Genomic DNA, 288,358 nt, shown 5'->3' with positions numbered 1-288,358 from the left:
ATGCCTTTATTTACTAATACCCTGATCCCTTTACACTTGAAATGAACCAGAGATCTGTTTCTTTGAACCTCCAGGAAGCACTTTAGAAAAGAAGGCAGGCACACAAAAACCCTCACCTTCATATTTCACTACTATAATTCACTATGCTCAGTGTACTTCACTGCTTGATTAAGTGGTATCTATGCACCATGGCCAAACAGTTATAAAGGTAGGCAAGACACATTGAGGACACTTGGCTTTTTTCTGTATTGGATTTCCCTTTTACTGACACTTTCCCCAAACACTCTTTTCTTCTTCTTTATCTCCTTATCGAATAGGATTCTAAAACTAATTCACCCTTGATGACTTTAATCCATGAGATCCTATACTCTGAAAAGTGAAGTATTACAAAAAATTTGGTGAATTCTATGTTCCGCTCATTGTTAATTTATGGAAAATTTTAAGCTTAATTAATTTTTGGGAAATATGATTTTTATTCTTCTTTGAATATGCAATTAAAAAAATAAAATGTTGTCTCATTGTATATGGCAAGCTTTGCGACTATGCAAGCGGTTCTTACGCTGGTATTCAACTACAAGGCCTTCTATGGCTCTGAATTTGGCCAAAATCTTAGTGATCCTGAATCTCCACCTCAAACTTATTATAGCAGCAATTCATGAGATTGAAGATCACCCTAGCTCCACTGTTACATATTACTATGATTATCCTAGAGATCCTGGAAGATGACCCGTGGGAAGTACATCGCTGGGGTCGATCTTGGAAAGGACACAGTTGTGACTAGCTAGATTTGCTTGTTATTAGGCAGATATGGTGTGATGACTATCAGCAATGGATTTTCATAATGGCTGTTTTTTATATCCTGTTTAAAAGGATGCCAAGGGAAATTCAGGCCCAAAGCATCGCTCCCAGCATTTTGTAGCAGGAGCTGGTGTGGCATAACACCCAAGGTGAAAACCCAAGTAAAGAGACCCTCAGGACATACAAAGCAGGACTACACCACCAGCTTCTCTCTTGTAGACCTTTTGAATTACATCAATGTTGTTTCATTCAATCCTGGATTATAATACGAAAGTCATGCTCATTCAGTAATTTAAATAGTTATGGAAGAGTGTTGGCTCCAGAGACACATGATGAAACTATTTAATATTGAAGCCATCAATTGGAATGGACAATGGTGCTCATACGGGGCAATTCATGATGATGCTGGTGGCGGAGTCGCTTTTGTGTTCAGAGTTTCCAATTTATTGTTCAGGAACAATTAAAGAAAGCGCCTCATTTGGATGTGCCTGAAGACTTGGAGCTTGACTACCATCAGTTGCATCTGCAACTGGCTTATGAAACTTGTTTGGAGGTTCTAGAAGGGAGCTCAGCAATTATAATACCCTGGAGACAGACTGGAGCAAATACTTCTTTTACAGAAGAGCCACCCAAAACTATCAAGAACGCAGCTTGATTAAGGGTGCACATGGAGCAATTACGGGGAAAGAAAGCTTAAATGTGTTAAGCTTTATATCCAAAGCAATGATGGAACCCAACAGGGTGAAATATGTTGCAGAGATATCTCTTGCATGGCTACTCAAACTTCCATTGCTAACAAACATCAAGCCATTTCTATCTAATCTATGAGCTGATGTCATGTTGCAACTTGATTATCGCATAGTTTTGTGCATCGGACTCTCAGTTTTAGATCTAATAACATTCAAGGAGATAAAAACAGTGGAGGCAGGGCGAGCTCCAACACCATAGTCACAATAACGTCCCACCAAGTACTGCAAAGTCTTAGTTGAACTGAGTACATATACCAACTAGGTTTCAGTGGTTTCTACATAGTATGCCACCTCAAAGGAATGAATGCCACATTTCGTTAATAAGTTATAGATTCTGTGATAAATGCAATTAATGAAAACACTGTAGTAAACCAAGAGCATTTCTCAATTTAAAATAAGCCACAGATGACCTCAATAGTTGACTATAGGACACTAATGTGAGAAAAGACCTAATTCAGCATCAAAATTGAAAAGCATAGTATTCTCATCAATATTCTGATTTACTTATCATGCAGTGATAAAAGATGAAATAACCTTCTACTTGAGATTAAAAAAATGTAAATCGAATGCACTTATGATGTAATTCTGCAAGCATGCTAGAGATATATAAAAGTTATTAATACTTTGACGGGCATCTAAATATGAAATTGATTTAGGAAGCAATAAAATGTGTGAGTAATGTTGGCTATTTCAACATACATGCAAGCCACATTCAAAGTATAAATGAAACCTAATTATGACTTTCAAATGAAGAATCAGTGCCTAGGGTGCTATCAATAGATCTGTATATTAATACTTCTCCTATCAATCAGGTGGTTAAAAAGCCTTCTTTCATTTCCCAATCTTGAAAACTGTTTCTTGAACGCATTCTTCATATACAATATGCCTTTATTTACTAATACCCTGATCCCTTTACACTTGAAATGAACCAGAGATCTGTTTCTTTGAACCTCCAGGAAGCACTTTAGAAAAGAAGGCAGGCACACAAAAACCCTCACCTTCATATTTCACTACTATAATTCACTATGCTCAGTGTACTTCACTGCTTGATTAAGTGGTATCTATGCACCATGGCCAAACAGTTATAAAGGTAGGCAAGACACATTGAGGACACTTGGCTTTTTTCTGTATTGGATTTCCCTTTTACTGACACTTTCCCCAAACACTCTTTTCTTCTTCTTTATCTCCTTATCGAATAGGATTCTAAAACTAATTCACCCTTGATGACTTTAATCCATGAGATCCTATACTCTGAAAAGTGAAGTATTACAAAAAATTTGGTGAATTCTATGTTCCGCTCATTGTTAATTTATGGAAAATTTTAAGCTTAATTAATTTTTGGGAAATATGATTTTTATTCTTCTTTGAATATGCAATTAAAAAAATTAAATGTTGTCTCATTGTATATGGCAAGCTTTGCGACTATGCAAGCGGTTCTTACGCTGGTATTCAACTACAAGGCCTTCTATGGCTCTGAATTTGGCCAAAACCTTAGTGATTCTGCATCTCCACCTCAAACTTATTATAGCAGCAATTCATGAGATTGAAGATCACCCTAGCTCCACTGTTACATATTACTATGATTATTCTAGAGATCCTGGAAGATGACCCGTGGGAAGTACATCGCTGGGGTCGATCTTGGAAAGGACACAGTTGTGACTAGCTAGATTTGCTTGTTATTAGGCAGATATGGTGTGATGACTATCAGCAATGGAATTTCATAATGGCTGTTTTTTATATCCTGTTTAAAAGTATGCCAAGGGACATTCAGGCCCAAAGCATCGCTCCCAGCATTTTGTAGCAGGAGCTGGTGTGGCATAACACCCAAGGTGAAAACCCAAGTAAAGAGACCCTCAGGACATACAAAGCAGGACTACACCACCAGCTTCTCTCTTGTAGACCTTTTGAATTACATCAATGTTGTTTCATTCAATCCTGGATTATAATACGAAAGTCATGCTCATTCAGTAATTTAAAAAGTTATGGAAGAGTGTTGGCTCCAGAGACACATGATGAAACTATTTAATATTGAAGCCATCAATTGGAATGGACAATGCTGCTCATACGGAGCAATTCATGATGATGCTGGTGGCGGAGTCGCTTTTGTGTTCAGAGTTTCCAATTCATTGTTCAGGAATAATTAAAGAAAGCGCCTCATTTGGATGTGCCTGAAGACTTGGAGCTTGACTACCATCAGTTGCATCTGCAACTGGCTTATGAGACTTGTTTGGAGGTTCTAGAAGGGAGCGCAGCAATTATAATACCCTGGAGACAGACTGGAGCAAATACTTCTTTTACAGAAGAGCCACCCAAAACTATCAAGAACGCAGCTTGATTAAGGGTGCACATGGAGCAATTACGGGGAAAGAAAGCTTAAAGTGTTAAGCTTTATATCCAAAGCAATGATGGAACCCAACAGGGTGAAATATGTTGCAGAGATATCGCTTGCATGGCTACTCATACTTCCATTGCTGACAAACATCAAGCCATTTCTATCTAATCTATGAGCTGCTGTCATGTTGAAACTTGATTATCGCATAGTTTTGTGCATCAGACTCTCAGTTTTAGATCTAATAACATTCAAGGAGATAAAAACAGTGGAGGCAGGGCGAGCTCCAACCCCATAGTCACAATAACGTACCACCAAGTACTGCAAAGTCTTAGTTGAACTGAGTACATATACCAACTAGGTTTCAGTGGTTTATACATAGTATGCCACCTCAAAGGAATGAATGCCACATTTTGTTAATAAGTTATAGATTCTGTGATAAATGCAATTAATGAAAACACTGTAGTAAACGAATAGCATTTCTCAATTTAAAATAAGCCACAGATGACCTCAATAGTTGACTATAGGACACTAATGTGAGAAAAGACCTAATTCAGCATCAAAATTGAAAAGAATAGTATTCTCATCAATATTCTGATTTACTTATCATGCAGTGATAAAAGGTGAAATAACCTTCTACTTGAGATAAAAAAAAATGTAAATCGAATGCACTTATGATGTAATTCTGCAAGCATGCTAGAGATATATAAAAGTTATTAATACTTTGACGGGCATCTAAATATGAAATTGATTTAGGAAGCAATAAAAGGTGTGAGTAATGTTGGCTATTTCAACATACATGCAAGCCACATTCAAAGTATAAATGAAACTTAATTATGACTTTCAAATGAAGAATCAGTGCCTAGGGTGCTATCAATAGATCTGTATATTAATATTTCTCCTATCAATCAGGTGGTTAAAAAGCCTTCTTTCATTTCCCAATCTTGAAAACTGTTTCTTGAACGCATTCTTCATATACAATATGCCTTTATTTACTAATACCCTGATCCCTTTACACTTGAAATGAACCAGAGATCTGTTTCTTTGAACCTCCAGGAAGCACTTTAGAAAAGAAGGCAGGCACACAAAAACCCTCACCTTCATATTTCACTACTATAATTCACTATGCTCAGTGTACTTCACTGCTTGATTAAGTGGTATCTATGCACCATGGCCAAATAGTTATAAAGGTAGGCAAGACACATTGAGGACACTTGGCTTTTTTCTGTATTGGATTTCCCTTTTACTGACACTTTCCCCAAACACTCTTTTCTTCTTCTTTATCTCCTTATCGAATAGGATTCTAAAACTAATTCACCCTTGATGACTTTAATCCATGAGATCCTATACTCTGAAAAGTGAAGTATTAGAAAAAATTTGGTGAATTCTATGTTCCGCTCATTGTTAATTTATGGAAAATTTTAAGCTTAATTAATTTTTGGGAAATATGATTTTTATTCTTCTTTGAATATGCAATTAAAAAAATAAAATGTTGTCTCATTGTATATGGCAAGCTTTGCCACTATGCAAGCGGTTCTTACGCTGGTATTCAACTACAAGGCCTTCTATGGCTCTGAATTTGGCCAAAACCTTAGTGATTCTGCATCTCCACCTCAAACTTATTATAGCAGCAATTCATGAGATTGAAGATCACCCTAGCTCCACTGTTACATATTACTATGATTATTCTAGAGATCCTGGAAGATGACCCGTGGGAAGTACATCGCTGGGGTCGATCTTGGAAAGGACACAGTTGTGACTAGCTAGATTTGCTTGTTATTAGGCAGATATGGTGTGATGACTATCAGCAATGGAATTTCATAATGGCTGTTTTTTATATCCTGTTTAAAAGGATGCCAAGGGAAATTCAGGCCCAAAGCATCGCTCCCAGCATTTTGTAGCAGGAGCTGGTGTGGCATAACACCCAAGGTGAAAACCCAAGTAAAGAGACCCTCAGGACATACAAAGCAGGACTACACCACCAGCTTCTCTCTTGTAGACCTTTTGAATTACATCAATGTTGTTTCATTCAATCCTGGATTATAATACGAAAGTCATGCTCATTCAGTAATTTAAAAAGTTATGGAAGAGTGTTGGCTCCAGAGACACATGATGAAACTATTTAATATTGAAGCCATCAATTGGAATGGACAATGCTGCTCATACGGAGCAATTCATGATGATGCTGGTGGCGGAGTCGCTTTTGTGTTCAGAGTTTCCAATTCATTGTTCAGGAATAATTAAAGAAAGCGCCTCATTTGGATGTGCCTGAAGACTTGGAGCTTGACTACCATCAGTTGCATCTGCAACTGGCTTATGAGACTTGTTTGGAGGTTCTAGAAGGGAGCGCAGCAATTATAATACCCTGGAGACAGACTGGAGCAAATACTTCTTTTACAGAAGAGCCACCCAAAACTATCAAGAACGCAGCTTGATTAAGGGTGCACATGGAGCAATTACGGGGAAAGAAAGCTTAAATGTGTTAAGCTTTATATCCAAAGCAATGATGGAACCCAACAGGGTGAAATATGTTGCAGAGATATCGCTTGCATGGCTACTCATACTTCCATTGCTGACAAACATCAAGCCATTTCTATCTAATCTATGAGCTGCTGTCATGTTGAAACTTGATTATCGCATAGTTTTGTGCATCAGACTCTCAGTTTTAGATCTAATAACATTCAAGGAGATAAAAACAGTGGAGGCAGGGCAAGCTCCAACCCCATAGTCACAATAACGTACCACCAAGTACTGCAAAGTCTTAGTTGAACTGAGTACATATACCAACTAGGTTTCAGTGGTTTATACATAGTATGCCACCTCAAAGGAATGAATGCCACATTTTGTTAATAAGTTATAGATTCTGTGATAAATGCAATTAATGAAAACACTGTAGTAAACGAAGAGCATTTCTCAATTTAAAATAAGCCACAGATGACCTCAATAGTTGACTATAGGACACTAATGTGAGAAAAGACCTAATTCAGCATCAAAATTGAAAAGAATAGTATTCTCATCAATATTCTGATTTACTTATCATGCAGTGATAAAAGATGAAATAACCTTCTACTTGAGATAAAAAAAATGTAAATCGAATGCACTTATGATGTAATTCTGCAAGCATGCTAGAGATATATAAAAGTTATTAATACTTTGACGGGCATCTAAATATGAAATTGATTTAGGAAGCAATAAAAGGTGTGAGTAATGTTGGCTATTTCAACATACATGCAAGCCACATTCAAAGTATAAATGAAACTTAATTATGACTTTCAAATGAAGAATCAGTGCCTAGGGTGCTATCAATAGATCTGTATATTAATATTTCTCCTATCAATCAGTTGGTCAAAAAGCCTTCTTTCATTTCCGAATCTTGAAAACTGTTTCTTGAACGCATTCTTCATATACAATATGCCTTTATTTACTAATACCCTGATCCCTTTACACTTGAAATGAACCAGAGATCTGTTTCTTTGAACCTCCAGGAAGCACTTTAGAAAAGAAGGCAGGCACACAAAAACCCTCACCTTCATATTTCACTACTATAATTCACTATGCTTAGTGTACTTCACTGCTTGATTAAGTGGTATCTATGCACCATGGCCAAACAGTTATAAAGGTAGGCAAGACACATTGAGGACACTTGGCTTTTTTCTGTATTGGATTTCCCTTTTACTGACACTTTCCCCAAACACTCTTTTCTTCTTCTTTATCTCCTTATCGAATAGGATTCTAAAACTAATTCACCCTTGATGACTTTAATCCATGAGATCCTATACTCTGAAAAGTGAAGTATTACAAAAAATTTGGTGAATTCTATGTTCCGCTCATTGTTAATTTATGGAAAATTTCAAGCTTAATTAATATTTGGGAAATATGATTTTTATTCTTCTTTGAATATGCAATTAAAAAAATAAAATGTTGTCTCATTGTATATGGCAAGCTTTGCCACTATGCAAGCGGTTCTTACGCTGGTATTCAACTACAAGGCCTTCTATGGCTCTGAATCTGGCCAAAACCTTAGTGATTCTGCATCTCCACCTTAAACTTATTATAGCAGCAATTCATGAGATTGAAGATCACCCTAGCTCCACTGTTACATATTACTATGATTATCCTGGAGATCCTGGAAGATGACCCGTGGGAACTACATCGCTGGGGTCGATCTTGGAGAGGACACTGTTGTGACTAGCTAGATTTGCTTGTTATTAGGCAGATATGGTGTGATGACTATCAGCAATGGAATTTCATAATGGCTATTTTTTATGTCCTGTTTAAAAGGATGCCAAGGGAAATTCAGGCCCAAAGCATCGCTCCCAGCATTTTGTAGCAGGAGCTGGTGTGGCATAACACCCAAGGTGAAAACCTAAGTAAAGAGACCCTCAGGACATACAAAGCAGCACTACACCACCAGCTTCTCTCTTGTAGACCTTTTGAATTACATCAATGTTGTTTCATTCAATCCTGGATTATAATACGAAAGTCATGCTCATTCAGTAATTTAAATAGTTATGGAAGAGTGTTGGCTCCAGAGACACATGATGAAACTATTTAATATTGAAGCCATCAATTGGAATGGACAATGCTGCTCATACGGGGCAATTCATGATGATGCTGGTGGCGGAGTCGCTTTTGTGTTCAGAGTTTCCAATTCATTGTTCAGGAATAATTAAAGAAAGCGCCTCATTTGGATGTGCCTGAAGACTTGGAGCTTGACTACCATCAGTTGCATCTGCAACTGGCTTATGAGACTTGTTTGGAGGTTCTAGAAGGGAGCGCAGCAATTATAATACCCTGGAGACAGACTGGAGCAAATACTTCTTTTACAGAAGAGCCACCCAAAACTATCAAGAACGCAGCTTGATTAAGGGTGCACATGGAGCAATTACGGGGAAAGAAAGCTTAAATGTGTTAAGCTTTATATCCAAAGCAATGATGGAACCCAACAGGGTGAAATATGTTGCAGAGATATCGCTTGCATGGCTACTCATACTTCCATTGCTGACAAACATCAAGCCATTTCTATCTAATCTATGAGCTGCTGTCATGTTGAAACTTGATTATCGCATAGTTTTGTGCATCAGACTCTCAGTTTTAGATCTAATAACATTCAAGGAGATAAAAACAGTGGAGGCAGGGCGAGCTCCAACCCCATAGTCACAATAACGTACCACCAAGTACTGCAAAGTCTTAGTTGAACTGAGTACATATACCAACTAGGTTTCAGTGGTTTATACATAGTATGCCACCTCAAAGGAATGAATGCCACATTTTGTTAATAAGTTATAGATTCTGTGATAAATGCAATTAATGAAAACACTGTAGTAAACGAAGAGCATTTCTCAATTTAAAATAAGCCACAGATGACCTCAATAGTTGACTATAGGACACTAATGTGAGAAAAGACCTAATTCAGCATCAAAATTGAAAAGAATAGTATTCTCATCAATATTCTGATTTACTTATCATGCAGTGATAAAAGATGAAATAACCTTCTACTTGAGATAAAAAAAATGTAAATCGAATGCACTTATGATGTAATTCTGCAAGCATGCTAGAAATATATAAAAGTTATTAATACTTTGACGGGCATCTAAATATGAAATTGATTTAGGAAGCAATAAAAGGTGTGAGTAATGTTGGCTATTTCAACATACATGCAAGCCACATTCAAAGTATAAATGAAACTTAATTATGACTTTCAAATGAAGAATCAGTGCCTAGGGTGCTATCAATAGATCTGTATATTAATATTTCTCCTATCAATCAGGTGGTTAAAAAGCCTTCTTTCATTTCCCAATCTTGAAAACTGTTTCTTGAACGCATTCTTCATATACAATATGCCTTTATTTACTAATACCCTGATCCCTTTACACTTGAAATGAACCAGAGATCTGTTTCTTTGAACCTCCAGGAAGCACTTTAGAAAAGAAGGCAGGCACACAAAAACCCTCACCTTCATATTTCACTACTATAATTCACTATGCTCAGTGTACTTCACTGCTTGATTAAGTGGTATCTATGCACCATGGCCAAACAGTTATAAAGGTAGGCAAGACACATTGAGGACACTTGGCTTTTTTCTGTATTGGATTTCCCTTTTACTGACACTTTCCCCAAACACTCTTTTCTTCTTCTTTATCTCCTTATCGAATAGGATTCTAAAACTAATTCACCCTTGATGACTTTAATCCATGAGATCCTATACTCTGAAAAGTGAAGTATTACAAAAAATTTGGTGAATTCTATGTTCCGCTCATTGTTAATTTATGGAAAATTTTAAGCTTAATTAATTTTTGGGAAATATGATTTTTATTCTTCTTTGAATATGCAATTAAAAAAATAAAATGTTGTCTCATTGTATATGGCAAGCTTTGCGACTATGCAAGCGGTTCTTACGCTGGTATTCAACTACAAGGCCTTCTATGGCTCTGAATTTGGCCAAAACCTTAGTGATTCTGCATCTCCACCTCAAACTTATTATAGCAGCAATTCATGAGATTGAAGATCACCCTAGCTCCACTGTTACATATTACTATGATTATTCTAGAGATCCTGGAAGATGACCCGTGGGAAGTACATCGCTGGGGTCGATCTTGGAAAGGACATAGTTGTGACTAGCTAGATTTGCTTGTTATTAGGCAGATATGGTGTGATGACTATCAGCAATGGAATTTCATAATGGCTGTTTTTTATATCCTGTTTAAAAGGATGCCAAGGGAAATTCAGGCCCAAAGCATCGCTCCCAGCATTTTGTAGCAGGAGCTGGTGTGGCATAACACCCAAGGTGAAAACCCAAGTAAAGAGACCCTCAGGACATACAAAGCAGGACTACACCACCAGCTTCTCTCTTGTAGACCTTTTGAATTACATCAATGTTGTTTCATTCAATCCTGGATTATAATACGAAAGTCATGCTCATTCAGTAATTTAAATAGTTATGGAAGAGTGTTGGCTCCAGAGACACATGATGAAACTATTTAATATTGAAGCCATCAATTGGAATGGACAATGCTGCTCATACGGGGCAATTCATGATGATGCTGGTGGCGGAGTCGCTTTTGTGTTCAGAGTTTCCAATTCATTGTTCAGGAATAATTAAAGAAAGCGCCTCATTTGGATGTGCCTGAAGACTTGGAGCTTGACTACCATCAGTTGCATCTGCAACTGGCTTATGAGACTTGTTTGGAGGTTCTAGAAGGGAGCGCAGCAATTATAATACCCTGGAGACAGACTGGAGCAAATACTTCTTTTACAGAAGAGCCACCCAAAACTATCAAGAACGCAGCTTGATTAAGGGTGCACATGGAGCAATTACGGGGAAAGAAAGCTTAAATGTGTTAAGCTTTATATCCAAAGCAATGATGGAACCCAACAGGGTGAAATATGTTGCAGAGATATCGCTTGCATGGCTACTCAAACTTCCATTGCTGACAAACATCAAGCCATTTCTATCTAATCTATGAGCTGCTGTCATGTTGAAACTTGATTATCGCATAGTTTTGTGCATCAGACTCTCAGTTTTAGAACTAATAACATTCAATTAGATAAAAACAGTGGAGGCAGGGCGAGCTCCAACCCCATAGTCACAATAACGTACCACCAAGTACTGCAAAGTCTTAGTTGAACTGAGTACATATACCAACTAGGTTTCAGTGGTTTATACATAGTATGCCACCTCAAAGGAATGAATGCCACATTTTGTTAATAAGTTATAGATTCTGTGATAAATGCAATTAATGAAAACACTGTAGTAAACCAAGAGCATTTCTCAATTTAAAATAAGCCACAGATGACCTCAATAGTTGACTATAGGACACTAATGTGAAAAAAGACCTAATTCAGCATCAAAATTGAAAAGAATAGTATTCTCATCAATATTCTGATTTACTTATCATGCAGTGATAAAAGATGAAATAACCTTCTACTTGAGATAAAAAAAATGTAAATCGAATGCACTTATGATGTAATTCTGCAAGCATGCTAGAGATATATAAAAGTTATTAATACTTTGACGGGCATCTAAATATGAAATTGATTTAGGAAGCAATAAAAGGCGTGAGTAATGTTGGCTATTTCAACATACATGCAAGCAACATTCAAAGTATAAATGAAACTTAATTATGACTTTCAAATGAAGAATCAGTGCCTAGGGTGCTATCAATAGATCTGTATATTAATATTTCTCCTATCAATCAGGTGGTTAAAAAGCCTTCTTTCATTTTCCAATTTTGAAAACTGTTTCTTGAACGCATTCTTCATATACAATATGCCTTTATTTACTAATACCCTGATCCCTTTACACTTGAAATGAACCAGAGATCTGTTTCTTTGAACCTCCAGGAAGCACTTTAGAAAAGAAGGCAGGCACACAAAAACCCTCACCTTCATATTTCACTACTATAATTCACTATGCTCAGTGTACTTCACTGCTTGATTAAGTGGTATCTATGCACCATGGCCAAACTGTTATAAAGGTAGGCAAGACACATTGAGGACACTTGGCTTTTTTCTGTATTGGATTTCCCTTTTACTGACACTTTCCCCAAACACTCTTTTCTTCTTCTTTATCTCCTTATCGAATAGGATTCTAAAACTAAGTCACCCTTGATGACTTTAATCCATGAGATCCTATACTCTGAAAAGTGAAGTATTACAAAAAATTTGGTGAATTCTATGTTGCGCTCATTGTTAATTTATGGAAAATTTTAAGCTTAATTAATTTTTGGGAAATATGATTTTTATTCTTCTTTGAATATGCAATTAAAAAAATAAAATGTTGTCTCATTGTATATGGCAAGCTTTGCCACTATGCAAGCGGTTCTTACGCTGGTATTCAACTACAAGGCCTTCTATGGCTCTGAATTTGGCCAAAACCTTAGTGATTCTGCATCTCCACCTCAAACTTATTATAGCAGCAATTCATGAGATTGAAGATCACCCTAGCTCCACTGTTACATATTACTATGATTATCCTAGAGATCCTGGAAGATGACCCGTGGGAAGTACATCGCTGGGGTCGATCTTGGAAAGGACACTGTTGTGACTAGCTAGATTTGCTTGTTATTAGGCAGATATGGTGTGATGACTATCAGCAATGGAATTTCATAATGGCTATTTTTTATATCATGTTTAAAAGGATGCCAAGGGAAATTCAGGCCCAAAGCATCGCTCCCAGCATTTTGTAGCAGGAGCTGGTGTGGCATAACACCCAAGGTGAAAACCCAAGTAAAGAGACCCTCAGGACATACAAAGCAGGACTACACCACCAGCTTCTCTCTTGTAGACCTTTTGAATTACATCAATGTTGTTTCATTCAATCCTGGATTATAATACGAAAGTCATGCTCATTCAGTAATTTAAATAGTTATGGAAGAGTGTTGGCGCCAGAGACACATGATGAAACTATTTAATATTGAAGCCATCAATTGGAATGGACAATGCTGCTCATACGGGGCAATTCATGATGATGCTGGTGGCGGAGTCGCTTTTGTGTTCAGAGTTTCCAATTTATTGTTCAGGAACAATTAAAGAAAGCGCCTCATTTGGATGTGCCTGAAGACTTGGAGCTTGACTACCATCAGTTGCATTTGCAACTGGCTTATGAGACTTGTTTGGAGGTTCTAGAAGGGAGCGCAGATATTATAATACCCTGGAGACAGACTGGAGCAAATACTTCTTTTACAGAAGAGCCACCCAAAACTATCAAGAACGCAGCTTGATTAAGGGTGCACATGGAGCAATTACGGGGAAAGAAAGCTTAAATAAGTTAAGCTTTATATCCAAAGCAATGATGGAACCCAACAGGGTGAAATATGTTGCAGAGATATCGCTTGCATGGCTACTCAAACTTCCATTGCTGACAAACATCAAGTCATTTCTATCTAATCTATGAGCTGCTGTCATGTTGAAACTTGATTATCGCATAGTTCTGTGCATCAGACTCTCAGTTTTAGATCTAATAACATTCAAGGAGAGAAAAACAGTGGAGGCAGGGCGAGCTCCAACCCCATAGTCACAATAACGTCCCACCAAGTACTGCAAAGTCTTAGTTGAACTGAGTACATATACCAACTAGGTTTCAGTGGTTTATACATAGTATGCCACCTCAAAGGAATGAATGCCACATTTTGCTAATAAGTTATAGATTCTGTGATAAATGCAATTAATGAAATCACTGTAGTATACCAAGAGCATTTCTCAATTTAAAATAAGCCACAGATGACCTCAATAGTTGACTATAGGACACTAATGTGAAAAAAGACCTAATTCAGCATCAAAATTGGAAAGAATAGTATTCTCATCAATATTCTGATTTACTTATCATGCAGTGATAAAAGATGAAATAACCTTCTACTTGAGATAAAAAAAAATGTAAATCGAATGCACTTATGATGTAATTCTGCAAGCATGCTAGAGATATATAAAAGTTATTAATACTTTGACGGGCATCTAAATATGAAATAGATTTAGGAAGCAATAAAAGGTGTGAGTAATATTGGCTATTTCAACATACATGCAAGCAACATTCAAAGTATAAATGAAACCTATTTATGACTTTCAAATGAAGAATCAGTGCCTAGGGTGCTATCAATAGATTTGTATATTAATATTTCTCCTATCAATCAGGTGGTTAAAAAGCCTTCTTTCATTTCTCAATCTTGAAAACTGTTTCTTGAACGCATTCTTCATATACAATATGCCTTTATTTACTAATACCCTGATCCCTTTACACATGAAATGAACCAGAGATCTGTTTCTTTGAACCTCCAGGAAGCACTTTAGAAAAGAAGGCAGGCACACAAACACCCTCACCTTCATATTTCACTACTATAATTCACTATGCTCAGTGTACTTCACTGCTTGATTAAGTGGTATCTATGCACCATGGCCAAACAGTTATAAAGGTAGGCAAGACACATTGAGGACACTTGGCTTTTTTCTGTATTGGATTTCCCTTTTACTGACACTTTCCCCAAACACTATTTTCTTCTTCTTTATCTCCTTATCGAATAGGATTCTAAAACTAATTCACCCTTGATGACTTTAATTCATGAGATCCTATACTCTGAAAAGTGAAGTATTACAAAAAATTTGGTGAATTTTATGTTCCGCTCATTGTTAATTTATGGAAAATTTTAAGCTTAATTAATTTTTGGGAAATATGATTTTTATTCTTTATTGAATATGCAATTAAAAAAATAAAATGTTGTCTCATTGTATATGACAAGCTTTGCCACTATGCAAGCGGTTCTTACGCTGGTATTCAACTACAAGGCCTTCTATGGCTCTGAATTTGGCCAAAACCTTTGTGATTCTGCATCTCCACCTCAAACTTATTATAGCAGCAATTCATGAGATTGAAGATCACCCTAGCTCCACTGTTACATATTACTATGATTATCCTAGAGATCCTGGAAGATGACCCGTGGGAAGTACATCGCTGGGGTCGATCTTGGAGAGGACACTGTTGTGACTAGCTAGATTTGATTGTTCTTAGGCAGATATGGTGTGATGACTATCAGCAATGGAATTTCATAATGGCTATTTTTCATATCCTGTTTAAAAGGATGCCAAGGGAAATTCAGGCCCAAATCATCGCTCCCAGCATTTTGTAGCAGGAGCTGGTGTGGCATAACACCCAAGGTGAAAACCCAAGTAAAGAGACCCTCAGGACATACAAAGCAGGACTACACCACCAGCTTCTCTCTTGTAGACCTTTTGAATTACATAAATGTTGTTTCATTCAATCCTGGATTATAATACGAAAGTCATGCTCATTCAGTAATTTAAATAGTTATGGAAGAGTGTTGGTGCCAGAGACACATGATGAAACTATTTAATATTGAAGCCATCAATTGGAATGGACAATGCTGCTCATACGGGGCAATTCATGATGATGCTGGTGGCGGAGTCGCTTTTGTGTTCAGAGTTTCCAATTTATTGTTCAGGAACAATTAAAGAAAGCGCCTCATTTGGATGTGCCTGAAGACTTGGAGCTTGACTACCATCAGTTGCATCTGCAACTGGCTTATGAAACTTGTTTGGAGGTTCTAGAAGGGAGCGCAGCAATTATAATACCCTGGAGACAGACTGGAGCAAATACTTCTTTTACAGAAGAGCCACCCAAAACAATCAAGAACGCAGCTTGATTAAGGGTGCACATGCAGCAATTATGGGGAAAGAAAGCTTAAATGTGTTAAGCTTTATATCCAAAGCAATGATGGAACCCAACAGGGTGAAATATGTTGCAGAGATATCTCTTGCATGGCTACTCAAACTTCCATTGCTAACAAACATCAAGCCATTTCTATCTAATCTATGAGCTGATGTCATGTTGCAACTTGATTATCGCATAGTTTTGTGCATCAGACTCTCAGTTTTAGATCTAATAACATTCAAGGAGATAAAAACAGTGGAGGCAGGGCGAGCTCCAACCCCATAGTCACAATAACGTCCCACCAAGTACTGCAAAGTCTTAGTTGAACTGAGTACATATACCAACTAGGTTTCAGTGGTTTCTACATAGTATGCCACCTCAAAGGAATGAATGCCACATTTCGTTAATAAGTTATAGATTCTGTGATAAATGCAATTAATGAAAACACTGTAGTAAACCAAGAGCATTTCTCAATTTAAAATAAGCCACAGATGACCTCAATAGTTGACTATAGGACACTAATGTGAGAAAAGACCTAATTTAGCATCAAAATTGAAAAGAATAGTATTCTCATCAATATTCTGATTTACTTATCATGCAGTGATGAAAGATGAAATAACCTTCTACTTGAGATAAAAAAATGTAAATTGAATGCACTTATGATGTAATTCTGCAAGCATGCTAGAGATATATAAAAGTTATTAATACTTTGACGGGCATCTAAATATGAAATCGATTTAGGAAGCAATAAAAGGTGTGAGTAATGTTGGCTATTTCAACATACATGCAAGCAACATTCAAAGTATAAATGAAACTTAATTATGACTTTCAAATGAAGAATCAGTGCCTAGGGTGCTATCAATAGATCTGTATATTAATATATCTCCTATCAATCAGGTGGTTAAAAAGCCTTCTTTCATTTCCCAATCTTGAAAACTGTTTCTTGAACGCATTCTTCAAATACAATATGCCTTTATTTACTAATACCCTGATCCCTTTACACTTGAAATGAACAAGAGATCTGTTTCTTTGAACCTCCAGGAAGCACTTTAGAAAAGAAGGCAGGCCCACAAAAACCCTCACCTTCATATTTCACTACTATAATTCACTAAACTCAGTGTACTTCACTGCTTGTTTTAGTGGTATCTATGTACCATGGTCAAACGGTTATAAAGGTAGGCAAGACACATTGAGGACACTTGGCTTTTTTCTGTATTGGATTTCCCTTTTACTGACACTTTCCCCAAACACTCTTTTCTTCTTCTTTATCTCCTTATCGAATAGGATTCTAAAACTAATTCACCCTTGATGACTTTAATCCATGAGATCCTATACTCTGAAAAGTGAAGTATTACAAAAAATTGGTGAATTCTATGTTCCGCTCATTGTTAATTTATGGAAAATGTAAGCTTAATTAATTTTTGGGAAATATGATTTTTATTCTTTTTTGAATATGCAATTAAAAAAATAAAATGTTGTCTCATTGTATATGGCAAGCTTTGCCACTATGCAAGCGGTTCTTACGCTGGTATTCAACTACAAGGCCTTCTATGGCTCTGAATTTGGCCAAAACCTTAGTTATTCTGCATATCCACCTCAAACTTATTATAGCAGCAATTCATGAGATTGAAGATCACCCTAGCTCCACTGTTACATATTACTATGATTATCCTAGAGATCCTGGAAGATGACCCATGGGAAGTACATCGCTGGGGTCGATCTTGGAGAGGACACTGTTGTGACTAGCTAGATTTGCTTGTTATTAGGCAGATATGGTGTGATGACTATCAGCAATGGAATTTCATAATGGCTATTTTTTATATCCTGTTTAAAAGGATGCCAAGGGAAATTCAGGCCCAAAGCATCGCTCCCAGCATTTTGTAGCAGGAGCTGGTGTGGCCAAACACCCAAGGTGAAAACCCAAGTAAAGAGACCCTCAGGACATACAAAGCAGGACTACACCACCAGCTTCTCTCTTGTAGGCCTTTTGAATTACATCAATGTTGTTTCATTTAATCCTGGATTATAATACGAAAGTCATGCTCATTCAGTAATTTAAATAGTTATGGAAGAGTGTTGGCGCCAGAGACACATGATGAAACTATTTAATATTGAAGCCATCAATTGGAATGGAGAATGCTGCTCATACGGGGCAATTCATGATGATGCTGGTGGCGGAGTCGCTTTTGTGTTCAGAGTTTCCAATTCATTGTTCAGGAATAATTAAAGAAAGCGCCTCATTTGGATGTGCCTGAAGACTTGGAGCTTGACTACCATCAGTTGCATCTGCAACTGGCTTATGAGACTTGTTTGGAGGTTCTAGAAGGGAGCGCAGCAATTATAATACCCTGGAGACAGACTGGAGCAAATACTTCTTTTACAGAAGAGCCACCCAAAACTATCAAGAACGCAGCTTGATTAAGGGTGCACATGGAGCAATTACGGGGAAAGAAAGCTTAAATGTGTTAAGCTTTATATCCAAAGCAATGATGGAACCCAACAGGGTGAAATATGTTTCAGAGATATCGCTTGCATGGCTACTCAAACTTCCATTGCTGACAAACATCAAGCCATTTCTATCTAATCTATGAGCTGCTGTCATGTTGAAACTTGATTATCGCATAGTTTTGTGCATCAGACTCTCAGTTTTAGAACTAATAACATTCAAGTAGATAAAAACAGTGGAGGCAGGGCGAGCTCCAACCCCATAGTCACAATAACGTACCACCAAGTACTGCAAAGTCTTAGTTGAACTGAGTACATATACCAACTAGGTTTCAGTGGTTTATACATAGTATGCCACCTCAAAGGAATGAATGCCACATTTTGTTAATAAGTTATAGATTCTGTGATAAATGCAATTAATGAAAACACTGTAGTAAACGAAGAGCATTTCTCAATTTAAAATAAGCCACAGATGACCTCAATAGTTGACTATAAGACACTAATGTGAGAAAAGACCTAATTCAGCATCAAAACTGAAAAGAATAGTATTCTCATCAATATTCTGATTTACTTATCATGCAGTGATAAAAGATGAAATAACCTTCTACTTGAGATAAAAAAATGTAAATCGAATGCACTTATGATGTAATTCTGCAAGCATGCTAGAGATATATAAAAGTTATTAATACTTTGACGGGCATCTAAATATGAAATTGATTTAGGAAGCAATAAAAGGTGTGAGTAATGTTGGCTATTTCAACATACATGCAAGCCACATTCAAAGTATAAATGAAACTTAATTATGACTTTCAAATGAAGAATCAGTGCCTAGGGTGCTATCAATAGATCTGTATATTAATATTTCTCCTATCAATCAGGTGGTTAAAAAGCCTTCTTTCATTTCCCAATCTTGAAAACTGTTTCTTGAACGCATTCTTCATATACAATATGCCTTTATTTACTAATACCCTGATCCCTTTACACTTGAAATGAACCAGAGATCTGTTTCTTTGAACCTCCAGGAAGCACTTTAGAAAAGAAGGCAGGCACACAAAAACCCTCACCTTCATATTTCACTACTATAATTCACTATGCTCAGTGTACTTCACTGCTTGATTAAGTGGTATCTATGCACCATGGCCAAACAGTTATAAAGGTAGGCAAGACACATTGAGGACACTTGGCTTTTTTCTGTATTGGATTTCCCTTTTACTGACACTTTCCCCAAACACTCTTTTCTTCTTCTTTATCTCCTTATCGAATAGGATTCTAAAACTAATTCACCCTTGATGACTTTAATCCATGAGATCCTATACTCTGAAAAGTGAAGTATTACAAAAAATTTGGTGAATTCTATGTTCCGCTCATTGTTAATTTATGGAAAATTTTAAGCTTAATTAATTTTTGGGAAATATGATTTTTATTCTTCTTTGAATATGCAATTAAAAAAATAAAATGTTGTCTCATTGTATATGGCAAGCTTTGCGACTATGCAAGCGGTTCTTACGCTGGTATTCAACTACAAGGCCTTCTATGGCTCTGAATTTGGCCAAAACCTTAGTGATTCTGCATCTCCACCTCAAACTTATTATAGCAGCAATTCATGAGATTGTAGATCACCCTAGCTCCACTGTTACATATTACTATGATTATCCTAGAGATCCTGGAAGATGACCCGTGGGAAGTACATCGCTAGGGTCGATCTTGGAAAGGACACAGTTGTGACTAGCTAGATTTGCTTGTTATTAGGCAGATATGGTGTGATGACTATCAGCAATGGATTTTCATAATGGCTGTTTTTTATATCCTGTTTAAAAGGATGCCAAGGGAAATTCAGGCCCAAAGCATCGCTCCCAGCATTTTGTAGCAGGAGCTGGTGTGGCATAACACCCAAGGTGAAAACCCAAGTAAAGAGACCCTCAGGACATACAAAGCAGGACTACACCACCAGCTTCTCTCTTGTAGACCTTTTGAATTACATCAATGTTGTTTCATTCAATCCTGGATTATAATACGAAAGTCATGCTCATTCAGTAATTTAAATAGTTATGGAAGAGTGTTGGCTCCAGAGACACATGACGAAACTATTTAATATTGAAGCCATCAATTGGAATGGACAATGCTGCTCATACGGGGCAATTCATGATGATGCTGGTGGTGGAGTCGCTTTTGTGTTCAGAGTTTCCAATTCATTGTTCAGGAATAATTAAAGAAAGCGCCTCATTTGGATGTGCCTGAAGACTTGGAGCTTGACTACCATCAGTTGCATCTGCAACTGGCTTATGAGACTTGTTTGGAGGTTCTAGAAGGGAGCGCAGCAATTATAATACCCTGGAGACAGACTGGAGCAAATACTTCTTTTACAGAAGAGCCACCCAAAACTATCAAGAACGCAGCTTGATTAAGGGTGCACATGGAGCAATTACGGGGAAAGAAAGCTTAAATGTGTTAAGCTTTATATCCAAAGCAATGATGGAACCCAACAGGGTGAAATATGTTGCAGAAATATCGCTTGCATGGCTACTCAAACTTCCATTGCTGACAAACATCAAGCCATTTCTATCTAATCTATGAGCTGCTGTCATGTTGAAACTTGATTATCGCATAGTTTTGTGCATCAGACTCTCAGTTTTAGAACTAATAACATTCAAGTAGATAAAAACAGTGGAGGCAGGGCGAGCTCCAACCCCATAGTCACAATAACGTACCACCAAGTACTGCAAAGTCTTAGTTGAACTGAGTACATATACCAACTAGGTTTCAGTGGTTTATACATAGTATGCCACCTCAAAGGAATGAATGCCACATTTTGTTAATAAGTTATAGATTCTGTGATAAATGCAATTAATGAAAACACTGTAGTAAACGAAGAGCATTTCTCAATTTAAAATAAGCCACAGATGACCTCAATAGTTGACTATAGGACACTAATGTGAGAAAAGACCTAATTCAGCATCAAAATTGAAAAGAATAGTATTCTCATCAATATTCTGATTTACTTATCATGCAGTGATAAAAGATGAAATAACCTTCTACTTGAGATTAAAAAAATGTAAATCGAATGCACTTATGATGTAATTCTGCAAGCATGCTAGAGATATATAAAAGTTATTAATACTTTGACGGGCATCTAAATATGAAATTGATTTAGGAAGCAATAAAAGGTGTGAGTAATGTTGGCTATTTCAACATACATGCAAGCCACATTCAAAGTATAAATGAAACTTAATTATGACTTTCAAATGAAGAATCAGTGCCTAGGGTGCTATCAATAGATCTGTATATTAATATTTCTCCTATCAATCAGGTGGTTAAAAAGCCTTCCTTCATTTCCCAATCTTGAAAACTGTTTCTTGAACGCATTCGTCATATACAATATGCCTTTATTTACTAATACCCTGATCCCTTTACACTTGAAATGAACCAGAGATCTGTTTCTTTGAACCTCCAGGAAGCACTTTAGAAAAGAAGGCAGGCACACAAAAACCCTCATCTTCATATTTCACTACTATAATTCACTATGCTCAGTGTACTTCACTGCTTGATTAAGTGGTATCTATGCACCATGGCCAAACAGTTATAAAGGTAGGCAAGACACATTGAGGACACTTGGCTTTTTTATGTATTGGATTTCCCTTTTACTGACACTTTCCCCAAACACTCTTTTCTTCTTCTTTATCTCCTTATCGAATAGGATTCTAAAACTAATTCACCCTTGATGACTTTAATCCATGAGATCCTATACTATGAAAAGTGAAGTATTACAAAAAATTTGGTGAATTCTATGTTCCGCTCATTGTTAATTTATGGAAAATTTTAAGCTTAATTAATTTTTGGGAAATATGATTTTTATTCTTCTTTGAATATGCAATTAAAAAAATAAAATGTTGTCTCATTGTATATGGCAAGCTTTGCGACTATGCAAGCGGTTCTTACGCTGGTATTCAACTACAAGGCCTTCTATGGCTCTGAATTTGGCCAAAATCTTAGTGATCCTGCATCTCCACCTCAAACTTATTATAGCAGCAATTCATGAGATTGAAGATCACCCTAGCTCCACTGTTACATATTACTATGATTATCCTAGAGATCCTGGAAGATGACCCGTGGGAAGTACATCGCTGGGGTCGATCTTGGAAAGGACACAGTTGTGACTAGCTAGATTTGCTTGTTATTAGGCAGATATGGTGTGATGACTATCAGCAATGGATTTTCATAATGGCTGTTTTTTATATCCTGTTTAAAAGGATGCCAAGGGAAATTCAGGCCCAAAGCATCGCTCCCAGCATTTTGTAGCAGGAGCTGGTGTGGCATAACACCCAAGGTGAAAACCCAAGTAAAGAGACCCTCAGGACATACAAAGCAGGACTACACCACCAGCTTCTCTCTTGTAGACCTTTTGAATTACATCAATGTTGTTTCATTCAATCCTGGATTATAATACGAAAGTCATGCTCATTCAGTAATTTAAATAGTTATGGAAGAGTGTTGGCTCCAGAGACACATGATGAAACTATTTAATATTGAAGCCATCAATTGGAATGGACAATGGTGCTCATACGGGGCAATTCATGATGATGCTGGTGGCGGAGTCGCTTTTGTGTTCGGAGTTTCCAATTTATTGTTCAGGAACAATTAAAGAAAGCGCCTCATTTGGATGTGCCTGAAGACTTGGAGCTTGACTACCATCAGTTGCATCTGCAACTGGCTTATGAAACTTGTTTGGAGGTTCTAGAAGGGAGCTCAGCAATTATAATACCCTGGAGACAGACTGGAGCAAATACTTCTTTTACAGAAGAGCCACCCAAAACTATCAAGAACGCAGCTTGATTAAGGGTGCACATGGAGCAATTACGGGGAAAGAAAGCTTAAATGTGTTAAGCTTTATATCCAAAGCAATGATGGAACCCAACAGGGTGAAATATGTTGCAGAGATATCTCTTGCATGGCTACTCAAACTTCCATTGCTAACAAACATCAAGCCATTTCTATCTAATCTATGAGCTGATGTCATGTTGCAACTTGATTATCGCATAGTTTTGTGCATCGGACTCTCAGTTTTAGATCTAATAACATTCAAGGAGATAAAAACAGTGGAGGCAGGGCGAGCTCCAACACCATAGTCACAATAACGTCCCACCAAGTACTGCAAAGTCTTAGTTGAACTGAGTACATATACCAACTAGGTTTCAGTGGTTTCTACATAGTATGCCACCTCAAAGGAATGAATGCCACATTTCGTTAATAAGTTATAGATTCTGTGATAAATGCAATTAATGAAAACACTGTAGTAAACCAAGAGCATTTCTCAATTTAAAATAAGCCACAGATGACCTCAATAGTTGACTATAGGACACTAATGTGAGAAAAGACCTAATTCAGCATCAAAATTGAAAAGAATAGTATTCTCATCAATATTCTGATTTACTTATCATGCAGTGATAAAAGATGAAATAACCTTCTACTTGAGATTAAAAAAATGTAAATCGAATGCACTTATGATGTAATTCTGCAAGCATGCTAGAGATATATAAAAGTTATTAATACTTTGACGGGCATCTAAATATGAAATTGATTTAGGAAGCAATAAAATGTGTGAGTAATGTTGGCTATTTCAACATACATGCAAGCCACATTCAAAGTATAAATGAAACTTAATTATGACTTTCAAATGAAGAATCAGTGCCTAGGGTGCTATCAATAGATCTGTATATTAATACTTCTCCTATCAATCAGGTGGTTAAAAAGCCTTCTTTCATTTCCCAATCTTGAAAACTGTTTCTTGAACGCATTCTTCATATACAATATGCCTTTATTTACTAATACCCTGATCCCTTTACACTTGAAATGAACCAGAGATCTGTTTCTTTGAACCTCCAGGAAGCACTTTAGAAAAGAAGGCAGGCACACAAAAACCCTCACCTTCATATTTCACTACTATAATTCACTATGCTCAGTGTACTTCACTGCTTGATTAAGTGGTATCTATGCACCATGGCCAAACAGTTATAAAGGTAGGCAAGACACATTGAGGACACTTGGCTTTTTTATGTATTGGATTTCCCTTTTACTGACACTTTCCCCAAACACTCTTTTCTTCTTCTTTATCTCCTTATCGAATAGGATTCTAAAACTATTTCACCCTTGATGACTTTAATCCATGAGATCCTATACTCTGAAAAGTGAAGTATTACAAAAAATTTGGTGAATTCTATGTTCCGCTCATTGTTAATTTATGGAAAATTTTAAGCTTAATTAATTTTTGGGAAATATGATTTTTATTCTTCTTTGAATATGCAATTAAAAAAATAAAATGTTGTCTCATTGTATATGGCAAGCTTTGCGACTATGCAAGCGGTTCTTACGCTGGTATTCAACTACAAGGCCTTCTATGGCTCTGAATTTGGCCAAAACCTTAGTGATTCTGCATCTCCACCTCAAACTTATTATAGCAGCAATTCATGAGATTGTAGATCACCCTAGCTCCACTGTTACATATTACTATGATTATCCTAGAGATCCTGGAAGATGACCCGTGGGAAGTACATCGCTGGGGTCGATCTTGGAAAGGACACAGTTGTGACTAGCTAGATTTGCTTGTTATTAGGCAGATATGGTGTGATGACTATCAGCAATGGATTTTCATAATGGCTGTTTTTTATATCCTGTTTAAAAGGATGCCAAGGGAAATTCAGGCCCAAAGCATCGCTCCCAGCATTTTGTAGCAGGAGCTGGTGTGGCATAACACCCAAGGTGAAAACCCAAGTAAAGAGACCCTCAGGACATACAAAGCAGGACTACACCACCAGCTTCTCTCTTGTAGACCTTTTGAATTACATCAATGTTGTTTCATTCAATCCTGGATTATAATACGAAAGTCATGCTCATTCAGTAATTTAAATAGTTATGGAAGAGTGTTGGCTCCAGAGACACATGATGAAACTATTTAATATTGAAGCCATCAATTGGAATGGACAATGGTGCTCATACGGGGCAATTCATGATGATGCTGGTGGCGGAGTCGCTTTTGTGTTCGGAGTTTCCAATTTATTGTTCAGGAACAATTAAAGAAAGCGCCTCATTTGGATGTGCCTGAAGACTTGGAGCTTGACTACCATCAGTTGCATCTGCAACTGGCTTATGAAACTTGTTTGGAGGTTCTAGAAGGGAGCTCAGCAATTATAATACCCTGGAGACAGACTGGAGCAAATACTTCTTTTACAGAAGAGCCACCCAAAACTATCAAGAACGCAGCTTGATTAAGGGTGCACATGGAGCAATTACGGGGAAAGAAAGCTTAAATGTGTTAAGCTTTATATCCAAAGCAATGATGGAACCCAACAGGGTGAAATATGTTGCAGAGATATCTCTTGCATGGCTACTCAAACTTCCATTGCTAACAAACATCAAGCCATTTCTATCTAATCTATGAGCTGATGTCATGTTGCAACTTGATTATCGCATAGTTTTGTGCATCGGACTCTCAGTTTTAGATCTAATAACATTCAAGGAGATAAAAACAGTGGAGGCAGGGCGAGCTCCAACACCATAGTCACAATAACGTCCCACCAAGTACTGCAAAGTCTTAGTTGAACTGAGTACATATACCAACTAGGTTTCAGTGGTTTCTACATAGTATGCCACCTCAAAGGAATGAATGCCACATTTCGTTAATAAGTTATAGATTCTGTGATAAATGCAATTAATGAAAACACTGTAGTAAACCAAGAGCATTTCTCAATTTAAAATAAGCCACAGATGACCTCAATAGTTGACTATAGGACACTAATGTGAGAAAAGACCTAATTCAGCATCAAAATTGAAAAGAATAGTATTCTCATCAATATTCTGATTTACTTATCATGCAGTGATAAAAGATGAAATAACCTTCTACTTGAGATTAAAAAAATGTAAATCGAATGCACTTATGATGTAATTCTGCAAGCATGCTAGAGATATATAAAAGTTATTAATACTTTGACGGGCATCTAAATATGAAATTGATTTAGGAAGCAATAAAATGTGTGAGTAATGTTGGCTATTTCAACATACATGCAAGCCACATTCAAAGTATAAATGAAACTTAATTATGACTTTCAAATGAAGAATCAGTGCCTAGGGTGCTATCAATAGATCTGTATATTAATACTTCTCCTATCAATCAGGTGGTTAAAAAGCCTTCTTTCATTTCCCAATCTTGAAAACTGTTTCTTGAACGCATTCTTCATATACAATATGCCTTTATTTACTAATACCCTGATCCCTTTACACTTGAAATGAACCAGAGATCTGTTTCTTTGAACCTCCAGGAAGCACTTTAGAAAAGAAGGCAGGCACACAAAAACCCTCACCTTCATATTTCACTACTATAATTCACTATGCTCAGTGTACTTCACTGCTTGATTAAGTGGTATCTATGCACCATGGCCAAACAGTTATAAAGGTAGGCAAGACACATTGAGGACACTTGGCTTTTTTATGTATTGGATTTCCCTTTTACTGACACTTTCCCCAAACACTCTTTTCTTCTTCTTTATCTCCTTATCGAATAGGATTCTAAAACTATTTCACCCTTGATGACTTTAATCCATGAGATCCTATACTCTGAAAAGTGAAGTATTACAAAAAATTTGGTGAATTCTATGTTCCGCTCATTGTTAATTTATGGAAAATTTTAAGCTTAATTAATTTTTGGGAAATATGATTTTTATTCTTCTTTGAATATGCAATTAAAAAAATAAAATGTTGTCTCATTGTATATGGCAAGCTTTGCGACTATGCAAGCGGTTCTTACGCTGGTATTCAACTACAAGGCCTTCTATGGCTCTGAATTTGGCCAAAACCTTAGTGATTCTGCATCTCCACCTCAAACTTATTATAGCAGCAATTCATGAGATTGTAGATCACCCTAGCTCCACTGTTACATATTACTATGATTATCCTAGAGATCCTGGAAGATGACCCGTGGGAAGTACATCGCTGGGGTCGATCTTGGAAAGGACACAGTTGTGACTAGCTAGATTTGCTTGTTATTAGGCAGATATGGTGTGATGACTATCAGCAATGGATTTTCATAATGGCTGTTTTTTATATCCTGTTTAAAAGGATGCCAAGGGAAATTCAGGCCCAAAGCATCGCTCCCAGCATTTTGTAGCAGGAGCTGGTGTGGCATAACACCCAAGGTGAAAACCCAAGTAAAGAGACCCTCAGGACATACAAAGCAGGACTACACCACCAGCTTCTCTCTTGTAGACCTTTTGAATTACATCAATGTTGTTTCATTCAATCCTGGATTATAATACGAAAGTCATGCTCATTCAGTAATTTAAATAGTTATGGAAGAGTGTTGGCTCCAGAGACACATGATGAAACTATTTAATATTGAAGCCATCAATTGGAATGGACAATGCTGCTCATACGGGGCAATTCATGATGATGCTGGTGGTGGAGTCGCTTTTGTGTTCAGAGTTTCCAATTCATTGTTCAGGAATAATTAAAGAAAGCGCCTCATTTGGATGTGCCTGAAGACTTGGAGCTTGACTACCATCAGTTGCATCTGCAACTGGCTTATGAGACTTGTTTGGAGGTTCTAGAAGGGAGCGCAGCAATTATAATACCCTGGAGACAGACTGGAGCAAATCCTTCTTTTACAGAAGAGCCACCCAAAACTATCAAGAACGCAGCTTGATTAAGGGTGCACATGGAGCAATTACGGGGAAAGAAAGCTTAAATGTGTTAAGCTTTATATCTAAAGCAATGATGGAACCCAACAGGGTGAAATATGTTGCAGAAATATCGCTTGCATGGCTACTCAAACTTCCATTGCTGACAAACATCAAGCCATTTCTATCTAATCTATGAGCTGCTGTCATGTTGAAACTTGATTATCGCATAGTTTTGTGCATCAGACTCTCAGTTTTAGAACTAATAACATTCAAGTAGATAAAAACAGTGGAGGCAGGGCGAGCTCCAACCCCATAGTCACAATAACGTACCACCAAGTACTGCAAAGTCTTAGTTGAACTGAGTACATATACCAACTAGGTTTCAGTGGTTTATACATAGTATGCCACCTCAAAGGAATGAATGCCACATTTTGTTAATAAGTTATAGATTCTGTGATAAATGCAATTAATGAAAACACTGTAGTAAACGAAGAGCATTTCTCAATTTAAAATAAGCCACAGATGACCTCAATAGTTGACTATAGGACACTAATGTGAGAAAAGACCTAATTCAGCATCAAAATTGAAAAGAATAGTATTCTCATCAATATTCTGATTTACTTATCATGCAGTGATAAAAGATGAAATAACCTTCTACTTGAGATAAAAAAAATGTAAATCGAATGCACTTATGATGTAATTCTGCAAGCATGCTAGAGATATATAAAAGTTATTAATACTTTGACGGGCATCTAAATATGAAATTGATTTAGGAAGCAATAAAAGGTGTGAGTAATGTTGGCTATTTCAACATACATGCAAGCCACATTCAAAGTATAAATGAAACTTAATTATGACTTTCAAATGAAGAATCAGTGCCTAGGGTGCTATCAATAGATCTGTATATTAATATTTCTCCTATCAATCAGGTGGTTAAAAAGCCTTCTTTCATTTCCCAATCTTGAAAACTGTTTCTTGAACGCATTCTTCATATACAATATGCCTTTATTTACTAATACCCTGATCCCTTTACACTTGAAATGAACCAGAGATCTGTTTCTTTGAACCTCCAGGAAGCACTTTAGAAAAGAAGGCAGGCACACAAAAACCCTCACCTTCATATTTCACTACTATAATTCACTATGCTCAGTGTACTTCACTGCTTGATTAAGTGGTATCTATGCACCATGGCCAAACAGTTATAAAGGTAGGCAAGACACATTGAGGACACTTGGCTTTTTTATGTATTGGATTTCCCTTTTACTGACACTTTCCCCAAACACTCTTTTCTTCTTCTTTATCTCCTTATCGAATAGGATTCTAAAACTAATTCACCCTTGATGACTTTAATCCATGAGATCCTATACTCTGAAAAGTGAAGTATTACAAAAAATTTGGTGAATTCTATGTTCCGCTCATTGTTAATTTATGGAAAATTTTAAGCTTAATTAATTTTTGGGAAATATGATTTTTATTCTTCTTTGAATATGCAATTAAAAAAGATAAAATGTTGTCTCATTGTATATGGCAAGCTTTGCGACTATGCAAGCGGTTCTTACGCTGGTATTCAACTACAAGGCCTTCTATGGCTCTGAATTTGGCCAAAATCTTAGTGATCCTGCATCTCCACCTCAAACTTATTATAGCAGCAATTCATGAGATTGAAGATCACCCTAGCTCCACTGTTACATATTACTATGATTATCCTAGAGATCCTGGAAGATGACCCGTGGGAAGTACATCGCTGGGGTCGATCTTGGAAAGGACACAGTTGTGACTAGCTAGATTTGCTTGTTATTAGGCAGATATGGTGTGATGACTATCAGCAATGGATTTTCATAATGGCTGTTTTTTATATCCTGTTTAAAAGGATGCCAAGGGAAATTCAGGCCCAAAGCATCGCTCCCAGCATTTTGTAGCAGGAGCTGGTGTGGCATAACACCCAAGGTGAAAACCCAAGTAAAGAGACCCTCAGGACATACAAAGCAGGACTACACCACCAGCTTCTCTCTTGTAGACCTTTTGAATTACATCAATGTTGTTTCATTCAATCCTGGATTATAATACGAAAGTCATGCTCATTCAGAAATGTAAATAGTTATGGAAGAGTGTTGGCTCCAGAGACACATGATGAAACTATTTAATATTGAAGCCATCAATTGGAATGGACAATGGTGCTCATACGGGGCAATTCATGATGATGCTGGTGGCGGAGTCGCTTTTGTGTTCAGAGTTTCCAATTTATTGTTCAGGAACAATTAAAGAAAGCGCCTCATTTGGATGTGCCTGAAGACTTGGAGCTTGACTACCATCAGTTGCATCTGCAACTGGCTTATGAAACTTGTTTGGAGGTTCTAGAAGGGAGCTCAGCAATTATAATACCCTGGAGACAGACTGGAGCAAATACTTCTTTTACAGAAGAGCCACCCAAAACTATCAAGAACGCAGCTTGATTAAGGGTGCACATGGAGCAATTACGGGGAAAGAAAGCTTAAATGTGTTAAGCTTTATATCCAAAGCAATGATGGAACCCAACAGGGTGAAATATGTTGCAGAGATATCTCTTGCATGGCTACTCAAACTTCCATTGCTAACAAACATCAAGCCATTTCTATCTAATCTATGAGCTGATGTCATGTTGCAACTTGATTATCGCATAGTTTTGTGCATCGGACTCTCAGTTTTAGATCTAATAACATTCAAGGAGATAAAAACAGTGGAGGCAGGGCGAGCTCCAACACCATAGTCACAATAACGTCCCACCAAGTACTGCAAAGTCTTAGTTGAACTGAGTACATATACCAACTAGGTTTCAGTGGTTTCTACATAGTATGCCACCTCAAAGGAATGAATGCCACATTTCGTTAATAAGTTATAGATTCTGTGATAAATGCAATTAATGAAAACACTGTAGTAAACCAAGAGCATTTCTCAATTTAAAATAAGCCACAGATGACCTCAATAGTTGACTATAGGACACTAATGTGAGAAAAGACCTAATTCAGCATCAAAATTGAAAAGAATAGTATTCTCATCAATATTCTGATTTACTTATCATGCAGTGATAAAAGATGAAATAACCTTCTACTTGAGATTAAAAAAATGTAAATCGAATGCACTTATGATGTAATTCTGCAAGCATGCTAGAGATATATAAAAGTTATTAATACTTTGACGGGCATCTAAATATGAAATTGATTTAGGAAGCAATAAAATGTGTGAGTAATGTTGGCTATTTCAACATACATGCAAGCCACATTCAAAGTATAAATGAAACCTAATTATGACTTTCAAATGAAGAATCAGTGCCTAGGGTGCTATCAATAGATCTGTATATTAATACTTCTCCTATCAATCAGGTGGTTAAAAAGCCTTCTTTCATTTCCCAATCTTGAAAACTGTTTCTTGAACGCATTCTTCATATACAATATGCCTTTATTTACTAATACCCTGATCCCTTTACACTTGAAATGAACCAGAGATCTGTTTCTTTGAACCTCCAGGAAGCACTTTAGAAAAGAAGGCAGGCACACAAAAACCCTCACCTTCATATTTCACTACTATAATTCACTATGCTCAGTGTACTTCACTGCTTGATTAAGTGGTATCTATGCACCATGGCCAAACAGTTATAAAGGTAGGCAAGACACATTGAGGACACTTGGCTTTTTTCTGTATTGGATTTCCCTTTTACTGACACTTTCCCCAAACACTCTTTTCTTCTTCTTTATCTCCTTATCGAATAGGATTCTAAAACTAATTCACCCTTGATGACTTTAATCCATGAGATCCTATACTCTGAAAAGTGAAGTATTACAAAAAATTTGGTGAATTCTATGTTCCGCTCATTGTTAATTTATGGAAAATTTTAAGCTTAATTAATTTTTGGGAAATATGATTTTTATTCTTCTTTGAATATGCAATTAAAAAAATAAAATGTTGTCTCATTGTATATGGCAAGCTTTGCGACTATGCAAGCGGTTCTTACGCTGGTATTCAACTACAAGGCCTTCTATGGCTCTGAATTTGGCCAAAACCTTAGTGATTCTGCATCTCCACCTCAAACTTATTATAGCAGCAATTCATGAGATTGAAGATCACCCTAGCTCCACTGTTACATATTACTATGATTATTCTAGAGATCCTGGAAGATGACCCGTGGGAAGTACATCGCTGGGGTCGATCTTGGAAAGGACACAGTTGTGACTAGCTAGATTTGCTTGTTATTAGGCAGATATGGTGTGATGACTATCAGCAATGGAATTTCATAATGGCTGTTTTTTATATCCTGTTTAAAAGGATGCCAAGGGACATTCAGGCCCAAAGCATCGCTCCCAGCATTTTGTAGCAGGAGCTGGTGTGGCATAACACCCAAGGTGAAAACCCAAGTAAAGAGACCCTCAGGACATACAAAGCAGGACTACACCACCAGCTTCTCTCTTGTAGACCTTTTGAATTACATCAATGTTGTTTCATTCAATCCTGGATTATAATACGAAAGTCATGCTCATTCAGTAATTTAAAAAGTTATGGAAGAGTGTTGGCTCCAGAGACACATGATGAAACTATTTAATATTGAAGCCATCAATTGGAATGAACAATGCTGCTCATACGGAGCAATTCATGATGATGCTGGTGGCGGAGTCGCTTTTGTGTTCAGAGTTTCCAATTCATTGTTCAGGAATAATTAAAGAAAGCGCCTCATTTGGATGTGCCTGAAGACTTGGAGCTTGACTACCATCAGTTGCATCTGCAACTGGCTTATGAGACTTGTTTGGAGGTTCTAGAAGGGAGCGCAGCAATTATAATACCCTGGAGACAGACTGGAGCAAATACTTCTTTTACAGAAGAGCCACCCAAAACTATCAAGAACGCAGCTTGATTAAGGGTGCACATGGAGCAATTACGGGGAAAGAAAGCTTAAATGTGTTAAGCTTTATATCCAAAGCAATGATGGAACCCAACAGGGTGAAATATGTTGCAGAGATATCGCTTGCATGGCTACTCATACTTCCATTGCTGACAAACATCAAGCCATTTCTATCTAATCTATGAGCTGCTGTCATGTTGAAACTTGATTATCGCATAGTTTTGTGCATCAGACTCTCAGTTTTAGATCTAATAACATTCAAGGAGATAAAAACAGTGGAGGCAGGGCGAGCTCCAACCCCATAGTCACAATAACGTACCACCAAGTACTGCAAAGTCTTAGTTGAACTGAGTACATATACCAACTAGGTTTCAGTGGTTTATACATAGTATGCCACCTCAAAGGAATGAATGCCACATTTTGTTAATAAGTTATAGATTCTGTGATAAATGCAATTAATGAAAACACTGTAGTAAACGAAGAGCATTTCTCAATTTAAAATAAGCCACAGATGACCTCAATAGTTGACTATAGGACACTAATGTGAGAAAAGACCTAATTCAGCATCAAAATTGAAAAGAATAGTATTCTCATCAATATTCTGATTTACTTATCATGCAGTGATAAAAGATGAAATAACCTTCTACTTGAGATAAAAAAAATGTAAATCGAATGCACTTATGATGTAATTCTGCAAGCATGCTAGAGATATATAAAAGTTATTAATACTTTGACGGGCATCTAAATATGAAATTGATTTAGGAAGCAATAAAAGGTGTGAGTAATGTTGGCTATTTCAACATACATGCAAGCCACATTCAAAGTATAAATGAAACTTAATTATGACTTTCAAATGAAGAATCAGTGCCTAGGGTGCTATCAATAGATCTGTATATTAATATTTCTCCTATCAATCAGTTGGTCAAAAAGCCTTCTTTCATTTCCCAATCTTGAAAACTGTTTCTTGAACGCATTCTTCATATACAATATGCCTTTATTTACTAATACCCTGATCCCTTTACACTTGAAATGAACCAGAGATCTGTTTCTTTGAACCTCCAGGAAGCACTTTAGAAAAGAAGGCAGGCACACAAAAACCCTCACCTTCATATTTCACTACTATAATTCACTATGCTTAGTGTACTTCACTGCTTGATTAAGTGGTATCTATGCACCATGGCCAAACAGTTATAAAGGTAGGCAAGACACATTGAGGACACTTGGCTTTTTTCTGTATTGGATTTCCCTTTTACTGACACTTTCCCCAAACACTCTTTTCTTCTTCTTTATCTCCTTATCGAATAGGATTCTAAAACTAATTCACCCTTGATGACTTTAATCCATGAGATCCTATACTCTGAAAAGTGAAGTATTACAAAAAATTTGGTGAATTCTATGTTCCGCTCATTGTTAATTTATGGAAAATTTCAAGCTTAATTAATATTTGGGAAATATGATTTTTATTCTTCTTTGAATATGCAATTAAAAAAAAAAAATGTTGTCTCATTGTATATGGCAAGCTTTGCCACTATGCAAGCGGTTCTTACGCTGGTATTCAACTACAAGGCCTTCTATGGCTCTGAATCTGGCCAAAACCTTAGTGATTCTGCATCTCCACCTTAAACTTATTATAGCAGCAATTCATGAGATTGAAGATCACCCTAGCTCCACTGTTACATATTACTATGATTATCCTGGAGATCCTGGAAGATGACCCGTGGGAACTACATCGCTGGGGTCGATCTTGGAGAGGACACTGTTGTGACTAGCTAGATTTGCTTGTTATTAGGCAGATATGGTGTGATGACTATCAGCAATGGAATTTCATAATGGCTATTTTTTATGTCCTGTTTAAAAGGATGCCAAGGGAAATTCAGGCCCAAAGCATCGCTCCCAGCATTTTGTAGCAGGAGCTGGTGTGGCATAACACCCAAGGTGAAAACCCAAGTAAAGAGACCCTCAGGACATACAAAGCAGCACTACACCACCAGCTTCTCTCTTGTAGACCTTTTGAATTACATCAATGTTGTTTCATTCAATCCTGGATTATAATACGAAAGTCATGCTCATTCAGTAATTTAAATAGTTATGGAAGAGTGTTGGCTCCAGAGACACATGATGAAACTATTTAATATTGAAGCCATCAATTGGAATGGACAATGCTGCTCATACGGGGCAATTCATGATGATGCTGGTGGCGGAGTCGCTTTTGTGTTCAGAGTTTCCAATTCATTGTTCAGGAATAATTAAAGAAAGCGCCTCATTTGGATGTGCCTGAAGACTTGGAGCTTGACTACCATCAGTTGCATCTGCAACTGGCTTATGAGACTTGTTTGGAGGTTCTAGAAGGGAGCGCAGCAATTATAATACCCTGGAGACAGACTGGAGCAAATACTTCTTTTACAGAAGAGCCACCCAAAACTATCAAGAACGCAGCTTGATTAAGGGTGCACATGGAGCAATTACGGGGAAAGAAAGCTTAAATGTGTTAAGCTTTATATCCAAAGCAATGATGGAACCCAACAGGGTGAAATATGTTGCAGAGATATCGCTTGCATGGCTACTCAAACTTCCATTGCTGACAAACATCAAGCCATTTCTATCTAATCTATGAGCTGCTGTCATGTTGAAACTTGATTATCGCATAGTTTTGTGCATCAGACTCTCAGTTTTAGAACTAATAACATTCAATTAGATAAAAACAGTGGAGGCAGGGCGAGCTCCAACCCCATAGTCACAATAACGTACCACCAAGTACTGCAAAGTCTTAGTTGAACTGAGTACATATACCAACTAGGTTTCAGTGGTTTATACATAGTATGCCACCTCAAAGGAATGAATGCCACATTTTGTTAATAAGTTATAGATTCTGTGATAAATGCAATTAATGAAAACACTGTAGTAAACGAAGAGCATTTCTCAATTTAAAATAAGCCACAGATGACCTCAATAGTTGACTATAGGACACTAATGTGAGAAAAGACCTAATTCAGCATCAAAATTGAAAAGAATAGTATTCTCATCAATATTCTGATTTACTTATCATGCAGTGATAAAAGATGAAATAACCTTCTACTTGAGATAAAAAAAAATGTAAATCGAATGCACTTATGATGTAATTCTGCAAGCATGCTAGAGATATATAAAAGTTATTAATACTTTGACGGGCATCTAAATATGAAATTGATTTAGGAAGCAATAAAAGGTGTGAGTAATGTTGGCTATTTCAACATACATGCAAGCCACATTCAAAGTATAAATGAAACTTAATTATGACTTTCAAATGAAGAATCAGTGCCTAGGGTGCTATCAATAGATCTGTATATTAATATTTCTCCTATCAATCAGGTGGTTAAAAAGCCTTCTTTCATTTCCCAATCTTGAAAACTGTTTCTTGAACGCATTCTTCATATACAATATGCCTTTATTTACTAATACCCTGATCCCTTTACACTTGAAATGAACCAGAGATCTGTTTCTTTGAACCTCCAGGAAGCACTTTAGAAAAGAAGGCAGGCACACAAAAACCCTCACCTTCATATTTCACTACTATAATTCACTATGCTCAGTGTACTTCACTGCTTGATTAAGTGGTATCTATGCACCATGGCCAAATAGTTATAAAGGTAGGCAAGACACATTGAGGACACTTGGCTTTTTTCTGTATTGGATTTCCCTTTTACTGACACTTTCCCCAAACACTCTTTTCTTCTTCTTTATCTCCTTATCGAATAGGATTCTAAAACTAATTCACCCTTGATGACTTTAATCCATGAGATCCTATACTCTGAAAAGTGAAGTATTACAAAAAATTTGGTGAATTCTATGTTCCGCTCATTGTTAATTTATGGAAAATTTTAAGCTTAATTAATTTTTGGGAAATATGATTTTTATTCTTCTTTGAATATGCAATTAAAAAAATAAAATGTTGTCTCATTGTATATGGCAAGCTTTGCGACTATGCAAGCGGTTCTTACGCTGGTATTCAACTACAAGGCCTTCTATGGCTCTGAATTTGGCCAAAACCTTAGTGATTCTGCATCTCCACCTCAAACTTATTATAGCAGCAATTCATGAGATTGAAGATCACCCTAGCTCCACTGTTACATATTACTATGATTATTCTAGAGATCCTGGAAGATGACCCGTGGGAAGTACATCGCTGGGGTCGATCTTGGAAAGGACACAGTTGTGACTAGCTAGATTTGCTTGTTATTAGGCAGATATGGTGTGATGACTATCAGCAATGGAATTTCATAATGGCTGTTTTTTATATCCTGTTTAAAAGGATGCCAAGGGAAATTCAGGCCCAAAGCATCGCTCCCAGCATTTTGTAGCAGGAGCTGGTGTGGCATAACACCCAAGGTGAAAACCCAAGTAAAGAGACCCTCAGGACATACAAAGCAGGACTACACCACCAGCTTCTCTCTTGTAGACCTTTTGAATTACATCAATGTTGTTTCATTCAATCCTGGATTATAATACGAAAGTCATGCTCATTCAGTAATTTAAAAAGTTATGGAAGAGTGTTGGCTCCAGAGACACATGATGAAACTATTTAATATTGAAGCCATCAATTGGAATGGACAATGCTGCTCATACGGAGCAATTCATGATGATGCTGGTGGCGGAGTCGCTTTTGTGTTCAGAGTTTCCAATTCATTGTTCAGGAATAATTAAAGAAAGCGCCTCATTTGGATGTGCCTGAAGACTTGGAGCTTGACTACCATCAGTTGCATCTGCAACTGGCTTATGAGACTTGTTTGGAGGTTCTAGAAGGGAGCGCAGCAATTATAATACCCTGGAGACAGACTGGAGCAAATACTTCTTTTACAGAAGAGCCACCCAAAACTATCAAGAACGCAGCTTGATTAAGGGTGCACATGGAGCAATTACGGGGAAAGAAAGCTTAAATGTGTTAAGCTTTATATCCAAAGCAATGATGGAACCCAACAGGGTGAAATATGTTGCAGAGATATCGCTTGCATGGCTACTCATACTTCCATTGCTGACAAACATCAAGCCATTTCTATCTAATCTATGAGCTGCTGTCATGTTGAAACTTGATTATCGCATAGTTTTGTGCATCAGACTCTCAGTTTTAGATCTAATAACATTCAAGGAGATAAAAACAGTGGAGGCAGGGCGAGCTCCAACCCCATAGTCACAATAACGTACCACCAAGTACTGCAAAGTCTTAGTTGAACTGAGTACATATACCAACTAGGTTTCAGTGGTTTATACATAGTATGCCACCTCAAAGGAATGAATGCCACATTTTGTTAATAAGTTATAGATTCTGTGATAAATGCAATTAATGAAAACACTGTAGTAAACGAAGAGCATTTCTCAATTTAAAATAAGCCACAGATGACCTCAATAGTTGACTATAGGACACTAATGTGAGAAAAGACCTAATTCAGCATCAAAATTGAAAAGAATAGTATTCTCATCAATATTCTGATTTACTTATCATGCAGTGATAAAAGATGAAATAACCTTCTACTTGAGATAAAAAAAATGTAAATCGAATGCACTTATGATGTAATTCTGCAAGCATGCTAGAGATATATAAAAGTTATTAATACTTTGACGGGCATCTAAATATGAAATTGATTTAGGAAGCAATAAAAGGTGTGAGTAATGTTGGCTATTTCAACATACATGCAAGCCACATTCAAAGTATAAATGAAACTTAATTATGACTTTCAAATGAAGAATCAGTGCCTAGGGTGCTATCAATAGATCTGTATATTAATATTTCTCCTATCAATCAGTTGGTCAAAAAGCCTTCTTTCATTTCCCAATCTTGAAAACTGTTTCTTGAACGCATTCTTCATATACAATATGCCTTTATTTACTAATACCCTGATCCCTTTACACTTGAAATGAACCAGAGATCTGTTTCTTTGAACCTCCAGGAAGCACTTTAGAAAAGAAGGCAGGCACACAAAAACCCTCACCTTCATATTTCACTACTATAATTCACTATGCTTAGTGTACTTCACTGCTTGATTAAGTGGTATCTATGCACCATGGCCAAACAGTTATAAAGGTAGGCAAGACACATTGAGGACACTTGGCTTTTTTCTGTATTGGATTTCCCTTTTACTGACACTTTCCCCAAACACTCTTTTCTTCTTCTTTATCTCCTTATCGAATAGGATTCTAAAACTAATTCACCCTTGATGACTTTAATCCATGAGATCCTATACTCTGAAAAGTGAAGTATTACAAAAAATTTGGTGAATTCTATGTTCCGCTCATTGTTAATTTATGGAAAATTTCAAGCTTAATTAATATTTGGGAAATATGATTTTTATTCTTCTTTGAATATGCAATTAAAAAAAATAAAATGTTGTCTCATTGTATATGGCAAGCTTTGCCACTATGCAAGCGGTTCTTACGCTGGTATTCAACTACAAGGCCTTCTATGGCTCTGAATCTGGCCAAAACCTTAGTGATTCTGCATCTCCACCTTAAACTTATTATAGCAGCAATTCATGAGATTGAAGATCACCCTAGCTCCACTGTTACATATTACTATGATTATCCTGGAGATCCTGGAAGATGACCCGTGGGAACTACATCGCTGGGGTCGATCTTGGAGAGGACACTGTTGTGACTAGCTAGATTTGCTTGTTATTAGGCAGATATGGTGTGATGACTATCAGCAATGGAATTTCATAATGGCTATTTTTTATGTCCTGTTTAAAAGGATGCCAAGGGAAATTCAGGCCCAAAGCATCGCTCCCAGCATTTTGTAGCAGGAGCTGGTGTGGCATAACACCCAAGGTGAAAACCCAAGTAAAGAGACCCTCAGGACATACAAAGCAGCACTACACCACCAGCTTCTCTCTTGTAGACCTTTTGAATTACATCAATGTTGTTTCATTCAATCCTGGATTATAATACGAAAGTCATGCTCATTCAGTAATTTAAATAGTTATGGAAGAGTGTTGGCTCCAGAGACACATGATGAAACTATTTAATATTGAAGCCATCAATTGGAATGGACAATGCTGCTCATACGGGGCAATTCATGATGATGCTGGTGGCGGAGTCGCTTTTGTGTTCAGAGTTTCCAATTCATTGTTCAGGAATAATTAAAGAAAGCGCCTCATTTGGATGTGCCTGAAGACTTGGAGCTTGACTACCATCAGTTGCATCTGCAACTGGCTTATGAGACTTGTTTGGAGGTTCTAGAAGGGAGCGCAGCAATTATAATACCCTGGAGACAGACTGGAGCAAATACTTCTTTTACAGAAGAGCCACCCAAAACTATCAAGAACGCAGCTTGATTAAGGGTGCACATGGAGCAATTACGGGGAAAGAAAGCTTAAATGTGTTAAGCTTTATATCCAAAGCAATGATGGAACCCAACAGGGTGAAATATGTTGCAGAGATATCGCTTGCATGGCTACTCAAACTTCCATTGCTGACAAACATCAAGCCATTTCTATCTAATCTATGAGCTGCTGTCATGTTGAAACTTGATTATCGCATAGTTTTGTGCATCAGACTCTCAGTTTTAGAACTAATAACATTCAATTAGATAAAAACAGTGGAGGCAGGGCGAGCTCCAACCCCATAGTCACAATAACGTACCACCAAGTACTGCAAAGTCTTAGTTGAACTGAGTACATATACCAACTAGGTTTCAGTGGTTTATACATAGTATGCCACCTCAAAGGAATGAATGCCACATTTTGTTAATAAGTTATAGATTCTGTGATAAATGCAATTAATGAAAACACTGTAGTAAACGAAGAGCATTTCTCAATTTAAAATAAGCCACAGATGACCTCAATAGTTGACTATAGGACACTAATGTGAGAAAAGACCTAATTCCGCATCAAAATTGAAAAGAATAGTATTCTCATCAATATTCTGATTTACTTATCATGCAGTGATAAAAGATGAAATAACCTTCTACTTGAGATAAAAAAAAATGTAAATCGAATGCACTTATGATGTAATTCTGCAAGCATGCTAGAGATATATAAAAGTTATTAATACTTTGACGGGCATCTAAATATGAAATTGATTTAGGAAGCAATAAAAGGTGTGAGTAATGTTGGCTATTTCAACATACATGCAAGCCACATTCAAAGTATAAATGAAACTTAATTATGACTTTCAAATGAAGAATCAGTGCCTAGGGTGCTATCAATAGATCTGTATATTAATATTTCTCCTATCAATCAGGTGGTCAAAAAGCCTTCTTTCATTTCCCAATCTTGAAAACTGTTTCTTGAACGCATTCTTCATATACAATATGCCTTTATTTACTAATACCCTGATCCCTTTACACTTGAAATGAACCAGAGATCTGTTTCTTTGAACCTCCAGGAAGCACTTTAGAAAAGAAGGCAGGCACACAAAAACCCTCACCTTCATATTTCACTACTATAATTCACTATGCTCAGTGTACTTCACTGCTTGATTAAGTGGTATCTATGCACCATGGCCAAACAGTTAGAAAGGTAGGCAAGACACATTGAGGACACTTGGCTTTTTTCTGTATTGGATTTCCCTTTTACTGACACTTTCCCCAAACACTCTTTTCTTCTTCTTTATCTCCTTATCGAATAGGATTCTAAAACTAATTCACCCTTGATGACTTTAATCCATGAGATCCTATACTCTGAAAAGTGAAGTATTACAAAAAATTTGGTGAATTCTATGTTCCGCTCATTGTTAATTTATGGAAAATTTTAAGCTTAATTAATTTTTGGGAAATATGATTTTTATTCTTCTTTGAATATGCAATTAAAAAAATAAAATGTTGTCTCATTGTATATGGCAAGCTTTGCGACTATGCAAGCGGTTCTTACGCTGGTATTCAACTACAAGGCCTTCTATGGCTCTGAATTTGGCCAAAACCTTAGTGATTCTGCATCTCCACCTCAAACTTATTATAGCAGCAATTCATGAGATTGAAGATCACCCTAGCTCCACTGTTACATATTACTATGATTATTCTAGAGATCCTGGAAGATGACCCGTGGGAAGTACATCGCTGGGGTCGATCTTGGAAAGGACACAGTTGTGACTAGCTAGATTTGCTTGTTATTAGGCAGATATGGTGTGATGACTATCAGCAATGGAATTTCATAATGGCTGTTTTTTATATCCTGTTTAAAAGGATGCCAAGGGAAATTCAGGCCCAAAGCATCGCTCCCAGCATTTTGTAGCAGGAGCTGGTGTGGCATAACACCCAAGGTGAAAACCCAAGTAAAGAGACCCTCAGGACATACAAAGCAGGACTACACCACCAGCTTCTCTCTTGTAGACCTTTTGAATTATATCAATGTTGTTTCATTCAATCCTGGATTATAATACGAAAGTCATGCTCATTGAGTAATTTAAATAGTTATGGAAGAGTGTTGGCTCCAGAGACACATGATGAAACTATTTAATATTGAAGCCATCAATTGGAATGGACAATGCTGCTCATACGGGGCAATTCATGATGATGCTGGTGGCGGAGTCGCTTTTGTGTTCAGAGTTTCCAATTCATTGTTCAGGAATAATTAAAGAAAGCGCCTCATTTGGATGTGCCTGAAGACTTGGAGCTTGACTACCATCAGTTGCATCTGCAACTGGCTTATGAGACTTGTTTGGAGGTTCTAGAAGGGAGCGCAGCAATTATAATACCCTGGAGACAGACTGGAGCAAATACTTCTTTTACAGAAGAGCCACCCAAAACTATCAAGAACGCAGCTTGATTAAGGGTGCACATGGAGCAATTACGGGGAAAGAAAGCTTAAATGTGTTAAGCTTTATATCCAAAGCAATGATGGAACCCAACAGGGTGAAATATGTTGCAGAGATATCGCTTGCATGGCTACTCAAACTTCCATTGCTGACAAACATCAAGCCATTTCTATCTAATCTATGAGCTGCTGTCATGTTGAAACTTGATTATCGCATAGTTTTGTGCATCAGACTCTCAGTTTTAGAACTAATAAAATTCAATTAGATAAAAACAGTGGAGGCAGGGCGAGCTCCAACCCCATAGTCACAATAACGTACCACCAAGTACTGCAAAGTCTTAGTTGAACTGAGTACATATACCAACTAGGTTTCAGTGGTTTATACATAGTATGCCACCTCAAAGGAATGAATGTCACATTTTGTTAATAAGTTATAGATTCTGTGATAAATGCAATTAATGAAAACACTGTAGTAAACGAATGGCATTTCTCAATTTAAAATAAGCCACAGATGACCTCAATAGTTGACTATAGGACACTAATGTGAGAAAAGACCTAATTCAGCATCAAAATTGAAAAGAATAGTATTCTCATCAATATTCTGATTTACTTATCATGCAGTGATAAAAGATGAAATAACCTTCTACTTGAGATAAAAAAAAATGTAAATCGAATGCACTTATGATGTAATTCTGCAAGCATGCTAGAGATATATAAAAGTTATTAATACTTTGACGGGCATCTAAATATGAAATTGATTTAGGAAGCAATAAAAGGTGTGAGTAATGTTGGCTATTTCAACATACATGCAAGCCACATTCAAAGTATAAATGAAACTTAATTATGACTTTCAAATGAAGAATCAGTGCCTAGGGTGCTATCAATAGATCTGTATATTAATATTTCTCCTATCAATCAGGTGGTTAAAAAGCCTTCTTTCATTTCCCAATCTTGAAAACTGTTTCTTGAACGCATTCTTCATATACAATATGCCTTTATTTACTAATACCCTGATCCCTTTACACTTGAAATGAACCAGAGATCTGTTTCTTTGAACCTCCAGGAAGCACTTTAGAAAAGAAGGCAGGCACACAAAAACCCTCACCTTCATATTTCACTACTATAATTCACTATGCTCAGTGTACTTCACTGCTTGATTAAGTGGTATCTATGCACCATGGCCAAATAGTTATAAAGGTAGGCAAGACACATTGAGGACACTTGGCTTTTTTCTGTATTGGATTTCCCTTTTACTGACACTTTCCCCAAACACTCTTTTCTTCTTCTTTATCTCCTTATCGAATAGGATTCTAAAACTAATTCACCCTTGATGACTTTAATCCATGAGATCCTATACTCTGAAAAGTGAAGTATTACAAAAAATTTGGTGAATTCTATGTTCCGCTCATTGTTAATTTATGGAAAATTTTAAGCTTAATTAATTTTTGGGAAATATGATTTTTATTCTTCTTTGAATATGCAATTAAAAAAATAAAATGTTGTCTCATTGTATATGGCAAGCTTTGCGACTATGCAAGCGGTTCTTACGCTGGTATTCAACTACAAGGCCTTCTATGGCTCTGAATTTGGCCAAAACCTTAGTGATTCTGCATCTCCACCTCAAACTTATTATAGCAGCAATTCATGAGATTGAAGATCACCCTAGCTCCACTGTTACATATTACTATGATTATTCTAGAGATCCTGGAAGATGACCCGTGGGAAGTACATCGCTGGGGTCGATCTTGGAAAGGACACAGTTGTGACTAGCTAGATTTGCTTGTTATTAGGCAGATATGGTGTGATGACTATCAGCAATGGAATTTCATAATGGCTGTTTTTTATATCCTGTTTAAAAGGATGCCAAGGGAAATTCAGGCCCAAAGCATCGCTCCCAGCATTTTGTAGCAGGAGCTGGTGTGGCATAACACCCAAGGTGAAAACCCAAGTAAAGAGACCCTCAGGACATACAAAGCAGGACTACACCACCAGCTTCTCTCTTGTAGACCTTTTGAATTACATCAATGTTGTTTCATTCAATCCTGGATTATAATACGAAAGTCATGCTCATTCAGTAATTTAAAAAGTTATGGAAGAGTGTTGGCTCCAGAGACACATGATGAAACTATTTAATATTGAAGCCATCAATTGGAATGGACAATGCTGCTCATACGGAGCAATTCATGATGATGCTGGTGGCGGAGTCGCTTTTGTGTTCAGAGTTTCCAATTCATTGTTCAGGAATAATTAAAGAAAGCGCCTCATTTGGATGTGCCTGAAGACTTGGAGCTTGACTACCATCAGTTGCATCTGCAACTGGCTTATGAGACTTGTTTGGAGGTTCTAGAAGGGAGCGCAGCAATTATAATACCCTGGAGACAGACTGGAGCAAATACTTCTTTTACAGAAGAGCCACCCAAAACTATCAAGAACGCAGCTTGATTAAGGGTGCACATGGAGCAATTACGGGGAAAGAAAGCTTAAATGTGTTAAGCTTTATATCCAAAGCAATGATGGAACCCAACAGGGTGAAATATGTTGCAGAGATATCGCTTGCATGGCTACTCATACTTCCATTGCTGACAAACATCAAGCCATTTCTATCTAATCTATGAGCTGCTGTCATGTTGAAACTTGATTATCGCATAGTTTTGTGCATCAGACTCTCAGTTTTAGATCTAATAACATTCAAGGAGATAAAAACAGTGGAGGCAGGGCGAGCTCCAACCCCATAGTCACAATAACGTACCACCAAGTACTGCAAAGTCTTAGTTGAACTGAGTACATATACCAACTAGGTTTCAGTGGTTTATACATAGTATGCCACCTCAAAGGAATGAATGCCACATTTTGTTAATAAGTTATAGATTCTGTGATAAATGCAATTAATGAAAACACTGTAGTAAACGAAGAGCATTTCTCAATTTAAAATAAGCCACAGATGACCTCAATAGTTGACTATAGGACACTAATGTGAGAAAAGACCTAATTCAGCATCAAAATTGAAAAGAATAGTATTCTCATCAATATTCTGATTTACTTATCATGCAGTGATGAAAGATGAAATAACCTTCTACTTGAGATAAAAAAAATGTAAATCGAATGCACTTATGATGTAATTCTGCAAGCATGCTAGAGATATATAAAAGTTATTAATACTTTGACGGGCATCTAAATATGAAATTGATTTAGGAAGCAATAAAAGGTGTGAGTAATGTTGGCTATTTCAACATACATGCAAGCCACATTCAAAGTATAAATGAAACTTAATTATGACTTTCAAATGAAGAATCAGTGCCTAGGGTGCTATCAATAGATCTGTATATTAATATTTCTCCTATCAATCAGTTGGTCAAAAAGCCTTCTTTCATTTCCCAATCTTGAAAACTGTTTCTTGAACGCATTCTTCATATACAATATGCCTTTATTTACTAATACCCTGATCCCTTTACACTTGAAATGAACCAGAGATCTGTTTCTTTGAACCTCCAGGAAGCACTTTAGAAAAGAAGGCAGGCACACAAAAACCCTCACCTTCATATTTCACTACTATAATTCACTATGCTTAGTGTACTTCACTGCTTGATTAAGTGGTATCTATGCACCATGGCCAAACAGTTATAAAGGTAGGCAAGACACATTGAGGACACTTGGCTTTTTTCTGTATTGGATTTCCCTTTTACTGACACTTTCCCCAAACACTCTTTTCTTCTTCTTTATCTCCTTATCGAATAGGATTCTAAAACTAATTCACCCTTGATGACTTTAATCCATGAGATCCTATACTCTGAAGAGTGAAGTATTACAAAAAATTTGGTGAATTCTATGTTCCGCTCATTGTTAATTTATGGAAAATTTCAAGCTTAATTAATATTTGGGAAATATGATTTTTATTCTTCTTTGAATATGCAATTAAAAAAATAAAATGTTGTCTCATTGTATATGGCAAGCTTTGCCACTATGCAAGCGGTTCTTACGCTGGTATTCAACTACAAGGCCTTCTATGGCTCTGAATCTGGCCAAAACCTTAGTGATTCTGCATCTCCACCTTAAACTTATTATAGCAGCAATTCATGAGATTGAAGATCACCCTAGCTCCACTGTTACATATTACTATGATTATCCTGGAGATCCTGGAAGATGACCCGTGGGAACTACATCGCTGGGGTCGATCTTGGAGAGGACACTGTTGTGACTAGCAAGTTTTCCTTTTTATTAGGCAGATATGGTGTGATGACTATCAGCAATGGAATTTCATAATGGCTATTTTTTATATCCTGTTTAAAATGATGCCAAGGGAAATTCAGGCCCAAAGCATCGCTCCCAGCATTTTGTAGCAGGAGCTGGTGTGGCATAACACCCAAGGTGAAAACCCAAGTAAAGAGACCCTCAGGACATACAAAGCAGCACTACACCACCAGCTTCTCTCTTGTAGACCTTTTGAATTACATCAATGTTGTTTCATTCAATCCTGGATTATAATACGAAAGTCATGCTCATTCAGTAATTTAAATAGTTATGGAAGAGTGTTGGCTCCAGAGACACATGATGAAACTATTTAATATTGAAGCCATCAATTGGAATGGACAATGCTGCTCATACGGGGCAATTCATGATGATGCTGGTGGCGGAGTCGCTTTTGTGTTCAGAGTTTCCAATTCATTGTTCAGGAATAATTAAAGAAAGCGCCTCATTTGGATGTGCCTGAAGACTTGGAGCTTGACTACCATCAGTTGCATCTGCAACTGGCTTATGAGACTTGTTTGGAGGTTCTAGAAGGGAGCGCAGCAATTATAATACCCTGGAGACAGACTGGAGCAAATACTTCTTTTACAGAAGAGCCACCCAAAACTATCAAGAACGCAGCTTGATTAAGGGTGCACATGGAGCAATTACGGGGAAAGAAAGCTTAAATGTGTTAAGCTTTATATCCAAAGCAATGATGGAACCCAACAGGGTGAAATATGTTGCAGAGATATCGCTTGCATGGCTACTCAAACTTCCATTGCTGACAAACATCAAGCCATTTCTATCTAATCTATGAGCTGCTGTCATGTTGAAACTTGATTATCGCATAGTTTTGTGCATCAGACTCTCAGTTTTAGAACTAATAACATTCAATTAGATAAAAACAGTGGAGGCAGGGCGAGCTCCAACCCCATAGTCACAATAACATACCACCAAGTACTGCAAAGTCTTAGTTGAACTGAGTACATATACCAACTAGGTTTCAGTGGTTTATACATAGTATGCCACCTCAAAGGAATGAATGCCACATTTTGTTAATAAGTTATAGATTCTGTGATAAATGCAATTAATGAAAACACTGTAGTAAACGAAGAGCATTTCTCAATTTAAAATAAGCCACAGATGACCTCAATAGTTGACTATAGGACACTAATGTGAGAAAAGACCTAATTCAGCATCAAAATTGAAAAGAATAGTATTCTCATCAATATTCTGATTTACTTATCATGCAGTGATAAAAGATGAAATAACCTTCTACTTGAGATAAAAAAAATGTAAATCGAATGCACTTATGATGTCATTCTGCAAGCATGCTAGAAATATATAAAAGTTATTAATACTTTGACGGGCATCTAAATATGAAATTGATTTAGGAAGCAATAAAAGGTGTGAGTAATGTTGGCTATTTCAACATACATGCAAGCCACATTCAAAGTATAAATGAAACTTAATTATGACTTTCAAATGAAGAATCAGTGCCTAGGGTGCTATCAATAGATCTGTATATTAATATTTCTCCTATCAATCAGGTGGTTAAAAAGCCTTCTTTCATTTCCCAATCTTGAAAACTGTTTCTTGAACGCATTCTTCATATACAATATGCCTTTATTTACTAATACCCTGATCCCTTTACACTTGAAATGAACCAGAGATCTGTTTCTTTGAACCTCCAGGAAGCACTTTAGAAAAGAAGGCAGGCACACAAAAACCCTCACCTTCATATTTCACTACTATAATTCACTATGCTCAGTGTACTTCACTGCTTGATTAAGTGGTATCTATGCACCATGGCCAAACAGTTATAAAGGTAGGCAAGACACATTGAGGACACTTGGCTTTTTTCTGTATTGGATTTCCCTTTTACTGACACTTTCCCCAAACACTCTTTTCTTCTTCTTTATCTCCTTATCGAATAGGATTCTAAAACTAATTCACCCTTGATGACTTTAATCCATGAGATCCTATACTCTGAAAAGTGAAGTATTACAAAAAATTTGGTGAATTCTATGTTCCGCTCATTGTTAATTTATGGAAAATTTTAAGCTTAATTAATTTTTGGGAAATATGATTTTTATTCTTCTTTGAATATGCAATTAAAAAAATAAAATGTTGTCTCATTGTATATGGCAAGCTTTGCGACTATGCAAGCGGTTCTTACGCTGGTATTCAACTACAAGGCCTTCTATGGCTCTGAATTTGGCCAAAACCTTAGTGATTCTGCATCTCCACCTCAAACTTATTATAGCAGCAATTCATGAGATTGAAGATCACCCTAGCTCCACTGTTACATATTACTATGATTATTCTAGAGATCCTGGAAGATGACCCGTGGGAAGTACATCGCTGGGGTCGATCTTGGAAAGGACATAGTTGTGACTAGCTAGATTTGCTTGTTATTAGGCAGATATGGTGTGATGACTATCAGCAATGGAATTTCATAATGGCTGTTTTTTATATCCTGTTTAAAAGGATGCCAAGGGAAATTCAGGCCCAAAGCATCGCTCCCAGCATTTTGTAGCAGGAGCTGGTGTGGCATAACACCCAAGGTGAAAACCCAAGTAAAGAGACCCTCAGGACATACAAAGCAGGACTACACCACCAGCTTCTCTCTTGTAGACCTTTTGAATTACATCAATGTTGTTTCATTCAATCCTGGATTATAATACGAAAGTCATGCTCATTCAGTAATTTAAATAGTTATGGAAGAGTGTTGGCTCCAGAGACACATGATGAAACTATTTAATATTGAAGCCATCAATTGGAATGGACAATGCTGCTCATACGGGGCAATTCATGATGATGCTGGTGGCGGAGTCGCTTTTGTGTTCAGAGTTTCCAATTCATTGTTCAGGAATAATTAAAGAAAGCGCCTCATTTGGATGTGCCTGAAGACTTGGAGCTTGACTACCATCAGTTGCATCTGCAACTGGCTTATGAGACTTGTTTGGAGGTTCTAGAAGGGAGCGCAGCAATTATAATACCCTGGAGACAGACTGGAGCAAATACTTCTTTTACAGAAGAGCCACCCAAAACTATCAAGAACGCAGCTTGATTAAGGGTGCACATGGAGCAATTACGGGGAAAGAAAGCTTAAATGTGTTAAGCTTTATATCCAAAGCAATGATGGAACCCAACAGGGTGAAATATGTTGCAGAGATATCGCTTGCATGGCTACTCATACTTCCATTGCTGACAAACATCAAGCCATTTCTATCTAATCTATGAGCTGCTGTCATGTTGAAACTTGATTATCGCATAGTTTTGTGCATCAGACTCTCAGTTTTAGATCTAATAACATTCAAGGAGATAAAAACAGTGGAGGCAGGGCGAGCTCCAACCCCATAGTCACAATAACGTACCACCAAGTACTGCAAAGTCTTAGTTGAACTGAGTACATATACCAACTAGGTTTCAGTGGTTTATACATAGTATGCCACCTCAAAGGAATGAATGCCACATTTTGTTAATAAGTTATAGATTCTGTGATAAATGCAATTAATGAAAACACTGTAGTAAACGAAGAGCATTTCTCAATTTAAAATAAGCCACAGATGACCTCAATAGTTGACTATAGGACACTAATGTGAGAAAAGACCTAATTCAGCATCAAAATTGAAAAGAATAGTATTCTCATCAATATTCTGATTTACTTATCATGCAGTGATAAAAGATGAAATAACCTTCTACTTGAGATAAAAAAAATGTAAATCGAATGCACTTATGATGTAATTCTGCAAGCATGCTAGAGATATATAAAAGTTATTAATACTTTGACGGGCATCTAAATATGAAATTGATTTAGGAAGCAATAAAAGGTGTGAGTAATGTTGGCTATTTCAACATACATGCAAGCCACATTCAAAGTATAAATGAAACTTAATTATGACTTTCAAATGAAGAATCAGTGCCTAGGGTGCTATCAATAGATCTGTATATTAATATTTCTCCTATCAATCAGTTGGTCAAAAAGCCTTCTTTCATTTCCCAATCTTGAAAACTGTTTCTTGAACGCATTCTTCATATACAATATGCCTTTATTTACTAATACCCTGATCCCTTTACACTTGAAATGAACCAGAGATCTGTTTCTTTGAACCTCCAGGAAGCACTTTAGAAAAGAAGGCAGGCACACAAAAACCCTCACCTTCATATTTCACTACTATAATTCACTATGCTTAGTGTACTTCACTGCTTGATTAAGTGGTATCTATGCACCATGGCCAAACAGTTATAAAGGTAGGCAAGACACATTGAGGACACTTGGCTTTTTTCTGTATTGGATTTCCCTTTTACTGACACTTTCCCCAAACACTCTTTTCTTCTTCTTTATCTCCTTATCGAATAGGATTCTAAAACTAATTCACCCTTGATGACTTTAATCCATGAGATCCTATACTCTGAAGAGTGAAGTATTACAAAAAATTTGGTGAATTCTATGTTCCGCTCATTGTTAATTTATGGAAAATTTCAAGCTTAATTAATATTTGGGAAATATGATTTTTATTCTTCTTTGAATATGCAATTAAAAAAATAAAATGTTGTCTCATTGTATATGGCAAGCTTTGCCACTATGCAAGCGGTTCTTACGCTGGTATTCAACTACAAGGCCTTCTATGGCTCTGAATCTGGCCAAAACCTTAGTGATTCTGCATCTCCACCTTAAACTTATTATAGCAGCAATTCATGAGATTGAAGATCACCCTAGCTCCACTGTTACATATTACTATGATTATCCTGGAGATCCTGGAAGATGACCCGTGGGAACTACATCGCTGGGGTCGATCTTGGAGAGGACACTGTTGTGACTAGCAAGTTTTCCTTTTTATTAGGCAGATATGGTGTGATGACTATCAGCAATGGAATTTCATAATGGCTATTTTTTATAACCTGTTTAAAATGATGCCAAGGGAAATTCAGGCCCAAAGCATCGCTCCCAGCATTTTGTAGCAGGAGCTGGTGTGGCATAACACCCAAGGTGAAAACCCAAGTAAAGAGACCCTCAGGACATACAAAGCAGCACTACACCACCAGCATCTCTCTTGTAGACCTTTTGAATTACATCAATGTTGTTTCATTCAATCCTGGATTATAATACGAAAGTCATGCTCATTCAGTAATTTAAATAGTTATGGAAGAGTGTTGGCTCCAGAGACACATGATGAAACTATTTAATATTGAAGCCATCAATTGGAATGGACAATGCTGCTCATACGGGGCAATTCATGATGATGCTGGTGGCGGAGTCGCTTTTGTGTTCAGAGTTTCCAATTCATTGTTCAGGAATAATTAAAGAAAGCGCCTCATTTGGATGTGCCTGAAGACTTGGAGCTTGACTACCATCAGTTGCATCTGCAACTGGCTTATGAGACTTGTTTGGAGGTTCTAGAAGGGAGCGCAGCAATTATAATACCCTGGAGACAGACTGGAGCAAATACTTCTTTTACAGAAGAGCCACCCAAAACTATCAAGAACGCAGCTTGATTAAGGGTGCACATGGAGCAATTACGGGGAAAGAAAGCTTAAATGTGTTAAGCTTTATATCCAAAGCAATGATGGAACCCAACAGGGTGAAATATGTTGCAGAGATATCTCTTGCACGGCTACTCAAACTTCCATTGCTAACAAACATCAAGCCATTTCTATCTAATCTATGAGCTGATGTCATGTTGCAACTTGATTATCGCATAGTTTTGTGCATCAGACTCTCAGTTTTAGAACTAATAACATTCAATTAGATAAAAACAGTGGAGGCAGGGCGAGCTCCAACCCCATAGTCACAATAACATACCACCAAGTACTGCAAAGTCTTAGTTGAACTGAGTACATATACCAACTAGGTTTCAGTGGTTTATACATAGTATGCCACCTCAAAGGAATGAATGCCACATTTTGTTAATAAGTTATAGATTCTGTGATAAATGCAATTAATGAAAACACTGTAGTAAACGAAGAGCATTTCTCAATTTAAAATAAGCCACAGATGACCTCAATAGTTGACTATAGGACACTAATGTGAGAAAAGACCTAATTCAGCATCAAAATTGAAAAGAATAGTATTCTCATCAATATTCTGATTTACTTATCATGCAGTGATAAAAGATGAAATAACCTTCTACTTGAGATAAAAAAAATGTAAATCGAATGCACTTATGATGTCATTCTGCAAGCATGCTAGAAATATATAAAAGTTATTAATACTTTGACGGGCATCTAAATATGAAATTGATTTAGGAAGCAATAAAAGGTGTGAGTAATGTTGGCTATTTCAACATACATGCAAGCCACATTCAAAGTATAAATGAAACTTAATTATGACTTTCAAATGAAGAATCAGTGCCTAGGGTGCTATCAATAGATCTGTATATTAATATTTCTCCTATCAATCAGGTGGTTAAAAAGCCTTCTTTCATTTCCCAATCTTGAAAACTGTTTCTTGAACGCATTCTTCATATACAATATGCCTTTATTTACTAATACCCTGATCCCTTTACACTTGAAATGAACCAGAGATCTGTTTCTTTGAACCTCCAGGAAGCACTTTAGAAAAGAAGGCAGGCACACAAAAACCCTCACCTTCATATTTCACTACTATAATTCACTATGCTCAGTGTACTTCACTGCTTGATTAAGTGGTATCTATGCACCATGGCCAAACAGTTATAAAGGTAGGCAAGACACATTGAGGACACTTGGCTTTTTTCTGTATTGGATTTCCCTTTTACTGACACTTTCCCCAAACACTCTTTTCTTCTTCTTTATCTCCTTATCGAATAGGATTCTAAAACTAATTCACCCTTGATGACTTTAATCCATGAGATCCTATACTCTGAAAAGTGAAGTATTACAAAAAATTTGGTGAATTCTATGTTCCGCTCATTGTTAATTTATGGAAAATTTTAAGCTTAATTAATTTTTGGGAAATATGATTTTTATTCTTCTTTGAATATGCAATTAAAAAAATAAAATGTTGTCTCATTGTATATGGCAAGCTTTGCGACTATGCAAGCGGTTCTTACGCTGGTATTCAACTACAAGGCCTTCTATGGCTCTGAATTTGGCCAAAACCTTAGTGATTCTGCATCTCCACCTCAAACGTATTATAGCAGCAATTCATGAGATTGAAGATCACCCTAGCTCCACTGTTACATATTACTATGATTATTCTAGAGATCCTGGAAGATGACCCGTGGGAAGTACATCGCTGGGGTCGATCTTGGAAAGGACATAGTTGTGACTAGCTAGATTTGCTTGTTATTAGGCAGATATGGTGTGATGACTATCAGCAATGGAATTTCATAATGGCTGTTTTTTATATCCTGTTTAAAAGGATGCCAAGGGAAATTCAGGCCCAAAGCATCGCTCCCAGCATTTTGTAGCAGGAGCTGGTGTGGCATAACACCCAAGGTGAAAACCCAAGTAAAGAGACCCTCAGGACATACAAAGCAGGACTACACCACCAGCTTCTCTCTTGTAGACCTTTTGAATTACATCAATGTTGTTTCATTCAATCCTGGATTATAATACGAAAGTCATGCTCATTCAGTAATTTAAATAGTTATGGAAGAGTGTTGGCTCCAGAGACACATGATGAAACTATTTAATATTGAAGCCATCAATTGGAATGGACAATGCTGCTCATACGGGGCAATTCATGATGATGCTGGTGGCGGAGTCGCTTTTGTGTTCAGAGTTTCCAATTCATTGTTCAGGAATAATTAAAGAAAGCGCCTCATTTGGATGTGCCTGAAGACTTGGAGCTTGACTACCATCAGTTGCATCTGCAACTGGCTTATGAGACTTGTTTGGAGGTTCTAGAAGGGAGCGCAGCAATTATAATACCCTGGAGACAGACTGGAGCAAATACTTCTTTTACAGAAGAGCCACCCAAAACTATCAAGAACGCAGCTTGATTAAGGGTGCACATGGAGCAATTACGGGGAAAGAAAGCTTAAATGTGTTAAGCTTTATATCCAAAGCAATGATGGAACCCAACAGGGTGAAATATGTTGCAGAGATATCGCTTGCATGGCTACTCAAACTTCCATTGCTGACAAACATCAAGCCATTTCTATCTAATCTATGAGCTGCTGTCATGTTGAAACTTGATTATCGCATAGTTTTGTGCATCAGACTCTCAGTTTTAGAACTAATAACATTCAATTAGATAAAAACAGTGGAGGCAGGGCGAGCTCCAACCCCATAGTCACAATAACATACCACCAAGTACTGCAAAGTCTTAGTTGAACTGAGTACATATACCAACTAGGTTTCAGTGGTTTATACATAGTATGCCACCTCAAAGGAATGAATGCCACATTTTGTTAATAAGTTATAGATTCTGTGATAAATGCAATTAATGAAAACACTGTAGTAAACAAAGAGCATTTCTCAATTTAAAATAAGCCACAGATGACCTCAATAGTTGACTATAGGACACTAATGTGAGAAAAGACCTAATTCAGCATCAAAATTGAAAAGAATAGTATTCTCATCAATATTCTGATTTACTTATCATGCAGTGATAAAAGATGAAATAACCTTCTACTTGCGTTAAAAAAAATGTAAATCGAATGCACTTATGATGTAATTCTGCAAGCATGCTAGAAATATATAAAAGTTATTAATACTTTGACGGGCATCTAAATATGAAATTGATTTAGGAAGCAATAAAAGGTGTGAGTAATGTTGGCTATTTCAACATACATGCAAGCCACATTCAAAGTATAAATGAAACTTAATTATGACTTTCAAATGAAGAATCAGTGCCTAGGGTGCTATCAATAGATCTGTATATTAATATTTCTCCTATCAATCAGGTGGTTAAAAAGCCTTCTTTTATTTCCCAATCTTGAAAACTGTTTCTTGAACGCATTCTTCATATAAAATATGCCTTTATTTACTAATACCCTGATCCCTTTACACTTGAAATGAACCAGAGATCTGTTTCTTTGAACCTCCAGGAAGCACTTTAGAAAAGAAGGCAGGCACACAAAAACCCTCACCTTCATATTTCACTACTATAATTCACTATGCTCAGTGTACTTCACTGCTTGATTAAGTGGTATCTATGCACCATGGCCAAACAGTTATAAAGGTAGGCAAGACACATTGAGGACACTTGGCTTTTTTCTGTATTGGATTTCCCTTTTACAGACACTTTCCCCAAACACTCTTTTCTTCTTCTTTATCTCCTTATCGAATAGGATTCTAAAACTAATTCACCCTTGATGACTTTAATCCATGAGATCCTATACTCTGAAAAGTGAAGTATTACAAAAAATTTGGTGAATTCTATGTTCCGCTCATTGTTAATTTATGGAAAATTTTAAGCTTAATTAATTTTTGGGAAATATGATTTTTATTCTTCTTTGAATATGCAATTAAAAAAATAAAATGTTGTCTCATTGTATATGGCAAGCTTTGCGACTATGCAAGCGGTTCTTACGCTGGTATTCAACTACAAGGCCTTCTATGGCTCTGAATTTGGCCAAAATCTTAGTGATCCTGCATCTCCACCTCAAACTTATTATAGCAGCAATTCATGAGATTGAAGATCACCCTAGCTCCACTGTTACATATTACTATGATTATCCTAGAGATCCTGGAAGATGACCCGTGGGAAGTACATCGCTGGGGTCGATCTTGGAAAGGACACAGTTGTGACTAGCTAGATTTGCTTGTTATTAGGCAGATATGGTGTGATGACTATCAGCAATGGATTTTCATAATGGCTGTTTTTTATATCCTGTTTAAAAGGATGCCAAGGGAAATTCAGGCCCAAAGCATCGCTCCCAGCATTTTGTAGCAGGAGCTGGTGTGGCATAACACCCAAGGTGAAAACCCAAGTAAAGAGACCCTCAGGACATACAAAGCAGGACTACACCACCAGCTTCTCTCTTGTAGACCTTTTGAATTACATCAATGTTGTTTCATTCAATCCTGGATTATAATACGAAAGTCATGCTCATTCAGTAATTTAAATAGTTATGGAAGAGTGTTGGCTCCAGAGACACATGATGAAACTATTTAATATTGAAGCCATCAATTGGAATGGACAATGGTGCTCATACGGGGCAATTCATGATGATGCTGGTGGCGGAGTCGCTTTTGTGTTCAGAGTTTCCAATTTATTGTTCAGGAACAATTAAAGAAAGCGCCTCATTTGGATGTGCCTGAAGACTTGGAGCTTGACTACCATCAGTTGCATCTGCAACTGGCTTATGAAACTTGTTTGGAGGTTCTAGAAGGGAGCTCAGCAATTATAATACCCTGGAGACAGACTGGAGCAAATACTTCTTTTACAGAAGAGCCACCCAAAACTATCAAGAACGCAGCTTGATTAAGGGTGCACATGGAGCAATTACGGGGAAAGAAAGCTTAAATGTGTTAAGCTTTATATCCAAAGCAATGATGGAACCCAACAGGGTGAAATATGTTGCAGAGATATCTCTTGCATGGCTACTCAAACTTCCATTGCTAACAAACATCAAGCCATTTCTATCTAATCTATGAGCTGATGTCATGTTGCAACTTGATTATCGCATAGTTTTGTGCATCGGACTCTCAGTTTTAGATCTAATAACATTCAAGGAGATAAAAACAGTGGAGGCAGGGCGAGCTCCAACACCATAGTCACAATAACGTCCCACCAAGTACTGCAAAGTCTTAGTTGAACTGAGTACATATACCAACTAGGTTTCAGTGGTTTCTACATAGTATGCCACCTCAAAGGAATGAATGCCACATTTCGTTAATAAGTTATAGATTCTGTGATAAATGCAATTAATGAAAACACTGTAGTAAACCAAGAGCATTTCTCAATTTAAAATAAGCCACAGATGACCTCAATAGTTGACTATAGGACACTAATGTGAGAAAAGACCTAATTCAGCATCAAAATTGAAAAGAATAGTATTCTCATCAATATTCTGATTTACTTATCATGCAGTGATAAAAGATGAAATAACCTTCTACTTGAGATTAAAAAAATGTAAATCGAATGCACTTATGATGTAATTCTGCAAGCATGCTAGAGATATATAAAAGTTATTAATACTTTGACGGGCATCTAAATATGAAATTGATTTAGGAAGCAATAAAAGGTGTGAGTAATGTTGGCTATTTCAACATACATGCAAGCCACATTCAAAGTATAAATGAAACTTAATTATGACTTTCAAATGAAGAATCAGTGCCTAGAGTGCTATCAATAGATCTGTATATTAATACTTCTCCTATCAATCAGGTGGTTAAAAAGCCTTCTTTCATTTCCCAATCTTGAAAACTGTTTCTTGAACGCATTCTTCATATACAATATGCCTTTATTTACTAATACCCTGATCCCTTTACACTTGAAATGAACCAGAGATCTGTTTCTTTGAACCTCCAGGAAGCACTTTAGAAAAGAAGGCAGGCACACAAAAACCCTCACCTTCATATTTCACTACTATAATTCACTATGCTCAGTGTACTTCACTGCTTGATTAAGTGGTATCTATGCACCATGGCCAAACAGTTATAAAGGTAGGCAAGACACATTGAGGACACTTGGCTTTTTTCTGTATTGGATTTCCCTTTTACTGACACTTTCCCCAAACACTCTTTTCTTCTTCTTTATCTCCTTATCGAATAGGATTCTAAAACTAATTCACCCTTGATGACTTTAATCCATGAGATCCTATACTCTGAAAAGTGAAGTATTACAAAAAATTTGGTGAATTCTATGTTCCGCTCATTGTTAATTTATGGAAAATTTTAAGCTTAATTAATTTTTGGGAAATATGATTTTTATTCTTCTTTGAATATGCAATTAAAAAAATAAAATGTTGTCTCATTGTATATGGCAAGCTTTGCGACTATGCAAGCGGTTCTTACGCTGGTATTCAACTACAAGGCCTTCTATGGCTCTGAATTTGGCCAAAACCTTAGTGATTCTGCATCTCCACCTCAAACTTATTATAGCAGCAATTCATGAGATTGAAGATCACCCTAGCTCCACTGTTACATATTACTATCATTATTCTAGAGATCCTGGAAGATGACCCGTGGGAAGTACATCGCTGGGGTCGATCTTGGAAAGGACACAGTTGTGACTAGCTAGATTTGCTTGTTATTAGGCAGATATGGTGTGATGACTATCAGCAATGGAATTTCATAATGGCTGTTTTTTATATCCTGTTTAAAGGGATGCCAAGGGAAATTCAGGCCCAAAGCATCGCTCCCAGCATTTTGTAGCAGGAGCTGGTGTGGCATAACACCCAAGGTGAAAACCCAAGTAAAGAGACCCTCAGGACATACAAAGCAGGACTACACCACCAGCTTCTCTCTTGTAGACCTTTTGAATTACATCAATGTTGTTTCATTCAATCCTGGATTATAATACGAAAGTCATGCTCATTCAGTAATTTAAAAAGTTATGGAAGAGTGTTGGCTCCAGAGACACATGATGAAACTATTTAATATTGAAGCCATCAATTGGAATGGACAATGCTGCTCATACGGAGCAATTCATGATGATGCTGGTGGCGGAGTCGCTTTTGTGTTCAGAGTTTCCAATTCATTGTTCAGGAATAATTAAAGAAAGCGCCTCATTTGGATGTGCCTGAAGACTTGGAGCTTGACTACCATCAGTTGCATCTGCAACTGGCTTATGAGACTTGTTTGGAGGTTCTAGAAGGGAGCGCAGCAATTATAATACCCTGGAGACAGACTGGAGCAAATACTTCTTTTACAGAAGAGCCACCCAAAACTATCAAGAACGCAGCTTGATTAAGGGTGCACATGGAGCAATTACGGGGAAAGAAAGCTTAAATGTGTTAAGCTTTATATCCAAAGCAATGATGGAACCCAACAGGGTGAAATATGTTGCAGAGATATCGCTTGCATGGCTACTCATACTTCCATTGCTGACAAACATCAAGCCATTTCTATCTAATCTATGAGCTGCTGTCATGTTGAAACTTGATTATCGCATAGTTTTGTGCATCAGACTCTCAGTTTTAGATCTAATAACATTCAAGGAGATAAAAACAGTGGAGGCAGGGCGAGCTCCAACCCCATAGTCACAATAACGTACCACCAAGTACTGCAAAGTCTTAGTTGAACTGAGTACATATACCAACTAGGTTTCAGTGGTTTATACATAGTATGCCACCTCAAAGGAATGAATGCCACATTTTGTTAATAAGTTATAGATTCTGTGATAAATGCAATTAATGAAAACACTGTAGTAAACGAAGAGCATTTCTCAATTTAAAATAAGCCACAGATGACCTCAATAGTTGACTATAGGACACTAATGTGAGAAAAGACCTAATTCAGCATCAAAATTGAAAAGAATAGTATTCTCATCAATATTCTGATTTACTTATCATGCAGTGATAAAAGAAGAAATAACCTTCTACTTGAGATAAAAAAAATGTAAATCGAATGCACTTATGATGTAATTCTGCAAGCATGCTAGAGATATATAAAAGTTATTAATACTTTGACGGGCATCTAAATATGAAATTGATTTAGGAAGCAATAAAAGGTGTGAGTAATGTTGGCTATTTCAACATACATGCAAGCCACATTCAAAGTATAAATGAAACTTAATTATGACTTTCAAATGAAGAATCAGTGCCTAGGGTGCTATCAATAGATCTGTATATTAATATTTCTCCTATCAATCAGTTGGTCAAAAAGCCTTCTTTCATTTCCCAATCTTGAAAACTGTTTCTTGAACGCATTCTTCATATACAATATGCCTTTATTTACTAATACCCTGATCCCTTTACACTTGAAATGAACCAGAGATCTGTTTCTTTGAACCTCCAGGAAGCACTTTAGAAAAGAAGGCAGGCACACAAAAACCCTCACCTTCATATTTCACTACTATAATTCACTATGCTTAGTGTACTTCACTGCTTGATTAAGTGGTATCTATGCACCATGGCCAAACAGTTATAAAGGTAGGCAAGACACATTGAGGACACTTGGCTTTTTTCTGTATTGGATTTCCCTTTTACTGACACTTTCCCCAAACACTCTTTTCTTCTTCTTTATCTCCTTATCGAATAGGATTCTAAAACTAATTCACCCTTGATGACTTTAATCCATGAGATCCTATACTCTGAAAAGTGAAGTATTACAAAAACTTTGGTGAATTCTATGTTCCGCTCATTGTTAATTTATGGAAAATTTCAAGCTTAATTAATATTTGGGAAATATGATTTTTATTCTTCTTTGAATATGCAATCAAAAAAATAAAATGTTGTCTCGTTGTATATGGCAAGCTTTGCCACTATGCAAGCGGTTCTTACGCTGGTATTCAACTACAAGGCCTTCTATGGCTCTGAATCTGGCCAAAACCTTAGTGATTCTGCATCTCCACCTTAAACTTATTATAGCAGCAATTCATGAGATTGAAGATCACCCTAGCTCCACTGTTACATATTACTATGATTATCCTGGAGATCCTGGAAGATGACCCGTGGGAACTACATCGCTGGGGTCGATCTTGGAGAGGACACTGTTGTGACTAGCAAGTTTTCCTTTTTATTAGGCAGATATGGTGTGATGACTATCAGCAATGGAATTTCATAATGGCTATTTTTTATATCCTGTTTAAAATGATGCCAAGGGAAATTCAGGCCCAAAGCATCGCTCCCAGCATTTTGTAGCAGGAGCTGGTGTGGCATAACACCCAAGGTGAAAACCCAAGTAAAGAGACCCTCAGGACATACAAAGCAGCACTACACCACCAGCTTCTCTCTTGTAGACCTTTTGAATTACATCAATGTTGTTTCATTCAATCCTGGATTATAATACGAAAGTCATGCTCATTCAGTAATTTAAATAGTTATGGAAGAGTGTTGGCTCCAGAGACACATGATGAAACTATTTAATATTGAAGCCATCAATTGGAATGGACAATGCTGCTCATACGGGGCAATTCATGATGATGCTGGTGGCGGAGTCGCTTTTGTGTTCAGAGTTTCCAATTCATTGTTCAGGAATAATTAAAGAAAGCGCCTCATTTGGATGTGCCTGAAGACTTGGAGCTTGACTACCATCAGTTGCATCTGCAACTGGCTTATGAGACTTGTTTGGAGGTTCTAGAAGGGAGCGCAGCAATTATAATACCCTGGAGACAGACTGGAGCAAATACTTCTTTTACAGAAGAGCCACCCAAAACTATCAAGAACGCAGCTTGATTAAGGGTGCACATGGAGCAATTACGGGGAAAGAAAGCTTAAATGTGTTAAGCTTTATATCCAAAGCAATGATGGAACCCAACAGGGTGAAATATGTTGCAGAGATATCGCTTGCATGGCTACTCAAACTTCCATTGCTGACAAACATCAAGCCATTTCTATCTAATCTATGAGCTGCTGTCATGTTGAAACTTGATTATCGCATAGTTTTGTGCATCAGACTCTCAGTTTTAGAACTAATAACATTCAATTAGATAAAAACAGTGGAGGCAGGGCGAGCTCCAACCCCATAGTCACAATAACATACCACCAAGTACTGCAAAGTCTTAGTTGAACTGAGTACATATACCAACTAGGTTTCAGTGGTTTATACATAGTATGCCACCTCAAAGGAATGAATGCCACATTTTGTTAATAAGTTATAGATTCTGTGATAAATGCAATTAATGAAAACACTGTAGTAAACGAAGAGCATTTCTCAATTTAAAATAAGCCACAGATGACCTCAATAGTTGACTATAGGACACTAATGTGAGAAAAGACCTAATTCAGCATCAAAATTGAAAAGAATAGTATTCTCATCAATATTCTGATTTACTTATCATGCAGTGATAAAAGATGAAATAACCTTCTACTTGAGATAAAAAAAATGTAAATCGAATGCACTTATGATGTAATTCTGCAAGCATGCTAGAAATATATAAAAGTTATTAATACTTTGACGGGCATCTAAATATGAAATTGATTTAGGAAGCAATAAAAGGTGTGAGTAATGTTGGCTATTTCAACATACATGCAAGCCACATTCAAAGTATAAATGAAACTTAATTATGACTTTCAAATGAAGAATCAGTGCCTAGGGTGCTATCAATAGATCTGTATATTAATATTTCTCCTATCAATCAGGTGGTTAAAAAGCCTTCTTTCATTTCCCAATCTTGAAAACTGTTTCTTGAACGCATTCTTCATATACAATATGCCTTTATTTACTAATACCCTGATCCCTTTACACTTGAAATGAACCAGAGATCTGTTTCTTTGAACCTCCAGGAAGCACTTTAGAAAAGAAGGCAGGCACACAAAAACCCTCACCTTCATATTTCACTACTATAATTCACTATGCTCAGTGTACTTCACTGCTTGATTAAGTGGTATCTATGCACCATGGCCAAACAGTTATAAAGGTAGGCAAGACACATTGAGGACACTTGGCTTTTTTCTGTATTGGATTTCCCTTTTACTGACACTTTCCCCAAACACTCTTTTCTTCTTCTTTATCTCCTTATCGAATAGGATTCTAAAACTAATTCACCCTTGATGACTTTAATCCATGAGATCCTATACTCTGAAAAGTGAAGTATTACAAAAAATTTGGTGAATTCTATGTTCCGCTCATTGTTAATTTATGGAAAATTTTAAGCTTAATTAATTTTTGGGAAATATGATTTTTATTCTTCTTTGAATATGCAATTAAAAAAATAAAATGTTGTCTCATTGTATATGGCAAGCTTTGCGACTATGCAAGCGGTTCTTACGCTGGTATTCAACTACAAGGCCTTCTATGGCTCTGAATTTGGCCAAAACCTTAGTGATTCTGCATCTCCACCTCAAACTTATTATAGCAGCAATTCATGAGATTGAAGATCACCCTAGCTCCACTGTTACATATTACTATGATTATTCTAGAGATCCTGGAAGATGACCCGTGGGAAGTACATCGCTGGGGTCGATCTTGGAAAGGACACAGTTGTGACTAGCTAGATTTGCTTGTTATTAGGCAGATATGGTGTGATGACTATCAGCAATGGAATTTCATAATGGCTGTTTTTTATATCCTGTTTAAAGGGATGCCAAGGGAAATTCAGGCCCAAAGCATCGCTCCCAGCATTTTGTAGCAGGAGCTGGTGTGGCATAACACCCAAGGTGAAAACCCAAGTAAAGAGACCCTCAGGACATACAAAGCAGGACTACACCACCAGCTTCTCTCTTGTAGACCTTTTGAATTACATCAATGTTGTTTCATTCAATCCTGGATTATAATACGAAAGTCATGCTCATTCAGTAATTTAAAAAGTTATGGAAGAGTGTTGGCTCCAGAGACACATGATGAAACTATTTAATATTGAAGCCATCAATTGGAATGGACAATGCTGCTCATACGGAGCAATTCATGATGATGCTGGTGGCGGAGTCGCTTTTGTGTTCAGAGTTTCCAATTCATTGTTCAGGAATAATTAAAGAAAGCGCCTCATTTGGATGTGCCTGAAGACTTGGAGCTTGACTACCATCAGTTGCATCTGCAACTGGCTTATGAGACTTGTTTGGAGGTTCTAGAAGGGAGCGCAGCAATTATAATACCCTGGAGACAGACTGGAGCAAATACTTCTTTTACAGAAGAGCCACCCAAAACTATCAAGAACGCAGCTTGATTAAGGGTGCACATGGAGCAATTACGGGGAAAGAAAGCTTAAATGTGTTAAGCTTTATATCCAAAGCAATGATGGAACCCAACAGGGTGAAATATGTTGCAGAGATATCGCTTGCATGGCTACTCATACTTCCATTGCTGACAAACATCAAGCCATTTCTATCTAATCTATGAGCTGCTGTCATGTTGAAACTTGATTATCGCATAGTTTTGTGCATCAGACTCTCAGTTTTAGATCTAATAACATTCAAGGAGATAAAAACAGTGGAGGCAGGGCGAGCTCCAACCCCATAGTCACAATAACGTACCACCAAGTACTGCAAAGTCTTAGTTGAACTGAGTACATATACCAACTAGGTTTCAGTGGTTTATACATAGTATGCCACCTCAAAGGAATGAATGCCACATTTTGTTAATAAGTTATAGATTCTGTGATAAATGCAATTAATGAAAACACTGTAGTAAACGAAGAGCATTTCTCAATTTAAAATAAGCCACAGATGACCTCAATAGTTGACTATAGGACACTAATGTGAGAAAAGACCTAATTCAGCATCAAAATTGAAAAGAATAGTATTCTCATCAATATTCTGATTTACTTATCATGCAGTGATAAAAGAAGAAATAACCTTCTACTTGAGATAAAAAAAATGTAAATCGAATGCACTTATGATGTAATTCTGCAAGCATGCTAGAGATATATAAAAGTTATTAATACTTTGACGGGCATCTAAATATGAAATTGATTTAGGAAGCAATAAAAGGTGTGAGTAATGTTGGCTATTTCAACATACATGCAAGCCACATTCAAAGTATAAATGAAACTTAATTATGACTTTCAAATGAAGAATCAGTGCCTAGGGTGCTATCAATAGATCTGTATATTAATATTTCTCCTATCAATCAGTTGGTCAAAAAGCCTTCTTTCATTTCCCAATCTTGAAAACTGTTTCTTGAACGCATTCTTCATATACAATATGCCTTTATTTACTAATACCCTGATCCCTTTACACTTGAAATGAACCAGAGATCTGTTTCTTTGAACCTCCAGGAAGCACTTTAGAAAAGAAGGCAGGCACACAAAAACCCTCACCTTCATATTTCACTACTATAATTCACTATGCTTAGTGTACTTCACTGCTTGATTAAGTGGTATCTATGCACCATGGCCAAACAGTTATAAAGGTAGGCAAGACACATTGAGGACACTTGGCTTTTTTCTGTATTGGATTTCCCTTTTACTGACACTTTCCCCAAACACTCTTTTCTTCTTCTTTATCTCCTTATCGAATAGGATTCTAAAACTAATTCACCCTTGATGACTTTAATCCATGAGATCCTATACTCTGAAAAGTGAAGTATTACAAAAACTTTGGTGAATTCTATGTTCCGCTCATTGTTAATTTATGGAAAATTTCAAGCTTAATTAATATTTGGGAAATATGATTTTTATTCTTCTTTGAATATGCAATCAAAAAAATAAAATGTTGTCTCGTTGTATATGGCAAGCTTTGCCACTATGCAAGCGGTTCTTACGCTGGTATTCAACTACAAGGCCTTCTATGGCTCTGAATCTGGCCAAAACCTTAGTGATTCTGCATCTCCACCTTAAACTTATTATAGCAGCAATTCATGAGATTGAAGATCACCCTAGCTCCACTGTTACATATTACTATGATTATCCTGGAGATCCTGGAAGATGACCCGTGGGAACTACATCGCTGGGGTCGATCTTGGAGAGGACACTGTTGTGACTAGCAAGTTTTCCTTTTTATTAGGCAGATATGGTGTGATGACTATCAGCAATGGAATTTCATAATGGCTATTTTTTATATCCTGTTTAAAATGATGCCAAGGGAAATTCAGGCCCAAAGCATCGCTCCCAGCATTTTGTAGCAGGAGCTGGTGTGGCATAACACCCAAGGTGAAAACCCAAGTAAAGAGACCCTCAGGACATACAAAGCAGCACTACACCACCAGCTTCTCTCTTGTAGACCTTTTGAATTACATCAATGTTGTTTCATTCAATCCTGGATTATAATACGAAAGTCATGCTCATTCAGTAATTTAAATAGTTATGGAAGAGTGTTGGCTCCAGAGACACATGATGAAACTATTTAATATTGAAGCCATCAATTGGAATGGACAATGCTGCTCATACGGGGCAATTCATGATGATGCTGGTGGCGGAGTCGCTTTTGTGTTCAGAGTTTCCAATTCATTGTTCAGGAATAATTAAAGAAAGCGCCTCATTTGGATGTGCCTGAAGACTTGGAGCTTGACTACCATCAGTTGCATCTGCAACTGGCTTATGAGACTTGTTTGGAGGTTCTAGAAGGGAGCGCAGCAATTATAATACCCTGGAGACAGACTGGAGCAAATACTTCTTTTACAGAAGAGCCACCCAAAACTATCAAGAACGCAGCTTGATTAAGGGTGCACATGGAGCAATTACGGGGAAAGAAAGCTTAAATGTGTTAAGCTTTATATCCAAAGCAATGATGGAACCCAACAGGGTGAAATATGTTGCAGAGATATCGCTTGCATGGCTACTCAAACTTCCATTGCTGACAAACATCAAGCCATTTCTATCTAATCTATGAGCTGCTGTCATGTTGAAACTTGATTATCGCATAGTTTTGTGCATCAGACTCTCAGTTTTAGAACTAATAACATTCAATTAGATAAAAACAGTGGAGGCAGGGCGAGCTCCAACCCCATAGTCACAATAACATACCACCAAGTACTGCAAAGTCTTAGTTGAACTGAGTACATATACCAACTAGGTTTCAGTGGTTTATACATAGTATGCCACCTCAAAGGAATGAATGCCACATTTTGTTAATAAGTTATAGATTCTGTGATAAATGCAATTAATGAAAACACTGTAGTAAACGAAGAGCATTTCTCAATTTAAAATAAGCCACAGATGACCTCAATAGTTGACTATAGGACACTAATGTGAGAAAAGACCTAATTCAGCATCAAAATTGAAAAGAATAGTATTCTCATCAATATTCTGATTTACTTATCATGCAGTGATAAAAGATGAAATAACCTTCTACTTGAGATAAAAAAAATGTAAATCGAATGCACTTATGATGTAATTCTGCAAGCATGCTAGAAATATATAAAAGTTATTAATACTTTGACGGGCATCTAAATATGAAATTGATTTAGGAAGCAATAAAAGGTGTGAGTAATGTTGGCTATTTCAACATACATGCAAGCCACATTCAAAGTATAAATGAAACTTAATTATGACTTTCAAATGAAGAATCAGTGCCTAGGGTGCTATCAATAGATCTGTATATTAATATTTCTCCTATCAATCAGGTGGTTAAAAAGCCTTCTTTCATTTCCCAATCTTGAAAACTGTTTCTTGAACGCATTCTTCATATACAATATGCCTTTATTTACTAATACCCTGATCCCTTTACACTTGAAATGAACCAGAGATCTGTTTCTTTGAACCTCCAGGAAGCACTTTAGAAAAGAAGGCAGGCACACAAAAACCCTCACCTTCATATTTCACTACTATAATTCACTATGCTCAGTGTACTTCACTGCTTGATTAAGTGGTATCTATGCACCATGGCCAAACAGTTATAAAGGTAGGCAAGACACATTGAGGACACTTGGCTTTTTTCTGTATTGGATTTCCCTTTTACTGACACTTTCCCCAAACACTCTTTTCTTCTTCTTTATCTCCTTATCGAATAGGATTCTAAAACTAATTCACCCTTGATGACTTTAATCCATGAGATCCTATACTCTGAAAAGTGAAGTATTACAAAAAATTTGGTGAATTCTATGTTCCGCTCATTGTTAATTTATGGAAAATTTTAAGCTTAATTAATTTTTGGGAAATATGATTTTTATTCTTCTTTGAATATGCAATTAAAAAAATAAAATGTTGTCTCATTGTATATGGCAAGCTTTGCGACTATGCAAGCGGTTCTTACGCTGGTATTCAACTACAAGGCCTTCTATGGCTCTGAATTTGGCCAAAACCTTAGTGATTCTGCATCTCCACCTCAAACTTATTATAGCAGCAATTCATGAGATTGAAGATCACCCTAGCTCCACTGTTACATATTACTATGATTATTCTAGAGATCCTGGAAGATGACCCGTGGGAAGTACATCGCTGGGGTCGATCTTGGAAAGGACACAGTTGTGACTAGCTAGATTTGCTTGTTATTAGGCAGATATGGTGTGATGACTATCAGCAATGGAATTTCATAATGGCTGTTTTTTATATCCTGTTTAAAAGGATGCCAAGGGAAATTCAGGCCCAAAGCATCGCTCCCAGCATTTTGTAGCAGGAGCTGGTGTGGCATAACACCCAAGGTGAAAACCCAAGTAAAGAGACCCTCAGGACATACAAAGCAGGACTACACCACCAGCTTCTCTCTTGTAGACCTTTTGAATTATATCAATGTTGTTTCATTCAATCCTGGATTATAATACGAAAGTCATGCTCATTGAGTAATTTAAATAGTTATGGAAGAGTGTTGGCTCCAGAGACACATGATGAAACTATTTAATATTGAAGCCATCAATTGGAATGGACAATGCTGCTCATACGGGGCAATTCATGATGATGCTGGTGGCGGAGTCGCTTTTGTGTTCAGAGTTTCCAATTCATTGTTCAGGAATAATTAAAGAAAGCGCCTCATTTGGATGTGCCTGAAGACTTGGAGCTTGACTACCATCAGTTGCATCTGCAACTGGCTTATGAGACTTGTTTGGAGGTTCTAGAAGGGAGCGCAGCAATTATAATACCCTGGAGACAGACTGGAGCAAATACTTCTTTTACAGAAGAGCCACCCAAAACTATCAAGAACGCAGCTTGATTAAGGGTGCACATGGAGCAATTACGGGGAAAGAAAGCTTAAATGTGTTAAGCTTTATATCCAAAGCAATGATGGAACCCAACAGGGTGAAATATGTTGCAGAGATATCGCTTGCATGGCTACTCAAACTTCCATTGCTGACAAACATCAAGCCATTTCTATCTAATCTATGAGCTGCTGTCATGTTGAAACTTGATTATCGCATAGTTTTGTGCATCAGACTCTCAGTTTTAGAACTAATAAAATTCAATTAGATAAAAACAGTGGAGGCAGGGCGAGCTCCAACCCCATAGTCACAATAACGTACCACCAAGTACTGCAAAGTCTTAGTTGAACTGAGTACATATACCAACTAGGTTTCAGTGGTTTATACATAGTATGCCACCTCAAAGGAATGAATGCCACATTTTGTTAATAAGTTATAGATTCTGTGATAAATGCAATTAATGAAAACACTGTAGTAAACGAATAGCATTTCTCAATTTAAAATAAGCCACAGATGACCTCAATAGTTGACTATAGGACACTAATGTGAGAAAATACCTAATTCAGCATCAAAATTGAAAAGAATAGTATTCTCATCAATATTCTGATTTACTTATCATGCAGTGATAAAAGATGAAATAACCTTCTACTTGAGATAAAAAAAAATGTAAATCGAATGCACTTATGATGTAATTCTGCAAGCATGCTAGAGATATATAAAAGTTATTAATACTTTGACGGGCATCTAAATATGAAATTGATTTAGGAAGCAATAAAAGGTGTGAGTAATGTTGGCTATTTCAACATACATGCAAGCCACATTCAAAGTATAAATGAAACTTAATTATGACTTTCAAATGAAGAATCAGTGCCTAGGGTGCTATCAATAGATCTGTATATTAATATTTCTCCTATCAATCAGGTGGTTAAAAAGCCTTCTTTCATTTCCCAATCTTGAAAACTGTTTCTTGAACGCATTCTTCATATACAATATGCCTTTATTTACTAATACCCTGATCCCTTTACACTTGAAATGAACCAGAGATCTGTTTCTTTGAACCTCCAGGAAGCACTTTAGAAAAGAAGGCAGGCACACAAAAACCCTCACCTTCATATTTCACTACTATAATTCACTATGCTCAGTGTACTTCACTGCTTGATTAAGTGGTATCTATGCACCATGGCCAAACAGTTATAAAGGTAGGCAAGACACATTGAGGACACTTGGCTTTTTTCTGTATTGGATTTCCCTTTTACTGACACTTTCCCCAAACACTCTTTTCTTCTTCTTTATCTCCTTATCGAATAGGATTCTAAAACTAATTCACCCTTGATGACTTTAATCCATGAGATCCTATACTCTGAAAAGTGAAGTATTACAAAAAATTTGGTGAATTCTATGTTCCGCTCATTGTTAATTTATGGAAAATTTTAAGCTTAATTAATTTTTGGGAAATATGATTTTTATTCTTCTTTGAATATGCAATTAAAAAAATAAAATGTTGTCTCATTGTATATGGCAAGCTTTGCGACTATGCAAGCGGTTCTTACGCTGGTATTCAACTACAAGGCCTTCTATGGCTCTGAATTTGGCCAAAACCTTAGTGATTCTGCATCTCCACCTCAAACGTATTATAGCAGCAATTCATGAGATTGAAGATCACCCTAGCTCCACTGTTACATATTACTATGATTATTCTAGAGATCCTGGAAGATGACCCGTGGGAAGTACATCGCTGGGGTCGATCTTGGAAAGGACATAGTTGTGACTAGCTAGATTTGCTTGTTATTAGGCAGATATGGTGTGATGACTATCAGCAATGGAATTTCATAATGGCTGTTTTTTATATCCTGTTTAAAAGGATGCCAAGGGAAATTCAGGCCCAAAGCATCGCTCCCAGCATTTTGTAGCAGGAGCTGGTGTGGCATAACACCCAAGGTGAAAACCCAAGTAAAGAGACCCTCAGGACATACAAAGCAGGACTACACCACCAGCTTCTCTCTTGTAGACCTTTTGAATTACATCAATGTTGTTTCATTCAATCCTGGATTATAATACGAAAGTCATGCTCATTCAGTAATTTAAATAGTTATGGAAGAGTGTTGGCTCCAGAGACACATGATGAAACTATTTAATATTGAAGCCATCAATTGGAATGGACAATGCTGCTCATACGGGGCAATTCATGATGATGCTGGTGGCGGAGTCGCTTTTGTGTTCAGAGTTTCCAATTCATTGTTCAGGAATAATTAAAGAAAGCGCCTCATTTGGATGTGCCTGAAGACTTGGAGCTTGACTACCATCAGTTGCATCTGCAACTGGCTTATGAGACTTGTTTGGAGGTTCTAGAAGGGAGCGCAGCAATTATAATACCCTGGAGACAGACTGGAGCAAATACTTCTTTTACAGAAGAGCCACCCAAAACTATCAAGAACGCAGCTTGATTAAGGGTGCACATGGAGCAATTACGGGGAAAGAAAGCTTAAATGTGTTAAGCTTTATATCCAAAGCAATGATGGAACCCAACAGGGTGAAATATGTTGCAGAGATATCGCTTGCATGGCTACTCAAACTTCCATTGCTGACAAACATCAAGCCATTTCTATCTAATCTATGAGCTGCTGTCATGTTGAAACTTGATTATCGCATAGTTTTGTGCATCAGACTCTCAGTTTTAGAACTAATAACATTCAATTAGATAAAAACAGTGGAGGCAGGGCGAGCTCCAACCCCATAGTCACAATAACATACCACCAAGTACTGCAAAGTCTTAGTTGAACTGAGTACATATACCAACTAGGTTTCAGTGGTTTATACATAGTATGCCACCTCAAAGGAATGAATGCCACATTTTGTTAATAAGTTATAGATTCTGTGATAAATGCAATTAATGAAAACACTGTAGTAAACGAAGAGCATTTCTCAATTTAAAATAAGCCACAGATGACCTCAATAGTTGACTATAGGACACTAATGTGAGAAAAGACCTAATTCAGCATCAAAATTGAAAAGAATAGTATTCTCATCAATATTCTGATTTACTTATCATGCAGTGATAAAAGATGAAATAACCTTCTACTTGCGTTAAAAAAAATGTAAATCGAATGCACTTATGATGTAATTCTGCAAGCATGCTAGAAATATATAAAAGTTATTAATACTTTGACGGGCATCTAAATATGAAATTGATTTAGGAAGCAATAAAAGGTGTGAGTAATGTTGGCTATTTCAACATACATGCAAGCCACATTCAAAGTATAAATGAAACTTAATTATGACTTTCAAATGAAGAATCAGTGCCTAGGGTGCTATCAATAGATCTGTATATTAATATTTCTCCTATCAATCAGGTGGTTAAAAAGCCTTCTTTCATTTCCCAATCTTGAAAACTGTTTCTTGAACGCATTCTTCATATAAAATATGCCTTTATTTACTAATACCCTGATCCCTTTACACTTGAAATGAACCAGAGATCTGTTTCTTTGAACCTCCAGGAAGCACTTTAGAAAAGAAGGCAGGCACACAAAAACCCTCACCTTCATATTTCACTACTATAATTCACTATGCTCAGTGTACTTCACTGCTTGATTAAGTGGTATCTATGCACCATGGCCAAACAGTTATAAAGGTAGGCAAGACACATTGAGGACACTTGGCTTTTTTCTGTATTGGATTTCCCTTTTACAGACACTTTCCCCAAACACTCTTTTCTTCTTCTTTATCTCCTTATCGAATAGGATTCTAAAACTAATTCACCCTTGATGACTTTAATCCATGAGATCCTATACTCTGAAAAGTGAAGTATTACAAAAAATTTGGTGAATTCTATGTTCCGCTCATTGTTAATTTATGGAAAATTTTAAGCTTAATTAATTTTTGGGAAATATGATTTTTATTCTTCTTTGAATATGCAATTAAAAAAATAAAATGTTGTCTCATTGTATATGGCAAGCTTTGCGACTATGCAAGCGGTTCTTACGCTGGTATTCAACTACAAGGCCTTCTATGGCTCTGAATTTGGCCAAAATCTTAGTGATCCTGCATCTCCACCTCAAACTTATTATAGCAGCAATTCATGAGATTGAAGATCACCCTAGCTCCACTGTTACATATTACTATGATTATCCTAGAGATCCTGGAAGATGACCCGTGGGAAGTACATCGCTGGGGTCGATCTTGGAAAGGACACAGTTGTGACTAGCTAGATTTGCTTGTTATTAGGCAGATATGGTGTGATGACTATCAGCAATGGATTTTCATAATGGCTGTTTTTTATATCCTGTTTAAAAGGATGCCAAGGGAAATTCAGGCCCAAAGCATCGCTCCCAGCATTTTGTAGCAGGAGCTGGTGTGGCATAACACCCAAGGTGAAAACCCAAGTAAAGAGACCCTCAGGACATACAAAGCAGGACTACACCACCAGCTTCTCTCTTGTAGACCTTTTGAATTACATCAATGTTGTTTCATTCAATCCTGGATTATAATACGAAAGTCATGCTCATTCAGTAATTTAAATAGTTATGGAAGAGTGTTGGCTCCAGAGACACATGATGAAACTATTTAATATTGAAGCCATCAATTGGAATGGACAATGGTGCTCATACGGGGCAATTCATGATGATGCTGGTGGCGGAGTCGCTTTTGTGTTCAGAGTTTCCAATTTATTGTTCAGGAACAATTAAAGAAAGCGCCTCATTTGGATGTGCCTGAAGACTTGGAGCTTGACTACCATCAGTTGCATCTGCAACTGGCTTATGAAACTTGTTTGGAGGTTCTAGAAGGGAGCTCAGCAATTATAATACCCTGGAGACAGACTGGAGCAAATACTTCTTTTACAGAAGAGCCACCCAAAACTATCAAGAACGCAGCTTGATTAAGGGTGCACATGGAGCAATTACGGGGAAAGAAAGCTTAAATGTGTTAAGCTTTATATCCAAAGCAATGATGGAACCCAACAGGGTGAAATATGTTGCAGAGATATCTCTTGCATGGCTACTCAAACTTCCATTGCTAACAAACATCAAGCCATTTCTATCTAATCTATGAGCTGATGTCATGTTGCAACTTGATTATCGCATAGTTTTGTGCATCGGACTCTCAGTTTTAGATCTAATAACATTCAAGGAGATAAAAACAGTGGAGGCAGGGCGAGCTCCAACACCATAGTCACAATAACGTCCCACCAAGTACTGCAAAGTCTTAGTTGAACTGAGTACATATACCAACTAGGTTTCAGTGGTTTCTACATAGTATGCCACCTCAAAGGAATGAATGCCACATTTCGTTAATAAGTTATAGATTCTGTGATAAATGCAATTAATGAAAACACTGTAGTAAACCAAGAGCATTTCTCAATTTAAAATAAGCCACAGATGACCTCAATAGTTGACTATAGGACACTAATGTGAGAAAAGACCTAATTCAGCATCAAAATTGAAAAGAATAGTATTCTCATCAATATTCTGATTTACTTATCATGCAGTGATAAAAGATGAAATAACCTTCTACTTGAGATTAAAAAAATGTAAATCGAATGCACTTATGATGTAATTCTGCAAGCATGCTAGAGATATATAAAAGTTATTAATACTTTGACGGGCATCTAAATATGAAATTGATTTAGGAAGCAATAAAAGGTGTGAGTAATGTTGGCTATTTCAACATACATGCAAGCCACATTCAAAGTATAAATGAAACTTAATTATGACTTTCAAATGAAGAATCAGTGCCTAGAGTGCTATCAATAGATCTGTATATTAATACTTCTCCTATCAATCAGGTGGTTAAAAAGCCTTCTTTCATTTCCCAATCTTGAAAACTGTTTCTTGAACGCATTCTTCATATACAATATGCCTTTATTTACTAATACCCTGATCCCTTTACACTTGAAATGAACCAGAGATCTGTTTCTTTGAACCTCCAGGAAGCACTTTAGAAAAGAAGGCAGGCACACAAAAACCCTCACCTTCATATTTCACTACTATAATTCACTATGCTCAGTGTACTTCACTGCTTGATTAAGTGGTATCTATGCACCATGGCCAAACAGTTATAAAGGTAGGCAAGACACATTGAGGACACTTGGCTTTTTTCTGTATTGGATTTCCCTTTTACTGACACTTTCCCCAAACACTCTTTTCTTCTTCTTTATCTCCTTATCGAATAGGATTCTAAAACTAATTCACCCTTGATGACTTTAATCCATGAGATCCTATACTCTGAAAAGTGAAGTATTACAAAAAATTTGGTGAATTCTATGTTCCGCTCATTGTTAATTTATGGAAAATTTTAAGCTTAATTAATTTTTGGGAAATATGATTTTTATTCTTCTTTGAATATGCAATTAAAAAAATAAAATGTTGTCTCATTGTATATGGCAAGCTTTGCGACTATGCAAGCGGTTCTTACGCTGGTATTCAACTACAAGGCCTTCTATGGCTCTGAATTTGGCCAAAACCTTAGTGATTCTGCATCTCCACCTCAAACTTATTATAGCAGCAATTCATGAGATTGAAGATCACCCTAGCTCCACTGTTACATATTACTATCATTATTCTAGAGATCCTGGAAGATGACCCGTGGGAAGTACATCGCTGGGGTCGATCTTGGAAAGGACACAGTTGTGACTAGCTAGATTTGCTTGTTATTAGGCAGATATGGTGTGATGACTATCAGCAATGGAATTTCATAATGGCTGTTTTTTATATCCTGTTTAAAGGGATGCCAAGGGAAATTCAGGCCCAAAGCATCGCTCCCAGCATTTTGTAGCAGGAGCTGGTGTGGCATAACACCCAAGGTGAAAACCCAAGTAAAGAGACCCTCAGGACATACAAAGCAGGACTACACCACCAGCTTCTCTCTTGTAGACCTTTTGAATTACATCAATGTTGTTTCATTCAATCCTGGATTATAATACGAAAGTCATGCTCATTCAGTAATTTAAAAAGTTATGGAAGAGTGTTGGCTCCAGAGACACATGATGAAACTATTTAATATTGAAGCCATCAATTGGAATGGACAATGCTGCTCATACGGAGCAATTCATGATGATGCTGGTGGCGGAGTCGCTTTTGTGTTCAGAGTTTCCAATTCATTGTTCAGGAATAATTAAAGAAAGCGCCTCATTTGGATGTGCCTGAAGACTTGGAGCTTGACTACCATCAGTTGCATCTGCAACTGGCTTATGAGACTTGTTTGGAGGTTCTAGAAGGGAGCGCAGCAATTATAATACCCTGGAGACAGACTGGAGCAAATACTTCTTTTACAGAAGAGCCACCCAAAACTATCAAGAACGCAGCTTGATTAAGGGTGCACATGGAGCAATTACGGGGAAAGAAAGCTTAAATGTGTTAAGCTTTATATCCAAAGCAATGATGGAACCCAACAGGGTGAAATATGTTGCAGAGATATCGCTTGCATGGCTACTCATACTTCCATTGCTGACAAACATCAAGCCATTTCTATCTAATCTATGAGCTGCTGTCATGTTGAAACTTGATTATCGCATAGTTTTGTGCATCAGACTCTCAGTTTTAGATCTAATAACATTCAAGGAGATAAAAACAGTGGAGGCAGGGCGAGCTCCAACCCCATAGTCACAATAACGTACCACCAAGTACTGCAAAGTCTTAGTTGAACTGAGTACATATACCAACTAGGTTTCAGTGGTTTATACATAGTATGCCACCTCAAAGGAATGAATGCCACATTTTGTTAATAAGTTATAGATTCTGTGATAAATGCAATTAATGAAAACACTGTAGTAAACGAAGAGCATTTCTCAATTTAAAATAAGCCACAGATGACCTCAATAGTTGACTATAGGACACTAATGTGAGAAAAGACCTAATTCAGCATCAAAATTGAAAAGAATAGTATTCTCATCAATATTCTGATTTACTTATCATGCAGTGATAAAAGATGAAATAACCTTCTACTTGAGATAAAAAAAATGTAAATCGAATGCACTTATGATGTAATTCTGCAAGCATGCTAGAGATATATAAAAGTTATTAATACTTTGACGGGCATCTAAATATGAAATTGATTTAGGAAGCAATAAAAGGTGTGAGTAATGTTGGCTATTTCAACATACATGCAAGCCACATTCAAAGTATAAATGAAACTTAATTATGACTTTCAAATGAAGAATCAGTGCCTAGGGTGCTATCAATAGATCTGTATATTAATATTTCTCCTATCAATCAGTTGGTCAAAAAGCCTTCTTTCATTTCCCAATCTTGAAAACTGTTTCTTGAACGCATTCTTCATATACAATATGCCTTTATTTACTAATACCCTGATCCCTTTACACTTGAAATGAACCAGAGATCTGTTTCTTTGAACCTCCAGGAAGCACTTTAGAAAAGAAGGCAGGCACACAAAAACCCTCACCTTCATATTTCACTACTATAATTCACTATGCTTAGTGTACTTCACTGCTTGATTAAGTGGTATCTATGCACCATGGCCAAACAGTTATAAAGGTAGGCAAGACACATTGAGGACACTTGGCTTTTTTCTGTATTGGATTTCCCTTTTACTGACACTTTCCCCAAACACTCTTTTCTTCTTCTTTATCTCCTTATCGAATAGGATTCTAAAACTAATTCACCCTTGATGACTTTAATCCATGAGATCCTATACTCTGAAAAGTGAAGTATTACAAAAAATTTGGTGAATTCTATGTTCCGCTCATTGTTAATTTATGGAAAATTTCAAGCTTAATTAATATTTGGGAAATATGATTTTTATTCTTCTTTGAATATGCAATCAAAAAAATAAAATGTTGTCTCGTTGTATATGGCAAGCTTTGCCACTATGCAAGCGGTTCTTACGCTGGTATTCAACTACAAGGCCTTCTATGGCTCTGAATCTGGCCAAAACCTTAGTGATTCTGCATCTCCACCTTAAACTTATTATAGCAGCAATTCATGAGATTGAAGATCACCCTAGCTCCACTGTTACATATTACTATGATTATCCTGGAGATCCTGGAAGATGACCCGTGGGAACTACATCGCTGGGGTCGATCTTGGAGAGGACACTGTTGTGACTAGCAAGTTTTCCTTTTTATTAGGCAGATATGGTGTGATGACTATCAGCAATGGAATTTCATAATGGCTATTTTTTATATCCTGTTTAAAATGATGCCAAGGGAAATTCAGGCCCAAAGCATCGCTCCCAGCATTTTGTAGCAGGAGCTGGTGTGGCATAACACCCAAGGTGAAAACCCAAGTAAAGAGACCCTCAGGACATACAAAGCAGCACTACACCACCAGCTTCTCTCTTGTAGACCTTTTGAATTACATCAATGTTGTTTCATTCAATCCTGGATTATAATACGAAAGTCATGCTCATTCAGTAATTTAAATAGTTATGGAAGAGTGTTGGCTCCAGAGACACATGATGAAACTATTTAATATTGAAGCCATCAATTGGAATGGACAATGCTGCTCATACGGGGCAATTCATGATGATGCTGGTGGCGGAGTCGCTTTTGTGTTCAGAGTTTCCAATTCATTGTTCAGGAATAATTAAAGAAAGCGCCTCATTTGGATGTGCCTGAAGACTTGGAGCTTGACTACCATCAGTTGCATCTGCAACTGGCTTATGAGACTTGTTTGGAGGTTCTAGAAGGGAGCGCAGCAATTATAATACCCTGGAGACAGACTGGAGCAAATACTTCTTTTACAGAAGAGCCACCCAAAACTATCAAGAACGCAGCTTGATTAAGGGTGCACATGGAGCAATTACGGGGAAAGAAAGCTTAAATGTGTTAAGCTTTATATCCAAAGCAATGATGGAACCCAACAGGGTGAAATATGTTGCAGAGATATCGCTTGCATGGCTACTCAAACTTCCATTGCTGACAAACATCAAGCCATTTCTATCTAATCTATGAGCTGCTGTCATGTTGAAACTTGATTATCGCATAGTTTTGTGCATCAGACTCTCAGTTTTAGAACTAATAACATTCAATTAGATAAAAACAGTGGAGGCAGGGCGAGCTCCAACCCCATAGTCACAATAACATACCACCAAGTACTGCAAAGTCTTAGTTGAACTGAGTACATATACCAACTAGGTTTCAGTGGTTTATACATAGTATGCCACCTCAAAGGAATGAATGCCACATTTTGTTAATAAGTTATAGATTCTGTGATAAATGCAATTAATGAAAACACTGTAGTAAACGAAGAGCATTTCTCAATTTAAAATAAGCCACAGATGACCTCAATAGTTGACTATAGGACACTAATGTGAGAAAAGACCTAATTCAGCATCAAAATTGAAAAGAATAGTATTCTCATCAATATTCTGATTTACTTATCATGCAGTGATAAAAGATGAAATAACCTTCTACTTGAGATAAAAAAAATGTAAATCGAATGCACTTATGATGTAATTCTGCAAGCATGCTAGAAATATATAAAAGTTATTAATACTTTGACGGGCATCTAAATATGAAATTGATTTAGGAAGCAATAAAAGGTGTGAGTAATGTTGGCTATTTCAACATACATGCAAGCCACATTCAAAGTATAAATGAAACTTAATTATGACTTTCAAATGAAGAATCAGTGCCTAGGGTGCTATCAATAGATCTGTATATTAATATTTCTCCTATCAATCAGGTGGTTAAAAAGCCTTCTTTCATTTCCCAATCTTGAAAACTGTTTCTTGAACGCATTCTTCATATACAATATGCCTTTATTTACTAATACCCTGATCCCTTTACACTTGAAATGAACCAGAGATCTGTTTCTTTGAACCTCCAGGAAGCACTTTAGAAAAGAAGGCAGGCACACAAAAACCCTCACCTTCATATTTCACTACTATAATTCACTATGCTCAGTGTACTTCACTGCTTGATTAAGTGGTATCTATGCACCATGGCCAAACAGTTATAAAGGTAGGCAAGACACATTGAGGACACTTGGCTTTTTTCTGTATTGGATTTCCCTTTTACTGACACTTTCCCCAAACACTCTTTTCTTCTTCTTTATCTCCTTATCGAATAGGATTCTAAAACTAATTCACCCTTGATGACTTTAATCCATGAGATCCTATACTCTGAAAAGTGAAGTATTACAAAAAATTTGGTGAATTCTATGTTCCGCTCATTGTTAATTTATGGAAAATTTTAAGCTTAAATAATTTTTGGGAAATATGATTTTTATTCTTCTTTGAATATGCAATTAAAAAAATAAAATGTTGTCTCATTGTATATGGCAAGCTTTGCGACTATGCAAGCGGTTCTTACGCTGGTATTCAACTACAAGGCCTTCTATGGCTCTGAATTTGGCCAAAACCTTAGTGATTCTGCATCTCCACCTCAAACTTATTATAGCAGCAATTCATGAGATTGAAGATCACCCTAGCTCCACTGTTACATATTACTATGATTATTCTAGAGATCCTGGAAGATGACCCGTGGGAAGTACATCGCTGGGGTCGATCTTGGAAAGGACACAGTTGTGACTAGCTAGATTTGCTTGTTATTAGGCAGATATGGTGTGATGACTATCAGCAATGGAATTTCATAATGGCTGTTTTTTATATCCTGTTTAAAAGGATGCCAAGGGAAATTCAGGCCCAAAGCATCGCTCCCAGCATTTTGTAGCAGGAGCTGGTGTGGCATAACACCCAAGGTGAAAACCCAAGTAAAGAGACCCTCAGGACATACAAAGCAGGACTACACCACCAGCTTCTCTCTTGTAGACCTTTTGAATTATATCAATGTTGTTTCATTCAATCCTGGATTATAATACGAAAGTCATGCTCATTGAGTAATTTAAATAGTTATGGAAGAGTGTTGGCTCCAGAGACACATGATGAAACTATTTAATATTGAAGCCATCAATTGGAATGGACAATGCTGCTCATACGGGGCAATTCATGATGATGCTGGTGGCGGAGTCGCTTTTGTGTTCAGAGTTTCCAATTCATTGTTCAGGAATAATTAAAGAAAGCGCCTCATTTGGATGTGCCTGAAGACTTGGAGCTTGACTACCATCAGTTGCATCTGCAACTGGCTTATGAGACTTGTTTGGAGGTTCTAGAAGGGAGCGCAGCAATTATAATACCCTGGAGACAGACTGGAGCAAATACTTCTTTTACAGAAGAGCCACCCAAAACTATCAAGAACGCAGCTTGATTAAGGGTGCACATGGAGCAATTACGGGGAAAGAAAGCTTAAATGTGTTAAGCTTTATATCCAAAGCAATGATGGAACCCAACAGGGTGAAATATGTTGCAGAGATATCGCTTGCATGGCTACTCAAACTTCCATTGCTGACAAACATCAAGCCATTTCTATCTAATCTATGAGCTGCTGTCATGTTGAAACTTGATTATCGCATAGTTTTGTGCATCAGACTCTCAGTTTTAGAACTAATAAAATTCAATTAGATAAAAACAGTGGAGGCAGGGCGAGCTCCAACCCCATAGTCACAATAACGTACCACCAAGTACTGCAAAGTCTTAGTTGAACTGAGTACATATACCAACTAGGTTTCAGTGGTTTATACATAGTATGCCACCTCAAAGGAATGAATGCCACATTTTGTTAATAAGTTATAGATTCTGTGATAAATGCAATTAATGAAAACACTGTAGTAAACGAATAGCATTTCTCAATTTAAAATAAGCCACAGATGACCTCAATAGTTGACTATAGGACACTAATGTGAGAAAATACCTAATTCAGCATCAAAATTGAAAAGAATAGTATTCTCATCAATATTCTGATTTACTTATCATGCAGTGATAAAAGATGAAATAACCTTCTACTTGAGATAAAAAAAAATGTAAATCGAATGCACTTATGATGTAATTCTGCAAGCATGCTAGAGATATATAAAAGTTATTAATACTTTGACGGGCATCTAAATATGAAATTGATTTAGGAAGCAATAAAAGGTGTGAGTAATGTTGGCTATTTCAACATACATGCAAGCCACATTCAAAGTATAAATGAAACTTAATTATGACTTTCAAATGAAGAATCAGTGCCTAGGGTGCTATCAATAGATCTGTATATTAATATTTCTCCTATCAATCAGGTGGTTAAAAAGCCTTCTTTCATTTCCCAATCTTGAAAACTGTTTCTTGAACGCATTCTTCATATACAATATGCCTTTATTTACTAATACCCTGATCCCTTTACACTTGAAATGAACCAGAGATCTGTTTCTTTGAACCTCCAGGAAGCACTTTAGAAAAGAAGGCAGGCACACAAAAACCCTCACCTTCATATTTCACTACTATAATTCACTATGCTCAGTGTACTTCACTGCTTGATTAAGTGGTATCTATGCACCATGGCCAAATAGTTATAAAGGTAGGCAAGACACATTGAGGACACTTGGCTTTTTTCTGTATTGGATTTCCCTTTTACTGACACTTTCCCCAAACACTCTTTTCTTCTTCTTTATCTCCTTATCGAATAGGATTCTAAAACTAATTCACCCTTGATGACTTTAATCCATGAGATCCTATACTCTGAAAAGTGAAGTATTACAAAAAATTTGGTGAATTCTATGTTCCGCTCATTGTTAATTTATGGAAAATTTTAAGCTTAATTAATTTTGGGGAAATATGATTTTTATTCTTCTTTGAATATGCAAATTAAAAAAATAAAATGTTGTCTCATTGTATATGGCAAGCTTTGCGACTATGCAAGCGGTTCTTACGCTGGTATTCAACTACAAGGCCTTCTATGGCTCTGAATTTGGCCAAAACCTTAGTGATTCTGCATCTCCACCTCAAACTTATTATAGCAGCAATTCATGAGATTGAAGATCACCCTAGCTCCACTGTTACATATTACTATGATTATTCTAGAGATCCTGGAAGATGACCCGTGGGAAGTACATCGCTGGGGTCGATCTTGGAAAGGACACAGTTGTGACTAGCTAGATTTGCTTGTTATTAGGCAGATATGGTGTGATGACTATCAGCAATGGAATTTCATAATGGCTGTTTTTTATATCCTGTTTAAAAGGATGCCAAGGGAAATTCAGGCCCAAAGCATCGCTCCCAGCATTTTGTAGCAGGAGCTGGTGTGGCATAACACCCAAGGTGAAAACCCAAGTAAAGAGACCCTCAGGACATACAAAGCAGGACTACACCACCAGCTTCTCTCTTGTAGACCTTTTGAATTACATCAATGTTGTTTCATTCAATCCTGGATTATAATATGAAAGTCATGCTCATTCAGTAATTTAAAAAGTTATGGAAGAGTGTTGGCTCCAGAGACACATGATGAAACTATTTAATATTGAAGCCATCAATTGGAATGGACAATGCTGCTCATACGGAGCAATTCATGATGATGCTGGTGGCGGAGTCGCTTTTGTGTTCAGAGTTTCCAATTCATTGTTCAGGAATAATTAAAGAAAGCGCCTCATTTGGATGTGCCTGAAGACTTGGAGCTTGACTACCATCAGTTGCATCTGCAACTGGCTTATGAGACTTGTTTGGAGGTTCTAGAAGGGAGCGCAGCAATTATAATACCCTGGAGACAGACTGGAGCAAATACTTCTTTTACAGAAGAGCCACCCAAAACTATCAAGAACGCAGCTTGATTAAGGGTGCACATGGAGCAATTACGGGGAAAGAAAGCTTAAATGTGTTAAGCTTTATATCCAAAGCAATGATGGAACCCAACAGGGTGAAATATGTTGCAGAGATATCGCTTGCATGGCTACTCATACTTCCATTGCTGACAAACATCAAGCCATTTCTATCTAATCTATGAGCTGCTGTCATGTTGAAACTTGATTATCGCATAGTTTTGTGCATCAGACTCTCAGTTTTAGATCTAATAACATTCAAGGAGATAAAAACAGTGGAGGCAGGGCGAGCTCCAACCCCATAGTCACAATAACGTACCACCAAGTACTGCAAAGTCTTAGTTGAACTGAGTACATATACCAACTAGGTTTCAGTGGTTTATACATAGTATGCCACCTCAAAGGAATGAATGCCACATTTTGTTAATAAGTTATAGATTCTGTGATAAATGCAATTAATGAAAACACTGTAGTAAACGAAGAGCATTTCTCAATTTAAAATAAGCCACAGATGACCTCAATAGTTGACTATAGGACACTAATGTGAGAAAAGACCTAATTCAGCATCAAAATTGAAAAGAATAGTATTCTCATCAATATTCTGATTTACTTATCATGCAGTGATAAAAGATGAAATAACCTTCTACTTGAGATAAAAAAAATGTAAATCGAATGCACTTATGATGTAATTCTGCAAGCATGCTAGAGATATATAAAAGTTATTAATACTTTGACGGGCATCTAAATATGAAATTGATTTAGGAAGCAATAAAAGGTGTGAGTAATGTTGGCTATTTCAACATACATGCAAGCCACATTCAAAGTATAAATGAAACTTAATTATGACTTTCAAATGAAGAATCAGTGCCTAGGGTGCTATCAATAGATCTGTATATTAATATTTCTCCTATCAATCAGTTGGTCAAAAAGCCTTCTTTCATTTCCCAATCTTGAAAACTGTTTCTTGAACGCATTCTTCATATACAATATGCCTTTATTTACTAATACCCTGATCCCTTTACACTTGAAATGAACCAGAGATCTGTTTCTTTGAACCTCCAGGAAGCACTTTAGAAAAGAAGGCAGGCACACAAAAACCCTCACCTTCATATTTCACTACTATAATTCACTATGCTTAGTGTACTTCACTGCTTGATTAAGTGGTATCTATGCACCATGGCCAAACAGTTATAAAGGTAGGCAAGACACATTGAGGACACTTGGCTTTTTTCTGTATTGGATTTCCCTTTTACTGACACTTTCCCCAAACACTCTTTTCTTCTTCTTTATCTCCTTATCGAATAGGATTCTAAAACTAATTCACCCTTGATGACTTTAATCCATGAGATCCTATACTCTGAAAAGTGAAGTATTACAAAAAATTTGGTGAATTCTATGTTCCGCTCATTGTTAATTTATGGAAAATTTCAAGCTTAATTAATATTTGGGAAATATGATTTTTATTCTTCTTTGAATATGCAATTAAAAAAAATAAAATGTTGTCTCATTGTATATGGCAAGCTTTGCCACTATGCAAGCGGTTCTTACGCTGGTATTCAACTACAAGGCCTTCTATGGCTCTGAATCTGGCCAAAACCTTAGTGATTCTGCATCTCCACCTTAAACTTATTATAGCAGCAATTCATGAGATTGAAGATCACCCTAGCTCCACTGTTACATATTACTATGATTATCCTGGAGATCCTGGAAGATGACCCGTGGGAACTACATCGCTGGGGTCGATCTTGGAGAGGACACTGTTGTGACTAGCTAGATTTGCTTGTTATTAGGCAGATATGGTGTGATGACTATCAGCAATGGAATTTCATAATGGCTATTTTTTATGTCCTGTTTAAAAGGATGCCAAGGGAAATTCAGGCCCAAAGCATCGCTCCCAGCATTTTGTAGCAGGAGCTGGTGTGGCATAACACCCAAGGTGAAAACCCAAGTAAAGAGACCCTCAGGACATACAAAGCAGCACTACACCACCAGCTTCTCTCTTGTAGACCTTTTGAATTACATCAATGTTGTTTCATTCAATCCTGGATTATAATACGAAAGTCATGCTCATTCAGTAATTTAAATAGTTATGGAAGAGTGTTGGCTCCAGAGACACATGATGAAACTATTTAATATTGAAGCCATCAATTGGAATGGACAATGCTGCTCATACGGGGCAATTCATGATGATGCTGGTGGCGGAGTCGCTTTTGTGTTCAGAGTTTCCAATTCATTGTTCAGGAATAATTAAAGAAAGCGCCTCATTTGGATGTGCCTGAAGACTTGGAGCTTGACTACCATCAGTTGCATCTGCAACTGGCTTATGAGACTTGTTTGGAGGTTCTAGAAGGGAGCGCAGCAATTATAATACCCTGGAGACAGACTGGAGCAAATACTTCTTTTACAGAAGAGCCACCCAAAACTATCAAGAACGCAGCTTGATTAAGGGTGCACATGGAGCAATTACGGGGAAAGAAAGCTTAAATGTGTTAAGCTTTATATCCAAAGCAATGATGGAACCCAACAGGGTGAAATATGTTGCAGAGATATCGCTTGCATGGCTACTCAAACTTCCATTGCTGACAAACATCAAGCCATTTCTATCTAATCTATGAGCTGCTGTCATGTTGAAACTTGATTATCGCATAGTTTTGTGCATCAGACTCTCAGTTTTAGAACTAATAACATTCAATTAGATAAAAACAGTGGAGGCAGGGCGAGCTCCAACCCCATAGTCACAATAACGTACCACCAAGTACTGCAAAGTCTTAGTTGAACTGAGTACATATACCAACTAGGTTTCAGTGGTTTATACATAGTATGCCACCTCAAAGGAATGAATGCCACATTTTGTTAATAAGTTATAGATTCTGTGATAAATGCAATTAATGAAAACACTGTAGTAAACGAAGAGCATTTCTCAATTTAAAATAAGCCACAGATGACCTCAATAGTTGACTATAGGACACTAATGTGAGAAAAGACCTAATTCAGCATCAAAATTGAAAAGAATAGTATTCTCATCAATATTCTGATTTACTTATCATGCAGTGATAAAAGATGAAATAACCTTCTACTTGAGATAAAAAAAATGTAAATCGAATGCACTTATGATGTAATTCTGCAAGCATGCTAGAGATATATAAAAGTTATTAATACTTTGACGGGCATCTAAATATGAAATTGATTTAGGAAGCAATAAAAGGTGTGAGTAATGTTGGCTATTTCAACATACATGCAAGCCACATTCAAAGTATAAATGAAACTTAATTATGACTTTCAAATGAAGAATCAGTGCCTAGGGTGCTATCAATAGATCTGTATATTAATATTTCTCCTATCAATCAGGTGGTCAAAAAGCCTTCTTTCATTTCCCAATCTTGAAAACTGTTTCTTGAACGCATTCTTCATATACAATATGCCTTTATTTACTAATACCCTGATCCCTTTACACTTGAAATGAACCAGAGATCTGTTTCTTTGAACCTCCAGGAAGCACTTTAGAAAAGAAGGCAGGCACACAAAAACCCTCACCTTCATATTTCACTACTATAATTCACTATGCTCAGTGTACTTCACTGCTTGATTAAGTGGTATCTATGCACCATGGCCAAACAGTTATAAAGGTAGGCAAGACACATTGAGGACACTTGGCTTTTTTCTGTATTGGATTTCCCTTTTACTGACACTTTCCCCAAACACTCTTTTCTTCTTCTTTATCTCCTTATCGAATAGGATTCTAAAACTAATTCACCCTTGATGACTTTAATCCATGAGATCCTATACTCTGAAAAGTGAAGTATTACAAAAAATTTGGTGAATTCTATGTTCCGCTCATTGTTAATTTATGGAAAATTTCAAGCTTAAATAATATTTGGGAAATATGATTTTTATTCTTCTTTGAATATGCAATTAAAAAAATAAAATGTTGTCTCATTGTATATGGCAAGCTTTGCCACTATGCAAGCGGTTCTTACGCTGGTATTCAACTACAAGGCCTTCTATGGCTCTGAATCTGGCCAAAACCTTAGTGATTCTGCATCTCCACCTTAAACTTATTATAGCAGCAATTCATGAGATTGAAGATCACCCTAGCTCCACTGTTACATATTACTATGATTATTCTAGAGATCCTGGAAGATGACCCGTGGGAAGTACATCGCTGGGGTCGATCTTGGAAAGGACATAGTTGTGACTAGCTAGATTTGCTTGTTATTAGGCAGATATGGTGTGATGACTATCAGCAATGGAATTTCATAATGGCTGTTTTTTATATCCTGTTTAAAAGGATGCCAAGGGAAATTCAGGCCCAAAGCATCGCTCCCAGCATTTTGTAGCAGGAGCTGGTGTGGCATAACACCCAAGGTGAAAACCCAAGTAAAGAGACCCTCAGGACATACAAAGCAGGACTACACCACCAGCTTCTCTCTTGTAGACCTTTTGAATTACATCAATGTTGTTTCATTCAATCCTGGATTATAATACGAAAGTCATGCTCATTCAGTAATTTAAATAGTTATGGAAGAGTGTTGGCTCCAGAGACACATGATGAAACTATTTAATATTGAAGCCATCAATTGGAATGGACAATGCTGCTCATACGGGGCAATTCATGATGATGCTGGTGGCGGAGTCGCTTTTGTGTTCAGAGTTTCCAATTCATTGTTCAGGAATAATTAAAGAAAGCGCCTCATTTGGATGTGCCTGAAGACTTGGAGCTTGACTACCATCAGTTGCATCTGCAACTGGCTTATGAGACTTGTTTGGAGGTTCTAGAAGGGAGCGCAGCAATTATAATACCCTGGAGACAGACTGGAGCAAATACTTCTTTTACAGAAGAGCCACCCAAAACTATCAAGAACGCAGCTTGATTAAGGGTGCACATGGAGCAATTACGGGGAAAGAAAGCTTAAATGTGTTAAGCTTTATATCCAAAGCAATGATGGAACCCAACAGGGTGAAATATGTTGCAGAGATATCGCTTGCATGGCTACTCATACTTCCATTGCTGACAAACATCAAGCCATTTCTATCTAATCTATGAGCTGCTGTCATGTTGAAACTTGATTATCGCATAGTTTTGTGCATCAGACTCTCAGTTTTAGATCTAATAACATTCAAGGAGATAAAAACAGTGGAGGCAGGGCGAGCTCCAACCCCATAGTCACAATAACGTACCACCAAGTACTGCAAAGTCTTAGTTGAACTGAGTACATATACCAACTAGGTTTCAGTGGTTTATACATAGTATGCCACCTCAAAGGAATGAATGCCACATTTTGTTAATAAGTTATAGATTCTGTGATAAATGCAATTAATGAAAACACTGTAGTAAACGAAGAGCATTTCTCAATTTAAAATAAGCCACAGATGACCTCAATAGTTGACTATAGGACACTAATGTGAGAAAAGACCTAATTCAGCATCAAAATTGAAAAGAATAGTATTCTCATCAATATTCTGATTTACTTATCATGCAGTGATAAAAGATGAAATAACCTTCTACTTGAGATAAAAAAAATGTAAATCGAATGCACTTATGATGTAATTCTGCAAGCATGCTAGAGATATATAAAAGTTATTAATACTTTGACGGGCATCTAAATATGAAATTGATTTAGGAAGCAATAAAAGGTGTGAGTAATGTTGGCTATTTCAACATACATGCAAGCCACATTCAAAGTATAAATGAAACTTAATTATGACTTTCAAATGAAGAATCAGTGCCTAGGGTGCTATCAATAGATCTGTATATTAATATTTCTCCTATCAATCAGTTGGTCAAAAAGCCTTCTTTCATTTCCCAATCTTGAAAACTGTTTCTTGAACGCATTCTTCATATACAATATGCCTTTATTTACTAATACCCTGATCCCTTTACACTTGAAATGAACCAGAGATCTGTTTCTTTGAACCTCCAGGAAGCACTTTAGAAAAGAAGGCAGGCACACAAAAACCCTCACCTTCATATTTCACTACTATAATTCACTATGCTTAGTGTACTTCACTGCTTGATTAAGTGGTATCTATGCACCATGGCCAAACAGTTATAAAGGTAGGCAAGACACATTGAGGACACTTGGCTTTTTTCTGTATTGGATTTCCCTTTTACTGACACTTTCCCCAAACACTCTTTTCTTCTTCTTTATCTCCTTATCGAATAGGATTCTAAAACTAATTCACCCTTGATGACTTTAATCCATGAGATCCTATACTCTGAAGAGTGAAGTATTACAAAAAATTTGGTGAATTCTATGTTCCGCTCATTGTTAATTTATGGAAAATTTCAAGCTTAATTAATATTTGGGAAATATGATTTTTATTCTTCTTTGAATATGCAATTAAAAAAATAAAATGTTGTCTCATTGTATATGGCAAGCTTTGCCACTATGTAAGCGGTTCTTACGCTGGTATTCAACTACAAGGCCTTCTATGGCTCTGAATCTGGCCAAAACCTTAGTGATTCTGCATCTCCACCTTAAACTTATTATAGCAGCAATTCATGAGATTGAAGATCACCCTAGCTCCACTGTTACATATTACTATGATTATCCTGGAGATCCTGGAAGATGACCCGTGGGAACTACATCGCTGGGGTCGATCTTGGAGAGGACACTGTTGTGACTAGCAAGTTTTCCTTTTTATTAGGCAGATATGGTGTGATGACTATCAGCAATGGAATTTCATAATGGCTATTTTTTATATCCTGTTTAAAATGATGCCAAGGGAAATTCAGGCCCAAAGCATCGCTCCCAGCATTTTGTAGCAGGAGCTGGTGTGGCATAACACCCAAGGTGAAAACCCAAGTAAAGAGACCCTCAGGACATACAAAGCAGCACTACACCACCAGCTTCTCTCTTGTAGACCTTTTGAATTACATCAATGTTGTTTCATTCAATCCTGGATTATAATACGAAAGTCATGCTCATTCAGTAATTTAAATAGTTATGGAAGAGTGTTGGCTCCAGAGACACATGATGAAACTATTTAATATTGAAGCCATCAATTGGAATGGACAATGCTGCTCATACGGGGCAATTCATGATGATGCTGGTGGCGGAGTCGCTTTTGTGTTCAGAGTTTCCAATTCATTGTTCAGGAATAATTAAAGAAAGCGCCTCATTTGGATGTGCCTGAAGACTTGGAGCTTGACTACCATCAGTTGCATCTGCAACTGGCTTATGAGACTTGTTTGGAGGTTCTAGAAGGGAGCGCAGCAATTATAATACCCTGGAGACAGACTGGAGCAAATACTTCTTTTACAGAAGAGCCACCCAAAACTATCAAGAACGCAGCTTGATTAAGGGTGCACATGGAGCAATTACGGGGAAAGAAAGCTTAAATGTGTTAAGCTTTATATCCAAAGCAATGATGGAACCCAACAGGGTGAAATATGTTGCAGAGATATCGCTTGCATGGCTACTCAAACTTCCATTGCTGACAAACATCAAGCCATTTCTATCTAATCTATGAGCTGCTGTCATGTTGAAACTTGATTATCGCATAGTTTTGTGCATCAGACTCTCAGTTTTAGAACTAATAACATTCAATTAGATAAAAACAGTGGAGGCAGGGCGAGCTCCAACCCCATAGTCACAATAACATACCACCAAGTACTGCAAAGTCTTAGTTGAACTGAGTACATATACCAACTAGGTTTCAGTGGTTTATACATAGTATGCCACCTCAAAGGAATGAATGCCACATTTTGTTAATAAGTTATAGATTCTGTGATAAATGCAATTAATGAAAACACTGTAGTAAACGAAGAGCATTTCTCAATTTAAAATAAGCCACAGATGACCTCAATAGTTGACTATAGGACACTAATGTGAGAAAAGACCTAATTCAGCATCAAAATTGAAAAGAATAGTATTCTCATCAATATTCTGATTTACTTATCATGCAGTGATAAAAGATGAAATAACCTTCTACTTGAGATAAAAAAAATGTAAATCGAATGCACTTATGATGTCATTCTGCAAGCATGCTAGAAATATATAAAAGTTATTAATACTTTGACGGGCATCTAAATATGAAATTGATTTAGGAAGCAATAAAAGGTGTGAGTAATGTTGGCTATTTCAACATACATGCAAGCCACATTCAAAGTATAAATGAAACTTAATTATGACTTTCAAATGAAGAATCAGTGCCTAGGGTGCTATCAATAGATCTGTATATTAATATTTCTCCTATCAATCAGGTGGTTAAAAAGCCTTCTTTCATTTCCCAATCTTGAAAACTGTTTCTTGAACGCATTCTTCATATACAATATGCCTTTATTTACTAATACCCTGATCCCTTTACACTTGAAATGAACCAGAGATCTGTTTCTTTGAACCTCCAGGAAGCACTTTAGAAAAGAAGGCAGGCACACAAAAACCCTCACCTTCATATTTCACTACTATAATTCACTATGCTTAGTGTACTTCACTGCTTGATTAAGTGGTATCTATGCACCATGGCCAAACAGTTATAAAGGTAGGCAAGACACATTGAGGACACTTGGCTTTTTTCTGTATTGGATTTCCCTTTTACTGACACTTTCCCCAAACACTCTTTTCTTCTTCTTTATCTCCTTATCGAATAGGATTCTAAAACTAATTCACCCTTGATGACTTTAATCCATGAGATCCTATACTCTGAAAAGTGAAGTATTACAAAAAATTTGGTGAATTCTATGTTCCGCTCATTGTTAATTTATGGAAAATTTCAAGCTTAATTAATATTTGGGAAATATGATTTTTATTCTTCTTTGAATATGCAATTAAAAAAAATAAAATGTTGTCTCATTGTATATGGCAAGCTTTGCCACTATGCAAGCGGTTCTTACGCTGGTATTCAACTACAAGGCCTTCTATGGCTCTGAATCTGGCCAAAACCTTAGTGATTCTGCATCTCCACCTCAAACTTATTATAGCAGCAATTCATGAGATTGAAGATCACCCTAGCTCCACTGTTACATATTACTATGATTATCCTAGAGATCCTGGAAGATGACCCGTGGGAAGTACATCGCTGGGGTCGATCTTGGAGAGGACACTGTTGTGACTAGCTAGATTTGCTTGTTATTAGGCAGATATGGTGTGATGACTATCAGCAATGGAATTTCATAATGGCTATTTTTTATGTCCTGTTTAAAAGGATGCCAAGGGAAATTCAGGCCCAAAGCATCGCTCCCAGCATTTTGTAGCAGGAGCTGGTGTGGCATAACACCCAAGGTGAAAACCCAAGTAAAGAGACCCTCAGGACATACAAAGCAGCACTACACCACCAGCTTCTCTCTTGTAGACCTTTTGAATTACATCAATGTTGTTTCATTCAATCCTGGATTATAATACGAAAGTCATGCTCATTCAGTAATTTAAATAGTTATGGAAGAGTGTTGGCTCCAGAGACACATGATGAAACTATTTAATATTGAAGCCATCAATTGGAATGGACAATGCTGCTCATACGGGGCAATTCATGATGATGCTGGTGGCGGAGTCGCTTTTGTGTTCAGAGTTTCCAATTCATTGTTCAGGAATAATTAAAGAAAGCGCCTCATTTGGATGTGCCTGAAGACTTGGAGCTTGACTACCATCAGTTGCATCTGCAACTGGCTTATGAGACTTGTTTGGAGGTTCTAGAAGGGAGCGCAGCAATTATAATACCCTGGAGACAGACTGGAGCAAATACTTCTTTTACAGAAGAGCCACCCAAAACTATCAAGAACGCAGCTTGATTAAGGGTGCACATGGAGCAATTACGGGGAAAGAAAGCTTAAATGTGTTAAGCTTTATATCCAAAGCAATGATGGAACCCAACAGGGTGAAATATGTTGCAGAGATATCGCTTGCATGGCTACTCAAACTTCCATTGCTGACAAACATCAAGCCATTTCTATCTAATCTATGAGCTGCTGTCATGTTGAAACTTGATTATCGCATAGTTTTGTGCATCAGACTCTCAGTTTTAGAACTAATAACATTCAATTAGATAAAAACAGTGGAGGCAGGGCGAGCTCCAACCCCATAGTCACAATAACGTACCACCAAGTACTGCAAAGTCTTAGTTGAACTGAGTACATATACCAACTAGGTTTCAGTGGTTTATACATAGTATGCCACCTCAAAGGAATGAATGCCACATTTTGTTAACAAGTTATAGATTCTGTGATAAATGCAATTAATGAAAACACTGTAGTAAACGAAGAGCATTTCTCAATTTAAAATAAGCCACAGATGACCTCAATAGTTGACTATAGGACACTAATGTGAGAAAAGACCTAATTCAGCATCAAAATTGAAAAGAATAGTATTCTCATCAATATTCTGATTTACTTATCATGCAGTGATAAAAGATGAAATAACCTTCTACTTGAGATAAAAAAAATGTAAATCGAATGCACTTATGATGTAATTCTGCAAGCATGCTAGAGATATATAAAAGTTATTAATACTTTGACGGGCATCTAAATATGAAATTGATTTAGGAAGCAATAAAAGGTGTGAGTAATGTTGGCTATTTCAACATACATGCAAGCCACATTCAAAGTATAAATGAAACTTAATTATGACTTTCAAATGAAGAATCAGTGCCTAGGGTGCTATCAATAGATCTGTATATTAATATTTCTCCTATCAATCAGGTGGTCAAAAAGCCTTCTTTCATTTCCCAATCTTGAAAACTGTTTCTTGAACGCATTCTTCATATACAATATGCCTTTATTTACTAATACCCTGATCCCTTTACACTTGAAATGAACCAGAGATCTGTTTCTTTGAACCTCCAGGAAGCACTTTAGAAAAGAAGGCAGGCACACAAAAACCCTCACCTTCATATTTCACTACTATAATTCACTATGCTCAGTGTACTTCACTGCTTGATTAAGTGGTATCTATGCACCATGGCCAAACAGTTATAAAGGTAGGCAAGACACATTGAGGACACTTGGCTTTTTTCTGTATTGGATTTCCCTTTTACTGACACTTTCCCCAAACACTCTTTTCTTCTTCTTTATCTCCTTATCGAATAGGATTCTAAAACTAATTCACCCTTGATGACTTTAATCCATGAGATCCTATACTCTGAAAAGTGAAGTATTACAAAAAATTTGGTGAATTCTATGTTCCGCTCATTGTTAATTTATGGAAAATTTCAAGCTTAAATAATATTTGGGAAATATGATTTTTATTCTTCTTTGAATATGCAATTAAAAAAATAAAATGTTGTCTCATTGTATATGGCAAGCTTTGCCACTATGCAAGCGGTTCTTACGCTGGTATTCAACTACAAGGCCTTCTATGGCTCTGAATCTGGCCAAAACCTTAGTGATTCTGCATCTCCACCTTAAACTTATTATAGCAGCAATTCATGAGATTGAAGATCACCCTAGCTCCACTGTTACATATTACTATGATTATTCTAGAGATCCTGGAAGATGACCCGTGGGAAGTACATCGCTGGGGTCGATCTTGGAAAGGACATAGTTGTGACTAGCTAGATTTGCTTGTTATTAGGCAGATATGGTGTGATGACTATCAGCAATGGAATTTCATAATGGCTGTTTTTTATATCCTGTTTAAAAGGATGCCAAGGGAAATTCAGGCCCAAAGCATCGCTCCCAGCATTTTGTAGCAGGAGCTGGTGTGGCATAACACCCAAGGTGAAAACCCAAGTAAAGAGACCCTCAGGACATACAAAGCAGGACTACACCACCAGCTTCTCTCTTGTAGACCTTTTGAATTACATCAATGTTGTTTCATTCAATCCTGGATTATAATACGAAAGTCATGCTCATTCAGTAATTTAAATAGTTATGGAAGAGTGTTGGCTCCAGAGACACATGATGAAACTATTTAATATTGAAGCCATCAATTGGAATGGACAATGCTGCTCATACGGGGCAATTCATGATGATGCTGGTGGCGGAGTCGCTTTTGTGTTCAGAGTTTCCAATTCATTGTTCAGGAATAATTAAAGAAAGCGCCTCATTTGGATGTGCCTGAAGACTTGGAGCTTGACTACCATCAGTTGCATCTGCAACTGGCTTATGAGACTTGTTTGGAGGTTCTAGAAGGGAGCGCAGCAATTATAATACCCTGGAGACAGACTGGAGCAAATACTTCTTTTACAGAAGAGCCACCCAAAACTATCAAGAACGCAGCTTGATTAAGGGTGCACATGGAGCAATTACGGGGAAAGAAAGCTTAAATGTGTTAAGCTTTATATCCAAAGCAATGATGGAACCCAACAGGGTGAAATATGTTGCAGAGATATCGCTTGCATGGCTACTCATACTTCCATTGCTGACAAACATCAAGCCATTTCTATCTAATCTATGAGCTGCTGTCATGTTGAAACTTGATTATCGCATAGTTTTGTGCATCGGACTCTCAGTTTTAGATCTAATAACATTCAAGGAGATAAAAACAGTGGAGGCAGGGCGAGCTCCAACCCCATAGTCACAATAACGTACCACCAAGTACTGCAAAGTCTTAGTTGAACTGAGTACATATACCAACTAGGTTTCAGTGGTTTATACATAGTATGCCACCTCAAAGGAATGAATGCCACATTTTGTTAATAAGTTATAGATTCTGTGATAAATGCAATTAATGAAAACACTGTAGTAAACGAAGAGCATTTCTCAATTTAAAATAAGCCACAGATGACCTCAATAGTTGACTATAGGACACTAATGTGAGAAAAGACCTAATTCAGCATCAAAATTGAAAAGAATAGTATTCTCATCAATATTCTGATTTACTTATCATGCAGTGATAAAAGATGAAATAACCTTCTACTTGAGATAAAAAAAATGTAAATCGAATGCACTTATGATGTAATTCTGCAAGCATGCTAGAGATATATAAAAGTTATTAATACTTTGACGGGCATCTAAATATGAAATTGATTTAGGAAGCAATAAAAGGTGTGAGTAATGTTGGCTATTTCAACATACATGCAAGCCACATTCAAAGTATAAATGAAACTTAATTATGACTTTCAAATGAAGAATCAGTGCCTAGGGTGCTATCAATAGATCTGTATATTAATATTTCTCCTATCAATCAGTTGGTCAAAAAGCCTTCTTTCATTTCCCAATCTTGAAAACTGTTTCTTGAACGCATTCTTCATATACAATATGCCTTTATTTACTAATACCCTGATCCCTTTACACTTGAAATGAACCAGAGATCTGTTTCTTTGAACCTCCAGGAAGCACTTTAGAAAAGAAGGCAGGCACACAAAAACCCTCACCTTCATATTTCACTACTATAATTCACTATGCTTAGTGTACTTCACTGCTTGATTAAGTGGTATCTATGCACCATGGCCAAACAGTTATAAAGGTAGGCAAGACACATTGAGGACACTTGGCTTTTTTCTGTATTGGATTTCCCTTTTACTGACACTTTCCCCAAACACTCTTTTCTTCTTCTTTATCTCCTTATCGAATAGGATTCTAAAACTAATTCACCCTTGATGACTTTAATCCATGAGATCCTATACTCTGAAGAGTGAAGTATTACAAAAAATTTGGTGAATTCTATGTTCCGCTCATTGTTAATTTATGGAAAATTTCAAGCTTAATTAATATTTGGGAAATATGATTTTTATTCTTCTTTGAATATGCAATTAAAAAAATAAAATGTTGTCTCATTGTATATGGCAAGCTTTGCCACTATGCAAGCGGTTCTTACGCTGGTATTCAACTACAAGGCCTTCTATGGCTCTGAATCTGGCCAAAACCTTAGTGATTCTGCATCTCCACCTTAAACTTATTATAGCAGCAATTCATGAGATTGAAGATCACCCTAGCTCCACTGTTACATATTACTATGATTATCCTGGAGATCCTGGAAGATGACCCGTGGGAACTACATCGCTGGGGTCGATCTTGGAGAGGACACTGTTGTGACTAGCAAGTTTTCCTTTTTATTAGGCAGATATGGTGTGATGACTATCAGCAATGGAATTTCATAATGGCTATTTTTTATATCCTGTTTAAAATGATGCCAAGGGAAATTCAGGCCCAAAGCATCGCTCCCAGCATTTTGTAGCAGGAGCTGGTGTGGCATAACACCCAAGGTGAAAACCCAAGTAAAGAGACCCTCAGGACATACAAAGCAGCACTACACCACCAGCTTCTCTCTTGTAGACCTTTTGAATTACATCAATGTTGTTTCATTCAATCCTGGATTATAATACGAAAGTCATGCTCATTCAGTAATTTAAATAGTTATGGAAGAGTGTTGGCTCCAGAGACACATGATGAAACTATTTAATATTGAAGCCATCAATTGGAATGGACAATGCTGCTCATACGGGGCAATTCATGATGATGCTGGTGGCGGAGTCGCTTTTGTGTTCAGAGTTTCCAATTCATTGTTCAGGAATAATTAAAGAAAGCGCCTCATTTGGATGTGCCTGAAGACTTGGAGCTTGACTACCATCAGTTGCATCTGCAACTGGCTTATGAGACTTGTTTGGAGGTTCTAGAAGGGAGTGCAGCAATTATAATACCCTGGAGACAGACTGGAGCAAATACTTCTTTTACAGAAGAGCCACCCAAAACTATCAAGAACGCAGCTTGATTAAGGGTGCACATGGAGCAATTACGGGGAAAGAAAGCTTAAATGTGTTAAGCTTTATATCCAAAGCAATGATGGAACCCAACAGGGTGAAATATGTTGCAGAGATATCGCTTGCATGGCTACTCAAACTTCCATTGCAGACAAACATCAAGCCATTTCTATCTAATCTATGAGCTGCTGTCATGTTGAAACTTGATTATCGCATAGTTTTGTGCATCAGACTCTCAGTTTTAGAACTAATAACATTCAATTAGATAAAAACAGTGGAGGCAGGGCGAGCTCCAACCCCATAGTCACAATAACATACCACCAAGTACTGCAAAGTCTTAGTTGAACTGAGTACATATACCAACTAGGTTTCAGTGGTTTATACATAGTATGCCACCTCAAAGGAATGAATGCCACATTTTGTTAATAAGTTATAGATTCTGTGATAAATGCAATTAATGAAAACACTGTAGTAAACTAAGAGCATTTCTCAATTTAAAATAAGCCACAGATGACCTCAATAGTTGACTATAGGACACTAATGTGAGAAAAGACCTAATTCAGCATCAAAATTGAAAAGAATAGTATTCTCATCAATATTCTGATTTACTTATCATGCAGTGATAAAAGATGAAATAACCTTCTACTTGAGATAAAAAAAATGTAAATCGAATGCACTTATGATGTCATTCTGCAAGCATGCTAGAAATATATAAAAGTTATTAATACTTTGACGGGCATCTAAATATGAAATTGATTTAGGAAGCAATAAAAGGTGTGAGTAATGTTGGCTATTTCAACATACATGCAAGCCACATTCAAAGTATAAATGAAACTTAATTATGACTTTCAAATGAAGAATCAGTGCCTAGGGTGCTATCAATAGATCTGTATATTAATATTTCTCCTATCAATCAGGTGGTTAAAAAGCCTTCTTTCATTTCCCAATCTTGAAAACTGTTTCTTGAACGCATTCTTCATATACAATATGCCTTTATTTACTAATACCCTGATCCCTTTACACTTGAAATGAACCAGAGATCTGTTTCTTTGAACCTCCAGGAAGCACTTTAGAAAAGAAGGCAGGCACACAAAAACCCTCACCTTCATATTTCACTACTATAATTCACTATGCTCAGTGTACTTCACTGCTTGATTAAGTGGTATCTATGCACCATGGCCAAACAGTTATAAAGGTAGGCAAGACACATTGAGGACACTTGGCTTTTTTCTGTATTGGATTTCCCTTTTACTGACACTTTCCCCAAACACTCTTTTCTTCTTCTTTATCTCCTTATCGAATAGGATTCTAAAACTAATTCACCCTTGATGACTTTAATCCATGAGATCCTATACTCTGAAAAGTGAAGTATTACAAAAAATTTGGTGAATTCTATGTTCCGCGCATTGTTAATTTATGGAAAATTTTAAGCTTAATTAATTTTTGGGAAATATGATTTTTATTCTTCTTTGAATATGCAATTAAAAAAATAAAATGTTGTCTCATTGTATATGGCAAGCTTTGCGACTATGCAAGCGGTTCTTACGCTGGTATTCAACTACAAGGCCTTCTATGGCTCTGAATTTGGCCAAAATCTTAGTGATCCTGCATCTCCACCTCAAACTTATTATAGCAGCAATTCATGAGATTGAAGATCACCCTAGCTCCACTGTTACATATTACTATGATTATCCTAGAGATCCTGGAAGATGACCCGTGGGAAGTACATCGCTGGGGTCGATCTTGGAAAGGACACAGTTGTGACTAGCTAGATTTGCTTGTTATTAGGCAGATATGGTGTGATGACTATCAGCAATGGATTTTCATAATGGCTGTTTTTTATATCCTGTTTAAAAGGATGCCAAGGGAAATTCAGGCCCAAAGCATCGCTCCCAGCATTTTGTAGCAGGAGCTGGTGTGGCATAACACCCAAGGTGAAAACCCAAGTAAAGAGACCCTCAGGACATACAAAGCAGGACTACACCACCAGCTTCTCTCTTGTAGACCTTTTGAATTACATCAATGTTGTTTCATTCAATCCTGGATTATAATACGAAAGTCATGCTCATTCAGTAATTTAAATAGTTATGGAAGAGTGTTGGCTCCAGAGACACATGATGAAACTATTTAATATTGAAGCCATCAATTGGAATGGACAATGGTGCTCATACGGGGCAATTCATGATGATGCTGGTGGCGGAGTCGCTTTTGTGTTCAGAGTTTCCAATTTATTGTTCAGGAACAATTAAAGAAAGCGCCTCATTTGGATGTGCCTGAAGACTTGGAGCTTGACTACCATCAGTTGCATCTGCAACTGGCTTATGAAACTTGTTTGGAGGTTCTAGAAGGGAGCTCAGCAATTATAATACCCTGGAGACAGACTGGAGCAAATACTTCTTTTACAGAAGAGCCACCCAAAACTATCAAGAACGCAGCTTGATTAAGGGTGCACATGGAGCAATTACGGGGAAAGAAAGCTTAAATGTGTTAAGCTTTATATCCAAAGCAATGATGGAACCCAACAGGGTGAAATATGTTGCAGAGATATCTCTTGCATGGCTACTCAAACTTCCATTGCTAACAAACATCAAGCCATTTCTATCTAATCTATGAGCTGATGTCATGTTGCAACTTGATTATCGCATAGTTTTGTGCATCGGACTCTCAGTTTTAGATCTAATAACATTCAAGGAGATAAAAACAGTGGAGGCAGGGCGAGCTCCAACACCATAGTCACAATAACGTCCCACCAAGTACTGCAAAGTCTTAGTTGAACTGAGTACATATACCAACTAGATTTCAGTGGTTTCTACATAGTATGCCACCTCAAAGGAATGAATGCCACATTTCGTTAATAAGTTATAGATTCTGTGATAAATGCAATTAATGAAAACACTGTAGTAAACCAAGAGCATTTCTCAATTTAAAATAAGCCACAGATGACCTCAATAGTTGACTATAGGACACTAATGTGAGAAAAGACCTAATTCAGCATCAAAATTGAAAAGAATAGTATTCTCATCAATATTCTGATTTACTTATCATGCAGTGATAAAAGATGAAATAACCTTCTACTTGAGATTAAAAAAATGTAAATCGAATGCACTTATGATGTAATTCTGCAAGCATGCTAGAGATATATAAAAGTTATTAATACTTTGACGGGCATCTAAATATGAAATTGATTTAGGAAGCAATAAAAGGTGTGAGTAATGTTAGCTATTTCAACATACATGCAAGCCACATTCAAAGTATAAATGAAACTTAATTATGACTTTCAAATGAAGAATCAGTGCCTAGGGTGCTATCAATAGATCTGTATATTAATACTTCTCCTATCAATCAGGTGGTTAAAAAGCCTTCTTTCATTTCCCAATCTTGAAAACTGTTTCTTGAACGCATTCTTCATATACAATATGCCTTTATTTACTAATACCCTGATCCCTTTACACTTGAAATGAACCAGAGATCTGTTTCTTTGAACCTCCAGGAAGCACTTTAGAAAAGAAGGCAGGCACACAAAAACCCTCACCTTCATATTTCACTACTATAATTCACTATGCTCAGTGTACTTCACTGCTTGATTAAGTGGTATCTATGCACCATGGCCAAACAGTTATAAAGGTAGGCAAGACACATTGAGGACACTTGGCTTTTTTCTGTATTGGATTTCCCTTTTACTGACACTTTCCCCAAACACTCTTTTCTTCTTCTTTATCTCCTTATCGAATAGGATTCTAAAACTAATTCACCCTTGATGACTTTAATCCATGAGATCCTATACTCTGAAAAGTGAAGTATTACAAAAAATTTGGTGAATTCTATGTTCCGCTCATTGTTAATTTATGGAAAATTTTAAGCTTAATTAATTTTTGGGAAATATGATTTTTATTCTTCTTTGAATATGCAATTAAAAAAATAAAATGTTGTCTCATTGTATATGGCAAGCTTTGCGACTATGCAAGCGGTTCTTACGCTGGTATTCAACTACAAGGCCTTCTATGGCTCTGAATTTGGCCAAAACCTTAGTGATTCTGCATCTCCACCTCAAACTTATTATAGCAGCAATTCATGAGATTGAAGATCACCCTAGCTCCACTGTTACATATTACTATCATTATTCTAGAGATCCTGGAAGATGACCCGTGGGAAGTACATCGCTGGGGTCGATCTTGGAAAGGACATAGTTGTGACTAGCTAGATTTGCTTGTTATTAGGCAGATATGGTGTGATGACTATCAGCAATGGAATTTCATAATGGCTGTTTTTTATATCCTGTTTAAAAGGATGCCAAGGGAAATTCAGGCCCAAAGCATCGCTCCCAGCATTTTGTAGCAGGAGCTGGTGTGGCATAACACCCAAGGTGAAAACCCAAGTAAAGAGACCCTCAGGACATACAAAGCAGGACTACACCACCAGCTTCTCTCTTGTAGACCTTTTGAATTACATCAATGTTGTTTCATTCAATCCTGGATTATAATACGAAAGTCATGCTCATTCAGTAATTTAAAAAGTTATGGAAGAGTGTTGGCTCCAGAGACACATGATGAAACTATTTAATATTGAAGCCATCAATTGGAATGGACAATGCTGCTCATACGGAGCAATTCATGATGATGCTGGTGGCGGAGTCGCTTTTGTGTTCAGAGTTTCCAATTCATTGTTCAGGAATAATTAAAGAAAGCGCCTCATTTGGATGTGCCTGAAGACTTGGAGCTTGACTACCATCAGTTGCATCTGCAACTGGCTTATGAGACTTGTTTGGAGGTTCTAGAAGGGAGCGCAGCAATTATAATACCCTGGAGACAGACTGGAGCAAATACTTCTTTTACAGAAGAGCCACCCAAAACTATCAAGAACGCAGCTTGATTAAGGGTGCACATGGAGCAATTACGGGGAAAGAAAGCTTAAATGTGTTAAGCTTTATATCCAAAGCAATGATGGAACCCAACAGGGTGAAATATGTTGCAGAGATATCGCTTGCATGGCTACTCATACTTCCATTGCTGACAAACATCAAGCCATTTCTATCTAATCTATGAGCTGCTGTCATGTTGAAACTTGATTATCGCATAGTTTTGTGCATCAGACTCTCAGTTTTAGATCTAATAACATTCAAGGAGATAAAAACAGTGGAGGCAGGGCGAGCTCCAACCCCATAGTCACAATAACGTACCACCAAGTACTGCAAAGTCTTAGTTGAACTGAGTACATATACCAACTAGGTTTCAGTGGTTTATACATAGTATGCCACCTCAAAGGAATGAATGCCACATTTTGTTAATAAGTTATAGATTCTGTGATAAATGCAATTAATGAAAACACTGTAGTAAACGAAGAGCATTTCTCAATTTAAAATAAGCCACAGATGACCTCAATAGTTGACTATAGGACACTAATGTGAGAAAAGACCTAATTCAGCATCAAAATTGAAAAGAATAGTATTCTCATCAATATTCTGATTTACTTATCATGCAGTGATAAAAGATGAAATAACCTTCTACTTGAGATAAAAAAAATGTAAATCGAATGCACTTATGATGTAATTCTGCAAGCATGCTAGAGATATATAAAAGTTATTAATACTTTGACGGGCATCTAAATATGAAATTGATTTAGGAAGCAATAAAAGGTGTGAGTAATGTTGGCTATTTCAACATACATGCAAGCCACATTCAAAGTATAAATGAAACTTAATTATGACTTTCAAATGAAGAATCAGTGCCTAGGGTGCTATCAATAGATCTGTATATTAATATTTCTCCTATCAATCAGTTGGTCAAAAAGCCTTCTTTCATTTCCCAATCTTGAAAACTGTTTCTTGAACGCATTCTTCATATACAATATGCCTTTATGTACTAATACCCTGATCCCTTTACACTTGAAATGAACCAGAGATCTGTTTCTTTGAACCTCCAGGAAGCACTTTAGAAAAGAAGGCAGGCACACAAAAACCCTCACCTTCATATTTCACTACTATAATTCACTATGCTTAGTGTACTTCACTGCTTGATTAAGTGGTATCTATGCACCATGGCCAAACAGTTATAAAGGTAGGCAAGACACATTGAGGACACTTGGCTTTTTTCTGTATTGGATTTCCCTTTTACTGACACTTTCCCCAAACACTCTTTTCTTCTTCTTTATCTCCTTATCGAATAGGATTCTAAAACTAATTCACCCTTGATGACTTTAATCCATGAGATCCTATACTCTGAAAAGTGAAGTATTACAAAAAATTTGGTGAATTCTATGTTCCGCTCATTGTTAATTTATGGAAAATTTCAAGCTTAATTAATATTTGGGAAATATGATTTTTATTCTTCTTTGAATATGCAATTAAAAAAATAAAATGTTGTCTCGTTGTATATGGCAAGCTTTGCCACTATGCAAGCGGTTCTTACGCTGGTATTCAACTACAAGGCCTTCTATGGCTCTGAATCTGGCCAAAACCTTAGTGATTCTGCATCTCCACCTTAAACTTATTATAGCAGCAATTCATGAGATTGAAGATCACCCTAGCTCCACTGTTACATATTACTATGATTATCCTGGAGATCCTGGAAGATGACCCGTGGGAACTACATCGCTGGGGTCGATCTTGGAGAGGACACTGTTGTGACTAGCAAGTTTTCCTTTTTATTAGGCAGATATGGTGTGATGACTATCAGCAATGGAATTTCATAATGGCTATTTTTTATATCCTGTTTAAAATGATGCCAAGGGAAATTCAGGCCCAAAGCATCGCTCCCAGCATTTTGTAGCAGGAGCTGGTGTGGCATAACACCCAAGGTGAAAACCCAAGTAAAGAGACCCTCAGGACATACAAAGCAGCACTACACCACCAGCTTCTCTCTTGTAGACCTTTTGAATTACATCAATGTTGTTTCATTCAATCCTGGATTATAATACGAAAGTCATGCTCATTCAGTAATTTAAATAGTTATGGAAGAGTGTTGGCTCCAGAGACACATGATGAAACTATTTAATATTGAAGCCATCAATTGGAATGGACAATGCTGCTCATACGGGGCAATTCATGATGATGCTGGTGGCGGAGTCGCTTTTGTGTTCAGAGTTTCCAATTCATTGTTCAGGAATAATTAAAGAAAGCGCCTCATTTGGATGTGCCTGAAGACTTGGAGCTTGACTACCATCAGTTGCATCTGCAACTGGCTTATGAGACTTGTTTGGAGGTTCTAGAAGGGAGCGCAGCAATTATAATACCCTGGAGACAGACTGGAGCAAATACTTCTTTTACAGAAGAGCCACCCAAAACTATCAAGAACGCAGCTTGATTAAGGGTGCACATGGAGCAATTACGGGGAAAGAAAGCTTAAATGTGTTAAGCTTTATATCCAAAGCAATGATGGAACCCAACAGGGTGAAATATGTTGCAGAGATATCGCTTGCATGGCTACTCAAACTTCCATTGCTGACAAACATCAAGCCATTTCTATCTAATCTATGAGCTGCTGTCATGTTGAAACTTGATTATCGCATAGTTTTGTGCATCAGACTCTCAGTTTTAGAACTAATAACATTCAATTAGATAAAAACAGTGGAGGCAGGGCGAGCTCCAACCCCATAGTCACAATAACATACCACCAAGTACTGCAAAGTCTTAGTTGAACTGAGTACATATACCAACTAGGTTTCAGTGGTTTATACATAGTATGCCACCTCAAAGGAATGAATGCCACATTTTGTTAATAAGTTATAGATTCTGTGATAAATGCAATTAATGAAAACACTGTAGTAAACGAAGAGCATTTCTCAATTTAAAATAAGCCACAGATGACCTCAATAGTTGACTATAGGACACTAATGTGAGAAAAGACCTAATTCAGCATCAAAATTGAAAAGAATAGTATTCTCATCAATATTCTGATTTACTTATCATGCAGTGATAAAAGATGAAATAACCTTCTACTTGAGATAAAAAAAAATGTAAATCGAATGCACTTATGATGTAATTCTGCAAGCATGCTAGAAATATATAAAAGTTATTAATACTTTGACGGGCATCTAAATATGAAATTGATTTAGGAAGCAATAAAAGGTGTGAGTAATGTTGGCTATTTCAACATACATGCAAGCCACATTCAAAGTATAAATGAAACTTAATTATGACTTTCAAATGAAGAATCAGTGCCTAGGGTGCTATCAATAGATCTGTATATTAATATTTCTCCTATCAATCAGGTGGTTAAAAAGCCTTCTTTCATTTCCCAATCTTGAAAACTGTTTCTTGAACGCATTCTTCATATACAATATGCCTTTATTTACTAATACCCTGATCCCTTTACACTTGAAATGAACCAGAGATCTGTTTCTTTGAACCTCCAGGAAGCACTTTAGAAAAGAAGGCAGGCACACAAAAACCCTCACCTTCATATTTCACTACTATAATTCACTATGCTCAGTGTACTTCACTGCTTGATTAAGTGGTATCTATGCACCATGGCCAAACAGTTATAAAGGTAGGCAAGACACATTGAGGACACTTGGCTTTTTTCTGTATTGGATTTCCCTTTTACTGACACTTTCCCCAAACACTCTTTTCTTCTTCTTTATCTCCTTATCGAATAGGATTCTAAAACTAATTCACCCTTGATGACTTTAATCCATGAGATCCTATACTCTGAAAAGTGAAGTATTACAAAAAATTTGGTGAATTCTATGTTCCGCTCATTGTTAATTTATGGAAAATTTCAAGCTTAATTAATATTTGGGAAATATGATTTTTATTCTTCTTTGAATATGCAATTAAAAAAATAAAATGTTGTCTCATTGTATATGGCAAGCTTTGCGACTATGCAAGCGGTTCTTACGCTGGTATTCAACTACAAGGCCTTCTATGGCTCTGAATTTGGCCAAAACCTTAGTGATTCTGCATCTCCACCTCAAACTTATTATAGCAGCAATTCATGAGATTGAAGATCACCCTAGCTCCACTGTTACATATTACTATGATTATTCTAGAGATCCTGGAAGATGACCCGTGGGAAGTACATCGCTGGGGTCGATCTTGGAAAGGACACAGTTGTGACTAGCTAGATTTGCTTGTTATTAGGCAGATATGGTGTGATGACTATCAGCAATGGAATTTCATAATGGCTGTTTTTTATATCCTGTTTAAAAGGATGCCAAGGGAAATTCAGGCCCAAAGCATCGCTCCCAGCATTTTGTAGCAGGAGCTGGTGTGGCATAACACCCAAGGTGAAAACCCAAGTAAAGAGACCCTCAGGACATACAAAGCAGGACTACACCACCAGCTTCTCTCTTGTAGACCTTTTGAATTATATCAATGTTGTTTCATTCAATCCTGGATTATAATACGAAAGTCATGCTCATTGAGTAATTTAAATAGTTATGGAAGAGTGTTGGCTCCAGAGACACATGATGAAACTATTTAATATTGAAGCCATCAATTGGAATGGACAATGCTGCTCATACGGGGCAATTCATGATGATGCTGGTGGCGGAGTCGCTTTTGTGTTCAGAGTTTCCAATTCATTGTTCAGGAATAATTAAAGAAAGCGCCTCATTTGGATGTGCCTGAAGACTTGGAGCTTGACTACCATCAGTTGCATCTGCAACTGGCTTATGAGACTTGTTTGGAGGTTCTAGAAGGGAGCGCAGCAATTATAATACCCTGGAGACAGACTGGAGCAAATACTTCTTTTACAGAAGAGCCACCCAAAACTATCAAGAACGCAGCTTGATTAAGGGTGCACATGGAGCAATTACGGGGAAAGAAAGCTTAAATGTGTTAAGCTTTATATCCAAAGCAATGATGGAACCAAACAGGGTGAAATATGTTGCAGAGATATCGCTTGCATGGCTACTCAAACTTCCATTGCTGACAAACATCAAGCCATTTCTATCTAATCTATGAGCTGCTGTCATGTTGAAACTTGATTATCGCATAGTTTTGTGCATCAGACTCTCAGTTTTAGAACTAATAACATTCAATTAGATAAAAACAGTGGAGGCAGGGCGAGCTCCAACCCCATAGTCACAATAACGTACCACCAAGTACTGCAAAGTCTTAGTTGAACTGAGTACATATACCAACTAGGTTTCAGTGGTTTATACATAGTATGCCACCTCAAAGGAATGAATGCCACATTTTGTTAATAAGTTATAGATTCTGTGATAAATGCAATTAATGAAAACACTGTAGTAAACGAATAGCATTTCTCAATTTAAAATAAGCCACAGATGACCTCAATAGTTGACTATAGGACACTAATGTGAGAAAAGACCTAATTCAGCATCAAAATTGAAAAGAATAGTATTCTCATCAATATTCTGATTTACTTATCATGCAGTGATAAAAGATGAAATAACCTTCTACTTGAGATAAAAAAAAATGTAAATCGAATGCACTTATGATGTAATTCTGCAAGCATGCTAGAGATATATAAAAGTTATTAATACTTTGACGGGCATCTAAATATGAAATTGATTTAGGAAGCAATAAAAGGTGTGAGTAATGTTGGCTATTTCAACATACATGCAAGCCACATTCAAAGTATAAATGAAACTTAATTATGACTTTCAAATGAAGAATCAGTGCCTAGGGTGCTATCAATAGATCTGTATATTAATATTTCTCCTATCAATCAGGTGGTTAAAAAGCCTTCTTTCATTTCCCAATCTTGAAAACTGTTTCTTGAACGCATTCTTCATATACAATATGCCTTTATTTACTAATACCCTGATCCCTTTACACTTGAAATGAACCAGAGATCTGTTTCTTTGAACCTCCAGGAAGCACTTTAGAAAAGAAGGCAGGCACACAAAAACCCTCACCTTCATATTTCACTACTATAATTCACTATGCTCAGTGTACTTCACTGCTTGATTAAGTGGTATCTATGCACCATGGCCAAATAGTTATAAAGGTAGGCAAGACACATTGAGGACACTTGGCTTTTTTCTGTATTGGATTTCCCTTTTACTGACACTTTCCCCAAACACTCTTTTCTTCTTCTTTATCTCCTTATCGAATAGGATTCTAAAACTAATTCACCCTTGATGACTTTAATCCATGAGATCCTATACTCTGAAAAGTGAAGTATTACAAAAAATTTGGTGAATTCTATGTTCCGCTCATTGTTAATTTATGGAAAATTTTAAGCTTAATTAATTTTTGGGAAATATGATTTTTATTCTTCTTTGAATATGCAATTAAAAAAATAAAATGTTGTCTCATTGTATATGGCAAGCTTTGCGACTATGCAAGCGGTTCTTACGCTGGTATTCAACTACAAGGCCTTCTATGGCTCTGAATTTGGCCAAAACCTTAGTGATTCTGCATCTCCACCTCAAACTTATTATAGCAGCAATTCATGAGATTGAAGATCACCCTAGCTCCACTGTTACATATTACTTTGATTATTCTAGAGATCCTGGAAGATGACCCGTGGGAAGTACATCGCTGGGGTCGATCTTGGAAAGGACACAGTTGTGACTAGCTAGATTTGCTTGTTATTAGGCAGATATGGTGTGATGACTATCAGCAATGGAATTTCATAATGGCTGTTTTTTATATCCTGTTTAAAAGGATGCCAAGGGAAATTCAGGCCCAAAGCATCGCTCCCAGCATTTTGTAGCAGGAGCTGGTGTGGCATAACACCCAAGGTGAAAACCCAAGTAAAGAGACCCTCAGGACATACAAAGCAGGACTACACCACCAGCTTCTCTCTTGTAGACCTTTTGAATTACATCAATGTTGTTTCATTCAATCCTGGATTATAATACGAAAGTCATGCTCATTCAGTAATTTAAAAAGTTATGGAAGAGTGTTGGCTCCAGAGACACATGATGAAACTATTTAATATTGAAGCCATCAATTGGAATGGACAATGCTGCTCATACGGAGCAATTCATGATGATGCTGGTGGCGGAGTCGCTTTTGTGTTCAGAGTTTCCAATTCATTGTTCAGGAATAATTAAAGAAAGCGCCTCATTTGGATGTGCCTGAAGACTTGGAGCTTGACTACCATCAGTTGCATCTGCAACTGGCTTATGAGACTTGTTTGGAGGTTCTAGAAGGGAGCGCAGCAATTATAATACCCTGGAGACAGACTGGAGCAAATACTTCTTTTACAGAAGAGCCACCCAAAACTATCAAGAACGCAGCTTGATTAAGGGTGCACATGGAGCAATTACGGGGAAAGAAAGCTTAAATGTGTTAAGCTTTATATCCAAAGCAATGATGGAACCCAACAGGGTGAAATATGTTGCAGAGATATCGCTTGCATGGCTACTCATACTTCCATTGCTGACAAACATCAAGCCATTTCTATCTAATCTATGAGCTGCTGTCATGTTGAAACTTGATTATCGCATAGTTTTGTGCATCAGACTCTCAGTTTTAGATCTAATAACATTCAAGGAGATAAAAACAGTGGAGGCAGGGCGAGCTCCAACCCCATAGTCACAATAACGTACCACCAAGTACTGCAAAGTCTTAGTTGAACTGAGTACATATACCAACTAGGTTTCAGTGGTTTATACATAGTATGCCACCTCAAAGGAATGAATGCCACATTTTGTTAATAAGTTATAGATTCTGTGATAAATGCAATTAATGAAAACACTGTAGTAAACGAAGAGCATTTCTCAATTTAAAATAAGCCACAGATGACCTCAATAGTTGACTATAGGACACTAATGTGAGAAAAGACCTAATTCAGCATCAAAATTGAAAAGAATAGTATTCTCATCAATATTCTGATTTACTTATCATGCAGTGATAAAAGATGAAATAACCTTCTACTTGAGATAAAAAAAATGTAAATCGAATGCACTTATGATGTAATTCTGCAAGCATGCTAGAGATATATAAAAGTTATTAATACTTTGACGGGCATCTAAATATGAAATTGATTTAGGAAGCAATAAAAGGTGTGAGTAATGTTGGCTATTTCAACATACATGCAAGCCACATTCAAAGTATAAATGAAACTTAATTATGACTTTCAAATGAAGAATCAGTGCCTAGGGTGCTATCAATAGATCTGTATATTAATATTTCTCCTATCAATCAGTTGGTCAAAAAGCCTTCTTTCATTTCCCAATCTTGAAAACTGTTTCTTGAACGCATTCTTCATATACAATATGCCTTTATTTACTAATACCCTGATCCCTTTACACTTGAAATGAACCAGAGATCTGTTTCTTTGAACCTCCAGGAAGCACTTTAGAAAAGAAGGCAGGCACACAAAAACCCTCACCTTCATATTTCACTACTATAATTCACTATGCTTAGTGTACTTCACTGCTTGATTAAGTGGTATCTATGCACCATGGCCAAACAGTTATAAAGGTAGGCAAGACACATTGAGGACACTTGGCTTTTTTCTGTATTGGATTTCCCTTTTACTGACACTTTCCCCAAACACTCTTTTCTTCTTCTTTATCTCCTTATCGAATAGGATTCTAAAACTAATTCACCCTTGATGACTTAATCCATGAGATCCTATACTCTGAAAAGTGAAGTATTACAAAAAATTTGGTGAATTCTATGTTCCGCTCATTGTTAATTTATGGAAAATTTCAAGCTTAATTAATATTTGGGAAATATGATTTTTATTCTTCTTTGAATATGCAATTAAAAAAATAAAATGTTGTCTCATTGTATATGGCAAGCTTTGCCACTATGCAAGCGGTTCTTACGCTGGTATTCAACTACAAGGCCTTCTATGGCTCTGAATCTGGCCAAAACCTTAGTGATTCTGCATCTCCACCTTAAACTTATTATAGCAGCAATTCATGAGATTGAAGATCACCCTAGCTCCACTGTTACATATTACTATGATTATCCTGGAGATCCTGGAAGATGACCCGTGGGAACTACATCGCTGGGGTCGATCTTGGAGAGGACACTGTTGTGACTAGCTAGATTTGCTTGTTATTAGGCAGATATGGTGTGATGACTATCAGCAATGGAATTTCATAATGGCTATTTTTTATGTCCTGTTTAAAAGGATGCCAAGGGAAATTCAGGCCCAAAGCATCGCTCCCAGCATTTTGTAGCAGGAGCTGGTGTGGCATAACACCCAAGGTGAAAACCCAAGTAAAGAGACCCTCAGGACATACAAAGCAGCACTACACCACCAGCTTCTCTCTTGTAGACCTTTTGAATTACATCAATGTTGTTTCATTCAATCCTGCATTATAATACGAAAGTCATGCTCATTCAGTAATTTAAATAGTTATGGAAGAGTGTTGGCTCCAGAGACACATGATGAAACTATTTAATATTGAAGCCATCAATTGGAATGGACAATGCTGCTCATACGGGGCAATTCATGATGATGCTGGTGGCGGAGTCGCTTTTGTGTTCAGAGTTTCCAATTCATTGTTCAGGAATAATTAAAGAAAGCGCCTCATTTGGATGTGCCTGAAGACTTGGAGCTTGACTACCATCAGTTGCATCTGCAACTGGCTTATGAGACTTGTTTGGAGGTTCTAGAAGGGAGCGCAGCAATTATAATACCCTGGAGACAGACTGGAGCAAATACTTCTTTTACAGAAGAGCCACCCAAAACTATCAAGAACGCAGCTTGATTAAGGGTGCACATGGAGCAATTACGGGGAAAGAAAGCTTAAATGTGTTAAGCTTTATATCCAAAGCAATGATGGAACCCAACAGGGTGAAATATGTTGCAGAGATATCGCTTGCATGGCTACTCAAACTTCCATTGCTGACAAACATCAAGCCATTTCTATCTAATCTATGAGCTGCTGTCATGTTGAAACTTGATTATCGCATAGTTTTGTGCATCAGACTCTCAGTTTTAGAACTAATAACATTCAATTAGATAAAAACAGTGGAGGCAGGGCGAGCTCCAACCCCATAGTCACAATAACATACCACCAAGTACTGCAAAGTCTTAGTTGAACTGAGTACATATACCAACTAGGTTTCAGTGGTTTATACATAGTATGCCACCTCAAAGGAATGAATGCCACATTTTGTTAATAAGTTATAGATTCTGTGATAAATGCAATTAATGAAAACACTGTAGTAAACGAAGAGCATTTCTCAATTTAAAATAAGCCACAGATGACCTCAATAGTTGACTATAGGACACTAATGTGAGAAAAGACCTAATTCAGCATCAAAATTGAAAAGAATAGTATTCTCATCAATATTCTGATTTACTTATCATGCAGTGATAAAAGATGAAATAACCTTCTACTTGAGATAAAAAAAAATGTAAATCGAATGCACTTATGATGTAATTCTGCAAGCATGCTAGAAATATATAAAAGTTATTAATACTTTGACGGGCATCTAAATATGAAATTGATTTAGGAAGCAATAAAAGGTGTGAGTAATGTTGGCTATTTCAACATACATGCAAGCCACATTCAAAGTATAAATGAAACTTAATTATGACTTTCAAATGAAGAATCAGTGCCTAGGGTGCTATCAATAGATCTGTATATTAATATTTCTCCTATCAATCAGGTGGTTAAAAAGCCTTCTTTCATTTCCCAATCTTGAAAACTGTTTCTTGAACGCATTCTTCATATACAATATGCCTTTATTTACTAATACCCTGATCCCTTTACACTTGAAATGAACCAGAGATCTGTTTCTTTGAACCTCCAGGAAGCACTTTAGAAAAGAAGGCAGGCACACAAAAACCCTCACCTTCATATTTCACTACTATAATTCACTATGCTCAGTGTACTTCACTGCTTGATTAAGTGGTATCTATGCACCATGGCCAAACAGTTATAAAGGTAGGCAAGACACATTGAGGACACTTGGCTTTTTTCTGTATTGGATTTCCCTTTTACTGACACTTTCCCCAAACACTCTTTTCTTCTTCTTTATCTCCTTATCGAATAGGATTCTAAAACTAATTCACCCTTGATGACTTTAATCCATGAGATCCTATACTCTGAAAAGTGAAGTATTACAAAAAATTTGGTGAATTCTATGTTCCGCTCATTGTTAATTTATGGAAAATTTCAAGCTTAATTAATATTTGGGAAATATGATTTTTATTCTTCTTTGAATATGCAATTAAAAAAATAAAATGTTGTCTCATTGTATATGGCAAGCTTTGCGACTATGCAAGCGGTTCTTACGCTGGTATTCAACTACAAGGCCTTCTATGGCTCTGAATTTGGCCAAAACCTTAGTGATTCTGCATCTCCACCTCAAACTTATTATAGCAGCAATTCATGAGATTGAAGATCACCCTAGCTCCACTGTTACATATTACTATGATTATTCTAGAGATCCTGGAAGATGACCCGTGGGAAGTACATCGCTGGGGTCGATCTTGGAAAGGACACAGTTGTGACTAGCTAGATTTGCTTGTTATTAGGCAGATATGGTGTGATGACTATCAGCAATGGAATTTCATAATGGCTGTTTTTTATATCCTGTTTAAAAGGATGCCAAGGGAAATTCAGGCCCAAAGCATCGCTCCCAGCATTTTGTAGCAGGAGCTGGTGTGGCATAACACCCAAGGTGAAAACCCAAGTAAAGAGACCCTCAGGACATACAAAGCAGGACTACACCACCAGCTTCTCTCTTGTAGACCTTTTGAATTATATCAATGTTGTTTCATTCAATCCTGGATTATAATACGAAAGTCATGCTCATTGAGTAATTTAAATAGTTATGGAAGAGTGTTGGCTCCAGAGACACATGATGAAACTATTTAATATTGAAGCCATCAATTGGAATGGACAATGCTGCTCATACGGGGCAATTCATGATGATGCTGGTGGCGGAGTCGCTTTTGTGTTCAGAGTTTCCAATTCATTGTTCAGGAATAATTAAAGAAAGCGCCTCATTTGGATGTGCCTGAAGACTTGGAGCTTGACTACCATCAGTTGCATCTGCAACTGGCTTATGAGACTTGTTTGGAGGTTCTAGAAGGGAGCGCAGCAATTATAATACCCTGGAGACAGACTGGAGCAAATACTTCTTTTACAGAAGAGCCACCCAAAACTATCAAGAACGCAGCTTGATTAAGGGTGCACATGGAGCAATTACGGGGAAAGAAAGCTTAAATGTGTTAAGCTTTATATCCAAAGCAATGATGGAACCAAACAGGGTGAAATATGTTGCAGAGATATCGCTTGCATGGCTACTCAAACTTCCATTGCTGACAAACATCAAGCCATTTCTATCTAATCTATGAGCTGCTGTCATGTTGAAACTTGATTATCGCATAGTTTTGTGCATCAGACTCTCAGTTTTAGAACTAATAACATTCAATTAGATAAAAACAGTGGAGGCAGGGCGAGCTCCAACCCCATAGTCACAATAACGTACCACCAAGTACTGCAAAGTCTTAGTTGAACTGAGTACATATACCAACTAGGTTTCAGTGGTTTATACATAGTATGCCACCTCAAAGGAATGAATGCCACATTTTGTTAATAAGTTATAGATTCTGTGATAAATGCAATTAATGAAAACACTGTAGTAAACGAATAGCATTTCTCAATTTAAAATAAGCCACAGATGACCTCAATAGTTGACTATAGGACACTAATGTGAGAAAAGACCTAATTCAGCATCAAAATTGAAAAGAATAGTATTCTCATCAATATTCTGATTTACTTATCATGCAGTGATAAAAGATGAAATAACCTTCTACTTGAGATAAAAAAAAATGTAAATCGAATGCACTTATGATGTAATTCTGCAAGCATGCTAGAGATATATAAAAGTTATTAATACTTTGACGGGCATCTAAATATGAAATTGATTTAGGAAGCAATAAAAGGTGTGAGTAATGTTGGCTATTTCAACATACATGCAAGCCACATTCAAAGTATAAATGAAACTTAATTATGACTTTCAAATGAAGAATCAGTGCCTAGGGTGCTATCAATAGATCTGTATATTAATATTTCTCCTATCAATCAGGTGGTTAAAAAGCCTTCTTTCATTTCCCAATCTTGAAAACTGTTTCTTGAACGCATTCTTCATATACAATATGCCTTTATTTACTAATACCCTGATCCCTTTACACTTGAAATGAACCAGAGATCTGTTTCTTTGAACCTCCAGGAAGCACTTTAGAAAAGAAGGCAGGCACACAAAAACCCTCACCTTCATATTTCACTACTATAATTCACTATGCTCAGTGTACTTCACTGCTTGATTAAGTGGTATCTATGCACCATGGCCAAATAGTTATAAAGGTAGGCAAGACACATTGAGGACACTTGGCTTTTTTCTGTATTGGATTTCCCTTTTACTGACACTTTCCCCAAACACTCTTTTCTTCTTCTTTATCTCCTTATCGAATAGGATTCTAAAACTAATTCACCCTTGATGACTTTAATCCATGAGATCCTATACTCTGAAAAGTGAAGTATTACAAAAAATTTGGTGAATTCTATGTTCCGCTCATTGTTAATTTATGGAAAATTTTAAGCTTAATTAATTTTTGGGAAATATGATTTTTATTCTTCTTTGAATATGCAATTAAAAAAATAAAATGTTGTCTCATTGTATATGGCAAGCTTTGCGACTATGCAAGCGGTTCTTACGCTGGTATTCAACTACAAGGCCTTCTATGGCTCTGAATTTGGCCAAAACCTTAGTGATTCTGCATCTCCACCTCAAACTTATTATAGCAGCAATTCATGAGATTGAAGATCACCCTAGCTCCACTGTTACATATTACTTTGATTATTCTAGAGATCCTGGAAGATGACCCGTGGGAAGTACATCGCTGGGGTCGATCTTGGAAAGGACACAGTTGTGACTAGCTAGATTTGCTTGTTATTAGGCAGATATGGTGTGATGACTATCAGCAATGGAATTTCATAATGGCTGTTTTTTATATCCTGTTTAAAAGGATGCCAAGGGAAATTCAGGCCCAAAGCATCGCTCCCAGCATTTTGTAGCAGGAGCTGGTGTGGCATAACACCCAAGGTGAAAACCCAAGTAAAGAGACCCTCAGGACATACAAAGCAGGACTACACCACCAGCTTCTCTCTTGTAGACCTTTTGAATTACATCAATGTTGTTTCATTCAATCCTGGATTATAATACGAAAGTCATGCTCATTCAGTAATTTAAAAAGTTATGGAAGAGTGTTGGCTCCAGAGACACATGATGAAACTATTTAATATTGAAGCCATCAATTGGAATGGACAATGCTGCTCATACGGAGCAATTCATGATGATGCTGGTGGCGGAGTCGCTTTTGTGTTCAGAGTTTCCAATTCATTGTTCAGGAATAATTAAAGAAAGCGCCTCATTTGGATGTGCCTGAAGACTTGGAGCTTGACTACCATCAGTTGCATCTGCAACTGGCTTATGAGACTTGTTTGGAGGTTCTAGAAGGGAGCGCAGCAATTATAATACCCTGGAGACAGACTGGAGCAAATACTTCTTTTACAGAAGAGCCACCCAAAACTATCAAGAACGCAGCTTGATTAAGGGTGCACATGGAGCAATTACGGGGAAAGAAAGCTTAAATGTGTTAAGCTTTATATCCAAAGCAATGATGGAACCCAACAGGGTGAAATATGTTGCAGAGATATCGCTTGCATGGCTACTCATACTTCCATTGCTGACAAACATCAAGCCATTTCTATCTAATCTATGAGCTGCTGTCATGTTGAAACTTGATTATCGCATAGTTTTGTGCATCAGACTCTCAGTTTTAGATCTAATAACATTCAAGGAGATAAAAACAGTGGAGGCAGGGCGAGCTCCAACCCCATAGTCACAATAACGTACCACCAAGTACTGCAAAGTCTTAGTTGAACTGAGTACATATACCAACTAGGTTTCAGTGGTTTATACATAGTATGCCACCTCAAAGGAATGAATGCCACATTTTGTTAATAAGTTATAGATTCTGTGATAAATGCAATTAATGAAAACACTGTAGTAAACGAAGAGCATTTCTCAATTTAAAATAAGCCACAGATGACCTCAATAGTTGACTATAGGACACTAATGTGAGAAAAGACCTAATTCAGCATCAAAATTGAAAAGAATAGTATTCTCATCAATATTCTGATTTACTTATCATGCAGTGATAAAAGATGAAATAACCTTCTACTTGAGATAAAAAAAATGTAAATCGAATGCACTTATGATGTAATTCTGCAAGCATGCTAGAGATATATAAAAGTTATTAATACTTTGACGGGCATCTAAATATGAAATTGATTTAGGAAGCAATAAAAGGTGTGAGTAATGTTGGCTATTTCAACATACATGCAAGCCACATTCAAAGTATAAATGAAACTTAATTATGACTTTCAAATGAAGAATCAGTGCCTAGGGTGCTATCAATAGATCTGTATATTAATATTTCTCCTATCAATCAGTTGGTCAAAAAGCCTTCTTTCATTTCCCAATCTTGAAAACTGTTTCTTGAACGCATTCTTCATATACAATATGCCTTTATTTACTAATACCCTGATCCCTTTACACTTGAAATGAACCAGAGATCTGTTTCTTTGAACCTCCAGGAAGCACTTTAGAAAAGAAGGCAGGCACACAAAAACCCTCACCTTCATATTTCACTACTATAATTCACTATGCTTAGTGTACTTCACTGCTTGATTAAGTGGTATCTATGCACCATGGCCAAACAGTTATAAAGGTAGGCAAGACACATTGAGGACACTTGGCTTTTTTCTGTATTGGATTTCCCTTTTACTGACACTTTCCCCAAACACTCTTTTCTTCTTCTTTATCTCCTTATCGAATAGGATTCTAAAACTAATTCACCCTTGATGACTTAATCCATGAGATCCTATACTCTGAAAAGTGAAGTATTACAAAAAATTTGGTGAATTCTATGTTCCGCTCATTGTTAATTTATGGAAAATTTCAAGCTTAATTAATATTTGGGAAATATGATTTTTATTCTTCTTTGAATATGCAATTAAAAAAATAAAATGTTGTCTCATTGTATATGGCAAGCTTTGCCACTATGCAAGCGGTTCTTACGCTGGTATTCAACTACAAGGCCTTCTATGGCTCTGAATCTGGCCAAAACCTTAGTGATTCTGCATCTCCACCTTAAACTTATTATAGCAGCAATTCATGAGATTGAAGATCACCCTAGCTCCACTGTTACATATTACTATGATTATCCTGGAGATCCTGGAAGATGACCCGTGGGAACTACATCGCTGGGGTCGATCTTGGAGAGGACACTGTTGTGACTAGCTAGATTTGCTTGTTATTAGGCAGATATGGTGTGATGACTATCAGCAATGGAATTTCATAATGGCTATTTTTTATGTCCTGTTTAAAAGGATGCCAAGGGAAATTCAGGCCCAAAGCATCGCTCCCAGCATTTTGTAGCAGGAGCTGGTGTGGCATAACACCCAAGGTGAAAACCCAAGTAAAGAGACCCTCAGGACATACAAAGCAGCACTACACCACCAGCTTCTCTCTTGTAGACCTTTTGAATTACATCAATGTTGTTTCATTCAATCCTGCATTATAATACGAAAGTCATGCTCATTCAGTAATTTAAATAGTTATGGAAGAGTGTTGGCTCCAGAGACACATGATGAAACTATTTAATATTGAAGCCATCAATTGGAATGGACAATGCTGCTCATACGGGGCAATTCATGATGATGCTGGTGGCGGAGTCGCTTTTGTGTTCAGAGTTTCCAATTCATTGTTCAGGAATAATTAAAGAAAGCGCCTCATTTGGATGTGCCTGAAGACTTGGAGCTTGACTACCATCAGTTGCATCTGCAACTGGCTTATGAGACTTGTTTGGAGGTTCTAGAAGGGAGCGCAGCAATTATAATACCCTGGAGACAGACTGGAGCAAATACTTCTTTTACAGAAGAGCCACCCAAAACTATCAAGAACGCAGCTTGATTAAGGGTGCACATGGAGCAATTACGGGGAAAGAAAGCTTAAATGTGTTAAGCTTTATATCCAAAGCAATGATGGAACCCAACAGGGTGAAATATGTTGCAGAGATATCGCTTGCATGGCTACTCATACTTCCATTGCTGACAAACATCAAGCCATTTCTATCTAATCTATGAGCTGCTGTCATGTTGAAACTTGATTATCGCATAGTTTTGTGCATCAGACTCTCAGTTTTAGATCTAATAACATTCAAGGAGATAAAAACAGTGGAGGCAGGGCGAGCTCCAACCCCATAGTCACAATAACGTACCACCAAGTACTGCAAAGTCTTAGTTGAACTGAGTACATATACCAACTAGGTTTCAGTGGTTTATACATAGTATGCCACCTCAAAGGAATGAATGCCACATTTTGTTAATAAGTTATAGATTCTGTGATAAATGCAATTAATGAAAACACTGTAGTAAACGAAGAGCATTTCTCAATTTAAAATAAGCCACAGATGACCTCAATAGTTGACTATAGGACACTAATGTGAGAAAAGACCTAATTCAGCATCAAAATTGAAAAGAATAGTATTCTCATCAATATTCTGATTTACTTATCATGCAGTGATAAAAGATGAAATAACCTTCTACTTGAGATAAAAAAAATGTAAATCGAATGCACTTATGATGTAATTCTGCAAGCATGCTAGAGATATATAAAAGTTATTAATACTTTGACGGGCATCTAAATATGAAATTGATTTAGGAAGCAATAAAAGGTGTGAGTAATGTTGGCTATTTCAACATACATGCAAGCCACATTCAAAGTATAAATGAAACTTAATTATGACTTTCAAATGAAGAATCAGTGCCTAGGGTGCTATCAATAGATCTGTATATTAATATTTCTCCTATCAATCAGTTGGTCAAAAAGCCTTCTTTCATTTCCCAATCTTGAAAACTGTTTCTTGAACGCATTCTTCATATACAATATGCCTTTATTTACTAATACCCTGATCCCTTTACACTTGAAATGAACCAGAGATCTGTTTCTTTGAACCTCCAGGAAGCACTTTAGAAAAGAAGGCAGGCACACAAAAACCCTCACCTTCATATTTCACTACTATAATTCACTATGCTTAGTGTACTTCACTGCTTGATTAAGTGGTATCTATGCACCATGGCCAAACAGTTATAAAGGTAGGCAAGACACATTGAGGACACTTGGCTTTTTTCTGTATTGGATTTCCCTTTTACTGACACTTTCCCCAAACACTCTTTTCTTCTTCTTTATCTCCTTATCGAATAGGATTCTAAAACTAATTCACCCTTGATGACTTTAATCCATGAGATCCTATACTCTGAAAAGTGAAGTATTACAAAAAATTTGGTGAATTCTATGTTCCGCTCATTGTTAATTTATGGAAAATTTCAAGCTTAATTAATATTTGGGAAATATGATTTTTATTCTTCTTTGAATATGCAATTAAAAAAATAAAATGTTGTCTCATTGTATATGGCAAGCTTTGCCACTATGCAAGCGGTTCTTACGCTGGTATTCAACTACAAGGCCTTCTATGGCTCTGAATCTGGCCAAAACCTTAGTGATTCTGCATCTCCACCTTAAACTTATTATAGCAGCAATTCATGAGATTGAAGATCACCCTAGCTCCACTGTTACATATTACTATGATTATCCTGGAGATCCTGGAAGATGACCCGTGGGAACTACATCGCTGGGGTCGATCTTGGAGAGGACACTGTTGTGACTAGCTAGATTTGCTTGTTATTAGGCAGATATGGTGTGATGACTATCAGCAATGGAATTTCATAATGGCTATTTTTTATGTCCTGTTTAAAAGGATGCCAAGGGAAATTCAGGCCCAAAGCATCGCTCCCAGCATTTTGTAGCAGGAGCTGGTGTGGCATAACACCCAAGGTGAAAACCCAAGTAAAGAGACCCTCAGGACATACAAAGCAGCACTACACCACCAGCTTCTCTCTTGTAGACCTTTTGAATTACATCAATGTTGTTTCATTCAATCCTGGATTATAATACGAAAGTCATGCTCATTCAGTAATTTAAATAGTTATGGAAGAGTGTTGGCTCCAGAGACACATGATGAAACTATTTAATATTGAAGCCATCAATTGGAATGGACAATGCTGCTCATACGGGGCAATTCATGATGATGCTGGTGGCGGAGTCGCTTTTGTGTTCAGAGTTTCCAATTCATTGTTCAGGAATAATTAAAGAAAGCGCCTCATTTGGATGTGCCTGAAGACTTGGAGCTTGACTACCATCAGTTGCATCTGCAACTGGCTTATGAGACTTGTTTGGAGGTTCTAGAAGGGAGCGCAGCAATTATAATACCCTGGAGACAGACTGGAGCAAATACTTCTTTTACAGAAGAGCCACCCAAAACTATCAAGAACGCAGCTTGATTAAGGGTGCACATGGAGCAATTACGGGGAAAGAAAGCTTAAATGTGTTAAGCTTTATATCCAAAGCAATGATGGAACCCAACAGGGTGAAATATGTTGCAGAGATATCGCTTGCATGGCTACTCAAACTTCCATTGCTGACAAACATCAAGCCATTTCTATCTAATCTATGAGCTGCTGTCATGTTGAAACTTGATTATCGCATAGTTTTGTGCATCAGACTCTCAGTTTTAGAACTAATAACATTCAATTAGATAAAAACAGTGGAGGCAGGGCGAGCTCCAACCCCATAGTCACAATAACATACCACCAAGTACTGCAAAGTCTTAGTTGAACTGAGTACATATACCAACTAGGTTTCAGTGGTTTATACATAGTATGCCACCTCAAAGGAATGAATGCCACATTTTGTTAATAAGTTATAGATTCTGTGATAAATGCAATTAATGAAAACACTGTAGTAAACGAAGAGCATTTCTCAATTTAAAATAAGCCACAGATGACCTCAATAGTTGACTATAGGACACTAATGTGAGAAAAGACCTAATTCAGCATCAAAATTGAAAAGAATAGTATTCTCATCAATATTCTGATTTACTTATCATGCAGTGATAAAAGATGAAATAACCTTCTACTTGAGATTAAAAAAATGTAAATCGAATGCACTTATGATGTAATTCTGCAAGCATGCTAGAAATATATAAAAGTTATTAATACTTTGACGGGCATCTAAATATGAAATTGATTTAGGAAGCAATAAAAGGTGTGAGTAATGTTGGCTATTTCAACATACATGCAAGCCACATTCAAAGTATAAATGAAACTTAATTATGACTTTCAAATGAAGAATCAGTGCCTAGGGTGCTATCAATAGATCTGTATATTAATATTTCTCCTATCAATCAGGTGGTTAAAAAGCCTTCTTTCATTTCCCAATCTTGAAAACTGTTTCTTGAACGCATTCTTCATATACAATATGCCTTTATTTACTAATACCCTGATCCCTTTACACTTGAAATGAACCAGAGATCTGTTTCTTTGAACCTCCAGGAAGCACTTTAGAAAAGAAGGCAGGCACACAAAAACCCTCACCTTCATATTTCACTACTATAATTCACTATGCTCAGTGTACTTCACTGCTTGATTAAGTGGTATCTATGCACCATGGCCAAACAGTTATAAAGGTAGGCAAGACACATTGAGGACACTTGGCTTTTTTCTGTATTGGATTTCCCTTTTACTGACACTTTCCCCAAACACTCTTTTCTTCTTCTTTATCTCCTTATCGAATAGGATTCTAAAACTAATTCACCCTTGATGACTTTAATCCATGAGATCCTATACTCTGAAAAGTGAAGTATTACAAAAAATTTGGTGAATTCTATGTTCCGCTCATTGTTAATTTATGGAAAATTTTAAGCTTAATTAATTTTTGGGAAATATGATTTTTATTCTTCTTTGAATATGCAATTAAAAAAATAAAATGTTGTCTCATTGTATATGGCAAGCTTTGTGACTATGCAAGCGGTTCTTACGCTGGTATTCAACTACAAGGCCTTCTATGGCTCTGAATTTGGCCAAAACCTTAGTGATTCTGCATCTCCACCTCAAACTTATTATAGCAGCAATTCATGAGATTGAAGATCACCCTAGCTCCACTGTTACATATTACTATGATTATTCTAGAGATCCTGGAAGATGACCCGTGGGAAGTACATCGCTGGGGTCGATCTTGGAAAGGACATAGTTGTGACTAGCTAGATTTGCTTGTTATTAGGCAGATATGGTGTGATGACTATCAGCAATGGAATTTCATAATGGCTGTTTTTTATATCCTGTTTAAAAGGATGCCAAGGGAAATTCAGGCCCAAAGCATCGCTCCCAGCATTTTGTAGCAGGAGCTGGTGTGGCATAACACCCAAGGTGAAAACCCAAGTAAAGAGACCCTCAGGACATACAAAGCAGGACTACACCACCAGCTTCTCTCTTGTAGACCTTTTGAATTACATCAATGTTGTTTCATTCAATCCTGGATTATAATACGAAAGTCATGCTCATTCAGTAATTTAAATAGTTATGGAAGAGTGTTGGCTCCAGAGACACATGATGAAACTATTTAATATTGAAGCCATCAATTGGAATGGACAATGCTGCTCATACGGGGCAATTCATGATGATGCTGGTGGCGGAGTCGCTTTTGTGTTCAGAGTTTCCAATTCATTGTTCAGGAATAATTAAAGAAAGCGCCTCATTTGGATGTGCCTGAAGACTTGGAGCTTGACTACCATCAGTTGCATCTGCAACTGGCTTATGAGACTTGTTTGGAGGTTCTAGAAGGGAGCGCAGCAATTATAATACCCTGGAGACAGACTGGAGCATATACTTCTTTTACAGAAGAGCCACCCAAAACTATCAAGAACGCAGCTTGATTAAGGGTGCACATGGAGCAATTACGGGGAAAGAAAGCTTAAATGTGTTAAGCTTTATATCCAAAGCAATGATGGAACCCAACAGGGTGAAATATGTTGCAGAGATATCGCTTGCATGGCTACTCAAACTTCCATTGCTGACAAACATCAAGCCATTTCTATCTAATCTATGAGCTGCTGTCATGTTGAAACTTGATTATCGCATAGTTTTGTGCATCAGACTCTCAGTTTTAGAACTAATAACATTCAATTAGATAAAAACAGTGGAGGCAGGGCGAGCTCCAACCCCATAGTCACAATAACGTACCACCAAGTACTGCAAAGTCTTAGTTGAACTGAGTACATATACCAACTAGGTTTCAGTGGTTTATACATAGTATGCCACCTCAAAGGAATGAATGCCACATTTTGTTAATAAGTTATAGATTCTGTGATAAATGCAATTAATGAAAACACTGTAGTAAACGAAGAGCATTTCTCAATTTAAAATAAGCCACAGATGACCTCAATAGTTGACTATAGGACACTAATGTGAGAAAAGACCTAATTCAGCATCAAAATTGAAAAGAATAGTATTCTCATCAATATTCTGATTTACTTATCTTGCAGTGATAAAAGATGAAATAACCTTCTACTTGAGATAAAAAAAATGTAAATCGAATGCACTTATGATGTAATTCTGCAAGCATGCTAGAGATATATAAAAGTTATTAATACTTTGACGGGCATCTAAATATGAAATTGATTTAGGAAGCAATAAAAGGTGTGAGTAATGTTGGCTATTTCAACATACATGCAAGCCACATTCAAAGTATAAATGAAACTTAATTATGACTTTCAAATGAAGAATCAGTGCCTAGGGTGCTATCAATAGATCTGTATATTAATATTTCTCCTATCAATCAGGTGGTTAAAAAGCCTTCTTTCATTTCCCAATCTTGAAAACTGTTTCTTGAACGCATTCTTCATATACAATATGCCTTTATTTACTAATACCCTGATCCCTTTACACTTGAAATGAACTAGAGATCTGTTTCTTTGAACCTCCAGGAAGCACTTTAGAAAAGAAGGCAGGCACACAAAAACCCTCACCTTCATATTTCACTACTATAATTCACTATGCTTAGTGTACTTCACTGCTTGATTAAGTGGTATCTATGCACCATGGCCAAACAGTTATAAAGGTAGGCAAGACACATTGAGGACACTTGGCTTTTTTCTGTATTGGATTTCCCTTTTACTGACACTTTCCCCAAACACTCTTTTCTTCTTCTTTATCTCCTTATCGAATAGGATTCTAAAACTAATTCACCCTTGATGACTTAATCCATGAGATCCTATACTCTGAAAAGTGAAGTATTACAAAAAATTTGGTGAATTCTATGTTCCGCTCATTGTTAATTTATGGAAAATTTCAAGCTTAATTAATATTTGGGAAATATGATTTTTATTCTTCTTTGAATATGCAATTAAAAAAATAAAATGTTGTCTCATTGTATATGGCAAGCTTTGCCACTATGCAAGCGGTTCTTACGCTGGTATTCAACTACAAGGCCTTCTATGGCTCTGAATCTGGCCAAAACCTTAGTGATTCTGCATCTCCACCTTAAACTTATTATAGCAGCAATTCATGAGATTGAAGATCACCCTAGCTCCACTGTTACATATTACTATGATTATCCTGGAGATCCTGGAAGATGACCCGTGGGAACTACATCGCTGGGGTCGATCTTGGAGAGGACACTGTTGTGACTAGCTAGATTTGCTTGTTATTAGGCAGATATGGTGTGATGACTATCAGCAATGGAATTTCATAATGGCTATTTTTTATGTCCTGTTTAAAAGGATGCCAAGGGAAATTCAGGCCCAAAGCATCGCTCCCAGCATTTTGTAGCAGGAGCTGGTGTGGCATAACACCCAAGGTGAAAACCCAAGTAAAGAGACCCTCAGGACATACAAAGCAGCACTACACCACCAGCTTCTCTCTTGTAGACCTTTTGAATTACATCAATGTTGTTTCATTCAATCCTGGATTATAATACGAAAGTCATGCTCATTCAGTAATTTAAATAGTTATGGAAGAGTGTTGGCTCCAGAGACACATGATGAAACTATTTAATATTGAAGCCATCAATTGGAATGGACAATGCTGCTCATACGGGGCAATTCATGATGATGCTGGTGGCGGAGTCGCTTTTGTGTTCAGAGTTTCCAATTCATTGTTCAGGAATAATTAAAGAAAGCGCCTCATTTGGATGTGCCTGAAGACTTGGAGCTTGACTACCATCAGTTGCATCTGCAACTGGCTTATGAGACTTGTTTGGAGGTTCTAGAAGGGAGCGCAGCAATTATAATACCCTGGAGACAGACTGGAGCAATACTTCTTTTACAGAAGAGCCACCCAAAACTATCAAGAACGCAGCTTGATTAAGGGTGCACATGGAGCAATTACGGGGAAAGAAAGCTTAAATGTGTTAAGCTTTATATCCAAAGCAATGATGGAACCCAACAGGGTGAAATATGTTGCAGAGATATCGCTTGCATGGCTACTCATACTTCCATTGCTGACAAACATCAAGCCATTTCTATCTAATCTATGAGCTGCTGTCATGTTGAAACTTGATTATCGCATAGTTTTGTGCATCAGACTCTCAGTTTTAGATCTAATAACATTCAAGGAGATAAAAACAGTGGAGGCAGGGCGAGCTCCAACCCCATAGTCACAATAACGTACCACCAAGTACTGCAAAGTCTTAGTTGAACTGAGTACATATACCAACTAGGTTTCAGTGGTTTATACATAGTATGCCACCTCAAAGGAATGAATGCCACATTTTGTTAATAAGTTATAGATTCTGTGATAAATGCAATTAATGAAAACACTGTAGTAAACTAAGAGCATTTCTCAATTTAAAATAAGCCACAGATGACCTCAATAGTTGACTATAGGACACTAATGTGAGAAAAGACCTAATTCAGCATCAAAATTGAAAAGAATAGTATTCTCATCAATATTCTGATTTACTTATCATGCAGTGATAAAAGATGAAATAACCTTCTACTTGAGATAAAAAAAATGTAAATCGAATGCACTTATGATGTAATTCTGCAAGCATGCTAGAAATATATAAAAGTTATTAATACTTTGACGGGCATCTAAATATGAAATTGATTTAGGAAGCAATAAAAGGTGTGAGTAATGTTGGCTATTTCAACATACATGCAAGCCACATTCAAAGTATAAATGAAACTTAATTATGACTTTCAAATGAAGAATCAGTGCCTAGGGTGCTATCAATAGATCTGTATATTAATATTTCTCCTATCAATCAGGTGGTTAAAAAGCCTTCTTTCATTTCCCAATCTTGAAAACTGTTTCTTGAACGCATTCTTCATATACAATATGCCTTTATTTACTAATACCCTGATCCCTTTACACTTGAAATGAACCAGAGATCTGTTTCTTTGAACCTCCAGGAAGCACTTTAGAAAAGAAGGCAGGCACACAAAAACCCTCACCTTCATATTTCACTACTATAATTCACTATGCTCAGTGTACTTCACTGCTTGATTAAGTGGTATCTATGCACCATGGCCAAACAGTTATAAAGGTAGGCAAGACACATTGAGGACACTTGGCTTTTTTCTGTATTGGATTTCCCTTTTACTGACACTTTCCCCAAACACTCTTTTCTTCTTCTTTATCTCCTTATCGAATAGGATTCTAAAACTAATTCACCCTTGATGACTTTAATCCATGAGATCCTATACTCTGAAAAGTGAAGTATTACAAAAAATTTGGTGAATTCTATGTTCCGCTCATTGTTAATTTATGGAAAATTTTAAGCTTAATTAATTTTTGGGAAATATGATTTTTATTCTTCTTTGAATATGCAATTAAAAAAATAAAATGTTGTCTCATTGTATATGGCAAGCTTTGTGACTATGCAAGCGGTTCTTACGCTGGTATTCAACTACAAGGCCTTCTATGGCTCTGAATTTGGCCAAAACCTTAGTGATTCTGCATCTCCACCTCAAACTTATTATAGCAGCAATTCATGAGATTGAAGATCACCCTAGCTCCACTGTTACATATTACTATGATTATTCTAGAGATCCTGGAAGATGACCCGTGGGAAGTACATCGCTGGGGTCGATCTTGGAAAGGACATAGTTGTGACTAGCTAGATTTGCTTGTTATTAGGCAGATATGGTGTGATGACTATCAGCAATGGAATTTCATAATGGCTGTTTTTTATATCCTGTTTAAAAGGATGCCAAGGGAAATTCAGGCCCAAAGCATCGCTCCCAGCATTTTGTAGCAGGAGCTGGTGTGGCATAACACCCAAGGTGAAAACCCAAGTAAAGAGACCCTCAGGACATACAAAGCAGGACTACACCACCAGCTTCTCTCTTGTAGACCTTTTGAATTACATCAATGTTGTTTCATTCAATCCTGGATTATAATACGAAAGTCATGCTCATTCAGTAATTTAAATAGTTATGGAAGAGTGTTGGCTCCAGAGACACATGATGAAACTATTTAATATTGAAGCCATCAATTGGAATGGACAATGCTGCTCATACGGGGCAATTCATGATGATGCTGGTGGCGGAGTCGCTTTTGTGTTCAGAGTTTCCAATTCATTGTTCAGGAATAATTAAAGAAAGCGCCTCATTTGGATGTGCCTGAAGACTTGGAGCTTGACTACCATCAGTTGCATCTGCAACTGGCTTATGAGACTTGTTTGGAGGTTCTAGAAGGGAGCGCAGCAATTATAATACCCTGGAGACAGACTGGAGCATATACTTCTTTTACAGAAGAGCCACCCAAAACTATCAAGAACGCAGCTTGATTAAGGGTGCACATGGAGCAATTACGGGGAAAGAAAGCTTAAATGTGTTAAGCTTTATATCCAAAGCAATGATGGAACCCAACAGGGTGAAATATGTTGCAGAGATATCGCTTGCATGGCTACTCAAACTTCCATTGCTGACAAACATCAAGCCATTTCTATCTAATCTATGAGCTGCTGTCATGTTGAAACTTGATTATCGCATAGTTTTGTGCATCAGACTCTCAGTTTTAGAACTAATAACATTCAATTAGATAAAAACAGTGGAGGCAGGGCGAGCTCCAACCCCATAGTCACAATAACGTACCACCAAGTACTGCAAAGTCTTAGTTGAACTGAGTACATATACCAACTAGGTTTCAGTGGTTTATACATAGTATGCCACCTCAAAGGAATGAATGCCACATTTTGTTAATAAGTTATAGATTCTGTGATAAATGCAATTAATGAAAACACTGTAGTAAACGAAGAGCATTTCTCAATTTAAAATAAGCCACAGATGACCTCAATAGTTGACTATAGGACACTAATGTGAGAAAAGACCTAATTCAGCATCAAAATTGAAAAGAATAGTATTCTCATCAATATTCTGATTTACTTATCTTGCAGTGATAAAAGATGAAATAACCTTCTACTTGAGATAAAAAAAATGTAAATCGAATGCACTTATGATGTAATTCTGCAAGCATGCTAGAGATATATAAAAGTTATTAATACTTTGACGGGCATCTAAATATGAAATTGATTTAGGAAGCAATAAAAGGTGTGAGTAATGTTGGCTATTTCAACATACATGCAAGCCACATTCAAAGTATAAATGAAACTTAATTATGACTTTCAAATGAAGAATCAGTGCCTAGGGTGCTATCAATAGATCTGTATATTAATATTTCTCCTATCAATCAGGTGGTTAAAAAGCCTTCTTTCATTTCCCAATCTTGAAAACTGTTTCTTGAACGCATTCTTCATATACAATATGCCTTTATTTACTAATACCCTGATCCCTTTACACTTGAAATGAACTAGAGATCTGTTTCTTTGAACCTCCAGGAAGCACTTTAGAAAAGAAGGCAGGCACACAAAAACCCTCACCTTCATATTTCACTACTATAATTCACTATGCTTAGTGTACTTCACTGCTTGATTAAGTGGTATCTATGCACCATGGCCAAACAGTTATAAAGGTAGGCAAGACACATTGAGGACACTTGGCTTTTTTCTGTATTGGATTTCCCTTTTACTGACACTTTCCCCAAACACTCTTTTCTTCTTCTTTATCTCCTTATCGAATAGGATTCTAAAACTAATTCACCCTTGATGACTTAATCCATGAGATCCTATACTCTGAAAAGTGAAGTATTACAAAAAATTTGGTGAATTCTATGTTCCGCTCATTGTTAATTTATGGAAAATTTCAAGCTTAATTAATATTTGGGAAATATGATTTTTATTCTTCTTTGAATATGCAATTAAAAAAATAAAATGTTGTCTCATTGTATATGGCAAGCTTTGCCACTATGCAAGCGGTTCTTACGCTGGTATTCAACTACAAGGCCTTCTATGGCTCTGAATCTGGCCAAAACCTTAGTGATTCTGCATCTCCACCTTAAACTTATTATAGCAGCAATTCATGAGATTGAAGATCACCCTAGCTCCACTGTTACATATTACTATGATTATCCTGGAGATCCTGGAAGATGACCCGTGGGAACTACATCGCTGGGGTCGATCTTGGAGAGGACACTGTTGTGACTAGCTAGATTTGCTTGTTATTAGGCAGATATGGTGTGATGACTATCAGCAATGGAATTTCATAATGGCTATTTTTTATGTCCTGTTTAAAAGGATGCCAAGGGAAATTCAGGCCCAAAGCATCGCTCCCAGCATTTTGTAGCAGGAGCTGGTGTGGCATAACACCCAAGGTGAAAACCCAAGTAAAGAGACCCTCAGGACATACAAAGCAGCACTACACCACCAGCTTCTCTCTTGTAGACCTTTTGAATTACATCAATGTTGTTTCATTCAATCCTGGATTATAATACGAAAGTCATGCTCATTCAGTAATTTAAATAGTTATGGAAGAGTGTTGGCTCCAGAGACACATGATGAAACTATTTAATATTGAAGCCATCAATTGGAATGGACAATGCTGCTCATACGGGGCAATTCATGATGATGCTGGTGGCGGAGTCGCTTTTGTGTTCAGAGTTTCCAATTCATTGTTCAGGAATAATTAAAGAAAGCGCCTCATTTGGATGTGCCTGAAGACTTGGAGCTTGACTACCATCAGTTGCATCTGCAACTGGCTTATGAGACTTGTTTGGAGGTTCTAGAAGGGAGCGCAGCAATTATAATACCCTGGAGACAGACTGGAGCAAATACTTCTTTTACAGAAGAGCCACCCAAAACTATCAAGAACGCAGCTTGATTAAGGGTGCACATGGAGCAATTACGGGGAAAGAAAGCTTAAATGTGTTAAGCTTTATATCCAAAGCAATGATGGAACCCAACAGGGTGAAATATGTTGCAGAGATATCGCTTGCATGGCTACTCATACTTCCATTGCTGACAAACATCAAGCCATTTCTATCTAATCTATGAGCTGCTGTCATGTTGAAACTTGATTATCGCATAGTTTTGTGCATCAGACTCTCAGTTTTAGATCTAATAACATTCAAGGAGATAAAAACAGTGGAGGCAGGGCGAGCTCCAACCCCATAGTCACAATAACGTACCACCAAGTACTGCAAAGTCTTAGTTGAACTGAGTACATATACCAACTAGGTTTCAGTGGTTTATACATAGTATGCCACCTCAAAGGAATGAATGCCACATTTTGTTAATAAGTTATAGATTCTGTGATAAATGCAATTAATGAAAACACTGTAGTAAACGAAGAGCATTTCTCAATTTAAAATAAGCCACAGATGACCTCAATAGTTGACTATAGGACACTAATGTGAGAAAAGACCTAATTCAGCATCAAAATTGAAAAGAATAGTATTCTCATCAATATTCTGATTTACTTATCATGCAGTGATAAAAGATGAAATAACCTTCTACTTGAGATAAAAAAAATGTAAATCGAATGCACTTATGATGTAATTCTGCAAGCATGCTAGAGATATATAAAAGTTATTAATACTTTGACGGGCATCTAAATATGAAATTGATTTAGGAAGCAATAAAAGGTGTGAGTAATGTTGGCTATTTCAACATACATGCAAGCCACATTCAAAGTATAAATGAAACTTAATTATGACTTTCAAATGAAGAATCAGTGCCTAGGGTGCTATCAATAGATCTGTATATTAATATTTCTCCTATCAATCAGTTGGTCAAAAAGCCTTCTTTCATTTCCCAATCTTGAAAACTGTTTCTTGAACGCATTCTTCATATACAATATGCCTTTATTTACTAATACCCTGATCCCTTTACACTTGAAATGAACCAGAGATCTGTTTCTTTGAACCTCCAGGAAGCACTTTAGAAAAGAAGGCAGGCACACAAAAACCCTCACCTTCATATTTCACTACTATAATTCACTATGCTTAGTGTACTTCACTGCTTGATTAAGTGGTATCTATGCACCATGGCCAAACAGTTATAAAGGTAGGCAAGACACATTGAGGACACTTGGCTTTTTTCTGTATTGGATTTCCCTTTTACTGACACTTTCCCCAAACACTCTTTTCTTCTTCTTTATCTCCTTATCGAATAGGATTCTAAAACTAATTCACCCTTGATGACTTTAATCCATGAGATCCTATACTCTGAAAAGTGAAGTATTACAAAAAATTTGGTGAATTCTATGTTCCGCTCATTGTTAATTTATGGAAAATTTCAAGCTTAATTAATATTTGGGAAATATGATTTTTATTCTTCTTTGAATATGCAATTAAAAAAATAAAATGTTGTCTCATTGTATATGGCAAGCTTTGCCACTATGCAAGCGGTTCTTACGCTGGTATTCAACTACAAGGCCTTCTATGGCTCTGAATCTGGCCAAAACCTTAGTGATTCTGCATCTCCACCTTAAACTTATTATAGCAGCAATTCATGAGATTGAAGATCACCCTAGCTCCACTGTTACATATTACTATGATTATCCTGGAGATCCTGGAAGATGACCCGTGGGAACTACATCGCTGGGGTCGATCTTGGAGAGGACACTGTTGTGACTAGCTAGATTTGCTTGTTATTAGGCAGATATGGTGTGATGACTATCAGCAATGGAATTTCATAATGGCTATTTTTTATGTCCTGTTTAAAAGGATGCCAAGGGAAATTCAGGCCCAAAGCATCGCTCCCAGCATTTTGTAGCAGGAGCTGGTGTGGCATAACACCCAAGGTGAAAACCCAAGTAAAGAGACCCTCAGGACATACAAAGCAGCACTACACCACCAGCTTCTCTCTTGTAGACCTTTTGAATTACATCAATGTTGTTTCATTCAATCCTGGATTATAATACGAAAGTCATGCTCATTCAGTAATTTAAATAGTTATGGAAGAGTGTTGGCTCCAGAGACACATGATGAAACTATTTAATATTGAAGCCATCAATTGGAATGGACAATGCTGCTCATACGGGGCAATTCATGATGATGCTGGTGGCGGAGTCGCTTTTGTGTTCAGAGTTTCCAATTCATTGTTCAGGAATAATTAAAGAAAGCGCCTCATTTGGATGTGCCTGAAGACTTGGAGCTTGACTACCATCAGTTGCATCTGCAACTGGCTTATGAGACTTGTTTGGAGGTTCTAGAAGGGAGCGCAGCAATTATAATACCCTGGAGACAGACTGGAGCAAATACTTCTTTTACAGAAGAGCCACCCAAAACTATCAAGAACGCAGCTTGATTAAGGGTGCACATGGAGCAATTACGGGGAAAGAAAGCTTAAATGTGTTAAGCTTTATATCCAAAGCAATGATGGAACCCAACAGGGTGAAATATGTTGCAGAGATATCGCTTGCATGGCTACTCAAACTTCCATTGCTGACAAACATCAAGCCATTTCTATCTAATCTATGAGCTGCTGTCATGTTGAAACTTGATTATCGCATAGTTTTGTGCATCAGACTCTCAGTTTTAGAACTAATAACATTCAATTATATAAAAACAGTGGAGGCAGGGCGAGCTCCAACCCCATAGTCACAATAACATACCACCAAGTACTGCAAAGTCTTAGTTGAACTGAGTACATATACCAACTAGGTTTCAGTGGTTTATACATAGTATGCCACCTCAAAGGAATGAATGCCACATTTTGTTAATAAGTTATAGATTCTGTGATAAATGCAATTAATGAAAACACTGTAGTAAACGAAGAGCATTTCTCAATTTAAAATAAGCCACAGATGACCTCAATAGTTGACTATAGGACACTAATGTGAGAAAAGACCTAATTCAGCATCAAAATTGAAAAGAATAGTATTCTCATCAATATTCTGATTTACTTATCATGCAGTGATAAAAGATGAAATAACCTTCTACTTGAGATAAAAAAAATGTAAATCGAATGCACTTATGATGTAATTCTGCAAGCATGCTAGAAATATATAAAAGTTATTAATACTTTGACGGGCATCTAAATATGAAATTGATTTAGGAAGCAATAAAAGGTGTGAGTAATGTTGGCTATTTCAACATACATGCAAGCCACATTCAAAGTATAAATGAAACTTAATTATGACTTTCAAATGAAGAATCAGTGCCTAGGGTGCTATCAATAGATCTGTATATTAATATTTCTCCTATCAATCAGGTGGTTAAAAAGCCTTCTTTCATTTCCCAATCTTGAAAACTGTTTCTTGAACGCATTCTTCATATACAATATGCCTTTATTTACTAATACCCTGATCCCTTTACACTTGAAATGAACCAGAGATCTGTTTCTTTGAACCTCCAGGAAGCACTTTAGAAAAGAAGGCAGGCACACAAAAACCCTCACCTTCATATTTCACTACTATAATTCACTATGCTCAGTGTACTTCACTGCTTGATTAAGTGGTATCTATGCACCATGGCCAAACAGTTATAAAGGTAGGCAAGACACATTGAGGACACTTGGCTTTTTTCTGTATTGGATTTCCCTTTTACTGACACTTTCCCCAAACACTCTTTTCTTCTTCTTTATCTCCTTATCGAATAGGATTCTAAAACTAATTCACCCTTGATGACTTTAATCCATGAGATCCTATACTCTGAAAAGTGAAGTATTACAAAAAATTTGGTGAATTCTATGTTCCGCTCATTGTTAATTTATGGAAAATTTTAAGCTTAATTAATTTTTGGGAAATATGATTTTTATTCTTCTTTGAATATGCAATTAAAAAAATAAAATGTTGTCTCATTGTATATGGCAAGCTTTGTGACTATGCAAGCGGTTCTTACGCTGGTATTCAACTACAAGGCCTTCTATGGCTCTGAATTTGGCCAAAACCTTAGTGATTCTGCATCTCCACCTCAAACTTATTATAGCAGCAATTCATGAGATTGAAGATCACCCTAGCTCCACTGTTACATATTACTATGATTATTCTAGAGATCCTGGAAGATGACCCGTGGGAAGTACATCGCTGGGGTCGATCTTGGAAAGGACATAGTTGTGACTAGCTAGATTTGCTTGTTATTAGGCAGATATGGTGTGATGACTATCAGCAATGGAATTTCATAATGGCTGTTTTTTATATCCTGTTTAAAAGGATGCCAAGGGAAATTCAGGCCCAAAGCATCGCTCCCAGCATTTTGTAGCAGGAGCTGGTGTGACATAACACCCAAGGTGAAAACCCAAGTAAAGAGACCCTCAGGACATACAAAGCAGGACTACACCACCAGCTTCTCTCTTGTAGACCTTTTGAATTACATCAATGTTGTTTCATTCAATCCTGGATTATAATACGAAAGTCATGCTCATTCAGTAATTTAAATAGTTATGGAAGAGTGTTGGCTCCAGAGACACATGATGAAACTATTTAATATTGAAGCCATCAATTGGAATGGACAATGCTGCTCATACGGGGCAATTCATGATGATGCTGGTGGCGGAGTCGCTTTTGTGTTCAGAGTTTCCAATTCATTGTTCAGGAATAATTAAAGAAAGCGCCTCATTTGGATGTGCCTGAAGACTTGGAGCTTGACTACCATCAGTTGCATCTGCAACTGGCTTATGAGACTTGTTTGGAGGTTCTAGAAGGGAGCGCAGCAATTATAATACCCTGGAGACAGACTGGAGCATATACTTCTTTTACAGAAGAGCCACCCAAAACTATCAAGAACGCAGCTTGATTAAGGGTGCACATGGAGCAATTACGGGGAAAGAAAGCTTAAATGTGTTAAGCTTTATATCCAAAGCAATGATGGAACCCAACAGGGTGAAATATGTTGCAGAGATATCGCTTGCATGGCTACTCAAACTTCCATTGCTGACAAACATCAAGCCATTTCTATCTAATCTATGAGCTGCTGTCATGTTGAAACTTGATTATCGCATAGTTTTGTGCATCAGACTCTCAGTTTTAGAACTAATAACATCCAATTAGATAAAAACAGTGGAGGCAGGGCGAGCTCCAACCCCATAGTCACAATAACGTACCACCAAGTACTGCAAAGTCTTAGTTGAACTGAGTACATATACCAACTAGGTTTCAGTGGTTTATACATAGTATGCCACCTCAAAGGAATGAATGCCACATTTTGTTAATAAGTTATAGATTCTGTGATAAATGCAATTAATGAAAACACTGTAGTAAACGAAGAGCATTTCTCAATTTAAAATAAGCCACAGATGACCTCAATAGTTGACTATAGGACACTAATGTGAGAAAAGACCTAATTCAGCATCAAAATTGAAAAGAATAGTATTCTCATCAATATTCTGATTTACTTATCTTGCAGTGATAAAAGATGAAATAACCTTCTACTTGAGATAAAAAAAATGTAAATCGAATGCACTTATGATGTAATTCTGCAAGCATGCTAGAGATATATAAAAGTTATTAATACTTTGACGGGCATCTAAATATGAAATTGATTTAGGAAGCAATAAAAGGTGTGAGTAATGTTGGCTATTTCAACATACATGCAAGCCACATTCAAAGTATAAATGAAACTTAATTATGACTTTCAAATGAAGAATCAGTGCCTAGGGTGCTATCAATAGATCTGTATATTAATATTTCTCCTATCAATCAGGTGGTTAAAAAGCCTTCTTTCATTTCCCAATCTTGAAAACTGTTTCTTGAACGCATTCTTCATATACAATATGCCTTTATTTACTAATACCCTGATCCCTTTACACTTGAAATGAACTAGAGATCTGTTTCTTTGAACCTCCAGGAAGCACTTTAGAAAAGAAGGCAGGCACACAAAAACCCTCACCTTCATATTTCACTACTATAATTCACTATGCTCAGTGTACTTCACTGCTTGATTAAGTGGTATCTATGCACCATGGCCAAACAGTTATAAAGGTAGGCAAGACACATTGAGGACACTTGGCTTTTTTCTGTATTGGATTTCCCTTTTACTGACACTTTCCCCAAACACTCTTTTCTTCTTCTTTATCTCCTTATCGAATAGGATTCTAAAACTAATTCACCCTTGATGACTTTAATCCATGAGATCCTATACTCTGAAAAGTGAAGTATTACAAAAAATTTGGTGAATTCTATGTTCCGCTCATTGTTAATTTATGGAAAATTTTAAGCTTAATTAATTTTTGGGAAGTATGATTTTTATTCTTCTTTGAATATGCAATTAAAAAAATAAAATGTTGTCTCATTGTATATGGCAAGCTTTGCGACTATGCAAGCGGTTCTTACGCTGGTATTCAACTACAAGGCCTTCTATGGCTCTGAATTTGGCCAAAACCTTAGTGATTCTGCATCTCCACCTCCAACTTATTATAGCAGCAATTCATGAGATTGAAGATCACCCTAGCTCCACTGTTACATATTACTATGATTATTCTAGAGATCCTGGAAGATGACCCGTGGGAAGTACATCGCTGGGGTCGATCTTGGAAAGGACACAGTTGTGACTAGCTAGATTTGCTTGTTATTAGGCAGATATGGTGTGATGACTATCAGCAATGGAATTTCATAATGGCTGTTTTTTATATCCTGTTTAAAAGGATGCCAAGGGAAATTCAGGCCCAAAGCATCGCTCCCAGCATTTTGTAGCAGGAGCTGGTGTGGCATAACACCCAAGGTGAAAACCCAAGTAAAGAGACCCTCAGGACATACAAAGCAGGACTACACCACCAGCTTCTCTCTTGTAGACCTTTTGAATTACATCAATGTTGTTTCATTCAATCCTGGATTATAATACGAAAGTCATGCTCATTCAGTAATTTAAAAAGTTATGGAAGTGTGTTGGCTCCAGAGACACATGATGAAACTATTTAATATTGAAGCCATCAATTGGAATGGACAATGCTGCTCATACGGAGCAATTCATGATGATGCTGGTGGCGGAGTTGCTTTTGTGTTCAGAGTTTCCAATTCATTGTTCAGGAATAATTAAAGAAAGCGCCTCATTTGGATGTGCCTGAAGACTTGGAGCTTGACTACCATCAGTTGCATCTGCAACTGGCTTATGAGACTTGTTTGGAGGTTCTAGAAGGGAGCGCAGCAATTATAATACCCTGGAGACAGACTGGAGCAAATACTTCTTTTACAGAAGAGCCACCCAAAACTATCAAGAACGCAGCTTGATTAAGGGTGCACATGGAGCAATTACGGGGAAAGAAAGCTTAAATGTGTTAAGCTTTATATCCAAAGCAATGATGGAACCCAACAGGGTGAAACATGTTGCAGAGATATCGCTTGCATGGCTACTCATACTTCCATTGCTGACAAACATCAAGCCATTTCTATCTAATCTATGAGCTGCTGTCATGTTGAAACTTGATTATCGCATAGTTTTGTGCATCAGACTCTCAGTTTTAGATCTAATAACATTCAAGGAGATAAAAACAGTGGAGGCAGGGCGAGCTCCAACCCCATAGTCACAATAACGTACCACCAAGTACTGCAAAGTCTTAGTTGAACTGAGTACATATACCAACTAGGTTTCAGTGGTTTATACATAGTATGCCACCTCAAAGGAATGAATGCCACATTTTGTTAATAAGTTATAGATGCTGTGATAAATGCAATTAATGAAAACACTGTAGTAAACGAAGAGCATTTCTCAATTTAACCACTTGGGAGCTAGTAAACAAACCTCCCCAGTGCTGCGCTGTCCATTATCCGGTGCTGAACTGGACGTCCAGCGGTCGCACGCAGCACTGGGGAGGTAGTGCCCGTGACGACCGTTGGCCGACGGCAGCACTTAAGGGGTTAAAATAAGCCACAGATGACCTCAATAGTTGACTATAGGACACTAATGTGAGAAAAGACCTAATTCAGCATCAAAATTGAAAAGAATAGTATTCTCATCAATATTCTGATTTACTTATCATGCAGTGATAAAAGATGAAATAACCTTCTACTTGAGATAAAAAAAATGTAAATCGAATGCACTTATGATGTAATTCTGCAAGCATGCTAGAGATATATAAAAGTTATTAATACTTTGACGGGCATCTAAATATGAAATTGATTTAGGAAGCAATAAAAGGTGTGAGTAATGTTGGCTATTTCAACATACATGCAAGCCACATTCAAAGTATAAATGAAACTTAATTATGACTTTCAAATGAAGAATCAGTGCCTAGGGTGCTATCAATAGATCTGTATATTAATATTTCTCCTATCAATCAGTTGGTCAAAAAGCCTTCTTTCATTTCCCAATCTTGAAAACTGTTTCTTGAACGCATTCTTCATATACAATATGCCTTTATTTACTAATACCCTGATCCCTTTACACTTGAAATGAACCAGAGATCTGTTTCTTTGAACCTCCAGGAAGCACTTTAGAAAAGAAGGCAGGCACACAAAAACCCTCACCTTCATATTTCACTACTATAATTCACTATGCTTAGTGTACTTCACTGCTTGATTAAGTGGTATCTATGCACCATGGCCAAACAGTTATAAAGGTAGGCAAGACACATTGAGGACACTTGGCTTTTTTCTGTATTGGATTTCCCTTTTACTGACACTTTCCCCAAACACTCTTTTCTTCTTCTTTATCTCCTTATCGAATAGGATTCTAAAACTAATTCACCCTTGATGACTTTAATCCATGAGATCCTATACTCTGAAAAGTGAAGTATTACAAAAAACTTGGTGAATTCTATGTTCCGCTCATTGTTAATTTATGGAAAATTTCAAGCTTAATTAATATTTGGGAAATATGATTTTTATTCTTCTTTGAATATGCAATTAAAAAATAAAATGTTGTCTCATTGTATATGGCAAGCTTTGCCACTATGCAAGCGGTTCTTACGCTGGTATTCAACTACAAGGCCTTCTATGGCTCTGAATCTGGCCAAAACCTTAGTGATTCTGCATCTCCACCTTAAACTTATTATAGCAGCAATTCATGAGATTGAAGATCACCCTAGCTCCACTGTTACATATTACTATGATTATCCTGGAGATCCTGGAAGATGACCCGTGGGAACTACATCGCTGGGGTCGATCTTGGAGAGGACACTGTTGTGAGTAGCAAGTTTTCCTTTTTATTAGGCAGATATGGTGTGATGACTATCAGCAATGGAATTTCATAATGGCTATTTTTTATATCCTGTTTAAAATGATGCCAAGGGAAATTCAGGCCCAAAGCATCGCTCCCAGCATTTTGTAGCAGGAGCTGGTGTGGCATAACACCCAAGGTGAAAACCCAAGTAAAGAGACCCTCAGGACATACAAAGCAGCACTACACCACCAGCTTCTCTCTTGTAGACCTTTTGAATTACATCAATGTTGTTTCATTCAATCCTGGATTATAATACGAAAGTCATGCTCATTCAGTAATTTAAATAGTTATGGAAGAGTGTTGGCTCCAGAGACACATGATGAAACTATTTAATATTGAAGCCATCAATTGGAATGGACAATGCTGCTCATACGGGGCAATTCATGATGATGCTGGTGGCGGAGTCGCTTTTGTGTTCAGAGTTTCCAATTCATTGTTCAGGAATAATTAAAGAAAGCGCCTCATTTGGATGTGCCTGAAGACTTGGAGCTTGACTACCATCAGTTGCATCTGCAACTGGCTTATGAGACTTGTTTGGAGGTTCTAGAAGGGAGCGCAGCAATTATAATACCCTGGAGACAGACTGGAGCAAATACTTCTTTTACAGAAGAGCCACCCAAAACTATCAAGAACGCAGCTTGATTAAGGGTGCACATGGAGCAATTACGGGGAAAGAAAGCTTAAATGTGTTAAGCTTTATATCCAAAGCAATGATGGAACCCAACAGGGTGAAATATGTTGCAGAGATATCGCTTGCATGGCTACTCAAACTTCCATTGCTGACAAACATCAAGCCATTTCTATCTAATCTATGAGCTGCTGTCATGTTGAAACTTGATTATCGCATAGTTTTGTGCATCAGACTCTCAGTTTTAGAACTAATAACATTCAATTAGATAAAAACAGTGGAGGCAGGGCGAGCTCCAACCCCATAGTCACAATAACATACCACCAAGTACTGCAAAGTCTTAGTTGAACTGAGTACATATACCAACTAGGTTTCAGTGGTTTATACATAGTATGCCACCTCAAAGGAATGAATGCCACATTTTGTTAATAAGTTATAGATTCTGTGATAAATGCAATTAATGAAAACACTGTAGTAAACGAAGAGCATTTCTCAATTTAAAATAAGCCACAGATGACCTCAATAGTTGACTATAGGACACTAATGTGAGAAAAGACCTAATTCAGCATCAAAATTGAAAAGAATAGTATTCTCATCAATATTCTGATTTACTTATCATGCAGTGATAAAAGATGAAATAACCTTCTACTTGAGATAAAAAAAATGTAAATCGAATGCACTTATGATGTAATTCTGCAAGCATGCTAGAAATATATAAAAGTTATTAATACTTTGACGGGCATCTAAATATGAAATTGATTTAGGAAGCAATAAAAGGTGTGAGTAATGTTGGCTATTTCAACATACATGCAAGCCACATTCAAAGTATAAATGAAACTTAATTATGACTTTCAAATGAAGAATCAGTGCCTAGGGTGCTATCAATAGATCTGTATATTAATATTTCTCCTATCAATCAGGTGGTTAAAAAGCCTTCTTTCATTTCCCAATCTTGAAAACTGTTTCTTGAACGCATTCTTCATATACAATATGCCTTTATTTACTAATACCCTGATCCCATTACACTTGAAATGAACCAGAGATCTGTTTCTTTGAACCTCCAGGAAGCACTTTAGAAAAGAAGGCAGGCACACAAAAACCCTCACCTTCATATTTCACTACTATAATTCACTATGCTCAGTGTACTTCACTGCTTGATTAAGTGGTATCTATGCACCATGGCCAAACAGTTATAAAGGTAGGCAAGACACATTGAGGACACTTGGCTTTTTTCTGTATTGGATTTCCCTTTTACTGACACTTTCCCCAAACACTCTTTTCTTCTTCTTTATCTCCTTATCGAATAGGATTCTAAAACTAATTCACCCTTGATGACTTTAATCCATGAGATCCTATACTCTGAAAAGTGAAGTATTACAAAAAATTTGGTGAATTCTATGTTCCGCTCATTGTTAATTTATGGAAAATTTTAAGCTTAATTAATTTTTGGGAAATATGATTTTTATTCTTCTTTGAATATGCAATTAAAAAAATAAAATGTTGTCTCATTGTATATGGCAAGCTTTGCGACTATGCAAGCGGTTCTTACGCTGGTATTCAACTACAAGGCCTTCTATGGCTCTGAATTTGGCCAAAACCTTAGTGATTCTGCATCTCCACCTCAAACTTATTATAGCAGCAATTCATGAGATTGAAGATCACCCTAGCTCCACTGTTACATATTACTATGATTATTCTAGAGATCCTGGAAGATGACCCGTGGGAAGTACATCGCTGGGGTCGATCTTGGAAAGGACATAGTTGTGACTAGCTAGATTTGCTTGTTATTAGGCAGATATGGTGTGATGACTATCAGCAATGGAATTTCATAATGGCTGTTTTTTATATCCTGTTTAAAAGGATGCCAAGGGAAATTCAGGCCCAAAGCATCGCTCCCAGCATTTTGTAGCAGGAGCTGGTGTGGCATAACACTCAAGGTGAAAACCCAAGTAAAGAGACCCTCAGGACATACAAAGCAGGACTACACCACCAGCTTCTCTCTTGTAGACCTTTTGAATTACATCAATGTTGTTTCATTCAATCCTGGATTATAATACGAAAGTCATGCTCATTCAGTAATTTAAATAGTTATGGAAGAGTGTTGGCTCCAGAGACACATGATGAAACTATTTAATATTGAAGCCATCAATTGGAATGGACAATGCTGCTCATACGGGGCAATTCATGATGATGCTGGTGGCGGAGTCGCTTTTGTGTTCAGAGTTTCCAATTCATTGTTCAGGAATAATTAAAGAAAGCGCCTCATTTGGATGTGCCTGAAGACTTGGAGCTTGACTACCATCAGTTGCATCTGCAACTGGCTTATGAGACTTGTTTGGAGGTTCTAGAAGGGAGCGCAGCAATTATAATACCCTGGAGACAGACTGGAGCAAATACTTCTTTTACAGAAGAGCCACCCAAAACTATCAAGAACGCAGCTTGATTAAGGGTGCACATGGAGCAATTACGGGGAAAGAAAGCTTAAATGTGTTAAGCTTTATATCCAAAGCAATGATGGAACCCAACAGGGTGAAATATGTTGCAGAGATATCGCTTGCATGGCTACTCAAACTTCCATTGCTGACAAACATCAAGCCATTTCTATCTAATCTATGAGCTGCTGTCATGTTGAAACTTGATTATCGCATAGTTTTGTGCATCAGACTCTCAGTTTTAGAACTAATAACATTCAATTAGATAAAAACAGTGGAGGCAGGGCGAGCTCCAACCCCATAGTCACAATAACGTACCACCAAGTACTGCAAAGTCTTAGTTGAACTGAGTACATATACCAACTAGGTTTCAGTGGTTTATACATAGTATGCCACCTCAAAGGAATGAATGCCACATTTTGTTAATAAGTTATAGATTCTGTGATAAATGCAATTAATGAAAACACTGTAGTAAACGAAGAGCATTTCTCAATTTAAAATAAGCCACAGATGACCTCAATAGTTGACTATAGGACACTAATGTGAGAAAAGACCTAATTCAGCATCAAAATTGAAAAGAATAGTATTCTCATCAATATTCTGATTTACTTATCATGCAGTGATAAAAGATGAAATAACCTTCTACTTGAGATAAAAAAAATGTAAATCGAATGCACTTATGATGTAATTCTGCAGGCATGCTAGAGATATATAAAAGTTATTAATACTTTGACGGGCATCTAAATATGAAATTGATTTAGGAAGCAATAAAAGGTGTGAGTAATGTTGGCTATTTCAACATACATGCAAGCCACATTCAAAGTATAAATGAAACTTAATTATGACTTTCAAATGAAGAATCAGTGCCTAGGGTGCTATCAATAGATCTGTATATTAATATTTCTCCTATCAATCAGGTGGTTAAAAAGCCTTCTTTCATTTCCCAATCTTGAAAACTGTTTCTTGAACGCATTCTTCATATACAATATGCCTTTATTTACTAATACCCTGATCCCTTTACACTTGAAATGAACCAGAGATCTGTTTCTTTGAACCTCCAGGAAGCACTTTAGAAAAGAAGGCAGGCACACAAAAACCCTCACCTTCATATTTCACTACTATAATTCACTATGCTCAGTGTACTTCACTGCTTGATTAAGTGGTATCTATGCACCATGGCCAAACAGTTATAAAGGTAGGCAAGACACATTGAGGACACTTGGCTTTTTTCTGTATTGGATTTCCCTTTTACTGACACTTTCCCCAAACACTCTTTTCTTCTTCTTTATCTCCTTATCGAATAGGATTCTAAAACTAATTCACCCTTGATGACTTTAATCCATGAGATCCTATACTCTGAAAAGTGAAGTATTACAAAAAATTTGGTGAATTCTATGTTCCGCTCATTGTTAATTTATGGAAAATTTTAAGCTTAATTAATTTTTGGGAAATATGATTTTTATTCTTCTTTGAATATGCAATTAAAAAAATAAAATGTTGTCTCATTGTATATGGCAAGCTTTGCGACTATGCAAGCGGTTCTTACGCTGGTATTCAACTACAAGGCCTTCTATGGCTCTGAATTTGGCCAAAACCTTAGTGATTCTGCATCTCCACCTCAAACTTATTATAGCAGCAATTCATTAGATTGAAGATCACCCTAGCTCCACTGTTACATATTACTATGATTATTCTAGATATCCTGGAAGATGACCCGTGGGAACTACATCGCTGGGGTCGATCTTGGAGAGGACACTGTTGTGAGTAGCAAGTTTTCCTTTTTATTAGGCAGATATGGTGTGATGACTATCAGCAATGGAATTTCATAATGGCTATTTTTTATATCCTGTTTAAAATGATGCCAAGGGAAATTCAGGCCCAAAGCATCGCTCCCAGCATTTTGTAGCAGGAGCTGGTGTGGCATAACACCCAAGGTGAAAACCCAAGTAAAGAGACCCTCAGGACATACAAAGCAGCACTACACCACCAGCTTCTCTCTTGTAGACCTTTTGAATTACATCAATGTTGTTTCATTCAATCCTGGATTATAATACGAAAGTCATGCTCATTCAGTAATTTAAATAGTTATGGAAGAGTGTTGGCTCCAGAGACACATGATGAAACTATTTAATATTGAAGCCATCAATTGGAATGGACAATGCTGCTCATACGGGGCAATTCATGATGATGCTGGTGGCGGAGTCGCTTTTGTGTTCAGAGTTTCCAATTCATTGTTCAGGAATAATTAAAGAAAGCGCCTCATTTGGATGTGCCTGAAGACTTGGAGCTTGACTACCATCAGTTGCATCTGCAACTGGCTTATGAGACTTGTTTGGAGGTTCTAGAAGGGAGCGCAGCAATTATAATACCCTGGAGACAGACTGGAGCAAATACTTCTTTTACAGAAGAGCCACCCAAAACTATCAAGAACGCAGCTTGATTAAGGGTGCACATGGAGCAATTACGGGGAAAGAAAGCTTAAATGTGTTAAGCTTTATATCCAAAGCAATGATGGAACCCAACAGGGTGAAATATGTTGCAGAGATATCGCTTGCATGGCTACTCAAACTTCCATTGCTGACAAACATCAAGCCATTTCTATCTAATCTATGAGCTGCTGTCATGTTGAAACTTGATTATCGCATAGTTTTGTGCATCAGACTCTCAGTTTTAGAACTAATAACATTCAATTAGATAAAAACAGTGGAGGCAGGGCGAGCTCCAACCCCATAGTCACAATAACGTACCACCAAGTACTGCAAAGTCTTAGTTGAACTGAGTACATATACCAACTAGGTTTCAGTGGTTTATACATAGTATGCCACCTCAAAGGAATGAATGCCACATTTTGTTAATAAGTTATAGATTCTGTGATAAATGCAATTAATGAAAACACTGTAGTAAACGAATAGCATTTCTCAATTTAAAATAAGCCACAGATGACCTCAATAGTTGACTATAGGACACTAATGTGAGAAAAGACCTAATTCAGCATCAAAATTGAAAAGAATAGTATTCTCATCAATATTCTGATTTACTTATCATGCAGTGATAAAAGATGAAATAACCTTCTACTTGAGATAAAAAAAATGTAAATCGAATGCACTTATGATGTAATTCTGCAAGCATGCTAGAGATATATAAAAGTTATTAATACTTTGACGGGCATCTAAATATGAAATTGATTTAGGAAGCAATAAAAGGTGTGAGTAATGTTGGCTATTTCAACATACATGCAAGCCACATTCAAAGGATAAATGAAACTTAATTATGACTTTCAAATGAAGAATCAGTGCCTAGGGTGCTATCAATAGATCTGTATATTAATATTTCTCCTATCAATCAGGTGGTTAAAAAGCCTTCTTTCATTTCCCAATCTTGAAAACTGTTTCTTGAACGCATTCTTCATATACAATATGCCTTTATTTACTAATACCCTGATCCCTTTACACTTGAAATGAACCAGAGATCTGTTTCTTTGAACCTCCAGGAAGCACTTTAGAAAAGAAGGCAGGCACACAAAAACCCTCACCTTCATATTTCACTACTATAATTCACTATGCTCAGTGTACTTCACTGCTTGATTAAGTGGTATCTATGCACCATGGCCAAACAGTTATAAAGGTAGGCAAGACACATTGAGGACACTTGGCTTTTTTCTGTATTGGATTTCCCTTTTACTGACACTTTCCCCAAACACTCTTTTCTTCTTCTTTATCTCCTTATCGAATAGGATTCTAAAACTAATTCACCCTTGATGACTTTAATCCATGAGATCCTATACTCTGAAAAGTAAAGTATTACAAAAAATTTGGTGAATTCTATGTTCCGCTCATTGTTAATTTATGGAAAATTTTAAGCTTAATTAATTTTTGGGAAATATGATTTTTATTCTTCTTTGAATATGCAATTAAAAAAATAAAATGTTGTCTCATTGTATATGGCAAGCTTTGCGACTATGCAAGCGGTTCTTACGCTGGTATTCAACTACAAGGCCTTCTATGGCTCTGAATTTGGCCAAAACCTTAGTGATTCTGCATCTCCACCTCAAACTTATTATAGCAGCAATTCATGAGATTGAAGATCACCCTAGCTCCACTGTTACATATTACTATGATTATTCTCGAGATCCTGGAAGATGACCCGTGGGAAGTACATCGCTGGGGTCGATCTTGGAAAGGACACAGTTGTGACTAACTAGATTTGCTTGTTATTAGGCATATATGGTGTGATGACTATCAGCAATGGAATTTCATAATGGCTGTTTTTTATATCCTGTTTAAAAGGATGCCAAGGGAAATTCAGGCCCAAAGCATCGCTCCCAGCATTTTGTAGCAGGAGCTGGTGTGGCATAACACCCAAGGTGAAAACCCAAGTAAAGAGACCCTCAGGACATACAAAGCAGGACTACACCACCAGCTTCTCTCTTGTAGACCTTTTGAATTATATCAATGTTGTTTCATTCAATCCTGGATTATAATACGAAAGTCATGCTCATTGAGTAATTTAAATAGTTATGGAAGAGTGTTGGCTCCAGAGACACATGATGAAACTATTTAATATTGAAGCCATCAATTGGAATGGACAATGCTGCTCATACGGGGCAATTCATGATGATGCTGGTGGCGGAGTCGCTTTTGTGTTCAGAGTTTCCAATTCATTGTTCAGGAATAATTAAAGAAAGCGCCTCATTTGGATGTGCCTGAAGACTTGGAGCTTGACTACCATCAGTTGCATCTGCAACTGGCTTATGAGACTTGTTTGGAGGTTCTAGAAGGGAGCGCAGCAATTATAATACCCTGGAGACAGACTGGAGCAAATACTTCTTTTACAGAAGAGCCACCCAAAACTATCAAGAACGCAGCTTGATTAAGGGTGCACATGGAGCAATTACGGGGAAAGAAAGCTTAAATGTGTTAAGCTTTATATCCAAAGCAATGATGGAACCCAACAGGGTGAAATATGTTGCAGAGATATCGCTTTCATGGCTACTCAAACTTCCATTGCTGACAAACATCAAGCCATTTCTATCTAATCTATGAGCTGCTGTCATGTTGAAACTTGATTATCGTATAGTTTTGTGCATCAGACTCTCAGTTTTAGAACTAATAACATTCAATTAGATAAAAACAGTGGAGGCAGGGCGAGCTCCAACCCCATAGTCACAATAACGTACCACCAAGTTCTGCAAAGTCTTAGTTGAACTGAGTACATATACCAACTAGGTTTCAGTGGTTTATACATAGTATGCCACCTCAAAGGAATGAATGCCACATTTTGTTAATAAGTTATAGATTCTGTGATAAATGCAATTAATGAAAACACTGTAGTAAACGAAGAGCATTTCTCAATTTAAAATAAGCCACAGATGACCTCAATAGTTGACTATAGGACACTAATGTGAGAAAAGACCTAATTCAGCATCAAAATTGAAAAGAATAGTATTCTCATCAATATTCTGATTTACTTATCATGCAGTGATAAAAGATGAAATAACCTTCTACTTGAGATAAAAAAAATGTAAATCGAATGCACTTATGATGTAATTCTGCAAGCATGCTAGAGATATATAAAAGTTATTAATACTTTGACGGGCATCTAAATATGAAATTGATTTAGGAAGCAATAAAAGGTGTGAGTAATGTTGGCTATTTCAACATACAAGCAAGCCACATTCAAAGTATAAATGAAACTTAATTATGACTTTCAAATGAAGAATCAGTGCCTAGGGTGCTATCAATAGATCTGTATATTAATATTTCTCCTATCAATCAGGTGGTTAAAAAGCCTTCTTTCATTTCCCAATCTTGAAAACTGTTTCTTGAACGCATTATTCATATACAATATGCCTTTATTTACTAATACCCTGATCCCTTTACACTTGAAATGAACCAGAGATCTGTTTCTTTGAACCTCCAGGAAGCACTTTAGAAAAGAAGGCAGGCACACAAAAACCCTCCCCTTCATATTTCACTACTATAATTCACTATGCTCAGTGTACTTCACTGCTTGATTAAGTGGTATCTATGCACCATGGCCAAACAGTTATAAAGGTAGGCAAGACACATTGAGGACACTTGGCTTTTTTCTGTATTGGATTTCCCTTTTACTGACACTTTCCCCAAACACTCTTTTCTTCTTCTTTATCTCCTTATCGAATAGGATTCTAAAACTAATTCACCCTTGATGACTTTAATCCATGAGATCCTATACTCTGAAAAGTGAAGTATTACAAAAAATTTGGTGAATTCTATGTTCCGCTCATTGTTAATTTATGGAAAATTTTAAGCTTAATTAATTTTTGGGAAATATGATTTTTATTCTTCTTTGAATATGCAATTAAAAAAATAAAATGTTGTCTCATTGTATATGGCAAGCTTTGCGACTATGCAAGCGGTTCTTACGCTGGTATTCAACTACAAGGCCTTCTATGGCTCTGAATTTGGCCAAAACCTTAGTGATTCTGCATCTCCACCTCAAACTTATTATAGCAGCAATTCATGAGATTGAAGATCACCCTAGCTCCACTGTTACATATTACTATGATTATTCTAGAGATCCTGGAAGATGACCCGTGGGAAGTACATCGCTGGGGTCGATCTTGGAAAGGACACAGTTGTGACTAGCTAGATTTGCTTGTTATTAGGCAGATATGGTGTGATGACTATCAGCAATGGAATTTCATAATGGCTGTTTTTTATATCCTGTTTAAAAGGATGCCAAGGGAAATTCAGGCCCAAAGCATCGCTCCCAGCATTTTGTAGCAGGAGCTGGTGTGGCATAACACCCAAGGTGAAAACCCAAGTAAAGAGACCCTCAGGACATACAAAGCAGGACTACACCACCAGCTTCTCTCTTGTAGACCTTTTGAATTACATCAATGTTGTTTCATTCAATCCTGGATTATAATACGAAAGTCATGCTCATTCAGTAATTTAAATAGTTATGGAAGAGTGTTGGCTCCAGAGACACATGATGAAACTATTTAATATTGAAGCCATCAATTGGAATGGACAATGCTGCTCATACGGGGCAATTCATGATGATGCTGGTGGCGGAGTCGCTTTTGTGTTCAGAGTTTCCAATTCATTGTTCAGGAATAATTAAAGAAAGCGCCTCATTTGGATGTGCCTGAAGACTTGGAGCTTGACTACCATCAGTTGCATCTGCAACTGGCTTATGAGACTTGTTTGGAGGTTCTAGAAGGGAGCGCAGCAATTATAATACCCTGGAGACAGACTGGAGCAAATACTTCTTTTACAGAAGAGCCACCCAAAACTATCAAGAACGCAGCTTGATTAAGGGTGCACATGGAGCAATTACGGGGAAAGAAAGCTTAAATGTGTTAAGCTTTATATCCAAAGCAATGATGGAACCCAACAGGGTGAAATATGTTGCAGAGATATCGCTTGCATGGCTACTCAAACTTCCATTGCTGACAAACATCAAGCCATTTCTATCTAATCTATGAGCTGCTGTCATGTTGAAACTTGATTATCGCATAGTTTTGTGCATCAGACTCTCAGTTTTAGAACTAATAACATTCAATTAGATAAAAACAGTGGAGGCAGGGCGAGCTCCAACCCCATAGTCACAATAACGTACCACCAAGTACTGCAAAGTCTTAGTTGAACTGAGTACATATACCAACTAGGTTTCAGCGGTTTATACATAGTATGCCACCTCAAAGGAATGAATGCCACATTTTGTTAATAAGTTATAGATTCTGTGATAAATGCAATTAATGAAAACACTGTAGTAAACGAAGAGCATTTCTCAATTTAAAATTAGCCACAGATGACCTCAATAGTTGACTATAGGACACTAATGTGAGAAAAGACTTAATTCAGCATCAAAATTGAAAAGAATAGTATTCTCATCAATATTCTGATTTACTTATCATGCAGTGATAAAAGATGAAATAACCTTCTACTTGAGATAAAAAAAATGTAAATCGAATGCACTTATGATGTAATTCTGCAAGCATGCTAGAGATATATAAAAGTTATTAATACTTTGACGGGCATCTAAATATGAAATTGATTTAGGAAGCAATAAAAGGTGTGAGTAATGTTGGCTATTTCAACATACATGCAAGCCACATTCAAAGTATAAATGAAACTTAATTATGACTTTCAAATGAAGAATCAGTGCCTAGGGTGCTATCAATAGATCTGTATATTAATATTTCTCCTATCAATCAGGTGGTTAAAAAGCCTTCTTTCATTTCCCAATCTTGAAAACTGTTTCTTGAACGCATTCTTCATATACAATATGCCTTTATTTACTAATACCCTGATCCCTTTACACTTGAAATGAACCAGAGATCTGTTTCTTTGAACCTCCAGGAAGCACTTTAGAAAAGAAGGCAGGCACACAAAAACCCTCACCTTCATATTTCACTACTATAATTCACTATGCTCAGTGTACTTCACTGCTTGATTAAGTGGTATCTATGCACCATGGCCAAACAGTTATAAAGGTAGGCAAGACACATTGAGGACACTTGGCTTTTTTCTGTATTGGATTTCCCTTTTACTGACACTTTCCCCAAACACTCTTTTCTTCTTCTTTATCTCCTTATCGAATAGGATTCTAAAACTAATTCACCCTTGATGACTTTAATCCATGAGATCCTATACTCTGAAAAGTGAAGTATTACAAAAAATTTGGTGAATTCTATGTTCCGCTCATTGTTAATTTATGGAAAATTTTAAGCTTAATTAATTTTTGGGAAATATGATTTTTATTCTTCTTTGAATATGCAATTAAAAAAATAAAATGTTGTCTCATTGTATATGGCAAGCTTTGCGACTATGCAAGCGGTTCTTACGCTGGTATTCAACTACAAGGCCTTCTATGGCTCTGAATTTGGCCAAAACCTTAGTGATTCTGCATCTCCACCTCAAACTTATTATAGCAGCAATTCATGAGATTGAAGATCACCCTAGCTCCACTGTTACATATTACTATGATTATTCTAGAGATCCTGGAAGATGACCCGTGGGAAGTACATCGCTGGGGTCGATCTTGGAAAGGACACAGTTGTGACTAACTAGATTTGCTTGTTATTAGGCAGATATGGTGTGATGACTATCAGCAATGGAATTTCATAATGGCTGTTTTTTATATCCTGTTTAAAAGGATGCCAAGGGAAATTCAGGCCCAAAGCATCGCTCCCAGCATTTTGTAGCAGGAGCTGGTGTGGCATAACACCCAAGGTGAAAACCCAAGTAAAGAGACCCTCAGGACATACAAAGCAGGACTACACCACCAGCTTCTCTCTTGTAGACCTTTTGAATTATATCAATGTTGTTTCATTCAATCCTGGATTATAATACGAAAGTCATGCTCATTGAGTAATTTAAATAGTTATGGAAGAGTGTTGGCTCCAGAGACACATGATGAAACTATTTAATATTGAAGCCATCAATTGGAATGGACAATGCTGCTCATACGGGGCAATTCATGATGATGCTGGTGGCGGAGTCGCTTTTGTGTTCAGAGTTTCCAATTCATTGTTCAGGAATAATTAAAGAAAGCGCCTCATTTGGATGTGCCTGAAGACTTGGAGCTTGACTACCATCAGTTGCATCTGCAACTGGCTTATGAGACTTGTTTGGAGGTTCTAGAAGGGAGCGCAGCAATTATAATACCCTGGAGACAGACTGGAGCAAATACTTCTTTTACAGAAGAGCCACCCAAAACTATCAAGAACGCAGCTTGATTAAGGGTGCACATGGAGCAATTACGGGGAAAGAAAGCTTAAATGTGTTAAGCTTTATATCCAAAGCAATGATGGAACCCAACAGGGTGAAATATGTTGCAGAGATATCGCTTGCATGGCTACTCAAACTTCCATTGCTGACAAACATCAAGCCATTTCTATCTAATCTATGAGCTGCTGTCATGTTGAAACTTGATTATCGTATAGTTTTGTGCATCAGACTCTCAGTTTTAGAACTAATAACATTCAATTAGATAAAAACAGTGGAGGCAGGGCGAGCTCCAACCCCATAGTCACAATAACGTACCACCAAGTACTGCAAAGTCTTAGTTGAACTGAGTACATATACCAACTAGGTTTCAGTGGTTTATACATAGTATGCCACCTCAAAGGAATGAATGCCACATTTTGTTAATAAGTTATAGATTCTGTGATAAATGCAATTAATGAAAACACTGTAGTAAACGAAGAGCATTTCTCAATTTAAAATAAGCCACAGATGACCTCAATAGTTGACTATAGGACACTAATGTGAGAAAAGACCTAATTCAGCATCAAAATTGAAAAGAATAGTATTCTCATCAATATTCTGATTTACTTATCATGCAGTGATAAAAGATGAAATAACCTTCTACTTGAGATAAAAAAAATGTAAATCGAATGCACTTATGATGTAATTCTGCAAGCATGCTAGAGATATATAAAAGTTATTAATACTTTGAAGGGCATCTAAATATGAAATTGATTTAGGAAGCAATAAAAGGTGTGAGTAATGTTGGCTATTTCAACATACATGCAAGCCACATTCAAAGTATAAATGAAACTTAATTATGACTTTCAAATGAAGAATCAGTGCCTAGGGTGCTATCAATAGATCTGTATATTAATATTTCTCCTATCAATCAGGTGGTTAAAAAGCCTTCTTTCATTTCCCAATCTTGAAAACTGTTTCTTGAACGTATTCTTCATATACAATATGCCTTTATTTACTAATACCCTGATCCCTTTACACTTGAAATGAACCAGAGATCTGTTTCTTTGAACCTCCAGGAAGCACTTTAGAAAAGAAGGCAGGCACACAAAAACCCTCACCTTCATATTTCACTACTATAATTCACTATGCTCAGTGTACTTCACTGCTTGATTAAGTGGTATCTATGCACCATGGCCAAACAGTTATAAAGGTAGGCAAGACACATTGAGGACACTTGGCTTTTTTCTGTATTGGATTTCCCTTTTACTGACACTTTCCCCAAACACTCTTTTCTTCTTCTTTATCTCCTTATCGAATAGGATTCTAAAACTAATTCACCCTTGATGACTTTAATCCATGAGATCCTATACTCTGAAAAGTGAAGTATTACAAAAAATTTGGTGAATTCTATGTTCCGCTCATTGTTAATTTATGGAAAATTTTAAGCTTAATTAATTTTTGGGAAATATGATTTTTATTCTTCTTTGAATATGCAATTAAAAAAATAAAATGTTGTCTCATTGTATATGGCAAGCTTTGCGACTATGCAAGCGGTTCTTACGCTGGTATTCAACTACAAGGCCTTCTATGGCTCTGAATTTGGCCAAAACCTTAGTGATTCTGCATCTCCACCTCAAACTTATTATAGCAGCAATTCATGAGATTGAAGATCACCCTAGCTCCACTGTTACATATTACTATGATTATTCTAGAGATCCTGGAAGATGACCCGTGGGAAGTACATCGCTGGGGTCGATCTTGGAAAGGACACAGTTGTGACTAACTAGATTTGCTTGTTATTAGGCAGATATGGTGTGATGACTATCAGCAATGGAATTTCATAATGGCTGTTTTTTATATCCTGTTTAAAAGGATGCCAAGGGAAATTCAGGCCCAAAGCATCGCTCCCAGCATTTTGTAGCAGGAGCTGGTGTGGCATAACACCCAAGGTGAAAACCCAAGTAAAGAGACCCTCAGGACATACAAAGCAGGACTACACCACCAGCTTCTCTCTTGTAGACCTTTTGAATTATATCAATGTTGTTTCATTCAATCCTGGATTATAATACGAAAGTCATGCTCATTGAGTAATTTAAATAGTTATGGAAGAGTGTTGGCTCCAGAGACACATGATGAAACTATTTAATATTGAAGCCATCAATTGGAATGGACAATGCTGCTCATACGGGGCAATTCATGATGATGCTGGTGGCGGAGTCGCTTTTGTGTTCAGAGTTTCCAATTCATTGTTCAGGAATAATTAAAGAAAGCGCCTCATTTGGATGTGCCTGAAGACTTGGAGCTTGACTACCATCAGTTGCATCTGCAACTGGCTTATGAGACTTGTTTGGAGGTTCTAGAAGGGAGCGCAGCAATTATAATACCCTGGAGACAGACTGGAGCAAATACTTCTTTTACAGAAGAGCCACCCAAAACTATCAAGAACGCAGCTTGATTAAGGGTGCACATGGAGCAATTACGGGGAAAGAAAGCTTAAATGTGTTAAGCTTTATATCCAAAGCAATGATGGAACCCAACAGGGTGAAATATGTTGCAGAGATATCGCTTGCATGGCTACTCAAACTTCCATTGCTGACAAACATCAAGCCATTTCTATCTAATCTATGAGCTGCTGTCATGTTGAAACTTGATTATCGCATAGTTTTGTGCATCAGACTCTCAGTTTTAGAACTAATAACATTCAATTAGATAAAAACAGTGGAGGCAGGGCGAGCTCCAACCCCATAGTCACAATAACGTACCACCAAGTACTGCAAAGTCTTAGTTGAACTGAGTACATATACCAACTAGGTTTCAGTGGTTTATACATAGTATGCCACCTCAAAGGAATGAATGCCACATTTTGTTAATAAGTTATAGATTCTGTGATAAATGCAATTAATGAAAACACTGTAGTAAACGAATAGCATTTCTCAATTTAAAATAAGCCACAGATGACCTCAATAGTTGACTATAGGACACTAATGTGAGAAAAGACCTAATTCAGCATCAAAATTGAAAAGAATAGTATTCTCATCAATATTCTGATTTACTTATCATGCAGTGATAAAAGATTAAATAACCTTCTACTTGAGATAAAAAAAATGTAAATCGAATGCACTTATGATGTAATTCTGCAAGCATGCTAGAGATATATAAAAGTTATTAATACTTTGACGGGCATCTAAATATGAAATTGATTTAGGAAGCAATAAAAGGTGTGAGTAATGTTGGCTATTTCAACATACATGCAAGCCACATTCAAAGGATAAATGAAACTTAATTATGACTTTCAAATGAAGAATCAGTGCCTAGGGTGCTATCAATAGATCTGTATATTAATATTTCTCCTATCAATCAGGTGGTTAAAAAGCCTTCTTTCATTTCCCAATCTTGAAAACTGTTTCTTGAACGCATTCTTCATATACAATATGCCTTTATTTACTAATACCCTGATCCCTTTACACTTGAAATGAACCAGAGATCTGTTTCTTTGAACCTCCAGGAAGCACTTTAGAAAAGAAGGCAGGCACACAAAAACCCTCACCTTCATATTTCACTACTATAATTCACTATGCTCAGTGTACTTCACTGCTTGATTAAGTGGTATCTATGCACCATGGCCAAACAGTTATAAAGGTAGGCAAGACACATTGAGGACACTTGGCTTTTTTCTGTATTGGATTTCCCTTTTACTGACACTTTCCCCAAACACTCTTTTCTTCTTCTTTATCTCCTTATCGAATAGGATTCTAAAACTAATTCACCCTTGATGACTTTAATCCATGAGATCCTATACTCTGAAAAGTAAAGTATTACAAAAAATTTGGTGAATTCTATGTTCCGCTCATTGTTAATTTATGGAAAATTTTAAGCTTAATTAATTTTTGGGAAATATGATTTTTATTCTTCTTTGAATATGCAATTAAAAAAATAAAATGTTGTCTCATTGTATATGGCAAGCTTTGCGACTATGCAAGCGGTTCTTACGCTGGTATTCAACTACAAGGCCTTCTATGGCTCTGAATTTGGCCAAAACCTTAGTGATTCTGCATCTCCACCTCAAACTTATTATAGCAGCAATTCATGAGATTGAAGATCACCCTAGCTCCACTGTTACATATTACTATGATTATTCTCGAGATCCTGGAAGATGACCCGTGGGAAGTACATCGCTGGGGTCGATCTTGGAAAGGACACAGTTGTGACTAACTAGATTTGCTTGTTATTAGGCATATATGGTGTGATGACTATCAGCAATGGAATTTCATAATGGCTGTTTTTTATATCCTGTTTAAAAGGATGCCAAGGGAAATTCAGGCCCAAAGCATCGCTCCCAGCATTTTGTAGCAGGAGCTGGTGTGGCATAACACCCAAGGTGAAAACCCAAGTAAAGAGACCCTCAGGACATACAAAGCAGGACTACACCACCAGCTTCTCTCTTGTAGACCTTTTGAATTATATCAATGTTGTTTCATTCAATCCTGGATTATAATACGAAAGTCATGCTCATTGAGTAATTTAAATAGTTATGGAAGAGTGTTGGCTCCAGAGACACATGATGAAACTATTTAATATTGAAGCCATCAATTGGAATGGACAATGCTGCTCATACGGGGCAATTCATGATGATGCTGGTGGCGGAGTCGCTTTTGTGTTCAGAGTTTCCAATTCATTGTTCAGGAATAATTAAAGAAAGCGCCTCATTTGGATGTGCCTGAAGACTTGGAGCTTGACTACCATCAGTTGCATCTGCAACTGGCTTATGAGACTTGTTTGGAGGTTCTAGAAGGGAGCGCAGCAATTATAATACCCTGGAGACAGACTGGAGCAAATACTTCTTTTACAGAAGAGCCACCCAAAACTATCAAGAACGCAGCTTGATTAAGGGTGCACATGGAGCAATTACGGGGAAAGAAAGCTTAAATGTGTTAAGCTTTATATCCAAAGCAATGATGGAACCCAACAGGGTGAAATATGTTGCAGAGATATCGCTTTCATGGCTACTCAAACTTCCATTGCTGACAAACATCAAGCCATTTCTATCTAATCTATGAGCTGCTGTCATGTTGAAACTTGATTATCGTATAGTTTTGTGCATCAGACTCTCAGTTTTAGAACTAATAACATTCAATTAGATAAAAACAGTGGAGGCAGGGCGAGCTCCAACCCCATAGTCACAATAACGTACCACCAAGTTCTGCAAAGTCTTAGTTGAACTGAGTACATATACCAACTAGGTTTCAGTGGTTTATACATAGTATGCCACCTCAAAGGAATGAATGCCACATTTTGTTAATAAGTTATAGATTCTGTGATAAATGCAATTAATGAAAACACTGTAGTAAACGAAGAGCATTTCTCAATTTAAAATAAGCCACAGATGACCTCAATAGTTGACTATAGGACACTAATGTGAGAAAAGACCTAATTCAGCATCAAAATTGAAAAGAATAGTATTCTCATCAATATTCTGATTTACTTATCATGCAGTGATAAAAGATGAAATAACCTTCTACTTGAGATAAAAAAAATGTAAATCGAATGCACTTATGATGTAATTCTGCAAGCATGCTAGAGATATATAAAAGTTATTAATACTTTGACGGGCATCTAAATATGAAATTGATTTAGGAAGCAATAAAAGGTGTGAGTAATGTTGGCTATTTCAACATACATGCAAGCCACATTCAAAGTATAAATGAAACTTAATTATGACTTTCAAATGAAGAATCAGTGCCTAGGGTGCTATCAATAGATCTGTATATTAATATTTCTCCTATCAATCAGGTGGTTAAAAAGCCTTCTTTCATTTCCCAATCTTGAAAACTGTTTCTTGAACGCATTATTCATATACAATATGCCTTTATTTACTAATACCCTGATCCCTTTACACTTGAAATGAACCAGAGATCTGTTTCTTTGAACCTCCAGGAAGCACTTTAGAAAAGAAGGCAGGCACACAAAAACCCTCCCCTTCATATTTCACTACTATAATTCACTATGCTCAGTGTACTTCACTGCTTGATTAAGTGGTATCTATGCACCATGGCCAAACAGTTATAAAGGTAGGCAAGACACATTGAGGACACTTGGCTTTTTTCTGTATTGGATTTCCCTTTTACTGACACTTTCCCCAAACACTCTTTTCTTCTTCTTTATCTCCTTATCGAATAGGATTCTAAAACTAATTCACCCTTGATGACTTTAATCCATGAGATCCTATACTCTGAAAAGTGAAGTATTACAAAAAATTTGGTGAATTCTATGTTCCGCTCATTGTTAATTTATGGAAAATTTTAAGCTTAATTAATTTTTGGGAAATATGATTTTTATTCTTCTTTGAATATGCAATTAAAAAAATAAAATGTTGTCTCATTGTATATGGCAAGCTTTGCGACTATGCAAGCGGTTCTTACGCTGGTATTCAACTACAAGGCCTTCTATGGCTCTGAATTTGGCCAAAACCTTAGTGATTCTGCATCTCCACCTCAAACTTATTATAGCAGCAATTCATGAGATTGAAGATCACCCTAGCTCCACTGTTACATATTACTATGATTATTCTAGAGATCCTGGAAGATGACCCGTGGGAAGTACATCGCTGGGGTCGATCTTGGAAAGGACACAGTTGTGACTAGCTAGATTTGCTTGTTATTAGGCAGATATGGTGTGATGACTATCAGCAATGGAATTTCATAATGGCTGTTTTTTATATCCTGTTTAAAAGGATGCCAAGGGAAATTCAGGCCCAAAGCATCGCTCCCAGCATTTTGTAGCAGGAGCTGGTGTGGCATAACACCCAAGGTGAAAACCCAAGTAAAGAGACCCTCAGGACATACAAAGCAGGACTACACCACCAGCTTCTCTCTTGTAGACCTTTTGAATTACATCAATGTTGTTTCATTCAATCCTGGATTATAATACGAAAGTCATGCTCATTCAGTAATTTAAATAGTTATGGAAGAGTGTTGGCTCCAGAGACACATGATGAAACTATTTAATATTGAAGCCATCAATTGGAATGGACAATGCTGCTCATACGGGGCAATTCATGATGATGCTGGTGGCGGAGTCGCTTTTGTGTTCAGAGTTTCCAATTCATTGTTCAGGAATAATTAAAGAAAGCGCCTCATTTGGATGTGCCTGAAGACTTGGAGCTTGACTACCATCAGTTGCATCTGCAACTGGCTTATGAGACTTGTTTGGAGGTTCTAGAAGGGAGCGCAGCAATTATAATACCCTGGAGACAGACTGGAGCAAATACTTCTTTTACAGAAGAGCCACCCAAAACTATCAAGAACGCAGCTTGATTAAGGGTGCACATGGAGCAATTACGGGGAAAGAAAGCTTAAATGTGTTAAGCTTTATATCCAAAGCAATGATGGAACCCAACAGGGTGAAATATGTTGCAGAGATATCGCTTGCATGGCTACTCAAACTTCCATTGCTGACAAACATCAAGCCATTTCTATCTAATCTATGAGCTGCTGTCATGTTGAAACTTGATTATCGCATAGTTTTGTGCATCAGACTCTCAGTTTTAGAACTAATAACATTCAATTAGATAAAAACAGTGGAGGCAGGGCGAGCTCCAACCCCATAGTCACAATAACGTACCACCAAGTACTGCAAAGTCTTAGTTGAACTGAGTACATATACCAACTAGGTTTCAGCGGTTTATACATAGTATGCCACCTCAAAGGAATGAATGCCACATTTTGTTAATAAGTTATAGATTCTGTGATAAATGCAATTAATGAAAACACTGTAGTAAACGAAGAGCATTTCTCAATTTAAAATTAGCCACAGATGACCTCAATAGTTGACTATAGGACACTAATGTGAGAAAAGACTTAATTCAGCATCAAAATTGAAAAGAATAGTATTCTCATCAATATTCTGATTTACTTATCATGCAGTGATAAAAGATGAAATAACCTTCTACTTGAGATAAAAAAAATGTAAATCGAATGCACTTATGATGTAATTCTGCAAGCATGCTAGAGATATATAAAAGTTATTAATACTTTGACGGGCATCTAAATATGAAATTGATTTAGGAAGCAATAAAAGGTGTGAGTAATGTTGGCTATTTCAACATACATGCAAGCCACATTCAAAGTATAAATGAAACTTAATTATGACTTTCAAATGAAGAATCAGTGCCTAGGGTGCTATCAATAGATCTGTATATTAATATTTCTCCTATCAATCAGGTGGTTAAAAAGCCTTCTTTCATTTCCCAATCTTGAAAACTGTTTCTTGAACGCATTCTTCATATACAATATGCCTTTATTTACTAATACCCTGATCCCTTTACACTTGAAATGAACCAGAGATCTGTTTCTTTGAACCTCCAGGAAGCACTTTAGAAAAGAAGGCAGGCACACAAAAACCCTCACCTTCATATTTCACTACTATAATTCACTATGCTCAGTGTACTTCACTGCTTGATTAAGTGGTATCTATGCACCATGGCCAAACAGTTATAAAGGTAGGCAAGACACATTGAGGACACTTGGCTTTTTTCTGTATTGGATTTCCCTTTTACTGACACTTTCCCCAAACACTCTTTTCTTCTTCTTTATCTCCTTATCGAATAGGATTCTAAAACTAATTCACCCTTGATGACTTTAATCCATGAGATCCTATACTCTGAAAAGTGAAGTATTACAAAAAATTTGGTGAATTCTATGTTCCGCTCATTGTTAATTTATGGAAAATTTTAAGCTTAATTAATTTTTGGGAAATATGATTTTTATTCTTCTTTGAATATGCAATTAAAAAAATAAAATGTTGTCTCATTGTATATGGCAAGCTTTGCGACTATGCAAGCGGTTCTTACGCTGGTATTCAACTACAAGGCCTTCTATGGCTCTGAATTTGGCCAAAACCTTAGTGATTCTGCATCTCCACCTCAAACTTATTATAGCAGCAATTCATGAGATTGAAGATCACCCTAGCTCCACTGTTACATATTACTATGATTATTCTAGAGATCCTGGAAGATGACCCGTGGGAAGTACATCGCTGGGGTCGATCTTGGAAAGGACACAGTTGTGACTAACTAGATTTGCTTGTTATTAGGCAGATATGGTGTGATGACTATCAGCAATGGAATTTCATAATGGCTGTTTTTTATATCCTGTTTAAAAGGATGCCAAGGGAAATTCAGGCCCAAAGCATCGCTCCCAGCATTTTGTAGCAGGAGCTGGTGTGGCATAACACCCAAGGTGAAAACCCAAGTAAAGAGACCCTCAGGACATACAAAGCAGGACTACACCACCAGCTTCTCTCTTGTAGACCTTTTGAATTATATCAATGTTGTTTCATTCAATCCTGGATTATAATACGAAAGTCATGCTCATTGAGTAATTTAAATAGTTATGGAAGAGTGTTGGCTCCAGAGACACATGATGAAACTATTTAATATTGAAGCCATCAATTGGAATGGACAATGCTGCTCATACGGGGCAATTCATGATGATGCTGGTGGCGGAGTCGCTTTTGTGTTCAGAGTTTCCAATTCATTGTTCAGGAATAATTAAAGAAAGCGCCTCATTTGGATGTGCCTGAAGACTTGGAGCTTGACTACCATCAGTTGCATCTGCAACTGGCTTATGAGACTTGTTTGGAGGTTCTAGAAGGGAGCGCAGCAATTATAATACCCTGGAGACAGACTGGAGCAAATACTTCTTTTACAGAAGAGCCACCCAAAACTATCAAGAACGCAGCTTGATTAAGGGTGCACATGGAGCAATTACGGGGAAAGAAAGCTTAAATGTGTTAAGCTTTATATCCAAAGCAATGATGGAACCCAACAGGGTGAAATATGTTGCAGAGATATCGCTTGCATGGCTACTCAAACTTCCATTGCTGACAAACATCAAGCCATTTCTATCTAATCTATGAGCTGCTGTCATGTTGAAACTTGATTATCGTATAGTTTTGTGCATCAGACTCTCAGTTTTAGAACTAATAACATTCAATTAGATAAAAACAGTGGAGGCAGGGCGAGCTCCAACCCCATAGTCACAATAACGTACCACCAAGTACTGCAAAGTCTTAGTTGAACTGAGTACATATACCAACTAGGTTTCAGTGGTTTATACATAGTATGCCACCTCAAAGGAATGAATGCCACATTTTGTTAATAAGTTATAGATTCTGTGATAAATGCAATTAATGAAAACACTGTAGTAAACGAAGAGCATTTCTCAATTTAAAATAAGCCACAGATGACCTCAATAGTTGACTATAGGACACTAATGTGAGAAAAGACCTAATTCAGCATCAAAATTGAAAAGAATAGTATTCTCATCAATATTCTGATTTACTTATCATGCAGTGATAAAAGATGAAATAACCTTCTACTTGAGATAAAAAAAATGTAAATCGAATGCACTTATGATGTAATTCTGCAAGCATGCTAGAGATATATAAAAGTTATTAATACTTTGAAGGGCATCTAAATATGAAATTGATTTAGGAAGCAATAAAAGGTGTGAGTAATGTTGGCTATTTCAACATACATGCAAGCCACATTCAAAGTATAAATGAAACTTAATTATGACTTTCAAATGAAGAATCAGTGCCTAGGGTGCTATCAATAGATCTGTATATTAATATTTCTCCTATCAATCAGGTGGTTAAAAAGCCTTCTTTCATTTCCCAATCTTGAAAACTGTTTCTTGAACGTATTCTTCATATACAATATGCCTTTATTTACTAATACCCTGATCCCTTTACACTTGAAATGAACCAGAGATCTGTTTCTTTGAACCTCCAGGAAGCACTTTAGAAAAGAAGGCAGGCACACAAAAACCCTCACCTTCATATTTCACTACTATAATTCACTATGCTCAGTGTACTTCACTGCTTGATTAAGTGGTATCTATGCACCATGGCCAAACAGTTATAAAGGTAGGCAAGACACATTGAGGACACTTGGCTTTTTTCTGTATTGGATTTCCCTTTTACTGACACTTTCCCCAAACACTCTTTTCTTCTTCTTTATCTCCTTATCGAATAGGATTCTAAAACTAATTCACCCTTGATGACTTTAATCCATGAGATCCTATACTCTGAAAAGTGAAGTATTACAAAAAATTTGGTGAATTCTATGTTCCGCTCATTGTTAATTTATGGAAAATGTTAAGCTTAATTAATTTTTGGGAAATATGATTTTTATTCTTCTTTGAATATGCAATTAAAAAAATAAAATGTTGTCTCATTGTATATGGCAAGCTTTGCGACTATGCAAGCGGTTCTTACGCTGGTATTCAACGACAAGGCCTTCAATGGCTCTGAATTTGGCCAAAACCTTAGTGATTCTGCATCTCCACCTCAAACTTATTATAGCAGCAATTCATGAGATTGAAGATCACCCTAGCTCCACTGTTACATATTACTATGATTATTCTAGAGATCCTGGAAGATGATCCGTGGGAAGTACATCGCTGGGGTCGATCTTGGAAAGGACACAGTTGTGACTAGCTAGATTTGCTTGTTATTAGGCAGATATGGTGTGATGACTATCAGCAATGGAATTTCATAATGGCTGTTTTTTATATCCTGTTTAAAAGGATGCCAAGGGAAATTCAGGCCCAAAGCATCGCTCCCAGCATTTTGTAGCAGGAGCTGGTGTGGCATAACACCCAAGGTGAAAACCCAAGTAAAGAGACCCTCAGGACATACAAAGCAGGACTACACCACCAGCTTCTCTCTTGTAGACCTTTTGAATTACATCAATGTTGTTTCATTCAATCCTGGATTATAATACGAAAGTCATGCTCATTCAGTAATTTAAATAGTTATGGAAGAGTGTTGGCTCCAGAGACACATGATGAAACTATTTAATATTGAAGCCATCAATTGGAATGGACAATGCTGCTCATACGGGCCAATTCATGATGATGCTGGTGGCGGAGTCGCTTTTGTGTTCAGAGTTTCCAATTCATTGTTCAGGAATAATTAAAGAAAGCGCCTCATTTGGATGTGCCTGAAGACTTGGAGCTTGACTACCATCAGTTGCATCTGCAACTGGCTTATGAGACTTGTTTGGAGGTTCTAGAAGGGAGCGCAGCAATTATAATACCCTGGAGACAGACTGGAGCAAATACTTCTTTTACAGAAGAGCCACCCAAAACTATCAAGAACGCAGCTTGATTAAGGGTGCACATGGAGCAATTATGGGGAAAGAAAGCTTAAATGTGTTAAGCTTTATATCCAAAGCAATGATGGAACCCAACAGGGTGAAATATGTTGCAGAGATATCGCTTGCATGGCTACTCAAACTTCCATTGCTGACAAACATCAAGCCATTTCTATCTAATCTATGAGCTGCTGTCATGTTGAAACTTGATTATCGCATATTTTTGTGCATCAGACTCTCAGTTTTAGATCTAATAACATTCAAGGAGATAAAAACAGTGGAGGCAGGGCGAGCTCCAACCCCATAGTCACAATAACGTCCCACCAAGTACTGCAAAGTCTTAGTTGAACTGAGTACATATACCAACTAGGTTTCAGTCGTTTATACATAGTATGCCACCTCAAAGGAATTAATGCCACATTTTGTTAATAAGTTATAGATTCTGTGATAAATGCAATTAATGAAAACACTGTAGTAAACCAAGAGCATTTCTCAATTTAAAATAAGCCACAGATGACCTCAATAGTTGACTATAGGACACTAATGTGAGAAAAGACCTAATTCAGCATCAAAATTGAAAAGAATAGTATTCTCATCAATATTCTGATTTACTTATCATGCAGTGATAAAAGATGAAATAAGCTTCTACTTGAGATAAAAAAAAATGTAAATCGAATGCTCTTATGATGTAATTCTGCAAGCATGCTAGAGATATATAAAAGTTATTAATACTTTGACGGGCATCTAAATATGAAATTGATTTAGGAAGCAATAAAAGGAGTGAGTAATGTTGGCTATTTCAACATACATGCAAGCAACATTCAAAGTATAAATGAAACTTAATTATGACTTTCAAATGAAGAATCAGTGCCTAGGGTGCTATCAATAGATCTGTATATTAATATTTCTCCTATCAATCAGGTGGTTAAAAAGCCTTCTTTCATTTCCCAATCTTGAAAACTGTTTCTTGAACGCATTCTTCATATACACTATGCCTTTATTTACTAATACCCTGATCCCTTTACACTTGAAATGAACCAGAGACCTGTTTCTTTGAACCTCCAGGAAGCACTTTAGAAAAGAAGGCAGGCACACAAAAACGCTCACCTTCATATTTCACTACTATAATTCACTATGCTCAGTGTACTTCACTGCTTGATTAAGTGGTATCTATGCACCATGGCCAAACAGTTATAAAGGTAGGCAAGACACATTGAGGACACTTGTTTTTTTTCTGTATTGGATTTCCCTTTTAATGACACTTTCCCCAAACACTCTTTTCTTCTTCTTTATCTCCTTATCGAATAGGATTCTAAAACTAATTCACCCTTGATGACTTTAATCCATGAGATCCTATACTCTGAAAAGTGAAGTATTATAAAAAATTTGGTGAATTCTATGTTCCGCTCATTGTTAATTTATGGAAAATTTTAAGCTTAAATAATTTTTGGGAAATATGATTTTTATTCTTCTTTGAATATGCAATTAAAAAAATAAAATGTTGTCTCATTGTATATGGCAAGCTTTGCCACTATGCAAGCGGTTCTTACGCTGGTATTCAACTACAAGGCCTTCTATGGCTCTGAATTTGGCCAAAACCTTAGTGATTCTGCATCTCCACCTCAAACTTATTATAGCAGCAATTCATGAGATTGAAGATCACCCTAGCTCCACTGTTACATATTACTATGATTATCCTAGAGATCCTGGAAGATGACCCGTGGGAAGTACATCGCTGGGGTCGATCTTGGAGAGGACACTGTTGTGACTAGCTAGATTTGCTTGTTATTAGACAGATATGGTGTGATGACTATCAGCAATGGAATTTCATAACAGCTATTTTTTATATCCTGTTTAAAAGGATGCCAAGGGAAATTCAGGCCCAAAGCATCGCTCCCAGCATTTTGTAGCAGGAGCTGGTGTGGCATAACACCCAAGGTGAAAACCCAAGTAAAGAGACCCTCAGGACATACAAAGCAGGACTACACCACCAGCATCTCTCTTGTAGACCTTTTGAATTACATCAATGTTGTTTCATTCAATCCTGGATTATAATACGAAAGTCATGCTCATTCAGTAATTTAAATAGTTATGAAAGAGTGTTGGCGCCAGAGACAAATGATGAAACTATTTAATATTGAAGCCATCAATTGGAATGGACAATGCTGCTCATACGGGGCAATTCATGATGATGCTGGTGGCGGAGTCGCTTTTGTGTTCAGAGTTTCCAATTTATTGTTCAGGAACAATTAAAGAAAGCGCCTCATTTGGATGTGCCTGAAGACTTGGAGCTTGACTACCATCAGTTGCATCTGCAACTGGCTTATGAGACTTGTTTGGAGGTTCTAGAAGGGAGCGCAGCAATTATAATACCCTGGAGACAGACTGGAGCAAATACTTCTTTTACAGAAGAGCCACCCAAAACTATCAAGAACGCAGCTTGATTAAGGGTGCACATGGAGCAATTACGGGGAAAGAAAGCTTAAATGTGATAAGCTTTATATCCAAAGCAATGATGGAACCCAACAGGGTGAAATATGTTGCAGAGATATCGCTTGCATGGCTACTCAAACTTCCATTGCTGACTAATATCAATCCATTTCTATCTAATCTATGAGCTGCTGTCATGTTGAAACTTGATTATCGCATAGTTTTGTGCATCAGACTCTCAGTTTTAGATCTAATAACATTCAAGGAGATAAAAACAGTGGAGGCAGGGCGAGCTCCAACCCCATAGTCACAATAACGTCCCCCAAGTACTGCAAAGTCTTAGTTGAACTGAGTAAATATACCAACTAGGTTTCAGTGGTTTATACATAGTATGCCACCTCAAAGGAATGAATGAAACATTTTGTTAATAAGTTATAGATTCTGTGATAAATGCAATTAATGAAAACACTGTAGTAAACCAAGAGCATTTCTCAATTTCAAATAAGCCACAGATGACCTCAATAGTTGACTATAGGACACTAATGTGAGAAAAGACCTAATTCAGCATCAAAATTGAAAAGAATAGTATTCTCATCAATATTCTGATTTACTTATCATGCAGTGATAAAAGATGAAATAACCTTCTACTTGAGATAAAAAAATATAAATCGAATGCACTCATGATGTAATTCTGCAAGCATGCTAGAGATATATAAAAGTTATTAATACTTTGGCGGGCATCTAAATATGAAATTGATTTAGGAAGCAATAAAAGGTGTGAGTAATGTTGGCTATTTCAACATACATGCAAGCAACATTTAAAGTATAAATGAAACTTAATTATGACTTTCAAATGAAGAATCAGTGCCTAGGGTGCTATCAATAGATCTGTATATTAATATTTCTCCTATCAATCAGGTGGTTAAAAAGCCTTCTTTCATTTCCCAATCTTGAAAACTGTTTCTTGAACGCATTCTTCATATACAATATGCCTTTATTTACTAATACCCTGATCCCTTTACACTTGAAATGAACCAGAGATCTGTTTCTTTGAACCTCCAGGAAGCACTTTAGAAAAGAAGGCAGGCACTCAAAAACCCTCACCTTCATATTTCACTACTATAATTCACTATGCTCAGTGTACTTCACTGCTTGGTTAACTGGTATCTATGCACCATGGCCAAACAGTTATAAAGGTAGGCAAGACACATTGAGGACACTTGGCTTTTTTCTGTATTGGATTTCCCTTTTACTAACACTTTCCCCAAACACTCTTTTCTTCTTCTTTATCTCCTTATCGAATAGGATTCTAAAACTAATTCACCCTTGATGACTTTAATGCATGAGATCCTATACTCTGAAAAGTGAAGTATTACAAAAAATTTGGTGAATTCTATGTTCCGCTCATTGTTAATTTATGGAAAATTTTAAGCTTAATTAATTTCTGGGAAATATGATTTTTATTCTTCTTTGAACATGCAATTAAAAAAATAAAATGTTGTCTCATTGTATATGGCAAGCTTTGCCACTATGCAAGCGGTTCTTACGCTGGTATTCAACTACAAGGCCTTCTATGGCTCTGAATTTGGCCAAAACCTTAGTGATTCTGCATCTCCGCCTCAAACTTATTATAGCAGCAATTCATGAGATTGAAGATCACCCTAGCTCCACTGTTACATATTACTATGATTATCCTAGAGATCCTGGAAGATGACCCGTGGGAAGTACATCGCTGGGGTCGATCTTGGAGAGGACACTGTTGTGACTAGCTAGATTTGCTTGTTATTAGGCAGATATGGAGTAGTTTCTGTCCTGTAACTCCAGTTCTGTAGTAGGGGTATCTCTGTTATAGTCATAATCTAGTGAATAGTCCCGCCCATGTGCGTGGACCCCGGAGCAATCAAAAATAATCTCTTACAGTGTCAAAAAATGCAGAAAATGCATAGACACTTAAGAGAGAATTTAAAGACAGATAATGCAGCCAAAAGGCTACACTGTCCAGTACTTCAACTAGAAATTTCCACCATAAAATCCACAAAACAGCAAAGCCTGTACAGATTTCCCTTGCTTAACAGCAAAATCCCTCAGGAATGATAGAGAGAAGAACCTGGACAGACAAGCCCCATAGGCTGCCATTATGTGGCTTAATTAGGATACTGTGCCTTTAAGAGAACCTTCCAGAACCTTCTCTCAGTATCCCAGAATGCATAGCAGGTCCAACTTAGCCTCAGTTCTTTTCGAGGGCGTAGGAAACGCCAGACCTGTAGCATTATGATCATGAACAACACTCCACCGGGGAGGCGGGAGGGCGCTTATGACTATAACAGAGATACCCCTACTACAGAACTGGAGTTACAGGACAGAAACTACTCCTTCTGTAGTAGGGGATCTCTGTGTATAGTCATAATCTAGTGAATAGAATGGCAAGCCCATCCCCACACCAAGCGGCGGTGGAGAATAAAATAACGCCACTACTGTGCGAACAGATTCCGCAGCGAAGCCTGCCCAACCTGAGCGTCTGCCCTGGCATCAGTGTCCAGGCAGTAATGCTTAGCAAAGGTATGGACCGACTTCCAAGTGGCCGCCTTGCAGATCTCTGCAATGGGAACATTACGGAGCATAGCTGTCGTAGCAGCTTTGCCCCTGGTGGAATGAGCCTTAGGCTTACCTCCTAAGGTCTTATTAGCTTTGTAGTAACACAACTGTATGCAGGACACAATCCACCTCGAGATGGACTGTTTAGAGGTAGCAAGACCTGTCCTGACTGAGCCATAATTGACGAACAATTGGTCTGACCTACGAATATCTTTAGTCTTATCAAGATAAAACTTCAGCACCCTCCGCACATCCAGGGAATGTAAAGACCTTTCCGCCGGAGATGAAGGATTCTGAAAGAACGTAGGCAAAGTGATAGTCTGATTGATATGAAAATCAGAAACAACCTTGGGAAGAAACTTAGGGTGAGTACGCATAACAACTTTAGCATTATGAAATACAGTATAAGGTTCTTGGCAACACAATGCCTGAATCTCACTCACCCTGCGGGCCGATGTAATGGCCACGAGGAACGCCGCCTTCCAGGACAGGTGCTGCAACGAAGCCTTATGAATGGGTTCAAAAGGCTCCTTCATCAATCTGGACAGCACCACATTCAAGTCCCATGAAGGCGAAGGGAGCCTGACAGGAGGGAACACTTTCTTCAAGCCTTCCAAAAAATCTTTGATCACAGGGATCTGGAAAAAGGAAGTCTGTGAAGGGCCTTTCCTGTAGGCAGTCAAAGCAGCCAGATGAACCTCAATGGAATGGACATTAAGGCCCGACTGCGCCAGATGAAGCAGATATGGAAGGATGACATCTTCCTTGCATGACGTAGGGTCATAGTTCTTAGACTTGCACCAGATGCAAAATCTCTTCCACTTGTAAGCATAGGAAGTCCTAGTGGAAGGTCGCTTAGCCTCCTTCAGTATGCCCATACAATCCTCTGGGAGATTCAGATGGCCATATTGCACTATTTCAGGAGCCATGCCGCCAAACTCAAAGACGAGAGGTTGGGGTGCACCATCCGCCCCCCGAACTTCGTGAGAAGGTCCGGCCTGCACGGCAGCTTCATGTGAGGAAGGAGAGATCGGTGAAGCAGGTCCGTGAACCACCACTGTCTGGGCCATTCCGGGGCAATCAGAATCATTCTCGCCCTGGATTGAGACAGCTTGATGAGAACCGCCGGAATCAGGGGAATTGGTGGAAAAGCGTACAGAAAGCTGTTCGACCAGTTGATCCATAACGCGTTCCCCAGCGTCCCTGGCTGGTAGTACCTGGAGGCGAAGCCTCGGCATTTGCTGTTTTCGGCGGTGGCAAACAGATCTACGTCTGGAGTTCCCCACCTTGCGAAGACTTCTCCTAGTACTTCGTCGTTTATGACCCATTCGTGGTTTTCCTGCACGATTCTGCTCAGCTCGTCTGCCTGAACATTCTGCACACCTGGCAGATGGGTGGCCGTTATCGACAGTCCTCGAGCCAGAAGCCAGTGCCAGATCGCCTGCGCCTCCTGCGACAGAGTGCGCGATCTCGAGCCCCCCTGCTTGTTGAGGTAATACATCGTAGTCGTGTTGTCCGTCTGAACAAGCAGAGAGTTGGTCTGAAAGGACGGATGAAAGGCCTTCAGTGCCAAGTGAACAGCTCTCAGTTCCAGGAAATTGATGTGGTACGTGGACTCCGTCGGGGACCACGTCCCTTGAATTTGCAGATCTCCGGAATGCGCCCCCCAACCTAGGAGAGACGCATCCGTCACGATGGTCTGTGTGGGAATGTCCTTGTGGAAGGGAACGCCTCTGAGGAGATTCTCCTTCGAGCACCACCACTTCAGAGACTGAAGAGCATGTAGAGACAGTCGTATCCTGTCGTCCCAAGAACCTCTCCTCTGGTCCCACTGATCCTCCAAGCACTCCTGCAGAGGACGCATCTGTAGCCGTGCGTGAGGAGTGAGAAAAATGCAAGAGGCCATCGATCCCAGTAGAGAAGACACGGTCCTCACCGTCGTAGACGGAGTTTTCATGAGAGCCTGAGCCTTCCGAACGAGTGATAAACGTCGCTCTTCCGAAGGAGACACGCTTGCTGACAGCGTATTGATGGAGGCCCCCAAGTACTGGATGCACTGCACCGGAATCGGGACCGACTTGGACATGTTGATGTGCAACCCCAGCCTGTTCAAGAGAACGCACGTCTTCTGGAAGTGCGCTCGAGCTTCCGAGAAGGAGGAGGCTTTGATCAACCAATCGTCCAGGTACGGGTAGACAAACACCTTGTTCTTCCTCAGGTGTGCCGCTACCACTGCCATACATTTTGAGAATGTCCTGGGTGCAGACTTCAGTCCGAAGGGTAGCACCGTGTACTGATAGTGATTGGTGCCGACTTGAAAGCGCAGAAATTTTCTGTGTTTGCATGCAATGGGCACGTGGAAGTATGCGTCCTGTAGATCTATGGCACACATCCAGTCTCCCCGTTGCAGCTGAGGGTAGATCTGATGCAACGACAGCATGCGAAACTTTTCTCTGCGAATCCACTTGTTTGCCTGCCGCAAATCCAGAATGGGCCTGAACTCGTTTTTGTCCTTCTTGCGGACAAGAAAGAACCGAGAGTACAGACCTCTTCCTCTTTGAGACAGAGGTACGTCTTCGATCGCCCTTTTCCTTAGCAGAACGTCCGCCTCCGTCTGAAGCTCGCGCAGTTGATACCGCGAGCTGACGGGAGGAATCGATGGAGGAGGGCTGGTGAAACGTAGACTGTATCCATTGCAAACAATATTCAGCACCCACTTGTCCTGAGTAATTTTTCTCCACTCTGCCAGAAAAAATTGAACGCTTCCCCCCACCGGAGCGGGTAACGGACGAGGGGGAAGTAACAGCTCAGGGACGGGACCCGGCCGGGCCCTTGGTCGCGGTAGAGGACTGTTGACGACCTCTACCACCCTGTCGCTTCTGGAAGGGCTGCCTGTACTGCTGCTGCTGCTGCCGCTGTTGATGTTGACCAGCAGACTGCCCCCTTCCACGACCCTGCGCCCCAAACCGACGCTGGTACTGTCGGAAGGGTTTCTTTTCCTTGGGCTTTTCCAGGCCCACTGCCGTCAGGGTCTCCGCTTCGGCCTTCATCCTGGCCATCTCATCATCCGCGTGCTTCCCGAAGAGGGTATCTCCGGAAAACGGGAGATTCGCCACGCGTTGCTGTGCCTCCGGTTTCAACGATGTCAACCTGAGCCAAGCATGGCGTCTCTGGTGAATCCCGTGGCAATATCCGTGCGCGGACAGCAACGATATGTCTGCTGCAGCGCCGATGGCCTGATTAGAGACCAACATCCCCTCCTTGACGATCTCCACAAAGTCCTCCTTGCGGTCTCGAGGGACGAGGTCTGCGAACTGCTCCATCGAGTCCCAAAGGGACCGGTCGTAACGTCCCAGCAAAGCCGAGTCACTGGCTGCCTTCATGGACGAGGCGGATGTCCCACACGCCTTGCGACCAGCAGAATCGATCCACCGGCTCTCCTTGTCCGGAGGCACCGTGGACGCAGGGGAGGTGGAATGAAGCTTCCGAGCAGCAGTCACGATGACTGAATCCGGTACCGGGTCTTTCCTCAAGAAGGCTGGGTCTGAGTCCGGAGCCCTGTACTTTTTCAGTATCCTGGAAGGGACAGATCTCACCGTCGCCGGCGTCAGGAATAGCTGTTCGGCGGGCTCAAGGAGCCCCGGCACCAGAGGTAACAGGGGGCGAGACAAGTGCCTCTTGTGTAAAGTCTCAAAGATTACCGAGGTAGAAGCCGTAGGCGCTTCAACCTCAATGCCCAACTTCGCCGCACCACGCAGGAGAACCTCCTGAAATGTGCTAATATCGTCTATCGGAGACACCCTAGTCTCCGGCGAATCGGACAGCGTGGGCGAGTAGGAACGGGTCCCAGAAGGAGAACGTGACCTGGACCGACGTCTCTTGTGATGATGCCTGGATCGTGATGAAGATCCGCGGCCACTCCTCGATCTGTCCCGTCTCCCCGAGCGAGACCTCGACCTCTTGGGCCTCGGACGCTCCTTCGGCCTCCCAGGGTCAGGAGCTCCAGGCTTCTTAGGAGTCTTCTTCGGAGGCGTCGGGAACTTAGGCAACGACACCTCCCTCGGTGGGATCGGGGGTGGAGGGGCAACCGGACGCGGGTCCCGCGGAGCCGGCTTCGGAGGCGGGGTAGGGGCCTTCGGAGGAGGACCCTTCGGCACAGCAGGCCGCGGAGGAGGCGTAGACGGCTTCATCGGAGTATCCACCCCGGAATGCGCCGGTCCCGGCGAGCCATCACCTCTACCAGAGAGTGGGGAGCCCCCCACAGTCCTGGGCCTGTCCTTAGGACCTACAGACGCTGAAGACCGGTGTCCAGACGACGACCGATGTCCCCTCGACGTCGAACGGTCCTTCGGCGTCGACCGAATCACACTCCTCGACGTCGAACCGTGTCTTCGTCTCGACGTCGACCCCGACCAGATCGACGAGCCACGAAACCTCGACGACGGGCGATGGTGCCTCGACGGCGACCTCGACCTCTTCGCCGGTCTCGACGTCGACTTCCTGGATCGCTTCGACGGCGACCCTTTGGATCCCCTCGACGTCGACCTCTCCGACCTTCTCGACGTCGATCTTCTCGACCGTCTCGACGTCGGCCTTTTGGAATGCTTCGACGTCGACCTCTTCGGCGCCGGAGATGCCTTTTGTCTCGACGGCGACCTTGACGACGAGGATCCCCTCGACGACGATGTCCTCGACGGCGAACGGCGGTGTCGCCTCGACGGCGAGCGCCGACGCCGGGCCCTCCGATGTCGATCACTCGACGCCGACAGCGACGACGAGGATATCGACACCGGCTTCGACGGCGGCCGGAACACGTTCCTCGACGTCGACGGGCGACGTTTTCTCGACCCAGAGCCCTGGGGAGACCTGGAACTGGCCGTTGACCGTCCCCTCGACGTCGTGGTCAGCGCAACTGACCCAGACGGAGACCTTGGGCGCGGGCTGGTCTTCCTGCCCCTGGGGAGCCCCCCAGAGGCCTCAGCATGGTTAGAAGGAGCCCCTCCTGACCCACCTCGTGCCTTCAGCTTCCTCTCCTCAAGCCCCTGAAGCCTGATCTTCTTCCTCTCCTTCAGGGTCCTTCCAGAGAAGCTTCTGCAGATCCTACACTCCTCAGGGATGTGGGAAGAGGGAAGGCAGAGAATACAGACCTCATGGGAGTCTGTCTTGGCCTTCTTTCTTGAGCACTCAGGGCACTTGTCGAATAATGCAGGCATTATTGGACAAAAAAGAGTGCAGAAACACAGAAAGAAAGTCACCAGAGTACTTTAAAAGTACCAAAAATCGAAATCAGTGTAAAACACCAACAAAAACCCTTGAAAGGGAGAGCTCAATGCTCCAGGGTCCTGCTTGCAGGAGCCGGAAAAAAGAACTGAGGCTAAGTTGGACCTGCTATGCATTCTGGGATACTGAGAGAAGGTTCTGGAAGGTTCTCTTAAAGGCACAGTATCCTAATTAAGCCACATAATGGCAGCCTATGGGGCTTGTCTGTCCAGGTTCTTCTCTCTATCATTCCTGAGGGATTTTGCTGTTAAGCAAGGGAAATCTGTACAGGCTTTGCTGTTTTGTGGATTTTATGGTGGAAATTTCTAGTTGAAGTACTGGACAGTGTAGCCTTTTGGCTGCATTATCTGTCTTTAAATTCTCTCTTAAGTGTCTATGCATTTTCTGCATTTTTTGACACTGTAAGAGATTATTTTTGATTGCTCCGGGGTCCACGCACATGGGCGGGACTATTCACTAGATTATGACTATACACAGAGATCCCCTACTACAGAAGTTGTGATGACTATCAGCAATGGAATTTCATAATGGCTATTTTTTATATTGTGTTTAAAAGGATGCCAAGGGAAATTCAGGCCCAAAGCATCGCTCCCAGCATTTTGTAGCAGGAGCTGGTGTGGCATAACACCCAAGGTGAAAACCCAAGTAAAGAGACCCTCAGGACATACAAAGCAGGACTACACCACCAGCTTCTCTCTTGTAGACCTTTTGAATTACATCAATGTTGTTTCATTCAATCCTGGATTATAATACGAAAGTCATGCTCATTCAGTAATTTAAATAGTTATGGAAGAGTGTTGGCGCCAGAGACACATGATGAAACTATTTAATATTGAAGCCATCAATCGGAATGGACAATGCTGCTCATACGGGGTAATTCATGATGATGCTGGTGGCGGAGTCGCTTTTGTGTTCAGAGTTTCCAATATATTGTTCAGGAACAATTAAAGAAAGCACCTCATTTGGATGTGCCTGAAGACTTGGAGCTTGACTACCATCAGTTGCATCTGCAACTGGCTTATGAGACTTGTTTGGAGGTTCTAGAAGGGAGCGCAGCAATTATAATACCCTGGAGACAGACTGGAGCAAATACTTCTTTTACAGAAGAGCCACCCAAAACTATCAAGAACGCAGCTTGATTAAGGGTGCACATGGAGCAATTACGGGGAAAGAAAGCTTAAATGTGTTAAGCTTTATATCCAAAGCAATGATGGAACCCAACAGGGTGAAATATGTTGCAGAGATATCGCTTGCATGGCTACTCAAACTTCCATTGCTAACAAACATCAAGCCATTTCTATCTAATCTATGAGCTGATGTCATGTTGCAACTTGATTATCGCATAGTTTTGTGCATCAGACTCTCAGTTTTAGATCTAATAACATTTAAGGAGATAGAAACAGTGGAGGTAGGGCGAGCTCCGACCCCATAGTCACAATAACGTCCCACCAAGTACTGCAAAGTCTTAGTTGAACTGAGTACATATACCAACTAGGTTTCAGTGGTTTCTACATAGTATGCCACCTCAAAGGAATGAATGAAACATTTTGTTAATAAGTTATAGATTCTGTGATAAATGCAATTAATGAAAACACTGTAGTAAACCAAGAGCATTTCTCAATTTAAAATAAGCCACAGATGACCTCAATAGTTGACTATACGACACTAATGTGAGAAAAGACCTAATTCAGCATCAAAATTGAAAAGAATAGTATTCTCATCAATATTCTGATTTACTTATCATGCAGTGATGAAAGATGAAATAACCTTCTACTTGAGATAAAAAAATGTAAATCGAATGCACTTATGATGTAATTCTGCAAGCATGCTAGAGATATATAAAAGTTATTAATACTTTGACGGGCATCTAAATATGAAATAGATTTAGGAAGCAATAAAAGGTGTGAGTAATATTGGCTATTTCAACATACATGCAAGCAACATTCAAAGTATAAATGAAACCTATTTATGACTTTCAAATGAAGAATCAGTGCCTAGGGTGCTATCAATAGATCTGTATATTAATATTTCTCCTATCAATCAGGTGGTTAAAAAGCCTTCTTTCATTTCTCAATCTTGAAAACTGTTTCTTGAACGCATTCTTCATATACAATATGCCTTTATTTACTAATACCCTGATCCCTTTACACATGAAATGAACCAGAGATCTGTTTCTTTGAACCTCCAGGAAGCACTTTAGAAAAGAAGGCAGGCACACAAAAACCCTCACCTTCATATTTCACTACTATAATTCACTATGCTCAGTGTACTTCACTGCTTGATTAAGTGGTATCTATGCACCATGGCCAAACAGTTATAAAGGTAGGCAAGACACATTGAGGACACTTGGTTTTTTTCTGTATTGGATTTCCCTTTTCACTGACACTTTCCCCAAACACTCTTTTCTTCTTCTTTATCTCCTTATCGAATAGGATTCTAAAACTAATTCACCCTTGATGACTTTAATCCATGAGATCCTATACTCTGAAAAGTGAAGTATTACAAAAAATTTGGTGAATTCTATGTTCCGCTCATTGTTAATTTATGGAAAATTTTAAGCTTAATTAATTTTTGGGAAATATGATTTTTATTCTTCTTTGAATATGCAATTAAAAAAATAAAATGTTGTCTCATTGTATATGGCAAGCTTTGCCACTATGCAAGCGGTTCTTACGCTGGTATTCAACTACAAGGCCTTCTATGGCTCTGAATTTGGCCAAAACCTTAGTGATTCTGCATCTCCACCTCAAACTTATTATAGCAGCAATTCATGAGATTGAAGATCACCCTAGCTCCACTGTTGCATATTACTATGATTCTCCTAGAGATCCTGGAAGATGACCCGTGGGAAGTACATCGCTGGGGTCGATCTTGGAGAGGACACTGTTGTGACTAGCTAGATTTGCTTGGTATTAGACAGATATGGTGTGATGACTATCAGCAATGGAATTTCATAATGGCTATTTTTTATATCCTTTTTAAAAGGATGCCAAGGGAAATTCAGGCCCAAAGCATCGCTCCCAGCATTTTGTAGCAGGAGCTGGTGTGGCATAACACCCAAGGTGAAAACCCAAGTAAAGAGACCCTCAGGACATACAAAGCAGGACTACACCACCAGCTTCTCTCTTGTAGACCTTTTGAATTACATCAATGTTGTTTCATTCAATCCTGGATTATAATACGAAAGTCATGTTCATTCAGTAATTTAAATAGTTATGGAAGAGTGTTGGCGCCAGAGACACATGATGAAACTATTTAATATTGAAGCCATCAATTGGAATGGACAATGCCGCTCATACGGGGCAATTCATGATGATGCTGGTGGCGGAGTCGCTTTTGTATTCAGAGATTCCAATTTATTGTTCAGGAACAATTAAAGAAAGCGCCTCATTTGGATGTGCCTGAAGACTTGCAGCTTGACTACCATCAGTTGCATCTGCAACTGGCTTATGAGACTTGTTTGGAGGTTATAGAAGGGAGCGCAGCAATTATAATACCCTGGAGACAGACTGGAGCAAATACTTCTTTTACAGAAGAGCCACCCAAAACTATCAAGAACGCAGCTTGATTAAGGGTGCACATGGAGCAATTACGGGGAAAGAAAGCTTAAATGTGTTAAGCTTTATATCCAAAGCAATGATGGAACCCAACAGGGTGAAATATGTTGCAGAGATATCGCTTGCATGGCTACTCAAACTTCCATTGCTGACAAACATCAAGCCATTTCTATCTAATCTATGAGCTGCTGTCATGTTGAAACTTGATTATCGCATAGTTTTGTGCATCAGACTCTCAGTTTTAGATCTAATAACATTCAAGGAGATAAAAACAGTGGAGGCAGGGCGAGCTCCAACCCCATAGTCACAATAACGTCCCACCAAGTACTGCAAAGTCTTAGTTGAACTGAGTACATATACCAACTAGGTTTCAGTGGTTTATACATAGTATGCCACCTCAAAGGAATGAATGCCACATTTTGTTAATAAGTTATAGATTCTGTGATAAATGCAATTAATGAAAACACTGTAATAAACCAAGAGCATTTCTCAATTTAAAATAAGCCACAGATGACCTCAATAGTTGACTATAGGACACTAATGTGAGAAAAGACCTGATTCAGCATCAAAATTGAAAAGAATAGTATTCTCATCATTATTCTGATTTACTTATCATGCAGTGATAAAAGATTAAATAACCTTCTACTTGAGATAAAAAAATGTAAATCGAATGCACTTATGATGTAATTCTGCAAGCATGCTAGAGATATATAAAAGTTATTAATACTTTGGCGGGCATCTAAATATGAAATTGATTTAGGAAGCAATAAAAGGTGTGAGTAATGTTGGCTATTTCAACATACATGCAAGCAACATTCAAAGTATAAATGAAACTTAATTATGACCTTTCAAATGAAGAATCAGTGCCTAGGGTGCTATCAATAGATCTGTATATTAATATTTCTCCTATCAATCAGGTGGTTAAAAAGCCTTCTTTCATTTCCCAATCTTGAAAACTGTTTCTTGAATGCATTCTTCATATACAATATGCCTTTATTTACTAATACCCTGATCCCTTTACACTTGAAATGAACCAGAGATCTGTTTCTTTGAACCTCCAGGAAGCACTTTAGAAAAGAAGGCAGGCACACAAAAACCCTCACCTTCATATTTCACTACTATAATTCACTATGCTCAGTGTACTTCACTGCTTGATTAAGTGGTATCTATGCACCATGGCCAAACAGTTATAAAGGTAGGCAAGACACATTGAGGACACTTGGCTTTCTTCTGTATTGGATTTCCCTTTTACTGACACTTTCCCCAAACACTCTTTTCTTCTTCTTTATCTCCTTATCGAATAGGATTCTAAAACGAATTCACCCTTGATGACTTTAATCCATGAGATCCTATACTCTGAAAAGTGAAGTATTACAAAAAATTTGGTGAATTCTATGTTCCGCTCATTGTTAATTTATGGAAAATTTTAAGCCTAATTAATTTTTGGGAAATATGATTTTTATTCTTCTTTGAATATGCAATTAAAAAAAATAAAATGTTGTCTCATTGTATATGGCAAGCTTTGCCACTATGCAAGCGGTTCTTACGCTGGTATTCAACTACAAGGCCTTCTATGGCTCTGAATTTGGCCAAAACCTTAGTGATTCTGCATCTCCACCTCAAACTTATTATAGCAGCAATTCATGAGATTGAAGATCACCCTAGCTCCACTGTTGCATATTACTATGATTCTCCTAGAGATCCTGGAAGATGACCCGTGGGAAGTACATCGCTGGGGTCGATCTTGGAGAGGACACTGTTGTGACTAGCTAGATTTGCTTGTTATTAGACAGATATGGTGTGATGACTATCAGCAATGGAATTTCATAATGGCTATTTTTTATATCCTTTTTAAAAGGATGCCAAGGGAAATTCAGGCCCAAAGCATCGCTCCCAGCATTTTGTAGCAGGAGCTGGTGTGGCATAACACCCAAGGTGAAAACCCAAGTAAAGAGACCCTCAGGACATACAAAGCAGGACTACACCACCAGCTTCTCTCTTGTAGACCTTTTGAATTACATCAATGTTGTTTCATTCAATCCTGGATTATAATACGAAAGTCATGCTCATTCAGTAATTTAAATAGTTATGGAAGAGTGTTGGCGCCAGAGACACATGATGAAACTATTTAATATTGAAGCCATCAATTGGAATGGACAATGCCGCTCATACGGGGCAATTCATGATGATGCTGGTGGCGGAGTCGCTTTTGTGTTCAGAGTTTCCAATTTATTGTTCAGGAACAATTAAAGAAAGCGCCTCATTTGGATGTGCCTGAAGACTTGGAGCTTGACTACCATCAGTTGCATCTGCAACTGGCTTATGAGACTTGTTTGGAGGTTCTAGAAGGGAGCGCAGCAATTATAATACCCTGGAGACAGACTGGAGCAAATACTTCTTTTACAGAAGAGCCACCCAAAACTATCAAGAACGCAGCTTGATTAAGGGTGCACATGGAGCAATTACGGGGAAAGAAAGCTTAAATGTGTTAAGCTTTATATCCAAAGCAATGATGGAACCCAACAGGGTGAAATATGTTGCAGAGATATCACTTGCATGGCTACTCAAACTTCCTTTGCTGACAAACATCAAGCCATTTCTATCTAATCTATGAGCTGCTGTCATGTTGAAACTCGATTATCGCATAGTTTTGTGCATCAGACTCTCAGTTTTAGATCTAATAACATTCAAGGAGATAAAAACAGTGAAGGCAGGGCGAGCTCCAACCCCATAGTCACAATAACGTCCCACCAAGTACTGCAAAGTCTTAGTTGAACTGAGTACATATACCAACTAGGTTTCAGTGGTTTATACATAGTATGCCACCTCAAAGGAATGAATGCCACATTTTGTTAATAAGTTATAGATTCTGTGATAAATGCAATTAATGAAAACACTGTAGTAAACCAAGAGCATTTCTCAATTTAAAATAAGCCACAGATGACCTCAATAGTTGACTATAGGACACTAATGTGAGAAAAGACCTGATTCAGCATCAAAATTGAAAAGAATAGTATTCTCATCAATATTCTGATTTACTTATCATGCAGTGATAAAAGATTAAATAACCTTCTACTTGAGATAAAAAAAAATGTAAATCGAATGCACTTATGATGTAATTCTGCAAGCATGCTAGAGATATATAAAAGTTATTAATACTTTGGCGGGCATCTAAATATGAAATTGATTTAGGAAGCAATAAAAGGTGTGAGTAATGTTGGCTATTTCAACATACATGCAAGCAACATTCAAAGTATAAATGAAACTTAATTATGACTTTCAAATGAAGAATCAGTGCCTAGGGTGCTATCAATAGATCTGTATATTAATATTTCTCCTATCAATCAGGTGGTTAAAAAGCCTTCTTTCATTTCCTAATCTTGAAAACTGTTTCTTGAACGCATTCTTCATATACAATATGCCTTTATTTACTAATACCCTGATCCCTTTACACTTGAAATGAACCAGAGATCTGTTTCTTTGAACCTCCAGGAAGCACTTTAGAAAAGAAGGCAGGCACACAAAAACCCTCACCTTCATATTTCACTACTATAATTCACTATGCTCAGTGTACTTCACTGCTTGGTTAACTGGTATCTATGCACCATGGCCAAACAGTTATAAAGGTAGGCAAGACACATTGAGGACACTTGGCTTTTTTCTGTATTGGATTTCCCTTTTACTGACACTTTCCCCAAACACTCTTTTCTTCTTCTTTATCTCCTTATCGAATAGGATTCTAAAACTAATTCACCCTTGATGACTTTAATGCATGAGATCCTATACTCTGAAAAGTGAAGTATTACAAAAAATTTGGTGAATTCTATGTTCCGCTCATTGTTAATTTATGGAAAATTTTAAGCTTAATTAATTTCTGGGAAATATGATTTTTATTCTTCTTTGAACATGCAATTAAAAAAATAAAATGTTGTCTCATTGTATATGGCAAGCTTTGCCACTATGCAAGCGGTTCTTACGCTGGTATTCAACTACAAGGCCTTCTATGGCTCTGAATTTGGACAAAACCTTAGTGATTCTGCATCTCCACCTCAAACTTATTATAGCAGCAATTCATTAGATTGAAGTTCACCCTAGCTCCACTGTTACATATTACTATGATTATCCTAGAGATCCTGGAAGATGACCCGTGGGAAGTACATCGCTGGGGTCGATCTTGGAGAGGACACTGTTGTGACTAGCTAGATTTGCTTGTTATTAGGCAGATATGGTGTGATGACTATCCGCAATGGAATTTCATAATGGCTATTTTTTATATCGTGTTTAAAAGGATGCCAAGGGAAATTCAGGCCCAAAGCATCGCTCCCAGCATTTTGTAGCAGGAGCTGGTGTGGCATAACACCCAAGGTGAAAACCCAAGTAAAGAGACCCTCAAGACATACAAAGCAGGACTACACCACCAGCTTCTCTCTTGTAGACCTTTTGAATTACATCCATGTTGTTTCATTCAATCCTGGATTATAATACGAAAGTCATGCTCATTCAGTAATTTAAATAGTTATGGAAGAGTGTTGGCGCCAGAGACACATGATGAAACTATTTAATATTGAAGCCATCAATTGGAATGGACAATGCTGCTCATACGGGACAATTCATGATGATGCTGGTGGCGGAGTCGCTTTTGTGTTCAGAGTTTCCAATTTATTGATCAGGAACAATTAAAGAAAGCGCCTCATTTGGATGTGCCTGAAGACTTGGAGCTTGACTACCACCAGTTGCATCTGCAACTGGCTTATGAGACTTGTTTGGAGGTTCTAGAAGGGAGCGCAGCAATTATAAAACCCTGGAGACAGACTGGAGCAAATACTTCTTTTACAGAAGAGCCACCCAAAACTATCAAGGACGCAGCTTGATTAAGGGTGCACATGGAGCAATTAAGGGGAACGAAAGCTTAAATGTGTTAAGCTTTATATCCAAAGCAATGATGGAACCCAACAGGGTGAAATATGTTCCAGAGATATCGCTTGCATGGCTACTCAAACTTCCATTGCTGACAAATCAAGCCATTTCTATCTAATCTATGAGCTGCTGTTATGTTGAAACTTGATTATCGCATAGTTTTGTGCATCAGACTCTCAGTTTTAGATCTAATAACATTCAAGGAGATAAAAACAGTGGAGGCAGGGCGAGCTCCAACCCCATAGTCACAATAACGTCCCACCAAGTACTGCAAAGTCTTAGTTGAACTGAGTACATATACCAACTAGGTTTCAGTGGTTTATACATAGTATGCCACCTCAAAGGAATGAATGTCACATTTTGTTAATAAGTTATAGATTGTGTGATAAATGCAATTAATGAAAACACTGTAGTAAACCAAGAGCATTTCTCAATTTAAAATAAGCCACAGATGACCTCAATAGTTGACTATAGGACACTAATGTGAGAAAAGACCTAATTCAGCATCAAAATTGAAACGAATAGTATTCTCATCAATATTCTGATTTACTTATCATGCAGTGATAAAAGATGAAATAACCTTCTACTTGAGATAAAAAAAATGTAAATCGAATGCACTTATGATGTAATTCTGCAAGCATGCTAGAGATATATAAAAGTTATTAATACTTTGACGGGCATCTAAATATGAAATTGATTTAGGAAGCAATACAAGGTGTGAGTAATGTTGGCTATTTCAACATACATGCAAGCAACATTCAAAGTATAAATGAAACTTAATTATGACTTTCAAATGAAGAATCAGTGCCTAGGGTGCTATCAATAGATCTGTATATTAATATTTCTCCTATCAATCAGGTGGTTAAAAAGCTTTCTTTCTTTTCCCAATCTTGAAAACTGTTTCTTGAACGCATTCTTCATATACAATATGCCTTTATTTACTAATACCCTGATCCCTTTACACTTGAAATGAACCAGAGATATGTTTCTTTGAACCTCCAGGAAGCACTTTAGAAAAGAAGGCAGGCACACAAAAACCCTCACCTTCATATTTCACTACTATAATTCACTATGCTCAGTGTACTTCACTGCTTGATTAAGTGGTATCTATGCACCATGGCCAAACAGTTATAAAGGTAGGCAAGACACATTGAGGACACTTGGCTTTTTTCTGTATTGGATTTCCCTTTTACTGACACTTTCCCCAAACACTCTTTTCTTCTTCTTTATCTCCTTATCGAATAGGATTCTAAAACTAATTCACCCTTGATGACTTTAATCCATGAGATCCTATACTCTGAAAAGTGAAGTATTACAAAGAATTTGGTGAATTCTATGTTCCGCTCATTGTTAATCTATGGAAAATTTTAAGCTTAATTAATTTTTGGGAAATATGATTTTTATTCTTCTTTGAATATGCAATTAAAAAAATAAAATGTTGTCTCATTGTATATGGCAAGCTTTGCCACTATGCAAGCGGTTCTTACGCTGGTATTCAACTACAAGGCCTTCTATGGCTCTGAATTTGGCCAAAACATTAGTGATTCTTCATCTCCACCTCAAACTTATTATAGCAGCAATTCATGAGATTGAAGATCACCCTGGCTCCACTGTTACATATTACTATGATTATCCTAGAGATCCTGGAAGATGACCCGTGGGAAGTACATCGCTGGGGTCGATCTTGGAAAGGACACAGTTGTGACTAGCTAGATTTGCTTGTTATTTGGCAGATATGGTGTGATGACTATCAGCAATGGAATTTCATAATGGCTATTTTTTATATCCTGTTTAAAAGGATGCCAAGGGAAATACAGGCCCAAAGCATCGCTCCCAGCATTTTGTAGCAGGAGCTGGTGTGGCATAACACCCAAGGTGAAAACCCAAGTAAAGAGACCCTCAGGACATACAAAGCAGGACTACACCACCAGCTTCTCTCTTGTAGACCTTTTGAATTACATCAATGTTGTTTCATTCAATCCTGGATTATAATACGAAAGTCATGTTCATTCAGTAATTTAAATAGTTATGGAAGAGTGTTGGCGCCAGAGACACATGATGAAACTATTTAATATTGAAGCCATCAATTGGAATGGACAATGCCGCTCATACGGGGCAATTCATGATGATGCTGGTGGCGGAGTCGCTTTTGTATTCAGAGTTTCCAATTTATTGTTCAGGAACAATTAAAGAAAGCGCCTCATTTGGATGTGCCTGAAGACTTGGAGCTTGACTACCATCAGTTGCATCTGCAACTGGCTTATGAGACTTGTTTGGAGGTTATAGAAGGGAGCGCAGCAATTATAATACCCTGGAGACAGACTGGAGCAAATACTTCTTTTACAGAAGAGCCACCCAAAACTATCAAGAACGCAGCTTGATTAAGGGTGCACATGGAGCAATTACGGGGAAAGAAAGCTTAAATGTGTTAAGCTTTATATCCAAAGCAATGATGGAACCCAACAGGGTGAAATATGTTGCAGAGATATCGCTTGCATGGCTACTCAAACTTCCATTGCTGACAAACATCAAGCCATTTCTATCTAATCTATGAGCTGCTGTCATGTTGAAACTTGATTATCGCATAGTTTTGTGCATCAGACTCTCAGTTTTAGATCTAATAACATTCAAGGAGATAAAAACAGTGGAGGCAGGGCGAGCTCCAACCCCATAGTCACAATAACGTCCCACCAAGTACTGCAAAGTCTTAGTTGAACTGAGTACATATACCAACTAGGTTTCAGTGGTTTATACATAGTATGCCACCTCAAAGGAATGAATGCCACATTTTGTTAATAAGTTATAGATTCTGTGATAAATGCAATTAATGAAAACACTGTAGTAAACCAAGAGCATTTCTCAATTTAAAATAAGCCACAGATGACCTCAATAGTTGACTATAGGACACTAATGTGAGAAAAGACCTGATTCAGCATCAAAATTGAAAAGAATAGTATTCTCATCATTATTCTGATTTACTTATCATGCAGTGATAAAAGATTAAATAACCTTCTACTTGAGATAAAAAAATGTAAATCGAATGCACTTATGATGTAATTCTGCAAGCATGCTAGAGATATATAAAAGTTATTAATACTTTGGCGGGCATCTAAATATGAAATTGATTTAGGAAGCAATAAAAGGTGTGAGTAATGTTGGCTATTTCAACATACATGCAAGCAACATTCAAAGTATAAATGAAACTTAATTATGACCTTTCAAATGAAGAATCAGTGCCTAGGGTGCTATCAATAGATCTGTATATTAATATTTCTCCTATCAATCAGGTGGTTAAAAAGCCTTCTTTCATTTCCCAATCTTGAAAACTGTTTCTTGAATGCATTCTTCATATACAATATGCCTTTATTTACTAATACCCTGATCCCTTTACACTTGAAATGAACCAGAGATCTGTTTCTTTGAACCTCCAGGAAGCACTTTAGAAAAGAAGGCAGGCACACAAAAACCCTCACCTTCATATTTCACTACTATAATTCACTATGCTCAGTGTACTTCACTGCTTGATTAAGTGGTATCTATGCACCATGGCCAAACAGTTATAAAGGTAGGCAAGACACATTGAGGACACTTGGCTTTTTTCTGTATTGGGTTTCCCTTTTACTGACACTTTCCCCAAACACTCTTTTCTTCTTCTTTATCTCCTTATCGAATAGGATTCTAAAACTAATTCACCCTTGATGACTTTAATGCATGAGATCCTATACTCTGAAAAGTGAAGTATTACAAAAAATTTGGTGAATTCTATGTTCCGCTCATTGTTAATTTATGGAAAATTTTAAGCTTAATTAATTTCTGGGAAATATGATTTTTATTCTTCTTTGAACATGCAATTAAAAAAATAAAATGTTGTCTCATTGTATATGGCAAGCTTTGCCACTATGCAAGCGGTTCTTACGCTGGTATTCAACTACAAGGCCTTCTATGGCTCTGAATTTGGCCAAAACCTTAGTGATTCTGCATCTCCACCTCAAACTTATTATAGCAGCAATTCATGAGATTGAAGATCACCCTAGCTCCACTGTTACATATTACTATGATTATCCTAGAGATCCTGGAAGATGACCCGTGGGAAGTACATCGCTGGGGTCGATCTTGGAAAGGACACAGTTGTGACTAGCTAGATTTGCTTGTTATTTGGCAGATATGGTGTGATGACTATCAGCAATGGAATTTCATAATGGCTATTTTTTATATCCTGTTTAAAAGGATGCCAAGGGAAATACAGGCCCAAAGCATCGCTCCCAGAATTTTGTAGCAGGAGCTGGTGTGGCATAACACTCAAGGTGAAAACCCAAGTAAAGAGACCCTCAGGACATACAAAGCAGGACTACACCACCAGCTTCTCTCTTGTAGACCTTTTGAATTACATCAATGTTGTTTCATTCAATCCTGGATTATAATACGAAAGTCATGCTCATTCAGTAATTTAAATAGTTATGGAAGAGTGTTGGCGCCAGAGACTCATGATGAAACTATTTAATATTGAAGCCATCAATTGGAATGGACAATGCTGCTCATACGGGGCAATTCATGATGATGCTGGTGGCGGAGTCGCTTTTGTGTTCAGAGTTTCCAATTTATTGTTCAGGAACAATTAAAGAAAGCGCCTCATTTGGATGTGCCTGAAGACTTGGAGCTTGACTACCATCAGTTGCATCTGCAACTGGCTTATGAAACTTGTTTGGAGGTTCTAGAAGGGAGCGCAGCAATTATAATACCCTGGAGACAGACTGGAGCAAATACTTCTTTTACAGAAGAGCCACCCAAAACTATCAAGAACGCAGCTTGATTAAGGGTGCACATGGAGCAATTATGGGGAAAGAAAGCTTAAATGTGTTAAGCTTTATATCCAAAGTAATGATGGAACCCAACAGGGTGAAATATGTTGCAGAGATATCGCTTGCATGGCTACTCAAACTTCCATTGCTGACAAACATCAAGCCATTTCTATCTAATCTATGAGCTGCTGTCATGTTGAAACTTGATTATCGCATAGTTCTGTGCATCAGAATCTCAGTTTTAGATCTAATAACATTCAAGGAGATAAAAACAGTGGAGGCAGGGTGAGCTCCAACCCCATAGTCACAATAACGTCCCACCAAGTACTGCAAAGTCTTAGTTGAACTGAGTACATATACCAACTAGGTTTCAGTGGTTTATACATAGTTTGCCACCTCAAAGGAATGAATGCCACATTTTGTTAATAAGTTATAGATTCTGTGATAAATGCAATTAATGAAAACACTGTAGTAAATCAAGAGCATTTCTCAATTTAAAATAAGCCACAGATGACCTCAATAGTTGACTATAGGACACTAATGTGAGAAAAGACCTAATTCAGCATCAAAATTGAAAAGAATAGTATTCTCATCAATATTCTGATTTACTTATCATGCAGTGATAAAAGATGAAATAACCTTCTACTTGAGATAAAAAAATGTAAATCGAATGCACTTATGATGTAATTCTGCAAGCATGCTAGAGATATATAAAAGTTATTAATACTTTGACGGATTTCTAATTATGAAATTGATTTAGGAAGCAATAAAAGGTGTGAGTAATGTTGGCTATTTCAACATACATGCAAGCAACATTCGAAGTATAAATGAAACTTAATTATGACTTTCAAATGAAGAATCAGTGCCTAGGGTGCTATCAATAGATCTGTATATTAATATTTCTCCTATCAATCAGGTGGTTAAAAAGCCTTCTTTCATTTCCCAATCTTGAAAACTGTTTCTTAAACGCATTCTTCATATACAGTATGCCTTTATTTACTAATACCCTGATCCCTTTACACTTGAAATGAACCAGAGATCTGTTTCTTTGAACCTCCAGGAAGCACTTTAGAAAAGAAGGCAGGCACACAAAAACCCTCACCTTCATATTTCACTACTATAATTCACTATGCTCAGTGTACTTCACCGCTTGATTAAGTGGTATCTATGCACCATGACCAAACAGTTATGAAGGTAGGCAAGACACATTGAGGACACTTGGCTTTCTTCTGTATTGGATTTCCCTTTTACTGACACTTTCCCCAAACACTCTTTTCTTCTTCTTTATCTCCTTATCGAATAGGATTCTAAAACGAATTCACCCTTGATGACTTTAATCCATGAGATCCTATACTCTGAAAAGTGAAGTATTACAAAAAATTTGGTGAATTCTATGTTCCGCTCATTGTTAATTTATGGAAAATTTTAAGCCTAATTAATTTTTGGGAAATATGATTTTTATTCTTCTTTGAATATGCAATTAAAAAAATAAAATGTTGTCTCATTGTATATGGCAAGCTTTGCCACTATGCAAGCGGTTCTTACGCTGGTATTCAACTACAAGGCCTTCTATGGCTCTGAATTTGGCCAAAACCTTAGTGATTCTGCATCTCCACCTCAAACTTATTATAGCAGCAATTCATGAGATTGAAGATCACCCTAGCTCCACTGTTGCATATTACTATGATTCTCCTAGAGATCCTGGAAGATGACCCGTGGGAAGTACATCGCTGGGGTCGATCTTGGAGAGGACACTGTTGTGACTAGCTAGATTTGCTTGTTATTAGACAGATATGGTGTGATGACTATCAGCAATGGAATTTCATAATGGCTATTTTTTATATCCTTTTTAAAAGGATGCCAAGGGAAATTCAGGCCCAAAGCATCGCTCCCAGCATTTTGTAGCAGGAGCTGGTGTGGCATAACACCCAAGGTGAAAACCCAAGTAAAGAGACCCTCAGGACATACAAAGCAGGACTACACCACCAGCTTCTCTCTTGTAGACCTTTTGAATTACATCAATGTTGTTTCATTCAATCCTGGATTATAATACGAAAGTCATGCTCATTCAGTAATTTAAATAGTTATGGAAGAGTGTTGGCGCCAGAGACACATGATGAAACTATTTAATATTGAAGCCATCAATTGGAATGGACAATGCCGCTCATACGGGGCAATTCATGATGATGCTGGTGGCGGAGTCGCTTTTGTGTTCAGAGTTTCCAATTTATTGTTCAGGAACAATTAAAGAAAGCGCCTCATTTGGATGTGCCTGAAGACTTGGAGCTTGACTACCATCAGTTGCATCTGCAACTGGCTTATGAGACTTGTTTGGAGGTTCTAGAAGGGAGCGCAGCAATTATAATACCCTGGAGACAGACTGGAGCAAATACTTCTTTTACAGAAGAGCCACCCAAAACTATCAAGAACGCAGCTTGATTAAGGGTGCACATGGAGCAATTACGGGGAAAGAAAGCTTAAATGTGTTAAGCTTTATATCCAAAGCAATGATGGAACCCAACAGGGTGAAATATGTTGCAGAGATATCACTTGCATGGCTACTCAAACTTCCTTTGCTGACAAACATCAAGCCGTTTCTATCTAATCTATGAGCTGCTGTCATGTTGAAACTCGATTATCGCATAGTTTTGTGCATCAGACTCTCAGTTTTAGATCTAATAACATTCAAGGAGATAAAAACAGTGAAGGCAGGGCGAGCTCCAACCCCATAGTCACAATAACGTCCCACCAAGTACTGCAAAGTCTTAGTTGAACTGAGTACATATACCAACTAGGTTTCAGTGGTTTATACATAGTATGCCACCTCAAAGGAATGAATGCCACATTTTGTTAATAAGTTATAGATTGTGTGATAAATGCAATTAATGAAAACACTGTAGTAAACCAAGAGCATTTCTCAATTTAAAATAAGCCACAGATGACCTCAATAGTTGACTATAGGACACTAATGTGAGAAAAGACCTGATTCAGCATCAAAATTGAAAAGAATAGTATTCTCATCAATATTCTGATTTACTTATCATGCAGTGATAAAAGATTAAATAACCTTCTACTTGAGATAAAAAAATGTAAATCGAATGCACTTATGATGTAATTCTGCAAGCATGCTAGAGATATATAAAAGTTATTAATACTTTGGCGGGCATCTAAATATGAAATTGATTTAGGAAGCAATAAAAGGTGTGAGTAATGTTGGCTATTTCAACATACATGCAAGCAACATTCAAAGTATAAATGAAACTTAATTATGACTTTCAAATGAAGAATCAGTGCCTAGGGTGCTATCAATAGATCTGTATATTAATATTTCTCCTATCAATCAGGTGGTTAAAAAGCCTTCTTTCATTTCCCAATCTTGAAAACTGTTTCTTGAACGCATTCTTCATATACAATATGCCTTTATTTACTAATACCCTGATCCCTTTACACTTGAAATGAACCAGAGATCTGTTTCTTTGAACCTCCAGGAAGCACTTTAGAAAAGAAGGCAGGCACTCAAAAACCCTCACCTTCATATTTCACTACTATAATTCACTATGCTCAGTGTACTTCACTGCTTGGTTAACTGGTATCTATGCACCATGGCCAAACAGTTATAAAGGTAGGCAAGACACATTGAGGACACTTGGCTTTTTTCTGTATTGGATTTCCCTTTTACTAACACTTTCCCCAAACACTCTTTTCTTCTTCTTTATCTCCTTATCGAATAGGATTCTAAAACTAATTCACCCTTGATGACTTTAATGCATGAGATCCTATACTCTGAAAAGTGAAGTATTACAAAAAATTTGGTGAATTCTATGTTCCGCTCATTGTTAATTTATGGAAAATTTTAAGCTTAATTAATTTCTGGGAAATATGATTTTTATTCTTCTTTGAACATGCAATTAAAAAAATAAAATGTTGTCTCATTGTATATGGCAAGCTTTGCCACTATGCAAGCGGTTCTTACGCTGGTATTCAACTACAAGGCCTTCTATGGCTCTGAATTTGGACAAAACCTTAGTGATTCTGCATCTCCACCTCAAACTTATTATAGCAGCAATTCATTAGATTGAAGTTCACCCTAGCTCCACTGTTACATATTACTATGATTATCCTAGAGATCCTGGAAGATGACCCGTGGGAAGTACATCGCTGGGGTCGATCTTGGAGAGGACACTGTTGTGACTAGCTAGATTTGCTTGTTATTAGGCAGATATGGTGTGATGACTATCCGCAATGGAATTTCATAATGGCTATTTTTTATATCGTGTTTAAAAGGATGCCAAGGGAAATTCAGGCCCAAAGCATCGCTCCCAGCATTTTGTAGCAGGAGCTGGTGTGGCATAACACCCAAGGTGAAAACCCAAGTAAAGAGACCCTCAAGACATACAAAGCAGGACTACACCACCAGCTTCTCTCTTGTAGACCTTTTGAATTACATCCATGTTGTTTCATTCAATCCTGGATTATAATACGAAAGTCATGCTCATTCAGTAATTTAAATAGTTATGGAAGAGTGTTGGCGCCAGAGACACATGATGAAACTATTTAATATTGAAGCCATCAATTGGAATGGACAATGCTGCTCATACGGGACAATTCATGATGATGCTGGTGGCGGAGTCGCTTTTGTGTTCAGAGTTTCCAATTTATTGATCAGGAACAATTAAAGAAAGCGCCTCATTTGGATGTGCCTGAAGACTTGGAGCTTGACTACCACCAGTTGCATCTGCAACTGGCTTATGAGACTTGTTTGGAGGTTCTAGAAGGGAGCGCAGCAATTATAAAACCCTGGAGACAGACTGGAGCAAATACTTCTTTTACAGAAGAGCCACCCAAAACTATCAAGGACGCAGCTTGATTAAGGGTGCACATGGAGCAATTAAGGGGAACGAAAGCTTAAATGTGTTAAGCTTTATATCCAAAGCAATGATGGAACCCAACAGGGTGAAATATGTTCCAGAGATATCGCTTGCATGGCTACTCAAACTTCCATTGCTGACAAATCAAGCCATTTCTATCTAATCTATGAGCTGCTGTTATGTTGAAACTTGATTATCGCATAGTTTTGTGCATCAGACTCTCAGTTTTAGATCTAATAACATTCAAGGAGATAAAAACAGTGGAGGCAGGGCGAGCTCCAACCCCATAGTCACAATAACGTCCCACCAAGTACTGCAAAGTCTTAGTTGAACTGAGTACATATACCAACTAGGTTTCAGTGGTTTATACATAGTATGCCACCTCAAAGGAATGAATGCCACATTTTGTTAATAAGTTATAGATTGTGTGATAAATGCAATTAATGAAAACACTGTAGTAAACCAAGAGCATTTCTCAATTTAAAATAAGCCACAGATGACCTCAATAGTTGACTATAGGACACTAATGTGAGAAAAGACCTAATTCAGCATCAAAATTGAAAAGAATAGTATTCTCATCAATATTCTGATTTACTTATCATGCAGTGATAAAAGATGAAATAACCTTCTACTTGAGATAAAAAAAATGTAAATCGAATGCACTTATGATGTAATTCTGCAAGCATGCTAGAGATATATAAAAGTTATTAATACTTTGACGGGCATCTAAATATGAAATTGATTTAGGAAGCAATACAAGGTGTGAGTAATGTTGGCTATTTCAACATACATGCAAGCAACATTCAAAGTATAAATGAAACTTAATTATGACTTTCAAATGAAGAATCAGTGCCTAGGGTGCTATCAATAGATCTGTATATTAATATTTCTCCTATCAATCAGGTGGTTAAAAAGCTTTCTTTCTTTTCCCAATCTTGAAAACTGTTTCTTGAACGCATTCTTCATATACAATATGCCTTTATTTACTAATACCCTGATCCCTTTACACTTGAAATGAACCAGAGATATGTTTCTTTGAACCTCCAGGAAGCACTTTAGAAAAGAAGGCAGGCACACAAAAACCCTCACCTTCATATTTCACTACTATAATTCACTATGCTCAGTGTACTTCACTGCTTGATTAAGTGGTATCTATGCACCATGGCCAAACAGTTATAAAGGTAGGCAAGACACATTGAGGACACTTGGCTTTTTTCTGTATTGGATTTCCCTTTTACTGACACTTTCCCCAAACACTCTTTTCTTCTTCTTTATCTCCTTATCGAATAGGATTCTAAAACTAATTCACCCTTGATGACTTTAATCCATGAGATCCTATACTCTGAAAAGTGAAGTATTACAAAGAATTTGGTGAATTCTATGTTCCGCTCATTGTTAATTTATGGAAAATTTTAAGCTTAATTAATTTTTGGGAAATATGATTTTTATTCTTCTTTGAATATGCAATTAAAAAAATAAAATGTTGTCTCATTGTATATGGCAAGCTTTGCCACTATGCAAGCGGTTCTTACGCTGGTATTCAACTACAAGGCCTTCTATGGCTCTGAATTTGGCCAAAACATTAGTGATTCTTCATCTCCACCTCAAACTTATTATAGCAGCAATTCATGAGATTGAAGATCACCCTGGCTCCACTGTTACATATTACTATGATTATCCTAGAGATCCTGGAAGATGACCCGTGGGAAGTACATCGCTGGGGTCGATCTTGGAAAGGACACAGTTGTGACTAGCTAGATTTGCTTGTTATTTGGCAGATATGGTGTGATGACTATCAGCAATGGAATTTCATAATGGCTATTTTTTATATCCTGTTTAAAAGGATGCCAAGGGAAATACAGGCCCAAAGCATCGCTCCCAGCATTTTGTAGCAGGAGCTGGTGTGGCATAACACCCAAGGTGAAAACCCAAGTAAAGAGACCCTCAGGACATACAAAGCAGGACTACACCACCAGCTTCTCTCTTGTAGACCTTTTGAATTACATCAATGTTGTTTCATTCAATCCTGGATTATAATACGAAAGTCATGCTCATTCAGTAATTTAAATAGGCATGGAAGAGTGTTGGCGCCAGAGACACATGATGAAACTATTTAATATTGAAGCCATCAATTGGAATGGACAATGCTGCTCATACGGGGCAATTCATGATGATGCTGGTGGCGGAGTCGCTTTTGTGTTCAGAGTTTCCAATTTATTGTTCAGGAACAATTAAAGAAAGCGCCTCATTTGGATGTGCCTGAAGACTTGGAGCTTGACTACCATCAGTTGCATCTGCAACTGGCTTATGAAACTTGTTTGGAGGTTCTAGAAGGGAGCGCAGCAATTATAATACCCTGGAGACAGACTGGAGCAAATACTTCTTTTACAGAAGAGCCACCCAAAACTATCAAGAACGCAGCTTGATTAAGGGTGCACATGGAGCAATTATGGGGAAAGAAAGCTTAAATGTGTTAAGCTTTATATCCAAAGTAATGATGGAACCCAACAGGGTGAAATATGTTGCAGAGATATCGCTTGCATGGCTACTCAAACTTCCATTGCTGACAAACATCAAGCCATTTCTATCTAATCTATGAGCTGCTGTCATGTTGAAACTTGATTATCGCATAGTTCTGTGCATCAGACTCTCAGTTTTAGATCTAATAACATTCAAGGAGATAAAAACAGTGGAGGCAGGGTGAGCTCCAACCCCATAGTCACAATAACGTCCCACCAAGTACTGCAAAGTCTTAGTTGAACTGAGTACATATACCAACTAGGTTTCAGTGGTTTATACATAGTATGCCACCTCAAAGGAATGAATGCCACATTTTGTTAATAAGTTATAGATTCTGTGATAAATGCAATTAATGAAAACACTGTAGTAAACCAAGAGCATTTCTCAATTTAAAATAAGCCACAGATGACCTCAATAGTTGACTATAGGACACTAATGTGAGAAAAGACCTAATTCAGCATCAAAATTGAAAAGAATAGTATTCTCATCAATATTCTGATTTACTTATCATGCAGTGATAAAAGATGAAATAACCTTCTACTTGAGATAAAAAAATGTAAATCGAATGCACTTATGATGTAATTCTGCAAGCATGCTAGAGATATATAAAAGTTATTAATACTTTGACGGATTTCTAATTATGAAATTGATTTAGGAAGCAATAAAAGGTGTGAGTAATGTTGGCTATTTCAACATACATGCAAGCAACATTCGAAGTATAAATGAAACTTAATTATGACTTTCAAATGAAGAATCAGTGCCTAGGGTGCTATCAATAGATCTGTATATTAATATTTCTCCTATCAATCAGGTGGTTAAAAAGCCTTCTTTCATTTCCCAATCTTGAAAACTGTTTCTTAAACGCATTCTTCATATACAGTATGCCTTTATTTACTAATACCCTGATCCCTTTACACTTGAAATGAACCAGAGATCTGTTTCTTTGAACCTCCAGGAAGCACTGTAGAAAAGAAGGCAGGCACACAAAAACCCTCACCTTCATATTTCACTACTATAATTCACTATGCTCAGTGTACTTCACCGCTTGATTAGGTGGTATCTATGCACCATGGCCAAACAGTTATAAAGGTAGGCAAGATACATTGAGGACACTTGGCTTTTTTCTGTATTGGATTTCCCTTTTACTGACACTTTCCCCAAACACTCTTTTCTTCTTCTTTATCTCCTTATCGAATAGGATTCTAAAACGAATTCACCCTTGATGACTTTAATCCATGAGATCCTATACTCTGAAAAGTGAAGTATTACAAAAAATTTGGTGAATTCTATGTTCCGCTCATTGTTAATTTATGGAAAATTTTAAGCTTAATTAATTTTTGGGAAATATGATTTTTATTCTTCTTTGAATATGCAATTAAAAAAATAAAATGTTGTCTCATTGTATATGGCAAGCTTTGCCACTATGCAAGCGGTTCTTACGCTGGTATTCAACTACAAGGCCTTCTATGGCTCTGAATTTGGCCAAAACCTTAGTGATTCTGCATCTCCACCTCAAACTTATTATAGCAGCAATTCATGAGATTGAAGATCACCCTAGCTCCACTGTTGCATATTACTATGATTCTCCTAGAGATCCTGGAAGATGACCCGTGGGAAGTACATCGCTGGGGTCGATCTTGGAGAGGACACTGTTGTGACTAGCTAGATTTGCTTGTTATTAGACAGATATGGTGTGATGACTATCAGCAATGGAATTTCATAATGGCTATTTTTTATATCCTTTTTAAAAGGATGCCAAGGGAAATTCAGGCCCAAAGCAACGCTCCCAGCATTTTGTAGCAGGAGCTGGTGTGGCATAACACCCAAGGTGAAAACCCAAGTAAAGAGACCCTCAGGACATACAAAGCAGGACTACACCACCAGCTTCTCTCTTGTAGACCTTTTGAATTACATCAATGTTGTTTCATTCAATCCTGGATTATAATACGAAAGTCATGCTCATTCAGTAATTTAAATAGTTATGGAAGAGTGTTGGCGCCAGAGACACATGATGAAACTATTTAATATTGAAGCCATCAATTGGAATGGACAATGCCGCTCATACGGGGCAATTCATGATGATGCTGGTGGCGGAGTCGCTTTTGTGTTCAGAGTTTCCAATTTATTGTTCAGGAACAATTAAAGAAAGCGCCTCATTTGGATGTGCCTGAAGACTTGGAGCTTGACTACCATCAGTTGCATCTGCAACTGGCTTATGAGACTTGTTTGGAGGTTCTAGAAGGGAGCGCAGCAATTATAATACCCTGGAGACAGACTGGAGCAAATACTTCTTTTACAGAAGAGCCACCCAAAACTATCAAGAACGCAGCTTGATTAAGGGTGCACATGGAGCAATTACGGGGAAAGAAAGCTTAAATGTGTTAAGCTTTATATCCAAAGCAATGATGGAACCCAACAGGGTGAAATATGTTGCAGAGATATCGCTTGCATGGCTACTCAAACTTCCTTTGCTGACAAACATCAAGCCATTTCTATCTAATCTATGAGCTGCTGTCATGTTGAAACTTGATTATCGCATAGTTTTGTGCATCAGACTCTCAGTTTTAGATCTAATAACATTCAAGGAGATAAAAACAGTGGAGGCAGGGCGAGCTCCAACCCCATAGTCACAATAACGTCCCACCAAGTACTGCAAAGTCTTAGTTGAACTGAGTACATATACCAACTAGGTTTCAGTGGTTTATACATAGTATGCCACCTCAAAGGAATGAATGCCACATTTTGTTAATAAGTTATAGATTCTGTGATAAATGCAATTAATGAAAACACTGTAGTAAACCAAGAGCATTTCTCAATTTAAAATAAGCCACAGATGACCTCAATAGTTGACTATAGGACACTAATGTGAGAAAAGACCTGATTCAGCATCAAAATTGAAAAGAATAGTATTCTCATCAATATTCTGATTTACTTATCATGCAGTGATAAAAGATTAAATAACCTTCTACTTGAGATAAAAAAATGTAAATCGAATGCACTTATGATGTAATTCTGCAAGCATGCTAGAGATATATAAAAGTTATTAATACTTTGGCGGGCATCTAAATATGAAATTGATTTAGGAAGCAATAAAAGGTGTGAGTAATGTTGGCTATTTCAACATACATGCAAGCAACATTCAAAGTATAAATGAAACTTAATTATGACTTTCAAATGAAGAATCAGTGCCTAGGGTGCTATCAATAGATCTGTATAATAATATTTCTCCTATCAATCAGGTGGTTAAAAAGCCTTCTTTCATTTCCCAATCTTGAAAACTGTTTCTTGAACGCATTCTTCATATACAATATGCCTTTATTTACTAATACCCTGATCCCTTTACACTTGAAATGAACCAGAGATCTGTTTCTTTGAACCTCCAGGAAGCACTTTAGAAAAGAAGGCAGGCACATAAAAACCCTCACCTTCATATTTCACTACTATAATTCACTATGCTCAGTGTACTTCACTGCTTGGTTAACTGGTATCTATGCACCATGGCCAAACAGTTATAAAGGTAGGCAAGACACATTGAGGACACTTGGCTTTTTTCTGTATTGGATTTCCCTTTTACTGACACTTTCCCCAAACACTCTTTTCTTCTTCTTTATCTCCTTATCGAATAGGATTCTAAAACTAATTCACCCTTGATGACTTTAATGCATGAGATCCTATACTCTGAAAAGTGAAGTATTACAAAAAATTTGGTGAATTCTATGTTCCGCTCATTGTTAATTTATGGAAAATTTTAAGCTTAATTAATTTCTGGGAAATATGATTTTTATTCTTCTTTGAACATGCAATTAAAAAAATAAAATGTTGTCTCATTGTATATGGCAAGCTTTGCCACTATGCAAGCGGTTCTTACGCTGGTATTCAACTACAAGGCCTTCTATGGCTCTGAATTTGGCCAAAACCTTAGTGATTCTGCATCTCCACCTCAAACTTATTATAGCAGCAATTCATGAGATTGAAGATCACCCTAGCTCCACTGTTACATATTACTATGATTATCCTAGAGATCCTGGAAGATGACCCGTGGGAAGTACATCGCTGGGGTCGATCTTGGAGAGGACACTGTTGTGACTAGCTAGATTTGCTTGTTATTAGGCAGATATGGTGTGATGACTATCCGCAATGGAATTTCATAATGGCTATTTTTTATATCGTGTTTAAAAGGATGCCAAGGGAAATTCAGGCCCAAAGCATCACTCCCAGCATTTTGTAGCAGGAGCTGGTGTGGCATAACACCCAAGGTGAAAACCCAAGTAAAGAGACCCTCAAGACATACAAAGCAGGACTACACCACCAGCTTCTCTCTTGTAGACCTTTTGAATTACATCCATGTTGTTTCATTCAATCCTGGATTATAATACGAAAGTCATGCTCATTCAGTAATTTAAATAGTTATGGAAGAGTGTTGGCGCCAGAGACACATGATGAAACTATTTAATATTGAAGCCATCAATTGGAATGGACAATGCTGCTCATACGGGACAATTCATGATGATGCTGGTGGTGGAGTCGCTTTTGTGTTCAGAGTTTCCAATTTATTGATCAGGAACAATTAAAGAAAGCGCCTCATTTGGATGTGCCTGAAGACTTGGAGCTTGACTACCACCAGTTGCATCTGCAACTGGCTTATGAGACTTGTTTGGAGGTTCTAGAAGGGAGCGCAGCAATTATAATACCCTGGAGACAGACTGGAGCAAATACTTCTTTTACAGAAGAGCCACCCAAAACTATCAAGGACGCAGCTTGATTAAGGGTGCACATGGAGCAATTAAGGGGAACGAAAGCTTAAATGTGTTAAGCTTTATATCCAAAGCAATGATGGAACCCAACAGGGTGAAATATGTTCCAGAGATATCGCTTGCATGGCTACTCAAACTTCCATTGCTGACAAATCAAGCCATTTCTATCTAATCTATGAGCTGCTGTTATGTTGAAACTTGATTATCGCATAGTTTTGTGCATCAGACTCTCAGTTTTAGATCTAATAACATTCAAGGAGATAAAAACAGTGGAGGCAGGGCGAGCTCCAACCCCATAGTCACAATAACGTCCCACCAAGTACTGCAAAGTCTTAGTTGAACTGAGTACATATACCAACTAGGTTTCAGTGGTTTATACATAGTATGCCACCTCAAAGGAATGAATGCCACATTTTGTTAATAAGTTATAGATTGTGTGATAAATGCAATTAATGAAAACACTGTAGTAAACCAAGAGCATTTCTCAATTTAAAATAAGCCACAGATGACCTCAATAGTTGACTATAGGACACTAATGTGAGAAAAGACCTAATTCAGCATCAAAATTGAAAAGAATAGTATTCTCATCAATATTCTGATTTACTTATCATGCAGTGATAAAAGATGAAATAACCTTCTACTTGAGATAAAAAAAATGTAAATCGAATGCACTTATGATGTAATTCTGCAAGCATGCTAGAGATATATAAAAGTTATTAATACTTTGACGGGCATCTAAATATGAAATTGATTTAGGAAGCAATAAAAGGTGTGAGTAATGTTGGCTATTTCAACATACATGCAAGCAACATTCAAAGTATAAATGAAACTTAATTATGACTTTCAAATGAAGAATCAGTGCCTAGGGTGCTATCAATAGATCTGTATATTAATATTTCTCCTATCAATCAGGTGGTTAAAAAGCCTTCTTTCTTTTCCCAATCTTGAAAACTGTTTCTTGAACGCATTCTTCATATACAATATGCCTTTATTTACTAATACCCTGATCCCTTTACACTTGAAATGAACCAGAGATATGTTTCTTTGAACCTCCAGGAAGCACTTTAGAAAAGAAGGCAGGCACACAAAAACCCTCACCTTCATATTTCACTACTATAATTCACTATGCTCAGTGTACTTCACTGCTTGATTAAGTGGTATCTATGCACCATGGCCAAACAGTTATAAAGGTAGGCAAGACACATTGAGGACACTTGGCTTTTTTCTGTATTGGATTTCCCTTTTACTGACACTTTCCCCAAACACTCTTTTCTTCTTCTTTATCTCCTTATCGAATAGGATTCTAAAACTAATTCACCCTTGATGACTTTAATCCATGAGATCCTATACTCTGAAAAGTGAAGTATTACAAAGAATTTGGTGAATTCTATGTTCCGCTCATTGTTAATTTATGCAAAATTTTAAGCTTAATTAATTTTTGGGAAATATGATTTTTATTCTTCTTTGAATATGCAATTAAAAAAATAAAATGTTGTCTCATTGTATATGGCAAGCTTTGCCACTATGCAAGCGGTTCTTACGCTGGTATTCAACTACAAGGCCTTCTATGGCTCTGAATTTGGCCAAAACATTAGTGATTCTGCATCTCCACCTCAAACTTATTATAGCAGCAATTCATGAGATTGATGATCACCCTGGCTCCACTGTTACATATTACTATGATTATCCTAGAGATCCTGGAAGATGACCCGTGGGAAGTACATCGCTGGGGTCGATCTTGGAAAGGACACAGTTGTGACTAGCTAGATTTGCTTGTTATTTGGCAGATATGGTGTGATGACTATCAGCAATGGAATTTCATAATGGCTATTTTTTATATCCTGTTTAAAAGGATGCCAAGGGAAATACAGGCCCAAAGCATCGCTCCCAGCATTTTGTAGCAGGAGCTGGTGTGGCATAACACCCAAGGTGAAAACCCAAGTAAAGAGACCCTCAGGACATACAAAGCAGGACTACACCACCAGCTTCTCTCTTGTAGACCTTTTGAATTACATCAATGTTGTTTCATTCAATCCTGGATTAAAATACGAAAGTCATGCTCATTCAGTAATTTAAATAGTTATGGAAGAGTGTTGGCGCCAGAGACACATGATGAAACTATTTAATATTGAAGCCATCAATTGGAATGGACAATGCTGCTCATACGGGGCAATTCATGATGATGCTGGTGGCGGAGTCGCTTTTGTGTTCAGAGTTTCCAATTTATTGTTCAGGAACAATTAAAGAAAGCGCCTCATTTGGATGTGCCTGAAGACTTGGAGCTTGACTACCATCAGTTGCATCTGCAACTGGCTTATGAAACTTGTTTGGAGGTTCTAGAAGGGAGCGCAGCAATTATAATACCCTGGAGACAGACTGGAGCAAATACTTCTTTTACAGAAGAGCCACCCAAAACTATCAAGAACGCAGCTTGATTAAGGGTGCACATGGAGCAATTATGGGGAAAGAAAGCTTAAATGTGTTAAGCTTTATATCCAAAGTAATGATGGAACCCAACAGGGTGAAATATGTTGCAGAGATATCGCTTGCATGGCTACTCAAACTTCCATTGCTGACAAACATCAAGCCATTTCTATCTAATCTATGAGCTGCTGTCATGTTGAAACTTGATTATCGCATAGTTCTGTGCATCAGACTCTCAGTTTTAGATCTAATAACATTCATGGAGATAAAAACAGTGGAGGCAGGGTGAGCTCCAACCCCATAGTCACAATAACGTCCCACCAAGTACTGCAAAGTCTTAGTTGAACTGAGTACATATACCAACTAGGTTTCAGTGGTTTATACATAGTATGCCACCTCAAAGGAATGAATGCCACATTTTGTTAATAAGTTATAGATTCTGTGATAAATGCAATTAATGAAAACACTGTAGTAAACCAAGAGCATTTCTCAATTTAAAATAAGCCACAGATGACCTCAATAGTTGACTGTAGGACACTAATGTGAGAAAAGACCTAATTCAGCATCAAAATTGAAAAGAATAGTATTCTCATCAATATTCTGATTTACTTATCATGCAGTGATAAAAGATGAAATAACCTTCTACTTGAGATAAAAAAATGTAAATCGAATGCACTTATGATGTAATTCTGCAAGCATGCTAGAGATATATAAAAGTTATTAATACTTTGACGGATTTCTAATTATGAAATTGATTTAGGAAGCAATAAAAGGTGTGAGTAATGTTGGCTATTTCAACATACATGCAAGCAACATTCGAAGTATAAATGAAACTTAATTATGACTTTCAAATGAAGAATCAGTGCCTAGGGTGCTATCAATAGATCTGTATATTAATATTTCTCCTATCAATCAGGTGGTTAAAAAGCCTTCTTTCATTTCCCAATCTTGAAAACTGTTTCTTAAACGCATTCTTCATATACAGTATGCCTTTATTTACTAATACCCTGATCCCTTTACACTTGAAATGAACCAGAGATCTGTTTCTTTGAACCTCCAGGAAGCACTGTAGAAAATAAGGCAGGCACACAAAAACCCTCACCTTCATATTTCACTACTATAATTCACTATGCTCAGTGTACTTCACCGCTTGATTAGGTGGTATCTATGCACCATGGCCAAACAGTTATAAAGGTAGGCAAGACACATTGAGGACACTTGGCTTTTTTCTGTATTGGATTTCCCTTTTACTGACACTTTCCCCAAACACTCTTTTCTTCTTCTTTATCTCCTTATCGAATAGGATTCTAAAACTAATTCACCCTTGATGACTTTAATGCATGAGATCCTATACTCTGAAAAGTGAAGTATTACAAACAATTTGGTGAATTCTATGTTCCGCTCATTGTTAATTTATGGAAAATTTTAAGCTTAATTAATTTCTGGGAAATATGATTTTTATTCTTCTTTGAACATGCAATTAAAAAAATAAAATGTTGTCTCATTGTATATGGCAAGCTTTGCCACTATGCAAGCGGTTCTTACGCTGGTATTCAACTACAAGGCCTTCTATGGCTCTGAATTTGGCCAAAACTTTAGTGATTCGGCATCTCCACCTCAAACTTATTATAGCAGCAATTCATGAGATTGAAGATCACCCTAGCTCCACTGTTACATATTACTGTGATTATCCTAGAGATCCTGGAAGATGACCCGTGGGAAGTACATCGCTGGGGTCGATCTTGGAGAGGACACTGTTGTGACTAGCTAGATTTGCTTGTTATTAGGCAGATATGGTGTGATGACTATCAGCAATGGAATTTCATAATGGCTATTTTTTATATCGTGTTTAAAAGGATGCCAAGGGAAATTCAGGCCCAAAGCATCGCTCCCAGCATTTTGTAGCAGGAGCTGGTGTGGCATAACACCCAAGGTGAAAACCCAAGTAAAGAGACCCTCAGGACATACAAAGCAGGACTACACCACCAGCTTCTCTCTTGTAGACCTTTTGAATTACATCCATGTTGTTTCATTCAATCCTGGATTATAATACAAAAGTCATGCTCATTCAGTAATTTAAATAGTTATGGAAGAGTGTTGGCGCCAGAGACACATGATGAAACTATTTAATATTGAAGCCATCAATTGGAATGGACAATGCTGCTCATACGGGACAATTCATGATGATGCTGGTGGCGGAGTCGCTTTTGTGTTCAGAGTTTCCAATTTATTGTTCAGGAACAATTAAAGAAAGCGCCTCATTTGGATGTGCCTGAAGACTTGGCGCTTGACTACCATCAGTTGCATCTGCAACTGGCTTATGAGACTTGTTTGGAGGTTCTAGAAGGGAGCGCAGCAATTATAATACCCTGGAGACAGACTGGAGCAAATACTTCTTTTACAGAAGAGCCACCCAAAACTATCAAGAACGCAGCTTGATTAAGGGTGCACATGGAGCAATTACGGGGAAAGAAAGCTTAAATGTGTTAAGCTTTACATCCAAAGCAATGATGGAACCCAACAGGGTGAAATATGTTGCAGAGATATCGCTTGCATGGCTACTCAAACTTCCATTGCTGACAAACATCAAGCCATTTCTATCTAATCTATGAGCTGCTGTCATGTTGAAACTTGATTATCGCATAGTTTTGTGCATCAGACTCTCAGTTTTAGATCTAATAACATTCAAGGAGATAAAAACAGTGGAGGCAGGGCGAGCTCCAACCCCATAGTCACAATAACGTCCCACCAAGTACTGCAAAGTCTTAGTTGAACTGAGTACATATACCAACTAGGTTTCAGTGGTTTATACATAGTATGCCACCTCAAAGGAATGAATGCCACATTTTGTTAATAAGTTATAGATTCTGTGATAAATGCAATTAATGAAAACACTGTAGTAAACCAAGAGCATTTCTCAATTTAAAATAAGCCACAGATGACCTCAATAGTTGACTATAGGACACTAATGTGAGAAAAGACCTGATTCAGCATCAAAATTGAAAAGAATAGTATTCTCATCAATATTCTGATTTACTTATCATGCAGTGATAAAAGATTAAATAACCTTCTACTTGAGATAAAAAAAATTTAAATCGAATGCACTTATGATGTAATTCTGCAAGCATGCTAGAGATATATAAAAGTTATTAATACTTTGGCGGGCATCTAAATATGAAATTGATTTAGGAAGCAATAAAAGGTGTGAGTAATGTTGGCTATTTCAACATACATGCAAGCAACATTCAAAGTATAAATGAAACTTAATTATGACTTTCAAATGAAGAATCAGTGCCTAGGGTGCTATCAATAGATCTGTATATTAATATTTCTCCTATCAATCAGGTGGTTAAAAAACCTTCTTTCATTTCCCAATCTTGAAAACTGTTTCTTGAACGCATTCTTCATATACAATATGCCTTTATTTACTAATACCCTGATCCCTTTACACTTGAAATGAACCAGAGATCTGTTTCTTTGAACCTCCAGGAAGCACTTTAAAAAAGAAGGCAGGCACACAAAAACCCTCACCTTCATATTTCACTACTATAATGCACTATGCTCAGTGTACTTCACTGCTTGGTTAAGTGGTATCTATGCACCATGGCCAAACAGTTATAAAGGTAGGCAAGACACATTGAGGACACTTGGCTTTTTTCTGTATTGGATTTCCCTTTTACTGACACTTTTCCCAAACACTCTTTTCTTCTTCTTTATCTCCTTATCGAATAGGATTCTAAAACTAATTCACCCTTGATGACTTTAATGCATGAGATCCTATACTCTGAAAAGTGAAGTATTACAAACAATTTGGTGAATTCTATGTTCCGCTCATTGTTAATTTATGGAAAATTTTAAGCTTAATTAATTTCTGGGAAATATGATTTTTATTCTTCTTTGAACATGCAATTAAAAAAATAAAATGTTGTCTCATTGTATATGGCAAGCTTTGCCACTATGCAAGCGGTTCTTACGCTGGTATTCAACTACAAGGCCTTCTATGGCTCTGAATTTGGCCAAAACCTTAGTGATTCGGCATCTCCACCTCAAACTTATTATAGCAGCAATTCATGAGATTGAAGATCACCCTAGCTCCACTGTTACATATTACTATGATTATCCTAGAGATCCTGGAAGATGACCCGTGGGAAGTACATCGCTGGGGTCGATCTTGGAGAGGACACTGTTGTGACTAGCTAGATTTGCTTGTTATTAGGCAGATATGGTGTGATGACTATCAGCAATGGAATTTCATAATGGCTATTTTTTATATCCTGTTTAAAAGGATGCCAAGGGAAATTCAGGCCCAAAGCATCGCTCCCAGCATTTTGTAGCAGGAGCTGGTGTGGCATAACACCCAAGGTGAAAACCCAAGTAAAGGGACCCTCAGGACATACAAAGCAGGACTACACCACCAGCTTCTCTCTTGTAGACCTTTTGAGTTACATCCATGTTGTTTCATTCAATCCTGGATTATAATACGAAAGTCATGCTCATTCAGTAATTTAAATAGTTATGGAAGAGTGTTGGCGCCAGAGACACATGATGAAACTATTTAATATTGAAGCCATCAATTGGAATGGACAATGCTGCTCATACGGGACAATTCATGATGATGCTGGTGGCGGAGTCGCTTTTGTGTTCAGAGTTTCCAATTTATTGATCAGGAACAATTAAAGAAAGCGCCTCATTTGGATGTGCCTGAAGACTTGGAGCTTGACTACCACCAGTTGCATCTGCAACTGGCTTGTGAGACTTGTTTGGAGGTTCTAGAAGGGAGCGCCGCAATTATAATACCCTGGAGACAGACTGGAGCAAATACTTCTTTTACAGAAGAGCCACCCAAAACTATCAAGGACGCAGCTTGATTAAGGGTGCACATGGAGCAATTAAGGGGAACGAAAGCTTAAATGTGTTAAGCTTTATATCCAAAGCAATGATGGAACCCAACAGGGTGAAATATGTTACAGAGATATCGCTTGCATGGCTACTCAAACTTCCATTGCTGACAAATCAAGCCATTTCTATCTAATCTATGAGCTGCTGTCATGTTGAAACTTGATTATCGCATAGTTTTGTGCATCAGACTCTCAGTTTTAGATCTAATAACATTCAAGGAGATAAAAACAGTGGAGGCAGGGCGAGCTCCAACCCCATAGTCACAATAACGTCCCACCAAGTACTGCAAAGTCTTAGTTGAACTGAGTACATATACCAACTAGGTTTCAGTGGTTTATACATAGTATGCCACCTCAAAGGAATGAATGCCACATTTTGTTAATAAGTTATAGATTCTGTGATAAATGTAATTAATGAAAACACTGTAGTAAACCAAGAGCATTTCTCAATTTAAAATAAGCCACAGATGACCTCAATAGTTGACTATAGGACACTAATGTGAGAAAAGACCTAATTCAGCATCAAAATTGAAAAGAATAGTATTCTCATCAATATTCTGATTTACTTATCATGCAGTGATAAAAGATGAAATAACCTTCTACTTGAGATAAAAAAAATGTAAATCGAATGCACTTATGATGTAATTCTGCAAGCATGCTAGAGATATATAAAAGTTATTAATACTTTGACGGGCATCTAAATATGAAATTGATTTAGGAAGCAATAAAAGGTGTGAGTAATGTTGGCTATTTCAACATACATGCAAGCAACATTCAAAGTATAAATGAAACTTAATTATGACTTTCAAATGAAGAATCAGTGCCTAGGGTGCTATCAATAGATCTGTATATTAATATTTCTCCTATCAATCAGGTGGTTAAAAAGCCTTCTTTCATTTCCCAATCTTAAAAACTGTTTCTTGAACGCATTCTTCATATACAATATGCCTTTATTTACTAATACCCTGATCCCTTTAAACTTGAAATGAACCAGAGATCTGTTTCTTTGAACCTCCAGGAAGCACTTTAGAAAAGAAGACAGGCACACAAAAACCCTCACCTTCATATTTCACTACTATAATTCACTATGCTCAGTGTACTTCACTGCTTGATTAAGTGGTATCTATGCACCATGGACAAACAGTTATAAAGGTAGGCAAGACACATTGAGGACACTTGGCTTTTTTCTGTATTGGATTTCCCTTTTACTGACACTTTCCCCAAACACTCTTTTCTTCTTCTTTATCTCCTTATCGAATAGGATTCTAAAACTAATTCACCCTTGATGACTTTAATCCATGAGATCCTATACTCTGAAAAGTGAAGTATTACAAAGAATTTGGTGAATTCTATGTTCTGCTCATTGTTAATTTATGGAAAATTTTAAGCTTAATTAATTTTTGGGAAATATGATTTTTATTCTTCTTTGAATATGCAATTAAAAAAATAAAATGTTGTCTCATTGTATATGGCAAGCTTTGCCACTATGCAAGCGGTTCTTACGCTGGTATTCAACTACAAGGCCTTCTATGGCTCTGAATTTGGCCAAAACCTTAGTGATTCTGCATCTCCACCTCAAACTTATTATAGCAGCAATTCAAGAGATTGAAGATCACCCTAGCTCCACTGTTACATATTACTATGATTATCCTAGAGATCCTGGAAGATGACCCGTGGGAAGTACATCGCTGGGGTCGATCTTGGAAAGGACACAGTTGTGACTAGCTAGATTTGCTTGTTATTTGGCAGATATGGTGTGATGACTATCAGCAATGGAATTTCATAATGGCTATTTTTTATATCCTGTTTAAAAGGATGCCAAGGGAAATACAGGCCCAAAGCATCGCTCCCAGCATTTTGTAGCAGGAGCTGGTGTGGCATAACACCCAAGGTGAAAACCCAAGTAAAGAGACCCTCAGGACATACAAAGCAGGACTACACCACCAACTTCTCTCTTGTAGACCTTTTGAATTACATCAATGTTGTTTCATTCAATCCTGGATTATAATACGAAAGTCATGCTCATTCAGTAATTTAAATAGTTATGGAAGAGTGTTGGCGCCAGAGACTCATGATGAAACTATTTAATATTGAAGCCATCAATTGGAATGGACAATGCTGCTCATACGGGGCAATTCATGATGATGCTGGTGGCGGAGTCGCTTTTGTGTTCAGAGTTTCCAATTTATTGTTCAGGAACAATTAAAGAAAGCGCCTCATTTGGATGTGCCTGAAGACTTGGAGCTTGACTACCATCAGTTGCATCTGCAACTGGCTTATGAAGCTTGTTTGGAGGTTCTAGAAGGGAGCGCAGCAATTATAATACCCTGGAGACAGACTGGAGCAAATACTTCTTTTACAGAAGAGCCACCCAAAACTATCAAGAACGCAGCTTGATTAAGGGTGCACATGGAGCAATTATGGGGAAAGAAAGCTTAAATGTGTTAAGCTTTATATCCAAAGTAATGATGGAACCCAACAGGGTGAAATATGTTGCAGAGATATCGCTTGCATGGCTACTCAAACTTCCATTGCTGACAAACATCAAGCCATTTCTATCTAATCTATGAGCTGCTGTCATGTTGAAACTTGATTATCGCATAGTTCTGTGCATCAGACTCTCAGTTTTAGATCTAATAACATTCAAGGAGATAAAAACAGTGGAGGCAGGGCGAGCTCCAACCCCATAGTCACAATAACGTCCCACCAAGTACTGCAAAGTCTTAGTTGAACTGAGTACATATACCAACTAGGTTTGAGTGGTTTATACATAGTATGCCACCTCAAAGGAATGAATGCCACATTTTGTTAATAAGTTATAGATTCTGTGATAAATGCAATTAATGAAAACACTGTAGTAAACCAAGAGCATTTCTCAATTTAAAATAAGCCACAGATGACCTCAATAGTTGACTATAGGACACTAATGTGAGAAAAGACCTAATTCAGCATCAAAATTGAAAAGAATAGTATTCTCATCAATATTCTGATTTACTTATCATGCAGTGATAAAAGATGAAATAACCTTCTTGAGATAAAAAAAATGTAAATCGAATGCACTTATGATGTAATTCTGCAAGCATGCTAGAGATATATAAAAGTTATTAATACTTTGACGGGCATCTAAATATGAAATTGATTTAGGAAGCAATAAAAGGTGTGAGTAATGTTGGCTATTTCAACATACATGCAAGCAACATTCAAAGTATAAATGAAACTTAATTATGACTTTCAAATGAAGAATCAGTGCCTAGGGTGCTATCAATAGATCTGTATATTAATATTTCTCCTATCAATCAGGTGGTTAAAAAGCCTTCTTTCATTTCCCAATCTTGAAAACTGTTTCTTGAACGCATTCTTCATATACAATATGCCTTTATTTACTAATACCCTGATCCCTTTACACTTGAAATGAACCAGAGATATGTTTCTTTGAACCTCCAGGAAGCACTTTAGAAAAGAAGGCAGGCACACAAAAACCCTCACCTTCATATTTCACTACTATAATTCACTATGCTCAGTGTACTTCACTGCTTGATTAAGTGGTATCTATGCACCATGGCCAAACAGTTATAAAGGTAGGCAAGACACATTGAGGACACTTGGCTTTTTTCTGTATTGGATTTCCCTTTTACTGACACTTTCCCCAAACACTCTTTTCTTCTTCTTTATCTCCTTATCGAATAGGATTCTAAAACTAATTCACCCTTGATGACTTTAATCCATGAGATCCTATACTCTGAAAATTGAAGTATTACAAAAAAATTGGTGAATTCTATGTTCTGCTCATTGTTAATTTATGGAAAATTTTAAGCTTAATTAATTTTTGGGAAATATGATTTTTATTCTTCTTTGAATATGCCATTAAACAAATAAAATGTTGTCTCATTGTATATGGCAAGCTTTGCCATTATGCAAGCGGTTCTTACGCTGGTATTCAACTACAAGGCCTTCTATGGCTCTGAATTTGGCCAAAACCTTAGTGATTCTGCATCTCCACCTCAAACTTATTATAGCAGCAATTCATGAGATTGAAGATCACCCTAGCTCCACTGTTACATATTACTATGATTATCCTAGAGATCCTGGAAGATGACCCGTGGGAAGGACATCGCTGGGGTCGATCTTGGAAAGGACACTGTTGTGACTAGCTAGATTTGCTTGTTATTAGGCAGATATGGTGTGATGACTATCAGCAATGGAATTTCATAATGGCTATTTTTTATATCCTGTTTAAAAGGATGCCAAGGGAAATTCAGGCCCAAAGCATCGCTCCCAGCATTTTGTAGCAGGAGCTGGTGTGGCATAACACCCAAGGTGAAAACCCAAGTAAAGAAACCCTCAGGACATACAAAGCAGGACTACACCACCAGCTTCTCTCTTGTAGACCTTTTGAATTACATCCATGTTGTTTCATTCAATCCTGGATTATAATACAAAAGTCATGCTCATTCAGTAATTTAAATAGTTATGGAAGAGTGTTGGCGCCAGAGACACATGATGAAACTATTTAATATTGAAGCCATCAATTGGAATGGACAATGCTGCTCATACGGGACAATTCATGATGATGCTGGTGGCGGAGTCGCTTTTGTGTTCAGAGTTTCCAATTTATTGTTCAGGAACAATTAAAGAAAGCGCCTCATTTGGATGTGCCTGAAGACTTGGCGCTTGACTACCATCAGTTGCATCTGCAACTGGCTTATGAGACTTGTTTGGAGGTTCTAGAAGGGAGCGCAGCAATTATAATACCCTGGAGACAGACTGGAGCAAATACTTCTTTTACAGAAGAGCCACCCAAAACTATCAAGAACGCAGCTTGATTAAGGGTGCACATGGAGCAATTACGGGGAAAGAAAGCTTAAATGTGTTAAGCTTTACATCCAAAGCAATGATGGAACCCAACAGGGTGAAATATGTTGCAGAGATATCGCTTGCATGGCTACTCAAACTTCCATTGCTGACAAACATCAAGCCATTTCTATCTAATCTATGAGCTGCTGTCATGTTGAAACTTGATTATCGCATAGTTTTGTGCATCAGACTCTCAGTTTTAGATCTAATAACATTCAAGGAGATAAAAACAGTGGAGGCAGGGCGAGCTCCAACCCCATAGTCACAATAACGTCCCACCAAGTACTGCAAAGTCTTAGTTGAACTGAGTACATATACCAACTAGGTTTCAGTGGTTTATACATAGTATGCCACCTCAAAGGAATGAATGCCACATTTTGTTAATAAGTTATAGATTCTGTGATAAATGCAATTAATGAAAACACTGTAGTAAACCAAGAGCATTTCTCAATTTAAAATAAGCCACAGATGACCTCAATAGTTGACTATAGGACACTAATGTGAGAAAAGACCTGATTCAGCATCAAAATTGAAAAGAATAGTATTCTCATCAATATTCTGATTTACTTATCATGCAGTGATAAAAGATTAAATAACCTTCTACTTGAGATAAAAAAAATTTAAATCGAATGCACTTATGATGTAATTCTGCAAGCATGCTAGAGATATATAAAAGTTATTAATACTTTGGCGGGCATCTAAATATGAAATTGATTTAGGAAGCAATAAAAGGTGTGAGTAATGTTGGCTATTTCAACATACATGCAAGCAACATTCAAAGTATAAATGAAACTTAATTATGACTTTCAAATGAAGAATCAGTGCCTAGGGTGCTATCAATAGATCTGTATATTAATATTTCTCCTATCAATCAGGTGGTTAAAAAACCTTCTTTCATTTCCCAATCTTGAAAACTGTTTCTTGAACGCATTCTTCATATACAATATGCCTTTATTTACTAATACCCTGATCCCTTTACACTTGAAATGAACCAGAGATCTGTTTCTTTGAACCTCCAGGAAGCACTTTAAAAAAGAAGGCAGGCACACAAAAACCCTCACCTTCATATTTCACTACTATAATGCACTATGCTCAGTGTACTTCACTGCTTGGTTAAGTGGTATCTATGCACCATGGCCAAACAGTTATAAAGGTAGGCAAGACACATTGAGGACACTTGGCTTTTTTCTGTATTGGATTTCCCTTTTACTGACACTTTTCCCAAACACTCTTTTCTTCTTCTTTATCTCCTTATCGAATAGGATTCTAAAACTAATTCACCCTTGATGACTTTAATGCATGAGATCCTATACTCTGAAAAGTGAAGTATTACAAACAATTTGGTGAATTCTATGTTCCGCTCATTGTTAATTTATGGAAAATTTTAAGCTTAATTAATTTCTGGGAAATATGATTTTTATTCTTCTTTGAACATGCAATTAAAAAAATAAAATGTTGTCTCATTGTATATGGCAAGCTTTGCCACTATGCAAGCGGTTCTTACGCTGGTATTCAACTACAAGGCCTTCTATGGCTCTGAATTTGGCCAAAACCTTAGTGATTCGGCATCTCCACCTCAAACTTATTATAGCAGCAATTCATGAGATTGAAGATCACCCTAGCTCCACTGTTACATATTACTATGATTATCCTAGAGATCCTGGAAGATGACCCGTGGGAAGTACATCGCTGGGGTCGATCTTGGAGAGGACACTGTTGTGACTAGCTAGATTTGCTTGTTATTAGGCAGATATGGTGTGATGACTATCAGCAATGGAATTTCATAATGGCTATTTTTTATATCCTGTTTAAAAGGATGCCAAGGGAAATTCAGGCCCAAAGCATCGCTCCCAGCATTTTGTAGCAGGAGCTGGTGTGGCATAACACCCAAGGTGAAAACCCAAGTAAAGGGACCCTCAGGACATACAAAGCAGGACTACACCACCAGCTTCTCTCTTGTAGACCTTTTGAGTTACATCCATGTTGTTTCATTCAATCCTGGATTATAATACGAAAGTCATGCTCATTCAGTAATTTAAATAGTTATGGAAGAGTGTTGGCGCCAGAGACACATGATGAAACTATTTAATATTGAAGCCATCAATTGGAATGGACAATGCTGCTCATACGGGACAATTCATGATGATGCTGGTGGCGGAGTCGCTTTTGTGTTCAGAGTTTCCAATTTATTGATCAGGAACAATTAAAGAAAGCGCCTCATTTGGATGTGCCTGAAGACTTGGAGCTTGACTACCACCAGTTGCATCTGCAACTGGCTTGTGAGACTTGTTTGGAGGTTCTAGAAGGGAGCGCCGCAATTATAATACCCTGGAGACAGACTGGAGCAAATACTTCTTTTACAGAAGAGCCACCCAAAACTATCAAGGACGCAGCTTGATTAAGGGTGCACATGGAGCAATTAAGGGGAACGAAAGCTTAAATGTGTTAAGCTTTATATCCAAAGCAATGATGGAACCCAACAGGGTGAAATATGTTACAGAGATATCGCTTGCATGGCTACTCAAACTTCCATTGCTGACAAATCAAGCCATTTCTATCTAATCTATGAGCTGCTGTCATGTTGAAACTTGATTATCGCATAGTTTTGTGCATCAGACTCTCAGTTTTAGATCTAATAACATTCAAGGAGATAAAAACAGTGGAGGCAGGGCGAGCTCCAACCCCATAGTCACAATAACGTCCCACCAAGTACTGCAAAGTCTTAGTTGAACTGAGTACATATACCAACTAGGTTTCAGTGGTTTATACATAGTATGCCACCTCAAAGGAATGAATGCCACATTTTGTTAATAAGTTATAGATTCTGTGATAAATGTAATTAATGAAAACACTGTAGTAAACCAAGAGCATTTCTCAATTTAAAATAAGCCACAGATGACCTCAATAGTTGACTATAGGACACTAATGTGAGAAAAGACCTAATTCAGCATCAAAATTGAAAAGAATAGTATTCTCATCAATATTCTGATTTACTTATCATGCAGTGATAAAAGATGAAATAACCTTCTACTTGAGATAAAAAAAATGTAAATCGAATGCACTTATGATGTAATTCTGCAAGCATGCTAGAGATATATAAAAGTTATTAATACTTTGACGGGCATCTAAATATGAAATTGATTTAGGAAGCAATAAAAGGTGTGAGTAATGTTGGCTATTTCAACATACATGCAAGCAACATTCAAAGTATAAATGAAACTTAATTATGACTTTCAAATGAAGAATCAGTGCCTAGGGTGCTATCAATAGATCTGTATATTAATATTTCTCCTATCAATCAGGTGGTTAAAAAGCCTTCTTTCATTTCCCAATCTTAAAAACTGTTTCTTGAACGCATTCTTCATATACAATATGCCTTTATTTACTAATACCCTGATCCCTTTAAACTTGAAATGAACCAGAGATCTGTTTCTTTGAACCTCCAGGAAGCACTTTAGAAAAGAAGACAGGCACACAAAAACCCTCACCTTCATATTTCACTACTATAATTCACTATGCTCAGTGTACTTCACTGCTTGATTAAGTGGTATCTATGCACCATGGACAAACAGTTATAAAGGTAGGCAAGACACATTGAGGACACTTGGCTTTTTTCTGTATTGGATTTCCCTTTTACTGACACTTTCCCCAAACACTCTTTTCTTCTTCTTTATCTCCTTATCGAATAGGATTCTAAAACTAATTCACCCTTGATGACTTTAATCCATGAGATCCTATACTCTGAAAAGTGAAGTATTACAAAGAATTTGGTGAATTCTATGTTCTGCTCATTGTTAATTTATGGAAAATTTTAAGCTTAATTAATTTTTGGGAAATATGATTTTTATTCTTCTTTGAATATGCAATTAAAAAAATAAAATGTTGTCTCATTGTATATGGCAAGCTTTGCCACTATGCAAGCGGTTCTTACGCTGGTATTCAACTACAAGGCCTTCTATGGCTCTGAATTTGGCCAAAACCTTAGTGATTCTGCATCTCCACCTCAAACTTATTATAGCAGCAATTCAAGAGATTGAAGATCACCCTAGCTCCACTGTTACATATTACTATGATTATCCTAGAGATCCTGGAAGATGACCCGTGGGAAGTACATCGCTGGGGTCGATCTTGGAAAGGACACAGTTGTGACTAGCTAGATTTGCTTGTTATTTGGCAGATATGGTGTGATGACTATCAGCAATGGAATTTCATAATGGCTATTTTTTATATCCTGTTTAAAAGGATGCCAAGGGAAATACAGGCCCAAAGCATCGCTCCCAGCATTTTGTAGCAGGAGCTGGTGTGGCATAACACCCAAGGTGAAAACCCAAGTAAAGAGACCCTCAGGACATACAAAGCAGGACTACACCACCAACTTCTCTCTTGTAGACCTTTTGAATTACATCAATGTTGTTTCATTCAATCCTGGATTATAATACGAAAGTCATGCTCATTCAGTAATTTAAATAGTTATGGAAGAGTGTTGGCGCCAGAGACTCATGATGAAACTATTTAATATTGAAGCCATCAATTGGAATGGACAATGCTGCTCATACGGGGCAATTCATGATGATGCTGGTGGCGGAGTCGCTTTTGTGTTCAGAGTTTCCAATTTATTGTTCAGGAACAATTAAAGAAAGCGCCTCATTTGGATGTGCCTGAAGACTTGGAGCTTGACTACCATCAGTTGCATCTGCAACTGGCTTATGAAGCTTGTTTGGAGGTTCTAGAAGGGAGCGCAGCAATTATAATACCCTGGAGACAGACTGGAGCAAATACTTCTTTTACAGAAGAGCCACCCAAAACTATCAAGAACGCAGCTTGATTAAGGGTGCACATGGAGCAATTATGGGGAAAGAAAGCTTAAATGTGTTAAGCTTTATATCCAAAGTAATGATGGAACCCAACAGGGTGAAATATGTTGCAGAGATATCGCTTGCATGGCTACTCAAACTTCCATTGCTGACAAACATCAAGCCATTTCTATCTAATCTATGAGCTGCTGTCATGTTGAAACTTGATTATCGCATAGTTCTGTGCATCAGACTCTCAGTTTTAGATCTAATAACATTCAAGGAGATAAAAACAGTGGAGGCAGGGCGAGCTCCAACCCCATAGTCACAATAACGTCCCACCAAGTACTGCAAAGTCTTAGTTGAACTGAGTACATATACCAACTAGGTTTGAGTGGTTTATACATAGTATGCCACCTCAAAGGAATGAATGCCACATTTTGTTAATAAGTTATAGATTCTGTGATAAATGCAATTAATGAAAACACTGTAGTAAACCAAGAGCATTTCTCAATTTAAAATAAGCCACAGATGACCTCAATAGTTGACTATAGGACACTAATGTGAGAAAAGACCTAATTCAGCATCAAAATTGAAAAGAATAGTATTCTCATCAATATTCTGATTTACTTATCATGCAGTGATAAAAGATGAAATAACCTTCTTGAGATAAAAAAAATGTAAATCGAATGCACTTATGATGTAATTCTGCAAGCATGCTAGAGATATATAAAAGTTATTAATACTTTGACGGGCATCTAAATATGAAATTGATTTAGGAAGCAATAAAAGGTGTGAGTAATGTTGGCTATTTCAACATACATGCAAGCAACATTCAAAGTATAAATGAAACTTAATTATGACTTTCAAATGAAGAATCAGTGCCTAGGGTGCTATCAATAGATCTGTATATTAATATTTCTCCTATCAATCAGGTGGTTAAAAAGCCTTCTTTCATTTCCCAATCTTGAAAACTGTTTCTTGAACGCATTCTTCATATACAATATGCCTTTATTTACTAATACCCTGATCCCTTTACACTTGAAATGAACCAGAGATATGTTTCTTTGAACCTCCAGGAAGCACTTTAGAAAAGAAGGCAGGCACACAAAAACCCTCACCTTCATATTTCACTACTATAATTCACTATGCTCAGTGTACTTCACTGCTTGATTAAGTGGTATCTATGCACCATGGCCAAACAGTTATAAAGGTAGGCAAGACACATTGAGGACACTTGGCTTTTTTCTGTATTGGATTTCCCTTTTACTGACACTTTCCCCAAACACTCTTTTCTTCTTCTTTATCTCCTTATCGAATAGGATTCTAAAACTAATTCACCCTTGATGACTTTAATCCATGAGATCCTATACTCTGAAAATTGAAGTATTACAAAAAAATTGGTGAATTCTATGTTCTGCTCATTGTTAATTTATGGAAAATTTTAAGCTTAATTAATTTTTGGGAAATATGATTTTTATTCTTCTTTGAATATGCCATTAAACAAATAAAATGTTGTCTCATTGTATATGGCAAGCTTTGCCATTATGCAAGCGGTTCTTACGCTGGTATTCAACTACAAGGCCTTCTATGGCTCTGAATTTGGCCAAAACCTTAGTGATTCTGCATCTCCACCTCAAACTTATTATAGCAGCAATTCATGAGATTGAAGATCACCCTAGCTCCACTGTTACATATTACTATGATTATCCTAGAGATCCTGGAAGATGACCCGTGGGAAGGACATCGCTGGGGTCGATCTTGGAAAGGACACTGTTGTGACTAGCTAGATTTGCTTGTTATTAGGCAGATATGGTGTGATGACTATCAGCAATGGAATTTCATAATGGCTATTTTTTATATCCTGTTTAAAAGGATGCCAAGGGAAATTCAGGCCCAAAGCATCGCTCCCAGCATTTTGTAGCAGGAGCTGGTGTGGCATAACACCCAAGGTGAAAACCCAAGTAAAGAAACCCTCAGGACATACAAAGCAGGACTACACCACCAGCTTCTCTCTTGTAGACCTTTTGAATTACATCAATTTTGTTTAATTCAATCCTGCATGATAATACGAAAGTCATGCTCATTCAGTAATTTAAATAGTTATGGAAGAGTGTTGACGCCAGAGACACATGATGAAACTATTTAATATTGAAGCCATCAATTGGAATGGACAATGCTGCCCATACGGGGCAATTGATGATGATGCTGGTGGTGGAGTCGCTTTTGTGTTCAGAGTTTCCAATTTATTGTTCAGGAACAATTAGATAAAGCGCCTCATTTGGATGTGCTTGAAGACTTAGAGCTTGACTACCATCAGTTGCATCTGCAACTGGCTTATGAGACTTGTTTGGAGGTTCTAGAAGGGAGCGCAGCAATTATAATACCCTGGAGACAGACTGGAGCAAATACTTCTTTTACAGAAGAGCCACCCAAAACTATCAAGAACGCAGCTTGATTAAGGGTGCACATGGAGCAATTACGGGGAAAGAAAGCTTAAATGTGTTAAGCTTTATATCCAAAGCAATGATGGAACCCAACAGGGTGAAATATGTTGCAGAGATATCGCTTGCATGGCTACACAACCTTCCATTGCTGACAAACATCAAGCCATTTCTATCTAATCTATGAGCTGCTGTCATGTTGAAACTTGATTATCGCATAGTTTTGTGCATCAGACTCTCAGTTTTAGATCTAATAACATTCAAGGAGATAAAAACAGTGGAGGCAGGGCGAGCTCCAACCCCATAGTCACAATAACGTCCCACCAAATACTGCAAAGTCTTAGTTGAACTGAGTACATATACCAACTAGGTTTCATGGTTTATACATAGTATGCCACCTCAAAGGAATGAATGCCACATTTTGTTAATAAGTTATAGATTCTGTGATAAATGCAATTAATGAAAACACTGTAGTGAACCAAGAGCATTTCTCAATTTAAAATAAGCCACAGATGACCTTAATAGTAGACTATAGGACACTAATGTGAGAAAAGACCTGATTCAGCATCAAAATTGAAAAGAATAGTATTCTCATCAATATTCTGATTTACTTATCATGCAGTGATAAAAGATTAAATAACCTTCTACTTGAGATAAAAAAAATGTAAATCGAATGCACTTATGATGTAATTCTGCAAGCATGCTAGAGATATATAAAAGTTATTAATACTTTGACGGGCATCTAAATATGAAATTGATTTAGGAAGCAATAAAAGGTGTGAGTAATGTTGGCTATTTCAACATAAATGCAAGCAACATTCAAAGTATAAATGAAACTTAATTATGACTTTCAAATGAAGAATCAGTGCCTAGGGTGCTATCAATAGATCTGTATATTAATATTTCTCCTATCAATCAGGTGGTTAAAAAGCCTTCTTTCATTTCCCAATCTTGAAAACTGTTTCTTGAACGCATTCTTCATATACAATATGCCTTTATTTACTAATACCCTGATCCCTCTACACTTGAAATGAACCAGAGATCTGTTTCTTTGAACCTCCAGGAAGCACTTTAGAAAAGAAGGCAGGCACACAAAAACCCTCACCTTCATATTTCACTACTATAATTCACTATGCTCAGTGTACTTCACTGCTTGGTTAAGTGGTATCTATGCACCATGGCCAAACAGTTATAAAGGTAGGCAGGACACATTGAGGACACTTGGCTTTTTTCTGTATTGGATTTCCCTTTTACTGACACTTTCCCCAAACACTCTTTTCTTCTTCTTTATCTCCTTATCGAATGGGATTCTAAAACTAATTCACCCTTGATGACTTTAATGCATGAGATCCTATACTCTGAAAAGTGAAGTATTACAAAAAATGTGGTGAATTCTATGTTCCGCTCATTGTTAATTTATGGAAAATTTTAAGCTTAATTAATTTTTGGGAAATATGATTTTTATTCTTCTTTGAATATGCAATTAAAAAAATAAAATGTTGTCTCATTGTATATGGCAAGCTTTGCCACTATGCAAGCGGTTCTTACGCTGGTATTCAACTACAAGGCCTTCTATGGCTCTGAATTTGGCCAAAACCTTAGTGATTCTGCATCTCCACCTCAAACTTATTATAGCAGCAATTCATGAGATTGAAGTTCACCCTAGCTCCACTGTTACATATTACTATGATTATCCTAGAGATCCTGGAAGATGACCCGTGGGAAGTACATCGCTGGGGTCGATCTTGAAGAGGACACTGTTGTGACTAGCTAGATTTGCTTGTTATTAGGCAGATATGGTGTGATGACTATCAGCAATGGAATTTCATAACGGCTATTTTTTATATCGTGTTTAAAAGGATGCCAAGGGAAATTCAGGCCCAAAGCATCGCTCCCAGCATTTTGTAGCAGGAGCTGGTGTGGCATAACACCCAAGGTGAAAACCCAAGTAAAGAGACCCTCAGGACATACAAAGCAGGACTACACCGCCAGCTTCTCTCTTGTAGACCTTTTGAATTACATCAATGTTGTTTCATTCAATCCTGGATTATATTACGGAAGTCATGCTCATTCAGTAATTTAAATAGTTATGGAAGAGTGTTGGCGCCAGAGACACATGATGAAACTATTTAATATTGAAGCCATCAATTGGAATGGACAATGCTGCTCATACGGGACAATTCATGATGATGCTGGTGGCGGAGTCGCTTTTGTGTTCAGAGTTTCCAATTTATTGATCAGGAACAATTAAAGAAAGCGCCTCATTTGGATGTGCCTGAAGACTTGGAGCTTGACTACCACCAGTTGCATCTGCAACTGGCTTATGAGACTTGTTTGGAGGTTCTAGAAGGGAGCGCAGCAATTATAATACCCTGGAGACAGACTGGAGCAAATACTTCTTTTACAGAAGAGCCACCCAAAACTATCAAGAACGCAGCTTGATTAAGGGTGCACATGGAGCAATTAAGGGGAACGAAAGCTTAAATGTGTTAAGCTTTATATCCAAAGCAATGATGGAACCCAACAGGGTGAAATATGTTGCAGAGATATCGCTTGCATGGCTACTCAAACTTCCATTGCTGACAAATCAAGCCATTTCTATCTAATCTATGAGCTGCTGTCATGTTGAAACTTGATTATCGCATAGTTTTGTGCATCAGACTCTCAGTTTTAGATCTAATAACATTCAAGGAGATAAAAACAGTGGAGGCAGGGCGAGCTCCAACCCCATAGTCACAATAACGTCCCACCAAGTACTGCAAAGTCTTAGTTGAACTGAGTACATATACCAACTAGGTTTCAGTGGTTTATACATAGTATGCCACCTCAAAGGAATGAATGCCACATTTTGTTAATAAGTTATAGATTCTGTGATAAATGCAATTAATGAAAACACTGTAGTAAACCAAGAGTATTTCTCAATTTAAAATAAGCCACAGATGACCTCAATAGTTGACTATAGGACACTAATGTGAGAAAAGACCTAATTCAGCATCAAAATTGAAAAGAATAGTATTCTCATCAATATTCTGATTTACTTATCATGCAGTGATAAAAGATGAAATAACCTTCTACTTGAGATAAAAAAATGTAAATCGAATGCACTTATGATGTAATTCTGCAAGCATGCTAGAGATATATAAAAGTTATTAATACTTTGACGGGCATCTAAATATGAAATTGATTTAGGAAGCAATAAAAGGTGTGAGTAATGTTGGCTATTTCAACATAAATGCAAGCAACATTCAAAGTATAAATGAAACTTAATTATGACTTTCAAATGAAGAATCAGTGCCTAGGGTGCTATCAATAGATCTGTATATTAATATTTCTCCTATCAATCAGGTGGTTAAAAAGCCTTCTTTCATTTCCCAATCTTGAAAACTGTTTCTTGAACGCATTCTTCATATACAATATGCCTTTATTTACTAATACCCTGATCCCTCTACACTTGAAATGAACCAGAGATCTGTTTCTTTGAACCTCCAGGAAGCACTTTAGAAAAGAAGGCAGGCACACAAAAACCCTCACCTTCATATTTCACTACTATAATTCACTATGCTCAGTGTACTTCACTGCTTGGTTAAGTGGTATCTATGCACCATGGCCAAACAGTTATAAAGGTAGGCAGGACACATTGAGGACACTTGGCTTTTTTCTGTATTGGATTTCCCTTTTACTGACACTTTCCCCAAACACTCTTTTCTTCTTCTTTATCTCCTTATCGAATGGGATTCTAAAACTAATTCACCCTTGATGACTTTAATGCATGAGATCCTATACTCTGAAAAGTGAAGTATTACAAAAAATGTGGTGAATTCTATGTTCCGCTCATTGTTAATTTATGGAAAATTTTAAGCTTAATTAATTTTTGGGAAATATGATTTTTATTCTTCTTTGAATATGCAATTAAAAAAATAAAATGTTGTCTCATTGTATATGGCAAGCTTTGCCACTATGCAAGCGGTTCTTACGCTGGTATTCAACTACAAGGCCTTCTATGGCTCTGAATTTGGCCAAAACCTTAGTGATTCTGCATCTCCACCTCAAACTTATTATAGCAGCAATTCATGAGATTGAAGATCACCCTAGCTCCACTGTTACATATTACTATGATTATCCTAGAGATCCTGGAAGATGACCCGTGGGAAGTACATCGCTGGGGTCGATCTTGAAGAGGACACTGTTGTGACTAGCTAGATTTGCTTGTTATTAGGCAGATATGGTGTGATGACTATCAGCAATGGAATTTCATAACGGCTATTTTTTATATCGTGTTTAAAAGGATGCCAAGGGAAATTCAGGCCCAAAGCATCGCTCCCAGCATTTTGTAGCAGGAGCTGGTGTGGCATAACACCCAAGGTGAAAACCCAAGTAAAGAGACCCTCAGGACATACAAAGCAGGACTACACCGCCAGCTTCTCTCTTGTAGACCTTTTGAATTACATCAATGTTGTTTCATTCAATCCTGGATTATATTACGAAAGTCATGCTCATTCAGTAATTTAAATAGTTATGGAAGAGTGTTGGCGCCAGAGACACATGATGAAACTATTTAATATTGAAGCCATCAATTGGAATGGACAATGCTGCTCATACGGGACAATTCATGATGATGCTGGTGGCGGAGTCGCTTTTGTGTTCAGAGTTTCCAATTTATTGATCAGGAACAATTAAAGAAAGCGCCTCATTTGGATGTGCCTGAAGACTTGGAGCTTGACTACCACCAGTTGCATCTGCAACTGGCTTATGAGACTTGTTTGGAGGTTCTAGAAGGGAGCGCAGCAATTATAATACCCTGGAGACAGACTGGAGCAAATACTTCTTTTACAGAAGAGCCACCCAAAACTATCAAGAACGCAGCTTGATTAAGGGTGCACATGGAGCAATTAAGGGGAACGAAAGCTTAAATGTGTTAAGCTTTATATCCAAAGCAATGATGGAACCCAACAGGGTGAAATATGTTGCAGAGATATCGCTTGCATGGCTACTCAAACTTCCATTGCTGACAAATCAAGCCATTTCTATCTAATCTATGAGCTGCTGTCATGTTGAAACTTGATTATCGCATAGTTTTGTGCATCAGACTCTCAGTTTTAGATCTAATAACATTCAAGGAGATAAAAACAGTGGAGGCAGGGCGAGCTCCAACCCCATAGTCACAATAACGTCCCACCAAGTACTGCAAAGTCTTAGTTGAACTGAGTACATATACCAACTAGGTTTCAGTGGTTTATACATAGTATGCCACCTCAAAGGAATGAATGCCACATTTTGTTAATAAGTTATAGATTCTGTGATAAATGCAATTAATGAAAACACTGTAGTAAACCAAGAGTATTTCTCAATTTAAAATAAGCCACAGATGACCTCAATAGTTGACTATAGGACACTAATGTGAGAAAAGACCTAATTCAGCATCAAAATTGAAAAGAATAGTATTCTCATCAATATTCTGATTTACTTATCATGCAGTGATAAAAGATGAAATAACCTTCTACTTGAGATAAAAAAATGTAAATCGAATGCACTTATGATGTAATTCTGCAAGCATGCTAGAGATATATAAAAGTTATTAATACTTTGACGGGCATCTAAATATGAAATTGATTTAGGAAGCAATAAAAGGTGTGAGTAATGTTGGCTATTTCAACATACATGCAAGCAACATTCAAAGTATAAATGAAACTTAATTATGACTTTCAAATGAAGAATCAGTGCCTAGGGTGCTATCAATAGATCTGTATATTAATATTTCTCCTATCAATCAGGTGGTTAAAAAGCCTTCTTTCATTTCCCAATCTTGAAAACTGTTTCTTGAACGCATTCTTCATATACAATATGCCTTTATTTACTAATACCCTGATCCCTTTACACTTGAAATGAACCAGAGATCTGTTTCTTTGAACCTCCAGGAAGCACTTTAGAAAAGAAGGCAGGCACACAAAAACCCTCACCTTCATATTTCACTACTATAATTCACTATGCTCAGTGTACTTCACTGCTTGATTAAGTGGTATCTATGCACCATGGCCAAACAGTTATAAAGGTAGGCAAGACCCATTGAGGACACTTGGCTTTTTTCTGTATTGGATTTCCCTTTTACTGACACTTTCCCCAAACACTCTTTTCTTCTTCTTTATCTCCTTATCGAATAGGATTCTAAAACTAATTCACCCTTGATGACTTTAATCCATGAGATCCTATACTCTGAAAAGTGAAGTATTACAAAAAATTTGGTGAATTCTATGTTCCGCTCATTGTTAATTTATGGAAAATTTCAAGCTTAATTAATATTTGGGAAATATGATTTTTATTCTTCTTTGAATATGCAATTAAAAAAATAAAATGTTGTCTCATTGTATATGGCAAGCTTTGCCACTATGCAAGCGGTTCTTACGCTGATATTCAACTACAAGGCCTTCTATGGCTCTGAATTTGGCCAAAACCTTAGTTATTCTGCATCTCCACCTCAAACTTATTATAGCAGCAATTCATGGGATTGAAGATCACCCTAGCTCCACTGTTACATATTACTATGATTATCCTAGAGATCCTGGTAGATGACCCGTGGGAAGTACATCGCTGGGGTCGATCTTGGAAAGGACACTGTTGTGACTAGCTAGATTTGCTTGTTATTAGGCAGATATGGTGTGATGACTATCAGCAATGGAATTTCATAACGGCTATTTTTTATATCGTGTTTAAAAGGATGCCAAGGGAAATTCAGGCCCAAAGCATCGCTCCCAGCATTTTGTAGCAGGAGCTGGTGTGGCATAACACCCAAGGTGAAAACCCAAGTAAAGAGACCCTCAGGACATACAAAGCAGGACTACACCGCCAGCTTCTCTCTTGTAGACCTTTTGAATTACATCAATGTTGTTTCATTCAATCCTGGATTATATTACGAAAGTCATGCTCATTCAGTAATTTAAATAGTTATGGAAGAGTGTTGGCGCCAGAGACACATGATGAAACTATTTAATATTGAAGCCATCAATTGGAATGGACAATGCTGCTCATACGGGACAATTCATGATGATGCTGGTGGCGGAGTCGCTTTTGTGTTCAGAGTTTCCAATTTATTGATCAGGAACAATTAAAGAAAGCGCCTCATTTGGATGTGCCTGAAGACTTGGAGCTTGACTACCACCAGTTGCATCTGCAACTGGCTTATGAGACTTGTTTGGAGGTTCTAGATGGGAGCGCAGCAATTATAATACCCTGGAGACAGACTGGAGCAAATACTTCTTTTACAGAAGAGCCACCCAAAACTATCAAGAACGCAGCTTGATTAAGGGTGCACATGGAGCAATTAAGGGGAACGAAAGCTTAAATGTGTTAAGCTTTATATCCAAAGCAATGATGGAACCCAACAGGGTGAAATATGTTGCAGAGATATCGCTTGCATGGCTACTCAAACTTCCATTGCTGACAAATCAAGCCATTTCTATCTAATCTATGAGCTGCTGTCATGTTGAAACTTGATTATCGCATAGTTTTGTGCATCAGACTCTCAGTTTTAGATCTAATAACATTCAAGGAGATAAAAACAGTGGAGGCAGGGCGAGCTCCAACCCCATAGTCACAATAACGTCCCACCAAGTACTGCAAAGTCTTAGTTGAACTGAGTACATATACCAACTAGGTTTCAGTGGTTTATACATAGTATGCCACCTCAAAGGAATGAATGCCTCATTTTGTTAATAAGTTATAGATTCTGTGATAAATGCAATTAATGAAAACACTGTAGTAAACCAAGAGTATTTCTCAATTTAAAATAAGCCACAGATGACCTCAATAGTTGACTATAGGACACTAATGTGAGAAAAGACCTAATTCAGCATCAAAATTTAAAAGAATAGTATTCTCATCAATATTCTGATTTACTTATCATGCAGTGATAAAAGATGAAATAACCTTCTACTTGAGATAAAAAAATGTAAATCGAATGCACTTATGATGTAATTCTGCAAGCATGCTAGAGATATATAAAAGTTATTAATACTTTGACGGGCATCTAAATATGAAATTGATTTAGGAAGCAATAAAAGGTGTGAGTAATGTTGGCTATTTCAACATACATGCAAGCAACATTCAAAGTATAAATGAAACTTAATTATGACTTTCAAATGAAGAATCAGTGCCTAGGGTGCTATCAATAGATCTGTATATTAATATTTCTCCTATCAATCAGGTGGTTAAAAAGCCTTCTTTCATTTCCCAATCTTGAAAACTGTTTCTTGAACGCATTCTTCATATACAATATGCCTTTATTTACTAATACCCTGATCCCTTTACACTTGAAATGAACCAGAGATCTGTTTCTTTGAACCTCCAGGAAGCACTTTAGAAAAGAAGGCAGGCACACAAAAACCCTCACCTTCATATTTCACTACTATAATTCACTATGCTCAGTGTACTTCACTGCTTGATTAAGTGGTATCTATGCACCATGGCCAAACAGTTATAAAGGTAGGCAAGACCCATTGAGGACACTTGGCTTTTTTCTGTATTGGATTTCCCTTTTACTGACACTTTCCCCAAACACTCTTTTCTTCTTCTTTATCTCCTTATCGAATAGGATTCTAAAACTAATTCACCCTTGATGACTTTAATCCATGAGATCCTATACTCTGAAAAGTGAAGTATTACAAAAAATTTGGTGAATTCTATGTTCCGCTCATTGTTAATTTATGGAAAATTTCAAGCTTAATTAATATTTGGGAAATATGATTTTTATTCTTCTTTGAATATGCAATTAAAAAAATAAAATGTTGTCTCATTGTATATGGCAAGCTTTGCCACTATGCAAGCGGTTCTTACGCTGATATTCAACTACAAGGCCTTCTATGGCTCTGAATTTGGCCAAAACCTTAGTTATTCTGCATCTCCACCTCAAACTTATTATAGCAGCAATTCATGAGATTGAAGATCACCCTAGCTCCACTGTTACATATTACTATGATTATCCTAGAGATCCTGGTAGATGACCCGTGGGAAGTACATCGCTGGGGTCGATCTTGGAAAGGACACTGTTGTGACTAGCTAGATTTGCTTGTTATTAGGCAGATATGGTGTGATGACTATCAGCAATGGAATTTCATAATGGCTATTTTTTATGTCCTGTTTAAAAGGATGCCAAGGGAAATTCAGGCCCAAAGCATCGCTCCCAGCATTTTGTAGCAGGAGCTGGTGTGGCATAACACCCAAGGTGAAAACCCAAGTAAAGAGACCCTCAGGACATACAAAGCAGGACTACACCACCAGCTTCTCTCTTGTAGACCTTTTGAATTACATCAATTTTGTTTAATCCAATCCTGCATGATAATACGAAAGTCATGCTCATTCAGTAATTTAAATAGTTATGGAAGAGTGTTGGCGCCAGAGACACATGATGAAACTATTTAATATTGAAGCCATCAATTGGAATGGACAATGCTGCTCATACGGGGCAATTCATGATGATGCTGGTGGCGGAGTTGCTTTTGTGTTCAGAGTTTCCAATTTATTGTTCAGGAACAATTAAAGAAAGCGCCTCATTTGGATGTGCCTGAAGACTTGGAGCTTGACTACCATCAGTTGCATCTGCAACTGGCTTATGAAACTTGTTTGGAGGTTCTAGAAGGGAGCGCAGCAATTACAATACCCTGTAGACAGACTGGAGCAAATACTTCTTTTACAGAAGAGCCACCCAAAACTATCAAGAACGCAGCTTGATTAAGGGTGCACATGGAGCAATTATGGGGAAAGAAAGCTTAAATGTGTTAAGCTTTATATCCAAAACAATGATGGAACCCAACAGGGTGAAATATGTTGCAGAGATATCGCTTGCATGGCTACTCAAACTTCCATTGCTGACAAACATCAAGCCATTTCTATCTAATCTATGAGCTGCTGTCATGTTGAAACTTGATTATCGCATAGTTTTGTGCATCAGACTCTCAGTTTTAGATCTAATAACATTCAAGGAGATAAAAACAGTGGAGGCAGGGCGAGCTCCAACCCCATAGTCACAATAACGTCCCACCAAGTACTGCAAAGTCTTAGTTGAACTGAGTACATAAACCAACTAGGTTTCAGTGGTTTATACATAGTATGCCACCTCAAAGGAATGAATGCCACATTTTGTTAATAAGTTATAGATTCTGTGATAAATGCAATTAATGAAAACACTGTAGTAAACCAAGAGCATTTCTCAATTTAAAATAAGCCACAGATGACCTCAATAGTTGACTATAGGACACTAATGTGAGAAAAGACCTAATTCAGCATCAACATTGAAAAGAATAGTATTCTCATCAATATTCTGATTTACTTATCATGCAGTGATAAAAGATGAAATAACCTTCTACTTGAGATAAAAAAAATGTAAATCGAATGCACTTATGATGTAATTCTGCAAGCATGCTAGAGATATATAAAAGTTATTAATACTTTGGCGGGCATCTAAATATGAAATTGATTTAGGAAGCAATAAAAGGTGTGAGTAATGTTGGCTATTTCAACATACATGCAAGCAACATTCAAAGTATAAATGAAACTTAATTATGACTTTCAAATGAAGAATCAGTGCCTAGGGTGCTATCAATAGATCTGTATATTAATATTTCTCCTATCAATCAGGTGGTTAAAAAGCCTTCTTTCATTTCCCAATCTTGAAAACTGTTTCTTGAACGCATTCTTCATATACAATATGCCTTTATTTACTAATACCCTGATCCCTTTACACTTGAAATGCACCAGAGATCTGTTTCTTTGAACCTCCAGGAAGCACTTTAGAAAAGAAGGCAGGCACACAAAAACCCTCACCTTCATATTTCACTACTATAATTCACTATGCTCAGTGTACTTCACTGCTTGATTAAGTGGTATCTATGCACCATGGCCAAACTGTTATAAAGGTAGGCAAGACACATTGAGGACACTTGGCTTTTTTCTGTATTGGATTTCCCTTTTACTGACACTTTCCCCAAACACTCTTTTCTTCTTCTTTATCTCCTTATCGAATAGGATTCTAAAACTAATTCACCCTTGATGACTTTAATCCATGAGATCCTATACTCTGAAAAGTGAAGTATTACAAAAAATTTGGTGAATTCTATGTTGCGCTCATTGTTAATTTATGGAAAATTTTAAGCTTAATTAATTTTTGGGAAATATGATTTTTATTCTTCTTTGAATATGCAATTAAAAAAATAAAATGTTGTCTCATTGTATATGGCAAGCTTTGCCATTATGCAAGCGGTTCTTACGCTGGTATTCAACTACAAGGCCTTCTATGGCTCTGAATTTGGCCAAAACCTTAGTGATTCTGCATCTCCACCTCAAACTTATTATAGCAGCACTTCATGAGATTGAAGATCACCCTAGCTCCACTGTTACATATTACTATGATTATCCTAGAGATCCTGGAAGATGACCCGTGGGAAGGACATCGCTGGGGTCGATCTTGGAAAGGACACTGTTGTGACTAGCTAGATTTGCTTGTTATTAGGCAGATATGGTGTGATGACTATCAGCAATGGAATTTCATAATGGCTATTTTTTATATCCTGTTTAAAAGGATGCCAAGGGAAATTCAGGCCCAAAGCATCGCTCCCAGCATTTTGTAGCAGGAGCTGGTGTGGCATAACTCCCAAGGTGAAAAAACAAGTAAAGAAACCCTCAGGACATACAAAGCAGGACTACACCACCAGCTTCTCTCTTGTAGACCTTTTGAATTACATCAATTTTGTTTCATTCAATCCTGCATGATAATACGAAAGTCATGCTCATTCAGTAATTTAAATAGTTATGGAAGAGTGTTGACGCCAGAGACACATGATGAAACTATTTAATATTGAAGCCATCAATTGGAATGGACAATGCTGCCCATACGGGGCAATTCATGATGATGCTGGTGGTGGAGTCGCTTTTGTGTTCAGAGTTTCCAATTTATTGTTCAGGAACAATTAGATAAAGCGCCTCATTTGGATGTGCTTGAAGACTTAGAGCTTGACTACCATCAGTTGCATATGCAACTGGCTTATGAGACTTGTTTGGAGGTTCTAGAAGGGAGCGCAGCAATTATAATACCCTGGAGACAGACTGGAGCAAATACTTCTTTTACAGAAGAGCCACCCAAAACTATCAAGAACGCAGCTTGATTAAGGGTGCACATGGAGCAATTACGGGGGAAAGAAAGCTTAAATGTGTTAAGCTTTATATCCAAAGCAATGATGGAACCCAACAGGGTGAAATATGTTGCAGAGATATCGCTTGCATGGCTACACAACCTTCCATTGCTGACAAACATCAAGCCATTTCTATCTAATCTATGAGCTGCTGTCATGTTGAAACTTGATTATCGCATAGTTTTGTGCATCAGACTCTCAGTTTTAGATCTAATAACATTCAAGGAGATAAAAACAGTGGAGGCAGGGCGAGCTCCAACCCCATAGTCACAATAACGTCCCACCAAATACTGCAAAGTCTTAGTTGAACTGAGTACATATACCAACTAGGTTTCATGGTTTATACATAGTATGCCACCTCAAAGGAATGAATGCCACATTTTGTTAATAAGTTATAGATTCTGTGATAAATGCAATTAATGAAAACACTGTAGTGAACCAAGAGCATTTCTCAATTTAAAATAAGCCACAGATGACCTTAATAGTAGACTATAGGACACTAATGTGAGAAAAGACCTGATTCAGCATCAAAATTGAAAAGAATAGTATTCTCATCAATATTCTGATTTACTTATCATGCAGTGATAAAAGATTAAATAACCTTCTACTTGAGATAAAAAAAATGTAAATCGAATGCACTTATGATGTAATTCTGCAAGCATGCTAGAGATATATAAAAGTTATTAATACTTTGGCGGGCATCTAAATATGAAATTGATTTAGGAAGCAATAAAAGGTGTGAGTAATGTTGGCTATTTCAACATACATGCAAGCAACATTCAAAGTAAAAATGAAACTTAATTATGACTTTCAAATGAAGAATCAGTGCCTAGGGTGCTATCAATAGATCTGTATATTAATATTTCTCCTATCAATCGGGTGGTTAAAAAGCCTTCTTTCATTTCCCAATCTTGAAAACTGTTTCTTGAACGCATTCTTCATATACAATATGCCTTTATTTACTAATACCCTGATCCCTCTACACTTGAAATGAACCAGAGATCTGTTTCTTTGAACCTCCAGGAAGCACTTTAGAAAAGAAGGCAGGCACACAAAAACCCTCACCTTCATATTTCACTACTATAATTCACTATGCTCAGTGTACTTCACTGCTTGGTTAAGTGGTATCTATGCACCATGGCCAAACAGTTATAAAGGTAGGCAGGACACATTGAGGACACTTGGCTTTTTTCTGTATTGGATTTCCCTTTTACTGACACTTTCCCCAAACACTCTTTTCTTCTTCTTTATCTCCTTATCGAATGGGATTCTAAAACTAATTCACCCTTGATGACTTTAATGCATGAGATCCTATACTCTGAAAAGTGAAGTATTACAAAAAATTTGGTGAATTCTATGTTCCGCTCATTGTTAATTTATGGAAAATTTTAAGCTTAATTAATTTTTGGGAAATATGATTTTTATTCTTCTTTGAATATGCAATTAAAAAAATAAAATGTTGTCTCATTGTATATGGCAAGCTTTGCCACTATGCAAGCGGTTCTTACGCTGGTATTCAACTACAAGGCCTTCTATGGCTCTGAATTTGGCCAAAACCTTAGTGATTCTGCATCTCCACCTCAAACTTATTATAGCAGCAATTCATGAGATTGAAGATCACCCTAGCTCCACTGTTACATATTACTATGATTATCCTAGAGATCCTGGAAGATGACCCGTGGGAAGTACATCGCTGGGGTCGATCTTGAAGAGGACACTGTTGTGACTAGCTAGATTTGCTTGTTATTAGGCAGATATGGTGTGATGACTATCAGCAATGGAATTTCATAACGGCTATTTTTTATATCGTGTTTAAAAGGATGCCAAGGGAAATTCAGGCCCAAAGCATCGCTCCCAGCATTTTGTAGCAGGAGCTGGTGTGGCATAACACCCAAGGTGAAAACCCAAGTAAAGAGACCCTCAGGACATACAAAGCAGGACTACACCGCCAGCTTCTCTCTTGTAGACCTTTTGAATTACATCAATGTTGTTTCATTCAATCCTGGATTATAATACGAAAGTCATGCTCATTCAGTAATTTAAATAGTTATGGAAGAGTGTTGGCGCCAGAGACACATGATGAAACTATTTAATATTGAAGCCATCAATTGGAATGGACAATGCTGCTCATACGGGACAATTCATGATGATGCTGGTGGCGGAGTCGCTTTTGTGTTCAGAGTTTCCAATTTATTGATCAGGAACAATTAAAGAAAGCGCCTCATTTAGATGTGCCTGAAGACTTGGAGCTTGACTACCACCAGTTGCATCTGCAACTGGCTTATGAGACTTGTTTGGAGGTTCTAGAAGGGAGCGCAGCAATTATAATACCCTGGAGACAGACTGGAGCAAATACTTCTTTTACAGAAGAGCCACCCAAAACTATCAAGAACGCAGCTTGATTAAGGGTGCACATGGAGCAATTAAGGAGAACGAAAGCTTAAATGTGTTAAGCTTTATATCCAAAGCAATGATGGAACCCAACAGGGTGAAATATGTTGCAGAGATATCGCTTGCATGGCTACTCAAACTTCCATTGCTGACAAATCAAGCCATTTCTATCTAATCTATGAGCTGCTGTCATGTTGAAACTTGATTATCGCATAGTTTTGTGCATCAGACTCTCAGTTTTAGATCTAATAACATTCAAGGAGATAAAAACAGTGGAGGCAGGGCGAGCTCCAACCCCATAGTCACAATAACGTCCCACCAAGTACTGCAAAGTCTTAGTTGAACTGAGTACATATACCAACTAGGTTTCAGTGGTTTATACATAGTATGCCACCTCAAAGGAATGAATGCCACATTTTGTTAATAAGTTATAGATTCTGTGATAAATGCAATTAATGAAAACACTGTAGTAAACCAAGAGTATTTCTCAATTTAAAATAAGCCACAGATGACCTCAATAGTTGACTATAGGACACTAATGTGAGAAAAGACCTAATTCAGCATCAAAATTGAAAAGAATAGTATTCTCATCAATATTCTGATTTACTTATCATGCAGTGATAAAAGATGAAATAACCTTCTACTTGAGATAAAAAAATGTAAATCGAATGCACTTATGATGTAATTCTGCAAGCATGCTAGAGATATATAAAAGTTATTAATACTTTGACAGGCATCTAAATATGAAATTGATTTAGGAAGCAATAAAAGGTGTGAGTAATGTTGGCTATTTCAACATACATGCAAGCAACATTCAAAGTATAAATGAAACTTAATTATGACCTTCAAATGAAGAATCAGTGCCTAGGGTGCTATCAATAGATCTGTATATTAATATTTCTCCTATCAATCAGGTGGTTAAAAAGCCTTCTTTCATTTCCCAATCTTGAAAACTGTTTCTTGAACGCATTCTTCATATACAATATGCCTTTATTTACTAATACCCTGATCCCTTTACACTTGAAATGAACCAGAGATCTGTTTCTTTGAACCTCCAGGAAGCACTTTAGAAAAGAAGGCAGGCACACAAAAACCCTCACCTTCATATTTCACTACTATAATTCACTATGCTCAGTGTACTTCACTGCTTGATTAAGTGGTATCTATGCACCATGGCCAAACAGTTATAAAGGTAGGCAAGACCCATTGAGGACACTTGGCTTTTTTCTGTATTGGATTTCCCTTTTACTGACACTTTCCCCAAACACTCTTTTCTTCTTCTTTATCTCCTTATCGAATAGGATTCTAAAACTAATTCACCCTTGATGACTTTAATCCATGAGATCCTATACTCTGAAAAGTGAAGTATTACAAAAAAATTGGTGAATTCTATGTTCCGCTCATTGTTAATTTATGGGAAATTTTAAGCTTAATTAATTTTTGGGAAATATGATTTTTATTCTTCTTTGAATATGCCATTAAAAAAATAAAATGTTGTCTCATTGTATATGGCAAGCTTTGCCACTATGCAAGCGGTTCTTACGCTGGTATTCAACTACAAGGCCTTCTATGGCTCTGAATTTGGCCAAAACCTTAGTTATTCTGCATCTCCACCTCAAACTTATTATAGCAGCAATTCATGAGATTGAAGATCACCCTAGCTCCACTGTTACATATTACTATGATTATCCTAGAGATCCTGGTAGATGACCCGTGGGAAGTACATCGCTGGGGTCGATCTTGGAAAGGACACTGTTGTGACTAGCTAGATTTGCTTGTTATTAGGCAGATATGGTGTGATGACTATCAGCAATGGAATTTCATAATGGCTATTTTTTATGTCCTGTTTAAAAGGATGCCAAGGGAAATTCAGGCCCAAAGCATCGCTCCCAGCATTTTGTAGCAGGAGCTGGTGTGGCATAACACCCAAGGTGAAAACCCAAGTAAAGAAACCTTCAGGACATACAAAGCAGGACTACACCACCAGCTTCTCTCTTGTAGACCTTTTGAATTACATCAATTTTGTTTAATCCAATCCTGCATGATAATACGAAAGTCATGCTCATTCAGTAATTTAAATAGTTATGGAAGAGTGTTGGCGCCAGAGACACATGATGAAACTATTTAATATTGAAGCCATCAATTGGAATGGACAATGCTGCTCATACGGGGCAATTCATGATGATGCTGGTGGCGGAGTCGCTTTTGTGTTCAGAGTTTCCAATTTATTGTTCAGGAACAATTAAAGAAAGCGCCTCATTTGGATGTGCCTGAAGACTTGGAGCTTGACTACCATCAGTTGCATCTGCAACTGGCTTATGAAACTTGTTTGGAGGTTCTAGAAGGGAGCGCAGCAATTATAATACCCTGGAGACAGACTGGAGCAAATACTTCTTTTACAGAAGAGCCACCCAAAACTATCAAGAACGCAGCTTGATTAAGGGTGCACATGGAGCAATTATGGGGAAAGAAAGCTTAAATGTGTTAAGCTTTATATCCAAAGCAATGATGGAACCCAACAGGGTGAAATATGTTGCAGAGATATCGCTTGCATGGCTACTCAAACTTCCATTGCTGACAAACATCAAGCCATTTCTATCTAATCTATGAGCTGCTGTCATGTTGAAACTTGATTATCGCATAGTTTTGTGCATCAGACTCTCAGTTTTAGATCTAATAACATTCAAGGAGATAAAAACAGTGGAGGCAGGGCGAGCTCCAACCCCATAATCACAATAACGTCCCACCAAGTACTGCAAAGTCTTAGTTGAACTGAGTACATAAACCAACTAGGTTTCAGTGGTTTATACATAGTATGCCACCTCAAAGGAATGAATGCCACATTTTGTTAATAAGTTATAGATTCTGTGATAAATGCAATTAATGAAAACACTGTAGTAAACCAAGAGCATTTCTCAATTTAAAATAAGCCACAGATGACCTCAATAGTTGACTATAGGACACTAATGTGAGAAAAGACCTGATTCAGCATCAAAATTGAAAAAAATAGTATTCTCATCAATATTCTGATTTACTTATCATGCAGTGATAAAAGATTAAATAACCTTCTACTTGAGATAAAAAAAATGTAAATCGAATGCACTTATGATGTAATTCTGCAAGCATGCTAGAGATATATAAAAGTTATTAATACTTTGGCGGGCATCTAAATATGAAATTGATTTAGGAAGCAATAAAAGGTGTGAGTAATGTTGGCTATTTCAACATACATGCAAGCAACATTCAAAGTAAAAATGAAACTTAATTATGACTTTCAAATGAAGAATCAGTGCCTAGGGTGCTATCAATAGATCTGTATATTAATATTTCTCCTATCAATCGGGTGGTTAAAAAGCCTTCTTTCATTTCCCAATCTTGAAAACTGTTTCTTGAATGCATTCTTCATATACAATATGCCTTTATTTACTAATACCCTGATCCCTCTACACTTGAAATGAACCAGAGATCTGTTTCTTTGAACCTCCAGGAAGCACTTTAGAAAAGAAGGCAGGCACACAAAAACCCTCACCTTCATATTTCACTACTATAATTCACTATGCTCAGTGTACTTCACTGCTTGGTTAAGTGGTATCTATGCACCATGGCCAAACAGTTATAAAGGTAGGCAGGACACATTGAGGACACTTGGCTTTTTTCTGTATTGGATTTCCCTTTTACTGACACTTTCCCCAAACACTCTTTTCTTCTTCTTTATCTCCTTATCGAATGGGATTCTAAAACTAATTCACCCTTGATGACTTTAATGCATGAGATCCTATACTCTGAAAAGTGAAGTATTACAAAAAATTTGGTGAATTCTATGTTCCGCTCATTGTTAATTTATGGAAAATTTTAAGCTTAATTAATTTTTGGGAAATATGATTTTTATTCTTCTTTGAATATGCAATTAAAAAAATAAAATGTTGTCTCATTGTATATGGCAAGCTTTGCCACTATGCAAGCGGTTCTTACGCTGGTATTCAACTACAAGGCCTTCTATGGCTCTGAATTTGGCCAAAACCTTAGTGATTCTGCATCTCCACCTCAAACTTATTATAGCAGCAATTCATGAGATTGAAGATCACCCTAGCTCCACTGTTACATATTACTATGATTATCCTAGAGATCCTGGAAGATGACCCGTGGGAAGTACATCGCTGGGGTCGATCTTGAAGAGGACACTGTTGTGACTAGCTAGATTTGCTTGTTATTAGGCAGATATGGTGTGATGACTATCAGCAATGGAATTTCATAACGGCTATTTTTTATATCGTGTTTAAAAGGATGCCAAGGGAAATTCAGGCCCAAAGCATCGCTCCCAGCATTTTGTAGCAGGAGCTGGTGTGGCATAACACCCAAGGTGAAAACCCAAGTAAAGAGACCCTCAGGACATACAAAGCAGGACTACACCGCCAGCTTCTCTCTTGTAGACCTTTTGAATTACATCAATGTTGTTTCATTCAATCCTGGATTATAATACGAAAGTCATGCTCATTCAGTAATTTAAATAGTTATGGAAGAGTGTTGGCGCCAGAGACACATGATGAAACTATTTAATATTGAAGCCATCAATTGGAATGGACAATGCTGCTCATACGGGACAATTCATGATGATGCTGGTGGCGGAGTCGCTTTTGTGTTCAGAGTTTCCAATTTATTGATCAGGAACAATTAAAGAAAGCGCCTCATTTAGATGTGCCTGAAGACTTGGAGCTTGACTACCACCAGTTGCATCTGCAACTGGCTTATGAGACTTGTTTGGAGGTTCTAGAAGGGAGCGCAGCAATTATAATACCCTGGAGACAGACTGGAGCAAATACTTCTTTTACAGAAGAGCCACCCAAAACTATCAAGAACGCAGCTTGATTAAGGGTGCACATGGAGCAATTAAGGGGAACGAAAGCTTAAATGTGTTAAGCTTTATATCCAAAGCAATGATGGAACCCAACAGGGTGAAATATGTTGCAGAGATATCGCTTGCATGGCTACTCAAACTTCCATTGCTGACAAATCAAGCCATTTCTATCTAATCTATGAGCTGCTGTCATGTTGAAACTTGATTATTGCATAGTTTTGTGCATCAGACTCTCAGTTTTAGATCTAATAACATTCAAGGAGATAAAAACAGTGGAGGCAGGGCGAGCTCCAACCCCATAGTCACAATAACGTCCCACCAAGTACTGCAAAGTCTTAGTTGAACTGAGTACATATACCAACTAGGTTTCAGTGGTTTATACATAGTATGCCACCTCAAAGGAATGAATGCCACATTTTGTTAATAAGTTATAGATTCTGTGATAAATGCAATTAATGAAAACACTGTAGTAAACCAAGAGTATTTCTCAATTTAAAATAAGCCACAGATGACCTCAATAGTTGACTATAGGACACTAATGTGAGAAAAGACCTAATTCAGCATCAAAATTGAAAAGAATAGTATTCTCATCAATATTCTGATTTACTTATCATGCAGTGATAAAAGATGAAATAACCTTCTACTTGAGATAAAAAAATGTAAATCGAATGCACTTATGATGTAATTCTGCAAGCATGCTAGAGATATATAAAAGTGATTACTACTTTGACGGGCATCTAAATATGAAATTGATTTAGGAAGCAATAAAAGGTGTGAGTAATGTTGGCTATTTCAACATACATGCAAGCAACATTCAAAGTATAAATGAAACTTAATTATGACTTTCAAATGAAGAATCAGTGCCTAGGGTGCTATCAATAGATCTGTATATTAATATTTCTCCTATCAATCAGGTGGTTAAAAAGCCTTCTTTCATTTCCCAATCTTGAAAACTGTTTCTTGAACGCATTCTTTATATACAATATGCCTTTATTTACTAATACCCTGATCCCTTTACACTTGAAATGAACCAGAGATCTGTTTCTTTGAACCTCCAGGAAGCACTTTAGAAAAGAAGGCAGGCACACAAAAACCCTCACCTTCATATTTCACTACTATAATTCACTATGCTCAGTGTACTTCACTGCTTGATTAAGTGGTATCTATGCACCATGGCCAAACAGTTATAAAGGTAGGCAAGACCCATTGAGGACACTTGGCTTTTTTCTGTATTGGATTTCCCTTTTACTGACACTTTCCCCAAACACTCTTTTCTTCTTCTTTATCTCCTTATCGAATAGGATTCTAAAACTAATTCACCCTTGATGACTTTAATCCATGAGATCCTATACTCTGAAAAGTGAAGTATTACAAAAAAATTGGTGAATTCTATGTTCCGCTCATTGTTAATTTATGGGAAATTTTAAGCTTAATTAATTTTTGGGAAATATGATTTTTATTCTTCTTTGAATATGCCATTAAAAAAATAAAATGTTGTCTCATTGTATATAGCAAGCTTTGCCACTATGCAAGCGGTTCTTACGCTGGTATTCAACTACAAGGCCTTCTATGGCTCTGAATTTGGCCAAAACCTTAGTTATTCTGCATCTCCACCTCAAACTTATTATAGCAGCAATTCATGAGATTGAAGATCACCCTAGCTCCACTGTTACATATTACTATGATTATCCTAGAGATCCTGGTAGATGACCCGTGGGAAGTACATCGCTGGGGTCGATCTTGGAAAGGACACTGTTGTGACTAGCTAGATTTGCTTGTTATTAGGCAGATATGGTGTGATGACTATCAGCAATGGAATTTCATAATGGCTATTTTTTATGTCCTGTTTAAAAGGATGCCAAGGGAAATTCAGGCCCAAAGCATCGCTCCCAGCATTTTGTAGCAGGAGCTGGTGTGGCATAACACCCAAGGTGAAAACCCAAGTAAAGAAACCTTCAGGACATACAAAGCAGGACTACACCACCAGCTTCTCTCTTGTAGACCTTTTGAATTACATCAATTTTGTTTAATCCAATCCTGCATGATAATACGAAAGTCATGCTCATTCAGTAATTTAAATAGTTATGGAAGAGTGTTGGCGCCAGAGACACATGATGAAACTATTTAATATTGAAGCCATCAATTGGAATGGACAATGCTGCTCATACGGGGCAATTCATGATGATGCTGGTGGCGGAGTCGCTTTTGTGTTCAGAGTTTCCAATTTATTGTTCAGGAACAATTAAAGAAAGCGCCTCATTTGGATGTGCCTGAAGACTTGGAGCTTGACTACCATCAGTTGCATCTGCAACTGGCTTATGAAACTTGTTTGGAGGTTCTAGAAGGGAGCGCAGCAATTATAATACCCTGGAGACAGACTGGAGCAAATACTTCTTTTACAGAAGAGCCACCCAAAACTATCAAGAACGCAGCTTGATTAAGGGTGCACATGGAGCAATTATGGGGAAAGAAAGCTTAAATGTGTTAAGCTTTATATCCAAAGCAATGCTGGAACCCAACAGGGTGAAATATGTTGCAGAGATATCGCTTGCATGGCTACTCAAACTTCCATTGCTGACAAACATCAAGCCATTTCTATCTAATCTATGAGCTGCTGTCATGTTGAAACTTGATTATCGCATAGTTTTGTGCATCAGACTCTCAGTTTTAGATCTAATAACATTCAAGGAGATAAAAACAGTGGAGGCAGGGCGAGCTCCAACCCCATAGTCACAATAACGTCCCACCAAGTACTGCAAAGTCTTAGTTGAACTGAGTACATAAACCAACTAGGTTTCAGTGGTTTATACATAGTATGCCACCTCAAAGGAATGAATGCCACATTTTGTTAATAAGTTATAGATTCTGTGATAAATGCAATTAATGAAAACACTGTAGTAAACCAAGAGCATTTCTCAATTTAAAATAAGCCACAGATGACCTCAATAGTTGACTATAGGACACTAATGTGAGAAAAGACCTAATTCAGCATCAAAATTGAAAAGAATAGTATTCTCATCAATATTCTGATTTACTTATCATGCAGTGATAAAAGATGAAATAACCTTCTACTTGAGATAAAAAAATGTAAATCGAATGCACTTATGATGTAATTCTGCAAGCATGCTAGAGATATATAAAAGTTATTAATACTTTGGCGGGCATCTAAATATGAAATTGATTTAGGAAGCAATAAAAGGTGTGAGTAATGTTGGCTATTTCAACATACATGCAAGCAACGTTCAAAGTATAAATGAAACTTAATTATGACTTTCAAATGAAGAATCAGTGCCTAGGGTGCTATCAATAGATCTGTATATTAATATTTCTCCTATCAATCAGGTGGTTAAAAAGCCTTCTTTCATTTCCCAATCTTGAAAACTGTTTCTTGAACGCATTCTTCATATACAATATGCCTTTATTTACTAATACCCTGATCCCTTTACACTTGAAATGAACCAGAGATCTGTTTCTTTGAACCTCCAGGAAGCACTTTAGAAAAGAAGGCAGGCACACACAAACCCTCACCTTCATATTTCACTACTATAATTCACTATGCTCAGTGTACTTCACTGCTTGATTAAGTGGTATCTATGCACCATGGCCAAACTGTTATAAAGGTAGGCAAGACACATTGAGGACACTTGGCTTTTTTCTGTATTGGATTTCCCTTTTACTGACACTTTCCCCAAACACTCTTTTCTTCTTCTTTATCTCCTTATCGAATAGGATTCTAAAACTAATTCACCCTTGATGACTTTAATCCATGAGATCCTATACTCTGAAAAGTGAAGTATTACAAAAAATTTGGTGAATTCTATGTTGCGCTCATTGTTAATTTATGGAAAATTTTAAGCTTAATAAATTTTTGGGAAATATGATTTTTATTCTTCTTTGAATATGCAATTAAAAAAATAAAATGTTGTCTCATTGTATATGGCAAGCTTTGCCATTATGCAAGCGGTTCTTACGCTGATATTCAACTACAAGGCCTTCTATGGCTCTGAATTTGGCCAAAACCTTAGTGATTCTGCATCTCCACCTCAAACTTATTATAGCAGCAATTCATGAGATTGAAGATCACCCTAGCTCCACTGTTACATATTACTATGATTATCCTAGAGATCCTGGAAGATGACCCGTGGGAAGGACATCGCTGGGGTCGATCTTGGAAAGGACACTGTTGTGACTAGCTAGATTTGCTTGTTATTAGGCAGATATGGTGTGATGACTATCAGCAATGGAATTTCATAATGGCTATTTTTTATATCCTGTTTAAAAGGATGCCAAGGGAAATTCAGGCCCAAAGCATCGCTCCCAGCATTTTGTAGCAGGAGCTGGTGTGGCATAACACCCAAGGTGAAAACCCAAGTAAAGAAACCCTCAGGACATACAAAGCAGGACTACACCACCAGCTTCTCTCTTGTAGACCTTTTGAATTACATCAATTTTGTTTCATTCAATCCTGCATGATAATACGAAAGTCATGCTCATTCAGTAATTTAAATAGTTATGGAAGAGTGTTGACGCCAGAGACACATGATGAAACTATTTAATATTGAAGCCATCAATTGGAATGGACAATGCTGCCCATACGGGGCAATTCATGATGATGCTGGTGGTGGAGTCGCTTTTGTGTTCAGAGTTTCCAATTTATTGTTCAGGAACAATTAGATAAAGCGCCTCATTTGGATGTGCTTGAAGACTTAGAGCTTGACTACCATCAGTTGCATCTGCAACTGGCTTATGAGACTTGTTTGGAGGTTCTAGAAGGGAGCGCAGCAATTATAATACCCTGGAGACAGACTGGAGCAAATACTTCTTTTACAGAAGAGCCACCCAAAACTATCAAGAACGCAGCTTGATTAAGGGTGCACATGGAGCAATTACGGGGAAAGAAAGCTTAAATGTGTTAAGCTTTATATCCAAAGCAATGATGGAACCCAACAGGGTGAAATATGTTGCAGAGATATCGCTTGCATGGCTACACAACCTTCCATTGCTGACAAACATCAAGCCATTTCTATCTAATCTATGAGCTGCTGTCATGTTGAAACTTGATTATCGCATAGTTTTGTGCATCAGACTCTCAGTTTTAGATCTAATAACATTCAAGGAGATAAAAACAGTGGAGGCAGGGCGAGCTCCAACCCCATAGTCACAATAACGTCCCACCAAATACTGCAAAGTCTTAGTTGAACTGAGTACATGTACCAACTAGGTTTCATGGTTTATACATAGTATGCCACCTCAAAGGAATGAATGCCACATTTTGTTAATAAGTTATAGATTCTGTGATAAATGCAATTAATGAAAACACTGTAGTGAACCAAGAGCATTTCTCAATTTAAAAACAGCCACAGATGACCTTAATAGTAGACTATAGGACACTAATGTGAGAAAAGACCTGATTCAGCATCAAAATTGAAAAGAATAGTATTCTCATCAATATTCTGATTTACTTATCATGCAGTGATAAAAGATTAAATAACCTTCTACTTGAGATAAAAAAAATGTAAATCGAATGCACTTATGATGTAATTCTGCAAGCATGCTAGAGATATATAAAAGTTATTAATACTTTGGCGGGCATCTAAATATGAAATTGATTTAGGAAGCAATAAAAGGTGTGAGTAATGTTGGCTATTTCAACATACATGCAAGCAACATTCAAAGTAAAAATGAAACTTAATTATGACTTTCAAATGAAGAATCAGTGCCTAGGGTGCTATCAATAGATCTGTATATTAATATTTCTCCTATCAATCGGGTGGTTAAAAAGCCTTCTTTCATTTCCCAATCTTGAAAACTGTTTCTTGAACGCATTCTTCATATACAATATGCCTTTATTTACTAATACCCTGATCCCTCTACACTTGAAATGAACCAGAGATCTGTTTCTTTGAACCTCCAGGAAGCACTTTAGAAAAGAAGGCAGGCACACAAAAACCCTCACCTTCATATTTCACTACTATAATTCACTATGCTCAGTGTACTTCACTGCTTGGTTAAGTGGTATCTATGCACCATGGCCAAACAGTTATAAAGGTAGGCAGGACACATTGAGGACACTTGGCTTTTTTCTGTATTGGATTTCCCTTTTACTGACACTTTCCCCAAACACTCTTTTCTTCTTCTTTATCTCCTTATCGAATGGGATTCTAAAACTAATTCACCCTTGATGACTTTAATGCATGAGATCCTATACTCTGAAAAGTGAAGTATTACAAAAAATTTGGTGAATTCTATGTTCCGCTCATTGTTAATTTATGGAAAATTTTAAGCTTAATTAATTTTTGGGAAATATGATTTTTATTCTTCTTTGAATATGCAATTAAAAAAATAAAATGTTGTCTCATTGTATATGGCAAGCTTTGCCACTATGCAAGCGGTTCTTACGCTGGTATTCAACTACAAGGCCTTCTATGGCTCTGAATTTGGCAAAAACCTTAGTGATTCTGCATCTCCACCTCAAACTTATTATAGCAGCAATTCATGAGATTGAAGATCACCCTAGCTCCACTGTTACATATTACTATGATTATCCTAGAGATCCTGGAAGATGACCCGTGGGAAGTACATCGCTGGGGTCGATCTTGAAGAGGACACCGTTGTGACTAGCTAGATTTGCTTGTTATTAGGCAGATATGGTGTGATGACTATCAGCAATGGAATTTCATAACGGCTATTTTTTATATCGTGTTTAAAAGGATGCCAAGGGAAATTCAGGCCCAAAGCATCGCTCCCAGCATTTTGTAGCAGGAGCTGGTGTGGCATAACACCCAAGGTGAAAACCCAAGTAAAGAGACCCTCAGGACATACAAAGCAGGACTACACCGCCAGCTTCTCTCTTGTAGACCTTTTGAATTACATCAATGTTGTTTCATTCAATCCTGGATTATAATACGAAAGTCATGCTCATTCAGTAATTTAAATAGTTATGGAAGAGTGTTGGCGCCAGAGACACATGATGAAACTATTTAATATTGAAGCCATCAATTGGAATGGACAATGCTGCTCATACGGGACAATTCATGATGATGCTGGTGGCGGAGTCGCTTTTGTGTTCAGAGTTTCCAATTTATTGATCAGGAACAATTAAAGAAAGCGCCTCATTTGGATGTGCCTGAAGACTTGGAACTTGACTACCACTAGTTGCATCTGCAACTGGCTTATGAGACTTGTTTGGAGGTTCTAGAAGGGAGCGCAGCAATTATAACACCCTGGAGACAGACTGGAGCAAATACTTCTTTTACAGAAGAGCCACCCAAAACTATCAAGAACGCAGCTTGATTAAGGGTGCACATGGAGCAATTAAGGGGAACGAAAGCTTACATGTGTTAAGCTTTATATCCAAAGCAATGATGGAACCCAACAGGGTGAAATATGTTGCAGAGATATCGCTTGCATGGCTACTCAAACTTCCATTGCTGACAAATCAAGCCATTTCTATCTAATCTATGAGCTGCTGTCATGTTGAAACTTGATTATCGCATAGTTTTGTGCATCAGACTCTCAGTTTTAGATCTAATAACATTCAAGGAGATAAAAACAGTGGAGGCAGGGCGAGCTCCAACCCCATAGTCACAATAACGTCCCACCAAGTACTGCAAAGTCTTAGTTGAACTGAGTACATATACCAACTAGGTTTCAGTGGTTTATACATAGAATGCCACCTCAAAGGAATGAATGCCACATTTTGTTAATAAGTTATAGATTCTGTGATAAATGCAATTAATGAAAACACTGTAGTAAACCAAGAGTATTTCTCAATTTAAAATAAGCCACAGATGACCTCAATAGTTGACTATAGGACACTAATGTGAGAAAAGACCTAATTCAGCATCAAAATTGAAAAGAATAGTATTCTCATCAATATTCTGATTTACTTATCATGCAGTGATAAAAGATGAAATAACCTTCTACTTGAGATAAAAAAATGTAAATCGAATGCACTTATGATGTAATTCTGCAAGCATGCTAGAGATATATAAAAGTTATTATTACTTTGACGGGCATCTAAATATGAAATTGATTTAGGAAGCAATAAAAGGTGTGAGTAATGTTGGCTATTTCAACATACATGCAAGCAACATTCAAAGTATAAATGAAACTTAATTATGACTTTCAAATGAAGAATCAGTGCCTAGGGTGCTATCAATAGATCTGTATATTAATATTTCTCCTATCAATCAGGTGGTTAAAAAGCCTTCTTTCATTTCCCAATCTTGAAAACTGTTTCTTGAACGCATTCTTCATATACAATATGCCTTTATTTACTAATACCCTGATCCCTTTACACTTGAAATGAACCAGAGATCTGTTTCTTTGAACCTCCAGGAAGCACTTTAGAAAAGAAGGCAGGCACACAAAAACCCTCACCTTCATATTTCACTACTATAATTCACTATGCTCAGTGTACTTCACTGCTTGATTAAGTGGTATATATGCACCATGGCCAAACATTTATAAAGGTAGGCAAGACCCATTGAGGACACTTGGCTTTTTTCTGTATTGGATTTCCCTTTTACTGACACTTTCCCCAAACACTCTTTTCTTCTTCTTTATCTCCTTATCGAATAGGATTCTAAAACTAATTCACCCTTGATGACTTTAATCCATGAGATCCTATACTCTGAAAAGTGAAGTATTACAAAAAAATTGGTGAATTCTATGTTCCGCTCATTGTTAATTTATGGGAAATTTTAAGCTTAATTAATTTTTGGGAAATATGATTTTTATTCTTCTTTGAATATGCCATTAAAAAAATAAAATGTTGTCTCATTGTATATGGCAAGCTTTGCCACTATGCAAGCGGTTCTTACGCTGGTATTCAACTACAAGGCCTTCTATGGCTCTGAATTTGGCCAAAACCTTAGTTATTCTGCATCTCCACCTCAAACTTATTATAGCAGCAATTCATGAGATTGAAGATCACCCTAGCTCCACTGTTACATATTACTATGATTATCCTAGAGATCCTGGTAGATGACCCGTGGGAAGTACATCGCTGGGGTCGATCTTGGAAAGGACACTGTTGTGACTAGCTAGATTTGCTTGTTATTAGGCAGATATGCCTATGCAAATTTCCAAATTTATCGAGGCGACAGGGGGCCTGGACCAATCACAATCTGGGTTCAGGCCCAACCACAGCACTGAATCAGCCCTCCTATCTGTGACTGATAAGATCAAAATGTCACAGGATAGAGGAGGGTCTATGATATTAGTGCTGTTGGACCTGTCTGCGGCCTTCGATACCGTGTCCCATAATATTCTTCTCAGCCGCTTGCAGGGAGTGGGAATTGGAGGCTCAGCACTGTCTTGGCTGGAGAGTTTCCTTTCCGGGAGATCGCAATCTGTCAGCTTGGGCCCCTATTGTTCCACCTCGAAGGCGCTCACAAAGGGGGTGCCACAAGGCTCATGTCTCAGCCCTACATTGTTCAATGTATATGTGGCCCCCCTTGCTGAAATTGTGCGGAAGTATGGGTTCACACCAGTTTCTTACGCTGATGACACCCAGCTCCTCTACCCTTTCAGCTCCCTTGATCCTACGGTCAAGGCAAATTTTGCTGAGGGTATGAGGGCAGTGTCACATTGGATGGCCGCAAATTGCCTCCAATGTAACGTCACAAAGACTGAAGTTATGCTCTTCGGCAGAGCGAGTCTTCTCTGGTCCCCTGAATGGTGGCCGCTGGACTTGGGCCCAGTCCCTACACCTAAGCCTCATGTTAAAAATCTTGGGGTTAAGATTGACCAAAAACTAACGCTCAAGGAGCATACCAATCATATTGCAGGACTATGCTTTTATACCATTGGCCTCCTAAGACGAGTATTTCCTTATCTCCCTGATATTTACAGGAAGACACTCGTGCAGGCTCTGGTTACTAGCCGCCTAGACTACTGCAACGGCCTGCTGACGCTAGCAAACGCTGACGCAGTAGGTCGCTTGCAGGTGGTCCAGAACACGGCGGCTAGGCTGGTCATGGGTGCGCCAGCTAGGACTCCTTCTAAGCCTTTGTTGATGGAGCTACATTGGCTCCCGATACGGCAGCGTATCAGTTTTAAAATATGCTGTACGGTCCACAAATGCTTATATGGGGATGGCCCTAAATACCTCTCCCAATCTGTTGAACCATACCAACCTACCCGCTCACTTCGTTCAAGCAACCAAGCACTCCTGAAACCCCCTGCAACAAAAAGAGCGAGACAGGGAGACCGAGCATTTTCGTCGGTTGGGCCTGCCATATGGAATAAACTTCCCACAGAAATGAGGCTGAACATCAATCATCTGGCCTTTAGAAAGGCCCTGAAAACACTCCTCTTTCAGGAAGCATTTCAGTCCCATTAATATACCTGAAGATTACGACAATGTCCTGGCTAGCAAAGCGCGGAGATACCCTCATGGGATTGATTCCTGCGCGATATAAGAAAATAAAAAAAAAAAAAAAATGGTGTGATGACTATCAGCAATGGAATTTCATAATGGCTATTTTTTATGTCCTGTTTAAAAGGATGCCAAGGGAAATTCAGGCCCAAAGCATCGCTCCCAGCATTTTGTAGCAGGAGCTGGTGTGGCATAACACCCAAGGTGAAAACCCAAGTAAAGAAACCTTCAGGACATACAAAGCAGGACTACACCACCAGCTTCTCTCTTGTAGACCTTTTGAATTACATCAATGTTGTTTCATTCAATCCTGCATGATAATACGAAAGTCATGCTCATTCAGTAATTTAAATAGTTATGGAAGAGTGTTGGCGCCAGAGACACATGATGAAACTATTTAATATTGAAGCCATCAATTGGAATGGACAATGCTGCTCATACGGGGCAATTCATGATGATGCTGGTGGCGGAGTCGCTTTTGTGTTCAGAGTTTTCAATTTATTGTTCAGGAACAATTAAAGAAAGCGCCTCATTTGGATGTGCCTGAAGACTTGGAGCTTGACTACCATCAGTTGCATCTGCAACTGGCTTATGAAACTTGTTTGGAGGTTCTAGAAGGGAGCGCAGCAATTATAATACCCTGGAGACAGACTGGAGCAAATACTTCTTTTACAGAAGAGCCACCCAAAACTATCAAGAACGCAGCTTGATTAAGGGTGCACATGGAGCAATTATGGGGAAAGAAAGCTTAAATGTGTTAAGCTTTATATCCAAAGCAATGATGGAACCCAACAGGGTGAAATATGTTGCAGAGATATCGCTTGCATGGCTACTCAAACTTCCATTGCTGACAAACATCAAGCCATTTCTATCTAATCTATGAGCTGCTGTCATGTTGAAACTTGATTATCGCATAGTTTTGTGCATCAGACTCTCAGTTTTAGATCTAATAACATTCAAGGAGATAAAAACAGTGGAGGCAGGGCGAGCTCCAACCCCATAGTCACAATAACGTCCCACCAAGTACTGCAAAGTCTTAGTTGAACTGAGTACATAAACCAACTAGGTTTCAGTGGTTTATACATAGTATGCCACCTCAAAGGAATGAATGCCACATTTTGTTAATAAGTTATAGATTCTGTGATAAATGCAATTAATGAAAACACTGTAGTAAACCAAGAGCATTTCTCAATTTAAAATAAGCCACAGATGACCTCAATAGTTGACTATAGGACACTAATGTGAGAAAAGACCTAATTCAGCATCAAAATTGAAAAGAATAGTATTCTCATCAATATTCTGATTTACTTATCATGCAGTGATAAAAGATGAAATAACCTTCTACTTGAGATAAAAAAATGTAAATCGAATGCACTTATGATGTAATTCTGCAAGCATGCTAGAGATATATAAAAGTTATTAATACTTTGGCGGGCATCTAAATATGAAATTGATTTAGGAAGCAATAAAAGGTGTGAGTAATGTTGGCTATTTCAACATACATGCAAGCAACATTCAAAGTATAAATGAAACTTAATTATGACTTTCAAATGAAGAATCAGTGCCTAGGGTGCTATCAATAGATCTGTATATTAATATTTCTCCTATCAATCAGGTGGTTAAAAAGCCTTCTTTCATTTCCCAATCTTGAAAACTGTTTCTTGAACGCATTCTTCATATACAATATGCCTTTATTTACTAATACCCTGATCCCTTTACACTTGAAATGAACCAGAGATCTGTTTCTTTGAACCTCCAGGAAGCACTTTAGAAAAGAAGGCAGGCACACAAAAACCCTCACCTTCATATTTCACTACTATAATTCACTATGCTCAGTGTACTTCACCGCTTGATTAAGTGGTATCTATGCACCATGGCCAAACAGTTATAAAGGTAGGCAAGACACATTGAGGACACTTGGCTTTTTTCTGTATTGGATTTCCCTTTTACTGACACTTTCCCCAAACACTCTTTTCTTCTTCTTTATCTCCTTATCGAATAGGATTCCAAAACTAATTCACCCTTGATGACTTTAATCCATGAGATCCTATACTCTGAAAAGTGAAGTATTACAAAAAAATTGGTGAATTCTATGTTCCGCTCATTGTTAATTTATGGAAAATTTCAAGCTTAATTAATTTTTGGGAAATATGATTTTTATTCCTCTTTGAATATGCAATTAAAAAAATAAAATGTTGTCTCATTGTATATGGCAAGCTTTGTCACTATGCAAGCGGTTCTTATGCTGGTATTCAACTACAAGGCCTTCTATGGCTCTGAATTTGGCCAAAACCTTAGTGATTCTGCATCTCCACCTCAAACTTATTATAGCAGCAATTCATGAGATTGAAGATCACCCTAGCTCCACTGTTACATATTACTATGATTATCCTAGAGATCCTGGAAGATGACCCGTGGGAAGTACATCGCTGGGGTCGATCTTGGAGAGGACACTGTTGTGACTAGCTAGATTTGCTTGTTATTAGACAGATATGGTGTGATGACTTCCAGCAATGGAATTTCATAATGGCTATTTTTTATATCCTGTTTAAAAGGATGCCAAGGGAAATTCAGGCCCAAAGCATCGCTCCCAGCATTTTGTAGCAGGAGCTGGTGTGGCATAACACCCAAGGTGAAAACACAAGTAAAGAGACCCTCAGGACATACAAAGCAGGACTACACCACCAGCTTCTCTCTTGTAGACCTTTTGAATTACATCAATGTTGTTTCATTCAATCCTGGATTATAATACGAAAGTCATGCTAATTCAGTAATTTAAAAAGTTATGGAAGAGTGTTGGAGCCAGAGACACATGATGAAACTATTTAATATTGAAGCCATCAATTGGAATGGAGAATGCTGCTAATACGGGGCAATTCATGATGATGCTGGTGGCGGAGTCGCTTTTGTGTTCAGAGTTTCCAATTTATTGTTCAGGAACAATTAAAGAAAGCGCCTCATTTGGATGTGCCTGAAGACTTGGAGCTTGACTACCATCAGTTGCATCTGCAACTGGCTTATGAAACTTGTTTGGAGGTTCTAGAAGGGAGCGCAGCCATTATAATACCCTGGAGACAGACTGGAGCAAATACTTCTTTTACAGAAGAGCCACCCAAAACTATCAAGAACGCAGCTTGATTAAGGGTGCACATGGAGCAATTATGGGGAAAGAAAGCTTAAATGTGTTAAGCTTTATATCCAAAGCAATGATGGAACCCAACAGGGTGAAATATGTTGCAGAGATATCGCTTGCATGGCTACTCAAACTTCCATTGCTGACAAACATCAAGCCATTTCTATCTAATCTATGAGCTGCTGTCATGTGGAAACTTGATTATCGCATAGTTTTGTGCATCAGACTCTCAGTTTTAGATCTAATAACATTCAAGGAGATAAAAACAGTGGAGGCAGGGCGAGCTCCAACCCCATAGTCACACTAACGTCCCACCAAGTACTGCAAAGTCTTAGTTGAACTGAGTACATAAACCAACTATGTTTCAGTGGTTTATACATAGTATGCCACCTCAAAGGAGTGAATGCCACATTTTGTTAATAAGTTATAGATTCTGTGATACATGCAATTAATGAAAACACTGTAGTAAACCAAGAGCATTTCTCAATTTAAAATAAGCCACAGATGACCTCAATAGTTGACTATAGGACACTAATGTGAGAAAAGACCTAATTCAGCATCAAAATTGAAAAGAATAGTATTCTCATCAATATTCTGATTTACTTATCATGCAGTGATAAAAGATGAAATAACCTTCTACTTGAGATAAAAAAATGTAAATCGAATGCACTTATGATGTAATTCTGCAAGCATGCTAGAGATATATAAAAGTTATTAATACTTTGGCGGGCATCTAAATATGAAATTGATTTAGGAAGCAATAAAAGGTGTGAGTAATGTTGGCTATTTCAACATACATGCAAGCAACATTCAAAGTATAAATGAAACTTAATTATGACTTTCAAATGAAGAATCAGTGCCTAGGGTGCTATCAATAGATCTGTATATTAATATTTCTCCTATCAATCAGGTGGTTAAAAAGCCTTCTTTCATTTCCCAATCTTGAAAACTGTTTCTTGAACGCATTCTTCATATACAATATGCCTTTATTTACTAATACCCTGATCCCTTTACACTTGAAATGAACCAGAGATCTGTTTCTTTGAACCTCCAGGAAGCACTTTAGAAAAGAAGGCAGGCACACAAAAACCCTCACCTTCATATTTCACTACTATAATTCACTATGCTCAGTGTACTTCACCGCTTGATTAAGTGGTATCTATGCACCATGGCCAAACAGTTATAAAGGTAGGCAAGACACATTGAGGACACTTGGCTTTTTTCTGTATTGGATTTCCCTTTTACTGACACTTTCCCCAAACACTCTTTTCTTCTTCTTTATCTCCTTATCGAATAGGATTCCAAAACTAATTCACCCTTGATGACTTTAATCCATGAGATCCTATACTCTGAAAAGTGAAGTATTACAAAAAAATTGGTGAATTCTATGTTCCGCTCATTGTTAATTTATGGAAAATTTCAAGCTTAATTAATTTTTGGGAAATATGATTTTTATTCCTCTTTGAATATGCAATTAAAAAAATAAAATGTTGTCTCATTGTATATGGCAAGCTTTGTCACTATGCAAGCGGTTCTTATGCTGGTATTCAACTACAAGGCCTTCTATGGCTCTGAATTTGGCCAAAACCTTAGTGATTCTGCATCTCCACCTCAAACTTATTATAGCAGCAATTCATGAGATTGAAGATCACCCTAGCTCCACTGTTACATATTACTATGATTATCCTAGAGATCCTGGAAGATGACCCGCGGGAAGTACATCGCTGGGGTCGATCTTGGAGAGGACACTGTTGTGACTAGCTAGATTTGCTTGTTATTAGACAGATATGGTGTGATGACTTCCAGCAATGGAATTTCATAATGGCTATTTTTTATATCCTGTTTAAAAGGATGCCAAGGGAAATTCAGGCCCAAAGCATCGCTCCCAGCATTTTGTAGCAGGAGCTGGTGTGGCATAACACCCAAGGTGAAAACACAAGTAAAGAGACCCTCAGGACATACAAAGCAGGACTACACCACCAGCTTCTCTCTTGTAGACCTTTTGAATTACATCAATGTTGTTTCATTCAATCCTGGATTATAATACGAAAGTCATGCTAATTCAGTAATTTAAAAAGTTATGGAAGAGTGTTGGAGCCAGAGACACATGATGAAACTATTTAATATTGAAGCCATCAATTGGAATGGAGAATGCTGCTAATACGGGGCAATTCATGATGATGCTGGTGGCGGAGTCGCTTTTGTGTTCAGAGTTTCCAATTTATTGTTCAGGAACAATTAAAGAAAGCGCCTCATTTGGATGTGCCTGAAGACTTGGAGCTTGACTACCATCAGTTGCATCTGCAACTGGCTTATGAAACTTGTTTGGAGGTTCTAGAAGGGAGCGCAGCCATTATAATACCCTGGAGACAGACTGGAGCAAATACTTCTTTTACAGAAGAGCCACCCAAAACTATCAAGAACGCAGCTTGATTAAGGGTGCACATGGAGCAATTATGGGGAAAGAAAGCTTAAATGTGTTAAGCTTTATATCCAAAGCAATGATGGAACCCAACAGGGTGAAATATGTTGCAGAGATATCGCTTGCATGGCTACTCAAACTTCCATTGCTGACAAACATCAAGCCATTTCTATCTAATCTATGAGCTGCTGTCATGTGGAAACTTGATTATCGCATAGTTTTGTGCATCAGACTCTCAGTTTTAGATCTAATAACATTCAAGGAGATAAAAACAGTGGAGGCAGGGCGAGCTCCAACCCCATAGTCACACTAACGTCCCACCAAGTACTGCAAAGTCTTAGTTGAACTGAGTACATAAACCAACTATGTTTCAGTGGTTTATACATAGTATGCCACCTCAAAGGAGTGAATGCCACATTTTGTTAATAAGTTATAGATTCTGTGATACATGCAATTAATGAAAACACTGTAGTAAACCAAGAGCATTTCTCAATTTAAAATAAGCCACAGATGACCTCAATAGTTGACTATAGGACACTAATGTGAGAAAAGACCTAATTCAGCATCAAAATTGAAAAGAATAGTATTCTCATCAATATTCTGATTTACTTATCATTCAGTGATAAAAGATGAAATAACCTTCTACTTGAGATAAAAAAATGTAAATCGAATGCACTTATGATGTAATTCTGCAAGCATGCTAGAGATATATAAAAGTTATTAATACTTTGGCGGGCATCTAAATATGAAATTGATTTAGGAAGCAATAAAAGGTGTGAGTAATGTTGGCTATTTCAACATACATGCAAGCAACATTCAAAGTATAAATGAAACTTAATTATGACTTTCAAATGAAGAATCAGTGCCTAGGGTGCTATCAATAGATCTGTATATTAATATTTCTCCTATCAATCAGGTGGTTAAAAAGCCTTCTTTCATTTCCCAATCTTGAAAACTGTTTCTTGAACGCATTCTTCATATACAATATGCCTTTATTTACTAATACCCTGATCCCTTTACACTTGAAATGAACCAGAGATCTGTTTCTTTGAACCTCCAGGAAGCACTTCAGAAAAGAAGGCAGGCACACAAAAACCCTCACCTTCATATTTCACTACTATAATTCACTATGCTCAGTGTACTTCATTGCTTGATTAAGTGGTATCTATGCACCATGGCCAAACAGTTATAAAGGTAGGCAAGACACATTGAGGACACTTGGCTTTTTTTCTGTATTGGATTTCCCTTTTACTGACACTTTCCCCAAACACTCTTTTCTTCTTCTTTATCTCCTTATCGAATAGGATTCTAAAACTAATTAACCCTTGATGACTTTAATCCATGAGATCCTATACTCTGAAAAGTGTAGTATTACAAAATATTTGGTGAATTCTATGTTCCGCTCATTGTTAATTTATGGAAAATGTTAAGCTTAATTAATTTCTGGGAAATATGATTTTTATTCTTCTTTGAATATGCAATTAAAAAAATAAAATGTTGTCTCATTGTATATGGCGAGCTTTGCCACTATGCAAGCGGTTCTTACGCTGGTATTCAACTACAAGGCCTTCTATGGCTCTGAATTTGGCCAAAACCTTAGTGATTCTGCATCTCCACCTCAAACTTATTATAGCAGCAATTCATGAGATTGAAGATCACCCTAGCTCCACTGTTACATATTACTATGATTATCCTAGAGAACCTGGAAGATGACCCGTGGGAAGTACATGGCTGGGGTCGATCTTGGAAAGGACACAGTTGTGACTAGCTAGATTTGCTTGTTATTAGGCAGATATGGTGTGATGACTATCAGCAATGGAATTTCATAATGGTTATTTTTTATATCCTGTTTAAAAGGATGTCAAGGGAAATTCAGGCCCAAAGCATCGCTCCCAGCATTTTGTAGCAGGAGCTGGTGTGGCATAACACCCAAGGTGAAAACCCAAGTAAAGAGACCCTCAGGACATACAAAGCAGGACTACACCACCAGCTTCTCTCTTGTAGACCTTTTGAATTACATCAATGTTGTTTCATTCAATCCTGGATTATAATACGAAAGTCATGCTCAATCAGTAATTTAAATAGTTATGGAAGAGTGTTGGCGCCAGAGACACATGATGAAACTATTTAATATTGAAGCCATCAATTGGAATGGACAATGCTGCTCATACGGGGCAATTCATGATGATGCTGGTGGCGGAGTCGCTTTTGTGTTCAGAGTTTCCAATTTATTGTTCAGGAACAATTAAAGAAAGCGCCTCATTTGGATGTGCCTGAAGACTTGGAGCTTGACTACCATCAGTTGCATCTGCAACTGGCTTATGAAACTTGTTTGGAGGTTCTAGAAGGGAGCGCAGCAATTATAATACCCTGGAGACAGACTGGAGCAAATACTTCTTTTACAGAAGAGCCACCCAAAACTATCAAGAACGCAGCTTGATTAAGGGTGCACATGGAGCAATTAAGGGGAAAGAAAGCTTAAATGTGTTAAGCTTTATATCCAAAGCAATGATGGAACCCAACAGGGTGAAATATGTTGCAGAGATATCGCTTGCATGGCTACTCAAACTTCCATTGCTGACAAATCAAGCCATTTCTATCTAATCTATGAGCTGCTGTCATGTTGAAACTTGATTATCGCATAGTTTTGTGCATCAGACTCTCAGTTTTAGATCTAATAACATTCAAGGAGATAAAAACAGTGGAGGCAGGGCGAGCTCCAACCCCATAGTCACAATAACGTCCCACCAAGTACTGCAAAGTCTTAGTTGAACTGAGTACATATACCAACTAGGTTTCAGTGGTTTATACATAGTATGCCACCTCAAAGGAATGAATGCCACATTTTGTTAATAAGTTATAGATTCTGTGATAAATGCAATTAATGAAAACACTGTAGTAAACAAAGAGCATTTCTCAATTTAAAATAAGCCACAGATGACCTCAATAGTTGACTATAGGACACTAATGTGAGAAAAGACCTAATTCAGCATCAAAATTGAAAAGAATAGTATTCTCATCAATATTCTGATTTACTTATCATGCAGTGATAAAAGATGAAATAAGCTTCTACTTGAGATAAAACAAATGTAAATCGAATGCACTTATGATGTAATTCTGCAAGCATGCTAGAGATATATAAAAGTTATTAATATTTTGACGGGTATCTAAATATGAAATTGATTTAGGAAGCAATAAAAGGTGTGAGTAATGTTGGCTATTTCAACATACATGCAAGCAACATTCAAAGTATAAATGAAACTTAATTATGACTTTCAAATGAAGAATCAGTGCCTAGGGTGCTATCAATAGATCTGTATATTAATATTTCTCCTATCAATCAGGTGGTTAAAAAGCCTTCTTTCATTTCCCAATCTTGAAAACTGTTTCTTGAACGCATTCTTCATATACAGTATGCCTTTATTTACTAATACCCTGATCCCTTTACACTTGAAATGAACCAGAGATCTGTTTCTTTGAACCTCCAGGAAGCACTTTAGAAAAGAAGGCAGGCACACAAAAACCCTCACCTTCATATTTCACTACTATAATTCACTATGCTCAGTGTACTTCACCGCTTGATTAAGTGGTATCTATGCACCATGGCCAAACAGTTATAAAGGTAGGCAAGACACATTGAGGACACTTGGCTTTTTTCTGTATTGGATTTCCCTTTTACTGACACTTTCCCCAAACACTCTTTTCTTCTTCTTTATCTCCTTATCGAATAGGATTCCAAAACTAATTCACCCTTGATGACTTTAATCCATGAGATCCTATACTCTGAAAAGTGAAGTATTACAAAAACTTTGGTGATTTCTATGTTCCGCTCATTGTTAATTTATGGAAAATTTCAAGCTTAATTAATTTTTGGGAAATATGATTTTTATTCTTCTTTGAATATGCAATTAAAAAAATAAAATGTTGTCTCATTGTATATGGCAAGCTTTGCCACTATGCAAGCGGTTCTTATGCTGGTATTCAACTACAAGGCCTTCTATGGCTCTGAATTTGGCCAAAACCTTAGTGATTCTGCATCTCCACCTCAAACTTATTATAGCAGCAATTCATGAGATTGAAGATCACCCTAGCTCCACTGTTACATATTACTATGATTATCCTAGAGATCCTGGAAAATGACCCGTGGGAAGTACATCGCTGGGGTCGATCTTGGAGAGGACACTGTTGTGACTAGCTAGATTTGCTTGTTATTAGACAGATATGGTGTGATGACTTCCAGCAATGGCATTTCATAATGGCTATTTTTTATATCCTGTTTAAAAGGATGCCAAGGGAAATTCAGGCCCAAAGCATCGCTCCCAGCATTTTGTAGCAGGAGCTGGTGTGGCATAACACCCAAGGTGAAAACCCAAGTAAAGAGACCCTCAGGACATAAAAAGCAGGACTACACCACCAGCTTCTCTCTTGTAGACCTTTTGAATTACATCAATGTTGTTTCATTCAATCCTGGATTATAATACGAAAGTCATGCTAATTCAGTAATTTAAATAGTTATGGAAGAGTGATGGCGCCAGAGACACATGATGAAACTATTTAATATTGAAGCCATCAATTGGAATGGACAATGCTGCTCATACGGGGCAATTCATGATGATGCTGGTGGCGGAGTCGCTTTTGTGTTCAGAGTTTCCAATTTATTGTTCAGGAACAATTAAAGAAAGCGCCTCATTTGGATGTGCCTGAAGACTTGGAGCATGACTACCATCAGTTGCATCTGCAACTGGCTTATGAAACTTGTTTGGAGGTTCTAGAAGGGAGCGCAGCAATTATAATACCCTGGAGACAGACTGGAGCAAATACTTCTTTTACAGAAGAGCCACCCAAAACTATCAAGAACACAGCTTGATTAAGGGTGCACATGGAGCAATTATGGGGAAAGAAAGCTTAAATGTGTTAAGCTTTATATCCAAAGCAATGATGGAACCCAACAGGGTGAAATATGTTGCAGAGATATCGCTTGCATGGCTACTCAAACTTCCATTGCTGACAAACATCAAGCCATTTCTATCTAATCAAGGAGCTGCTGTCATGTTGAAACTTGATTATCGCATAGTTCTGTGCATCAGACTCTCAGTTTTAGATCTAATAACATTCAAGGAGATAAAAACAGTGGAGGCAGGGCGAGCTCCAACCCCATAGTCACAATAACGTCCCACCAAGTACTGCAAAGTCTTAGTTGAACTGAGTACATATACCAACTAGGTTTCAGTGGTTTATACATAGTATGCCACCTCAAAGGAATGAATGCCACATTTTGTTAATAAGTTATAGATTCTGTGATAAATGCAATTCATGAAAACACTGTAGTAAACAAAGAGCCTTTCTCAATTTAAAAAAAACCCACAGATGACCTCAATAGTTGACTATAGGACACTAATGTGAGAAAAGACCTAATTCAGCATCAAAATTGAAAAGAATAGTATTCTCATCAATATTCTGATTTACTTATCATGCAGTGATAAAAGATGAAATAACCTTCTACTTGAGATAAAAAAAATGTACATCGAATGCACCTATGATGTAATTCTGCAAGCATGCTAGAGATATATAAAAGTTATTAATACTTTGACGGGTATCTAAATATGAAATTGATTTAGGAAGCAATAAAAGGTGTGAGTAATGTTGGCTATTTCAACATACATGCAAGCAACATTCAAAGTATAAATGAAACTTAATTATGACTTTCAAATGAAGAATCAGTGCCTAGGGTGCTATCAATAGATCTGTATATTAATATTACTCCTATCAATCAGGTGGTTAAAAAGCCTTCTTTCATTTCCCAATCTTGAAAACTGTTTCTTGAACGCATTCTTCATATACAGTATGCCTTTATTTACTAATACCCTGATCCCTTTACACTTGAAATGAACCAGAGATCTGTTTCTTTGAACCTCCAGGAAGCACTTTAGAAAAGAAGGCAGGCACACAAAAACCCTCACCTTCATATTTCACTACTATAATTCACTATGCTCAGTGTACTTCACCGCTTGATTAAGTGGTATCTATGCACTATGGCCAAACAGTTATAAAGGTAGGCAAGACACATTGAGGACACTTGGCTTTTTTCTGTATTGGATTTCCCTTTTACTGACACTTTCCCCAAACACTCTTTTCTTCTTCTTTATCTCCTTATCGAATAGGATTCCAAAACTAATTCACCCTTGATGACTTTAATCCATGAGATCCTATACTCTGAAAAGTGAAGTATTACAAAAACTTTGGTGATTTCTATGTTCCGCTCATTGTTAATTTATGGAAAATTTCAAGCTTAATTAATTTTTGGGAAATATGATTTTTATTCTTCTTTGAATATGCAATTAAAAAAATAAAATGTTGTCTCATTGTATATGGCAAGCTTTGCCACTATGCAAGCGGTTCTTATGCTGGTATTCAACTACAAGGCCTTCTATGGCTCTGAATTTGGCCAAAACCTTAGTGATTCTGCATCTCCACCTCAAACTTATTATAGCAGCAATTCATGAGATTGAAGATCACCCTAGCTCCACTGTTACATATTACTATGATTATCCTAGAGATCCTGGAAAATGACCCGTGGGAAGTACATCGCTGGGGTCGATCTTGGAGAGGACACTGTTGTGACTAGCTAGATTTGCTTGTTATTAGACAGATATGGTGTGATGACTTCCAGCAATGGCATTTCATAATGGCTATTTTTTATATCCTGTTTAAAAGGATGCCAAGGGAAATTCAGGCCCAAAGCATCGCTCCCAGCATTTTGTAGCAGGAGCTGGTGTGGCATAACACCCAAGGTGAAAACCCAAGTAAAGAGACCCTCAGGACATACAAAGCAGGACTACACCACCAGCTTCTCTCTTGTAGACCTTTTGAATTACATCAATGTTGTTTCATTCAATCCTGGATTATAATACGAAAGTCATGCTAATTCAGTAATTTAAATAGTTATGGAAGAGTGATGGCGCCAGAGACACATGATGAAACTATTTAATATTGAAGCCATCAATTGGAATGGACAATGCTGCTCATACGGGGCAATTCATGATGATGCTGGTGGCGGAGTCGCTTTTGTGTTCAGAGTTTCCAATTTATTGTTCAGGAACAATTAAAGAAAGCGCCTCATTTGGATGTGCCTGAAGACTTGGAGCATGACTACCATCAGTTGCATCTGCAACTGGCTTATGAAACTTGTTTGGAGGTTCTAGAAGGGAGCGCAGCAATTATAATACCCTGGAGACAGACTGGAGCAAATACTTCTTTTACAGAAGAGCCACCCAAAACTATCAAGAACACAGCTTGATTAAGGGTGCACATGGAGCAATTATGGGGAAAGAAAGCTTAAATGTGTTAAGCTTTATATCCAAAGCAATGATGGAACCCAACAGGGTGAAATATGTTGCAGAGATATCGCTTGCATGGCTACTCAAACTTCCATTGCTGACAAATCAAGCCATTTCTATCTAATCTATGAGCTGCTGTCATGTTGAAACTTGATTATCGCATAGTTTTGTGCATCAGACTCTCAGTTTTAGATCTAATAACATTCAAGGAGATAAAAACAGTGGAGGCAGGGCGAGCTCCAACCCCATAGTCACACTAACGTCCCACCAAGTACTGCAAAGTCTTAGTTGAACTGAGTACATATACCAACTAGGTTTCAGTGGTTTCTACATAGTATGCCACCTCAAAGGAATGAATGCCACATTTCGTTAATAAGTTATAGATTCTGTGATAAATACAATTAATGAAAACACTGTAGTAAACCAAGAGCATTTCTCAATTTAAAATAAGCCACAGATGACCTCAATAGTTGACTACAGGACACTAATGTGAGAAAAGACCTAATTCAGCATCAAAATTGAAAAGAATAGTATTCTCATCAGTATTCTGATTTACCTATCATGCAGTGATAAAAGATGAAATAACCTTCTACTTGAGATTAAAAAAATGTAAATCGAATGCACTTATGATGTAATTCTGCAAGCATGCTAGAGATATATAAAAGTTATTAATACTTTGACGGGCATCTAAATATGAAATCGATTTAGGAAGCAATAAAAGGTGTGAGTAATGTTGGCTATTTCAACATACATGCAAGCAACATTCAAAGTATAAATGAAACTTAATTATGACGTTCTAATGAAGAATCAGTGCCTAGGGTGCTATCAATAGATCTGTATATTAATATTTCTCCTATCAATCAGGTGGTTAAAAAGCCTTCTTTCATTTCCCAATCTTGAAAACTGTTTCTTGAACGCATTCTACAAATACAATATGCCTTTATTTACTAATACCCTGATCCCTTTACACTTGAAATGAACCAGAGATCTGTTTCTTTGAACCTCCAGGAAGCACTTTAGAAAAGAAGGCAGGAACACAAAAACCCTCACCTTCATATTTCACTACTATAATTCACTATGCTCAGTGTACTTCACCGCTTGATTAAGTGGTATCTATGCACCATGGTCAAACAGTTATAAAGGTAGGCAAGACACATTGAGGACACTTGGCTTTTTTCTGTATTGGATTTCCCTTTTACTGACACTTTCCCCAAACACTCTTTTCTTCTTCTTTATCTCCTTATCGAATAGGATTCTAAAACTAATTCACCCTTGATGACTTTAATCCATGAGATCCTATACTCTGAAAAGTGAAGTATTACAAAAAATTTGGTGAATTCTATGTTCCGCTCATTGTTAATTTATGGAAAATTTCAAGCTTAATAAATTTTTGGGAAATATGATTTTTATTCTTCTTTGATTATGCAATTAAAAAAATAAAATGTTGTCTCATTGTATATGGCAAGCTTTGCCACTATGCAAGCGGTTCTTATGCTGGTATTCAACTACAAGGCCTTCTATGGCTCTGAATTTGGCCAAAACCTTAGTGATTCTGCATCTCCACCTCAAACTTATTATAGCAGCAATTCATGAGATTGAAGATCACCCTAGCTCCACTGTTACATATTACTATGATTATCCTGGAGATCCTGGAAGATGACCCGTGGGAAGTACATCGCTGGGGTCGATCTTGGAGAGGACACTGTTGTGACTAGCTAGATTTGCTTGTTATTAGGCAGATATGGTGTGATGACTTCCAGCAATGGAATTTCATAATGGCAATTTTTTATATCCTGTTTAAAAGGATGCCAAGGGAAATTCAGGCCCAAAGCATCGCTCCCAGCATTTTGTAGCAGGAGCTGGTGTGGCATAACACCCAAGGTGAAAACCCAAGTAAAGAGACCCTCAGGACATACAAAGCAGGACTACACCACCAGCTGCTCTCTTGTAGACCTTTTGAATTACATCAATGTTGTTTCATTCAATCCTGGATTATAATACGAAAGTCATGCTCATTCAGTAATTTAAATAGTTATGGAAGAGTGTTGGCGCCAGAGACACATGATGAAACTATTTAATATTGAAGCCATCAATTGGAATGGACAATGCTGGTCATACGGGGCAATTCATGATGATGCTGGTGGCGGAGTCGCTTTTGTGTTCAGAGTTTCCAATTTATTGTTCAGGAACAATTAAAGAAAGCGCCTCATTTGGATGTGCCTGAAGACTTGGAGCTTGACTACCATCAGTTGCATCTGCAACTGGCTTATGAAACTTGTTTGGAGGTTCTAGAAGTGAGTGCAGCAATTATAATACCCTGGAGACAGACTGGAGCAAATACTTCTTTTACAGAAGAGCCACCCAAAACTATCAAGAACGCAGCTTGATTAAGGGTGCACATGGAGCAATTATGGGGAAAGAAAGCTTAAATGTGTTAAGCTTTATATCCAAAGCAATGATGGAACCCAACAGGGTGAAATATGTTGCAGAGATATCGCTTGCATGGCTACTCAAACTTCCATTGCTGACAAACATCAAGCCATTTCTATCTAATCTATGAGCTGCTGTCATGTTGAAACTTGATTATCGCATAGTTTTGTGCATCAGACTCTCAGTTTTAGATCTAATAACATTCAAGGAGATTAAAACAGTGGAGGCAGGGCGAGCTCCAACCCCATAGTCACAATAACGTCCCACCAAGTACTGCAAAGTCTTAGTTGAACTGAGTACATATACCAACTAGGTTTCAGTGGTTTATACATAGTATGCCACCTCAAAGGAATGAATGCCACATTTTGTTAATAAGTTATAGATTCTGTGATAAATGCAATTAATGAAAACACTGTAGTAAACCAAGAGCATTTCTCAATTTAAAATAAGCCACAGATGACCTCAATAGTTGACTATAGGACACTAATGTGAGAAAAGACCTAATTCAGCATCAAAATTGAAAAGAATAGTATTCTCATCAATATTCTGATTTACTTATCATGCAGTGATAAAAGATGAAATAACCATCTACTTGAGATAAAAAAATGTAAATCGAATGCACTTATGATGTAATTCTGCAAGCATGCTAGAGATATATAAAAGTTATTAATACTTTGGCGGGCATCTAAATATGAAATTAATTTAGGAAGCAATAAAAGGTGTGAGTAATGTTGGCTATTTCAACATACATGCAAGCAACATTCAAAGTATAAATGAAACTTAATTATGACTTTCAAATGCAGAATCAGTGCCTAGGGTGCTATCAATAGATCTGTATATTAATATTTCTCCTATCAATCAGGTGGTTAAAAAGTCTTCTTTCATTTCCCAATCTTGAAAACTGTTTCTTGAACGCATTCTTCATATACAATATGCCTTTATTTACTAATACCCTGATCCCTTTACGCTTGAAATGAACCAGAGATCTGTTTCTTTGAACCTCCAGGAAGCACTTTAGAAAAGAAGGCAGGCACACAAAAACCCTCACCTTCATATTTCACTACTATAATTCACTATGCTCAGTGTACTTCACTGCTTGATTAAGTGGTATCTATGCACCATGGCCAAACAGTTATAAAGGTAGGCAAGACACATTGAGGACACTTGACTTTTTTCTGTATTGGATTTCCCTTTTACTGACACTTTCCCCAAACACTCTTTTCTTCTTCTTTATCTCCTTATCGAATAGGATTCTAAAACTAATTCACCCTTGATGACTTTAATCCATGAGATCCTATAATCTGAAAAGTGAAGTATTACAAAAAATTTGGTGAATTCTATGTTCCGCTCATTGTTAATTTATGGAAAATTTTAAGCTTAATTAGTTTCTGGGAAATATGATTTTTATTCTTCTTTGAATATGCAATTAAAAAAATAAAATGTTGTCTCATTGTATATGGCAAGCTTTGCCACTATGCAAGCAGTTCTTACGCTGGTATTCAACTACAAGGCCTTCTATGGCTCTGAATTTGGCCAAAACCTTAGTGATTCTGCATCTCCACCTCAAACTTATTATAGCAGCAATTCATGAGATTGAAGATCACCCTAGCTCCACTGTTACATATTACTATGATTATCCTAGAGATCCTGGAAGATGACCCGTGGGAAGTACATCGCTGGGGTCGATCTTGGAAAGGACACAGTTGTGACTAGCTAGATTTGCTTGTTATTAGGCAGATATGGTGTGATGACTATCAGCAATGGAATTTCATAATGGTTATTTTTTATATCCTGTTTAAAAGGATGTCAAGGGAAATTCAGGCCCAAAGCATCGCTCCCAGCATTTTGTAGCAGGAGCTGGTGTGGCATAACACCCAAGGTGAAAACCCAAGTAAAGAGACCCTCAGGACATACAAAGCAGGACTACACCACCAGCTTCTCTCTTGTAGACCTTTTGAAGTACATCAATGTTGTTTCATTCAACCCTGGATTATAATACGAAAGTCATGCTCATTCTGTAATTTAAATAGTTATGGAAGAGTGTTGGCGCCAGAGACACATGATGAAACTATTTAATATTGAAGCCATCAATTGGAATGGACAATGCTGCTCCTACGGGGCAATTCATGATGATGCTAGTGGCGGAGTCGCTTTTGTGTTCAGAGTTTCCAATTTATTGATCAGGAACAATTAAAGAAAGCGCCTCATTTGGATGTGCCTGAAGACTTGGCGCTTGACTACCATCAGTTGCATCTGCAACTGGCTTATGAGACTTGTTTGGAGGTTCTAGAAGGGAGCGCAGCAATTATAATACCCTGCAGACAGACTGGTGCAAATACTTCTTTTACAGAAGAGCCACCCAAAACTATCAAGAACGCAGCTTGATTAAGGGTGCACATGGAGCAATTAAGGGGAAAGAAAGCTTAAATGTGTTAAGCTTTATATCCAAATCAATGATGGAACCCAACAGGGTGAAATATGTTGCAGAGATATCGCTTGCATGGCTACTCAAACTTCCATTGCTGACAAATCAAGCCATTTCTATCTAATCTATGAGCTGCTGTCATGTTGAAACTTGATTATCGCATAGTTTTGTGCATCAGACTCTCAGTTTTAGATCTAATAACATTCAAGGAGATAAAAACAGTGGAGGCAGGGCGAGCTCCAACCCCATAGTCACACTAACGTCCCACCAAGTACTGCAAAGTCTTAGTTGAACTGAGTACATATACCAACTAGGTTTCAGTGGTTTCTACATAGTATGCCACCTCAAAGGAATGAATGCCACATTTCGTTAATAAGTTATAGATTCTGTGATAAATACAATTAATGAAAACACTGTAGTAAACCAAGAGCATTTCTCAATTTAAAATAAGCCACAGATGACCTCAATAGTTGACTACAGGACACTAATGTGAGAAAAGACCTAATTCAGCATCAAAATTGAAAAGAATAGTATTCTCATCAATATTCTGATTTACCTATCATGCAGTGATAAAAGATGAAATAACCTTCTACTTGAGATTAAAAAAAAATGTAAATCGAATGCACTTATGATGTAATTCTGCAAGCATGCTAGAGATATATAAAAGTTATTAATACTTTGACGGGCATCTAAATATGAAATCGATTTAGGAAGCAATAAAAGGTGTGAGTAATGTTGGCTATTTCAACATACATGCAAGCAACATTCAAAGTATAAATGAAACTTAATTATGACGTTCTAATGAAGAATCAGTGCCTAGGGTGCTATCAATAGATCTGTATATTAATATTTCTCCTATCAATCAGGTGGTTAAAAAGCCTTCTTTCATTTCCCAATCTTGAAAACTGTTTCTTGAACGCATTCTACAAATACAATATGCCTTTATTTACTAATACCCTGATCCCTTTACACTTGAAATGAACCAGAGATCTGTTTCTTTGAACCTCCAGGAAGCACTTTAGAAAAGAAGGCAGGAACACAAAAACCCTCACCTTCATATTTCACTACTATAATTCACTATGCTCAGTGTACTTCACCGCTTGATTAAGTGGTATCTATGCACCATGGTCAAACAGTTATAAAGGTAGGCAAGACACATTGAGGACACTTGGCTTTTTTCTGTATTGGATTTCCCTTTTACTGACACTTTCCCCAAACACTCTTTTCTTCTTCTTTATCTCCTTATCGAATAGGATTCTAAAACTAATTCACCCTTGATGACTTTAATCCATGAGATCCTATACTCTGAAAAGTGAAGTATTACAAAAAATTTGGTGAATTCTATGTTCCGCTCATTGTTAATTTATGGAAAATTTCAAGCTTAATACATTTTTGGGAAATATGATTTTTATTCTTCTTTGATTATGCAATTAAAAAAATAAAATGTTGTCTCATTGTATATGGCAAGCTTTGCCACTATGCAAGCGGTTCTTATGCTGGTATTCAACTACAAGGCCTTCTATGGCTCTGAATTTGGCCAAAACCTTAGTGATTCTGCATCTCCACCTCAAACTTATTATAGCAGCAATTCATGAGATTGAAGATCACCCTAGCTCCACTGTTACATATTACTATGATTATCCTGGAGATCCTGGAAGATGACCCGTGGGAAGTACATCGCTGGGGTCGATCTTGGAGAGGACACTGTTGTGACTAGCTAGATTTGCTTGTTATTAGACAGATATGGTGTGATGACTTCCAGCAATGGAATTTCATAATGGCAATTTTTTATATCCTGTTTAAAAGGATGCCAAGGGAAATTCAGGCCCAAAGCATCGCTCCCAGCATTTTGTAGCAGGAGCTGGTGTGGCATAACACCCAAGGTGAAAACCCAAGTAAAGAGACCCTCAGGACATACAAAGCAGGACTACACCACCAGCTTCTCTCTTTTAGACCTTTTCAATTACATCAATGTTGTTTCATTCGATCCTGGATTATAATACGAAAGTCATGCTAATTCAGTAATTTAAATAGTTATGGAAGAGTGTTGGCGCCAGAGACACATGATGAAACTATTTAATATTGAAGCCATCAATTGGAATGGACAATGCTGGTCATACGGGGCAATTCATGATGATGCTGGTGGCGGAGTCGCTTTTGTGTTCAGAGTTTCCAATTTATTGTTCAGGATTAATTAAAGAAAGCGCCTCATTTGGATGTGCCTGAAGACTTGGAGCTTGACTACCATCAGTTGCATCTGCAACTGGCTTATGAGACTTGTTTGGAGTTTCTAGAAGGGAGCGCAGTAATTATAATACCCTGGAGACAGACTGGAGCAAATACTTCTTTTACAGAAGAGCCACCCAAAACTATCAAGAACGCAGCTTGATTAAGGGTGCACATGGAGCAATTATGGGGAAAGAAAGCTTAAATGTGTTAAGCTTTATATCCAAAGCAATGATGGAACCCAACAGGGTGAAATATGTTGCAGAGATATCGCTTGCATGGCTACTCAAACTTCCATTGCTGACAAACATCAAGCCATTTCTATCTAATCTATGAGCTGCTGTCATGTTGAAACTTGATTATCGCATAGTTTTGTGCATCAGACTCTCAGTTTTAGATCTAATAACATTCAAGGAGATTAAAACAGTGGAGGCAGGGCGAGCTCCAACCCCATAGTCACAATAACGTCCCACCAAGTACTGCAAAGTCTTAGTTGAACTGAGTACATATACCAACTAGGTTTCAGTGGTTTATACATAGTATGCCACCTCAAAGGAATGAATGCCACATTTTGTTAATAAGTTATAGATTCTGTGATAAATGCAATTAATGAAAACACTGTAGTAAACCAAGAGCATTTCTCAATTTAAAATAAGCCACAGATGACCTCAATAGTTGACTATAGGACACTAATGTGAGAAAAGACCTAATTCAGCATCAAAATTGAAAAGAATAGTATTCTCATCAATATTCTGATTTACTTATCATGCAGTGATAAAAGATGAAATAACCATCTACTTGAGATAAAAAAATGTAAATCGAATGCACTTATGATGTAATTCTGCAAGCATGCTAGAGATATATAAAAGTTATTAATACTTTGGCGGGCATCTAAATATGAAATTAATTTAGGAAGCAATAAAAGGTGTGAGTAATGTTGGCTATTTCAACATACATGCAAGCAACATTCAAAGTATAAATGAAACTTAATTATGACTTTCAAATGCAGAATCAGTGCCTAGGGTGCTATCAATAGATCTGTATATTAATATTTCTCCTATCAATCAGGTGGTTAAAAAGCCTTCTTTCATTTCCCAATCTTGAAAACTGTTTCTTGAACGCATTCTTCATATACAATATGCCTTTATTTACTAATACCCTGATCCCTTTACGCTTGAAATGAACCAGAGATCTGTTTCTTTGAACCTCCAGGAAGCACTTTAGAAAAGAAGGCAGGCACACAAAAACCCTCACCTTCATATTTCACTACTATAATTCACTATGCTCAGTGTACTTCACTGCTTGATTAAGTGGTATCTATGCACCATGGCCAAACAGTTATAAAGGTAGGCAAGACACATTGAGGACACTTGGCTTTTTTCTGTATTGGATTTCCCTTTTACTGACACTTTCCCCAAACACTCTTTTCTTCTTCTTTATCTCCTTATCGAATAGGATTCTAAAACTAATTCACCCTTGATGACTTTAATCCATGAGATCCTATACTCTGAAAAGTGAAGTATTACAAAAAATTTGGTGAATTCTATGTTCCGCTCATTGTTAATTTGTGGAAAATTTTAAGCTTAATTAATTTCTGGGAAATATGATTTTTATTCTTCTGTGAATATGCAATTAAAAAAATAAAATGTTGTCTCATTGTATATGGCAAGCTTTGCCACTATGCAAGCGGTTCTTACGCTGGTATTCAACTACAAGGCCTTCTATGGCTCTGAATTTGGCCAAAACCTTAGTGATTCTGCATCTCCACCTCAAACTTATTATAGCAGCAATTCATGAGATTGAAGATCACCCTAGCTCCACTGTTACATATTACTATGATTATCCTAGAGATCCTGGAAGATGACCCGTGGGAAGTACATCGCTGGGGTCGATCTTGGAAAGGACACAGTTGTGACTAGCTAGATTTGCTTGTTATAAGGCAGATATGGTGTGATGACTATCAGCAATGGAATTTCATAATGGTTATTTTTTATATCCTGTTTAAAAGGATGTCAAGGGAAATTCAGGCCCAAAGCATCGCTCCCAGCATTTTGTAGCAGGAGCTGGTGTGGCATAACACCCAAGGTGAAAACCCAAGTAAAGAGACCCTCAGGACATACAAAGCAGGACTACACCACCAGCTTCTCTCTTGTAGACCTTTTGAAGTACATCAATGTTGTTTCATTCAATCCTGGATTATAATACTAAAGTCATGCTCATTCTGTAATTTAAATAGTTATGGAAGAGTGTTGGCGCCAGAGACACATGATGAAACTATTTAATATTGAAGCCATCAATTGGAATGGACAATGCTGCTCATACGGGGCAATTCATGATGATGCTGGTGGCGGAGTCGCTTTTGTGTTCAGAGTTTCCAATTTATTGATCAGGAACAATTAAAGAAAGCGCCTCATTTGGATGTGCCTGAAGACTTGGAGCTTGACTACCATCAGTTGCATCTGCCACTGGCTTATGAGACTTGTTTGGAGGTTCTAGAAGGGAGCGCAGCAATTATAATACCCTGGAGACAGACTGGAGCAAATACTTCTTTTACAGAAGAGCCACCCAAAACTATCAAGAACGCAGCTTGATTAAGGGTGCACATGGAGCAATTAAGGGGAAAGAAAGCTTAAATGTGTTAAGCTTTATATCCAAAGCAATGATGGAACCCAACAGGGTGAAATATGTTGCAGAGATATCGCTTGCATGGCTACTCAAACTTCCATTGCTGACAAATCAAGCCATTTCTATCTAATCTATGAGCTGCTGTCATGTTGAAACTTGATTATCGCATAGTTTTGTGCATCAGACTCTCAGTTTTAGATCTAATAACATTCAAGGAGATAAAAACAGTGGAGGCAGGGCGAGCTCCAACCCCATAGTCACACCAACGTCCCACCAAGTACTGCAAAGTCTTAGTTGAACTGAGTACATATACCAACTAGGTTTCAGTGGTTTCTACATAGTATGCCACCTCAAAGGAATGAATGCCACATTTCGTTAATAAGTTATAGATTCTGTGATAAATACAATTAATGAAAACACTGTAGTAAACCAAGAGCATTTCTCAATTTAAAATAAGCCATAGATGACCTCAATAGTTGACTACAGGACACTAATGTGAGAAAAGACCTAATTCAGCATCAAAATTGAAAAGAATAGTATTCTCATCAATATTCTGATTTACCTATCATGCAGTGATAAAAGATGAAATTACCTTCTACTTGAGATAAAAAAAATTAAATCGAATGCACTTATGATGTAATTCTGCAAGCATGCTAGAGATATATAAAAGTTATTAATACTTTGACGGGCATCTAAATATGAAATCGATTTAGGAAGCAATAAAAGGTGTGAGTAATGTTGGCTATTTCAACATACATGCAAGCAACATTCAAAGTATAAACACCAGAGATATAACGATGGACCCTTCTTAATGCCAGCACCTGTCTACCTTTCTCCCCGAAATAATAAATGGCCCTTAAATAACTAAAGGGAATTGTGTGCACACTGACTGGCACCCATCGTTACTGTGCCTATTCCATAGGGAATCCAAATACAAGTCAAACAACCGCAAAGGTGCACCACAAAGAACAAGAAATAGATTCAAATGACATTGATGACAAAAAAAGTAAAAAAGGAATTTTTTTCTCCACAAGGATGTTGATAATCTTCAAGTGATCTTTATTTTCAATTTTTCAATACAACGTACAGCCGACGCGTTTCGTCCCAAGCTGGGACTTCTTCAGGGCTTTTATAGATGTGGTCTGTCCCTTTTAGAGCAAATTGTGCGGAAAGCAAAGCGTCCGGAGAGCGTCTTCCCAGACTCAATATCCCATTGTGCAGGCTGGTATATATATTTATTATTTTTTCATCCAGTTTGAAACAGACAGGGCTTAACTATATACTTTTTAACTTAGTGGGGACAAGGATTTGCAGGGTTCCTAAATATTGGAGAAGGTTGATCTCACAACTTAATATGTGTATAGCTCATTTTCACGTTCTGTAGTATCTATCGGAGTGCCAAGGGACAAAAGGTCCTGTCAGTCCCTGTCAGTCCATGAAACTTAATTATGACTTTCTAATGAAGAATCAGTGCCTAGGGTGCTATCAATAGATCTGTATATTAATATTTCTCCTATCAATCAGGTGGTTAAAAAGCCTTCTTTCATTTCCCAATCTTGAAAACTGTTTCTTGAACGCATTCTTCAAATACAATATGCGTTTATTTACTAATACCCTGATCCCTTTACACTTGAAATGAACCAGAGATCCGTGTCTTTGAATCTCAGGAAGCACTTTAGAAAAGAAGACAGGCACACAAAAATCCTCACCTTCATATTTCACTACTATAATTCACTATGCTCAGTGTACTTCACTGCTTGATTAAGTGGTATCTATGCACCATGGCCAAACAGTTATAAAGGTAGGCAGGACACATTGAGGACACTTGGCTTTTTTCTGTATTGGATTTCCCTTTCACTGACACTTTCCCCAAACACTCTTTTCTTCTTCTTTATCTCCTTATCGAATAGGATTCTAAAACTAATTCACCCTTGATGACTTTAATCCATGAGATCCTATACTCTGAAAAGTGAAGTATTACAAAAAAATTGGTGAATTCTATGTTCTGCTCATTGTTAATTTATGGAAAATTTCAAGCCTAATTAATTTTTGGGAAATATGATTTTTATTCTTCTTTGAATATGCAATTAAAAAAATAAAATGTCGGTTCTTACGCTGGTTTTCAACTACAAGGCCTTCTATGGCTCTGAATTTGGCCAAAACCTTAGTGATTCTGCATCTCCACCTCAAACTTATTATAGCAGCAATTCATGAGATTGAAGATCACCCTAGCTCCACTGTTACATATTACTATGATTATCCTAGAGATCCTGGAAGATGACCCGTGGGAAGTACATCGCTGGGGTCGATCTTGGAGAGGACACTGTTGTGACTAGCTAGATTTGCTTGTTATTAGGCAGATATGGTGTGATGACTATCAGCAATGGAATTTCATCATGGTTATTTTTTATATACTGTTTAAAAGGATGTCAAGGGAAATTCAGGCCCAAAGCATCGCTCCCAGCAGTTTGTAGCAGGAGCTGGTGTGGCATAACACCCAAGGTGAAAACCCAAGTAAAGAGACCCTCAGGACATACAAAGCAGGACTACACCACCAGCTTCTCTCTTGTAGACCTTTTGAATTACATCAATGTTGTTTCATTCAATCCTGGATTATAATATGAAAGTCATGCTCATTCAGTAATTTAAATAGTTATGGAAGAGTGTTGGCGCCAGAGACACATGATGAAACTATTTATTATTGAAGCCATCAATTGGAATGGACAATGCTGCTCATACGGGGCAATTCATGATGATGCTGGTGGCGGAGTCGCTTTTGTGTTCAGAGTTTCCAATTTATTGATCAGGAACAATTAAAGAAAGCGCCTCATTTGGATGTGCCTGAAGACTTGGAGCTTGACTACCATCAGTTGCATCTGCAACTGGCTTATGAGACTTGTTTGGAGGTTCTAGAAGGGAGCGCAGCAATTATAATACCCTGGAGACAGACTGGAGCAAATACTTCTTTTACAGAAGAGCCACCCAAAACTATCAAGAACGCAGCTTGATTAAGGGTGCACATGGAGCAATTACGGGGAAAGAAAGCTTAAATGTGTTAAGCTTTATATCCAAAGCAATGATGGAACCCAACAGGGTGAAATATGTTGCAGAGATATCGCTTGCATGGCTACTCAAACTTCCATTGCTGACAAATCAAGCAATTTCTATCTAATCTATGAGCTGCTGTCATGTTGAAACTTGATTATCGCATAGTTTTGTGCATCAGACTCTCAGTTTTAGATCTAATAACATTCAAGGAGATAAAAACAGTGGAGGCAGGGCGAGCTCCAACCCCATAGTCACACTAACGTCCCACCAAGTACTGCAAAGTCTCAGTTGAACTGAGTACATATACCAACTAGGTTTCAGTGGTTTCTACATAGTATGCCACCTCAAAGGAATGAATGCCACATTTTGTTAATAAGTTATAGATTCTGTGATAAATACAATTAATGAAAACACTGTAGTAAACCAAGAGCATTTCTCAATTTAAAATAAGCCACAGATGAACTCAATAGTTGACTATAGGACACTAATGTGTGAAAAGACCTAATTCAGCATCAAAATTGAAAAGAATAGTATTCTCATCAATATTCTGATTTACTTATCATGCAGTGATAAAAGATGAAATAACCTTCTACTTAAGATAAAAAAATGTAAATCGAATGCACTTATGATGTAATTCTGCAAGCATGCTAGAGATATATAAAAGTTATTAATACTTTGACGGGCATCTAAATATGAAATCGATTTAGGAAGCAATAAAAGGTGTGAGTAATGTTGGCTATTTCAACATACATGCAAGCAACATTCAAAGTATAAATGAAACTTAATTATGACTTTCAAATGAAGAATCAGTGCCTAGGGTGCTATCAATAGATCTGTATATTAATATTTCTCCTATCAATCAGGTGGTTAAAAAGCCTTCTTTCATTTCCCAATCTTGAAAACTGTTTCTTGAACTCATTCTTCAAATACAATATGCCTTTATTTACTAATACCCTGATCCCTTTACACTTGAAATGAACCAGATATCTGTTTCTTTGAACCTCAGGAAGCACTTTAGAAAAGAAGGCAGGCACACAAAAATCCTCACCTTCATATTTCACTACTATAATTCACTAAACTCAGTGTACTTCACTGCTTGAATAAGTGGTATCTATGCACCATGGCCAAACAGTTATAAAGGTAGGCAAGACACATTGAGGACACTTGGCTTTTTTCTGTATTGGATTTCCCTTTTACTGACACTTTCCCCAAACACTCTTTTCTTCTTCTTTATCTCCTTATCGAATAGGATTCTAAAACTAATTCACCCTTGATGACTTTAATCCATGAGATCCTATACTCTGAAAAGTGAAGTATTACAAAAAATTTGGTGAATTCTATGTTCCGCTCATTGTTAATTTATGGAAACCTTTAAGCTTAATTAATTTTTGGGAAATATGATTTTTATTCTTCTTTGAATATGCAATTAAAAAAATAAAATGTTGTCTCATTGTATATGGCAAGCTTTGCCACTATGCAAGCGGTTCTTACGCTGGTATTCAACTACAAGGCCTTCTATGGCTCTGAATTTGGCCAAAACCTTAGTGATTCTGCATCTCCACCTCAAACTTATTATAGCAGCAATTCATGAGATTGAAGATCACCCTAGCTCCACTGTTACATATTACTATGATTATCCTAGAGATCCTGGAAGATGACCCGTGGGAAGTACATCGCTGGGGTCGATCTTGGAGAGGACACTGTTGTGACTAGCTAGATTTGCTTGTTATTAGGCAGATATGGTGTGATGACTATCAGCAATGGAATTTCATAATGGCAATTTTTTATATCCTGTCTAAAAGGATGCCAAGGGAAATTCAGGCCCAAAGCATCGCTCCCAGCATTTTGTAGCAGGAGCTGGTGTGGCATAACACCCAAGGTGAAAACCCAAGTAAAGAGACCCTCAGGACATACAAAGCAGGACTACACCACCAGCTTCTCTCTTGTAGACCTTTTGAATTACATCAATGTTGTTTCATTCAATCCTGGATTATAATACGAAAGTCATGATGCTCACTCAGTAATTTAAATAGTTATGGAAGAGTGTTGGCGCCAGAGACACATGATGAAACTATTTAATATTGAAGCCATCAATTGGAATGGACAATGCTGCTCATACGGGGCAATTCATGATGATGCTGGTGGCGGAGTCGCTTTTGTGTTCAGAGTTTCCAATTTATTGTTCAGGAACAATTAAAGAAAGCACCTCATTTGGATGTGCCTGAAGACTTGGAGCTTGAATACCATCAGTTGCATCTGCAACTGGCTTATGAGACTTGTTTGGAGGTTCTAGAAGGGAGCGCAGCAATTATAATACCCTGGAGACAGACTGGAGCAAATACTTCTTTTACAGAAGAGCCACCCAAAACTATCAAGAAAGCAGCTTGATTAAAGGTGCACATGGAGCAATTAAGGGGAAAGAAAGCTTAAATGTGTTAGGCTTTATATCCAAAGCAATGATGGAACCCAACAGGGTGAAATATGTTGCAGAGATATCGCTTGCATGGCTACTCAAACTTCCATTGCTGACAAATCAAGCCATTTCTATCTAATCTATGAGCTGCTGTCATGTTGAAACTTGATTATCGCATAGTTTTGTGCATCAGACTCTCAGTTTTAGATCTAATAACATTCAAGGAGATAAAAACAGTGGAGGCAGGGCGAGCTCCAACCCCATAGTCACACTAACGTCCCACCAAGTACTGCAAAGTCTTAGTTGAACTGAGTACATATACCAACTAGGTTTCAGTGGTTTCTACATAGTATGCCACCTCAAAGGAATGAATGCCACATTTCGTTAATAAGTTATAGATTCTGTGATAAATGCAATTAATGAAAACACTGTAGTAAACCAAGAGCATTTCTCAATTTAAAATAAGCCACAGATGACCTCAATAGTTGACTATAGGACACTAATGTGAGAAAAGACCCAATTCAGCATCAAAATTGAAAAGAATAGTATTCTCATCAATATTCTGATTTACTTATCATGCAGTGATAAAAGATGAAATAACCTTCTACTTGAGATAAAAAAAAATGTAAATCGAATGCACTTATGATGTAATTCTGCAAGCATGCTAGAGATATATAAAAGTTATTAATACTTTGACTGGCATCTAAATATGAAATAGATTTAGGAAGCAATAAAAGGTGTGAGTAATATTGGCTATTTCAACATACATGCAAGCAACATTCAAAGTATAAATGAAACCTATTTATGACTTTCAAATGAGGAATCAGTGCTTAGGGTGCTATCAATAGATCTGTATATTAATATTTCTCCTATCAATCAGGTGCTTAAAAAGCCTTCTTTCATTTCCCAATCTTGAAAACTGTTTCTTGAACGCATTCTTCATATACAATATGCCTTTATTTACTAATACCCTGATACCTTTACACTTGAAATGAACCAGAGATCTGTTTCTTTGAATCTCCAGGAAGCACTTAAGAAAAGAAGGCAGGCACACAAAAACCCTCACCTTCATATTTCACTACTATAATTCACTATGCTCAGTGTACTTCACTGCTTGATTAAGTGGTATCTATGCACCATGGCCAAACAGTTATAAAGGTAGGCAAGACACGTTGAAGACACTTGGCTTTTTTCTGTATTGGATTTCCCTTTTACTGACACTTTCCCCAAACACTCTTTTCTTCTTCTTTATCTCCTTATCGAATAGGATTCTAAAACTAATTCACCCTTGATGACTTTAATCCATGAGATCATATACTCTGAAAAGTGAAGTATTACAAAAAATTTGGTGAATTCTATGTTCCGCTCATTGTTAATTTATGGAAAATTTTAAGCTTAATCATTTCTGGGAAATATGATTTTTATTCTTCTTTGAATATGCAATTAAAAAAATAAAATGTTGTCTCATTGTATATGGCAAGCTGTGGCACTATGCAAGCGGTTCTTACGCTGGTATTCAACTACAAGGCCTTCTATGGCTCTGAATTTGGCCAAAACCTTAGTGATTCTGCATCTCCACCTCAAACTTATTATAGCAGCAATTCATGAGATTGAAGATCACCCTAGCTCCACTGTTACATATTACTATGATTATCCTAGAGATCCTGGAAGATGACCCGTGGGAAGTACATCGCTGGGGTCGATCTTGGAGAGGACACTGTTGTGACTAGCTAGATTTGCTTGTTATTAGGCAGATATGGTGTGATGACTATCAGCAATGGAATTTCATAATGGCTATTTTTTTATATCCTGTTTAAAAGGATGCCAAGGGAAATTCAGGCCCAAAGCATCGCTCCCAACATTTTGTAGCAGGAGCTGGTGTGGCATAACACCCAAGGTGAAAACCCAAGTAAAGAGACCCTCAGGACATACAAAGCAGGACTACACCACCAGCTTCTCTCTTGTAGACCTTTTGAATTACATCAATGTTGTTTCATTCAATCCTGGATTATAATACGAAAGTCATGCTCATTCAGTAATTTAAATAGTTATGGAAGAGTGTTGGCGCCAGAGACACATGATGAAACTATTTAATATTGAAGCCATCAATTGGAATGGACAATGCTGCTCATACGGGGCAATTCATGATGATGCTGGTGGCGGAGTCGCTTTTGTGTTCAGAGTTTCCAATTTATTGTTCAGGAACAATTAAAGAAAGCACCTCATTTGGATGTGCCTGAAGACTTGGAGCTTGACTACCATCAGTTGCATCTGCAACTGGCTTATGAGACTTGTTTGGAGGTACTAGAAGGGAGCGCAGCAATTATAATACCCTGGAGACAGACTGGAGCAAATAATTCTTTTACAGAAGAGCCACCCAAAACTATCAAGAACGCAGCTTGATTATGGGTGCACATGGAGCAATTACGGGGAAAGAAAGCTTAAATGTGTTAAGCTATATATCCAAAGCAATGATGGAACCCAACGGGGTGAAATATGTTGCAGAGATATCGCTTGCATGGCTACTCAAACTTCCATTGCTGACAAATCAAGCCATTTCTATCTAATCTATGAGCTGATGTCATGTTGAAACTTGATTATCGCATAGTTTTGTGCATCAGACTCTCAGTTTTAGATCTAATAACATTCAAGGAGATAAAAACAGTGGAGGCAGGGCGAGCTCCAACCCCATAGTCACACTAACGTCCCACCAAGTACTGCAAAGTCTTAGTTGAACTGAGTACATATACCAACTAGGTTTCAGTGGTTTCTACATAGTATGCCACCTCAAAGGAATGAATGCCACATTTCGTTAATAAGTTATAGATTCTGTGATAAATGCAATTAATGAAAACACTGTAGTAAACCAAGAGCATTTCTCAATTTAAAATAAGCCACAGATGACCTCAATAGTTGACTATAGGACACTAATGTGAGAAAAGACCCAATTCAGCATCAAAATTGAAAAGAATAATATTCTCATCAATATTCTGATTTACTTATAATGCAGTGATAAAAGATGAAATAACCTTCTACTTGAGATAAAAAAATGTAAATCGAATGCACTTATGATGTAATTCTGCAAGCATGCTAGAGATATATAAAAGTTATTAATATTTTGACTGGCATCTAAATATGAAATAGATTTAGGAAGCAATAAAAGGTGTGAGTAATATTGGCTATTTCAACATACATGCAAGCAACATTCAAAGTATACATGAAACCTATTTATGACTTTCAAATGAAGAATCAGTGCCTAGGGTGCTATCAATAGATCTGTATATTAATATTTCTCCTATCAATCAGGTGCTTAAAAAGCCTTCTTTCATTTCCCAATCTTGAAAACTGTTTCTTGAACGCATTCTTCATATACAATATGCCTTTATTTACTAATACCCTGATACCTTTACACTTGAAATGAACCAGAGATCTGTTTCTTTGAATCTCCAGGAAGCACTTAAGAAAAGAAGGCAGGCACACAAAAACCCTCACCTTCATATTTCACTACTATAATTCACTATGCTCAGTGTACTTCACTGCTTGATTAAGTGGTATCTATGCACCATGGCCAAACAGTTATAAAGGTAGGCAAGACACGTTGAAGACACTTGGCTTTTTTCTGTATTGGATTTCCCTTTTACTGACACTTTCCCCAAACACTCTTTTCTTCTTCTTTATCTCCTTATCGAATAGGATTCTAAAACTAATTCACCCTTGATGACTTTAATCCATGAGATCATATACTCTGAAAAGTGAAGTATTACAAAAAATTTGGTGAATTCTATGTTCCGCTCATTGTTAATTTATGGAAAACTTTAAGCTTAATCATTTCTGGGAAATATGATTTTTATTCTTCTTTGAATATGCAATTAAAAAAATAAAATGTTGTCTCATTGTATATGGCAAGCTGTGGCACTATGCAAGCGGTTGTTACGCTGGTATTCAACTACAAGGCCTTCTATGGCTCTGAATTTGCCCAAAACCTTAGTGATTCTGCATCTCCACCTCAAACTTATTATAGCAGCAATTCATGAGATTGAAGATCACCCTAGCTCCACTGTTACATATTACTATGATTATCCTAGAGATCCTGGAAGATGACCCGTGGGAAGTACATCGCTGGGGTCGATCTTGGAGAGGACACTGTTGTGACTAGCTAGATTTGCTTGTTATTAGGCAGATATGGTGTGATGACTATCAGCAATGGAATTTCATAATGGCTATTTTTTATATCCTGTTTAAAAGGATGCCAAGGGAAATTCAGGCCCAAAGCATCGCTCCCAACATTTTGTAGCAGGAGCTGGTGTGGCATAACACCCAAGGTGAAAACCCAAGTAAAGAGACCCTCAGGACATACAAAGCAGGACTACACCACCAGCTTCTCTCTTGTAGACCTTTTGAATTACATCAATGTTGTTTCATTCAATCCTGGATTATAATACGAAAGTCATGCTCATTCAGTAATTTAAATAGTTATGGAAGAGTGTTGGCGCCAGAGACACATGATGAAACTATTTAATATTGAAGCCATCAATTGGAATGGACAATGCTGCTCATACGGGGCAATTCATGATGATGCTGGTGGCGGAGTCGCTTTTGTGTTCAGAGTTTCCAATTTATTGTTCAGGAACAATTAAAGAAAGCACCTCATTTGGATGTGCCTGAAGACTTGGAGCTTGACTACCATCAGTTGCATCTGCAACTGGCTTATGAGACTTGTTTGGAGGTACTAGAAGGGAGCGCAGCAATTATAATACCCTGGAGACAGACTGGAGCAAATAATTCTTTTACAGAAGAGCCACCCAAAACTATCAAGAACGCAGCTTGATTATGGGTGCACATGGAGCAATTACGGGGAAAGAAAGCTTAAATGTGTTAAGCTTTATATCCAAAGCAATGATGGAACCCAACGGGGTGAAATATGTTGCAGAGATATCGCTTGCATGGCTACTCAAACTTCCATTGCTGACAAATCAAGCCATTTCTATCTAATCTATGAGCTGATGTCATGTTGAAACTTGATTATCGCATAGTTTTGTGCATCAGACTCTCAGTTTTAGATCTAATAACATTCAAGGAGATAAAAACAGTGGAGGCAGGGCGAGCTCCAACCCCATAGTCACACTAACGTCCCACCAAGTACTGCATAGTCTTAGTTGAACTGAGTACATATACCAACTAGGTTTCAGTGGTTTCTACATAGTATGCCACCTCAAAGGAATGAATGCCACATTTCGTTAATAAGTTATAGATTCTGTGATAAATGCAATTAATGAAAACACTGTAGTAAACCAAGAGCATTTCTCAATTTAAAATAAGCCACAGATGACCTCAATAGTTGACTATAGGACACTAATGTGAGAAAAGACCCAATTCAGCATCAAAATTGAAAAGAATAATATTCTCATCAATATTCTGATTTACTTATCATGCAGTGATAAAAGATGAAATAACCTTCTACTTGAGATAAAAAAATGTAAATCGAATGCACTTATGATGTAATTCTGCAAGCATGCTAGAGATATATAAAAGTTATTAATACTTTGACTGGCATCTAAATATGAAATAGATTTAGGAAGCAATAAAAGGTGTGAGTAATATTGGCTATTTCAACATACATGCAAGCAACATTCAAAGTATAAATGAAACCTATTTATGACTTTCAAATGAAGAATCAGTGCCTAGGGTGCTATCAATAGATCTGTATATTAATATTTCTCCTATCAATCAGGTGCTTAAAAAGCCTTCTTTCATTTCCCAATCTTGAAAACTGTTTCTTGAACGCATTCTTCATATACAATATGCCTTTATTTACTAATACCCTGATACCTTTACACTTGAAATGAACCAGAGATCTGTTTCTTTGAATCTCCAGGAAGCACTTTAGAAAAGAAGGCAGGCACACAAAAACCCTCACCTTCATATTTCACTACTATAATTCACTATGCTCAGTGTACTTCACTGCTTGATTAAGTGGTATCTATGCACCATGGCCAAACAGTTATAAAGGTAGGCAAGACACATTGAGGACACTTGGCTTTTTTCTGTATTGGATTTCCCTTTTACTGACACTTTCCCCAAACACTCTTTTCTTCTTCTTTATCTCCTTATCGTATAGGATTCTAAAACTAATTCACTCTTGATGACTTTAATCCATGAGATCATATACTCTGAAAAGTGAAGTATTACAAAAAATTAGGTGCATTCTATGTTCCGCTCATTGTTAATTTATGGAAAATTTTAAGCTTAATTATTTCTGGGAAATATGATTTTTATTCTTCTTTGAATATGCAATTAAAAAAATAAAATGTTGTCTCATTGTATATGGCAAGCTTTGCCACTATGCAAGCGGTTCTTACGCTGGTATTCAACTACAAGGCCTTCTATGGCTCTGAATTTGGCCAAAACCTTAGTGATTCTGCATCTCCACCTCAAACTTATTATAGCAGCAATTCATGAGATTGAAGATTACCCTAGCTCCACTGTTACATATTACTATGATTATCCTAGAGATCCTGGAAGATGACCCGTGGGAAGTACATCGCTGGGGTCGATCTTGGAGAGGACACTGTTGTGACTAGCTAGATTTGCTTGTTATTAGGCAGATATGGTGTGATGACTATCAGCAATGGAATTTCATAATGGCTATTTTTTATATCCTGTTTAAAAGGATGCCAAGGGAAATTCAGGCCCCAAGCATCGATCCCAGCATTTTGTAGCAGGAGCTGGTGTGGCATAACACCCAAGGTGAAAACCCAAGTAAAGAGACCCTCAGGACATACAAAGCAGGACTACACCACCAGCTTCTCTCTTGTAGACCTTTTGAATTACATCAATGTTGTTTCATTCAATCCTGGATTATAATACGAAAGTCATGCTCATTCAGTAATTTAAATAGTTATGGAAGAGTGTTGGCGCCAGGGACACATGATGAAACTATTTAATATTGAAGCCATCAATTGGAATGGACAATGCTGCTCATACGGGGCAATTCATGATGATGCTGGTGGCGGAGTCGCTTTTGTGTTCAGAGTTTCCAATTTATTGATCAGGAACAATTAAAGAAAGCGCCTCATTTGGATGTGCCTGAAGACTTGGAGCTTGACTACCATCAGTTGCATCTGCAACTGGCTTGTGAGACTTGTTTGGAGGTTCTAGAAGGGAGCGCAGCAATTATAATACCCTGGAGACAGACTGGAGCAAATACTTCTTTTACAGAAGAGCCACCCAAAACTATCAAGAAAGCAGCTTGATTAAGGGTGCACATGGAGCAATTAAGGGGAAAGAAAGCTTAAATGTGTTAGGCTTTATATCCAAAGCAATGATGGAACCCAACAGGGTGAAATATGTTGCAGAGATATCGCTTGCATGGCTACTCAAACTTCCATTGCTGACAAATCAAGCCATTTCTATCTAATCTATGAGCTGCTGTCATGTTGAAACTTGATTATCGCATAGTTTTGTGCATCAGACTCTCAGTTTTAGATCTAATAACATTCAAGGAGATAAAAACAGTGGAGGTAGGGCGAGCTCCGACCCCATAGTCACAATAACGTCCCACCAAGTACTGCAAAGTCTTAGTTGAACTGAGTACATATACCAACTAGGTTTCAGTGGTTTCTACATAGTATGCCACCTCAAAGGAATGAATGCCACATTTCGTTAATAAGTTATAGATTCTGTGATAAATGCAATTAATGAAAACACTGTAGTAAACCAAGAGCATTTCTCAATTTAAAATAAGCCACAGATGACCTCAATAGTTGACTATAGGACACTAATGTGAGAAAAGACCCAATTCAGCATCAAAATTGAAAAGAATAATATTCTCATCAATATTCTGATTTACTTATCATGCAGTGATAAAAGATGAAATAACCTTCTACTTGAGATAAAAAAATGTAAATCGAATGCACTTATGATGTAATTCTGCAAGCATGCTAGAGATATATAAAAGTTATTAATACTTTGACTGGCATCTAAATATGAAATAGATTTAGGAAGCAATAAAAGGTGTGAGTAATATTGGCTATTTCAACATACATGCAAGCAACATTCAAAGTATAAATGAAACCTATTTATGACTTTCAAATGAAGAATCAGTGCCTAGGGTGCTATCAATAGATCTGTATATTAATATTTCTCCTATCAATCAGGTGCTTAAAAAGCCTTCTTTCATTTCCCAATCTTGAAAACTGTTTCTTGAACGCATTCTTCATATACAATATGCCTTTATTTACTAATACCCTGATACCTTTACACTTGAAATGAACCAGAGATCTGTTTCTTTGAATCTCCAGGAAGCACTTTAGAAAAGAAGGCAGGCACACAAAAACCCTCACCTTCATATTTCACTACTATAATTCACTATGCTCAGTGTACTTCACTGCTTGATTAAGTGGTATCTATGCACCATGGCCAAACAGTTATAAAGGTAGGCAAGACACATTGAGGACACTTGGCTTTTTTCTGTATTGGATTTCCCTTTTACTGACACTTTCCCCAAACACTCTTTTCTTCTTCTTTATCTCCTTATCGAATAGGATTCTAAAACTAATTCACTCTTGATGACTTTAATCCATGAGATCATATACTCTGAA

The sequence above is a fragment of the Lissotriton helveticus genome, chromosome 2_1, assembly GCF_964261635.1.
Source record: "Lissotriton helveticus chromosome 2_1, aLisHel1.1, whole genome shotgun sequence".
Classification (NCBI taxonomy): Eukaryota; Metazoa; Chordata; class Amphibia; order Caudata; family Salamandridae; genus Lissotriton; species Lissotriton helveticus.
Note: the sequence above shows the minus strand (reverse complement) of the source record.